General features: G+C 43.1%; 2 protein-coding genes across 2 annotated transcripts; both read left to right on the forward strand.

Annotated features, from left to right (window-relative positions):
- Positions 1 to 23334: 23334 nt before the first annotated feature.
- SLC2A2 (solute carrier family 2 member 2) lies at positions 23335 to 199932 on the forward strand. The gene is made up of 12 exons (XM_086944415.1): positions 23335 to 23740; positions 69151 to 69246; positions 75773 to 75972; positions 78892 to 79016; positions 91007 to 91122; positions 98167 to 98329; positions 138099 to 138286; positions 154379 to 154483; positions 175159 to 175260; positions 190996 to 191199; positions 191309 to 198842; positions 199012 to 199932. The coding sequence occupies exons 1-11, from the start codon at positions 23534 to 23536 to the stop codon at positions 191507 to 191509; spliced, it is 1707 nt and encodes a 568-aa protein (XP_086800541.1). The 5' UTR covers positions 23335 to 23533; the 3' UTR covers positions 191510 to 198842; positions 199012 to 199932.
- Positions 111388 to 117557, forward strand: LOC147684055 (uncharacterized). The gene is made up of 2 exons (XM_086944416.1): positions 111388 to 114972; positions 115336 to 117557. Exon 1 carries the CDS (start codon positions 111678 to 111680, stop codon positions 112989 to 112991), a length of 1314 nt encoding a protein of 437 aa, XP_086800542.1. The 5' UTR covers positions 111388 to 111677; the 3' UTR covers positions 112992 to 114972; positions 115336 to 117557.
- Positions 199933 to 288358: the final 88426 nt, after the last annotated feature.

The following is a 288358-nucleotide window of genomic DNA, read 5'->3' on the forward strand; positions in this document are numbered from 1 at the left end:
TCCCCCCTCCTTCATCTATCTAAAGAGCTACCCAACACTGTGGTTGAGCCCACCTCGACTTTTAGGGGTCGGGGTGACCCGATGATGAAGCATGACACCACTAGGGTGTGTGAGGGTAACTAATACGAACTATTTTTCTTCCCTTAACAAACACGGACATGACTAGCATGACCCTCATACCCTAGATGGGCAAGTGGGCAATCCTTACCACTACAGGCATTCATTTATTTTTAGAGTACACACTATTTGACAGCTTGTCATACTATAGTGTGATTGGAGTATTTTTTGTGATATGTATCTCTAGGGAGGATATACTCCGGTTATCTTCCTCTCTGAACCCCCGACCCCTGGTGAGTGTACCAGTGGTCTTTTGTGTTAATGATATTTGAGCAGCGCACAGCTGTGGGTTCTTGCTGAACTATCTGGATCACCATTTGTGGTCCATGAAATAACGTTTAGAATAGGTTTTGGATGATACCAGTTACTAGTGGTTTCTTTCAGGTTTAGGCATCTTTTTTCAATACATACATTAGTAACAGACCTTTAAAATTGCGATGGCTGAACTTATGGGGATAGGTTACACGGATGACGATGCATCGGCTATTTTAGCATGGCCCTCTCTGCTGTCAGATACAAACATCAATCAATGTCTATCCCAGTCACAAAACTGGGATGAACTAAAAGAATTGAAACGCTGTCAGATGAAGACACTGCTACATGGGGCCATCATGACCGAGTACCTTAGGGGTAACGCAGCACCAACGGGCTTGCTGGTGACTAACGCACCACGAATATTTTTGGATGACCCTCTATTTAGAAAAGAGTGGTCACTTATTGCATGGCGCTGCTCGTGGGATTGGTTGATCCTAATTATCAACACTGCAAAGCGGTTAGCGGATGCCATACAGATCAAAATCAAGACCAGTGAAGACCATCTACTCACTGAAATTAAGGTGACATTATACAAAAAGAAATTGGAAGAAGTGAATAAGGAAATAACTGAACATAAGGATTACTTAATGCAAAATAAGATTTCCAAATTACAAAAAGACCTCAATAAATTCAGCCATGAGAAGATATACCCTTACATTAAGGATGATTATAAGGGAGAACAACAATCTGATGCGGGAAGCTCATGAGGGAGTCACTCAGGAACCTCAGATTCAGACCAAGATGGAAGTTCAAGCGATGGGTCAAAGAAAAATTGGAATTATAAATCAAGGAGACCACGTCGAGGTGGGTTCAACCAAAACTATGGACCACCCCAGATGTACCAATGGCCCGGCCCTTTTATACCAGGACCTTATCATGGACCCCTCAATACCCGACAGGTCCAAACTTCCAACCTGATTACCCCCAACATCTTTTAGGACAGGGCGGGAGAAGAGGCAAACGAGGCAACAGCAACATCCAATGGGAAGAAGACAAAACGGGGCCCAACACGAGGAGCAACATGAGGGGCCAACCACAGCCCAGGACAAGCGGGATGAGGGAATGATAGTAAACCTCTCTAGTATCACCTTATCCAAGGAAGAGATGACTGTCCTGGAAAAGGGATTGGGTTTTGTCCCGACGACACATTTGGACAAATTTCACTTGAAATGTGAACTCAGCGAGTTCTTCAGGAAGATCCGACTAAAAACGTTCTTCATGAACAAAGAAGAAGCTACTACCGAAGGCAACTACACTACCCTGAGAAATAGGTCGAATTTCTTCCCTCCGTCTCACCTTATGCCTCCAGAAGTACTTGCATTTGAGGACGCTGTCACCAAAGAAATTGAGGAACTTCGACCAAACACAAACATCTTCAAAAACCTGAGTAACAAGGAACGGTCCGCATTGGACGTTTTGAAAAAAAGACCGGGGATTATCATAAAACCGGCAGATAAAGGTGGGACGACGGTTATCCAGGATACCAGAGCATATCAAACAGCATGCCTCAGCCTCTTAAGTGATAACAAATTCTACCAAAAGATCAACAGAGATCCTACAGAAAGACTGAGAAAGACCATCAGCACTATGACTACAGAAGCTCTAGACAGGGGCTGGATATCCAAAAAAGAACACAAATTCTTGAACCAGGATGAACCTAGGATGTCGCTGTTCTACACAATTCCTAAGATCCATAAAAACAAAAAGCCCCCCCCGGGGAGATCAATCGTATCCGGGATCGGATCAATCTTGGAACCTCTGTCCCAGTATAGGTTCCTACGCCCATTGGTGAAACAAATAAAATCATTTGTACAGGACACCAAACACCTTCTCAATCTATTGGGGGACATTGAATATGACCCAAATATCAACATACTAGTATGCCTTGACGTTGAATCACTTTACACGAGTATACCACAATCTGAGAGCATCAACGTGATAGAAGACGTGCTTAAAAAAGAAGCATGGGAATGGTCAGCACCCGTGGAGTAGGTCGTGTCTCTCATCCGTCTAGCACTAACAGAGAACTTTTTTAAGTTTGAAGATCAGCTATACCTTCAGACCCACGGAACATCGATGGGCAGTACTTTTGCCCCCAGCATAGCCTACCTGTATATGAGCCAATTTGAGGACCTAAACATCTGGGCACCCAATCCATATACCACCAACATATGTAGGTGGTATATATACATTGACGATATTCTGATGATTTGGAAAGGGGACGAAGGGGACCTGGAAAACTTGGAGAGCTGGATCAACCAGCTAAACCCCCATCTACATTTCACAATGAATAAAGACAGGGAGACAGTGCCATTTCTAGACATCAATATCACTTCTGATAACGGCACCTTAAGTAGCTCTCTGTACACAAAACCAACTGATAAGAACAGTTTGCTGAGATTTGATAGTGCACACCCGCACACTCTTAGGGAAAATCTACCAGTAGGACAGTTCCTACGTATCAGAAGGAACTGTTCCAGCATTCAGGACTATAAGAAAGAGGCTAAGATTCTTACCCAGAAGCTTCAAGAGAAGAAATACCCAGCAAGAATTATCAACAATGCCAGGAAAAGAGCACGAAATACGCCCAGGGACTCGCTCCTAGAAACTCATGAACGACCTGAACCGCAACAATTGATCTGTGTCACTACGTTTCATTCTTCATCTAATGAAGTGAAAAAGATCATAAATAAAAAAGGGGGAATATTGACTTCTAACCAGTTAACGTTTGAGAGACCCATGTTCTCCTTCAAAAAGAACAGAAGCCTGGGAGACTCTCTGGTGCACACCAATAGTTTCCAACCCAAAACCAATATTCAACCTACCCTCTGGAGTGCACAACCAGTGATGGGACATTTCCCATGTGGCATGTGCATAGTATGCGAGTCCACGGAACACACAAAGCACCTCGATCTGGGGTTATCTACCCCTTGGGAACAAAGATTGCATACAAATTGCAACACGGAGGGGGTTATATACCTCATTAGATGTCCATGCAACCTACTATATGTAGGGATGACCTCACGCAAAGTAAAAACCTGCATCTGTGAGCATAGGAGTACCATCAGAAGAGCCATAACAGCCACCAAACTGACAGCCCACTATGTGGAAAATCACCACAAGGACACAGATATCAGATGGTCTGTAATTGAAAAAGTGAAAGCTACCAACAATTTACAGAAAACACTATTTGAGAAAGAACAACAGTGGGTTTACCGTTTAAAGACACATGAGGTAGGATTAAACGACTCTATACCTTGGAGTCAGATAAAGAGATGATAATGTCATGATACAGACGTTATACAAACTATATGGAACTCACGGATATGATCCTGATTACTCATGTAAAAACTGCCTACGGAATCATAAGGCTACTATCATTATGACCTCCTGTTTCTCTATATACCCTCTACAAAGAGATGCATGTGCACTTTACTGAGAATAAAATATTCCTCCGTCGTGCATATGTCACCATTAATACCGTAATTACCCAGAGGGTCTATCATTCCTAATATCATGTATTGGTTGCACCTCTTGACTTTGAATTTGGAGACCGTCTCTCTTTACACCTTTTCCCTTCTGTAACATTTAAGCCATAACTAGTACCTCTGTTTATTAGCCCGATTACGAATCAAGTATTAAAGTTTCTTAAAAATCGGGACTTGGAACTACCTATCCCATGATCCTATGCTCAAAAACCGGAAACACGGGGTTTAGACGATTACACGTCCACCCGTCACTTCTGGGGTACGCATGTTAGCGTCGCTTCTCCCGGAAGTGAAAACATTCAGCCTAAGTTGTTTTTAAGACCTTTCTCCCGGTGCTCAGTCTCGCAGAGCCGGGGGCCGGGATCACGCTAGATGCCGCAGATGGGTGAGACCTCGAACTGAGTAAGTCATTGCAACCTGCCTCGTACATGAGCTGGGCCCCTTGATTTTCTATACTAGCCCTGGCGTACCCGTTTTTTCAATAATCCCCTTTTCCAGTACTTAACCCCTTCGATGCTCATGACGAGCTCAGCTCGTCATGAGGCACAGTGCTCGTGTGCTCATGACGAGCTGAGCTCGTCATGACCACACCCAGTTACATTAGGGCCCAGTACTGGGGGTAAATCTGCACCGCACGCAAGGTGTTAAGGGATACCACTACCCGGAATAATGCCTTAAACTACATATTCCGTTTACTTATCAAACCCTTAGGACCACTACACCATACATCCCGGTCCGTTGGGACGCACAAAGCCCCCAAAATTGGGGTAAGTGCTAACAGCAATACTACAGTACATATAGTATGCTTGTATGAATGAATTGTTGACAGCTCGGTTTTGAAATACTAACGTGCACGTGGTATGTATGTATGAGTGCCCTGTGAGAGCACAGGATTACCTATATGTTAATCATCAAACATGTGTCTTTCTGCAATTGAGACTACGATCACTGGTTTTTATTCACGGTTTATTTACTACCTCTAACTGTTCTATAAATCCAATCAGGCACTAGAACACAGAGTATGATTTAACAAATATGTTATTTTTTTTTTGAAAAGCCTGCCACAATCACGATGTGAACGACTGGCACTGAGTGGGGTCACGTCCTCCACCTTCATGGCATGCACACAGAATGTAGCATGTTCCTCGATGGATTACTCACAAAAATCACATTCACAATGTGGATATATAATCTTGTTCCTTTGTACTTTTTTTGCCTTACAGATGGAGCCTGGCAATACAAATACATTTTAACATTCATGAGGAGAAGCTACTCTTCCCTTGATATACGAATAGGATAGGGACTTCCATCCTATAACTTCCCACACATAGAGGGGGATTTTCCGACTGCCCTGAAGAAAGTCCTGGACCTTTATGGCCTCCGTGGACTGAAACATGTCGGCACTGGCATTAGGGTCTTAGGACCATTAAAATCCAAAAAAGACCCGTTTTTAGTAATTTTTTAATAACCGGATCTGACCCAAAAATAAAGGTGTTTTACCTTTAAGTCCCCCCTCCTTCATCTATCTAAAGAGTTACCCAACACTGTGGTTGAGCCCACCTCGACTTTTAGGGGTCGGGGTGACCCGATGATGAAGCATGACACCACTAGGGTGTGTGAGGGTAACTAATAAGAACTATTTTTCTTCCCTTAACAAACACAGACATGACTAGCATGACCCTCATACCCTAGATGGGCAAGTGGGCAATCCTTACCACTACAGACATTCATTTATTTTTAGAGTACACACTATTTGACAACTTGTCATACTATAGTGTGATTGGAGTATTTTTTGTGATTTGTATCTCTAGGGAGGATATACTCCGGTTTTCTTCCTCTCTGAACCCCCGACCCCTGGTGAGTGTACCAGTGGTCTTTTGTGTTAAAAGCACAAATAATTTACACATTGCCTCTTTAGATAGCCTGACTGCTCTGTGCCAAGCTATCAGAGGGTGGGCACAGGTTATCTTTTAGTGTGTATCTCGCTTACTTGCTGGAGTAGTGATTCCTGCCTGGTCTGGGAGTATACCTCACCTGACCAGGAATCCCATTTCTAACAATGGTACTAAGAGTTTTTTATTTTAACTTGATTGGTAACTTGTAATAAGGCTTCTCAACTATAGTTACCGATTCCTGGTACTTATTGTGCAGCCAAATCGCTACACTGTTAATTGGAATTTATTGATGTAATGCTACCTCCCATCATCTCTGAGACGGAAATGAAAAGACCCATCAGAGGACCAATGGTAAGAGAGTGGGCCAAGAGTGCTGGATCAAATCTGATAAGAAGTACATGTACTGACCATAAATGGAATTTGGTGTGTGCAGCCAACACAGATATTAGTTTGAATTTCTGAGTGTTTCCCCACATGGATCTTAGACTGGACACACGGTGTCCATTCTGGACATGATTTTAAGAATGGCAAGCATAAATTTATGTGTTTAGGTAATCGCCTCGTGTGAAAATCAATTTGGTTTGCATGTATCATACTTGAACCACTTTAAAATGAACCTTGCAAGAGACTGTGATTTGACTGACCCCATCATACAGCAGAGTTTAATGAAGCAGAGCTTGCATATGTGGCAATATACTTAAATGTGATAGATCAAGCTTGCAAGTCAGTTCTTTCGGGGATGTTGTGGTGCCTCATAGCACTATGGAACGTATTTATATCAGGGTTCAGGGTAAACACAGGCTGTATAGTATACTGTGAAGCTGAAATTGGTGAAAAATAGGTAGTGGAATCTTATGAGAACAGGAACACTAGACAGCTAACTGCATTAATTTCCTGATGTTAGGGTCATGTTAAGGTTAGTAGTGGCAGATACCTATTTAAGATCTTTTAGGGGTCAGAGGCTTCGCCTGGCAACAAGTCGCCAGTCAAATTGTTTACATACCAGTTTGCACTCTAATCTGTCCTTCACAATTGTTCTGTTTTCCCTTTTTGGTCCTTTCAGTCTTTCCCCTTTTTTTTATTCCCGATTTCCTGTTGTCTCAATACCTTTTGTTGGTGTGTGTTTACCTCTTGTAATTCTATGGTCATCTGTGTGTTTGCGGCAGCATCCGTGGGCTCAAAGCTGGATGTCTGGTCAGTCTGTGACTCACCACAGGTGAAAACGCTGCCAAAACTGGTAAGTTTGACCCTCTGTCAATGTTTTATTCCTCCTCTTATTTTGCTCTTTCCAAGTGTGCTGCATTGTGCAGCACACATAGAAACAGCAAATCGCTGTAAAGATTGTTTATGTGCTGGAAGGTGTCCTTTCCTGCACAAAAACAAACACCCCTGCAGTACAGGAACCCTTGCAAAATTGTGCTAGTGTGCCTGTGCTGGGGCTAGGTGACTTTTTTAACGCTAGGGGAAATGCAAGATGTGCTGTATTTTGGCAAATATGGAGCATCCGTGCGTTTTGAAACTGGCGGAGCTCTGTGTCAACAATTTTTGGCGTAGCACCGCGCTCCGCCAGTTTCTTGTACATATGCCCCAAGTTTGCAAAAGAGCCATCCGTTGACTGAGACAATTCCAGTTGGGATGGGAGCAAGCTCCAGTCTGGTCCTTCTCTCTCTCCCTAACCCTATCATTCCCCATATGCCTGTCCCTGGCAGTATGTCCTATGTAACTGGTGTAGGAATAGAGGGATGGTATGGTTTTTCAGTGGATCAACATCCTCTGAAACTGACAATTGGACAGATTGTCCAACTCAGCACAAGGCTTTAGTTTAGGTTACAGTTTTGCCAGTACTGGGCCTAATGGCATAGGGATGTCTCTTAAGCAGTTTCGAGCACCCAGCACACACCTTCTGCCCCACAGTGTGAGTAATGGTCCTTGCACACAGTGCCAGCATAGTGCCTAACACATCACAAGCAGAAGTAGGTATGATCATATTACCTTTACACTAAGAGTGCAACCGCCGGCTCCCATCCCAGCTTGTGTAACATTCACGCATTGATTTGAAATCCTCACACAACAACTCACCCACAACTTTGGCGAAACACCATTATATATATAATTGAAGCCGCACCCGCTGCAATGGTAAAAATAGAGGATGTGACCGCCAGGGTGGCGGTCACATCCTAATTTCACAGGAGGGAACTCCGCAGGTCATGCGGAGGTTCCCTCCTACTCTGGGGTCGCGGATGGACGCAAGTCCGTCCGCGATCCTAATGGGCCCCTAAATATGACAAACTATACAGAAACAGTAAAGGCAGAAATTAATAGAAAGAGGTGTTTCCTATGCCATCAGGTTGGGTCTGGACTTACAGTGATGATCAGATATGCCACAGATTAGAAGAACATGAATTAATCTGTGCTGATGTGATGATACCCAGCTTTCAATCATGGTAAGGCATATCATGAGATGCAGAACAAGAAATCACCAATAAATAAATTGTTAAAGGAACGATAAGAGCTCTAAGATCTTCTTAACTGTTTGTCACCCCTCAGAGTGAGAACAGCAATGCATCCGTAGATTCAGGGTGGAGCTTGCACTAAATCAGGGTTCTATAAATTCGGTTTTGGAGGGCTGGATCCATGCTAGATTTTTAAGATAACTACATTTATCTAAATGGGGATATCCTAAATAGTTGACTTGGATCCAGCCATCCAGTACTGACTTTGGAGAACTGTGCGTTAAATGAAGGGAGCTCCACCATTGCTTTCATTAGCCTATGGGAAGAGCCACTGGAATTATACAATTGCGTGGCCACAGCGTTTTTGATATACTCTATTAGCAGCTGCATAATCTTCAGATTTGTACAAAAAAAGCATTGTTTCTAGCTTAAACGGTTCGCAAGATACTAAAAATGCGACAACATGTGGTGCCGCGCAGTAGAAGGCTCTTTGCAAAGCTTGACTGGTCACCTTTATGTTGGTTATTGCTACATTTTGGTGTTAACCTAGTAATTTGCCTTTTCTTGCCATATGATCTACCCAGCCCTGCCACATAATTTGGCCTTCCCCTGCAACATAATACCAGTGGCCCTGTCACCCTAATTCCATTCCCTACCACTGAGGACCTCTGAGGTCCACTCATACTTTATGAATGCGTATCAGCGTCAGTACTTTGGTGGCAGCTGGTTCTAGCTTTGAGAACAGGATTTCAGAGTGGAGCTTTTAGATCAATTGTAAAATGAAAATATGAATTCTGAAATATTTGTAGGCAAATTATTTGGAATGCATTGACAATCTAACTCCATATTTTGCAAAACCCTTCTCTTCAATATGTTCTGACATTTTTATTTTATGACCCCAGTAAGTCAACGGAGAGGCTATTCCATTAATTAGTTGTTTTTTTTCTATGTAGGTAAGACAAACACATTTTAATTTACATTTTGTAGTCAATATTTCACTAGATTAGTATTTAAGGAGCAAGCGCATTTTCCTCTTTTATATGTAGAGAATTACTCTGTTCCTGCAGCTGCCCTAGCATAGGGTGACCAACCGTCCGTAAATTTCATGGACCGTCCGTAACTTGGACCTCACGTCTGTTGTCTATGAGAATCCCTCTTACGGACGCCTTTTGTCAGTAATTTTGGGCCTTGCAGGGAGCAGAGCTGTTGTCTGATGGGGCTGCGTCACACTCATCCTCGGAGCACAAGAGCAACCCCACCCCGCCCATTGTCATTCTGTATGCAGCTGATTGTACATACAGATTTACAATGGACCAGTCTGGGTTGTTATAGCATGCAGTGGCCTCCTCCTGCCTCGGTCTAGGGCAGGGCATTCTGTTAGAGTTAGATGGAAGACATGTACAAAACAAATGTACAAAAATGCCCATGCTGCTATGTGCCAATCCTTGAAACAGGCTGGCGAAAGAAGTTAAAAAGAAGAGGTTATAGTTCTTACACAGCCTTATCATTTCAGACCTGAAGCATTTTTAATATTATATACAACAAAGCCATAGTTAGTGGTTTTTTATTTATTTTATGCATCTAACATCCATTGACAAAGCCAATAGTCATGGCTTGTTATAGGTCTAATGTTACTGGATGCAATGATAGAAACAGCAAAATACCAGTCATGAGGCACATTATGCTCAGCACATATTTTTAGGTCAGGATGGATCAGTAAAAGGATGGATGGATGAGTGAGTGAAAGGGTGGATGATGGGCAAGTGAATGGGTGGATGGATGAGAGACATGATGGATGGATTGATGAATTGATAAGTGAAAGGATGAATGGATGGATGGATGAATGAAAGGGTGGATGTAAGAATGAACGACTGAGTGAAAGGGAGGGTAGATGGACAAAAGGATGGATAGATGAGTGAAAGGGTGGATGGTTTAGAGAACGGATGGATGGATGAGTGAAAGGATGGAGGAGTGATAGGGTCAATGGATGGATTCATGAGTGGATGAGTAAATGGATGAGTGGGTGGATGCGTGAAGGGTGGATGGAAAGATGGGTGGCTAAGTGAAAGGGGAATGGAGACAGAAAGGGAGGGTAAAGGAATGGATGGATGGATGAGTGAAAACATGGATGAATGGTTGTCAGAATGGATGGTTGAATGGGTGCCTGGATGTGTGAAAAGAAGAATGTAAAGAAGGATGAGTGAAAGAATGCATACATGAGTGAAAAGGAGGGTGGAGAGCTGGGAGAAAGGATGGATGGATGAGTGAAAAGTTGAATGGGTGGACGGATGAGTAACTGGGTGGATGGATGAGTATGTAAAAGGATGGCTGGATGGGAGAAAGGGTAAATGGTTTGGTGGATGGGTGAATGGATGGATGGGTGGAAGAGTGGATAGATGAGTGAAAGGATGGCTTGGGTGAAAGGGTAAATAATTGGATGGCTGAATGAATGGATGGATGGGTGGAACAAAAGTGAAAGGATCGATTGGGCGGAAGGGTAGATGGATGATGGATGGATGAGTGACAGTGGATGGAAGAATGGATGAGTGAAATGTTAGATGGAAGAATAGATGATGGATAGGTTTGCAAATGGTTGGAAATGAATGGATATCGATGGGCACACAGATGGAAGGTCAGAATGATTGGTGAAAGGCTGAATGATGGACAAAAGAATTAATAGATGCCAGAATGTAAATTTGAAATGGTGAATATCAGGGGTTTGATGGAAGGACGAATGGCTAGATCCTTGGACAAGCAAGCTCTTCTGGGGAGGGTTGTGATGACTTACTTTGCTTTCTTGGTGCCATAAGCGCTTTTGTTCAATGTGGGAGGTATTTAAATGTTCTGGGTACTCCCTTGCCTATGTGTTACTATTCTGTATTTGCTGTGTGCTTATGTGTGGGATCTATGTATCATGCAAATTAAGTTTTGAGTGACACCCAACTGCTACTTGAATGTTACACTAGTAATTGTAAATGTTTGCATATTTTGTTTTAGGTGTAAGGTTCAGGGAAAGCCTCATAGTGCCATGAGCTGTCGTTGAGGTATATATTGTGTTTGTAGAAATAGGCAAGGCATCAAAAATAAACTATGTAATAGTGTATCGACCGTGCCTTCTTTAAGAATGCTGCAGGGAAAAGCACCTTTGTGACGTCCGACAGCTAGTGCAACTCTCTGTGAAGCCCCCATAAGCAAAGTCAGATTCCATATTTTAAGTTCCACTTGCTGAAACACCCATAATGCGTTCCCTATAGTGGGTTCATCACAGCAATCCTCCCTTTAGTTCACCTATGCGTGCCGCTTTACATCTCACAATGGCACTTAGATATGGCATGCTAGTAGCAAAATGTATCCAAGCAGACCTTCCTGACCACTTCTCTCACCAAAATGCCTGCTCAGGACCATGAGTTGTAAACAAAATATCGGCCTGCACAACCCAGTGCAGTAACCATTTAAATAGATTATTATCATATGAAACACCACAAAAACACCTGCACAGTTGCACAAAGCTGCACTCATTCCGAAAAACCGTTAAGTGCACGATTGTCTCAACCTAATATAAACTTATTTTTACTTGTACTTAAGTGGTTGTCTATTTACTTTAAATGGGAAAAAATAAGTGCAGGTACTCATCAAATTGAGCTAGGGGTGGGGCAAGGGTCGGGACTGAGGGCGGGGCATGATTAGGACAGGAAGAGGTGTGGCGCCGCGGCCAGGGCGACCGACTCCGGAATCTGGGGATCCCGGTTCGATCCCCTGCGCCGACAGCAGATTAGCCCAGAACCATGGGACTCTGGGCAATAGCTTGCTTAATCTTCCAGAAGGCCCCCAGCGCCTAGAGACCCTTACTGGTGATTGTACGCGCTTTACAAATATGGATTATTATTATTATTATTATCTATACTAATATTATAAAGAGAGAGCCCAAACCTTTGAGGTGGGTAATCTCAGGAGTCACAGCACCAATCACAACACCCAATACAGCATTGGAAAGGACAGTTGCAGCAGATGGACATTGGCTATACATCTGCCTGCCATATACATTAGAAGGGTAAAAGAACCTTAGGGGCAAAGTAGTCCCTTGTGGGCGTGGGGGTTCTGCTCGGGGCGTTATGCTGGGGCGTGTGCATACAGCGATGGGCGCGGCATTCCGACATTAAAACGGCATTCCGAAAAACAAAGCCTTTACACTACTTCCTTGTGAGTGTGTGCGTTCTGCCGGGGGCGTGGCCATACAGCGATGGGCAAGGCATTCGTGCGGCATTTGTGGATGCGTTCTGGAGCCACCACACACCATAACATATTGCTACGGTGCTCAGGCGGGGGCTGAGTTGAGTCAGCGTACCAGTGGTGCTCAGGCAGGGGCTAAGGAAAGTCAGCGTACCAGCGGGGATAAAAAAAAAACAGGCTGCTCTTTCACACACGCGCAGCGTCGCGTGCACGTTGTCACGCACTGAACTCTCAAGAGGCTGAAGAGAGTCAGCGTAACAGCGGGGATACCCGGACAACGTCGGGACGGGCTGCTAGTTATTATATAAAGACACTATTGCCATCTGTCAAGTAATCATTTTGACCTTGAATTACACTTATCAATAGTCTCAAATTTCCTGCACGTGCAAATTCCCTCTGCACATGTCGGCATGGCATATGTACACAATTAATAAAGTGTCTCCTAATATGTCCCTTTCGACTGTGTAAGCCGCCCATTGAGTTTAAAGAGACATGTTATGTTTGGACTAAGCTTTCTATGCCACAGGATTTCCAGTACAAATTTATGAGCTTTAGAAATATGCATAATAATCTGCTCAGCGTGATATTAGTAGTGCCATGACCATGGCCAAGTACTGTTTGATTTTGGGCCCTCGCTGTTTGATCATGGACCAGCAGTGTTTGATTCTGTGCCAGCATTGTGTGTTGTTAAGCCAGTGATGTATGCTCTTGTGCTTGTGTTGAGTAAGATTAGGTCAGCAATAGGAAAGACTGAGCCAGCAAAATGTTGAACTGACTCAAAGCTTTGAGACCTTGACTCACTCATGCATGATTTTGATTGTTCTTTTTATCACCAGTATGTGATGTTGCCTAAGCTGTGTGTGATGCTGATCCAACATTGCCTGTTTGTGGGCCATCAACTAGTCGATTTTGGCCAAGCCGTGTCTGATATTGGTTCAGTGCTGTGTGACCTTGACTCACAGCATATGACCTTTGACCAGTGTGTTCCTGGTTCAGCACTGTGTGATCTTAAGCCATCCAGGCCTGATCTTGAGCCATTGGTGTGATATTGGCCAATGCTGGATGATATCTTGTTCCAGTCCTGTGGGGTGTTGGCTCAGTCTTGTCTGATCTTGGCTCAGCTATATCAGATCTTTCTCATGGCTTTGTTACCCATTGAGGCACAACCTATGAAAAGACAAGGGAGAGCAGTACCCAGTTCCGAATGGCAAAACTCAGGATGTAGGTGAGAGATTTATAGCTTAAAATTATGTTTTAAAGTTCTCATAATTTTAATTTCGTTCTGATGAAAGCTAACAGGAAAATAAAATTTTATTGAAATGTAGGTGTGAGGAGGAGCCCGCCTTCACCACTATCGGGGCCACTGACCTCGAAATACCCGAGCACCGAAAGCGCGCTGAACAGACTTCGTCAGGCGCTCAAGGGTTAACTAACCCCGACTCCTCTTACACACAGGAAGAGGAACAGCCCGGAGAGGAGGGGAACCAATCAGGAGGAACTCGAGAGGCGGGACCAGCCCCTAAAACGAAGACGCCAGAACCCGACAGGTTGTTGGAGATCGGGAGACTGGAGCAAAAGAACGCGACCGTGGACAGTGGAGAGGAGTGCTTCGGAGTGGAGCGAAGGACTGGCGGACAAAATCCCAGCAGCACAGTGGAAGAAGACGTGGAACCAGACACCTGAACGGAGGACTGGTGGACACCCCCGGAGGATGCCTTCACGGATGGGCTTGAGCATAAGCAAACATCCGGGCAATAGTACACACTCGAGTGTGTGTGAACAGAGGGTACAAGCCTCCATCTGATCCAAGACAGGTCTGGGGCAGACTGAGGAAGGGAGGGTTTTTGGAGTTAAGAAACCCTACACTACGGAAATAACATTTCTAAGCGGTTACCTGAAAGTAAGGTGACCAGTCTCTTGGCACGTATAGACAGTAATTGGAGGATTGCTTCACCCTTGATTTACCCCTACACTTTCATCCAAACTGTGCACCTGGGTGTTCCACGCTCTTTTTTTGTTTCCTTGGTGACGGTCTTCCCTCTTTAATTAGATAAGACCTTTAGAGAACTAAAGTACTTACCGCATACCATTTCTTCTTTCCATGGTAACCTGGAGGGAAAAGACCCAACCAGAAGACGGAAGAAAGAAGACCACCAACCAACCCTGATTATCATTTGCCTACTTTTTTGTTGAACCCTAATAAATTATGCCATCATTGATCCACGCCTAAGACCTCCTCGATTCTTTTGCCGTCCATCCCTCTCACAGTAGGTCATCTCTAAAACTATTCCCAAGTATTCCCATGCAAAAAATGTACCTCTGTATTGTCAAGTGTCATGGTCCTTCCACCTATCATTACTACCTTGGAAGGGTATTGCAGGGGCAGCTCCCACGGAACAGCTACAACACACACACTGACATCACTGCTTTGCCAAATTTTTTATTTTCATTTGGTAATACCTATACACTAGGTAATATCTGTACAGTTTTAGGCACCACCCCCATCTGCACCACAGTTTTCAAGTGGTCCTCATTTGAAGGGCTCCATCCTCACTATTTCTTAAACACACTGGGCATATTTATGCAGTTTGCTGTGTATATGGGGACAGACCATGCCAAAGGAACTTCAGAATCCATTTGACAGATTAAGAACTGTGCACAAATCACTGTGGGTGATGTTGGGCCTGCACAATTTTGTAGGCCCCAGGACTTTGGGATATTGGGTGTTGGTGAGATGGTTTGTGAAGTTTGGGACATTGATGTATATTGAACGAGTGTAGTTTCATAATGGGGCTGTGCTTTGTAATACCAGGTCTGCGCCTTGTGATACAGCAACAACACTGTGTGACCTTGGCCTAACTCTGTGCATTTGGATGGACTGGGCGTGCACAGTGTATTCTGATTGGCGCTTTTTTTTAAAAAAAAACCTTTATTGTACAGTTCAATGAAATTACAAGCACGGGCCAACAACGCAGGTGCCGGCCGCAACACAAGAATAAGTCCCACTATATTATCAAATGACACCGCTTTTCAGCCGACAACCCTGAGGTCCGGCAGCGAATCAGGATAAACATTGTACTGAACTCACAACACGTTACAGGATAAGACGAAGGTTTAATTTTATGTTTGACCCCCTCAAACCTAAAAAGCAAGGAAAAAGAAACAGACATATCTGGTGCCATACATTCAAACACTATGATAAAGTGAGCAGGTACAAAAATAGAATAATCACAGATCAATTTAGAGGGAACGACCGAGATGCCTGCGCTAGCAAGCACAAAACAGGATGTACGACAAAGCAATCTATAACCCAACGCAGTCGCCCGCACACAGACCCCGCCCACCCATTGACGCCAGGATAGAAAAAGAAGTACGGTTACCAGATACTGGAATACATATGAAATCAGGATAATACCCCAACGTTATGAAAGGAGAGCGAAAGGAAAGCGTGAGATAAAGAAACCATAAAAACTAAACTAACTAACAAAACTATAGACCCATCCCCCCACCCTGCACCCCTGCATGTGGCTATCGCCTAACCCCAACTAGCAGCGTACCTGTCGCCCCGAATAACTAAACTACAAAAAGTCAAAAAGTAAAAGAAGAATGGAGGAATAGAATGTCATACAAACTCCCGGTCACCTTTCCCCCCGCCTGAAACGAACAACCCCTGTCCTAAGACCACAGAGTACTCAAAAATATTATAGACAGAGCCAGACAGGGGAGACGTTGAACACCGCCCAACCTCCCGCAAGCATTACGTTAGCGAATCCCTTGTCCTCTAAAGCCCCGAAATCAGACCCAGACCAACAGTCTCATCCTTGACCCCTCGATCTTTCATGTGGACTCTGTCCGGTAACACCATCACCGCCCCAGGAGAGTCAAAGTTCGTGGGAAGTTCAATTAAGATTAATATGAGACTAGTCGAACACATTGAGTCTCTGCAAGCATCCGCCACCGGTAAGATCTCCCTCACCGACATGCAGTCCAGATATCCTTTCCTCCGTAGATGTAAAAGAACCACAAGGGCGGGAAGGGACGGTAGTGACTTTCGGTTTTTGCTAGTCGTAGTCTCAAGGAGTGAAGAACCAGGTAGCTCCACAATAATCGGCTGGGATGGTGAATGCAGCGATACCCCCAGAGAAACAATTCTGCAAGTATTCTGCAAACAGGTCAATGGCGTCAAAACTTTATCGCGCACGGGGTCTCCATCCTCCTTTACTACGGGCATCATGGGAGAATCAGTTTGTTGAAAGTCATGCAATAGAACAGAGCCCAGACTCGGTCGCCCAGTTTCGATGTCACCAGTGATCATTTTATGGACAATGGTCTCCAGATGCAATTGAAGTGCCCCGATGGCGGCCATTACAGTCTTCAAGGACGGCTCACAGTTCGTCCGATCCGCCTCCACTCGCTCGGTTCCAAGCATGGGCGGGTTCCTCAGAGAGCCGGGTCTCTCCGGGAGAAGAGGCAAGAGCGAAGCGGACGGCAAAGGAGGGTGCAGTATCTGTCAGCAGTACGCCACCGCGAGCGAGGGCCCCGGCCCAGCAGACCCGGGAAGTGGCGACCGGGTCGCCGGGGACAGGGACTCCCCCCCACAGCCACAGACGAAGCCTATCACCACTCCTTTAGTATAAAACAGACCAGACGCTCGCCACCAAAAACAGGCCAGGATAACCTCCACTGCAAGAGACCGGACCCTGTCTGAGTTCCACGGCCGATGTTATTCAACTGCAACCCGGCTGGGCAAGTACTCGAGGCCCCGGCTCAGAAGCTGGGTTAGGCCGAGATCTTAAACACGACACAACTCCGTCAATCTGGGCGATAAAATTCTCGGGACCGCACCGTCAGATTCAGCAACAGTTCATCCACACGGGGGTCAGGCGTAAAATCAGGATATCTGGCAGGATCATCAAGCAGCAGACGGAGGTCGGCGGAGCCGGGAGCCTATGTGGCCATCTTGGTTGCTGCGTAGCTCCTCCCTCTCCCTGATTGGCGCTTTTAATACACCAACATTATGTACATGGAATTGTACGTACATCTCATTAAATGTTGAAAAGCTCCACTTTGATTATGAGGACAACTCTGCTCTATTTGAAGAGAGCCTTTATTCTTTCAAGGTTAACTCCAAATAGAGAGTTATTATAATTACTGTTTGTACATATTTCCTATCCACTATAGACATTATATATGAACGTGGATTATTTCAGGCCGTCATTGTATACCAAGCATAGATAGTGTGATAAAATAAGCTAGTTTTGCATCAGATGTAGACGCTTATGTATACTCATGACAGAAAAGTATTTCAGTTAGCCAGATGCGCTGATTGTATCAGTGACTGTTATGAACTTACAACATAACTGCCATTATAATGAGTTAGTTTATTAAAATTGAGTAAAAATGTATCCCTGGTTCTCTGGTTGTTGAATCTGAAAACACCCCGCAGGGATGGACCAAACTGTCCCAAGAGGATGTAGCTACACTCTGTGAATAAAGTGTGAAAGAATGCCTATCATAGACCAATCCTTCTTTACACAGTGATATGGAGAATGGTTTAACTTTAGATATGCTAAAGGGGGTGTGAATACCTGCAGGGAAGAGCCCCCCCATTCAAAAAAGAAGGAGCCTCTAAACCTTCAGGGCAGCCACTCTCTCCCAGCAATATCACTATTAGCACTATTGAGTTAATGGTCAGCCACCTCTGAGACTTCAGATTGGAAAAAATAATGTGTTACAGCAGTTTCAGCACACACCAAAACACATGATAAATGTATGAACATAAAGTGGTTGACTCCTTACAAAAAAATAAATGAAGGTCAAACAATGTGTTATGCTTTAGTTTCTGCCTTTTCTGCATTTTCTTTCTTTATATTTGCAGCTTCAGTTCTTATTTATTTGTATTAGGTACAACATTCACACATTCTCTTGCCCATGAGCACACGCTCACACACAGGCACAAGAGCAAGGAGACATGCACACACAAAACATTCCTCACATTTTCTTTAAAGTACCTTTAGATAATGTCCCAATGCTGTCTCCGCTCTCACACACAAAAGCAGACGTTAACTGGCACAAAAGTCTCACAACAGAATTAAAAACAGTGTTTGAAATTCTTACCTCCCACAACTTTTTTCTTTCAGACTTTCAGCCACTTGCCTGGACTTTCAGTGCCTGCACAATTTCACACCTGTGATTTACAGTGCATGGTCTGATCGGACCCTGTCACTCATAGCGTGATACTGAGCTTGCAACACCTACCACATTAACAAAATGTAAATGACTTCAGCAGCGGTTCGGCACAGGGCTACAGTGGCACTTTGGCTGCGAGTGGCATTCAGACAGCCTCATCCTCAGCAGCACAAGTACCACTGAGCCTACCAGTCATGAGTACCGATACACTCCTCTGCAATGAAAGAGTGCCGGTACTCAGGAGGATAAAAATAACAAGCATTGGCATAGCCAATAGGTCTCGCCTTTGGAACCTTATAAGTGTTTAGTTATCCAGCATAATATCCTTGGTGAAACAACATCAACTGTTGCATGGCTAAATACTTATAAGGTCCCAAAGGCGAGACCTATTGGCTATGCCAATGCTTGTTTTCTGTTTGGGTTTGCCAGTAAAACCCCATGGCAAAAAACACCCCAAAAATGACTCCACATTCCGAGAGAAAACTGCCAGTGATTCAGTGTCTCACTTGGGAGTTTGTTTTTGTAAAACTAAAAGTTTCTAAGCAGCTGCATGAAATACTGCAGCCAAGCAGGAAACTTATTTTGCACTGGTAGATTAATGTTGAGCCAATGCTTCCTCACATCTCTTCCTCTGTTAGCAGTGGCTGCTCTGAAAGGCACATGGTTGGATTTCCACCAGGAAGGCAGAGACCTTTAACCGCTAGGGGTTTTCCCGCTGCGCGCTGCGATTCGCAAAAACCCTCGCCACGTGACAAGGTCAGCTCGTCACACGCGCAGCGCAGGTAACGCCCATGACGAGCTGACCTTGTCACGCGCGTCGAAAGGGTTAAATATGTCAGTCTGCCCTGGCAGAAGAGAGTGAGCCACAAATTCTGTCAAACATACATTCCTACATTTAGGACCGCTGGAATGCAGTGCGCGTGCCTTGCCCCCTTGACGCACTTTCTTCCTCATGAACATTATTCCATGAGGAAGAAAGCAAACAAAGTTTTAAAAAAAACAACATTCTAGGCTTAAAAACGGGAAAGCCAAACATCCAATTGTGGAAGAATGGCTAAGACTGCACTGCATGTCCAAAAATATCTAGTGCATTGTGGGAGTAGTGGTCCTGGATATATCTTATATTGATCTTAATATAATGACTCGTGAAAGAAGAGCCTGGGTTTGCAAACATGGCACCTGTGACACAGAATTGTTGTATGGTATCTCCACAAATAAAGAGGCGTTATCGGTGTAGTGAAGATCTAACTGGAGTTTATTGGACACAGAACTGCTCAGGAACAGCAACGCAGGCGAAAGTCAGCAGGCAACTTCTGACCCAAGCGGTAACTTGGAACGGTAACTCAACACAGTAGTCTTTATTCTACATTCCAACAGCAATCTTGGTTCTCTGTTGTAAGCACGAGCTTCTACCAAGATTGCTATTGGGACACTACATGTTGTTTCCTGATTTTCCCTGCTGCGCAGTGCTTAATTTGTGCTGTTTTTTCCCGGTGCTTGGCACCGGCACTTATTTGTAAACACCTGCTCCTATAAATGAAATTCCAACATATGATGGTGCTGTGTGTGTAATTATGAAGCAAGGGTCTTTCGTGGCGCAATTAACTGTTTAATTCATCTTTTAAAAAAATGATATAACTAAGACTTAAACCTGAAGTTTAAAGTGACATGTCGGCTGCACCAACCGCAGTTGATCCACGAGACATATCTTGGGCCCTGGAACTTAATTTTTTGCAAATGAAGCACTGCTGCTGCGCCACTTTACTATTGACGATGTCGACCTACCTGTAAATGAGAATACCCGTGCTTGTACTGTATGAAGTTGAAGCCCGCACGCGCTGTAAATTACCTCATTCCACCAGAGAGGGGCAGTAGACCCTCTCTTTTCAGATTACTCGTATAGTTGCCCCTCCCTCTCACTCAAAGAGACGGGAGGGGAGAACAGGAGAGCAGCAGCTTGGAGCTCAGCTGCAATTCGAGGAGGGTCCAAACACAGGGAAACAATGTGCTCACAATTCATCATTTCCAAGACGTTTACAGGAGGCCGGGGACAACTACCTGTCAAGGAAAAACTTTTATGCAGCATTTGGTATTTTTGTAAGGTCTCGGAGCAGAAGGTCCGTAAAGGCACAATTGGGGGCCAGGGCATGCCAGCAACCCTCGAGACTGACACATACAATGCCCACTAAATAAAAGAGATTAACAAGACAAGCGTGCACGCCTCAAGTAAAAAAAAGAACTGCCGTGAAGGCACAATTGGGGGCCAGGGCACGCGAGCAACACTCGAGACTGACACATATATGTCCACTAAATAGAAGAGATTGACAAGACAAGCGTGCGCAACTCAAGTAATAAAAAAAAACTGTGTGCAAAAGTGAAAGCGTTTCCATTGCGGGAGAGAGCGGCGCCGGGAGCGATAATTGATAACACATTGCAAAAAAGCTCGCTGCCGCAAGAGAATCGCCAGACGTGCACGCGTTGCCATTGGAAGCAATGCAACGCATGCACGTTGTTGCCCACATAGCTGTGCCGATTACTAAAGGTCTTTTTCCTATGCAGCGCATGCGCGCTGCATAGGCGAGACCTAAAAAGTGCCGGTACTCAGTACTGGTGAGTACCGGCCTATTTAAAGCACTGTATTATACTTAGGGCTTCCAGTTTTCCGTTTTTACTGATTTTTACGGATAAATACAGACAGAAAACTATTTATTTTCCTGACTGTATTTATTTTTAAATACAGAAAAATACGGAAAATGGGTCTTCTTTGGATGTTTTTTTCCTACTGTCACTCATGAGTGCCATGTCAGTAGGTGTACAGATTGAGAGGTAGGGGAGATAAAAAAAGACAATAGATTTCATAATTAAGCTTAATTAAGCGCAGATCTACAGTTATTTATGATATTGTACAATACAAGTGTTTTCAGATAACTCTATTACACTGTATACTGCTGAAACCTTTTGGACATTCAAATGCGAATATGCATTTATCAGTCAAATAAATGTGGAAAAATACCCATTGCAGCTTCATTTATGCCGAAAACACAAAATAAAAATGGATAAATCCAGAAAAAATTAGCAAAAAATAAATATGGATAAATACAGACGGAAATATAGAAAAAATAAATACCATAAAACAGGGAGCCCTAATTATACTATTGCACATCTTCCTCTGATGTGTCTGTAAAACTTATCTTTTGTCCCCAAGTCTTGTCCTGAATTTTGACCTTCTGTCTTGAATTTTTGTCCTGAATTTTGACCCTCTGCCCTGATTGTTTACAGTTACCATCCTGAATTTGCACCCATGCCAGTTGGTCATCCTACCCTAGCATTCCCATTATCTACTAAACAAGGAATTGACACTCAGGGTGATAGGGTGATAAAGTGACTTGCGGAGTATCACACGTTTTAGCCCAATTGGAAAGCCGAATATAACACGGTTGCGCCTAAGTCAACACTTTATCACCAAAGCTCAGGTCCTTCCACACATGCGCACCATATGAAAGGAAATATTGATTTCATTTTTTCCCAGTCATTTCTTCATTTTTTGTGTGTGATAAACCCTCCCCCCTCCCCCCCCCCCCCCCATCCCTGAAAAAAATAGCCAATGGGCTTGTTTATACATAGCAGGATGGCTCAGTGAGTTGAACTTTAGCTGCTAAACAAGGAGTTCAAACCCGTCAAGACCGGATCCGTATTCACAACTTCAGACATAGATAAACTGAGTGCTTCTACATTTGCTAAGTAAACCTGTGATTTCAAAACGCTAAGAAACTGCAGAAGCGCTTTATGAAGCGCTATATAAAAAGGCAAATTATTATATTATACCTGTTCAGTCTATATTGTGAGCTATATTCTTATTTCGCTCTCTGTCACGTTTCAGAGAATCGTTTCTTCAGTTTTGTTTGTCCTTTTCCGGCGGATTTCTGTAGGTGTTTACTAAGGTAGAGCGCAGCAGCAGCTTTGCCGCGGTCCCATTGTCCTCACGCCCTGAGGGGGGTCGTGTGCGAGTGGACACCTCCCATCCTGGGTCAGGGGGAGATGCTAATCTCCCAGGCAGGCATTCCATCCTGTGACAGCCCGGCCACTCAACAAAGCAGCCGATGCCTGCAGCGAATCCAAGTATTTATTGATCCTCGGGTGTGCAAGCAATTATTAACTATGGTGGGCTAGAAAGTTGATTTGCGGATACATCGATTAATCACCTTTCTTTGCACTTCCAAAATAAATTAAAAAAAAAACGGTAATGAGATGCACAAAACGCTGAATGGAATAGCGCTCGATTTCTTGCAGTGTCTAAAATGTGGCCAAATCTTGACTGCATCCAGTGACATACAACTTTTCTCCGTTTAGTGACATCTGTTCCTCCCCAAGTTAAAGTTTTACTTTTGTTAATGTCTAAGCCATTTTTTTTCTTGAGAGGAGACAAATGGGAGAGTGTGTGGCGTTGCGGACAGACTTTGGAACAAGGGAACAACATTTGAGTCTCGGCGTCGGTTCAATAAGCAACCTGTGATTCTGGGCATATCACATAGTTCAATCATGCCTGATAAATGAATGTGACCATGTGTGTAGTTTTGTTTCCTTATATAAAGCGCTCCAATACCTCTAGTTCGCGCTATATAAAAAACAGCAGACAAAAAAAATATCAGAGTTCAGCAAAAACACGAAGTTTACACCAATCTGTCCATGCAACTCGAAAAATGTCCCCAAAGCACAGGTCTAACTGGACAGAGCAGGGTGTTAAGGAAAATCTGCAATTTTTTTTTTGCAAGCCATTCATTTTGGGATTTTTTAAAAACTTGCTAAAAACTTACGTTTTCACCTCTGTCCAACATATCATGCACTTATGTCAAATTATTATCTACAAGCTTTTATTAATACAAACTCACGACCAGTTGTAGGTTTGTGGCTGTTGACCCCTCCCCCCAGTCCCCTCCCTTTTCCTCCCCCAACTGATATACCTAGCTGCCCGGACTGCTGGTGTCTCTCACTGACCCGGAGGTGCACAGAGTGGAGCAGGGGAACAATGGACAGGAAAATACAAGACGAAAAGGTACTGTCTACTAGTTTTCTTTAATTCTTATAGCGCCTCTCTCACTTGCAAGCGGAAATCGAGGCGCATTTAGAGCCACATTAGGTTGGATTTGATTTTGTTATTCATGCATGTATATTTAGACCTTTATTTTAGTGTCCACAAGCTCAGGTGGGGCAAGATGTTGTAATTTAGGATTTCAGAATGCATACATTTTCCAACCAGTGCTTGAAATGGAAATATAAAAGTGCAGCTACTCTTTGGCCCAGAGTGCCTGTTTCCTTCTGAGAAGTGCTGGCACTCTGATTAAAAACATTAGATCAGTGCAGAGAAGTGCCGATACTATGCCTTAAAAATTGAAGAAGTGCGGGGACTGAGTACCTGTTAGCCCCCGCCCACTTAAAGCGCTGTTCCCATTTTCTCCCGACATTTCCAAATTACAGGGGAACATACTTGGCTAATGAGTTACGTATTGAATATTGGAAGCCAAGTTGTGAAATACTTCCAAACTGCAGAACCGTGTTTGCACTCCTGTACGTTTAAAGTCCATTTCTTTGCTGTTATGCCTCCATTTTAGCATTTTAAGCCATAAACGTGACTTTTGAAAGTTCATTTTCCCTACAATGAATTCTATAAAATACATCGACACAGCTCACGGAATTCCTGCTGGCCACAATAGTTTGCCTGACACAGGGTCTGTGATAAGCCCTTCTCAGTGCTGACTCGTCCTCTGCCCGTCTGCAGCCCTCTTCCTGCGAGCAGGGATATTTAGACAGAGCTGGAATAACAACTTTCTGGTGGCAAAGGTGAACGTTCAGTTGTCACTGGGCAGTCCAGTGCAACACGTGAGAGCAGGCACTTGGCAACCGGTTAGCCTCACAATTCACAGACTAGCAAAGCTGGCTTTCTGAGGGCCACGAACTTGCTTCTGCATTTGTGAAGGTGGAAATTAGCCCAGAAATTGATGTATTGATCAACAAAACAACTACACAGACTATACTACAGAACCGCATCAATGTATGGTGTGTTGGGACAATGTCTATAGTCAGTAAAAACAAGGTTGAGGCAGAAAAACACATGTAACCCGAGGATAAAGAAATTACTTTAAGAAATAAAACAATGGAATTGTCAGAGAAAACATAAATCCATAAGACATAGAAACGTATTTGGTGCACTTGCCTAAAACCATCCAGATATTAATATATTAATACCTTCTCACTATTGATTAAGCTAACTAAGTTATTAATATATTAATATCTGGATGGTTGTAAGCGTATCTATTGGAACTGTATGTCTATTTTTTTCTTAAATTGATCATCCAAGATTGGTTAAAATAATGGATCTATGTCCTAGATATGAATTTATTTAATGTATACGTGTAACCGATTGCAATCCTTATAGGAGTTTTCCTGCATTGACTTGAGATGATACCAGATTTATGTTTTATTGTTAATTATTATAATTTTTCTAATGTTTGTCAAATCGAGGAACTTTAAACATTGTTTTATGTGATTGTAATATGGTTGTAAAACTTTTACGCGTCGACAGCCGGAATAAAGTTTATATTTATATATACACACTTGTGCTGTGAAAATACATCCTATTATATTGCATGATGGCAACATGTCAATATGTGATGCGTGCACTCTCTCCTCTTCTCTCTCTCTCTCTTTCTCTCTCTCCTCTCTCTCTCTACCCCCTCTCCCTCGCTCTCTCTCCTCTCTCTCTCTTTCCTCTCCCATCGCTCTCTCTCTCTTCTCTCTCTCTCTCCTCTCTCTCTCTCTCTCTCTCTCTCGTTCTCGTTCTCTCTCTCTCTCTCCTCTATCCCCTCGCTCTCTCTCTCTCTCTCCTCTCTCGTTCTCTCTCTCGTTCTCTCTCTCTCTCTCTCTCCTCTATCCCCTCGCTCTCTCTCTCTCCTCTCCTCTCCTCTCCTCTCTCTCTCTCTCTCTCTCTCGCTCTCTCTCTCTCTTTCCACTCCTCTCTCTCTCTCCTCTCTCTCTCTCTCTCTCGTTCTCTCTCTCGTTCTCTCTCTCTCTCCTCTATCCCCCCCTCTCTCTCTCTCTCTCTCTCTCTCTCTCTCTCTCTCTCCCCCTCTCCCCTCTCTCTCTCTCTCTCTCTCTCTCTCTCATTACCATTGTTGAGTGTGTGGTGGGCTTGACTCATGAGAGGCAAATACTTTATTTGTTCTTGCTCCCTTCTCCTCCCTCAACATTGGTAATAAAAAGCATGTTGCACAGTGTGCATCTGTATGTATGGTTCATGCTATGCTGTTTTGTCTTTTCGGTTATAATAAACGCTTGTATTGTAGAACAGTAGCACAGACTTATTGCATAGGCTCATCATTTGAAGATGGCTGTAACCATCACTGTGGTAATAACATGGGATTTGACCTTTGCACTATAGTATGAAATAGATTGTTACACTCTGCATCCGCATATATTGTTTATGCCATGGTGTATTTTCAAGTTTATTTTCTATTTCTCATCTTTTTATTTGTCAAATGATAAACTCATCTCATCCTTATATTCATCCATTTTTTATGAAAACAAGACTCCCCCAGCCCCCAGAACACCTCTTCCCTTCTTGTTCAGTGCCTCTCATGTGTGGCACCTGTTAGATTCTTATACCTGTTGCCCCAGGTTCTTATCACTGAATGTCTACAATATTATTTCTCCAGCATTGTCTCTGGTTTTAATCTTCTACAGAAAGTTGTAATGGTTTTAATTAAGGAGGGGTAAAGCAAGCACATTCGTTGGGAGTCATATGAGGGTTCAGATCTTCAGTATTTTTCTAGATCATGCGTCAATTTTTCACTTGTTAGCAGTTGCCACAATTTAAGGAACCATTAACCAACACTGGGTGGGGGAAGGGCTTATTTCTCGTAGCCCGATACGCGCATGCGTGATGCTCCCGGCATCTGTATCATTGGTAACCTATCTGCTTTAGTAATATTTCCTGGTTCTAGATGTGTTACCCCTGGAAATATCACCTCTGGGCCATCTGGAATAGGAACATCCAAGCCTCCGTCGATGCGACTAAGCATTTCTTCCCCAAACTTCTTGAGATGTGAACAGGTCCACAAAATTGCTTTGAATGTTCCCATGTCTGACGTGCAGCTCCAGCACCTACCTGAGCTAGAGGGATACACATTGTGTAGCCATTCTTGAGTTATGTGCCACTGGTACAGTGTTGTGTATGCTCATGTCCTCTATAGCATACTTAAAAAATTTCTTTAGTATGTCTCGCTATATTGACTCCCACTTCTTTTCAGAAATTTGTCAATGGGCATTTTATCTGAAATCCCCACTTTATTGTTCTTTTTTGCGTCACTGAGGATTTTATAAAGCCCTTTGGAGCCCAGATGTGTTTGAGTGAACTTCTTCACAGGGTAAAGTTCTCCTATTGCCTCCTTCTTGTTCTGATAGTGTAATGATCGTTTTCCAACTTGTAGATATTGTAATCTATTCGATTCACGCACTCCAAAGGTTTCTTTTCATGTCTTGAAGGGTTTAGTTTCTTGTTTTTTGAATACGTCTTGTAGTGCCATACCTTCTCCCACTCTTCAATTCTTGAGGGCATATGCAAGGGCAGCTGGTCTAAATTTGAAATTCTAGTGGGTTTCTGTGTTTAGGGACTTAAAGCTGGCCAAATCCCTTCTTTTTTTTAGTTTGTCGTATGTCTCAGACCATAGTCTCAGAAATGGCTAGCTAGGCATTTTGGGGGTCTTTGTGGTCTTTCTAACCTACTAAATCCCTTCAAAGTCTTATCTCTACTGCCCTATTCATAGGTAACCATATGTCTCTGTTTTTGTAGGGGTCTATTCACTTGAGCTGCTCTGTATAGTAGCATAGCATGGATGCTATTTGCAGTGGTGCAAGTAAGGAAAACGATCCATTTGAGTGCTGATGGGGTAGCAAAATACAGCAACTGTCATGGTTCACTGAGCCCCTCAAGTCTCTGGTCCCCGGTACCAATGAACCTGCTACATCAATGATAGCTACACCCCGGCTCTGTAAAATGATAGAAAGCCTGGTCTTCCCTGGCCTCCTTTTCTCTCAGGGTTTTCAGTATCTTTGCAGTTCCTCTGAGCCAATTTTCTGCCCAGATGAACATTGAGCTATTTTTTGTAATTTTATCAGCTCCAACTCCAGAATTCTAACTGGGGCGGTTTGGAACAGCTACAGCAGATAAGGAAGGATGAACACAGTGCTTAATTTGTAAAATATTAAGTGCAGGTGCTCAAATGTTTTTGGGAGACCACACCCACTTCTTCCACTGGCTCCACCTATTACTTTATTGTCTCCACCCACGGACTACAATTGACACTGCTGAAAGCCAGATGTAAATACTGATCTGAATTTCAGCAAAGGAGCCTTCTTCAAGTAAGGTTTTGATAGGAGGTTCCCCCGCCCGGGAATAATTTGATAAAAAAATGAAATCAAAAAGTGTACAATTTAAAAATAAATTGGCTAAAATGACTAATGCACTGAAAGGGAACACCAATAACTACTGCCTTATGGGCTCCCTTCTTCCTAGTGTTTATGCCTACGCTCAAAAATAAAATGCCCTGCCAGAGTTAACAGGGAGGGTTGGGGAATGGCAGTGAAGCAACAGCAATGGAGACAGAGAAAGGATAAAAACTGTGAAGAAAGGTGAGAGAGCGCCATCAGAGACCGAAAGGAAACAAAAAGTATGGAAGTGAGAAAAGGAAAAAAAACATGGATGAAAAGAAAAGTGGAGAAAGGGTGAAGAAAAGAAAGAAACCAATTTGATGTCAGCCTCAGCACACTGGAAATACAGTTTGTAATATTTCATGGTCATGCTTTAAGAAGCCATTTTTTTTTGTCTGGGGAAATTCTTTTAAACTCTATTTCATCATTAGCAATTAAAAAAGCTTTCTAGAAGCAGACTATCACCTGAGCACCAACTCCCCTGAAAACCTCCAGGGGCGGTGAGGTCCCTCGCTTCGCTCACCGGTGCCTTACAGGGCTGGTCAAATAGGGTGGTATTTTCTTTTTCTGGATACTCCATTGTCTGGCAGTGATGAGCAGTGTGACAAGTTGGCATAGGTGGGCAGTGTGATAGGCTGGCACCTGAGGGTACTATGAGGAGCTTGCACCAGGGAAGTCCGAGGACGCAGTTGCATAGCGGGGGGGGGGGGGGGGGGGGTCCAATATCTCTCTCCAGCATTAGACCAATTAAATCCTTTGTCTTTGCTACTAATTGCCCGTCACACTGCAAAACAGACTGGCATCACCCAGCGTCAGTCGCAGCCCGAGGCTTCCAGAACAAGCAGATCAAACCTTTCATATACTTGTGAAGAGATGGCAGACACAGAACTCTCAAGAATCAACAGTTGCCACCTTTCAGGTGCCTGTGAAGAAACTGTGGACAGAAAACATTTCCGATCAAGCAGATTTCACCATTCTGCGACCTATGTGGCACCCTTAAGAAAAAGCAACGTTGATGACTTACTCGGTTAATGCCTTTATTAAGAGGCCTGCTGCTGCACGCTGCATGACAAGCTGCTACTTCAACTAATAGTGCTGGACTGCCAGTGCGTAGTGCGTGTGTGCAACATGATAAGACGGGTGGGCGACCTGGAATTTAAAAAAGGTTACGCATGCTGCCATGTCTGCCGCACTGCACATGACCAAATCCAGCCCAATCAGTAGTCCGCCCATCAGCAACACTAACTGATGGGTTTATCGGCTCTGCTCTGTACTGGGGGGGGGCAGAGAGTGAACAGTAGATTTAATGTGCAACACCAAACATGGTGCGGAGTTGTTCATGTGAGTTGGCACTCGGGGCTAGACCTCACCCTGATAAATAAGTGCCAGAGCAAAGCACCGGAAACCACTGGCACAAATTAAGCACTACCTGGTCATCATATATAAATAGTGATCTCCCTCTGTTCAAGTCTCATTTTATTTGTTGGTGTTTTGATGCTCAACTGACTCCTGCTCATTTGTGCAGTCTTTTTGTTGGGGCTACTCCCATAAATTTAATGGATTTATCTGCCCCCTTATGGGCAGGACACATTCATTGCTACCATTGTTTGCCTTGGGACGGTGAGAGTGAGTATTTTCCAATGCTTCTTTATTTATTATGAAGCCTGGTTATCAGTAAAACATTTCTAATACCTGCATTAACTCTAGTAGAAATGTTTCTGGCTTAGTAAGTGTTAAAACAATGTGGTCAGTAAATAGGCATATCTTACTATTTCCTTCTACAAATTGTATTCCCAAAATATTGGGGTTACAGAGTATTTTCATTGCCTGGGGTTCTACTTCTAGGATGATTAGAAAGGAACAAGCATTTGCAATCCAATAGGTCTCGCATTAGGAAAGTTTGAGCTATTTGTCTTGTAAATGACAATTTTTTTTATTTATGTGTTGTTTTTGAAAATAGCTAAATTAATAGCTTTGTCATTTACAATGCCAATAGTTATACCTTTCGCAAATGTGACACATATAGCATTTGTAATGCAACATGTTTTGTATTTACGTGACTTAGATGTATTGATATTACAAACAACAATGGCTTTTAATTTTTTTAAATAATTAATACTTAAATAAAAGTGATTGTAATTTATAATGGCAATAGCTTAAACTTTTGTAAATAACATTTGTGAAGATTATGTTCAGTGTATTTTATTGTGACGAAAATCCAAGAACAGTAGTGAAATATTAACATCTTTTTGTGACATTTGTAATAAAGCTTGAAACATTGAGAGAACATATTTGAACCAGTGATGCTGTGGTGGTGCTGAGTGATGCTGTGGTTGCGCTGAGTGATGCTGTGGTTGCGCTGAGGAATGCTGTGGTTGCGCTGAGTGATGCTGTGGTTGCGCTGAGTGATGCTGTGGTTGCGCTGAGTGGTGCTGTGGTGGTGCTGAGTGGTGCTGTGGTGATGCTGAGTGGTGCTGTGGTGGTGTTGTGGTGGTGCTGAGTGATGCTGTGGTGGTGCTGAGTGGTGCTGTGGTGGCGCTGAGTGGTGCTGAGTGGTGCTGTGTTGGTGCTGAGTGGTGCTGTGGTGGTGCTGAATGATGCTGTCGTGGTGCTGAGTGATAATGTGGTGGTGCTGAGTGATAATGTGGTGGTGCTGAGTGGTGCTGCAGAGTGATGTTGTGGTGGTGCTGAGTGGTGCTGTGGTGGTGGTGCTGAGTGGTGCTGTGGTGGTGGTGCTGAGTGGTGCTGTGGTGGTGCTGAGTGATAATGTGGTGGTGCTGAGTGAAAATGTGGTAGTGCTGAGTGATAATGTGGTGGTGCTGAGTGGTGGTGCTGTGGTGGTGCTGAGTGATAATGTGGTGGTGCTGAGTGATAATGTGGTGGTGCTGAGTGATAATGTGGTGGTGCTGAGTGATGCTGGGGTAGCGCTGAGTGATGATGTGGTGATGCAGAGGGCAGAAAGGCACAAAAAACGAGTCTAACAGAGGGCAGAAGGGCAGAAAAACAAGGGAAAAAACGAGTCTAACAGAGGGCAGAAGGGCACAAAAAACGAGTCTAACAGGGGGCAGAAAGGCACAAAAAACGAGTCTAACAGAGGGCAGAAAGGCACAAAAACCGAGTCTAACAGAGGGAAGAAAGGCTCAAAAAACGAGTCTAACAGAGGGCACAAAGGCACAAAAAACGAGTCTAACAGAGGGCATAAGAGCAGAAAAACATGGGAAACACGAGTCTAACAGAGGGCAGAAAGGCACAAAAAAAAGGAGTCTAACAGAGGGCAGAAAGGCACAAACAAGCATTGGTGAAGCAAAGAGGTCTTGTCTTGCAGGCTGCTGCAGTAGATAAATGTAAAAAAAATTCATTGCAAGCCTATGCAACAAAAATAAAGACCTAGCTGCTTATCCTTGCAATTAAATACATTTAAAAAATGAACCATCACATAGAATTTTAACTGAACAGTAGGAGTGCTTATTAGCAGGAACATGTACAAAGAACAGGTATAGAAACTTTTTAATTTTAATGCACATAGCAGGAGAGTACGATTCATATTACCACAACAAAGGTACTAATAGTTTTGTATTTCTGTAAAGTGAAGCCGTATCATAAATGTAAATGTAAATGTAAAATGTAAATGTACAGGAATTTATATAGCGCAAATCACCAAGCGGTTTCTAAGCGCTTGCTTAGGAAACCCGTCCTGGTATTCCCCTGTGAGATAACCCCGGCAGGGTATCCGCAAGGTGAAAGCCAGGCATCCCGCCGCGAGGGGCCTATGTGGAGATTAAGCAAGCTATTGCCCAGAGTTGCAGAGTGTGAACCCGTGAATCAAGTAGGCACCGGAGCGAGAATTGTCGAGTCCATGGACATTTTTTTAGGACTCAAGACCCCGCCGAGCCGGGAATTGAACCCTGGTCTCGGGCTGACCTCTGCTTCCAGGTCTGCCTCCTCTAACCAGTGAGCCACACTTCTCCATAAGCACACAAAAAAATTACACGCAGCGATCTCGAGAGGTTGTGGGGCAGGCTGAAGGGTTAAAGGGTAGGAAGAGACGGCACAGGCTGGGCAGGCTGCGATCTGGGTGGGGGTTGTGGGGAAGGGGTGAAAGAAGAGACAGCACAGGGTGAGCAGGCTGCCTCAAGCAGTAAACAGGACGCTTTGATGTGGTGTGCGAGGGGGGTGGGAGGCGGGGGAGCAGGGGAGCAAGCTATTGGGAGGGAACCAGCGACAGACTTCAGAACAGCCGCCTTTTCATTTCTAATTAACGTCAAGGAGCCAGAAGAACAGTGTAAGGCTGCGCTTAAGGACAGCTCGTCGTTCACAACGCAACCCAATATATTGCACACATTTAGCTAATCGCAAAGAAGCGAAGTTGCTTCCATTTTTTTGCAGATGGACAATCAATGTAGTCAACAGAAAGCTGTGTGCCGCACTTACCCATTTCAAAGTGCGCCTGAGGAAGAGCACTTACGCATAGTCGATTGTATATTTAAACAAGAAATGGCAAATGAAAGGCAAGAAAGGGTGGGAGGGCGGGAAATGAACGGCAAGCAAGGGTGGGAGGGCGGGAAATTAAACAAGTTAAAAAAAATAAAAGTACACTGGGAGGGGGGAGGAGAAACGCGAGAGACGGCCTGGCGGCCGTCAAAGTGAAAGTACGGCACAAGTTAAAAAAAATAAAAGTACACTGGGAGGGGGGAGGAGAAACGCGAGAGACGGCCTGGCGGCCGTCAAAGTGAAAGTACGGCCGGCCGGCCATGGGCAGTGAATAAATTAGGGGAGGAGAAATGCCTGAGGCAGAGCGCACGCTGGGGGATGCCTGTGGGAGGGAGGCTGGTGGCTTTGATGTGCACGCGCATTTTAGGTCAATGCGCTTGCGCATTGAGCTTGCTTTTCACGGGCACAGCATCAAATCGCCTGATGGTTAAGCTCTGGTTAAGCCCCAATATCTCTTGCAAGCTCAATGCGCAAGCGCATTGACAGGCTCGACCTAAAAAGGGGCACTCTTGTCTCGCGCCCCTCTGTAGGGCAATTCCCTGTGCTGTTTGTCGCTTTACGCTAATTCTGGATTTTTATATCCAGATTGAATCCAAAGTTCCATTTTGTGTCCTAAATCTTTCTCTCTTCCAGGAGTTATTTAGGGAATTTCTAGCTGACTCAATCAAATGCTTTTTTGTGTGTCTAGGTTGGCTAGTATGGCTGGTATTTGTGTTTGCATTGTATAGGCCTTTTCTGCTAGGTGTGTCGCTTCTTAAATGTTATCACAGCTCTTTCTTTGTTTGATGAAGCATACTAGCATACTTGATCGGCATCTATGGCCCATCCACCATGGGCTGCTAGGTCAAGGTGATGCTCCCTCTCCCCCCACCCCCGCTTTTCGGGCAGAGTGATTTTCACAATGAACCTGCACAATGCTTGATGCCATGGCCAACGTATTCACATTTTTGAGAAACAACTTAATGCCCATTCACCAAAGTGTTTAGCTTTCAGAGCAATTGCCACACCAGCAGGGCTGGACTTGGAAAGCAAACTGGCCCTGGCAATTAGTTGGACCGGCGGTGGGGGTCGGGGGCATGGGGCGTGGAAAACACTGCAGCTGCTTTTGTGACAGGGGGCCGATATTGCAGCTATGCTGCAAAACCAGCCCGGTAACAAAAACAGCCCTCCAGGGGTCCAAAACCGGCCCCCACCCTGGCGGCCCACCAGGGAAACGCCTGGTGCCTGTTACGACCAGTCCAGTCTTGCACACCAGCGGTTGTTGAAGTGAGATCCCCACCAAATGGGTGGGGGTCTCAAAATATATCAGATGGTCCTCCATCAGAATAGCGGAGGCCAGAGCCTCTGCTGACATGGAAGGCAGATGGGCTACCCAATAAGTTCTAAGTGACACAGTAAGTGTTAAATTACAAGTAAAGCACTGCTTCTGTTCAGTGCTAATATATTGTCATTGGAAATTGGAGTCTATATCAACTGGATGTATGACGGTACCACGCGTACTTCTACAACGCGTACCGTTACAACGCGACTTTTATCACGCAAGTCGTTACAACGACTTGCGTGGAGGGGCGCTGGATAGTAAATTTTTTAATTTACTATTCCAACTCCAGTCCCCGTGGACTCTAGGGAAAGGAGTTGGATAGTAAATTAAACTATTTACTATCCTGGAGCGCCCCCCAGCGCAAGTCGTTGTAACGACTTGCGTGGTAAAAGTCGCGTTGTAACGGTACCGCGTTGTAAAAAATACGTGGTAACCGTTGTATACCATATCAACTTGTTTCCAGCTTCATTGTAAACTATTCTGAATTGCCCTACAGGTGCTCATGTATACCCACAAGGGGAGTAAACTCTCTTTAAACTCGAAGCATCACTGGTGAAAAGCAGTGGCAGTATCTTATTAAAGGTAACATAGCGCCACTGAGAACTAGGGCTACTAGTCCAATAAAAGTAGACAGACGTTTGTGAAAGATAAATAACACAGCCATGACGGGAGGTGGTGCTACTGCCCCGGCAAACGTAAGGCTAAGACTACCGTCAATAACATGGTGTGAGACTGCAACATGAATCATCTCCTGTCCCTGCAGAAAAATCTTTCCGAAAATAAAATAGAACTGCTGAGAAGTTGTGGTACATTCCAAATAAGGGTACATGAGCCCTGCTGGCTAGTCCCTTTGCCAAAATAATAATATAACTTCTATAAGGATATTGAGTTAAAAAGAAAGGGTATGGGGTATACAGGTTAAGGGTATGTGGTTAGGGTTTAAGGATTTACAACATAGAGTCATAATTTGGGGCTAAATGGTTAAGAGTGATGTTTTTGGTGTGTAGGGGTTATTGGTGAAAGGGTTATGGGTTAAGGGGTAAATGTTGAATGTTAAGGGTATAGAGAACAGGGTTAAGGATATTGTTATGGGGTAAAAGTATTGGGTTACGTGTTAGAATTTAGGGGAGTAGGTTAAAGGTTTGGGGCACAGGGTTCAGGTTTTGGAGTTTAGGGTTTAAGGGCAAAGGGTTAATCTCTTCGATAATATTTCTTTAGTGTCACAGTTGGAAATGTGTTTAGTTTAATGTGTGTTGATGAGAGTTACAATTAAAGTAGGCCTAGCAAGGTGTACAAAGATATAAAAAGTACCCTTTTCAGAGTAACAACTGCACTTAATTATTTCAATGGAACACTCTTCAACTTCAGAGTGATAGAATTAGTAATGTTACACATGAACTGATACGATGTCTCATTAGAACATCTGGAGTAACAAGGTACAACCTATCTGCCATCACGAGAGGTATGAGTGCTGTCTTATTAAAAGTATAGCAGAATGTCCAAGAAGGGATTGAAGTTCAGGCCATTACATCATCTGCTATTTAAAAAAAAATGAACAGAGCCTCAGCCAGGGGTATTGTACTGCAATAAACTGAACCAAGTTAGATCAAAATTGATATGCCAATTAAAGCTCTCAACTGCAACTACTGCTCACCAAGGTTGCACTTTCATTAAGACTGACTAGTAAAGCATTAACTGAGCTTACATTGTAATCCATCTAGCTGATGTTTTTAAGAACTTTGTAAGTAGTCAATGAATACTCAATTACTCTTAAAGTGCTTCATATTTAGTATTGTTGTGTAGATATACATCAAGAGCAGCTAATGACATTGGGGTTTAGATCAGCACTTATTTAACCAAAGTCCTCAACTCTGACCTCAACTAGTTTGAGCCTTTCTGTGTGATTTATAATGATGTTTTGCTAGCTTGATAGTGGGAGATCATTTAATTTTATCGCCGGTAAGGTCTTTTGAGAAATGCTGGTAGAAAGTCCCCATCTTTTAAGTCCCACTGACACATGATTGCAAACACTCTTATTGTAGCTTATGGTGCAGTTTCAAAAGATTAAGGTAGTTTTTAAATTTGCATTGTATGAGTTTATTTTTTTCCCAAATCTTATATTGGAAAAGTAAATAAAACAATGTTGATAATGAAACAATAGGCAAGTGCAGGGAACGCGTATTTAAAGATGTAATAGTCTTGCTGAAAACTGATGGTATTGTTGCATAAGAAGCTTGGAAACTAAGCCAAAAAAAGCTAATAGTACATATTTAAAACTGTAACAGTCTTGTTGACAGTACTGGTAGTATACCATTAACAGTTTAGCAACCATGCACTAATATACCATTACTGTTCCACTAAAAATGTAAAGCACATGTTCTGAGAGGAGCTGCTACTGTCCCATGAATAGTGCAGATGCCCTGTTGAAGAGTGCTGGTATTTTCCCATCAGATATATAGTAAAGTTGCTCTAATATTCTACTTTTGCCCTATTAAAGATGAAGAAGTGCGGGTATTTTTTAATTAAACATAAATAATTTGTAATTTCAAGTGCTGGTACCCTCAAACTAAACATAAAGCAGCTGCTCTGAGAATTTCTGGTACTCCTGAATTAATAATAATTTTCTATTGGGAGAAATGTAACTGTTCCATTTAAGGGGACACACTTGTTCTGGGAAGTGCTCTAACTGTCCCTTTAAACATAAAGCACTTGTACTGAGAAGTGCTGATTCTGTCCCATGACTTATAAAGCAGTTGTTCTGAGAAGTACTCACTGTCCCACTAAGTATAAATCATTTGTATTAAGAAGTACTGGTACTGCCACATTTAATGTAAAGCAGATGTTCAGACAGGTGCTGGACCTGTATCATTGAATATCAAATTGCTCCCTAGAGAAGTGCAAATATTGCACAGACCTTTCAGTTGAGACAAATCATCATTTGCAGGAAGAAATAGAACAAGGCAGGACTGCCCAGATAAAGGGGCAGAAGGAACAGGCTGAGATGGAATGGCTCACAGGGCATGCCTTAACGCAGGATGTAACGCGCCCAAAGATGCATACCACTTATTCCAATAAAAGCTCATAGGAGTAGGGATGCAGTGAGATGTAGTTACTGGGCTGAGGTGCAGCACATCAAAGTACGTTGGCTAAAAGGAATGGTTTATGCCTTATATTTACCCTCTTATGTGCCATAACATAACAATGCAAAATCAGTAGGAAAGCAGGGCATAGGTATACTTCAAAAATGTATACGTGGAGGTTCTCATTGTAATCTAGGCGATACTTCAAGGTGATATACATATCCCATAATATACACCCTACAGTGCTGGAATGCTATGGTATGTACAACCTTTTTTGTGTCTGCTTCCACTCATTTTTTTATGATGTTAGATTCCATCCATGGATTCTTCCTATAAGCGATCCTGGACTCTTAGTGGTCTCAGAGCTATTTCTTGTATTTCATTTATTTCATTGTACCGCTACAGTTGTGGATGTAGGAAATCTTATTATACTTATATGAAATTTGTATATCGTCGTTTTGAAGTGATTGAACTGAAAGCATACCTTGTACTTGTATCACAATATCTGACTGTTTTCTTATTCAATAAAATGTTTTCTTCAATAAAATACGTTCAACACCCCCCCCAAAAAAAAAAATATATATATATATACATACATATATATATATATATATATATATATATATATATATATATATATATATATATATATATATATATATATATATATATATATATATATATATATATATATATATATATATATATATATATATATATATATATATATATATATCATGCAAAGCCTCTCCCCACAGAAAGAGATTGAGCCGCACACACCGCAGGTAAGGTACCACCATTTATTAAACCATTTGTGAGTCCCCGTATCCTTATGCATTTCAGCCGCACTCGGCCTTCTGCAGAGGAGGGGCTTAAAACATCACATGGCCTCCTGGACACACCTAGACCCATTTGCTCCAATAATCATTACCCTCCGGTGGGTGCCCAAATGAGCATCAGTGTTGAGCATGCTGGTCTTCGTAGTGCGTCTTGGGCCTTTCAATTACTTCCCTTCGGTGGGCAATGTTGCTGTCTTTTATTTATTAGTCAAGTTGTCCTGCGGTCCTCTAGTGCACCGTTTTCAAATGCGCCGATATATATATATATATATATATATATATATATATATATATATATATATATATATATATATATATATATATATATATATATATGTATATATATATATATATTCAATGAAAAAACCATTGGTTATAGACCATATATAGTTAGGGATTAGCCTTTTCAAAACCTTATTTTACTCGCATAAAACCATTGAAATTCCATATATAGTTAGTTGCACTAACTATATATCGCGGACCCGCAATCCACTGCTAATGATGTCACATATTACATCATTCATGACATGGTCAGTGACATCACTGATGACATCACTGATGACATCTCAAATGACATCACTGATGACATCACTGATGACAACACCCAGTGACTGTATGTTTCTGTAAAGTTAAAATATGTCTTACATATTGAAGAATGAGTGGATGTATAAGTGTCTGGATGAAGGATTTAGTAGGTGCATGACTGACTGTATGAGAGAATGATTAAATGTGTCTCACTGAGTGCATGGGTTAGTGACTAAAGTGTCTTAATTTTGCAATCATTATATATGTTGTTCTGTAAACTGCTGCATGTGTAAATCAGTAGCTATATGAGTAACTATATGGGTTATTGAATGGTTGCCCAAGTATTTGTATGGGAGACTGAGTATGTGTGTGGGTGGCTGGGAGGTGTATGCCTCTGTGCATAGATGTGTGAACAGTTAATTCTCTAGGTGTATGGGTTCAAAAGTGCATGTAGAAACAGCTGTATGGACAGTTGACTGTGTGCATGAGTGTATTGGTTAGTGAATGGATATCTCAGTGCTACATGTCAAAGTAAGTACATATGTAAAACACAGTCCATGTGAGAATTGACATATATAAATAACTGAACATAAGAGCCACTTAATGTGAGAGTGGCTGTATGGATCATTGTGATCTTGTATCAAGGATTGTATAAGAGAGTAAATATGTGTTAGTATATGTTTGAATAAGTAAGGTGTTTTTAACTGTATAGTTGAGGAAATGGAGGTGTGATTGATTCTTTGCATGACTGACTAGATGTGTGAGTAACTCCATGGATGTGTGACAGTCTGTGAGTGTCTGTTTACACTGAGTGTATCTAAGGTTATATTACAGTCTGAAGATGTTCATTGTATTATCACATAAATGATATCATCAGTGATGTGATCAATAATGTCAAATGAGATGTCAGTGATGTCATCAGTGATGTCATTTGAGATGTCATCAGTGATGTCATCAGTGATGTCATTTGAGATGTCATCAGTGATGTCATCAGTGATGTCACTGACCATGTCATGAATGATGTAATATGTGACATCATTAGCAGTGGATTGCGGGTCCGCGATATATAGTTAGTGCAACTAACTATATATGGAATTTCAATGGTTTTATGCGAGTAAAATAAGGTTTTGAAAAGGCTAATCCCTAACTATATATGGTCTATAACCAATGGTTTTTTCATTGAATTTTCATGGTTTTGTAAATGCAAATTCCTAACTATATATGGACTATAACCTATGTTTTTTTCTGTGAATTTCAATGGTTTTTTAATAGCAAATATCAAAAGCTGTCAAATGTCAAGTACGTGATAGGTAAAAACGTTTTCGTGTTTATGCACGCTGATGTGCTTTGAACGCTGCCCCCCCCCTCCCCTCTTTACTCTTAGTAGTACTCTCTCTTTGCAGATAGTGAAGGGTAGTTAACGCAGACCTTTAACCCCGTTGTAATCCGTCGTGCCTGCTTGTCTCTCCATTTGATTGATTGTTATCCAAGCATTTACTGTTTTAGAATTGGTTCTCTTTGGTTCATTCTCTATTTACAAACAAGCACAAAGTCGCAATACTCTGTTTAGTCTTTGCAGATACTGAAAAATCGTGTAAAAAAATAAAAGTAATCGAGCAAAATCAGTAGGCCACTAATTGGATCTCTTTTTGACGTCGCTAAAATAGAAACATTAGGAACAACCCTTCATGAGAAATACGAAAATAGTGAGATGAATTGAACTCCACACCATGAGGGCTGCAAGACAGCTCGGCTCCGTCACCCACCCCGCCCAAAATAACGACAAACCCTATGCAAATATTAAAAATATATACAACACACCAGCAAAGTAACAGGGAAAAACATTTTATTAAATAACTATTTACATAACTATTTTATACTTTTTGTTGCCCGATCCGGCTAGCTCAATCGATCGAGCATGAAACTCATGCACTCTGATAGCAAGCGTTGCTGCTGATGCTATGCAGACCAAAACTGGTTTTCAGTTTGTACATTTTTCTAGATTTTTCCACCCGAGGTTGGTTGAGTTTGTAGAACGATGGCTTCAGATTTTCCACATACGGTGTGGTGGCGCGGACTGGGAGGGGGCGCTTCGCTCCTGCCCCCTCCCCAAGTAAGATTTTCATACGTGAAAGTACGTTAATGGTTTTGGTCCCTGAGTTGCTTCGATGTCACTGCCATTCTCAAATGGCATAAGTTCTGGATGTTGGGTGCCATAGTTCAGAGTTCTGAGCAGCGCTTGTAACACTGTCTGAAGCTGATTTCCACCTACTGCAGCTTCACTATTCTCAAAGTAAGTGAGGGTCGTTTGTGGACCTGACTGCATTTGAAAACAATGTGATATAGTACCTCCCTAAACCGCTTGACGGAGGCCCCCGAGGGGCGGTGTGATGGGACGGACTCGGAGAAGACGCTTGGCTCCGACCCCCTCCCCAAGTCTTATAGCACTGGTGTAGCCTGAGATCGCCCCCGACATAGGCGGCCGGCTCCCGGGGTCCGGCGGAACTTTTTGCCTTTTGATGACTCTTCTATTCTGGACCTTGTCCCACAATCCGTTTGACCTGAAGACACGCTGTAGTGGGGCGCCCCTTTACCGTTTTAGTTGCCATTCCGCTCGCTTTTGCTACACTGTGCCTCTTCCGCCATTCAGCTGTTTACCGCCCGCTCTTGCAACTACAGCGTCTCGCTCACCATGTAGTTGAGTTGCTCCCGCTCTTGCGATGCAACGATAAGCGGCTGCCACAGGACTCTCAAAATGGCGGCCGGCTCTTCAGATTTGGGCGTGGTCCACTAAAATGGCCCTGGGACACCTTGGAACTCGGACGCTTCCCTGATAGGGCTTGGGTCCCATTCTCGAAAGCGTCCCCTCAGCCGTGAAGATACTACAAAAGTCTTGGGGGCCCCCGACTCCCGCAGGCTTCTGGTGGGGAGCGGCTGCCATGTTTGCTCGTGGAATGGCCACGACGGAGCTACGAGATGGTGGTGCTCTCATGCTGACGCCAGCTTTAGTCTGAAACATCCAGAAACACTGTAGACTACCAATTCGATCAGTTCCGGTAGCGCCCCAACATGACCCGGTAGAAAAGAACTTGCCCTCCCCTCTTTGACTGATGGTTCTTGTTGCCTGTCCCCTCTGTTGTCATTTAACAGAACTTTTTGGACTGCTGAAAGGGGTTGTGTTCCGAACGCTGGTTGGTGGAGACATTTTGACTATATTCTTGACCTACGTTGTCGCGTAATGCGTTATATTACACGCCGCGTTAGCGCACCCGGAAGTGATCCGGGGCGCGGCGCGCAGCGCGTAACGTAAGCATAACAGGTCATGTGACTTGTTAATAAAACTTTTCATTGGTTCATTTTACTTTTGTTATTCTAATGATGGAAGGCTTGGTCATATGACCTAAAAATTACGCTTTTTATTGGTTTCGAACATTATTTTTTCTTAAACATATATGTTATAATGTTCCAGGCTAATGTACTTTCCCGGAAAATTTACAACTGTCCTGCAAGTAAAATATATTCCTTTTTCGAGAAAAAGGGCGTTTCTTCGTCCCATGACGGAGCCGTTGAGTAAAAGAGGCTCGGCCTGCTGTCTTAGTCGCCGATACGCCTGATTATCAGATTCTTATCGATCACTTTATGTTGCATGAGTGGAAAACACAACTGCCCTTGACCATTTATCTTTACTGCGTTCCTACGTATTATATCTTTTATCCGTCATGTAATTGGACTGCTTTATTTCACTTGCCTTTTACTGATTCGAAAACAGTGACTAAAAGTAAAAACTTTACCAATGTAAATACTACTACCATGTTTTGTTTTAAAAACCTTTATTGTGAAAATGTCAGTATACAAATACGGGCCTATAACCACGTGGGCCGGCCACGGAGCAAACTGAAATCGTATATGATGAGGAGACATTTACACTGTAGAGGAACGTAACGAGCGGGCCATTAGGTTGCAAGAACTAAGGTGTCTAACAGTTGCGGAATCGGTGGACGTACATTTTGTAATTAAAATACGACAAAGCCACTTACAAAAAAATCATCTAGATATACATTTGCGGGCAAGTACCATGGGTGACGTTAATTCGAACTTTCAATAGTACAGTAATCAATAACACCTCAGAACTTAATATCAATAGGGATGTCGAAATATTCAATCAATTCTCGTCCCCGCCCGCCATGAGCATCAACACTACATTCATATCTCGTGATATCAAGGTTGTTCAACCAGTACACAACAAGGAGTTACGAGTCCCATTTATACCGGCGCCATTTTGGGCGAGGCCGGGCAGGTCCAAGATATAGTCAAAATGTCTCCACCAACCATCGGCCAGACCAGAACCCCTTTCGGCCCTTTATACTACAAGATGGTGTCTTCCATTTAGAAAATATTGTTGGCAGCATTTTGAAAGGAAAGATAAACAGCCGTTCTCCTAGTGAGTCTCACATTGTTACATTTAGGAAGAATGTTGAAGAGTAGTATGTTGAAAATCTGAAGACATTGTTCTACAAACTCTCAACCAGCCTTGGATGGAAAAAAAAATCCTGAAGAATGTACAAACTGAAAACCAATTTTTGTCTGTATAGCATCAACAGCAACGCTTGAGTCAGCTTTGTGTGAAGCCGCCATTTTGATTCAATCAATAGCGTCCCCCTGCACACATTCAGGGACCTGGTCGTGTCTTCAGGTCAAACGGATTGTGGGACAAGATGCAGAATGGAAAAGGGAAAAAGTTCCGCCGGACCCCGGGAGCCGGCCGCCTATGTCATGGGCGATCTTTGGCCACACCAGGACAATAGTGAAGCTGCAGCAGGTGCAAATAAGCTTCAGACAGTGTTACAAACACTGCTGAGAACTCTCAACGATGGCACTCAACATCCAGGACTTGCCATCCGGATCTTGGCGCCTTGTGCTGGTTCCGACCTATTCACACATCGGTCCACTACTGACATCACCTCATAAGCCAACGGGGCACCCCACACCGACTTTCGGCGCAGCATTGTAGGATGGCCACACCAGTGCGGCAACTTGCTGGACACAACCTCGGTGCCATCCGGATCTCGGCGCGTTCGAGTCACTGTACCGCAAGAGTGACCGGAACTCAGCTGGACACGCCGTCTTTCGGCGCAGCATTGTAGGATGGCCACACCAGTGCGGCAATTTGCTGGACACCACCTCGGGCAATAGTGAAGCTGCAGCAGGTGCAAATAAGCTTCAGATAGTCTTACAAGCACTGCTCAGAACTCTCAACTATGGCACTCAACATCCAGGACTTGCCATCCGGATCTTGGCGCCTTGTGCTGGTTCCGACCTATTCACACATCGGTCCACTACTGACATCACCTCATATGCCAACGGGGCACCCCACGCCGACTTTCGGCGCAGCATTGTAGGATGGCCACACCAGTGCGGCAACTTGCTGGACACCACCTCGGTGCCATCCGGATCTCGGCGCGTTCGAGTCACTGTACCGCAAGAGTGACCGGAACTCAGCTGGACACGCCGTCTTTCGGCGCAGCATTGTAGGATGGCCACACCAGTGCGGCAACTTGCTGGACACCACCTCGGTGCCATCCAGATCTCGGCGCGTTGTGCTGCCTTCGGCCTATTCGCACATCGGTCCGCTACTGACGCCGCCTCACGTGCCAACGGATTTTCTACGCTTTTTGTAGCCCTATGCCGCATAACAGGTCATGTGACTTGTTTATAAAACTTTTCATTGGTTCATTTTACTTTTGGTTTCCTAAAGATGGAAGGCTTGGTCATATGACCTAAAAATAACACTTTTCATTGGTTTAGAACATTTTTTTTTCCCAAACGATGAAAGCCCCACCTTGTTTCTGGATGTTTCAGACTGAAGCTGGCGTCAGCATGAGAGCACCACCATCTCGTGGCTCCGTCGTGGTCATTCCGCGAGCAATCATGGCAGCCGCTCCCAACCGGAAGCCTGCAGGAGTCGAGGGCCCCCAAGACTTTTGTAGAATCTTCACGGCTGAGGGGACGCTTTCGAGGATGGAGCCCAAGCCCTAGCAGGCAACCGTCCGAGTTCCAAGGTGTCCCAGGGCCATTTTAGTGGACCAGGCCCAAATCCGAAGAGCCGTCCGCCATTTTAAGAATCCAATGGCAGCCGCCTATCGCTGCACCGCAAGAGTGGGCGCAACTCAACTACATGGTGAGCGAGACGCTGTAGCCGCAAGAGCGGGCGATAAACAGCTGAATGGAGGACGAGGCACAGTGTAGCAAAAGCGGGCGGAATGGCAACTGAAACGGTAAAGGGGCGCCCCAGTACAGCAGACGAGCCTCAACCTGGGGACGCCCGTTCATGCCGCCTCCCCCACGCCCCCCCCCCCCCCGGGGCGCCCCACGCCGTTTTTCGGAGCAGCATTGTAGGATACCAAAACCAGTGCGGCAAGTTACTGGACATCACCTGGGTGCCATCCACATCTCAGCGCGTTCTGCTGCCTTGGGACTATTCGCACAACAGACCGCTACTGACGAGGCCTCCCCGCGCACCACCCGGGACGCCCCACGCTGTTTTTCTGAGCTGCATTGTAGGAAACCAAAAACCAGTGCGGCACCCAGGTAACATCACCTGGGTGCCGTCCAGAACTCAGCACGTTGTGCTGCCTTGGGACTATTCGCACAAAAGACAGCTACTGACCATTGTTGCTTCTTTTTGCAAAAAAATGTTTAAATGTATTTACAGTTTTTGTTGCGTTCGATATATTTATAAAGTTAATAAAGTTTTATAATCCTACTTTGTTGGAGTACTATATATTTTTAAAAAATCGGGTGAATGGGGCCTTGAATCGGGTTATTGTCATGTATGGGGTAGTGAATAGGGTGAAAGGGAGGTGTCGGGCGGGCACAGGGTGTGATTCTCACGGAAGAGCAGCGCAGATGGGGGGAAGTTTATGGCCCATGCATGAGAGAGAGAGTGGGGGTGACCAGTGCGTGGGGGAGATGCTTGCGAGATGCTTGCGAGGGTGGGGAGCCGTGCTGAGGATCGGCGGCGTGCAGAGAGTGGCTCTGGTCAAGGCATCTAAAATGGCTGCCGTGCACGACAAAATTGTGGCATTGGAAAAAAGGCAAGATGGCGCAGACAATGTTTATCAATAAGGATTCATTTATAACAAAATATTTTATCGCAGTGACAAATTGGCGGTCAACACTTCCTGATTTCCGGGGGGCGTGGCTTGGACGCCGATCGGGATGGCGGCGTGAGCTCGCAGCTCCGCGCGGAATCCCGCTAATTCTCCTGTTTTCGGGACCCTAGGCGACCCGAAGACGACGCTCCTGCCCTCTGAAGTGTGAGGGGACAGCTGGGCACGATCGGAGAGTCGCTGGGGGACTGCTGGCCCCGAGAAGGTCGAGTGAAGAGGCGGCCGAGGTGTTGCCGAGGGTGCGAAGAAAATGGCGGCGAGGAGGTCGGGCGGCCCCGAACTTCAGCCCTGAGCCAAGTTGTCGCCGACTGGCAAGAGATCCTGCACTCGGCTGATCGAGGAACTAGGATCGGCGGTGCTGTGTCCTGAGACCAGGGGACGCTGACCTGACCTGATTCGCCCAGGAGCTTGGGGACCTTCGTTGGCCACCGCCCTAAGACTCATCCTTCCCCCCTCAGGCTTCGGAGGGGGGCGACGGAACGGAGCTCGTCTAACTGGTCATTGCTCCTGAGAGCGTCGGTGGGGACATTGCACTGCCCGGTGCCCGGTGCCCGGTGCCCGGAGACTGGCACGGAACCACGGGCGCCAACGCAAAACGGGCGCCTGGACCTGTGACGCAGCGCTCTGGCATGGCGGCGATTGGAGGGCCGATGCCCGGGAGTCGCGCTGAGGGGGACTCGGCGACATCAACTCGGCTGAGCGAGAGTCCCTCCCCGGAGCTTGACCAAGAACAGCGGCTGAACCGGCGTTTGGATGCCATACTTGATGCGATCACCTCAACTAAGGAAGCATTGCACCATGACATTGCCCAAGTGGCCACGGGCCTGGGGCTGCTATGCGCGGATCACGCGAAGCTGGCGGACAGGGTCAAGGACCATGACCAACTGTTGCTGGACCTGAAGCCATTGGTGGTGACCGCGGAGCACAGGATCACGGACATTTTGGCCCGATTGGACTCACTGGAGCGGAGGGCGGAGGATGCCGAAGGCCGCAATAGACGGAACAACGTGCGGGTCGTAGGCCTGCCGGAACGGATTGAGGGGGAGGATGCGGTGGCCTATATGGAGAACTGGTTCCGCACTGTGGTAGCGCCGGAGGGGCTTACTCCTTTTTTCACCCTGGAGCGAGCTCACCGAGTGCCTGCTCGCCCGCCGGGGCTTGGCCGCCCCCCCCGACCGATGGTGGTGCGGCTCCTCCACTACAAGGACCGGGATCTCCTCATCCAGCGGGCCAGGATGTCGGGCCCGTATGAGGTGGAGAACAGTAAGGTTATGATCTTCCCGGACTACACTCAAGCGGTCCAGAAGAACAGGGCATCGTTCCTCGCGGTGAAGAAGGAGCTCAGGGAGGAAGGCATCCAGTACTCCTTGCTCTACCCGGCTAAGCTGCGGATCATAATGGATGGCTCTACGCACTTTTTTCAGACTCCGGATGAAGTTTGGCAATGGCTGGAGTCATATAGAGCGGGGACGGACAGATCGCATAAAAGTAGGCGAGACCAACCCAAGCAGCCCCGGGTGAGGCAGTCACAACGCATCAGATCCCGCAACAGGCGCCAGCGGGAGAAACGGGAGGCTCAAATGGCGGCAGAGAAGAGGGATGCGCTCGCAGCGACGGCGGCCATTACAGGGTCGCAACAGAACAGTGAACGGGCAGAAACGGACTCGGGAGGGGAAGGCAGCAGGACGGGAGAGGAACTCTCAGAGGCGGAAAGCTCGAAGGGGCCGATAGTGACCCCACAGACATCGGATGGTATTTTCTGCGGCTGAGATAGAATTGGGCCTAGATCGAGACTTCATGGTAGGGTGGTATCCTGTTGATGGAGGGCGGGTTGCCGGGAGGGGGAGCTGTGTGCTTCGGAGGGGATGAAGGCGCGGGGCGCGGGCTCCGCTCGCTGGGGTCGGCGGTGACTCACCCCCCTTGGGCCCTTAAGGCCGACTGTGGTGGAGACCACAGGGTAAGAGTGCGAGAAGTTGGTTCAAGGTTTGGATGGGGGCGGCCATTGGGTTCGTGTGCTCTGTCCTGGGGAGTGGGGTTTGGGAAGTTTTTCAGTTTTGGGAATGTTCGGGGGGGGGCAACTGCATTGGGGGGGCTATGAACCCTCGTTATTTGAATCGGACGGTACGAAGTTGGAATGGGGACATTACCTAATTTGAAGTGCCTGACGTGGAATGTCCGAGGGCTACGGACTATGGTGAAACGTCACAAAGTACATGCATATCTAGTACGCAGGGGGGTTCAGATTGCTATGCTCCAGGAGACTCATCTCACCAAAAAAGAGTGCGCTGCCTTGCAGAAAAGATGGCGGGGCCAGGTGTTTGGCACCACTTACTCAGCGTATGCCAGGGGGGTGTTGATCTGGGTGAGGGCGGGGATACCCTTTCAAGTGCTGAACCAAGTAGTGGATCCGGATGGCCGGTTTGTGGCGGTGGAGGGGAGGTTATATGGACGGGATGTGGTTTTCTGCTGTGTATATGCACCGAACACTGAACAAGCTCGATACTTTGATAGCCTCTCGGGGTCCTTGGCCTCTTTCCTGGCGGGCCCGATAGTGTTAGGGGGGGACTTCAATTCGATCACGGATGTAGCTCTGGATAGGTCCCATCCCCCCCTGGTGGACTCCCCGGTGCGCAGGCTGGCCACGCACAGGAAGGATTGGCAGGAACGATGGGGGTTGCTGGATGTCTGGAGGGGGCGGCACAGGGGAGCCAGGGATTATTCCTTTTATTCTGCTCTCCATGATCTGCATGTCAGGATTGATTCGGTGCTCTGCGGTGGATCCCTAGCTCCATTGATTTCCCATGCGGAGTACCTGACTAGGACTATCTCCGATCATAACCCCCTGTTGGTGCACATTCAGTGGCAGAGAGAGCGCTCAGTGATACCAACATGGCGGCTTCGGCCGGAGACGCTTGAGGATTCTGTGTTCAGCGATGCGGTTCGGCAAGGCATTGATAGCTATTTCGGAGTGAATGAGGGCACGGCCACGAGTAGGTCCACTGAATGGGATGCAATGAAAGTGGTGGTGAGAGGGGTGTGTTTGGGAAGGTTTTTGAATGCTCGCACGACTGTGTTGAACGACCTAATGAAAGCGGAAGAAACTTTGAGGGACTTGGAGCGCCGCAGGCCGGCTAGGCCAGATTTACAGGCCCAGTTATTGGAAGCGAAGGAAGTGGTTGCCACCGAGACGGAACGTTTAAGGTGTTATGACTACAGGCAGTATATCATCAGGGCACATGCAGAAAGGGACAAGGTGGGTACCCTCTTGGCCAGACTAGCTAACCCGGAACTTAGGGGCTGCCCGATCCTCAGCATTAATAATGCGCAGGGAGAAATGGTGTACTCCCAGGCAGCGGTATTGGAACGTTTTAGGGGGTATTATGAGGAATTATACCAGAGTCAGCTGGGAGTGGGGGTTCAGGACATTGCGGAATACCTGGAGGAGAGGCAGCTTCCGGTCCTGGACGAGGAGGACGCGAAGGAGCTGGGTAGCCCGATCACGCTCACGGAAATACGGGTGGCCATCAAACATATGGCCCGCAACAAGACGCCCGGGGTGGACGGACTGCCGATTGAATTTTATCAACAGTATGTGGACAGCTTGGCTCCCAGGCTGCTGGTGGTGTATACGGAAGCTTTCGAGGCGGGGGCGTTGCCAGGGTCCATGCGGGAGGCCTTGATTGTACCGCTCCTAAAGCCTGGCCGGGATGCCGCGGATGTGAGGTCTTATCGCCCGCTATCCATGCTGACGGTAGATTATAAGATCCTGAGCCGAATCCTAGCCACCAGGCTGGCCCCACATATGACGGGCCTGGTACACAAGGACCAGGCCGGGTTTATACCCACGAGGAGCACGGCGCTGAATATCCGCCGCCTGGTGGGAATAATGGACGCCATCTTGGACGGGGAGGGAGCTCCGGCGGTCCTGTCAGTGGACATCGAGAAGGCCTTTGATAGTTTGGAATGGTCTTTCCTGGATGGAGTGTTAGAGAGGTTTGGCATGGGCGAGGGGTTCCGCAGGTGGACGAGGGTCTTATATACCTCGGCAACGGCGAGAGTGCGTTTGGGCGGCCTAGTGTCTGCGGCGTACCCGGTGGGCAGGGGCACACGACAGGGATGTTCTCTCTCCCCCCTATTGTTTGCTCTGGCGATGGAACCCTTGGCGGTCCATGTGAGGTCCGGTGACAGGTACGCGGGGATAGTTAGCGGCGGGCAGTGGCATTATATATCGCTATATGCGGATGACTTGCTCCTGTACCTAGCTGACACCTCGGGGGCATTGGTCGGAGCGATGGATCTGTTGTCTGAGTTCGGCCGGCTGTCGGGCCTTAAGGTCAATTGGGCGAAGACTTGTGTGTTCCCGCTGCGAGCGGGATCGCCAGTCCCTGGCAGCGATTTGGGTGTGGTATGGGAGCCCTCTTGCATCACCTATTTGGGTGTTCGCATCTACCACGCGACTGCGGACCTATTGGAGGGCAACATTGGTCGCTGTGTCCGGGCACTGCGGGGCAGCTTGTCTTTCTGGTCGACCCTCCCGCTGACGGTTCTGGGTAGGATTGCACTGTTGAAAATGGTGGCGCTCCCCCGCTTCCTCCATTATTTCCGAACGCTGCCTGTCTGGATTCCCCAGGGGGTCTTTAGAGACCTGCGGTCAATGATTATTGGCTTCCTATGGGGGCATGGCCGCCGTAGAGTGGCCCTGAGCACGCTACTTCGCCCCAAGCTAGAAGGGGGCATGGCTGTGCCCGACTTCGAGCTGTATTATCTTGCGGCGCAGTTGCAGGTCCTTACACAGAACGTAGCTAGGGTGTTTCAGGGTCCAGAGGAGGACCGGGATCGGGGGATACAACGCCACGTGCTGTCCTACATCATCATGCAACAGAGGCTCGAGTTACGGGCCCTCACCATGGAAGAGCGGACGCTCCAGCTGTGCTGGCAGAGGAGCCTTCGGAGAGCGAGGGCATCGCGGCCTTATGCACCGGAGATCCCGATCGGAATGCTGACGGCTTTGCCGCACGGGGGAGATTGGTCCCCGTTTCTGGATTGGGAAGAGGCGGGACTGCTGGTAGTGGGCGACTTATACATAGACGGGGTTTTGGCGCCGTTCGAAGCGCTCCGGGACCAGTTCGGGCTGCCCGATGGGGGTTTCCTACTACACGCGGCAGTGGTGGCTGCCATACAGAAGCACTGGACAGGGGGGCTCATGGAACCCTCAACGACTATGGCGTGCCAATATGTGGTGATGGCGGCAGGTACGTTCAAAGCTGTGACGTGCCTCCATAATAGGATGCTGAATGAGGGACTGGAACCACTCCAAGGGCTCAAGGCTAAATGGGAGGTGAGCGTAGGCCGACCCATACCGGATACGGCATGGGGCCACATCCTGCGGCGCACGTGGAAGGGCACGAGAAATGCGCGCTTTCAGCAGGTACATTTCTATGTGCTTCATAGGGCTTATTTAACTCCTGAGAAATTACAGCGGTACTTTCAGGTGCCCGATGCTCGATGCCCACGGTGTTCGTCTCTGGGAGCGGACATGGACCATCTGTTTTGGGGGTGCTCACACCTGGGGACCTATTGGGCGGAGGTAGGGGAACTCCTGAATGAAGTGACTGATAGGGAGGTGGAATTCGATATGGCGGCGTGCCTGCTGCTCTGGTTCCCGCATACTAAACACACCAAGGTGACAAGCAAATTCATAGACCTGGGTCTGATTTTGGCGCAGAGGGAAATATCGTGGCATTGGAAGTCCAGGGGGGGACCCTCACTGCGTAGATGGAAGAATGAACTGCTGCGGTGGTCTGACTGCGAGAGTGTGCTCCGGATGAAGCAGGCTGTCAAGATGGGGAATGAGAAGGCATTGGATGCGGCGCGTGCATGGGAGTTAGTGGTACAAGCTTTGCGTGATTCTTTGGTAGAGGATGAGGATGGTGAGAACTAAGCCGATGGACACCGCGGGGCGAACACAGAAGTATTGTACCACGCACTGTAGTGGATCCATCCAATTCGACAGGACGAGGCACACACCTTAGCAGTTGCCAGGGGAGGGGGGGCTTTGGGGGGGCTGGTTAACGGGAGGTTGGGGTGGGCCGGAAGCCATTAGATGGTAGCTCGTTAGGGCACCTTGGATCTACTAGGACGGTGGGTACTGTGTGGAGTGTGGAATGGCTGGGGAGAGCGGCCAGGCGTGACAACCCATAGCGCCTAGGGCAGGTCCCGACAAGGGCGGTACCACTGATTATCACTGGGATGGCTGACGGGAGTGATGTTGTGGGTGGGGGGGTAAAAGCAGATACGCAAAACGATATTTCAACCATGGTCCCTATGGGACGTGCACCGTGATGTTTTCCTATTGAATGAAGTAATATGCCGCCCGGCCTCCGGGATGCGGGCTGAATGGCTGTGTACGATTGGGATTTCTTATTGGACGGGGGGATATCACGAGTGAACTGGCTGATTAATTGTATCCTGTGGTTTATAATTCTGCAATAAAAATATATTAAAAAAAAAAAAAAAAAACACTTCCTGATTTCCATCGAATCGAACGTTAACAGACGTCACGCAGCAAAAAAATAAAACGCTCACGCACAGCCGCTGGAAGACATGTATCAACATATATGAGCCTCCTCAGCCACCCTCAGAAAACATAAGGGATCAGGATACGTCTCCCGCACCCCCTTATACCTAGTGATTTAATTAAAACGAAACACAAAATGGCGAATTCCCGTTTCGCTACCAGTTTGCGGCCCAGTTCGCGGCCTGAGAAGCACTTCTACCGTGAAAAATCAATTTTTTTTTATTTTCCCCACGGGACCCTTTAATAACCCCAACATCATTCCTAGGGGGTCAAGAGGGGTCTACCTTGCCTCCTTTCATTAAATTCCCCCTTCGTTTTTCACCTCTTCTTCTCTCTCGATCCTACCGAGAGACAAGATGGCGGCCGCACAGCCGCTGGAAGACATATATCAACATATATGAGCCTCCTCAGCCACCCTCAGAAAACATAAGGGATCAGGATACGTCTCCCGCACCCCCTTATACCTAGTAATTTAATTAAAACGAAACACAAAATGGCGAATTCCCGTTTCGCTACCAGTTTGCGGCCCAGTTCGCGGCCCGAGAAGCGCTTCTACCGTGAAAAATCATTTTTTTTTTATTTTCCCCACGGGACCCTTTAATAACCCCAACATCATTCCTAGGGGGTCAAGAGGGGTCTACCTTGCCCCCTTTCATTAAATTCCCCCTTCGTTTTTCTCCTCCTCTTGTCTCTCGATCCTACCGAACGCTCGCGAATTTACCGAAAATCCGCAAATTCGCACGCAGCGGATATTTTTTTCTTGGTGATACAATTTTGCGGCGTGCGGCGTAAGCTCGCAATTGCGAACATGTAGGTGCGGCGGGCAGCAACAATCTCGCACTCGCGAAATTACAAAATTTGCAATTCTGCACAAGAAATCCACTAGCAAGCAGCATAGACCTTCTGAAAATGATGATTTTTATCAGAATAACTCCTCAGGTTGACATTTGCCTGCACTTTTTTGGATTTGAGGCCTTTTGACTTTCTTTGGATCACTTTTGGATTAGAAATCAACTTTCACAAGTAAGTTTTTTGGGGCATTACAGTTGCTGTTCTGCAGAAAAACAAGGTTTTGCTAGACTGAAAGCACTCAGCAGGTGCAAAAGTTCAAATTCATCATTAGTAAAGTTACTCACACACATACTCACGCATGCAAATAAACTATTGAACATCCATTTATTTGCATATACAGCTATACACACACTACCACCTTACTTCTAAGGAAACTTACACATACTTACTCTCTTAAACAATCACTTATAGAAACACATACTTATTTAGTTTCAGTCACTCACCAGGACCGGAGGGGGAGGCGAGGAAGCCCCCCATTGTAGCCGCCACCGCCAGCAGTCAATCGCAGGCGTGGATAGCGGCGCCGCCCCGGGACTGCATCTCCCGGCTGCCTCAGCGGCGGCGCTGCTGCCTAACGTCACAGGAGCGCCAGGAGGCGCCTTTAAACTGCGCTCTGCCCCGCATCGCGGGACGCCGGGCGAAGCCCGGGCAAAGGGCGGGCCCTCTGTGGCCCTCAGAGGCACGAGGAGGACGGGACGGGGCCACCCCCCTTGACTCCATTACACTGCCAAGGTAATAACTTTATGACCTTCCTGACATTCTGGCAAGGGATTACCCACTGGACTTAAGTTGAAAATTCTCTAATACCCTCAGAATTCCTTGAGGCCTTGTTATAGCCTAACATTGCACACCCCACAATGACTCACAAGGGAGTGACCAATAAATCTATCAGCCAGAGAGGCCTGCACTCAGGGTCACATGTTCTTTGTAGGCCATCTCCACCCACCGCCCTAACGAATGAACCTGTCAAGACTAGCATATCCACTAACCAACCGCCCGACCCAACGAATGGTATAGCGCAACACCTCTCGCTGCTGGACGAGCTAAATTCCCTCTGCAAAACAAGGTATGCCACTGTGGAAGCCAGAACTGAAATCAAAAGTTCCTCCCCCTGTCCCGCTAAAAGAACCAGTCTGTCAACCCCAATCGCCAGCCCCCTGGTACAACTTCCACAACCCAAAAATGTCAATACACCAAACACAGTTTTTCCCCAGTCCTCATCTAGCAAAAGGAAGTGGGATGGGGTCAAGCCCACAGGGAACAAACCACAGGGAACAAACCAAAACAACAAAAACTAACCCCCTTCTAAAATTGGAATAAAAAATAGACCAATTGGTAACATCCTTCAATTCGAACTTTTTGTCCCAGATTGAACAAATGGTAAGCTCACTCATTTCTCCACTGATTGTCAAAATTTCCACCCTAGAGGATAGGCTGCTGGGAATAGAGAAATGTATTAAGGCCAACCAAACTCGCACTGAAAAATCTGTAACATCAATCTGTCCCAACCCACCTGGTACAAAAAGTAACAATCAAACTCACCCCCTAGTCCCTATCCTTCCACCCCCCAATGCCCCTAAAGCTAACCCCAAACCCGGCCCTTTACAATATACAACTCACATACAGCTACCCCCCGGAGGCTGCACCCTTTGTGTGTGTTCTTGCGGGAGTCCCAGCACTCAAACGTGGAAAAACTGAGCGGGAACAAGACTTACTTAACAAAGTCACGTATTGGTTAACTTAAAAACAGGCCCCTGCCCCTAGGATTGGACGGTACCACCATGTCTGTTAGAAGGGTGGGCTGGCAAGGCCCCCTAAAAAAAGATATTGACTGTGACCTTGTTTTAATAAAATTTAGAAGCAGTTCAGTCGTTCCCTATCTGCGAACTTTGTACCCTCGTGAAGGTGTTGGCCCTATATCCGTCTGGGACCTACGCAACTTTTACCCAAGCATGGTATATACCCCTCGACTAAAACCAAGGGCAGAGTCAGCTCACTCGAAGGGCAGAAATACCCGTGCACTCTGTGGCCATGGCTTTTCCGCCTTCAATCACCCCGTAACAATGTACATTGGCCATGGGTATGGAAAATCATGAATTCTACTATGAAACAAAGGAACCTATTCATGCAGCATAGACAAATGTTTTATCTTTTTGCCATTCTGTGCTTTTATATGTAACTTTTGTCATGAGTGTTTTTAAATGTATGCTTTTATGATTTTAAACAAAAATCGAATAAAGCTAAACTGAAACTGAAACATACTTATTTAAACAGGAACTCTTACAATCTCTCACTCTCACATATACTCACTTATATACATCAATACTCACATATACTATATTAAAACATATGTAGTTACTGATAAAGACACTAGTGAGACAGTCATTCACTCACTAACACACGCATATACACACTCATCCACCTATACAGTCCTGCACATATGCTGTCTTCAAAACACATGCAAACAGGGAGTCAGTCATTGATGCATCTATGTGCTAAGTAATACCCCCACCAAACCATACAGACACTCATACTGATACTAAAAAATACATCTAATAACCCATATACACACACAAGCAGCTACTCACCAACCCATTCAGCCACTTATACACAAAGTGAAACACTGATACATTTATTTAAATATTTAAACATTATTCGGTAACATATGTATTCACTAAGATACACTTAATAAGCCAGTTAACCAATCAATAAAAAAAAAATCCATTTAGACACTTATTTAAACATTTATTCTTCCATCGACCTTTACATATACATATATAAAACATATTTATTTTTCAGATAGACACACATTCACTGGATGGTGTCATCAGTGATGTCATGAGTGATGTCACTGACCATGTCATGAGTGATGTAATATGTGACGTCATCAGCAGTGCATTGCAGGCGCGCAAGTTATAGTGAGTCCAACTAACTATAACGTGGGAATTTCAATGGTTTTATGTCAGTAAAATTTCCAGCTAACTATAACTGGTGTCAAACCTATGGTTTTTTCAGTGAATATATATATATATATATTTTTTTTTTTCACGCACAGAACGCCGCTCCTCTAAAATATTTCCCGGGTGCTTCTATCCAGCGGTGGTGAGCCGCTTCTCTACTCCAAACACAAACAGCTCGTTTTCAGCTGAAAAAGGAGAGCACACCAGTATCCTTTCGATGATGTTTTATTGCAAACCCCTCACCCCCCCGACAGACGCGTTTCGCCTTGCGGCTTCATCAGTGTCGGTTTGTCACGTGTAAACTGCAGCCATTTCTACCTTCAAATTTTCATAGACATAGAAAGAAGATTGATACAAGTGCTACGAATGTAACAGCCATCTTTTAATGTATATTTAACATTGTTGACTCGCTAGAACTTGGCTGTTTCAATAAAGTGCTTTAGTCCAAGAATAAAAAAACTCATGTGTTAACACACCAAACTAAAACAGTGCAAAATCTGATCAGGGAGCATTATATATATGCATTATATATATATATATAGGTATTTCAAAGTTTTGTAACAACATCTGCATTTTTCATTTAGTTTCAATGTATAAAATGTATCAAAAACGTAGTAGCTTTTTTAACAAAAAATACGTTTTTGATAAATTGTATACATTGAAACTAAATGAAAAATGCAGATGTTGGTACAAAACTATGAAATACCTATACTGATGAATAAGAAAGCTTGATAGAATGGAGGTCAGGGGACTGCTTTCACAGCTTGATTATCTGAGTCTTTTTTGCCCTTTCTTGTCCAGATCACATTGCTGAGGGATTCACTCACAATCTTGTGACATGCACATACATGATTTTCCATACATTGTTTGGTATTAAAACATTTTTCAGAGTTGCTTTTAGATTTCACACCTGCTCTGGCCAAGCGGTATTGGAAAAAGCCTGTGTCGTCTGCAAGGCCCATGGTTGCCTTTTCTTTAAAATATACATCGAGTGGGCATTTGGCTTTGCCCACAGGAGTATTTCTCATTCACCTCATACTATTGGTTGCTTGGTGTATCATGAGGACTATTTTGCATCTCTAAAATACACTGAATCGTCACACATTAAATGCATTATATCCTAAATGCCTTGTATGTAGAAGGCACTATCCTTCTTGTTTTATTTCTTGTGATACAGCAGACATCACAGGTACAGATACACTAAAGAAGTGACCTCCCTAGAATTCAATCATCAATTAAGGTTAGGGATAAATTGGCTAAGGCAAAAAAGGTCCACACACAGCAATGATTCACAACATTCTTTAGGAGTAATTTATTTTATGCTGTGTGTGTTTGTAATGCGCGCATGTGACCCAGGAGGGTATCCCGGTGCCTGGAGGAAAATGTGCTGCACTGGCTGGGGCCTATTGGACCTACTGAAAGAGTCAGGTTGCCAGTTTGTTTCTATAGCTAAGCTGTTGACTCCAAAGTGCAAAGGGAGGTCATTCCAGGCCTAAGGAGCCAGGTATGAGAAAGTGTGGGCACTGGCTCTGGCTTTACAGGTGCAGGGGGCATGGGTGAGCAGAAGTTTGGGAGAATAAAGATGTCTTGTCTGGTCTGGCAGCTCCTGCCGCTGTTCCAGTAGGCAGCTCTATGGTTGTGTAGTATTTTGTATGTGTGTGTGTGAGTAGTTTGAAAAGGCAATATTTGTGAGTGGGGATACAATGGAGGTCTTTGAGGTACAGGGATATCTGCGTGTGGGGTGGGATTTTGAGTGTGAATCTGGCCAATGTGTTCTGGATGACCTGGAGTCTCTTGGTGAGTGGTGCAGACATTCTAATGTAAAGTGTATTACTATAGTCCAGCTTGCTGGTGATAGGGACTTCGGAGAGGTTTGACAGGTGTTGAGCAGAAACCATTTGAAAATGTTCCTGATGAGTTGGAGGGTGTCAACCAATAAATCAAAGCACAGCTATTCATGCATGAGGGTATCCAGGTGCTGAGAGTACTGCTGCTAAATCTAAGTCGAACAGCAAGGTCTTCAGTCCTTTTTTGAATTGCAGAAGAGAGGATGAGGTCTGCAGGTGAAGGGAGAGGTCATTCAAAGACTTTGCAGAGAGGTAGGAGAAGGAGTGTCCTCCACTGTTGCTGTGGTGGATGCAGTGTGTGGGGGCAAGGCTGAGAAGGCGGACCACAGGTGTCTGGAGGGAAGGTGGAAGTTGAGTCGAAAGTTTATGTACACTGGTCGTTGCTTGTGGAGGGCTTTAAAGGCGTGGGTCAGGATCTTGACTGGCATCTCTTATGGATGGGCAGCCAGTAAAGGTTCTTGAGGTGGGGTGATGTGGGTCTGCTTGGTGAGGTCTAGGATGAGTCTGGCTGTTCAGTATTGTCTGCAGTCCCTTGAGAAGGTGCACAGTGATTCCAGCATTGAGTGAGTTTCCGTAGTCCAGTTCGCTGGTGACCAGGGCTTGTGTGGAAGCAGGAGGAGGTGACTGAGTTTATCTGGCTGGACACCAAGATTCAGTTGTTGATCAGGATCCCTAGCTTTCTGGCATGACTCAACGGAGTGGGTGTGGGTCCCATTCACCAGGTGGAGGACCCAGAGCGAGGTGTCTTTCTCAAAGAGTGCCACCTCTGTCTTGTCTGAGTTGAGCTTTAGGCAGTTGGTCTTCATCTGACTGTTTGATTTCTGTCGGCATTTATAATGTTGTACTTGCGTGACGGAAGCTACTAATTCTGCTTGTTCCCAAATGTGAATATGAATATTTTGCATTTCATATTCAAATCACAAACCTCATGGGTGCTTTTTAATGAGTGTTCAATAGTAATGAGACAATTGTTGTAATTCATTAATGCGTCTGGATTGGTTTTGTCTCATCCAATGATACCAAATTGATAAATCACTGCTAGAGAGGTTACTTCTTTAGTGTTTCACCTGTACAAGCTCCAACCTCCACTAGCAGTACAACCTTTAAAACTATACAGCATACACCACAGAAATATATGACACACACACGCATACATGCACATGCACACACACACAAAAAATTCAACTCAGAGCTTCTGTAATGCCAGTGCAGCGTTAAGAAGGTGGAGAGTAATCACACAACTAGAAACTAGGGATGGGTATCACTCAGTGCAGCCAGCTCAACATTTCTCAAGGGCAGATTGCAGGTGATTATATGTGTCACTAAAGTGTTTGTGTGCCTCGGAGAAGGCTGTCGTGGCTACAGCTACCTGCAAATTCTAAAGCACACGAGAATGTCCTTAACAGAGGCCCATTTCTGCCTTTCATCTCTACACAAATAGCTTGGGCTGGTGCTATAGTCACGTATTTGTAGGCTACTGAGTACCAGTGTTACCACATGTGGCACTATAGTGGTGCCAAATTAAAAACAAATGGCATAAAAGGCCTTATTGCTAACTAGCGGCCCGTCCCGACGTTGTCCGGGTAAAAAAAGGCTAGGCAGCAATGGTTTTAGTATTGAAAATAACATTTACTTCAAAACTTCATGGTACACCACATTTCGTGTTTCATGAGAATCAGGAAGTAGAATAAATTGGTTGTCGGAATTCCCCGACCTCGATAGCGCGACATATAACTGTCCATGAGTGAAGCAGTCCTCTCGTAAGTCTATCCCAATGACTTTGTATGTCTGACCTTGTGATTTGTTAATGGTGGATGCAAAAGCAATGTTAATAGGGAATTGTGAGCGTTTGAATTGAAATGGTAGATCAGTAGGGATCATGGGTATCCGGGGAATATGGGCTAAGTGTCCTGCAGCAGGGCCAGTGAGAATAGTAGTCTCTATTACATAAGGTAAAAGAGATTTAACTTGTAGGCGCGTCCCATTGCAGAGATTTGGTGGATGTAGGTTTTGTAATAACATGATAGGAACACCTACTTTCATTTGGAGTGTATGAGGGGGAAGCCCTGAAGGGTTAAGTGAGTTGAGGAATTCTTGGGGATAATGCACGGCGTCTTGTGTATCTAATACTGTATCAATGGAATTATATATTGTGGTTTCACCTGGGAATAGTTGTAGTATTTGTTCATTAATATGATGCACTGCAGAGTTTCGGGCGGCAACTATAGACCTTTCGCAAATCCATGTGTAATCTTTGCTGAGAAGATGCTTGATGTCTGGGTAAACATGTTGTATGAGTTCATGTAGGGTACAGAGACGCCTACCTAAGTTTTGTATGTTGATAAAGCCATTTGTGTCAGGTATGTCTCCATTACCCACTTCTATTAGAAGATCTCCAAATTGTGTATCTCCACCTCCTAAAAGTGTCCTCATGTTAGTGCACAAGGTAATAGATTGTACAGAGTTCCATAGGTGTGATGCTTTAAAGCATGCTTTTAGTATATCAGCCCGCGTTCCTCTAGGCACCACAGAAAGAGTTTGTCGGAAGTCACCAGCAAACACAACATTTCTAATGTCTTTGAGAGTTCTGTCAACTGCCTCAATATGTGAGCGGTGTGTCATTGTACATTCGTCCCACATGATAAGAGACACATTTTGAAGCAGTGTCCCCAAAGGTCCGTTTTTCCGAATAGAGCATATTGAATCCTTTTCAAGGGAAACTGTTAGAGGCAGTTTAAAGGTAGAATGTGCTGTCTTCCCAGCTGTTAGCAAAGTGGCAGCTATTCCAGATGAAGCAACAGCTAGAGCCAATTTCCCAGAAGATTGAACTTTGGCAAGTATGAGGTTGATTAGGTAAGTCTTTCCTGTTCCACCGGGGGCTTCTATGAACAATAGTTTGCCTTGCTTCTTTTCAACACTATCAACTATGGGGTTGTAGGCGAGTTGTTGATCGGGAACTAAGTTAGGCAAGTGTTGAGCAAGGTAGTTATTTAGCTCTGGAATATTGTGTGCGGTAGCGATATTGTGGTATCCAGTTAGGTTAGTTCAGACCGCTGGCGGCAGGCTGAAATCTTGTAAGGACTTCTCGCTTAATAGATACAGTGAGTCTTCAATTTCTATAAGTCCTTGGTTTATGATTTCATTGTTGATAGCAGCCCGTCCCAACGTTGTCCGGGTATGAATTGCTGCTGGCCAGTAGTATATTGTTTTGTAGGATTTTGTTTTGATAGCATTTCTTATCTGTGACAGGCCTGTGAAACGCTCCGATTCACAGTGCACTACTGATGCCCTTAAGAGTGCGCGTTCAGTAGTGTGTGAACTCGAGTTTCCCTACTTTATTTTTCCTTGCAATATTATATAGCGCAAACTCGACAACATGGCATGAGCACAATTTACATTACAGAAGAACACATTCATTTGTGGTAGGCACCGGGAGACAAAGCGATTTGCCTGGAATCACAGGATGTTGAGCTGATGCCGAGATTCGAACGTAGCTCCCCAGCTCTAAAGTTCGCAATTCTAGAACTTGTGGCGGGAGGTGTTATATTATGTTATGTTAAATAATCTTATTGAGCGCAACTAACACCATTAGGTTCCTTGGCGCTATAACGAAGAGAGCAGATGAAGAAACAAAAGACAACAGCTAATTATAAGACTCACTGAAGAGAAAAGTTTTGAGGGAAGATCTGAACTTGGGCTAAGGAGAGGGCAACCTTAGAGGAAGGGGAAGGGAGTTCCAAAAAGTCGGGGCGAGGAATGAGAACCTGAGGCCACCGTGTTTCTTCCTCTTGAATCTAGGAACTGATAACAGGGCCATCTGAGATGACCGAAGAGTTCGGGAAGGGACATAGGGGTGAAGAAGGGAAGAGATGAAAAGGGGACCGTGACCTGCTAGGGATTTGGAAATAATGCAACCAAGCTTAAATTTGCAGCGGGCAGATATCGGAAGCCAGTGAAGACTTTTTAAAAGGGGGCGGACATGTTGATCTCTGGGTTGGTGAAAAATCAGGCGAGCGGCCTGATTTTGGATCAACTGTAGCCTCCTAAGTTGATAAGCAGGAATGCCTACATATAGTGCATTGGCATAGTCAAGCCTAGACATGACTAGCGCAAGCAGGGTCAAGGTGAGAGCCTCAGGTGTAAGTAGGCGAGAGATTTTACGTATTTTCCTGAGTTGGAAATGGCTTGAGGATACTACTGCGCTTATCTGGGGCGTCATAGAAAGGTCACTACTAATGACGACTCCTAAGCTTTTGGCACAGGTGACGGGAGAGGGAGGACTGCCAAGGCTAGCAGGCCAGAAAGAAGAATGCCAAAGATTAGAGGGTCCCCCGACAAGAACCAGCTCGGTCTTCTCGGGGTTGAGCTTCAGGTGGTTTGAGCTCATCCAGTTACTGATAAAGCAAAGAGTGTTTTGGAAAGTGGAAATGGATTCATCAGTGGAGTCGATGGTGAAGACTAATTGTATGTCATCCGCGTAATTAAACGCGGTGACATTGAACTGACGAAGGGAACGAATTAGCGGGGAGAGGTATAAATTAAAAAGAAGAGGGGATAGGGAAGAACCCTGTGGGACTCCGCAGGTCAATTCGGCCTGAGTGGCGGAGAACTGGGACAGCCTGACTGCTTGATGGCGCTGGGTCAGGAAAGACCGGACCCAGTCTAGGGCGGTGCCCTGGATGCCATCCTCCCTGACACGGTCGACCAAGATGACGTGGTCGACCGTGTCGAAGGCGGCCGACAAATCCAGGAGGACCAGGGCCTGACAGATGTTAGCATCGGCCCCCCTGCGCAGTTCCTCCATCACAGATAGGATGACTGCTTCTGTGGAGTGTGCAGGTCTGAACCCAGCCTGCTGGGGGTCCAAAAAACTCGAGTCTTCCACGAAAGTGCTAAGGATTTGAGTGACATGCGACTCCAAAACTTTACTTTAGGTGTGTCTAAAAGTGTATGTCGGTGCTGGCCATCAATGAGAGCGACCTGTGCATTTTTCAAATGGGTGGTGAAAAAATATGAGTATGTTGCTGGAGATGTGGGCCGCCGTGCCACCAATGTACTTACCCGGGGAGGGTAAACACCCATTATTCTGCGACTTTCTTTCCGCATACCATCACTCCGCATACTTTCATTACGAAAGTACCATGACTCCCAAATGCCATTATAACGCATGGCATTACATTTTATATGCTTTTACTGCGTATACATTTACAACAAAATGTTTTGGGGTATAGTTTGGGGTTTTGGGGTATAGGGGTATTTTAAGGGTTCAGGGCTAGGTTTGGGCTTTGGGGTACAGGGGTATTTTAGGGTTCAGGGGTAGGTTTGGATTTTGGGGTACAGGGGTATTTTTAGGGTTCAGGGCTAGGTTTGGGTTTTGGGGTACAGGGGTATTTTTAGGGTTCAGGGGTAGGTTTGGGTTTTGGGGTACAGAGGTATTTAAGGGTTCAGGGCTAGGTTTGGGTTTTGGGGTACAGGGGTATTTTAGGGTTCAGGGTAGGTTTGGGTTTTGGGGCACAGTGGTATTTTTAGGGTTCAGGGCTAGGTTTGGGTTTTGGGGTAAAGGCGTATTTTTAGGGTTCAGGGGTAGGTTTGGGTTTTGAGGTACAGGGGTATTTATAGGGTTCAGGGATAGGTTTGGGTTTTGGGGTACAGGGGTATTTTTAGGGTTTAGGGATATGTTTGGGTTTTGGGGTACAGGGTATATTTATAGGGTTAAGATGGGTTAGTGTTTAAGGGTGTTGGGGTATTTTAAGGAGTAAGGGTGGGTTATGAACATGGGGTGCAGGAGTATTTAAAGGGAGCAGGGTGGGATTAGCACACAATATGAGACATGGCATGAAGGGCGGAACGTACCACAGGCCCCCAGCGTTTTCACGCCCTCAGTACACGCCCCCAGCACACGCCCACAGCACAACGCAGACACACCCACAAGGGACTACTTTGCTGGCACTGTTCTTTTACCTTTTAAATGTATATGGTGGGCGTCTGTATAGCCTGTGTCCTTATGCAGCAACTGCCCTTTCCAACGCTGTATTGGGTGTTGTGATTGGTGCTGTGGTTCCTGAGATCACCCGCCTCAAAGGTTTGGGCTCTCTCTTTATTATATTAGTATGGATTTTAAATTGGGTGACCAAATGGCAAAATATCACATAATGTAGCAAACTCAAAAACAAAGCCCATCACAACTTTCAAAGTGAGGCATATCCACAACTAATTAACTACATTCAGGTTTTTGGAAAATGTTATTGACCATAGCAACGGGAATGTGACATCAAAATTACCAATGCCATGAGAGGTCCGTTAAGTTAGTCTCTCACCCACAAAGGAACAGGATTTTCATCACCCTACCTACATTTGATATCTTCCTTAACTGAACAAAATACAGCACAATTTCTTTAGGCTAGGCTGCCTTCTGGCTATGTTTAGCTATAGAAATACCATATACATATACACACATACATACAGAGATTCCAAAAATGCAGAATGATTTTAATACTTTATTTTGAGCAGGAAAATTGATTTTCCCTACACAACCAACTTTTGCTGATTAAACTGACCATGCAATATTATACGTAAAAGTAATCTTCATTTTACAGGCTAGCTAGCCATCTCGTCATATCCCTACCTGATCTTCCAATGGAACTGACAAGTACCAATAACATCTTATGCTGTGATACAAATAACAAAGGAAAAGAATATGAGTTTGGTATCAGTGTGTCCCTCCTTCAATTTCTCTTAACTCCACCCATTTATGAGTAAGCATTTCCTATTTTTCACCCTCTCCCACAGGTCCCTCACACATTTACTACTAAATCATAAACCATCCCTGAAGTCCCATAAACAACAATTTACTGAAAAGGAGCCCTACACAATCCATTAGGAAAATTGATTGTGCAAGATGTTTCTCACCCTTTTAAAAGATGGGCAGCACATCTGCTTTACACCAGCAGAAAATGCAGCTGCTTGAAGAGCTTTTTAAGAATATGCATAGAGATATGCCACTCTGAAAGGAAATGTTTTCTACAATCTCGCCTGAATTGGGACTTTCCTTTTTACTGTGAGCAGGACTAACAGCAGACAAGTTGAAAAGGTGCCATTGCCAGCCTTAAAGGTTTCACAAGAAAATGTCATCCCTTACTGAAACATCATTGTTAACCAACTTCATATGGCGATATTAGCAAAGGAGAGCATACATTTGAAAACTTGGCTGATCAAGTGATCAGCCTATTACAAAATGTCGAAGCTACAAAATGACTGTGTTTTTCTCTAATGGGATTGTGGATTTTTTCTAATTATCTGCTGCAAGTCTCGTGTGTTTTCTTCTATTGAATGAATATTTGGCCAAAGGTATTTCTTTCTACAAAAGAGAAACACAATTAGGGTATTTATTTTACCCAAGGGGATCCTTTTTATGTCTGTACTCTACAAAAACAAAGACCAGATTTGGCTAGATTCTCTGATACTCTTGAAGGCTTGATACATTCAAACAGAAAGGTGATGGATTTTGGAACCTCCACCAACCTGGGACTGCACTATCGGTATCTACCTCTTTCATTTTGTTGATGAATGATCAACAAGAAGTTGCTGTAATTTAAAGAGAAGATTGAAAGAGGAAACTCGGGAGTAGGCACTCATGCTATGCTCCTCACTCATCTGAAGGTGATGCAGCGTGCGCAACGAAATTTGTTTTATTTATTTATATGTTTACTTACCCCTAATTGGCCCTAATCCGTAGTTTACTACCCCCCACTCTGCCCCTCCCCCTCCTCGCATCAGCACCCGGCAGCACTCCCACCGCGGGCTGCTACTGCATAACAGGGTCATAAACACTGCTACTGAAACATGTTGCCTCCCATTGCATTTGAAGGAGGTGTTAATTTCTATGACTGTCCATCTGTGAACACTTGAGGGCGCAAGCTGTTTCTTTGTAGGGAGCACTACAAAAAACCATTTTCTTTATTTTTGTTTTACTGTTCTTTAACTAGCACAGATTCATCCCTGTAAGTAGGTGAACAAGAGAACATAGAAATACTATAACATCACATGCTGGTTACAGATGCCCGCTGGCAGTTTACTAAAATTAGCCAAGAAAACATCATAGTTGTATCATTTACTGATTCCTGTTACATTTAAAGAAAGAATGGAGAATCACATTATAGACAGAGAGTAAGAGGTCTAAGTGTCTGGTGACAAATTTGTCCACATATTTTTTCTGATTGGTCAATTTTCTGTAGAATGTAAATGTAAATGTACAGGAATTTATATAGCACAAATCACAAACTGGTCTCTAAGCGCTTGCTTAGGGAACCCGTCCTGGTATTCCCCTGTGAGATAACCCCGGCAGGGTATCCGCAAGGTGAAAGCCAGGCATCCCACCACGAGGGGCCGTTGTGGAGATTAAGCAAGCTATTGCCCAGAGTCACAGAGTGTGAACCCGTGAATCGAGTAGGCACCGGAGCGAGAATTGTCGAGTCCATGGACATTTTAGGACTCAAGACCCCGCCGAGCCGGGAATTGAACCCTGGTCCCAGCTTGACCTCTGCTTCCAGGTCTGCCTCCTCTAACCAGTGAGCCACACTTCTCCATAGAAAGCAGTTCGAGGTAATAAACTAATATAATATTTAAGGCAAGAACTTGTTCAAAAGGGCCAAAACAATCATAGAACTTGAGAGCAGGGGTGCAAGTAGGCAGTCAACAATATCTGTCCATTGCCTTATCCTGTCCAAGCATATACCTTAGGGGTAGCCATAGCCTTTTGCTGACATGCATTATTGAATCAAGCAAATCATGTCAATTCTTTTTGTTGAAATGTTTTTCTTTAGCACTGAGCACATGCCAGGAGGTAGATTACCTCATTAGATTAAAAGTGAGGAGGAAGCTGGCTCACCTAGGAGGACATGGGCAAACACAGACGAATCCTTGATCAACACATTCTCTACCAGCAAAAATCCAGAGTTTGTTCTGTGTTGTATTGAGCACTATATAATCAATGGCAGCCACTCATTCATTGTGGCTCCTAAATTGATGTTATGCCAAAAGCAAAGAAAGATGTGTCTTTTGCATTTTTGATTTATTGTCCATTTTATTTGAGGCTTTCCTGAGCATGTGATGGGTCTCAAAATACCACACAACCTGTACTTACACTTATTTATAAGTAGTTGAATGTTAAAACTGGAGCTTCCCACTTACCTTTATATGCAGTGTCGGTATGATGCTCTCGAGATAAACTGTCAGAGGTGCAGGAGAATTACAAAAAGAACAAGGGGCAAAGAGACTGTAGCCGGAGCACATATAGCAGTGGAAATTATGGGCCTAAGGTCAGCCGGTGGTGGCAAATGGGGCCCACCGGCACTCATTGTTGGGGACTAGCACTTATTCCTCAGTAGATTTTGCACTTATTTTTTCTCATGAGATTTGGACTCAGAGCAATTCAATTCAATTCAATTCAAATGATTTATATAGCGCGCTACATACCCAGAGGGTCTCAAGGCGCTTGGAGAAGGGTGGGGAATTATTTGTCGAATATCCAGGTTTTAAGTTGCTTTCTGAATGCAAGGTGGTTCTGAGTGAGGCGAAGGTGAGTGGGAAGTGAGTTCCAGGTTTTGGCTGCCAGGTAGGAGAAGGATCTTCCTCCCATGGTGGTTTTGTTGATGCGAGGTACCGCAGCAAGGGCTTGGTGGGAGGAGCGTAGCTGGCGGGAGGGGGTGTAGAAGGAAAGTCGTGTGTTGAGGCATTCGGGTCCAAGTTCGTAAAGTGCTTTGTGTGCGTTGGTTAGGAGGCGGAATGTTATCCTCTTATTGACGGGGAGCCAGTGGAGGTTTTTCAGGTGACCAGAAATGTGGTCTTTACGCGGAATGTCTAGTATGAGTCTGGCTGATGCGTTCTGGATGCGTTGGAGTTTTTTCTGAAGTTTTGCGGTGGTACCGGCGTATAGGGTGTTTCCGTAGTCCGAGCGGCTTGTAACCAGTGCGTGGGTGACCGTTTTTCTAGTTTCGGTGGGGATCCAGCGAAATGTTTTTTTGAGCATGCGAAGGGTGTTGAAGCAAGATGATGAAACGGCGTTGACCTGTCTGGTCATCGAGAGTGAGGAGTCCAGAATGACGCCCAGGTTTCGTGCGTGGTCCGTCAGGATGGGTGCTTTTCCAAGGGACTCTGGCCACCACGAGTCGTCCCAGGCGGAGGGGGAGGTACCTAGGATAAGGACTTCTGTTTTGTCGGAATTCAGTTTCAGACGGCTGAGCTTCATCCACTCGGCTACTTCTCTCATTCCTTTATGTAAGTTTGTTTTGGCGGTGTTAGGGTCTTTGGTGAGTGAGAGGATCAGTTGAGTGTCATCAGCGTAAGAGATGATGTTGAGGTTGTGTTGGCGTGCGATGGCCGCGAGGGGGCTCATGTATACGTTGAAGAGGGTGGGGCTGAGTGAAGATCCTTGTGGCACGCCACAGATGACTTCAGTGGCCTCTGACTTGAATGGTGGGAGGCGGACTCTCTGGGTTCTTCCGGCAAGGAATGAGGTGATCCATTCCAGTGCTTTTCCTTGGATTCCTATGTTTCTGAGGCGTTGTAACAGGGTGCTATGACAGACTGTGTCGAAGGCTGCGGAGAGGTTGAGGAGGATGAGGGCGACTGTGTCTCCATTGTCCAGTAGAGTTCGAATGTCGTCTGTTGCTGCGATGAGTGCGGTCTCAGTGCTGTGTTTGACTCGGAAGCCAGATTGTGAGGAGTCTAGGGATTTGTTGGTTTCGAGGAAGGCGGCGAGCTGGTTGTTGACAGCTTTCTCAATGACTTTGGCCGGGAATGGAAGAAGCGAGATGGGGCGGTAGTTTTTGAGTTTGGTGGGGTCAGCTGTGGGTTTTTTCAGAAGGGCGCTGAGTTCGGAGTGTTTCCAGCTTTCCGGGAAGGTGGCGGAGTTAAGGGAGCAGTTGATGACATCTCGGAGGTGGGGTGCGATGACGGAGTCAGCTTTGTTGAAGATGTGGTGAGGGCATGGGTCTGTGGGGGATCCTGAGTGGATGGAGCAAGAGAGAGAAAAGTTCACCAGGAGTAAGAGAAAGGTGGAAATACTGTGACAAAGACAGAAACAGAGCGCATGAGAAAGAACCTGAATCAGTGAGATAAAGGGGCAGGGCCTGTCTGGTGGTGGATAATAGATGCATGAGGTGAAATCAAGACTATGCAGTCCTGGGTATTCAGCTCCTCTGACAGTCTTTTTTTGCCAGTAGATGTGTTTTCTTGTTGGTCTCCATTGCCTGTCTTTGAGTGGTTTCATTCTGAAAGTTCAATATGAGGTATTTCAACTTTTGTGTGTTATCTTTTCAGCATTTGACCGGAGCCCTGGTTTTGGCAGTTTTCACGGCGGTACTGGGCTCTTTCCAATATGGGTACGGAATTGGAGTCATCAATGCTCCCCAGCAGGTATGGAATTAGATTCACTGTTGCATGTTAACTTTGCATTGTAAATGGTTTTTTATAGTAAAATAAGATTATGGCCAGCATTTATCCTGTGACAGGGCTGCGGACCACCACTCACCATCACTCTCATAGACGTGGTCTGAGTAATACTAAGGCAGTGAGGAATTATAGGTGCTAACAGCACTCTTAGGTTGCTAGTACTGATTGTGTGTTTTAAAACTTAAATTTGGTTGTAGCCTATAACATTGTTAGAAACACCTTCTAAATCATTCTGTTCTACTCATAGCCAGATGTTTATATTGTTTGAGTCACATGAGTAAGACATTTGGGGTGCAGATTGTAAAACAAGCCATAGATGTGCCCGCAAACACACTAGGACAATAATGTACACTGATGCATAACAGGCCTGAAGGAATGCTTAGGAGGCAATGAGGAACTAACTTAAAGTGGAATAGGATTCAATCTCCTTAAGATCCACTGCGCACTGGTAGAATGTTTGGTAAATAATGGATTTAGAATTCAATGCATTGCTTATTGGTTTGATGCCAACGGCTCTAACCTCAGTCCTAGATGTATCATCCCAGTGTTGGCCTTCTCTCCTGCAATGGGCCACATGAGCAGTATGAGTGAGGGGATTGCCGCATGGGGCATGTGGAGATCAGCGCATGCTTGAAAGAAGTTGTCCCACTATTGCCAAAAGAGAATCCTGAGATTGCCACTTCTGAGGTTGCCATGCAAGCAGGTCCCTCAGAAGAGCATCCACTCCTGCCAAAGGACTTCTATGGCATTACAAATAAACTGTTCTTTCATCCTTGCTACTCTAAATGGTCACAGAACTTCTCAGTGACTTACAATATCTTTATAATATTTTACACAGGGTACTTTATCCTATATGTTTTCTTTTGTAGCTGTTAGCTGTTTTGGACCATTCTTTGTGGGTCATTATCAAGCAAGTTTCAAGCTGCAACAAAAATCTGCAAATATTATTAATAATACAAATATAACATCATAGCATAACACAGCCCAGTAGACAGAAAATGGCATCAAATAATGTGGTTTCATACAACATGACATACAACAACATTATGGAGTATAACAGAGCAAATCCTAATGCAGAACATAACGCCATAACATAGCATAACATAAAAAACAGCCTATTACAACACATCTCAACATAAAATATGGTTACATGACACAGCACACTAGAATATAAAAAACTAAACAGCACTGCTCAACATAGGATAATACAACATAAAATACCACCGCAAAGTATAGTACATTATAGAGCCATAAATATAACACAACAATGTTATCAGCTTAATATTTTAAAGACAGCATAACAAAGCATAATGCAGCACGACTGCTGTATTTATTCACCTGGTGGAAAAAGATCTAAGGAATCTAAGCTAAACACACTTTCAAGCTCAGACCAGATTTATTGGCTTTGTCAATCTCTGTTTATTGTGATGTGAATTAAAAAAGACTCATAAAGTGGTATAATTGGTTTTGCAATGCACCTTCCTAATCTTTGCATTAAAGACATCAGACCATGTTATCGCCATTTAGAATATGTTCAGTGGCTTACCTTAGCAGCATGTACCAGAAGAAAACTTTGCTTCATCACCTTCAAAGCTATGTACCTCAAACAACCCTATGGTCCAGATTACAAGTAGCATGGTACTGATTGGTACCATGTGGTAATTTCACACTAGTGCCATCCAGTTATGAGTAAAACCTAATGGAATGTGGGATTACTGTGTAGGACCAATGTTGCCAATAGCAAAACCACATGGAATTTCAAATTCCATAGGGTTTGACTGTATACATTTACAACCTGCTCTGAGAGGGGTAAATCTATGTGTGGTTCTCTGGGTCGGGTTAAGGTGAGGATGGGAGCTAGGGAAGGGGTGGGCAGAGGATAGAAGAGGAAGATTTTTATTAACTTCAGGCTTCCATCATTTGAAAAGAAATGAGGCTTGGCTACTGTTGCTGTAAGGTTCTCCCTTTAGGGAAGTATATAGAAGAGTAAAACATGTTTATTAAGCATGAAAAGAAATTCGAAATTTAATTTTAAAATGTAATAATTTAAAAAAATATTACATTATATTACATGTTTTCCAGAGTTTAAATTATCAAACAAATTCCTACCTAAATAAAAAAAATCATGTAATAATATTGAATTAAAGTGATGTAAAGAATTATTTAAAAGAGTAATTTAATTAAATTGTAATAAAACATAATATTACATTATTATTTACATTAAAAAGGTTATTTCTTATATGTTAAAAGCAACTAAAATATCTTTTATGTTTAGGTGTTTTGAGCATTTAATTACATTTATTTATGTTTTTTAATATTTTAAAGAGTTACATTTTTATTTAACAGTATTCCTGTGGTGGTTTCAGTCCATACTAAATTTCTATAGTAGTTGTTTCAGTTCCAGGGGTTGGCCATATGTGATTCTGGACTTACTACAGGTCTGAGCTGGAGTACATTTATGACTGTTTTGGGTCATTTATGCCTGTGGTAACTTTAGAAGTGCAGTTTGTGAAAAGCAATGTGCTTACTCTTTTGAAGGTTGGTGCACATCTCTCCCTAAACAACAGTAAGTATTCCCCATTTTCCAGTCACTCTTCCTTGTCCCTCCCCCATTTAAAACTAAAACATTTGTTTACACGTACAGAAATTCTGCAGTCGGGGCATTGATCTCTACACAGAAAATTATAGAAAATGTGGAGGAGCAACGTAGATTTGTGAATAGAATTGTTTATGTGCAGGAAGGGACACATTCCTGCACACAAACAATCATTCATGGCGATTTGCTGGTTCTATAGGTGCTGCACAATGCGGCACACATAGAAACAACAAAAGAGAGGAGAAATTATTTCTCCTCATTTCGTAGTGTCAAAATCAATGGGTGTTACGACGGAACACCGACCGCAACACCGATTGCCCGCTCCTTTCATGCTAAGTGTAGTGTGAAAGGGGGCCTTATTTACACGGAGGCATTAAACCATGTTATGTAGCGTAACGCCGCCTCGTGAATAAGGCAAAGGGTTTATAGCCAAAGGAATTCACAAAAAGTGACGCTCCTGTCGTGATAAGCCCTTGTAAATATGCCCTGTGGCATGTGAATAGACCCTGAAAGCTCCTAAAAAGCCAACTTCATTATTTTAGTTTTCAGAGTAATCTGGCCAAAAAATGCTGCAAAAGCGTAACATGGATATATGCTGCTTTTCACCTCTAGTTATTATTTTACCCACCTTTTAATGTGGTTTTTGAACTTAGCCCTAAGTTGCAATTAAGTGACCTCAGTTGAAGTGCTTTTAAAGGATGGTATGGAAAAATGCAGGTACTTCTCTGTCTCTTTATGTATTGTTCAATTGGATGAGTGTGCAGTGGCACAGAGTATATGTTCAGCAAAAACATGACTCAGCAACAGGAAAACAATAACAAAGTCATGCCTCCTGGAAAAACTGAGAATATTGCAAAGAAGGGTAGGAAAACAAATACGAAGATGTAGAACATTGCACAAAGGCGACATGCCGGCATATGTATTAATGCAAGCAAATAATATACCAAAAATGTTAATATATAACACACCAACTAATACAGAACATCTAGCTTGACAACTTTCAATTTGAAGAACTGCAGGAATTCTGTGCTCCCAAGACCACTCTCATCCTCACCTTAGCACTATCATCCCAAGCTACACCAGCATCTAAATCATTAGCTCTTTTTAGCTTACCATCTCTGTGCCTGACAAAATGCATGCCCTTTTGGGCAGCCCAGAATGCTACAAACTGCCACATCGAACCCCACCCCTATTACAACTCAACATAATATGATGTACCAGTCACTCCAACATGTGGATGACACCTATTTGTAGCTCACAGTCTCCATATTCCAAAACATGTTCTGACATAAGACGTAATACAAAATTAATTTCCTAAACCACAATCACGTAGTCCATGACAGCAATTAATTCACACAGTGGTTGTCTTAAATGTTCATACTTGGTCTTTAATCCATATCTTGTAATATTTGGTTGTGCTTCAGTTCTTCATCAAAGTTACCAGCAGTCACAGTTTTTTGCCAACACATGTTTCATCTATTGGTATTAACCACAGACTTTGTCAGGGCATGGACTAAGAATCTACAGATGGTATACGGTGTATCCAACACGATCAAACAACTTTGGATTTTACTGACCAGTAGAAAACTCCAGTTATGGCACTTCCTGTATGAAGCAAGTGGGAGTTCAACTTAGCTCTGTCTTCAATCTTCATAAAAGAAATCAAAGTCCTCAATCTCGAGCAACACGGCAGAGAGTACTTCAATCTGATAGTGGGGTCAACATGTGGATGACACCTATTTGTAGCTCACAGTCTCCACATTCCAAAACATGTTCTGACATAAGACATACCCAGCTGTAAAGAAGGTTTTTGCCATTACCTTGAACACAAAAGTGTTAAAACATTCTTTGTTGGCATTGCTCCCTAATACAAAACTGCTCACCCCCATACTGGCTGCTAGAGAGTTCAATTAGTGAAATGCTTCAGCAATGTTATTTCAAGTTAATCAAAGGTATCATCATTGACTCAGCTCAACTATAATATCATCAACCTTATCAAATTAACCATTTACCAAATACAAACATTACCCCAGGCTCACTTAAGTAACTTAGGCCCTTATTACTAGTTTGACAGTCTGACCGTCGTAAGACCGTGTCCACCAGTAGCTAACGGTGATTTTACGAGTTGACCACGGGGCCAGCGGTGTGGAGGTGGGGATCTTGCAGCAGTGGTGAGTACATTTCATAAATATATTGATGCCTGTGTGTGCATTTCAACTTCTGTTGTGTCAGATGCACACATATGCATGATATATGTGGAAAAATATCATATTCCCATTTCCATGGTTCAGCCCATATGTGGGCAGTCCTGGGAATGGGTATATAGTTTCAAAGGACTCACCTGTAGATCGCTGCAGACGGGGTCATAATCCTCGGTATGAAGATCCTCCTGTGAAGGCGGGACCAGGAGAAAGGGATCCACATTGGAATCTGCCTGGGAGAAGAAGAAGAAAGGGGTGAGTTCGCACCCCAAATCCTTTTTCACGGCCACCTTGAAGAATGCGGTTAGATCGCCGTGGTTCGCTCGTTGTACAGGCAACTTGTAATACGGACGGTGGTGCAGCTCCCCTATCTACCACCCTACGGCAGTTGGCTTTCCCTGACAGCGAACCCAGCGGTGGTGGAGGGAGGGATGCTGGAGGTCTCGGTGATCTAGTGGTAGACTTCGCAGAGCTGATTCGCCCAACTCGCAAAACGGCGGTTGGACCGCTGAGCTCACTGATCTTGCACCGCCACCTCCAATATGTCAGTCCACAGGACCGCCAAACTTGTAATAAGGACTTGTAATAAGGCCCTTAGTCTAATCTTTAAAACTCTCCAAGCTAACATGGGTAAAGTCCTTATTGGCTGGTCATGGAATGTCCCATGTACTAGCACTACAAACCACATTGCACACTGAAAGAAATGTAGTTTAAGGAATTTTAGGGTATTTAGAGGTGTTGGGTGCTAATTGTATCACTGAGGCATTCTAACTCTGGCATCCTGGGGGATAAATACCACAGACCCCCAAACTGGGGACCGAGTACCACTTTTACCACCTGACTCTCAGGATAGCGAGGTGTAGCAGTCCAAGGCTGAGCTTCCAGCCAACGACACCAATGAGAAGTAGTTGGTTAAGAACCTAGAACCCAGCAACACCCAATAATAATAATGAGACATTTAGAAAGCGCACTGCTACCTCCGCAGATGTGTCCCGGTGCTACGGTGGAAAATAACAGAGCAGAGCAGAGCAGATTCACAGATAGCTAAATACTTTGAACACAATTACAAATATATACAACATTTCAATACGGTAACTGCTTGGAATCCATCCTAAGGGGCTTCACCAGAATAAATAGTGTGCAAAACTTGTAGCCTAAAGTTTTATCTGATGGGAAAACTAACTCCACAAACCTTTATTGATTGAAGAGTGAAAGCAATCACACAGAGATTGGGCTACAACAATTCAAAGATTTGCTTAGGAGTTCTATTAGTCGTTGACTCTACGTGAAAAATGAGTGTAGTCAATGTTCTGCACATATTTCAATTAGAAATATAAAGCCAATTGTGCATTCTCTGATTTAGCGCTTAGTTTTAACAACAGGGACTCTATTACACATACAGAGCACTGTCACTGTCCTCACCAGGGTCCACACTTAAGTGTAGATGATAGGCACAGGTGCAGTCCACTGTATTGCATCAAATGTGTTGCTTCCAGTGCCAGTGTGAACCTACCTTTTTACTGGGAATGGACCATTAGTGAAAGACAGACTGGCTGTTTGAAGCTATGATTCAGTGTTCAATCAGAGTTACTGCTCCAAGCTTTTGATTAATCAGTCTACAGGCAGATGGTCTTTAAAGTGAAAAATTGTTTTGATTTCAAAATGGGACCTCAATCGTTTCTTTCTTTTCCAGATAATAGAGAAACATTACGACCGTATTCTGAGGGGTGGTGAAGTGGAGCAGCTCGAAAGGAGCATCAATACTAATGCGACTGAGGAAGAAGAATTGTTGCCCTCCGTCACGACATACTGGTCCCTGTCCGTGTCCATTTTCTCTGTTGGAGGAATGGTTTCCTCATTCTTTGTTGGATGGCTTGCAGATAAATTAGGAAGGTATTAGTGAGCTACTTTCCACTACTTGAATAAAGGACATTAAGACTGAACTGAGGACATATTGAGATTTGAGAATCCGTTACACTAAGATACTGTTCTTGTTGAATGTCCTACTGAATATGTGTTTGTTTTAAGAGATGCTTATTACATAATTACATAAATGTTACCACTCCATAGCAAATTACATTACAGTTGACAATGTGTCCCTACCATGTAAAGTTGTTGGCAAAAATATTACGGTGAGTTGTATCTCTGAAGTAGAAGCAAGTTGACAATATATGTAGCATAAAGCAGAATCATCAGTGGATCACCACAGACTAGGGAAACTATAAGTGCCACGCTTATATTGATTCATTCATCTAGAAAGCAATTCTTGAATTTTGGAGAGAGTTATAGCTGCCCAGCTTGAGTGTTTTTTTTTTTACTTGGAGCTGCTTTTAGTCTTTCATCACTCAGGATTCAGGGCTCATTACCTCAACAAGACGGTACTGGGGCCACTGCTTCATGAGGGTAATCACTGCTGACTAAGGTGATCTATCAGTCCTCCTCCTCCTTGATCTATAGATTATATTTGATGAAGTGGTCTTCATTTTGGAATCTGCAATAAGGTGGTTTAAGAAACTTTTGACTGACCATACACATGTGGTCAAACTTCATGAACTCTTGCTAGTTACATCAAAGTTAAAGCTTTGCACCCTTTAAGGCACCCTAATAGCCTCACTCCTGCACTCTTAACTTGATAACATCCAGATGTATCTGTGGATTTCTGGTGCTAATCGTGAGTTTTAAAATATATAAAGGGGACTAGAGGAAGTTGCACTATAAAATATTGTAGCAGGTTGAAGATGAACGGATGCAAAACAGAGATGCTGATCATGGGCTTTGTTCGCAATATCCTGCCACATGCAATCAACTTTGTTCCCAGAAAATGTTGGTCTCATTTTGAGACCTAAAGTGTCCACAGTTAGTTCTGCTTTTTGTATTTCCTCCAGCTATTTAAACAAATTCTGATCTGTCTTGAACAAAAACATCATAAACATAGTGTGAGATCAATCATATACCAAACTTGACTACAGAAATGTTATCCTACAAGAAATTGTAGCAAATAATGTCTACTCTATTGCAACAATCCCCTGCACTTTGATGTCCTGAAAAACAAGGACCTTGGCATTATCACTTGCCCAGGGGCTATGCTCATGAGCTTGACACAGGATGTGGCACCTGTCCGCAAAGTTCAAGAGCCAAGTTACATTGGATATCGGAGATTTGCCTGGGCCGGAGGGTGCCCTCGCCACCACCAAAAATGGGAGCAGTGATCCTGCATATACATTTTCATTAGGCCAGGTTTCGCAAAATAATTTGGCACTCTATCCTTCTTGCCTCTCGGGTATGCCCACCAAGTGAATCTTGTTACTCCTAGAATGCCTTGAGCATCCTTGGCTCTATGTTGCAGTAGTGCCACCACCCTTTTAGGTTCTTCACCTGTTCTTGCAGTTTGTTCACTGTAGGGCGTATCTAGACCAATGCGGATTAATTCTCTGTTACTCTACTGGATAATTTCTTGTGATCTGTTCTCAGCAGGGTGACTTCCATTGCAACTGAGTCTATCTTGTGCTCCAGAGAAGACATTTAGCCTTATATTGCACGTAGGATTGCGTTAAACCTCTTGATGTGACACACTAAAACTGTCTCTACGAACGCAGTGCTCCGCCGGACTCCTGCCCCATGGTACTTTTGGCTTAACCGTTATGGCCACAACATCGTATTACCCCCTGCAACTGCTCTCTGTCCACCTCTTGCTATACTCTACACCTTTGACGTTCTTCCAAAATAAATTCTCCTTTTTGAAGCAGTCCAAAATATGTGTAATCTCCGTCACTGTCTGCTTTCACAAGTTTAGGCCCTCATGCTCTCATTTACTTCCCCCTCATGCTGTTCCTCCCGAAGTACAAACCAATTACGCTGGCTTTGTAATTTGTGAACCAGCTTAATATTCACCCATCATATCTTAGGAGTACGTATCTTCTTCCCGAAAATGGGGGTGGTGGGTGCCAGGGCACCATACGGACAAACCACCATGTGCTCTTTTTTCCTCACTGTGCAGCACCCTATCCTGTAGCTTGAGGAAAGGCTTGCCTGCCTGGGTCCTGCAGGTCCTACACAGCACCCTGATCAAGGGGCAGCTAACAGTTAACTACTGCCCAATAGACAGGGCTGTCCTTGGAGGGCACTTAGTGTAGTCCGGGGGCACCCCTTCACCACAGGGCGGCTTTGCACTACCACCTTGCATTTCCAGAAGCTCAGGCAAACACTTCTTGGTCTCAGCACCATCATGGGTGGTGCCCACGTCACAGACATTCCGGTGAGTCGCGTACCCAAGGCCACAAATGTATCTCTGGCTTAATGATGCCAATCATGATTTTTAAAACCTGCCAAGAGGACTGAAGGAAGTTGCACTATAGAAGAGTTGGAGCAGGTTGAAGTTGAATGGATCCAAGACAGATCTGCTCCTCATGGGTTTAGTTCACAATGTCCAGGCCTCACCAACAGTGGCCCTCTGACTCCAGGAGGAAAGAACTGTCACTCCAGCAAGTGCCCGTCCCTGGCGCCCAAGACAAATGAAGATGGTGAGGGTAATTAGGTGAGAACAGCACTGGAGCTCCTCCTACTCCATTGCTGGCCCGGCTACGCCCCCCGTTTTAAGTAGCTTGATACAATATAATTTGAACGTTTTTGATGCCTAAAAAATTTGTATTGTGTATTATAGAAATCTTTAATTTCATAGCAGCAGAGTCATATTAAAGCACTTTTTGAAATAGTTCAAAGGCACTAGGAATTTCATATTTTCTCTGTGCATAGTGAAGTTCAGTGTTCCTCATTTACTCTCTTAATTTGTTTGCATTTCATTTTGTATTCTAGAATTAAAGCCATGATAGTGGTAAACATCCTGTCACTGATAGGAGCTCTCCTGATGGGACTGGCTCCTTACGGCCAAGCACATGCACTTGTTATAGCAGGAAGACTGGTCACTGGAATGTACTGCGGTAAGTTAAGTAGAAGATCATTAAACTCTTCCACACATCCCTCTAGTATTCTGCCACATTTAAAGAAGTGCTGTGTTTACATTTGGTACTATTTCAAATTTTAGCACATTCAGGAGTGTCATTTTGGTAAGCTAGTACTAATGTAAAAACTGTGATGCCAATTTACTGTGTATTATTGCACAATTTGTGTATTCAAATTTGCAGATCAACTTTAATTCATAAAATATTTTCACAATATTAAAAAAACTAAGATTTGCGGGTCTAAAATTTGACTCCAGGTCAGGTTATAACTGTTGCTTTAGAAATCTTCCTTCCTTTCTTCCTTCCTTCCTTCCTTCCTCCCTCCCTCCTTCCATCCCTTCCTTCCTTCCTTCCTTCCTTCCTTCCTTCCTTCCTTCCTTCCTTCCTTCCTTCCTTCCTTCCTTCCTTCCTTCCTCCCTCCTTCCTCCCTCCTTCCTTCCTTCCTTCCACAAACCTTAGTATTTCAGACCCATGAATCCCACTTTATAAGATTAAAAAATAGTAAATCAAACACAGCATACCAGAGCCATCAATCCAAACTTTAAGTAGATGCACATGGAGGCTTAGCAGATATAAGTCTCCCTTTTCATATTTGTTCATTTTCTGTTAATTTACTTTCAAATGCATGCATAAAATGCACACCAAAAATCTAACCCAGTTTTAATTGTGCATATCAGATTTTTTTAGTAATTAAAATTCAACACAGTCTGAGGACTTAAACCAAGTGCCACCTACAGGTTGTTTTCTAAGCACAGCGTAGTTACATAAACAATATGGCCATAGGCAAGGTTGGGTAACGGGTCAAGCTCACCAGAGTCCCCCAGACAGACTAAGTGGCGACGTTAGTACCAGAGCACCAAGTGAAGCAAGACTTTGAACCCATGTTATCATACTGAACATTGTGAACTGCCCATGTGACAACATTATTAGCTAACTTCATGGAGAAGCGGAGCACTCTGCACCAGCATTCCAAGGGCAGACCTATTGGCTTTGTCAGTGCTTGTTTCAATATCTACATTACAGTGTGAGATCATCGTAACCAGTCCTTTTTAAATGGGCCAGGACTCTATGGAGTACAGGCACCTTTTTTATTTTGAGAGGGAGAGTACCTGCACTTCTCAAGAGTGACTTAATACATTTAATTGGAGAGTACCAGCACTTCTTAGAAACAAGCACTTCTATTTTTCCATTTCAAGCACTGATCATAACTATATCATTCCTTGGGAGTAGTCTACCATGCAAGGACTTGCATAGGCCACATACTAGCTACAAACTGTTACAATTAGTGCCATAAGAGGAAGCTAAGATTTTGAGATGAACATTTAACATCAAAACAACACATATCATCATATATATGGTTTTGTTTTGCTTTATTGTACCCACACAGAGTAATGCACCTAAAAACAATCAATTGTCAGAAGAAAGCCTAAGACTCAATACTCTTTGTCAAATAACAGGGTGCCAGACACCCCTATTGTTGCAGCAATCCAAAAGTGATGAACAATTCATAATTCTGTTTACATTTCTGCTGTTTAGGACAAATTAGATACAAAGGGGAGCCAACAAGTTGCATACAATTTGTAAATAATTTTAATAGGATTTATATAGCACTTACTACCCCTCACAAGGCGTTGAAGAGCTTTACGATGGGCAGTACACTGCTCCGGAAACTCAAGATTAGTGGTTAGTCCATTACTATTGGTTATTGTTTGCTATTGTTAGTCTTTTGTGCCCAATCAAACCATTTTCATACATTCACTTAAGTTTCTTTTTGGTGGATTAAGTTAATAGAAGTTGTGATCATGCACAAGTTTGGTGTGATTATTAGATGTGCTAGAGGAGGTTAGGTATTTATAGATTGCAGGGAAATATTTTAGAGGAGGAGAGTTTGTCTTCTTGCAATGAGTTGTGGGCAGTTTGCAGAAATAGAATAATATAGCTTGAGACAAAACATGCATGCAACAGAGTAGGTTGTGTTCAGAGAAAGGAGGCATGCAGAGCAGTGTTTCCCAAACCGATGGTCTGGGTTGGGAGCTGATCTTTGGGGCATGAAACTGCAAGCAATAAATAAAGATACTTTTAAGTTCTGTATTTATCTTGTCACGTTTGCTTCCCTTCAAAGACAGAGGACAGGCTATGACTTCAGACACATTGAAGATTTTTAACATGGGGATTGGTGTTTACAAACTCTTCTCACTTTGCAGTTAGAGAAAGATAAGTAAAATCAATCCTGTGTCAATCTTGTTGGGGGACAGATTTTAACATGAAAGCCTGTAAAATACCAATTTCTGTAACATACAACAAAATGTGAATAGCTGTAAATGAAACGTACACATTCAGCTGTTAGCAAAGCAGAAACAACTGCAGTGGGATGGAAACAAATATTTTAATAGGATCCAAGCAAATCAAGACACTTCACTTGGGGATGCACAAATGATAAATATTGATTGAACCCCAATTTTCACACATTGTTATTTGTGTGCAATGTAGTTTTATCAGTAAAACTATTTGTCTGGGCAAATTTAGTGGCCATTTCAATGGAAAATGTGCTGTATGTAAATGACAGCGCAGTACCACGCGATGCTTTCGTTACATTAACTAAACACCTGCCTCATAAAAGATAGGTGGACTTAGACAGTTTGCTGTTATAAAAAGTGGGTCATGGTTCTAAAACGTCAGGGATGTAATGATGTTGAGAATCGAAGGGACAGAGAAGGTGATCTAAAAGAAAAAAAGAGAAGCGAGAATAAGAATCTCTTTCAGTAAAGGTCGATTTTTCATGCAAGATTTTAGAGATTTAGCAGATTTTTTTTTAGATAGCATGCAATTTTAGCATGCAATTTGAGGACGCAAGACAGTAGATAGAAGCTGTTCGGTTATAGGTAGAAAATCTAGCTATCTGTATCTGAGCTTGAATAGTTCAAACTCAAAAGGATTTCTTCTGCAGTCCTACATCCAGCACTGAGTGAAATAGTCCTGAGGATGCAACACCAAAGTTTGCAGAATATTTGCTATTCAGTTAATTTACCCTTTGCAGCTGATGTGTAGTATGATATTACTCTACATCCTTTTCCATTGAAACTGTCATTGCATGTCGCTTAACATTAATAAGGTTTTGGAAAGTATAAAATACACACCATCCGCATTTACATACTTTTCTGACCATTACTCTGGCCTTGTCAGTAATCTTACATAAGAGAATTGACCTCATGTTTTTTATATAAAAATAAAGAGACCATTTCAAATTTTATGTCAGCTTCATATACTGATAATTTCTTTGTCATATGATGTGCCCCTGCACAATTTATTCCACATCTGTATATAGGAATACTATACCATGTTATTAGTGCATAAAGTACTGTTTTAGATTTTGGGCTCCCCAAACTGAATGTAGCTCATTTGTGAGCACAAATAAAGGTTGGTGAAATTCGAGTGAACCAGTTTTCTTGTGTTTACCCTACCACAAGTTTCTGCCCTGTACATCTTAAAGTTGTATATAAAGTGGTCCCAGTTGGAACAACATTCTAAACGCACATAACAATTATAAACAGTACAAATGTTTCAAAAATCAATTTTTTGAGACAGAATAGTATGAGTGATGTTATTTAATATACATCCTCAAATGCAAATTAATTGTCAGAGTAATCAACAAATGGTAGACATATAGTCTCAGTGCCAAAAGGAGAAAAGGAACAGGTGAGGGAATGGACCATGATTAGGATAGTGTGGAAATAGAAACAAATTATAGAAACAATAACAAGTGGTCTTATATACATTCAAAGTTCACTACCACATTGACATATATACATCGTCATAGGAATGAATTATACATTGGATGATCCTATCCCAAAAGCATAATAACACAGCCACTAAATGTTCTGTTGTCAGGAGGGTAGGACGAGGAAGGTATGTCGACGTTTTGACCCCAAAAGGTGTAGGCTAGATCCTGCCCTACTGCGGGGTCATCTTCAGGACAAGTGGGGGATGGGATGGTGAAGAAGGGCACCTAAAAGCCACAGCAATGTCGTGTGGCACCGTCTGTTATGGGAGGTGGGCCAGGAGGCTCGGATGAAGAGGGAGAGCGTATGAACCTATAATTCATCTGCTGGCCCAAGCTTCATGGGCTTAACTTCGAGGAAGGTCGATGTCAGGAAAGGCTTCGGGGGTATCTGTTAGGCCGCAACTAGTCGGCGCGTAGGCATTTAATGCCGGCTCCGATGTTCCTAAGCGTCCGAATCCGAATTTCAGAACTGTTTCTATAATTTGTTTCTATTTCCACACTATCCTAATCACGGTCCCTTCCCTCACCTGTCCCTTTTCTCCTTTTGGCACTGAGACTATATGTCTACCATTTGTTGATTACTCTGACAACTGATTTGCATTTGAGGATGTATATTAAATAACATCACTCATACTATTCTGTCTCAAAAAATTGATTTTTGAAACATTTGTACTGTTTATAATTGTTATGTGCGTTTAGAATGTTGTTCCAACTGGGACCACTTTATATACAACATTGATTACCCAGGTCCCAGTGCTATTGGGTTAACCCTTATTTTGTAACACTGTACATCTTAAAGCCAATTCTATCCTTTCTAGTCAGACAGATAGGTCTCATAAAACAATGCAAATGGCAATTGTGATTATTACGTTCTAAATTAGGAAACAACAACAGGGTAATAAGGCAAGAGCAGAACCCAAGTGTCAAAAACAGCATGACATGATTAGGATAACACATAGTGAGAGTGCTGGGAACATAGGTGTGTTGAAGTGTGCAGGAGCTATATTAAGAGGCAGTAGCAGTGCCAAAAATTCAAGGGTTGGCCCACTAAAGACAGGCTCCACAACTGGATCAGCACCAAACCGTTGGCCTGATGTATATTTTGGTAGATCGAAACTCCATCACAAATGTTATGGATATCCAGCCACCATATTACAAGTGCATTGTATCCTATGGCACTTGCAATACGGCAGACGGGACATGCGTCACTTTGTGACGAATTTACCCACCTGCCAAGATCCAAATCTAGCCTTTAGTTAGTGCAAGAGAGGTGGGGAAGATAGGAGCTCAATCAGTGTCTTTCTAAACAGTGCCTTGTATTTTTAATGTCAGTTGGTAACACTGGTAACATTTACTCAACAATTCCACAAATCCACCGATGGGCTTAAGTCTTGATTTTCCTTGTTTTTCCCTCATGCAAGACAATTTGTAACATGATGGGCTTAAGACTGTTAACTACATGGTGGGACAATGGTAAGTAATTCCTGAGATTCTATGGGATCTTCTTGACGTCCTGGTTATGAATGAATTACAATAAATGTTGTGTTATGCCACTCATTCACACCAAGTTGACCCATTTGAGCATTGTAATGCATTACAAAACATGTAGCAGGAAGATTTCATCTTTATGTGATCTTGAAAATGGAGGGATATAGAGGCTTAATAATATATTTGCTTGTTTATCACAATGATGTGGAGATAGGTGCTAAGTTGAACAGTGTGTGTTGTTGCTGTTACAGAGGTTAGGTACCTATGTGGTGTGGGGATCATGTTGTGTGCTGTTGACACTCAACTTCATATTTCCTTTAGCCCAGAAGAGGTGAATGGCAAATGTGTAATTGCAAGAGGGAAATCCCTGACTAGATGAGTAACAACTGTCTTCAGTTAAACAGTGACAAGACATTGATCATGTTATTTGGCAAAGCGACCAAGATATGGTCAACTGATTGGTGACCTTCAGAACTTGGTACCGCTTCCTCTCCTAGGACTGAAGCTAGACCAATCTCTTTCTATGAGAGACCATGTTAATGCCACCTGTCGCCTCTGTTTTGCCACCATGAGGCTCGTAAAAGAAGCTCTCCCGCGGCTTCCAGAGACTATCAGGAAGACTTTTGTCCAGGCCCTTATCACCAGCTGTCTTCACCATGGGAACACTTTGTTGATGTCAGTAAATGACACCTTGGTGTCCAGACTGCAGGTGGTTAAGAATATTGCTGCACGGCTAATATGTAATCTTCCTTCTTGTTCGCCCTCCCCCCCAATTCTAAGGAAGCTTCACCGGCTGCCGATTAAAAAGCGTGTAATTTGCAAAGTATGTTGTCTGTCACATAACGCACTCCACAAGTCTCTTCCTGCTTATTTGTCCACTTAATTATACCACTACCTGCCTCCTAGATGTTTAAGATCTTCAGATAAGGCACTTCTGGTGATCCCGAACATCCATATGTTAAGATATGGGGTCAGATATTTCTCTTACACAGCCCCTTACCACTGGAGCAAACTCCTACTTAGTTTTCACTTTTGCTCAGGCTTCGCCTCCTGCAAGAAATGTTTGAAGACTTGGCTCTTTTAGAATGTTTTATCGGCTTTTGAGCAGCGCAGCGCTGATTTACTCTTCCAGAAGTGAGTCGTACGCGATTACAAATGTCCAAATAAATAAATATGATGTTATTACTAATACATGATTATCTAGCCAGGGTAATTTATAGGTATTTGACCCTATTATTCACCAACAGCAGCATATTCCACCTATGAATGTACACAGGTGATACTTGTGTGGGACAATAGTTTAGTGGCTAGATTTTCTACTAAGTCTTGGTAAGTATGAAATATTCAATACATTTGTTATAGTTACAAAGGTATTAGCCATTCTATATATAGGTTTCTGTTATTTGATGATACATCACTAGATATTTGTATAGTTCAACGTTTGCGTATTCCTTAGGTCAGTGGTGTTTTGTGCAAACATTGGCCTAAGGTTGGGATTCATTGAGCGAACATTCCCCATTAGGAAAATTTCACCCCTGAGTCACTTTGGTGTGAGTGGCTTATTTAAGCCTTGAGACCCTCTGGGTATGTAGCGCGCTATATAAATCACTTGACTTGACTTGACTACTTGTTTTTATAGTTTATGTTTCAAATGAGTGGGTATACGTTTAACTGGGATGTAAAATATGGATGGAGGATCTAAAATGGGTGTGGCCCAAGAAACATGTGTAAGAAACCTCCAGAAGAGGTGTGGCCTAGGTAACTCGGTGTGTGGCTAAATACACGTGAAATCAAGTCCTGTGCTTATTAATTTATAAGTAGAAGCTTACAGGCCAAGAAATAACAGAAATCTGCAGACAACATGATATTTATCTATTAATATGCTATGAAATAAACTATCAAGCACAACGCTTGACAAGGAAACTTTAGAAGTATACAAAACAAAATAGTATACTATACCCTAGGACAGCAATGGTAAACACAAATATCCACCTTTTCACTTCTTCCCTGTTGCCCACATGGGATATCATCTGACATTTCGTTAAATTTCTGGCAGGGCTCAAACAGATAGTATTTTTTTCTTCTTGAGACAGAAAATAGCAGAGCCCAAGTGTCCCAGAGGACCAATGTTTAAAGTCTGTTTCTTGCTTTTCAAATGCTCTGGACACTGCAGGCCTTAGTCTACTTAGTGAAGTGGCTCTTAACCTTTTGAGATCTGTAGCGCCCCAAAGAATCATTACTGGAATCTGGGTACCTCCACTGATTCATCATCACCATCAAACTTTATTCGGTTTTGCCCAAACCATCTACTGGTATATAAATAGTAATCAATAATTTAAATACCCTTGTACAAGTTCCAGATGAAATACAGTATAAATATAAAACCTCCATAAAACAGTTTCAAAGACCACAAGAGATGATGTTCTCTCTTATAGTAAAAAGGCTTTGTGCATTGAAAAAAAATTGACCAGTATTACATTATCTCTTGTAACAGACAAACAAAGTGCCCAGCACATGCTATCATGCCATGAAAAAGGAATAATAAAAAGCCTCCTAATCGGTCTGAGTCACAAACATCTGACGCCTGTAAGTAGACCTTTAATAAGAAGTGACTTACAGCAAAGACCTCCACTGAGTCATTATTAGAATCTTTGGAGCCCCATCCTAATCAATTTCTGTGATTTAGACCTCAAAACAATGCCCAAAAATACAAAAACAAACATACACTAAACAAATGCTCAAAAATTAAAACATTTTGTGTAATTCACAATTAAATATTGGAAAAAGATTTTAGATTCCGCTTCTTTATTTGTAAATACACTTTATTAATTTTAATGTATGCATTTTAATATTTTTTTTAATTTTGTAAAATGGTGGAGGACCTCCTGAGTAGGCCTCGCGGACCCCCTGGGGTCCACGGACCACAGTTTAAGATCCACTGACATGTAACTGTGAGTGCTATGGGCTCTGTTGTGGTACAACAATTGAAAACACAGCAACACCAGATAATCAGTGTGCTCAGATGCTGTTTACGTATTCCCTTGATTCACTTAAACGCTGTGTTTAACTGCACACCTCAGCCCTGGGGCAATGAAGCAGAGTTCAACCCTAACACAAAAACACAGAAGAAGGTCACAGGGTCACAGTTCATAATGTAGGTGTTTCACTGTGAAATCACAGGTAGCAGGGATCAAAACACGCTTGAGCCACTGTGCGTTTGTCAGTGAAAATATGAAAACCTTGAGTTTTTTCGAAAACATTTCTGTTTTTGTTTTTTTCTGTTCTTCGGTACTCTTTCTCTACAAGCTGTATGTGCTTGGCATAGTTTCATTGGCCTTTGTGTCGAGTGTTTATGACTAAACCACCTTGTAAAATTGTTCTTGTCTCTGTTACAGTTATTGCTCTTTTACTGTCTGTTTTGAACGCAGGAAGGGGTGTAATTGCATCACTGCTGCTCTGCTTAGGTGTACACTGTCTTGCTTTCGTCAAACAAAATGTCTTTCATTTAATTTAATTACTCCCTTTGAGACAGATTTTGCAGTTTCTGGAAATAACAAATATTTAGAATATATGAAGAAAATACACTAACCCGCAATAGGGAAAACCGGTTGAAAAGCAATAAGTTAGTAAATTTAAAGAAACACACAATTGTATTTGAGATCGCCAAACACTGAATTAATATAGTTTAATTTTCGTTGTAGTTTGGTTTTGACATAACACTAGGGCCGGACTGGCCGTAGCGGGTACCCGGTGTTTCCCCGGTGGGCTGCCAGGGTGGGAGCCAGTTTTGGACCCCTATAGGGCCGTTTTTGTTACTGGGGGCCGTATTATCTGCCCCCGGTAACAAAATATGCTGCAGTGGTTTCCACACACACTCCCCATCCCCCTCCCCGGTGGCTGGTTGGACTCAATTACCAGGTCCGGTTTGTGTTCCCAGTCCGGCCCTGCATAGCACCGCCTCAAATACAAGAATATTTTGCAGCAAGCCATATTGGCACAGTGGCCTTTAATCCCTTCACTGCGGCGGCTATTCCGCCGCAGTGCTAAGGGGGCGGAGCGGAAATGCGGTGGGCGCATGCTGGTGACAGAACGGCTCCGTCACCAGCGTCGGTTGCGCTGTGCTTATGACGGAGCGGTTCCGTCATGGCCCCGCCCACTCAGTAGAACGCTCAGCGCAGGCGCTGAATCCACGCCGCGCAGGAGCGTCGGGCGGGCCATGACGGAACTGCTCTGTCATCAGCACAGCGCCACCACGGCTGATGACGGAGCGGTTCCGTCATCAGAAGGGGAGGGGTTAATACCTCAAGCATCAAATACTACGCTTAGTGCAACTAGGATGATTAGTTAAATGGTGGTAAAAGCTCTCCTATTAAACACAGGCCCAGACTTATAAAAGGATTGTGTTTCCCTTGCGTCACGCAAGGTGACACAAGGGCAAAGCAATCCTTAAGTGAGATTTACCAAGCAACAGAAAGCCACCGTGCATAGCCCTGCCCTGGCTGGGACAATCCGGAGTAACGCAAGGCAGTGCAAGATTCCGCCTTGCGTTACTCTTTCCCGGGATGACATTACATGGGTGGAGAGCGGGTGTTCCCATATATCAACCCATGAATTTTGGTGCATTCCCAGATTTACCATAAGTAGTAAACTTGGGGCGATATGTATCAAGCCTTTTGCAATTCGTTAAGGCCGAAATTCGCAGAATTTCGGCCTTAGCGAATCGCAAACGGCCTTTTCACCGATTTTGGAATGTATGAAAAATTAGCAAAATAAGGAATCGCAAAAAAATTGCGATTCCTTATTTTGCTTAAGCATTTAAGGAATCACAATTTTGCGATTCCTTAAATGCTATGTATGAAGCTTTTTTAAATTGCGAATCCAGGTTTAGAAATCGCAAATTAACACCAACTTGTAGTTGGTGGTAATTTGTGATTTCTTGTAAATATGCACAATTGTGTATTTGTGAGGGTGGCATATGACGCACATACATGCCCATTGGGCATGTATGTGCGCCATATGCACAAACACGTAATTTACAGGGGTGCAGCAAGGTGTCCTTGAGACACCCCTGCACCCTTGAAATAATTCTCAAATTGCGATTAGCAAATTGCGAATTTGCAGATTGAGAATTATTTCACAGTCATTTCTATGGGCCTCCTGGCCCATAGAAATGAATGGGAAATTATTTCTTATTTGCGAATTCGTAAATTGAGAATTCGCAAATAAGGAATAATTGGAAATTGCTAAAAAATACAGATTTTGTACATACATACCATTTAGCGATTTCTAAATAGCGATTCCTTAAAATTCGCTATTTAGAAATCGCAAATGGTGATGATGATACATATGGCCCCTAGTAATGTGTCAAAGTTGTACGCCTTCACAATAGAGGCACAACAAGGAAACATTTCTTTCCTTCTTTCTCCTCTTTGTTTCCTCTTACTAAGTGTACGCCATCTGGCAGAACACTTAGGAAGAGGAAAATGCAGCTAAGGATTTTTTTATGAGCAGGAAGGTACCCTTTCCAAAACAAAAAACAATCCCACGTGCATGCAGGCACTCTTGCACCATGGTGCATGAGTGCCTGTGTTGGCGCTAGGCAGCACATACTGCACCAGCTCAGTGAGAGAGCAAGAATGCGCCATATTTTGGTAAATATGGTGCATTCCTGCTCTCTCCATTTGATGCAGCAAGTTGTCTTGCTACGTTGTCTTTCGTCAAAGAAATCTTGGCCACAGATTCTAAATAATGAGGCTGAAAACTTAGATTCCCTTAGCTCCCACCTACAGTTCACCTTCTATATGATCAGATTCCCAGCTAGCCCACGTTTCTAGTTTATTTCCTCCCTATATTAGATATTTGATGTGGGCCCAAGTGGGACCTTTTTGTGGAGGCGCCTAAGAACTCTCACACATAGGAGGCTACCTGCCATTGCTAGAATGGCTGGTTGGATCTATCGGTATTGAAAGACAGATCAGTGGTTCAAGATCTACCATTTTGTTTTTTCATTGCTGCCCTCTGAGTGTACAAAAGGGGGTGGTGATGGACGGAGCATCTGAACCAATCAAACACGCACACCCAGTCAAAAGATCTGGGTTTAATCCATCACCGTTCTTTAGCCCACTCTGCCACCCCAGTTCAGACATGGCCATATGCAAATCAGTCTGACCCTGTGCCTCATGGGAACAGTCCAGCCCGAACTGCCAAGCCATGCCTTCCCTGGACCGGAAACAAGCTTCCGAGGACCGGTTTCTGGCATTTCAGCCGTCTTCAGCCCGGCTTGCTTGAATCCAGTGGCAAAATGAGCAAGGGACTCACGTCTGAGCATACCCTGCCACACTTATGGCGGCCAAAAGCGGTACAAAAGGGGGTGGTGATGGATTAAACCCAGATCTTTTGACTGGGTGTGAGTGTTTGATTGATTCAGATGCTCCGTCCATCACCACCTCCTTTTGTTCCGCCCTCTGAGTGTAGACAAACTCTGAGTGTGAAATGTCCATAATCTATAATTGTCAAATATAAGAAGTCTAGAGAAAGATATTGTAATTACATTTCAAAACTGTTGTACAAATGTTCATACATTTGTATTCCAATGTCTTTCTACATGAATACATCAACTGTATAATCCTATCAAACAGTCTTTGTAAGCTAACATTATAAGTAAGGATAATTTGCCTCATGTTTGTTATACTTTTCACAGGACTGGCCTCAGGACTAGTTCCTATGTACGTCGGGGAGATCGCGCCAACTTCGCTCCGTGGGGCTTTGGGGACACTTCACCAGCTTGCGATTGTCACAGGTATTCTCATCAGCCAGGTAAATTACTCAGCAGACGTATGATTGCGTAAACTTTTACAATCAAAACAAATTAATGAATAGGTGATACATTGGACCATAGTGATCAAGATCTTTGCCAGAGACATCTGAATTCCTTTTATAGGTTTCCAACCATCAGTGTAGTAGGTTGGTGGTTTCAGATGACTGCTCCATCTCTACTCAGTGGTGGAGCATTGCTTAGTTGGAGACAGGTTATGTTGACAGAATATATTGTTTTGTAACCTGTAAGTCACCATTCTGTTGCTACTATGCACATCCTAATATGACCTTGGGATCCAAGTGAGAATTGACCTCTCCTATTCTAAGCAGTAATTCACTGGCATGTCCTTAAATTCAGAATATTAAACAATTCCCTAAAACAACAATATGCAACAATAAGCAAACTCAATACATGATGCATCTACAAGGCATAGTACATATTCCACAAGGAGCATACTGCGTTGCACATTACTTAAAGGTGTACAGCTTCATAATTTCATAATTTAGACAGTCTCACAATTTCGTATACTTCAGATATGACCACAATTAATATTTGCGCTACGGTGATCATCAATCTATAATTCGCTACACCGTTTCATATTTCTTCAATCCACTGCTGATATAGTTCGGGGTGTATATTTGCTTTATGTCCTCTTGAAAACTCCATTATTTTATTAAAAAATAACCATCTCTGTCAAGGAAGTCCAGTTTTTCTTCCCTTACCAAAATGTTGACTGCAAACCTAATCAGAATAGATTCCACCACAATTCCAAGCATGAGTGGCCATACATGTGACTACCAACAACTGTATTTATTTGTCCTCATTTGCCTCACAACCGCCTTCCATAGCATAAATTTCCAATACCTTGCCCTTATGCCGGAAGAGGTATTTCTGATTCTGCCCTGTGATCGAGCCCTTCAATCTGCACTTATTAGTATATGTTAGAAATCTGGATACTGCTACTTCTAATATTAGTAACCAGACAAAGACTCAGGCCACTGGTTCTTCTAAAACAACCAGTAGTATGTGTGCTTTGGCTAAAGCTACTTTCAAAGACACTAACCTATCCTAATACATGGGGGGTCCGTATTCACCCACTTCCTACATTTCTCTCTACCAACCACTGTTGTTATTAAGTCAACTAGTGATACATTGGTGAAGCTTTGAACATTGCATCAAAGTCCCTCTCCACCAGTGACCACCCACCTCAAAGGTGGCACTAGGGGTTCCACAAGGAGATCCACGAATTAGACTGAATCCCCGTTATCTCATTTGCTCCTTTTGTGACACGGTACATCAGGAAGAGGTAAGGATGTGTATAATCCATCCAACTAGCGAATGGGGGGCCGGAAGCCCACATTACAAACCTCTCTGCACACGATCCAAGGAATTCCGATGCACCATGGTCTTTACTGCCCCCCAAAAAAATTCCTTCATCTTTACATAGAATTGTGTTGGATACAGTGTGGCTGTCACATAGACATTTGTCAATTGTACTGTTTCCGACACTAATATTAGCACTGGTGATGTAGCGTTTTTATTGGGGCTCACTCGAAACTGCTTCAGCCCCTTGGCTTTTTGGTGAATAAGTGGTCTGTATAATTTGACAATAATTGAGAAGCATTTCATGGGCAGGTGCATGAAGTTTCCAATACTGAGTCTGCATATTGTCAACCGTTGCCAAAAATGCTATTGTAAAATGGGATATAGGAACACTGGTGCTGAAACACGTTTTAGAGATGTGGTGCTGCCATCAGTATTAGATCAGTGAAGTCACAGGGATTGTGAAAAATCCAAGCACTAAATAAAGTACAAGTGTATCAAATGAGCCACGCCCATGCGGCAGCAATATGGTGTGGTTTGTATTATGTTATGTGGTGCATTTTGAAACACCTTTTGCCAGTGAAAGGTACTGCCAAGTACAGAGGGCACATTTTCCATTCAAATATCCTCTGGAAATAGGCAATGCTCTTGCATCCGAAATACATATTTAATGTTAAAATTATATGTTACACAAACAATAACTTTTGAAAATGTGGATACTATTTTTATTTATCACACAAGGAAAGCATATTTGTTTGTTTTGACCCTTTTAAAATATTTGCATCCATTACAATTCAGAAATATATATGTAAAAAAAATCATTTGCTCTTTACTTGCTGCCAATATATTTAAAATATTTGTAAAACTCAATTTCAAGAATTTCATTTTTTTTGTCCGTTTGAAAACATTTGATGTACACCAGCCTTCTCCACACACACACTCTCTTTACTCCAGGAGGATTGTCACTTGATGGCACAGTTCACTCACTTATAAGTCAGAGAAGGGAGAAGTAAACACCACTCTTCATGTCAAATTTAAGGAAGACATGTCCTGGTATTTGACTTCTGTCATTGAATGCACAACAAATATGGTGTAAAATAAAAACACAGACACAGATGCTCACTGTTACTCGTTATCAACAGGAGAGAGAGGGATAATGTAGAGAAAACACTCTTGGTCCCCCAATAGTTAGTATAAACAACGAAATAGTGTAACTACTGCAACAGCAAGAAAGGGAGCATGGGAAAAGATATATACATCTTATTAGATTTGTATAGAAGGCCCTCACTCACCAACCTGGTTGGTGACATGCTTCATCATTGGGCCCCACCGGGAGAGGCCGAGTGCCTCCCCGGTGTGCTTCGACGCCTGAATTACTGCGGAGCTGATTTTTTGTATTGTGAGGAGTGAAGGGGTGATAATGTGATTTCCTTAAAAATGTCTGAATTGTGTCACAAAAAGTTTTTTTAGGTGGCCAATCAAACACATTAAAAACAAGATGTGGGAAGAAAATTAAATGTTATAATCAAATCAAGAATAAAAGGTTGCAGTTAGTAAATGCAGCGAAATTCACTCAGGTTACCGCAACTCATTATTCAATCAATCATCAGAACATTTATAGAGCGCGCTACTCACCCGTGAGGGTCTCAAGGCACTGACAGGAGGGGGGCTGCTGTTACTGCTCGAATAGCCAGGTCTTGAGATGCTTCCTGAAGGTGAGATGGTCCTGGGTCAGTCGTAGGTGTGCGGGGAGGGAGTTCCAGGTCTTGGCGGGCAGGTAGGAGAACGATCTTCCTCCGGTTGTGGATCTGCGGATCCGTGGGACGATGGCGAGGGCTAGGCTGGCGGAGTGGAGCTGGCGGGTGGGAGTGTAGAATGAAAGGCGGTTGTTGAGGTATTTGGGGCCCATGCTGTGGAGCGCTTTGTGTGCGTGGGTGAGGAGCCTGAACGTGATCCTCTTGCTGACGGGGAGCCAGTGCAGGTTTCTCAGGTGGGGAGTTATGTGGCTGTGGCGAGGGATGTCAAGGATGAGTCGTGCGGAGGTGTTCTGTATGCGCTGAAGTTATTTCTGAAGTTTGGCTGTGGTTCCTGCATATAGGGTGTTCCCGTAGTCCAGTCGGCTGGTGACGAGGGCCTGGGTGACCGTTTTTCTGGTTTCGGTGGGGATCCACCGGAAGATCTTTCGGAGCATGCACAGGGTGTTGAAGCATGAGGATGAGATGGCGTTGACTTATTTGGTCATCGTGAGGGCGGAGTCCAGGATGAATCCCAGGTTGCGTGCGTGGTCTGTGGGTGTCGGTGTGGTTCCCAGCACTGTGGGCCACCAGGAGTCGTCCCAGGCGGATGGGGATTGTCTGAGGATGAGGACCTCTGTCTTGTCTGAGTTGAGTTTCAGAATGCTGAGCTTCATCCAATCCGCGACGTCTTTCATTACTTCCTGGAGGTTGGTTTTGGCGGTGGCTGAGTCTTTGGTGAGGGAGAGTATCAGCTGGGTGTTGTCGGCGTAGGAGATGATGTTGAGGTTGTGTTTGCGTGCGATGGCGGCGAGGGGGTTCATGTAGATATTGAAGAGGGTTGGGCTGAGCGTGGAGCCTTGGGGTACGCTGCAGATGATCCTGGTGGCCGCAGAGCCGAAGGGAGGGAGGCAGACACTCTGGGTTCTGTCGGAGAGGAACGAGGTGATCCAGTCCAGGGCTTTTCCTTTGATCCCAGTGTTGTGGAGGTGGGTTATTAGGGTGCGGTGGCAGACGGTATCGAAGGCGGCCGAGAGGTCCAGGAGGATGAGGGCGGTTGTTTCCCCGTTTTCCATCAGGGTCCTGATGTCGTCGGTGGCTGCGATGAGCAGGGCCATTTCTGCCATCAGGCAAGACTAGGCTGCCGCCTAGGGCGGAAAAAGGGCTAGGGCGGGAGAAGGGGGAAATTATTTTTAAATTTGAAAGTAGTGAGTGAAAGCGCACCTGCTTGCACATGATACGCAGCACACCCTAGCATAGTGGTGTGTGGAGCGGGCCGGCGGTATGAGTGTATACACACCTTTTCACTCCACTCCCTGCTAGTCGCAACTTCATCCCAATGTTCATGCAGAATCTGCTGCTCACTCTTCTCTCACTTCTCCCCCACACTTTCACACACTCGCAGACCTCGCCCCCCCTCCACCTCGACCAGTAGCGCCAGTATCCGCTATTCGGCTGCGCCCACACGGAACACGTCTCCCCCATGACCTGCAGTTCCTGTCACCCGCCGAACCCGCCCTGCCTTTCTCTGCCCCAGCAGTCCACGAGGCGACAGGTATACCGCCCCAGCCCTTCCAGCCACGGAGCTCGGCAGAGAAAGCACAGCGTCGCAGTGACAGAGGGAGCGAGAAGGGGTGCTGAAATGGGTAGCAGAGAGGCCTAACTGTTAATTGTGCAATGGCACCGAGTCACGGAAGGGTCCAAATATAGCTCCTTTTTTTACTACACTGGGGCAGTTTTCCTTGCTCACAGTAGGGCCCTTGGCACCCTTGTAAGGTACTAGTAGGCAGGAGGGGGCGGGTCTAAATGAGCAGACTAGGGCAGCAGCATGTGGAGAATGGTTTGCAGGTGCATGTGGTAGAGGCAGTGGGGCTCAAGGCAGTGGCAGACGAGAAAGGGGGTGAGAGAGCTGAGGAGAAAGACGAGAAATCAGGAAATGATAAATAGGGGTGAGTGGAAGAGAGCATACTATGCAAGATAGAACCAGGGACACATCTGGTGTATTAGGGAAGCAAGGGAGGGCAATGCAACACGAAAGAAGCAGGGTGTGAGCAGGAACCACTGAAGGGAGGGAAGGCGCGCACAGAAGCAGGGAGAAGAGAAGCTAGTGGGGATGGCAGCCAAGAAAGAAAGGGTGAGCAGGACCTGGTGAATGGAGGACAGGGGTGCTGAAGGAAGGGACACAAGTGAGTAGCCAGAAAATTAAAGACCCCTCACTTCCTCTTACCACTTACTTCGAGCTCTCAAAGCATGCAAATCCAACCCTGCTTAAAAGAGTTCCTTTCAGCTTTTCATCTTCGTTCGGAGGGTCAATCCATTCCCCCTCACTTCTACTCATCCATCCACCCCCTTCACCTTTCCATACACTAGCGTCTTGCCCCATTCAGCCATACTGTTTCCATCCATCCATCTGTCATTGCATTTGTGCATCCGTCCTTTCACCCATCCCCCCTCTTTCCTGATATTCCCTAACACTGGTATTTCAACTTGCAAGCAAAAGAGGCCCACAAACATCACATTAACTTTTAAGTGGGGACCAGTTCGCCATTCCATGGGGTCAGTGCTGCGTCTGCTTATGCTGCTGGAGTGGGGGTTCCCCATGCCACCGGGGCCAGAGCTGAGAGAAGCTGTGAGCTCTGCAGAAAGGAGTGTATATTAGAGAAGCGGGGGAGGAGCAAGTGTTGAATTAAGGCGAAAGGTGAGGACCACTGATATCAGGAAGTGATGAAAGGTGAAGGGGAGGCATGGGTTAAAAAAGGGGGAATATTGAGTACAATAAGGTCAGTGGAGATAAAAGACACCAAGAGCAGAGATGAAAGCGGCGATACGGGAATAATTGAGGGACAAGGTGGCAAGATAGGAAGTATCAGGAATGCAGGGCCTGTGAACAGATGCGAGCTGGTGAAACAGGAAGGACAAGACCTTTTGAATAGGGCCAGGGCAGGGCGGGGTAGGGTGAGGGGTTAGAACAACACAGAGTGCTGGAGAGTTAATGAACCAGTGGAGGGGTGAGAGGTGCAGAGTAGGGAGCTCTAAAGGGATGGCTCGACACACGAGAGAGAAGTCCATGAACTTCAGAAGAGAGAGATGCGGAGTGATGGTAGTAAAAGGGAGGGGGCGGCATTTTTCAATTCTCGCCTACGGCGGCAAAACACCTAGAAACGGCCCTGGCGATGAAGGCGGTCTCGGTGCTGTGGTTGGCTCGAAATCCGGACTGGGATGGGTCGAGCGAGTTGTTTGCTTCGAGGAATGCAGCCAGTTGTTCGTTGGCGGTCTTCTCGATGACTTTAACCGGGAAGGGAAGGAGAGAGATGGGGCAAAAGTTCTTGAGGTCTTTTGGGTCGGCTGTGGGTTTCTTCAGAAGGGCGTTGATCTCTGCGTGCTTCCAGCTTTCTGGGAAGGGGGCTGACAAGAAGATTATTCCTTAATCCCCCAAATTATATTGTTCAAAAACTTAAAACACAACATAACTCCAAGTTGAACCTACTACTAACAACTAAACTGGAACAGAGCACGCCGCCCTTATCTGTACAGCCCATGATTGACTTGCTGGACAGACATGTATTCAGTACAAGGTAAACCACCATAAGCACAATTGCTTATCCAGCCAAATGTCTAGGCAGACAAATAAAGCTGTGTATCCCATATGTGGACTATGGCCCTCCTTTCAGGCCTCATCTGCAATACCTATCTTCTGTTGCTGATCTTGCACAAAGGATTGCTCCATTATTCAGATTGTGTAACTACTATTTCTGTTTCAGAAAACTGTCTGCTCCACAAATATAAATGAGCTTACTATTCAGCCATCTGTGCAAAATGAATAAATAAATAAATACAAAATAAATAAATCAGTAAAAGTGCATTCAAAGGCAAAATAAAAGCAGCAAGAAGTCATTCAATACTTATATTTCAAAGATATTGATTAATGTTTCACCTTTTCTGCCCTGTTTTGAAGTTGCCACTGATAGAAATGTTTTTGTTTTTCAGGTCATTGGACTCAAATTTCTCCTGGGTAGTGAAACTTTGTGGCCCCTGTTGCTGGCGCTGTCTGGAGCCCCTGCTATCCTTCAAATCATTTTGCTCTTCTTCTGCCCAGAAAGTCCAAGATTCCTTTACATTAACCAAGGGAAGGAGGAAGCTGCAAAAAGAAGTAAGTATTTATTTCTATGGAATTAGACAGCTCAGAATGTATGTAAAAAATGTTATTAATGCCCACAGCAGAGGGCAATAATGCCTAATTCTTGATATTCTCAGTTAACAGGGTAACTCTATGTGAACAATTTCTTTTCTATTTTACACTATGCACAAAAGTCAAGTCCCTACTATGTTGTGGGATGTACTATGTCTTGATATCTTATTTTACAGTATTGTTCAATATGTTATGCTATGGTATGCTATTATGCTATCATTGTATTACCAGAAGCCCAATTATACAGGCTTAAATTCAAGTCAGGGCCATTAAAAAGTAATTATTTGATCAAGCTCACATATTTAATGGTGTGATCTTTATTTTTCGTTTGAGTATTCGTAAATTAATATTTAGTAACCTTAGTTATTTTATGGTTTTAACTTACATTTATGTAAAATTACTACTTTTATCGGAATTATAAAAATCATGTAACTTGCGCACATAAGAAAATCGTAATGGTTGTTTTACTGAGGCTAAGGATACATGGAATGTTTTAAATATCATTAGTAGTGACACTAAATACCAGTATCTGAGGTACTGGTGAACTGCTAAAGTGGTTTCCCCCATTTGTGCAGAACAAGCAGATGCATCCAACGTTGTCTTGGTGTTTGTTTTTGGGCGGCGATCATCTTCGGATGAATTGGTGCATCTTGCAGTCTTAGTGCCACACATACTCAGATTCAGAATTTAAAGTCCATTTAATTTGATTAAATTCGAGGGATGTCATAAGTAGAAGTGATCGATATATTCTGCTCCGCTGGCGGAGTTGGTGGAGATTTGGCCACTCCTTGTTACGCTTGTAACACAGAATACTGGCCAAATGTCCCCAACCACGAGGCTGCGGAGTTTGTTCTTGCACATGGCTCACCAATGGGAAGTTGCCGACCGCTAGCAACATTTTGCATTCTCTGATGCAATTTTCAGTCGCTAGGAGGGCACCTGGCCTGATTTCTCCAATGCAGGCGGTCGCAGTAGGTCACAACCATTTGTAGTCAGAAATCTCTACTTGAGTAGAAAATCTCACTTGAATGGGGCGATATGCCTATTTCTGCCTGTTTGCGGAATCTCGCTCAGTTTTTTTGTAACTTTGTGGAATTCCGCAGAAGTAAACTCCCAGAGTTCCACCCAGGCCTAGTCATAATTATGTCAGGTGCAACTAAAATGATGTCAGGAATGCCCACAGTTTGTCAGGGATGGGAATCTTATGCCTCAAGGATTTCAGTAGTGGCTGTGATATTTGAAAAAAGGGCATGCTGAAATCAGAGCCACCATTATGCCCTGAACGGTCATGGCTTTTTCAAGAAATGCCACTATATGCCAGTGGTGATGACCATCACCTCAAAGCTACTGGTATCCCAGGTATAGCTACAGGTAGGCCACAGGCATTGGCAATATACCAAGGGGAGCACAACAAAGCACCGAGCAACAAATATGCCGGGGATTGCACAAACTATGTCCAGGATACCTTCGGTATGCCAAAGATGGTTCCCAAAGAAATCCCAGGGGTACTATAGCAGCCAAAGTAGCCACAAACAGGTTTAGTGCAACTACCCTATGTCAATGGGAGTACCAGCTTGACAGGGCAACCATTATGACATATGCTGGCACAGCTCTGCTCAGGAAGTCCTCATTATGTCATGGATGGTCACAATTAGGTCAGGGCTTCTATTATTTCAGGGTAGACACAAATATGTGAACAATGTTTCCAGTATTCCAATGGCTTCACCGTACGGCGTGGGCCACTATTGTGTCAAGGATAAGCACAGTTATGGCCAGAATTTCCCCAGTTTGTCACAATGATCACCTTTAGGGCAAAACTACCATTACGCCATGGACAGCCACAAATATGTCAACTGTGATTCAAGTTTTCTAAGAGGGAACATGTAGTGTTCTAGATTTTGGGTTGCTGGTTCTGGCGACAGACTGTAGCCAGAACCAGGGCTGAGTAGAAAGTAGAGTCTTTTATGAGGTCTATTTGTTGATGGGATTCTGTTACAGGTTGTGAGACGCGGCGATGGTGTGCTGTGCAGGCAGATCTGTATATCAAATAAACTTCACGGTGTAACAGCCCCTTTGTGGTCGTGTTCCTGACGAATTACCATAGAACTGTTTTGCCAGAACCACCATTATACCAATGATTGCCAAGAAATACACATTATATGCCAAGAATGGGTGCTGGAATGCCAGAGATAGAGAGAATATTGTCAGTGAACCCCACAATAAGCCAGGGATAGGCCACAATTATGCCAGGAACTTCCAAAACATTGTTAATGGTATATCAAAGATTTTCCACTGTAAAGCAAAGATACACAGCTTTTGTCAAGAATGTCAACAATATGTTAAGAAAAGGTCACTATACTATTATAGCAAGGATAATCAATTAACCACAATAATGCCATGGCACCAGCATGGCAAGATGACAGTAAAGTTGCCAGGGTCCCCTTCAAGCTTGTATTGCCTCATGCAGGCTCACATTCACATACACTCATTCCTACATACACATATTTCCAAATGCACAGGCAGACGCACATACAGATACATACACACACTGGCATGCTCACACACAGGTACAAAGGACAGGGGAGCATAACAATACATTCACTTGGGGTTTTGGGGATTGTTCGTCCGCATGGTATTAACATCATTTCCTATGCGGATGACACCCAGCTAGTGGTCTCCCTTGTGCAGGAGAGTGGTCTCCAACCACCGCCCAATTTAGCAGTGTGTTTGGAAGAGGTTAAGAGCTGGATGATGAAGTCTTGCTTGAAGCTCAATGACGATAAGACTGAGCTCATGCTCTTGGGCTTGGCAGCCCCTTCCACTCTGGAGCTGCTGTGGCCTTTGAGCATTGGTGCAGTTCCTGCTCCCAGAGATAACATTAAAAGTCTGGGGGTATGGTTAGATAAGTCATTGACCTTCAACACACAGGCTACCAAGGTGGCGGCCACCTGCTTTGGCCTCCTTAGGGTGATAAAGAAGATCCTTCCCCTCCTTCCATTTGAGGCCAAGCAGATAGTCATACAGGGCCTTGTCCAATCCCGCCTGGATTTCAATAATGCCTTGTATCTTGGGGCGCCAGAGTATAGCCTGCAAAAATTGCAACGAACCCAAAACTGTGCAGCTCGAGCCCTACTTGGTATCCCACGAAGAACCCCTATAAAGCCAGGGTTAAAAGCTCTGCATTGGTTGTCCATCAGGGAAAGGGTGAAGTTCAAATCTCTATGAATTGCTCACCAAGCTTTCTGGAAACTGGGTCCAGAAATTAATCACTCCTTGATTTCCCTCTATATACCCAATAAAATACTCCGGTCATCATCTGCATCTTTGGCCAAGATTCCTAGAATTCAGAGAGCCAGAGCAGGAGGCCGTTCCTTCTCTTATAATGTTTCAAAGCTGTGGAACACTCTCCCCCTGCATATGAGAACAAACTCCGATCTGCTTAGCTTTCGCAAGCAGCTTAAAACTTTTCTGTTTCAGTAATCTGAACCTCCCTGTTTTCTTTTAAAAGCACTCTTTTAGTCTTAGCGCCTGGACGCCTCAGGGCAGCTGTAGCGCTTAACAAATCTTCTTTTCATTTCATTTCATTTCATTCATTTCATTCATTTCATTCATTTCATTTCATTTCATTTCTTCTTTTTGCCTCCTCTGTGAACAGCAGAGGGTATACTATAACGAAGGGAAACATTCACTGACAAGAGGCACTTGATACTCCAAGTGATTTAAACCGAATTATATTGAAAACTCTAAGATGGGTCCTTCATGCATTCTTGCATTATCACATCTATTCAGACACATTCAATGCGTGCAGTGTGATGCTTGCTGCAATATAGGTTGACCCTGTTTGATCTTACACTCACACTACAGTATCACATCCAACATAGGTCACATAATTTTCCTATCCATAGACCTGCTCTAAAGATCAAGCAACGTATCACTCACTCCCTTTTGCTTCAATTTCAGTCTCAGATTGCAGAAATCTAAGTAAGAATACAACTTAGACTTTCATGAATGAAATTAACGCTCCATACATACATGCCACAAAAAAGGCACACACTATTTCAGACTTGCACCCATTGAGCAACATGCTGCCCTTCTGAAAATACACTTCAGCATCTTATTAGGAGTAGGAAGCACTTTGCATATGCACCTACAATACAGTGCAACACAATACAATACAGACTCAATTAGTCACATACACAAACACACATGCATACACATCCAAATATATTAGAGCTTCTCAGCCCGTCCGCCTCCTGACTTACATACTGGGTGATGTCACTGATATCACTCTGTTTAGTCCAGGTGGCAGCCAGGCGGAGGAAAGGGATAACAGGTAAATATACAAACCCACAGTACCATGCCAAGTTCTGCCAGGCCACCCCAGGAGACTAAGAGCGGTAGCCAACACCATGTCTACGACAGCAACAGATACACCTAGAGGAGAAAGAAAGCAGTGAATATAGGCTAGGTGAGCAGACAAGAATGTCTGCTTCACTTCCATTACTTTTCCACTCACACCCCCGCTCTTCCACTCATTTCCCAAGCCAATGAAAGCTCAGTCAGTGATAGGAGGAGTACAGCTGCTGTTGAAGTTCAGGGCAAGACATGTTTTACCTGGAGACCTACCAAAACAGATGCGTTTGGCACTTGAAAAAGAGAATGGGCCATATTTATAATGCGTTTGCCTTGAAAGATATGTACGAAGCCAATCAAAGCCACCTTGCCTGGCTTGGTAAATGTGGAGTAATGCAAGGCAGTGCAAGTTGATGTCTTCCATTACTCTTCCGCAGGACGAAATTACATGGGTGGAGCGTGGGTGTTCCTATTTACCCACCCATGGATTTTGGCGCATTCCCAGATTTACCATTAGTGGTAGACCTGGGTATGCGTAATAATGCTGCACCTCCCCAGTGGAGGCGTAACGAGGAGAGACATGTTTATTTCTCCACATGATTTAATCTTTCTACAAGCGGCAAATGCCTCCGAGGATTGTTTTTGTAGTGTGGTAAATCGGGCTGCTCGCACTGACTTTAAGCGCCAGGAGTTTGTCCCACGCTGTGAAATAAGCATGAACGGCACCACGCGTTGCACCAGAGAGTGCTACTTCTTTCTTCTGCTCGAGCAGATATTCTACTCGAGTGACAGCTTCCTCAACACGAGCGGCTGATTTCTCAATGTGAGCGGTTGCAACCTGCTGTGACTGCCCTTGTTGAGAAATCTTGCCTCGAGGAGGTCTAGAGCATGATTCGTCTCAATCACGCTCACCTAGTGAGAACAAAACTATGCTTCACCTCACTTCATGGAGTTTTGTCTAACTCCGCACAGAGCGGGCAAAACTCAGCAAACTTCACCAGCGGAGCGGAATTCTTCGCCCACCCCTAGAATCAGGCCCTTTATGTACGATTCTTATGCATGTTAGTAGAAGAGTATTTGGTTGTGCAGATGTGTACCGGAATACTTAGTCACTATCTTGGTGAAATAGTAATAATAAATATTTTCCATTTATTTAAATCTGGAACAAGTTGTTTGTGTAGAATGGGTACAATTGTGGATTTTGTTCATAGTTGCTGATATAGTCTTCCAGCAAGCTAGCCCAAGATGTGTTGCTGGTTTTGTTGTGTTGTTTGCTTTTTACAAAGTTGCCATAGAAAGCCCAAGAATGTGTGGTGATATGCCCATATGTAATTCATAGGTTGCTTAATATTAAGAGTGCAAAATCTTTGATCGCATGAATAACATCTTCTTCTTCAATAAAATGGTGCTTCAGTAATTTAGATACCTCATATTCACTGGAAAGGTTTCCTGGCAATGGTGAAGGACCCTCTACCTCCAACGATACCTCAAGGGAGATTTTTGAAGCAACTACACTATATTATAGCCACATTATGGGTAATGAAGAAGCCCCATGTTGAAGCCTGTGGTGCCTATGAACAGGAAATACTGAATTGGGACCTAAACCTAATCTTATAAAATGATTCTGTTTCATAAGGTTTTTGTTTGCTTCGCTTTCAAGAAAATGTTGCAAGAAAGTGGCCAAAGCTTTCAAGTTACTGAACAGTTCTCCAAATATTTTTGGTGAAAAAGCCAGAGTTGTTAAGCTAGTTCTGAAAACAAATTATGAAATTTTTCAGCACCTCAAAGTAATGGCATGGTACCCATGAATAATAGTAATCCACAAATAGATATGTGATGATAAGAAAAACGATTTGTTCCTCACTGGGATCTTTTTGTGATTGAAGGGTAGAAAATGCCTAAATGCATGTAGCCCTGAAAGCACCACCCTGTCTTCCTCAGACAAAAGTCCAACAAAGGCTCGCAAACCATCAAGGCGCAGGTGACATGTTTTTGAACAGAGGAGCTTGGTTGGTAACTCACCAAAGAATACACATTCAAAAGAGTAGACTTACTTGCTCATACAGTTTGTAAGGTGTTTGTTCACCAAGATGGTGTCCGTGGAGTAGGCTGCTCAGGAAGGGATTCCCCATCTGTTCCCATGACTATGAAGGCCAGAGGGCCACCTAATTAAGCCAACTGTATACCAGGTGCGGCCACCGCCACCAAGCTGTAGTCCAAGAACTGAGGCGGCCTGGGTAGCTGGTGACCGCAGTTTGCTGCATAGCGTGTGACCACCAAGATGGCAGACGTGGGCCACGACAGATGAACCAGCAGTTCCTAGCGACACTGAGTACCTGTCAACAGATGAGACCTGAACCCTGGGGCTTGCAGCAGAGGCTGTGGTGGTGAATTGAGGAGGCCTCATTGGCAGCTTGGTGCCAACGGACGAACGCCGTGAAGCTGAGGCTCCCCAGAGAAGGGCTTATTTAGGGCTTATTGAGGACAGACACCTCGCCTTTCCAGATTGGAGGCGGTCTGAGGGGAGAACCCAGAGGAGGGCCCTACGCACAAAGAGGAGGTTAGTGTGCTCACCTGGGGGCTGCAGTGGGCCAGTGATTAGCCCTCAGATGGTCCGTGGGGGAACTGGGCAGAGCGCGGACACCCTCCCCTCCAGCTGAAGTAAGGGAAAGACAGAGGGCCACAGAAGAGTCTGGGGGCCACTGCGGGTACTCCAGCAAGCGGTGGGGGCTGGTGGCAGCGCCTGACGACCGGGAAGGGCCCCTTTCTGCTTGCAGCGTCCCCATGGGCCTCAGCAAAACCAGCAGTGAGGGCCCACTTGGACAGCCCGCGATCCAGTATGCCACTTTCGCCCACCACCACCTGGCCTTCTACCCCTACGGTCAGGACCATCTCGGGGATCCCTCCATGCCCAAGAACACCGCCCGTGAGTGCAACAGCACCCTGAAAGCATGGCTGAACGAGCACCGCTGGAACCCCAGCAATGGTGAGAAGATCATGCTGTGTATATATGTAATATATATTTGTCCAAACCTACTCGGTTCAACTTTTCTTAATATGTAATCTTGAGTGATTTTGCAACATGTACTGATGTAACTCTAACCCCAAGTATCTGTAGTAAACATATGTACGTAATGCCGTTCTTTTTGAGTTTAGTGTTTATCGGTTTGTATCTTTTATGTAATTCATGTACTCTGAAGTCCTTATGTAATGTAACTGGTTTTTTGTAAAGTGCTCTGACTCCTTTGGGTAAAATACACACTATATAAAAATGCATAAGTATATAAATCGACTCCCTTATCTTCGATGTATCACCTACGAGCACCCACTTAGGAGGTTACTTCATTTACCAATCAACAAAATGAATACAGAAATGCACCTTTAGTCATTTTTGAGCCTCCTACCACCCTTCACATTCCCTACTCGCCTTGTTCATATCCTACTCAAAGTTGCATGCTCTCAATGTTGCATGCCCATTTGCCTTTTATTCTATTATATATTGCTGTGAATTGCCCACTCCTCATTCCATAGATGAAAACCTCACCTTTTGTTTGAGATGGGTTAACCATATCCCTGCAACCTAACAATACCCCATCTCTTCGATCAGATCTTTTCATCCCAGCAACAGGGTCGGACTTAGGAACGAAAAGCAGCCCTGGCAAAAAGGCGCAAGTCTGCTGCGCTCCCTATGTCTTCTTGCGCTATTCTCTCTGTAAGTCCATTTGTTCTCTCTCTTGCCTTCTCTCCTCAGTCTCTGATCGATTTCTCACTACCTTCCCCACCTCTCTTTCTCTGTCTTGAAGGATGCCAATGTCTGCTGCAAGTAACCTAAGGGAGCTGGGGAAAGTAAACGAGGGCACAATCAGGAGCTGTGGGCTTTTAAAACCAGCCTATTATGGCTCCAACCCACCGGGAAAATGCCCAGCCGAATAAAAGGCCTGTCCTGCCCACCAATTGTTTTACCAGAACTCATGGACCCCTTACCATCTAACTCCTATAATTGAATTTACTACTAAGAAACTCTAGAAAATGTCAGAGTGGATCTAGTGAGAGAACAAGGGAATGGATTTCTAAATTAAAAAAAAGACTATACCTGATAATCAATAACCACCGAATTAACCTTGGATCCTGGAATAGGATGATACTTGCCATAAAGCTCTTCTATGCGTTGTCTAGAGTAGTAAGTGCTATAGAATTGGGTCCGAGTCTCGGCAAGGACGCGCAACAACATGTGATTCTAGGCAAATCACTTAATCTCCCTGGGGCAGATTTACAAGCCCCTTGGCCTATTTTGCGTCACTTTTCCCATGTTAAGAATGATGCAAAAGTAACACAAGGGCCTTGTAAATAAGCCCCTCTGTGCCTAACAAAAATGAATGTGCCCTCACGCATCTGATGCTCGTGTAAAGCGCTCTGATACCCGATGCCTTCGTGTCAAGTTCACGCTATATAAATCTCTATAAAAAAAAAATGCAAATGTAATTGTATATTTGCACCTTAATCGATTGTTATTATTATTTGCTGATGCAGTCGTACTCATTTTATCTATTTTCGAGCGATAAAAGGTTGTGTTACTTGTACTTGAATCGTAAGGTGTTATTTGCAAGCTGTGCACAGATTTCCAAGGTAGCCAGCCTCCCAGCTTAGTTATCGCCCTTTACCTTGGGTCTGGTGGAGCCTCTAATCCAGGTGAACTTTGTTACTTCAAACAATCCAATTTTTGCAAGGTGAACCGCTGTTTACTTGGACATTAAATCTTCACTTGAGCAGCTATAAAGATAAAGTTGTATGAACATAGAGATTAGATCACTTTTGTGGCAGTGGCTCTTAAGAGATGTATTCTAAATTATTTGCAACTCTATAAAAATGAAAAGAACTGTAAAAGAAGCCCAAGATGTCACTCCACCAATTTTTACGTTTTGGGCATCAGTGAAAAAAAATTTGCTGGGCCATAAAATATGGAAACATTAAATGCTTGAAATGAACTGAATTGAAAGCGGTTTAACCAATTACTGGCAGATTTATGAAAGCAGTTGAGGGCACAAGAAAGCTGTTAGAGCTCGAATGTAACATTCGTATTTAATTATTCCGCAGCAATAATTGAAAAAGACTTTCAATTTGGCTTCAGTTTAAATAATAGGAGTTAATAATATAAATTTCACGGGTGGCTTTAAATAACCTTTCATTGGGAACACATTGCTAGGCAGGCCAGTGGTCTGCAAGCCTTAAACAGATCTCTACAGCTGAAAATATGCTAATGCTAACAAACATAGACCGAAACATGAAAGAAAAACTGTTAAATGCTTAATAGCTGAGTAAATGAATAAAGAGTATAATGCGTTCGAAATTACTCAGCTAGTAAAAGCAATTCTGCAGTTAATATTAAGCTGCAATAGATTCTCCGCTGCCAGAAAAATTGGAAGTCACAACACTTTGCATGCAGGTAGACATTCATTCAGAAAATGCCTATTTCTGGTTTGGTGAGAATCCATTCAGTAGTTTTTCAGATGTTTGCATTACAACAAGATATGATGTGGGCTTACAATAGCAAAAGCTTTGAACATTGGGCCATATGTAGGAAGCCTAATTGCGCTCGCAATTTGCAATCGCAATAAGGCCAGTGTGTTATGTAGCACACAAAAACCCACATGCAAAATAAGGAATCGCAAAATGTGCGATTCCTTATTTTGCTATTGCATTTAAGGAATTGCAAACTGCGATTCCTTAAATGCAATGTATGAAGCACGCACGTTGTGCAAATTTTGGCTTAAGGAAGCGCAAAATACCACCAACTTCATGTTGGTGGTATTTTGCGATTTCTTTGAAAAATTCACTTTTTTGCATTTTTCAAAGTGCTATGTGGGCCACATGTGCACACATGTTAATTTCAGGGGTGCAAAAGGGTGTCCTATTGACGCCCTTACAACCCTGAAATTGCATTCTCACTTTGCGATTCTCTAATTGAGAATAGCAAATTGAGAATGTCTTCCGATTCATTCCTATGGGCCTTCTAGCCCATTGGAATGAATGAGAAGGTATTCCTTATTTGCGAATCTCAATTTGCGATTCGCAAATAAGGAATGAGTGGGATTCGCAAAAAAATGTGCTAATCCTACCTAAATTGCGTTTTGCGATTCTCTAATTGCGATTCCCCAAAATTCGCAATCTGAGAATCGCAAAACACAAATTACCTACATATGGCCCAGAATTCCTAAATCTAGCTCCTTGAATGTTCTGAGGATACAAGATCTGAATTGATTGAAGAGTATTTTGTTTCATCGTCGAATTTGCTATGTACCTATTTGAGGGATCGAATTAACTCATTATAACTGAAAAATGTTACAGCCATCATTATGCACTGTAAGGGTATTTTCAAGGATAAAAAGGGAGGTCTAAGTTGCAGCAATGGTAACCTAGGACCCCAGAGAGCAATTATGGAACGACTGCGACTGCAAAGTGAAAAGAACAGTTCTTAGGTCTCACCCACAGAGTGCAATTAGCTGAAAGACATATTGTTTACAATTCATTGGGCTTACAAAATGCCCACTGCATAACATTAGTTATTTTCATCTGCGCTCTCATTTCCAATCTTTTGATTGCTTAGGTCCTGTAGACTTCCATTCCTTTCTTGTGTAAGCCCCCCCCCCCCGAGCATGCACCAACTACATGTGTTCTTTTTCGTCCGTCTTTCTTCTTACTCATCTTTGTCCTTCAGCTCACTTTTTTTTTATTTTATACACATTTCAGTGTTATTCCTGGACATGCAACATGCTTTCCTACTTTTAACAAAGGCATGTAGCTTCTTATTTATGTTGGTTTCACCACATCTACAACCTCTATTGGCTCTTTAGTTGCTTACAACGATAACTGTCCTACTCCACACCACTCTACTCCACTCCATTCTTCTCTATGCCACTCCACTCTACTCTATACCACTATATTCTACATCACTCCACACCACTCCACTCTATGCCACTCCACTCTACTCTACACTATTCAACTCAAAAGAATGCCACTTTATAGCGCTCTATCCCACTCTACTTTACGCAACTCTAATCTGCGCCACTCTACTATAAGCTACTCTGTTCTATGCCACTCCACTCTATACCACTCTACTCCACTCTATGCCAATCTACTCCATTCCATGCCACTCTACTCCATTCTATGCCACTCTACTCCTCTCTACATCACTCTACACCACTCAATGCCTCTCCACTCTGCTCTACACCACATCACTCCACTCCACTCCACTCAACACAATTCCCTCAACACTCTATTCTACGCCAATCTGTGCCTCTCCTCTCTACAACGCTCTACTCCATGTGACTCTACTCCACCCTACTCTATGCCACTATGTTTTACGCCACGCTAATCTATGTCAATCTACGCTACTCCACTCTACGTCACTCTACTCTTCACCATCCCACTCCACACAGTGCCACTTTATAGCACTCTTTTCACTGCCTCACTACTACTATTACTACTGTAATCTGCACCACTATTTGTTTAAATGTTTTTATTTGGGAAGAATTCAAGCTATCAAGTAGCTACAGATTAAACTCAATATATAATAGCACAGTAACATATGGAACAGCAACAGAGCTACTTGCAGGGAGAGAAGAGAGGGCACAGAGAAAGATAAAAAGGGATGGTGAGAGAAATGTGTGGCATCTTGATGTGTTCATCTGGAATCTGGAACACTACAGTGTTCGGGATTCCAGTGAAGACAGTTAAGACCCAGGCTCGTTGATTAGATGTAACTTTAGTAACCTGTTAAATAAATATTATTACTAATCTTCTAAGCTTGTTGCCTCCTCAACTTTACACTGGCAATGATCAGAAAATGGTACCTTAGGAGCCTGGAGTCCTGCGGTATGCAGATCGTGTTGCTTTTTATTCAAGAAAAGCAAATTCAGTGAAATCATTTCAAGATGTGGTCCGAGATGTTGGCAAAGCTGTCCGGAGTCGTGGTAAGAAAACCGTGTATTGTGAGCACACATGGTGTGGAAGTTATCCAATTTTAAGCCTTTCCCCGGCTATCGGAACTCTATTTATGTGCGCATGCGTTAGGAAGAAAGCGCATGACGTCATAACGTCGCGGCCATTTTGAATTGGAAAAAACAGATGCAAAGTCACAGCCATTTTAAAAAGCATTTTAGTGTCAAGTTCATCGCGATAAAGTCTAATTGAAAGGGAAAAACATTGCGTGAACTGGAAGGCACTAAACAAAGCGTTTATTGTGTCAAGAACTTACTGGAAGACATTAAACAAAAAATTTATTGTGTCAAGTACAATGCGGTGCAAAGATTTAACAGGAGGTTTATGGCATGTACTGGATGACACTAGTTTTGTTCAAAAGTGAATACTAAGTGGATTATATGTGTTCTGCAATATTACAAAGCTGATAACAAAATTCTGGAGTATACAGCATAAACTATATATCATACCAATATTGTTAGGTATTATACAATGTATAATTTGAAAAACGATTAAATTATATGTTAGGTGGTGTAAATATTTTTGTATTTCATTACAAATACATAGTCATAAGATATTGCATAATTTCTTGCCATTGTTTAACAATAACATTTAAATTTTAATGGAGAATTTTAGTGCTCCTGCACCTTTTCTACCATCTCCTGGAGAGCCTATTTTGGAGTAGAAATGTTGGAAAGAAGGATTTTGAGCTTATACTGAAGCCTTTGATGGAGAGGATTATACGCATAAACGAAAGTTAGCTATTTTAAAGCATTGTTTAGGTGCTAAAGGAAGACACGTTTTAAGTCATCTGCCACCTAGTAATAATAAAATATAATCATCTGAAGATGACACTGATGTATTTAATGAGGCTATCAAGCAAATGGATAAACGTTACATAAAAAAAGTTAATGAAGTTGTATCTCGTCGTAAGTTTCTTAGTAGAGGACAATAAGTTAATGAATCAATAGATTCATTTATGAATGATTTAAGAATTGTGGCGTCAAAATGCAATGTCTCTACTTTTCATGGTCAAATGGTACATAAGGTGGCTGATGTCAAGCTTCAGGAGAAATTGCTGGCTGCGAAGGATCTAACTTTGGACAAGGCTTTAGATATTGCTCATCGATTTGAAGATATGAAACTGGGTTTAAAAAAACTTGCTGAGCAAAAGATATCTGAAGTAAATGCAATAAAAAAGAGCTATCCTGAAGAATCAAATTTCAGCAAAGTGAAATGCAAAAGCCAAGGTGTTCAAGATAAAAAAGACTATATGTGTTTTAAATGTGGAATTCCTTGCCACTTGGCTAACAACAGGAAATGTCCAGCTTTGGGACAAGTGTGTAGGTACTGTAAATTAAAAGGACACTATACCAGAATGTGCAGAAACAAAAACAAATTTAAAAATAGAAGTTTTGATCGTAAAGGTCAAAATGATGAGAATGTAAAAGAAGTCAGAATTGATGATGATGATGAGGAGTATTTGTTGACTGTTTATGAGGTTAATATCAATGCTAAAGACACACCATACTGTACTGTGGTTATTGGTGGTAAAGATATAGGAATTATGACTGATTCTGGTGCCAGACACACTCTCATTGGAGAAGAATGGTTAAAAGAATTTTCCAACATTTCACTATCACCTCCTGATATTAGGTTAGTCGGATATGGTAAGAAACCTATTGATGTTTTAGGGTTTTTCACAACTACTTTAAGCTTCAAGGGCAAAACTATTTCATCTAAAGTGTATGTGGCAAAAGATGGTTCTTGTCTTCTGGGGTGGCCTCAGCAAAGAGATTTAATGATCACTCTGGATCCCAATCACTCAGATCAGGTATTAGGGTATTTAGATTTAATTTTACATGTGGAGTCTGACCCGGCAGCAGAATGGGAAGGGAGATTTCCTAGTGTGTTTTCATCCTCAAAATTGGGGCTTCTAAAGAAATGTGTTCATAAAATTATACTTAAACAAAATGCTGTACCCAAGGTGCATAAGGTTAGAAATGTCCCTTTACATCTAATACAAAAAGTTAAAAATGAACTTCAAAGATTTTGTGATCTTGATGTAATTGAGGAGATAGAATCCTCTGAGTGGCTGTCCCCAGTTGTAGTCACACACAAACCTAATGGTAAAGTAAGATTATGTGTCGATTTAAGAGATTTGAACAATAATGTGTGGGTTGACAGACATCCATTACCAAATATTGGTGAGATGTTCACGAAATTGAAAGGTGCGTCCATATTTGCCACTCTTGATTTGTCTTATACCTACCACCAGAATGCTTTACACTAAGATAGTAAACATCTTACTTCATTCATTACTACATAGGGTGCTTTTAGATATAAAAGAATGCCTTTTGGCTTAATTTCGGCATCATCAGTTTTTCAAAGAGTAATGCACAATTTGTTTAAGAACATCGAGAACGTTTATATTTTCAAGACGACATTTTAATTTTTGCTTCAAATGCGTCTGAACACACTGATATTTTACACAAAGTCTTATGCATTTTACAAGATAATGGACTAACACTTACTAAAGAAAAATGGAAATTTGGTGTATCATCTGTTGATTATCTGGGTCACTCTATTGAAAAACGTGGCATTTCTCCAAAACAAAATTTGATTATAGGCATTGAATCTGCTCCTGATCCTGAAAATAAAGATCAGCTCAGATCCATTTTAGGACTTGCTGAATATTACGCAAAATATATACCATTATTGTCTGACAAGACTGTACACATGAGAAATTTAATGAAAAAAACGTATCATTTTTATGGGACGACAAATGTATAAAAGAATTCAGAGTTTTAAAAAAATGTATTGCATCTGCACCTGCATTGGCAACATTTGACACATCATATAACTCAATAATTGTGTCAGATGCAAGTAATGTGGGGATTGGTGCGGTGTTGATGCAAGATCAAAAGGTCATTTGGTCACCATTGGATTTTCAACCAGACCACTGAGGGGAGTAGAATTTCAATACTCTACTTTAGAAAAAGAGACTCTTGCATGTTGGTGGGGGATTGAATATTTTCGAAAATATGTGTATGGCACTATTTTCAAAGTCAGATCAGAACATCGACCTTTAGTTGATTTGTTCACAAAAAAGGGATGTGGCAAGGCTACATCAAGAATTGCAAGATGGCAGTATAAGTTGCAAGACTTTCATTTCAAAGTAGAATACATACCTGGGATTAGAAATATATTGGCAGATTGTCTGGTAAGATTACCTGTACCTGACGACAATGTGGTTGAGGAAGACATTGATTGGGAAAATGTCATTTCTATTTGTGAGATGTCAAAAGGATGCATACAGGAAAAGGAATGGAAATTGTCATGCCAAAACGATTCTACCGTCTAAAAGGCTGTGAAATATGTAAAGTCATCAAGGCCCAGAAAAGCTGATTTATCAGAGAATTTGTTACCTTTCTTTCAGATTGCACATGAATTGTCTTTAAAAGATGAGGTGTTAGTAAGAGGTTTACAGTTAGTTGTACCATGTGATTTACAACAGTGTATTCTAGATATGGCTCATGAAGGTCATCCAGGCATGACAAGCATGAAAAGAAAGGTTAGAAGTGAATTTTGGTGGCCAACTATGGATAAAGCCATAGAGTGTAAGGTCAGAGATTGTATGGAATGTTGTTTAAGTGACAAATCTCAGAAAATCATTGCTTATGAGAATGTTCCAATATCTAGGCCTAGTTGTGCATGGCAATCTGTTTAATTGGCTATTGCAGGCCCCATGTGCTTTAATAAAAGTGCTGTGTATGCCATCATACTCATTGACCAAATGTCACAGTGACCTGAAGTAAAAATTGTTTCTAGTATTACTTCTAAAGTGGTGATACAATTTTTAAATGACGTTTTTGAAAAAGAAGGTTTTCCTGAATCCATCACAACTGATAATGGTGTACAATTTGTATCCATTGAGATGAAAGAGTTTCTGGAACGTCATGGAATTGTTCATAAACGTGCTTCTGTGTACTATCCACAAAGTAATAGAATTGTGGAAAGATTGATTAGGGTATTTAAAGAATGTTTACAATTAGCGATGTCTAATGGAAAGGATTGCAAACAAACCATAAGTGAAGTTCTTTGGTGCAAAAGAAATACTCCTAGGAGTATGGGTGATTTAACTCCTTTTGAAAAAATGAGGGGAAGAAAGTGTGTATCTAACATGAATCAGATGTGGATGAGAGATTTGTTTATTGACAAGGATGATAAAAGGAGTGGATCTGTTCGGAATTCTCAAGGTAATACATCTCAAGGTGGAGTGGTGTGGCTCACTGGTTAGAGGCGGCAGACCCGGAAGCAGAGAACGGCCCGGGACCAGGGTTCAATTCCCGACGCGGCAGGGTCGTGGACCAGGGTCAACAGACTCAATAATTCTCGCCTCGGTGCCTACTCTAACCAGGGATCACACTCAGCAACTCTGGGCATTAAGCTTGCCTCATCTCTACAACGGCCCCCCACAGATGCCGGGGATGCCTGGTTTCACCTTGGAGATACCCAGAAAGGACCATCTCACAGGGAAAGCCAGGACGGGTTCCCCAGCGGTCTTCAGCGCCAGGACACCCCGAGATGGGGTAACAGTGCGCTTTACAAGTATCATCATTACATTACATTACAAGGTAAGACTATTCTTGTTAAAATGAATGATTGGGTTCGTGTGAAGAAGGGTAGGTTTGTAAATTCAGGAGAATCTAGGTTTTCTGATCCATTGAAAGTTGTACGTGTTGGTCGACAAGTTGTGGAATTATCAGATGGTAATGTTTGGAGTTTATCCAAAATTGTTAGGATTCCGCAGTGGTTATGGCCTGATGAAAAGTTAAATAAAACTGTTAACTCTGGCTTCTCCAAATCTGCTAATAATAGTGGAAATTGGAGAAAGTTCACCAATACATTTTCTGAAACTCCATATAACCAACATGTGCAAAGATCACGTCAACGTCCAGTGTGGTACAAAGATTATTATGTTGACAATTGATATTATTTGTAATATCCTGGCCTCTTACTATCAAGAAACATTTATGATCAATTACTCATATTTGAGGTTTGCACTGTTGTTACATTTGTTTTTAGATAATATCTTATTATATACAAAAGTTATTTATGTATAGTTTTGGTATCCTTATATCTGTAAAAAACAATTCTCTTCTAATCTATTTATATTTGATTTGTTAACATTGTTCTTTATTTGTTTTATTGACAGCATATTTGTTGAAATATTTACGAAGGGGGATGTGTGGCATCTTGATGTGTTCATGTAGAATCTGGAACACTACTGTGCTCGGGATTCCAGTGAAGACAGTTAAGGCCCAGGCTTGTTGATTAGATGTAACTTTAGTAACCTGTTAAATAAATATTATTAACAATCTTCTAAGTGTGTAGCCTTCTCAATTTTACAAAATGCCAGGGAAAGAGCATTGAAAGAAAAAAAGTGATAGAAAACGGAGGATTTGGAATATTAGTAAGAAGTGTCACACACCAACACATTAACACTAATCTGAGCTGTGCAAAGACAGAAAGTCAAAGTGTAACAAGTAGGATTAACCACTATCAATAAGAAGAGGTAATCGAGGAACTAGCAAAAAGCGGAGACTCATTCTTTCCCCTGTTCTTTCCCATAGCCAGATGATTGCTGCCTCTATCTAATAGACCTGACCCAGTAATGCCATCCAATGGTAGACCATAGCAGGTGTAGCCATAGACCAGTCTCTAGCTATACATAGTCAAGTGGTGACAAGAGCAATAGAAATAAAAGCAAACATCTACTCATCGACACCTTGCTTGAAGCCTAGCTTGACATCTCTGGCGAATAGATGCAAGACACAGTTTAAAGACTGAGTAAGAAATCCAGTGACATGACACCAGCCCAAAATTATGCAAAATGTGGGCTGCTGACAAACATGTGAAAAATATCTGCCACCTGAAGCCCACATCGAGGGCAGCCCACAGTACCTGTTGAATCCCTTTTCCACTTGCATATTTTCTCCGGGGTGTAATACAGCATACATAAAGTCTTAAACTGTTGGAGTTTAAAGCTCACAAATGTAACAGGAATACATAGCTTCCAAAGCAGATACAGAGTCAGACTCCTGCACTTCAGATCCTATCTTTAAACTCCGTTTACTTGGCAAAAGGCAAGATCGTCTTTTCCCCCCAATGAGGATACAATAGAAAGAAAGAATACTTAAACACCATTCTGTATTATATAGATATGTAAGAAGCTCTGAATATTCCTTGACAGACACAATGGGAAACCTATGTTAAAATATTCACTGACCTATAGATATATTTTTTTTAATTATGCTGCAAGTCATATGAAGTTTGCAAGTCATAAAAGGAGCAAAAGGCTTGAGAATTGAATATTTATCTGGCAAAGCTGAGATTACCGACAAGCCATGACTTTAAAAACGAGTCATGGAAGATAGATTGTAACAAAGTATTCCTCCAAAGCAGCATCTATCAATGCAGAGACAGAATCTTAAAAGCCATGCATATTTGAGACCAGATTCCACTATCATCGATGAGTAGCTTAAAAGGGACCCGCTTAAAATAAATAAAATCTGCTATACTACACAGTAAGAATTCCCAGTCACTGCCCACAAGGATCTGATACAGATAAGAATTACAAAGCCTTACGGTCAACAACAAAACAAGTGAACATAGATAAGGTCCAAAAGAGACTCAAATAGAGCTCTTAAAATCCGGTAGCCCCTAGCCACCTTTAAGAGTATTAAGTTTCAACAAATTTACTGCCTGCCTAGCTGGTTTATATCCCCACAAGAAGCTACCAACCACTCCTTCCAATCTGAAAAAAAAGAATCAGGGACCCACAGTGGAAGAACACAAAAAAGACATAAAAATGTAGATAAGATGTTAATTTTCGCTATATTACACTTGCCTATTACACTTATTGGAAGTTTATTCCATGCCTGCATCTTCAAGGTGCACTGACAGAGCATGTGTTCATCGTTCAATGTAAGGATGCGACTGATCCAAGTGGTAATCTTGATGCCTAAGGAAGTGGCCACTGGAACCATTTAAGGCTCTCTTGCAGGTGTTCGCTGTCTAAATGTATTCCTCTATTATCTGTGAGCCTGACTGACAGGTTTCAGTATTAAGTTCTTGATAAATTAGCCTAACATGCTTGAAGATTTCCCGAGGATCATAATATTTATTGCCATGGCCATCCTGAATACATTGAACCACAGTCAGATGTCTACTCTGAGCAATTTTATTAGCCAAAACCTTCCCCACTGTCTCGCCATACTTGCACAGGCCGACCAGACCATTAAGATAGGCAGCAGCCACTTTATTACTATGTACACGATTCAGGTAGTTCTGGCATTTTATCAACTTCGCTTTGACTTCTGGCTCATCAAAGATATTTGTCAGCATTGCCCTGGAGTGCATCTGCTCGCTTCTCAGCAAGTAACCGCACAGTCATAATTTTTTAAGGTATCCCAGATGACAAGGGGTGCAGAGGAGCCAATATTTAAAAAGATAAATAAATTAAGCTCAGCATAAATTTTTCTGATATACATAGGATTCAACAATAAAGATCTAGATAAGCTCTGTCTTTTCAAGTTACCCCTGATGCAATCAGTATGAAGTATTATTAATAGAGGATTATGATTTGAGGTGATCTTTGGGCAACTCTCTAATCTAGATTTGTTGACTAGGGCCTGAGCCGTGAAAATCATATCAATCCTAGAGTAATGGCCATGAGGGGCAGAGGTATTTTGATAAAATTTGTGCCAGAGATAAACTAGCCCATGCACTCTGGTGAGGTCCTTGATAGCCTGTCTGGTATTATTTATATACGGAATGGCGGTTATGTTGGTTTTATCCATCCCGATGCTCATAAAACAATTAAAATCACCTAACAAGAGCAATGCTCTAGGCTAGCTGGACAACTTAAGATTTAAGAAATCAAAAAGTGGGAAGAGTTTGACTGATCTGTGCTACTCCATGTCTCTCCACTCTAGTCTATGCCACTGTATTTTACGCCACTCTACTGTATGCCACTCTACACTATCCCACTCCACTGTATGCCACTCTACTCCATGCCACTCTGCCCCACACAATTCTACTCTATGCCACGCTACACTATTACCACCACTCTATGACACTCTGCTCTATGGCACTCCAGTCTATGCCACTCTTCTCTGGGCCGCTCTACTCAACTCTGCGCAACTTTATTCAATACCACCCTACTCTAAGTCATTCTACTGTACACATTGCTATTGTATGACACTCTACTCTACAGCACTCCACTTTATGCTCTACAGCACTCCACTTTATGCACTTCCACTCTACTCTATGCCACTCAGCCCCAAGCCACTCCACTCCATGCAACTCCCCTCTACGCCACTTTACACTATAACCCCTTAATGCCACTCTATAATACTCTATGCAACTCAATGGCACACCATACCACTTTACCCCACTCTACTTCACTGTCGTGTACAATATGCCACTAACATTTTGTCATGCTGTTGTGCAACATGGCTAAAAGACATTGGTAAATACAATAACTCTCAAATAGGCAGGATCCATTGGCTTTGCCAGTGCTTGTTATCCAGCACTGGCGGATCCGCATACCTTGCCTGTAGATGCTATGGCTAGTATTTGGAGATATGAAGGTCGCACGTAAGGTTAGAACTTGGCTGGAATTATGGTTGCATGGCTCATCTTATCTAGTGAAGTTCATGTCTTTCTTTTTTAGTTTTATGTTAAAATCATTTGCAGTATTTTTGTGTAGTCAGGCTCTTGAGATCCAGTGATCAGGCTTTTCTCACTGGCCTACGTATCAGAAGGTCAACAGTGGGTGGAAGGTATTTAGCTCCCTGTATTGAAATGACTTGCCACATCACAATTGAACGAGTACTGGCCATATCAATTCAGGGAACTGCTCAAGACAGTGCCATTTTGACTCAGCGTCTATTCTTTGCCTGTGATCTAACCTAGTGCTGAGATACCACTCCCGGGGGGATTCACAAAAACAAATTAAATTAACATAACATAACAGGGCAAAATATTTAGGTATACCCTGTACTCAGCCCCTGCCACTCTGGAACGTTGGATACACAGCTGAACAGCCTTTGGGCACAGAGCATGGCAAAAACTATATGCAACCAACCTGTGTGTCCCTGGCACCTGCTGCACAAGGCCAAACAAACGTATCCTGCCCCTACCCCAATTATGCGTGTGCCTTTGAGCTCCATTTAGCTGTCTGTCCCAAGGGCAGATTCAATCAATTCAACCTTCCATTTTAATTGTTCTTTTTGTTAAATCTGTGGCTCTTGAAAGGGCTCAATCGGTGAAAGCTAAGAACTAACCTGGGTAGTTTCAAGGAATCCACAGATCTGAATGTGCAACCACAGATCCTGCAACACAAAAACCGTTGGAATGTTAGGATCCCCTTCAGTTAACCTCACATCCTCTCCATCATGGGAGAATGATCCCCAAGCCCTGCTGTGCACCCTTAAACTATATAAATGGATCAGTCGATGTAGGACGCTGGCTCTCTACACATTGCACTAAAACAAAGTACACTATGTACAGAGTCCAGATTGGCGTACATAGGCAAACGTAGATAATGCTAATGATATATTTGTGATGATGTGGGCGAGCAGTTAGGCTTATCAGAGGGTAGTGCTAAGCATTTGTTGGACTCACAGAGGCAATAAATGAGACAACCACTCAAGAAATAAATCCCAGACCAATTTATAAAAACACCACAGATTTTTATATAATTTCACAGACCATGAACTTCATTCTACAGTAAGTACTTTTAGAGATATGAATTTCAAAGTTTATGAAATGAATTACTTTTGTGGACAATTACACACCATTGAAGCCAATAGGAGAAATTAGAAATATTACACATAAAATCACACAGGTGGATTTCAAGGTTCACCTTCAGGAATTAAATAAGCAGCTAGGCCAGGCCCAATATTCCACCAGCAGATTCTCGAGAGTGTCCCGGTTTTGGCCGAGAGAAGGGAGTGAAGTAGTTGGTAGCTAGTGCATTACAAGAAGGTGGCTACTAGAAAACACAATGCACAAAGTAACTTATATATATATCTGGGGGGGTCTCACTTGTTGGGAGCAGGTTGCAAGGGCCTCAGGACTATGGGAGCATAGCTGGATCATCGTTACCAAAGCCGGGTGGGCCAGTTGCAGAGCAGATAGGTCGGCTGGGCGGTGCGCATCAAGATGTCTTAATAGTCAGGCAGCTTGGAGAAGTTATTCCTGGACAGCTGGGCCACTCACAAAGTGGGTCTCAGGGGTTCTCACTGTCTCTCAACAGTTGCTTGCTTCCAGGGCAGTTCGAGTTCATCTCACTATATGCTGCAGGGGGTCTGGTACCCTGGGTATTGGTGCGGCACTGCAGTAGACCCTGGTATATCCAAATTTGGTTGAGAGAAAGATTTGATCCTCTGGACCTGATGTACTGCTTTGGTTCAGGTGCTACATCAGAGTCGCCGATGAGCAGCATGTCGACAAACTGGACTTCACGGGTACCTGTACTCCAAGGGAATTTGTCGGTGATTTGTAGAAGGCTGGAGGAGCTCCAGGGTTCTTGGAGACCTCACAGTTGCAGGACGAGACTGCACACCACAATTGTCCAAACCTTAAGGCAGCAGACAGGGTTTTGCACCAATTTTCTGCTGCAGGTCTTTGTTGTCCTTTTCTTCTGTGTGTCTGTTGAATCAGAGTTCAGGGTCCAGGGATGCCACCTAAATACTAAATGTATGCGCGTTAAAGAGGGTGACAGATAGTAGCCAATGGTTTACCTACCTTTAGGAGTCTACACCCTCTAAGTGATCACTTCCTGTAGGATGGGGAACTACCCTTACCATAATTGGCTATTTCCCCCACAAACCAAGATGGAGGGAAATAAAAAGTGGGCTCCACATCACCTGCCTCACATTAAGGGTGGTGTTGGCTGAATGTGGACCCATCTCCTAATTTAACTAATTTTCGAGCTTGTCCTCCCACCAAATGTGGAGCCGAAAAGGGGGGTTAGCATCCTCCACTATCTAGAGATGCCTTGGTCACATTTCAAAGGGGGCATCGCCTTTTAAGCTTACCACCCTGGAAGGCCATTCTGGCCTGGAGGAGGTGTGATGCACCTCCACCCAGAGCAGGCATTGTTCCTGGCCTCTCAGAGTGTTGACTCCCATCCCATGAGGTGAAAAACATATCTGGTGGTGGCAGGCTGTTTGACACTAGTCAGAGACTACATCAGTGCTTGGTAAGTTTTATGGGGACCCTCTAAAGAGTCTCCTGTGTGCATTTATTAATAAATCCAACACTGTCATCAGTGAGCATTTATTAAGAAAAGATGTTTGGTACCAAACATCTTAGGGTACAGTGAAGCCATGATGGGGCTAGAAAACTCATGACGATAAGTATCCAGCCTATGTTCTCTCTATGGCTTCCCTGTGAACTTAGAATTACCTAGAATGGACTTAATATTGTTGGGTCATATTTGCTCTTGCGGGTATATCCACACATGGGATATAATGCACCCTGCCTTGGGGCTATAAAGCCTTCAGTAAGGGTGACTTACCTATACCTCACGCAATGTATGTGGATATGGTACACAGAGCTTTGTGCCATGTCGACTCTTTGGTTTATTCTGCACCAAGACATGCAGCCTGCAATGGCAATGTGTATGGTCGTGTTGATGGGGTTCTTAGGGTGGCACAATTGGCGCTGCAGCCCTAGGGGACCCTCTTCAGTCCCAATGCCCTATGTACCAGGGGTGCCATTTACTAGGGACTTATATAGGTTGCTCAAGTTGTGCCAACTGTTGTACAGTTTTAGGGAAAGAACACTGGTACTGGGAAACTGGTTAGCAGGGATCCAATACACCTCAGTCAAAGTTGCATAAAAAAACTGGTAAAATGTGTGGTGAGGGTACAGAAACAAGAACCCATTTCTCACAGTCGAGATCTGAAGATCCAGTGGATCTCAATATGAAAACTGTGGCAGTAAGGTATCCTGCATGTAGATCGACAGATAACTTGGAGAAAAACACTGCATCAGCCATTCTATATTTATCACAATTTACTCAGGTCAGGCAAACTTCTTTCTGCACCATTAGATATCCTTACTTTATGCAATGCAGTATTCACGAATATTTATGAACCCATTACATTCTGTAAAAGTGGCGGCAAGTTTATTTTTCGGCCAATCAGATTGATCAGGTCATGTTTGTATATTTTGTTGTGAACAAGTAGCAAATTAACAGTAAAGATATACATACAATTACCCTTCTACACCCGCTATACATCTTGTTACGCAACAAATCTCTGAGACCACTAGATACCAATCCACAGGAAGAGCTTGGTGTAAGTCAATTTCTACCGCCCAGTTAAGATTCAAGTTACAGGACTTAAAATGTTACCTTTAATCACTCCTTATACTCATCCCAATCATCATTTTACTACTATGATCTCCCAATAAACACTTTCTAGACTCTTCCCTCTTCTATCCCCCATTATCCTTTTCGACAGGCTAAGATCTCCACCACTCAATTTAACTCAAATTTCACTATACTAATTCACCACTAATTCTTTTTGGGTTCCAGAGTAGTGAGCTGGGAGCGTTTAGACTGCAATCTCGGATCATATTTGATATTTTGCTTATCTTTATCATACATTGAATAACAGTACAGTTTTCAGAAACACCAAATCCTTTGGTATTAAAGCGTTTCCTTCTTCTTCTTATGATTAGATTATTATGAGTTGCAGTCAGGAGAACAATATTTATGGTTGACCAGCCCACATTGCCAACTGTTTTCTATTAATTTTTTTGGATGATATGTCACTTTATTAAATCACCAAATGTGCATACAACCTATAACATTTTAAAACCTATTTTGTAGCAGTTTGGGGCAAATATGCAATGGCTTTTAAATAATAAAGAAGAAATGTTTCTCATAGCATCTAAAGTTGTTACATTTTTTGAGTGCTTTAGCATGTTTTACTTGTGCTACTAACAGCAATTCTCATGATGTGCTTGTGTGGTACAGGGACTTTAACTCTGTTGTAGTTAAGTCATTGACCTTGTTAGATGCTAAGTTGTTATATATTTTGAACAAAGCCTTTACTGATCAGGTTAAACCCCAATTCAATTTACTCTATTAAGTAAATTCTATCTTTGACACATTGCCTAGCTGTTTCTGGAGACAAAAGTGGTGGTCATAAATAAAACTGAATATGTATCTATTCTACTGCTGTACCCGGAGACCATTGTCCTTGATCTACAATATTAATAGATATTGTAGCTTATTGGAAATGTTGCTTTACATTCTAATACAAGCAAGGTATCGGGGAGAGGAGTTGGCCCAACTGCAAGGGCGGTCGACCTCGAATCTGGGGAACTGGGTTCACGCATCGGCAATGACGCTGAACATCCTGTGATTCTGGGCAAATCACGTAATCTCCCTGTGCCTAACAAAAATGAATGTGTCCTCATGTAATGCAACTGGTGCTATGTAAAGCGCTCTGATACCCAATATGGGTCAAATTTGCGTTATATTTAAAACTCTGTAAAAAAAAAAAGTCAGTAATTTTTTATGAAAAACTGTTCAAGACCAGATACCTACATTTTCCTTCACTTGCCTCTGGGTTCCAAAAGGGCATTTATTCAGATTAGCTAGGTCTCTGGTTGCTTGTGTGATCTAGCAGGTTGGAATGGACTACTCCTGTGAGGAAAATATTCAGGACTGATTAGCATAAGCCAGACCTCTGTCTAGAGTGGCAGAGCAGGTGAAACATTATTGGGGTGCAATGCTTTCCGGAGAAATTACTAGTGGTTAGACTAAACGTTACTTATTCCTCCTATCTCTTTTGGTCTATTTAGTGAATCACCAACACCACAAATTTTCCCTGCCCTGTTTCCTTAACCAAAACACTAGGCATAGCAGCTCACTGTGCTATGAGTTTAATAGTACCCTATTAGCTTTTGGTGTATTACTACTTTGTTGTTCTTATTGGGGGAGACAAATATACTCTTTAACGCTTTATTTTATTTAAATTTCTCCCTGTTCTTTAATGCACACTTAGCAAAGTGCGCTCCATGTTTTGCTGACCTATCAGGGAGCTGGAATTATCAAGGCAATATTGAATCCCTACACGTTGGTGTTCTTTACATGTTATACATGCCTACACTGCCTGTGCCATGCATATCAATTGGTATTAGGTCCCTTTAGAAAGAGTTAAAGGTATAGTATTGGAAGGGCTACAACATTAAATCTACTAGATAAAATATAGTGAAAGGAAACCTTGCACAGCTGTACAAACTCAGAGACCTTGCTGAGAAGACGCAGATGACATTACACTAATAACATTTCAAAACAGAGGATCATTCATTTAATCTCAACACTAAAAATCAGTTTTATTGTTATAAATTATTATAGACTGCACGGAAGCACCGAAAAAAGTGCATCAAAACAAATTTCAGAACATCTCTTATCTTAAAAGCAAGCCTTATTTGTTCAACAGGGTTGACTTTCCAGAGCAAACATGTTGGCTTTACTCGTTTACTTAACCCCTTCCATGCTGATGACGGCCCCCAGCCGTCATGCATCACGGTGGGCGTGTGCTGATGACGGCTGGGGGCCGTCATAAACCCGCCCACTCTTTAAAACGGCCGCACAGGCGCAGAATCGCGGCCGCGCCCAAGGGGTTAAATCCTGATTTAGAGATTGGGGTATGGGTTACAGATCTTTCCTATGTCAGTCTCATTGCAAGTGCATTATCGGACACTATATGTGTCAACGTTGTGACGCAGTAACCCCCAAACTCTAAATCAGGCCCTTAGTACCTTGAATAGGTCATCATCTCAATGATGTCACAATGTCTCAATGCCCAAACACACGTCATGGAGCAAGGCAACATTCTAGAATGCTGATAATTGTCAGTGATGAATGACTGGGTAAAGGGAAATGTTTTGTTTCTCCTCCCTGTATGCTCCCTTTCATTATATAAGCTTTGCTATAATTTAGGAATTAAAGTGTTATAGAACACCATCTAAAGAGGTCTTCTTCTAATAAATGTTATTTCTAATTACATGGAACTGCATCATTGTGATGAATGTACTCTTTGCATTTATAAACTGTTCCCTTACTTTGGTCTATTACTAAAACAACTAACATGGACCATCTTTGAGTAAAAATGAATTTAAACTTTCAGTTGAGTATAGCTAACAGTTGTGAATTAGCAAGTGTTAAGGCATATGTTAGGTGCGAAGTGAAATCGTGTTCAACTTTCATTCAGCACACTTCCAACCATGTGAACTGTCTTGTTTTTTGCTCCTATAAAATCACAATACACTGTAAAGACCTACAAACATCAAATCACAAACACAAAACCAGTTTTCCACATTACATCCCCAACAGTAAAGCGTGACTAATTGAATGTCACAGACACTTTATAGTTGCAGATCTGCAAAGGCTGCCAGTGGCGTGTCTGTAAGTGAATTGTAGGGAGGCACACAAAACAGGCGGGGCCAGACTACAAAACAAGCACCAATGGGAGGGCGGGGGGGGTGGTGGTAGAGAAAGAGAATAAAATGTTAATTCCTACATGTTCAAAGTCGAAGTTAAATACGTTCTGCAAAAAACAGTTCAAACTGGCCTATAAGGCAATCAGGCATTGCCTGACAGGCTGGTCTCACAGGTCAGTGTGTGGGCCGTTTTTTTGGCCAAACATAGCCTTGGTTTATGGTCAGTTGAACCGGTTTTACTGTTGTTTTTTATTCTGACTAAAACAAACATTGCCTGCAGCAAGCACAAATGCATGCCCTGTCCCAGAAGTTGCAAAACCCTTATACAGTCTGCTTTTACAAGTTCCAAGCTGCCCCAATGTGCAAACGTGGTCCACTTTTTTGGCTATCTAATTCACAAGTGGGGGCCACTTTTATGTTGGTGCTGAGCCTACTTTCTGTACCCGCCCCACCTTGCAAACACCACTGCATTACAGTGAAAGGGCGTGGACTGATTAGTGAGAGACAAGCTGCAGTGTCTTTTTCTGTGTTGGTTTTCATACAGGACAAAAAGTACTGGGAACTGGGCCAAATCTGGGCCCCCATAGAGACGCCAGTGTACCCAAATACAGAAAAAGGGAAAGATTTTTACCAACATACCTTAAATTGAACAAACAAAATTGATTATCGGCCAGATTCATCAATGTCCCGATTTGCGAGTCCTTAATAGCGATTATTAAGGAATCGCTATTAAGGACTTCCAAAACGGGATTCATGTAGGAATCGCTAAATAAATTGCGATTCCTACACATTCCTTATTTGCGATTAGCAAATTGCTAATCGCAAATAAGGAATAACTCCCCATTCAATCCTGAGGGCCTAAAGTCCCATAGGAATGAATAGGGAGTAATTCCTTATTTGCGATTAGCAATTTGCTAATCGCAAATAAGGATGCGATTTCAAGGGTGCCAGGGGTGTCCAAAGGACACCCTGAAGCACCCCTGAAATGTAATCTACATTGGTGTTGCGCACACACATGTCCTTTGGACATGTGTGTGCGCAACATGCAACTTAGAAAAATGCATTTAAATGCATTTTTCTAAGTTTTCGCTATTTACCACGAGGTTTGACTTCGTGGTAAATAGCGGTCCTAAATTGCGAATTTGCAATTTTAAAATGTTTCATGAATAGCATTTAAGGAATCTCTAATAGAGATTCCTTAAATGCTAATCCACGCAAATTTGCGAATTCTTTATTAGCGATTTTTGCATTTGGGATGATGAATCCCAAATGCAAAAATTGCACTCGCAAAGGGCCAGATTCTCAGAATCTGGCCCTTTTGCGAGCGCATTTCGCTTGATGAATGTGGCTGAATGTCTTTGGTTAATGAATTCCCTGTCAAGTTTGCAATTTGCCCCCACTCACTTAAACCCAGGGTGAGATATACTAAGATTGTACGCCGTGTTTGCATCACAAAAGGGATGCAAACCGGCTTAAAATCTTTTTTTCCAATTTACTTTCCAGCGCTAAACCTCTTTAGTGCTGGAAATAATGTGAAAGTAACGCGCAGCAGCTGCATTGCTTAGCGCCAAGGGGGCATACCTTGGTGATGCATGGGTGTCCCCATGAAACCACCCAAGGTTTTGGACGCTAAACCCAATTTAGTAAACGAAGTAGACAGGGTTTAGCGTCAGAAAACTGCGCCCTTTTGAAGTAGGCGCAAGGAAGGAGAAATGCTTTCATTTCTCGTTTGTTTTTCAACTTTGTACGTGTGCTGCACTGTACAGCATACATACAAAGTCGGAAAAGGGTTGAAGTCAGTCTATGCATGGTATTCTGTACCTTTCCAGTACAAAACCTAGGCTAGAATCACAGAGAACACCCTTGCACCATGGCGCAAAGGTGTGTCTGTGGCGCATGGCAGATGATTTCAGTGCTGGCGCTAAGGAGACGGATGAAGAATGCCATATTTCAATACATTTGGGGTCCTTCCTGTTTTTTCCTTCTCACGCAACTCAGCGCAGCACTTACGGCTACTACACTGCACTGTGTGAGAACTTAGGAGATGGCCCCTAGTCCCTTGGCTACAGTATCAGGATGCATGCTGTGCTACTCGGTGGCACTGACTTTTTCAGTTCTTGTTTTGTTTTGCTTTGTTGTGGTGCAATTGGGCTAGAAAAAAAAATGTGTCAGGTCCCTCAAAATGTATCTTTAATCATGTGAAGGTTCACTTCATATGCTTTATAAAGAGATGCCACTTCTATTTGATAAGTTGCTACATCTTCGAAAATATTTGAGGTGAAGAAGGAAATATATGAATCCAGGACCAGGAATGGTCCATTGTCTTAAACGTTTTTTAAAAATGTATTTTGTACGAGAGCATCTTGTAGTAGTATTAGTTCTTTAGGGCTCCTGTCACTGTTTGGTCTATTTTACAGATTGACTGAGCTAAAGATGTAAATATTCCCTTGCTTTTAGCCAGAGAACTTTCAAATATTCCACCTTACACAGGCACCACTGGTACTTAAGTGTATGGTAGCCACATTTGTTAGACACTTTGTCAAGGCATCTATTTTTAACATTTACAAGTTTTTACTGGTCTATGCCCTGGGAACTGTTTCAGGCCAAATTCTTCCTGATTTTGGCAAATTCCCCTAGATTTGTTGCACTTTATCAATGGATCTTCCAAGAAGTGATCCCTAACCATCCATGCAATACACACCACAGATTTATATTTTTTATATTTGATCAGTAACAGTCTTCCTTCTTGCTACTATGTTTTTTCTGTTTACACCAGCATCCATTGTGTTTTTATATTGGCTTTTGACATTGTTTTTTTTGCTAAGAAAGGTGATTGCTCCCAGATCCTACACTTTTACGGTGATTGTTGCTAAATTTCTTGTCATTTGTATAATTTGCCTATAACAGATATCAACAGTCACGTCATTAGTAATTTATATGGCAGCCTTAAATATCTTGTTATTTCTTCCTTTTGGGACAGAAACACTGTAAAATGCATTGACAGCACCCTCTTAACAGAATACAAACTTAGGGTCAGATGTAGGAAGGTTTGTTCAGGTCGCATATGGCCCGATTCTGCGACCTGAGAAAAGCATTTTGAAATGCACAAAGCCCTATTTGCGAATCTGTAAGCTATTACTGTATAGCAGATTGTGCTTGCAAGTTGCTATTAGGAAGGTGTGTGCCAAGGGTGTCCCCTCCTAATAACGAGTCACAGGTGCATGTATGAATGATTTTGCAACCGGAATATGGTCCCAAAACATTCATACTTTACCGACTTTGTGAAAGAGGTGGTAACCCATTCGCAAACTTGAAGCGGTGGCACCCCTTCCCTTTGTGAATGTGGGTGCCAACATTTTTTAAGAGCAGGCAGTGGTATATGGTCCAATGCCTACTCTTAAAAAATGGAAAGGAAACTTTTCATTTTGCTTTTTTAAATTGATCCTGTTTTCCTTTAAGGAAAATGGGCAGCATATCAACATTAAAAAAACTGCTTTATTTAAAAAGCAGTCACAGACATTGTGGTCTGCTGACCCCACCATCCCTTTGAGTTCCATTCCCAATGGGTTGCAAATTACGACATGTCTCATGAATACTAATGAGGCAGGTCCCTTGAATCGACAACAGTGTAAAATTCACTGTTGTAAATAGCTGTTAGTGATTTCCTAATAGCAAATCGCAAAAATGTGCTATTAGGAAATCACAAACGGATGTGTATGTAATCTGGCCCTTAACTCTGCCACTCCGATGTAGCTTCCAAGGGTATTGTATAAAGATATTTCTAAAACAAATTGTTTTAGAACTCTTTGATCATTGTCCATCATCTGAATTGAATCCTTTTCTCTGTGGTGTATTATTACCATATTGCAGGTGATTAACTGAGATATCGATTTTTTTGTGTGCTGCAGTGTCAGCCTTACTGAACTTTAACTGGACTGCATTTGTCACTCTCTTCTTATCTTTCCTTTTGGTCACAATTCATTTGACTTCTTTAACATTGTCCTAATTTACTCAACCGATTCTGAAATGGTTCCAAGAAAACACCAGTTCACTGAGACAGCAAAGTATTCACCTCATGAACGTCGCCAATAAAGTTTGCCTTACATTACTACCAATCTCCACAGTTTAATATTTGTCATCTAGCATTCGTCTTCATTCCCCTGATCAATTAGTTCTTGTTTTCAACTTCTTGGATGTTTGCTTTGCTCTCCTTTTCGCCCCATTAGTTTATCTCAGTCATACCGGAATTGTCCTAGTGTAGTTGCATTCATCTTTACCCACAACTTGCTGTAAACTATTCCTTCCTTTTTGTCAATAAACTGGTTTGTTCAGAATGTCTGCCTCATGTGCGTGTTCTTCATATATTTAATTATTTATTTATTTTGCTTTTGCTCACGCCTCTTTAGATTCTTTAATGTAGCTAGAAATGTTATTTTGTCTGTACAAGCTTTATTACATTATTCTCTTTATGTTTTTGCTCTTCTTACTGCCTTCCCTTCATTTGTCTTTGTTCAAGCTAATGTTTTGTTTTTTCCATATAGTGCTTCCGTAGCAGATGACTTTTTGGAACATGCTTGTCTCGTTAATGCTCACATTCTATGCTTGCCTAGGAAATGTTTTTCCACCCCCTGCATTACAATTAGGGCTCCTGGTTTTATGGTATTTTTTTTTTACATTTCCGTCTGTATTTATCCATATTTATTTTTTGCAAATGTTATCTTTATTTTTTTATGTATTTATTTTGGGGGAAAAATGAAGCTGAAGCTGGTATATTTCCACCCACATGTATGTAACCAATAAATATGCACACATGTTTAAAACCCTGCCAGGTTTCAGTGATATGAACACCCTCAGAAGATAAATCAGGGCGCTTACATGAAAATATATGTACATTTCAGTCTCAACCTTGGGCATATCTACTTCTGTTTAAGCCTCTTTATTAAAATGCATTCCTTTCATTTTTAACCCCCTTACCTATCAATCCACACAGCTATTGGCCTGGCAGTCATGGCAGAGAGTATTTAGAATCACTCAAAAAGCAACCAAATTTCCTTTTTTATATACATTTAAAAATATATGCAGAAAGGAAAATAAATGTTTTTCGTCTGTATTTATCTGGAAGCCTTTAATGATTGTACAACAAGTAGGCTCTATGAAAACGGATACTAAAATCACAGAGAGTTGTTTATGGGTTTAGATTAGTGTTCATTTTGGGTTTGGTTGAAGAGATGTATGTGACTGCAATCTATGGACAACAACAGGGGGTTTATGCAAAGGTTTGCAAGGGAGAGTTGTTCTGATGTTGTGATTGGTGTTCATTCTTGTCCTGCAGTTATCACTATTGACAGTTACATTCAGTGAAGCTCAAACACATCACTGCTGCCTAAGGATACTAACCTAATAAAGTCCCAGCTTCTTAGGGACAAACACATACCAGCAGTGCACGACACATGAAGGACACTAACAGACAGCACTCTTCGGCATCAGTGGGACACTACTCCACAAAAAACACCACATCCTAGGTCTACTGTGCGCTAAACAGCAGTGCTTCCTACACACACAAACTGACTACACTGCTTCAGGCCCAGTGCAGGTAGCTGCCATTCTTTTTATGGCACTTCTATCTGGATTTTTATATTAGAAACATTGCAGATGCAGTTAAAGCAACTATCGCCTTCAGCATAAGTGCTGCAGATGGTCGAGCATTTAATGTATCACACAAATACAGACACTGAAGGGTGAGTTATTTACTGGGTGTGCTTAACCCCTTCGCTGCGGGGGGTGGGGGTGGGCCGCGCGCAGCGCCCGCAAGCTGGTGACGAGCTCAGCTCATCATGGAGTACAGCGGAGCTGTCCTCATGACGAGCTCAGCTCGTCACGGCCGCACCCGTTTTTGGAACGTTCAGCATAGCGGGGAAATTAGCCCCGCGTGCGAACGTTCCAATGAGGTTAATACCTCCTATTTCAAGTTCTTCTTTGAAAAATGGAGGGCACAACATGCGGAATTAAGGGGCATATTTATGAGAATGGTCACGTAGAGCAGCAAGTCACCTTGCTGCACTGCACGACAGGAAAAGGGTAGAAATGTGCCATATTTTAAAAAAAATACAGCACATTCCAGCCTTTTCCCCTGCACTGGCTCTGTTTTGGCTGCCTAGTGGCAACTCAGGTACCCTTGCACCATGGTGCATGGGTGCCTGTGTTACATGCAGGATTGATTTTGTGCAGGTATGGCACCCTCCTGCACAAAACAATCCTGAGAGGCATATTCCTCTATGTCTGCTGCATAATGCAGCACTCATAGAAAGAGGAAGTAACTGGTTCTGCAGCAACCACAGCAGGGAGACCGCCTTGATAACTGCAACAGCAGATATCCAAGCCCTCCTCGACTTAGGAGAGATGGCCTCACTCAGACTACTCGACCTCTTGTCAGCCTTAGAGATAGTATCTCATCAAATACTGATCACAAGACTACACCACATCGGAATTCAAGGAAACACACACTCAAATAGATCACCTCCTTCCTCACCAGGAGAAATCAAAAGGTTTGTCTGCACCTTTTTCATCTCCATATGCAAAGACGTCATCTGCAGTGTCCCCCAAGGATCATCCCTCTTTCCCACCTTCTTCAACATCTACATGACACCACTGGCCGACATTGTCAGGTCCCACAGACTCAATATCATATCCTATGCAGACAACACCCTACTCATCCTCTCCCGCCATAAAGACCCCACCACCACCAGAACAAACTTCCTCAGAAGTATTATAAGCGTTGCAACGTTGATAAAAGACAATTGTCCTGACGCTTAATTCTGACGAAACGAAAGCGCTCATCTTCGACAACAACTCCTCAGCTTGGAACAACTCCTGGTGGCCCATAAAATGTAGGGCCATCAACCACCCACGCCGAACATGCCAAAAACCTCAGTACAATCCTAGACAGTCAGCTGACCGTCCTCAGCCTGCTTCTTCACCCTACGTATGTTACGAACAATCTTCAATTGGCTCTCTCAGGATAAAAGACATACCATCACACAGGCCTTTATCACCAGCCAACTCGACTACGGCAATATTCGCTACGCAGGGGTCCCCACCATCCTCCTACAAAGAATTCAGACCATACGGAACACCGCCGCCAGACTAATCCTTGACCTCCCCTGGCAAATACCCTTCACCCCCACCTCAGAAGACTCTAATGGCTCCCTATACAGAGAAGATGTCAATTCAAGCTGCTGATCCATGCATACAAGACTCTACACATCCTAGGAACCGCCGACATCAACCAAAGCCTCAGTTTTCTACCACCCCTCAAGACATCTACGCTCTGCATCCCTCACCCTCGCCTACACACCCCGTCTCCACAGCAGCAGAAGTGGTGGGCTCTCCTCTTCATACCTAGTGGCCAGAACAACCTGCCCCTGAAGTGTAGCAACATGAATTACAGGGCTGCCCAACATCAAATCTTTGTAAACATGCCTGTGGTGAGGCATGTTTACATGCCTCACTACAGAGTAGTGGGGTGTTGTTATGAGGCCATATAGTAGGGCCAATTCACAAAATCCTTTATGAGTAATGGGAATTAGTACCCCTAGAGTGCTCTTTGACACTCTTTTATATTCCTTTGTGAATATGCATCGAAATGTCCAACTATTAACAAAAGTACCAGTATAGCAAAGTTCATTGTGTAAGATATTTTAGAGAAAATTCACACATTGAATTCTACAAAACGCCCTAGAAAGTACATCCCAGTACGTGGCTCTGTCCACTACATTATTGAGACAAGAGATACACAATTTTAATGTTTTGCATAAACATTTATGTCGTTAAATCATTTGTTAAATTATTGAATATGTTCAGGACTGGACGTTTTTCAAAAATGTTGTGTATGTTTTTTTATTGTGCGACTTAAGGATGATTATTTCCAGAGGCCACAATACACCACACACTGGCATATGTGGTAGGCAATTGCTTTTGAGTTCTTCTCAGGAGAAAATGGCCAAAGGCATATAAAACCTGCTTGACGAATGGAAACTTCAAAAGATTGGGGAGCACCAGAAATCAGGAATCCAAAAGTGGAATTCGTTTGGAGTGAAGAATCTGAATCAGCAGGAGGAGGAAGCAAGTAAGAAAGCAAAGAAATGCTCCCTCCAGCCAAATTGAAGCCCTGATAGAGCGGGAGAACAGTAAAAGGAAATTGCTTCAAACATCACATTACCGGAAACTTAATGGATTGGGAAAATCAGGTAGAAACCAAGGACAAGTAGAAAAAGAAAAGAAACAAGCATTGGTAATGCATCTGTTCAGCCTAGGTAATAAATAAACAGCTGTTTCATCAATCATCATCCGGGAAAAGGAAAGAGTTCCCTGACAGATAACACAAGAGTGGGGAGAATGTGGCACAGCGACCAGAGCTGCTGACTCGAGAGCTGGGAATTCCGGTTCAAGTCTCGGCGGCGCCTCGCAACATCCTGTGAGTCTATGAAAATATTTTAATCTTGCAGGGTTATAAATTGTTATATGAATACGCTGCAATAGTAAAAGGCTAAACTTTATGAAAGAAAGTTCCACCAAAGCAGGTGTAAACAGTAATTCGGCTGAGGGAAACTGATAAGAGAAGCAGACGAGGAACACGCTTTGGTAAATGCTGGAAAATATGCTACAGCCAATAGAAATGGAAGAAAGGTAAGTGGCATGCACAGGAACCAATGAGAAGCCAGGAAAAAGAGGAGGCGGGAATTAAGTCCATTTTAAGTTTATATGAAAAACTATCGATTTCCCAAGCGTTGTGCAGGCGAAAACTAAAAAGGACAAAAACTGAACTGGACCAGCTAAAAAAGGCAAATGAAAACCTTCAGTACAGGTGATTGCCATTTTGGAGCAAGGAGCAGCAGCCAGCCAGAAATCCAGAAGCAGCAGGGAACCCAACCTCAGGCGAGTAAGACTCACAAGAGTAGCTGTGGGCTTTTTGCAGCGTTTTCTAAGGTCCAGGAACAGCGGGGCAATGCAAGGTACAGCAGGGCCCAGGGCTTTAAGTGGGCCGGGTCTCAAGGGGTCTGAGCACCGGCAGTTTTTTTCTGGGGGCCTCGAAACGGGTCTCTATCGGGCTCTGTTTTGTGCCCTGACACAGGCAGCCCGTTTTTTTCCAGATTGCAGTGATCGCTGTTTGCTGTCACTGCAGTCCGGAAAAAAGTGCCAAGGCGCAAACAAAGCCTGATAGAGACCCGTTTCGAGACAGCAGGCACATGGATGTTCGCTGCTCACACTGCTCACTTCTCAGTAGTAGAGAAGTTACAGCATGACGTCATGCCAGGTGAGCGTTGTGGGGGAAGGGAAATCCTTTAAGAGTCATTTTCATTCTGGATTTCGCTTCTCTTTCTGAAGCTCAGGAGCAGCAACATTGTGGTAGGGTCACCAAGGATTTAATTGGAAGCTTTGTCAATATTATATACAAGTTATAGTTGCAGCTTATTTATCTTCTGCAAGTAATAACCATTGACAAAGCCAATGTTACTTACTTATTGTAGGTATGATGTTACTTGTATCAAATATCTGGATGCAATGACGGAAACAGCAAATTACAAGTCGGGCGGCACACTATGCTAAGCACAGATTTTTTGCGTAAGTGATTTAAAGCCACGCCCCTAATTACACTGGCCCCGCCCTTTTGAGAGACCCCCCAGTTTTTTCATCCCACTTAAAGCCCTGGCGGGGCCTTTGGTGTTCCGAAGACAGAGACGCCATCATTGCTACTGAATAACTGTCAAAAGGGATACTGAAGAATGTAATGTGTTAGTTTGTTCATGTGTTATGTTTTATATGAACTAAAAATAAACTTATTTTATAAATAAAAGTTTAGAATTGTAAACGCATGGTACCTGTATGCCTGGCTAGAAAGGACTCGATGGAACAGTGTGATCTGGATATATTTTCTATTGCAGCAATGGCTAGTGCAGTGTTAAAAAACCTAAGTGTTCACAAAAATGACTTTTACAGATGGTAAATGGCTTAACTACACACAAAAAAATGCATGTTTGGAATGTAATTGCCTGTCACACTGTGTGCTTTTGTTATACAGTAAGAGACGATACTTACAGTTCAGTGGCTTTTGTTTAGGGCAGCAAAAAATAGGCACGCATCTGCCATCTGCTTAGCGAGTGATGTATTATTTCAGCAAAAAGGGAAACATAATTGTTGGATGAGATATACAAACAAGGGGCACACAAAAGCAGCTAAGTCGAGCTATCTTGACTCATTAATTTCCTGCTTTATCACACTTTTTTCATGTGTACACTTAACTTACACCTAGAACATCTTGCATGCTTAGTTTAGTCCTGATTTATATGCAATGAAACATGCATAGATGCATACTGTGCAGGGCATAGTTTACCCTCTGATGCATAGATTGAGCATCTGTAGTTTTCAAAGTAAGTTACATAGTTGGGGTTCTGACGGGTGTGCCAGAGGATTGGTCGGGAAATGCTGTGTACCCACTGAGATTCAAATAAACATATATTCACAAATGTGTGTCAATAGTCTTCCACAACACTTTGAGCACATCTAGGTTCCACATAGAAAAGTGCACTATTTACCATAGTTTTCAGAGGGAGTGTGTTGAAAGAAGCATCATGCTAGTGGACAATTGTCTATTGTTTACAAGCTATTGGATCAATTGGAAGAAACATGGACGTCAATTAAGAGCAGAATGCTGCTACCCCTGGCTTGTGCTTTAAAACTCCTTGCAGTGCCCTTGATCTCCCTGGCATCAAAGTTGTTGATGGTAGAAGCAAGAACAAAGAGCAAACAGAGCATTATGTGACTAGTTTAGTGTCCCCAGTTCCCACTCTTTCCTCTTAACCTTGTCCCTCAGCAGCTAATGAGAGTCTTTTTAGAGGCTGAGGGTAAGTGAATGGAGCAGCTCTGTGAGGCCCTTGAGGGAGAAAGAATGCATGACTTCACTTTTCTACTCCTGCCATTTTCATGAGTCGATGTCCATCAAGTGAAAAACAAAATGGAAAGAAAAATCAGGAATTTCTCAAATGTTCTCACCCAATGCAAATGTATTCCACTAGATGAAGTTTATTTCCAAAAGCATTTATGAGAATGGGAAGTAGTACTGCCGGAGTACTTTTTACATACTTTTACCTGCCTTTGTAAATTGATCACAAAATGCCCAATTCTCTAGTTGTAGGAGCTTAGACAGGTCACAGTGCTTTTATTTGCACTTATTGTATATAATGATTTCTTGAATATTCCCTTTACATTCACATTTTACATGTTTAGGGCTAATCCACAATGGCATGTAAGACTGTGTAAAAGTGTTCTGTGCGAGGCCTTCATTACATACTCCAAAATGCCTTTGCAAATAGGCCCCATCATGTAGGGTATGAATGTGTAGAGTCAAGAAAATAGGGGTAAAGAAGCTTTGTTCATGATCAGCATTCCCTTATGCCTAGCAATATCAAAAGTTGAAACTTTTCAGTGCATACAGCTGAAACATTTACAAATTACCCATATAATTTGAAATCACAACCAGTAATAAGAGTAATTTACACATATCTTATTTTATGACTATTTAGCAAATTGTGCCCTGAGCCTTGTTCAGCCATCCTATCCCATTTGGGGAGGTGCCTTTATTGACTTCTTTTTTGCGCACTAAGTTTTATTTTCATTAAAAAAATTATCTGTGGTGATACATTTTGCAAGTATCAGTTAGCCCAAGACTTGGCTTCTTTTCTCCCAATTGGACATTTGCGCTTTGTGTTTGTTTTTAATTAGTTTTTTTTTTAAATGGGAATCATTGAAATTGACCATTTATGAAATAATTTGTATGGCTAAGAACATGCAATTCATTTTATTCCAGATCTGAAAAAGATCAGAGGACAGTATGACCCTACACGGGAAATAGCTGAGATGAAGAAAGAGAAGGATGAAGCTGCTACAGAAAAGAAAGTCTCAATCATCCAGCTTTTTAAATCCCCCAGTTACCGACAGCCACTCCTTGTGTCCTTGATGCTCCACATGTCGCAGCAGTTTTCTGGAGTTAACGCGGTGAGTGGATATAAACAACTGTCACGAATAAATGTGCGTTTAGCACAGGCTTCAACCGAATAGCTCATGAGCCACTGGTTGCTCTCCACATACCTACCTGTGAGTAGTTCTCCTGTGTGTGGTCCAGCTTACTAAACTAGACGCTTTAATTTGATTGAATTTTTATATGTATACCAAAATTGAGAGTGTGTGTTTGAGATGAAAATGTGTGAACATTCAGAACTTAGCTGATATTTTGAGAAAAATGGCTAAATTTTCATATATTTTAAGCGATTTGAGTTATGAATAATGTGGCTTCGGGCAGACCAATTACTTCTATCATAAACCTGGTGCCAGAGGCATTGTAGCTATCACTGGTATGTGATATGTTGGTTGAAGCATTCAAAACTGAAAAAGCCTTTTTTACAATAGTGCTGGCCATCCTGCCTGATGTACTGAGATGATCACTCCTATTGATCTTTGATACTGTGGCCGCTAATGTAAGCTTGTCTGGTGTGGTCACTAATACAACGCTAATAATAGTAGTAGCTTGGGATGATTTTCATTGACTTTCATTGAAATATAAGTAGCTCTTGTTACAGAAAAGGTTGGAGAACCCTGCTTTACCAGAATTCCAAAAACAAGCATTGGCACAGACAATACTTCATGCGTTGGTCGCCTATCTCTTGGCTTTGCCAATGCCTATTTTGGTTGTGATTTTTTGTTTGTTTATGCAGGAAATCTTTGTATGAAAACAAGATCTATCTAAAAAACATATTTATATTTTTTATGTCAAGCACACATTGCACCAATATACCTTGACACTGAAGTCTATTACTTACTGTGTGGATGTCCATAGTGAGAAGAGCAGAATGCCTTCACTCGCAGTCCGGTCAGCCAATGACTGAAGTGTTGGGTGGACAAAAATATTAATGATACAACAGCAGACCAATGGATGAAGAGGGCTGACTGAAAGCTTCTGTAGGTAAGTATGTGTAGCAGGGCACAAGTCGGGGGTACATGTGGGTGGACGGCGTCCGACCACTATTTTTACAGGGTGGATGCCATCCACCTTGCCAATAAGTTGGGCCCCACTGAAAAATATGCTGAATTCGTCCCGATGTAATTTGCAAACACCGGGACACATTCAGCAGCGCCTCCACGTTGTTGTCTGCTTTTGATCCGCAACAACCTGCAGGCAAGGATGGGGCTTTTTTTTAGTTCAGACTCCTGCTGGACCCATAACAAAGGCCCATGGTGAAGGGGTCATCAGGCCTCGTTTTGTTCGAGTCTCCTGGCTGGCAGCAGTCAGGAGCCACACACCTAGATGCAAATGTAGCAGAGGGGAATCAAAGGCATACACCTTGTTAGCACTTCACACATACTCAAGAGAGGCAGCTTTTCACTTTGTTCAGGCTCTCTTTAAGAGATATGCATGCCTGTTAGAATGTCAGATGTGTTGGTCTTTCCCAGTATTTACAAAAAATAAATAGAATGTATATAGTGCTTACTACCCCTGAGGAGGCGTTGAAATCATCACTATTTTTCTTGTAAAGCAATGTGGGTAGAGGAAGTTTACGCTGACAAAAGGCAACATTGTTTTGTGTGTGGCTTACAAAAGTGTGAATCTTCTGCCTTAATTAGGAGGGTTTCCCTGTATACTCAAAATGTGCTCTAATGTACTAATGATAGACCTGCTACATATATATGTCAGGGCTTAAGATCTGATGTCACTTCTTATGATGCCACTTCCTGTGATGTCACGCGCCGTGATGTCACACGCCGTGATGTCATGCGCTGCAATGTCACTGTGATGTATCACGCCTTAATGCCACTTGCCTTCTGATTAACTAGGTCAGTCCCCCCACTTCTTTGTTTAGGACTTGTGCCCTGATGTGTAGTGTATATTACCTACTGGCGGTCGCCAGTAGGTAGTTATAGTTAGTACCTAGTTTCCATAGGAAATCCACAACATTCTATTTGGAATAACTTTAGCGCCAGTGGGCGAATCTTCGTGAAGTTCTCCAAGAAAATGGCCTGCTCTGTTCCGCTCCTTCCCTTAAAGTTTGGGGGTGATTCGTCAAGCGGGGGCAAAGAAACGTGTTTTTCCAATGCAATTTTTCATAGGGACCTTTAGCCAGGGCTACAGCCCGAACGGCTGAACAGAATTACACGGAAATTGGCAGAGAGGTAGAGTTCTGTTCGCAGAGTGTGCTTTTTGTTAAATGGTGTAAATCTGTTCAGTAGTTTCTGAGAAAATTGCAAGTAAAATCATAACAATATCTAGAGACGGAGTTCAGCACGCGTACTGAAATCGGTTCAATTACGAGCGCGAGCTGCATGCTGATTGACTGTGAACTGTCTGTCAACACTCGAAACCAGGAAGTGTTGGCGGCCATCTTGTGCCTCGCTAGAACCGAGTCACAAGAAAACAGTAAAACAAAGTTGAGAAATAAGGGAAGGGGGTAGGGTAGAGATATTTTGACCCTCTAGGCTTGCTCAGGGGGCCGTACATGGATGTTTAGGCTCTATTTATTTTAATTTTTTTTTAAAGAAAAATCGCAGCGTACGCGTATGGAAATACGTACAATTATGAGCAGGAGCTGCATGCTGATTGGCTGTTAATACTCCAAACCAGGAAGTGTTGGCAGCATGTTGTTTGTCGGGAGAGCAGAGTCAGAAGAAAACAGTAAAACAAAGTTGAGAAATAAGGAAACGGGGCAGGGTAGAAACCTTCTGAGCCTATAGTCTTGGTCAGGGGGTGGTACATGGATCTTTAGGCTCAATTTGTATTTTTTTAAAAATAAAAAATGGCGGGGTACTCGTGCAGTAGTGTACGCGGTGGAAAAGTTGAAAAAAAAGTAGAAGTCCGTTTTATTCATTAGGTCCCGGGGGGAAATTACGGGGGCAATTTTTCTGCATAATGGGGGCTTGTAAGGTGCCCCGAGCACTGGGGAACGGAACTCCTCTGGTTTTATTTTGAAGTATGCGGGGGGGGTTACGGTCGCACTCCCCGCAGTCTCGGTGAGCGGCACCCCTCGGGTCTTTTAAAAAGAACAAATATGTTTTGAGGTCTCTCTCTCCCCGTACACGTCGCAGGGGAACACCACATTTCTGGGGAAGTGATATGTAAAATGGCCTTCCAGCTCCAGCTACCTGCATTGTGTGGAGTTTTTTATTAATGTTGGGAGGGTGGGCTGATAATACGTCCTTGTAAATTCCCATAGAAGCTTATGTTCTGGTGTTAACATGGGCTTCTATGGGAAAAAACAAGGCCGTATTATCAAGCTCATTATCGCCGTTTTATCGGCAGTTTCCTGCCAATAAAACTGCGATAATTTTAATACTGGTCCTTGATAATATGCACCTAAGTATACTGCTAAAAAAAGAGCAATGGGCCATATTATCAACAAAAGGCAATACATTATCGTTGCTTTTATTGGCAGGAAACTGCCGATAAAGCGGCGATAATGGGCTTGACAATATGCCCTTGTGAATAACCATAGCAGCCCAGGTTAACATCAGAACTTGATCCGCTATGGGAATTTACAAGGGCCTATGTTTTTTTATTAATGTTGGGAGGGTGGGCTTGAATATACGTTCTTGTTAATTGCCATAGAAGCCTATATTCTGGTGTGAACATGGGCTTCTATGGGAAATAACAAGGCCGTATTATCATGGTCATTATCGCCGTTTTATCTGCAGTTTCTTGCCAATAAAACGGCGATAATTGTAACACCAGTCCTTGATAATGTGCACCTAAGTTTACTGGTCAAAAAAAGAGCAATGAGCCATATTATCAACAAAAGGCGACACATTATTGCCGCTTTTATCGGCAGGAAACTGCTGATAAAGCGGCGATAATGGGCTTGACAATATGCCCTTGTGAATAACCATAGGAGCTCAGGTTAACACCAGAACCTGGGGTGCTATGGGAAGTTACAAGGGCCTATTATCAAGCCAAATATCGCCGCTTTATCAGCAGTTTCCTGACGATAAAAGCAGCGATAATGTATCGTCTTTTGTTGATGATATGCTCGTTCATTTCTATGATAGTCTGTAAAGGTTTCCTTTTTTGTTGGTGTAGCAGTTGTACTCTCTTCGCATGCTCAGCGTCGTTTTGAAGCCCACGTTTTCTTTTTCTTCATGTTCAACAAGCAAACCTTTCTTTATATCAGTTAGTAAATCTGTGACTTTCTTTTTCCGGTTCGCGTGTGTCATCCACTGCTGTACTTTTGTACAGTATTAATAGTCATATTCTATGGGAAATAACAAGGCCGTATTATGAAGCTCATTATCGCCGTTTTATCGGCAGTTTCCTGCCAATAAAACGGCGATAATTTTAACACCGGTCTTTGATAATATGCACCTAAGTTTACTGGTCAAAAGAAGAGCAATGAGCCATATTATCAACAAAAGAAGATACATTATCGTCGCTTTTATCGGAAGGAAACTGACGATAAAGCAGCGATAATGGGCTTGATAATATGCCCTTGTGAATAATCATAGGATCCGAGGTTAACACCAAAACCTGGGCTGCTATGGGAAGTTACAAGGGCCTATTATCAAGCACATTATCGCCGCTTTATCTGCAGTTTCCTGTCGATAAAATCTGCGATAATGTATCGCCTTTTGTTGATATATGCTCCTTCATTTCTATGATAGTATGAAAAGCTTTCCTTTTTTTTGGTGTAGCCGTTGTACTGTCTTTGCATGCTCAGCATCGTTTCGAAGCCCACGTTTTCTTTTTCTTCAAGTTTAACAAGCAAAACTTTCTTTATATCAGTTAGTAAATCTGTCGCTTTCTTTTCCCGGTTCGTGTGTCATCCGCTGCTATACATTTGTACAGTATTAATAGTCATATTTTTTATATATTTATTTGAAAGGTAGTGCTGAGGAGCCAACCTTTGATTACGTACTTCGTCCACCGCCACTTTAGTAGAACTCAGTAGTTTTCAAAGCTAGTCTTGACTATCTTACTATAGTATTTCAACATTATTTTTATTGTGGGCCGTCATACCGCTCCCCCACAAAATAAAAGAAGTATGTAGTTTTTTTTAATTAACTTTTATTAAACAATAAATATAAACAAAACTCAATTATAACTATATTAGAACTGGAAAAATAACTTAAACAATGTTATAAACAAATTGTGAAATGGATTCCAAAAGGTGTCCGATTGTTAATCTGCAAAAGAAAAAAGAAAATTAGAGTTTAGAATTATGTAGATGTGAGTAAATGAGCTGAAGCATTACGGGGCATATTATCAAGGACTGTGTTACTAACGCCCGTTATGCCAAATTATTTTGAATGCATTCCTATGAAGGATTTGTAGATCTAGGCCTCTGTGCTTACCGTTATAAAAACCTTGCAGCCAAACACATTAGAAAGTATACTTCGCAACTTAAGTTCAACAATTCTTCTACACGTCCAAGCCGACAGCAGTGTCTAAGTTTAAGAGAGAAGGAGAAATGATGTCACAGAGAGTGAGAGAGAGAGAAAACATTAAAACTCTGGGCCATAATATCAAGCCTGGGCGACAAAACTATCGCCACTTTATCAGCAGGAAAGTGTTGCTAAAGTGGCGATAATGGGTTTGATAATATGCTCTATGGAATTCCAATCGAAGCTCATGTTAGATGTCCTTCACATCTAACATGAGATTCGATTGGAATTCTATAGAGCATATTATCAAACCTATTATGGCCACTTTAGCTGCAGTTTGGTACCGATAAAGTGGCAATAATTTTGTTTCCAAGGTTTGATAATATGGTCGTCTCTCCTTTCATAAGTAAAAGTTACACCACAGTTTTACGAGTGCAGTGTACCTGGTACTTTTTTTTTGTTATAGTGCCGCATTTAAGTGGTGTCAATATGGAAGTGCCTACTGCGTTACTAACGCCCGTTATGCCGAATTATTCCTAATGCATTCCTATGAAGGATTTGTATATCTAGGCCTCTGTGCTTACCGTTGTATAGACCTTGCGGCCAAACACTTCAGGCAATTGGATTAGCAACTTAATTTCAACAATTCTTCTACATGCTTAAGCAGACAGCAGTGTCTAAGTTTAAGAGGGAAAGAGAATGATGTTACAGAGAGTGAGAGAGAGAGAAAACAACATTAAAACTGTGTCTCTTAGTCTGGAGTTGAGATTTTTTCCTTGCATCACTTTAACCATGTTAAAAGTGACTCTAAAGTGGCGTAATAAGGTTGTAGATCTGTTTGTCAGACTGTTGTAACCTATCTGTTGTCACTGCTCAGAGGTAATTATAGAATTTAAACAGAAGCTACTGTACAGTATGCTCTCTGGGCCATAATATCAAGCCTGGGCGACAAAATTATGGCCACTTTATCGGCAGGAGAGTGTCGCTAAATTGGCGATAATGGGTTTGATAATATGCTCTATGGAATTCCAATCGAAGGTCATGTCTGAGGTACTTCACATCTAACATGAGCTTCGATTGGAATTCTATAGAGCATATTTTCAAACCCCTTATCACCACTTTCCTGCCGATGAAGTGGTGATAATTTTGTTTCCCAGGCTTGATAATATGGCCCTCTCTCGTTTCACAAATAAAGCTAACACTACAGTTTTACGAGTGCAGGGTACCTGGTATATTTCAGTTGTTATAGTGCCGCGTTCAAGTGGTGTCTATATGGAAGTGCCTACTGCGTTACTGACGCCCGTTATGGCGACTTATTTCTAAGGCATTCCTGTGAATACTTTGTAGATCTAGGCTGCTGTGCTTACCTTGTATAAAGAGTGTGGTCACCGGAGTTCACCACTCCACTTGAACTCTGCTTCTATACGTCAAAGTATATTCAATAAGTTCCAGATAATTCTATTGCTGTTGCTCGATAGGCTGTAGTTGCTTCTGAACGATGTTTGCTGAAGGAAACAAAAGGACATTTTGATTAGTCATTGTAAACGGAGTTGCGTAACTACTATCAAAAATGAATTTTAATGTGAGTTCTTAATTTTCCATAGTTAAGACTGTTGCAGCTCCAGCAAACAAAGGAAGATCAATAAGTTAATAGAGGCCTGGGACGGCCTTGTGACGCAGAAAAAAAAGTACTATCAAGGATGCACAATTAATAATAATAGAGGCCTAAGCACGTGGCTTAGTACAGAAATACGACACAGAAATGTATGCTCGCACAATTTTTAAGATTAGAGGTGTGTAGGACCTCGTGACTTATAATGAAATATTTCAATTATGTAAGTACAATTTAAAACCATTGAGGGGTAGGAAAGCCATATGAAGGATAAAAAAATAGTATTATGCATATACAATTTACAGGGGAGGCTGATGTTGTGACTTCTTCTCTTACCTTTGTTTTTGTCGTCTTTTGTCATGTCTTGAAAGGCTGTGGTTTTGCTGAGTCTGGAGTGTTTTACACAGTCTGTGTGTCATCGCAGCAGAGGCAGGCAAAAGAGAGCGTGCTCACGTCAGTGCCCGCATTATATGGGAACCGCGGGGGCTGACCAAACCAAGTCCAGGGCCGTCATTGGTAGCGTTTTCGCGGTCTGCAAGAATGATGGCTCTGGAGGACATCCCATTGGCTAATGTATTGGTTTCCAGGCTAAATGATAACAAGCATGCTTGGTGGTGGCATGTGTGTAGTGTGGGCGGGCGTGCACTGCGCATGTGCAAGTGTGAGTGTGTGCACCAACAATTAACAACAGAGAGAGATGGGGGCGGTGTTATCATGTGCACAGAGGCAGGCCCAGAATCGGATCTGCAATGAGTCAGCACTTCTAATCATTCTCCTTAGCGCGCCCTGAACTCTGATTTGTCACTGAGAGGGTATACCATAGTTTGTACTGCTTATCATACTCAGCGTGTACCCGCGCATACAGTACGAATATGCTTTGACGTTACGCGTCGCATTAAAGCTTCGGTGTGACGTCATGTACGGTGTTCTGTATGCGAAAGGGGGCAATGTTTCTACTTGGTTTAAAACATGTATGTATTTAATGAACATACTAAGGGCATACATTTGGGATAACTATGATTTTTTTTTAATACTTGTAATAATCATATATTACTTTTAAAAAGAATTACACAAATCGCGGTAGAACATCATGCGTACTCGTATTGAAAGAGTTGCGCAAGCGCATCATAAGCGTACGCAAAGCCATGTGACTTAAAAAGTAGCGATTTGATTGGTTCATAACTTTTCCTATTGCGACTGTTGAAAGTTCCATCCCATTATAAATATTCGACTTTGACTTTCTAAGAAGAAGCATTTGTTCTGAGAATCTTCTCAAATAGAAGGAAGATCACAATAATAAGAGCAATAGAGTCATATTCCAGCAGTTCTTCAGAGGGAGATTTCATTCCTGAAGAACCTCCAAAGAAGAGGAAAGAAGCTCTAATTTGGAAGCTTTTCACTTTTCCAGAAGGTCAAAAAAAGGTTAATGCTCCAAAGGTAACTTGTAAAATTTGCGAAACAACTCTTTCAAGGGGTGATCCATGTCATGAGTGATGTCACTGACCATATCATGAGTGATGTAATATGTGACGTCATCAGCAGTGCATTGCGGGCGCGCAAGTTATGGTTAGCTGAGCTAACTATAACGGAGGAATTTCAAAGGTTTTGTATGAGAGAAATGTTCAGCTAACTATAACGTTTGAAACCTATGGTTTTTTCAATGCATTTGCATGGTTTTTTAAATGCTAATTCCTAACTATAACATGTGTGAAACCTATGGTTTTTTCAGTGAATATAAATATATGTATATATTTAATCAAAACATAGGTCTTGGCTAACAGTTCAACCAAAAATGTGCATTCTGGTTTGACAAACCTTCATAGTAAAAAAATAAGGAAATGGCCTAATAATACCACGACTATCTCCATGATTCAGTGATACTATTTCTGATCTAGAATTCAAGACGCTAGAAGGACACTGTGGGATTTTCTTTTTGTATAAAACATACTAAAACCATCATTCTTATCATTGCAGTAAAACCGTTAACACATTTTTGTCAACAAATTCGCTGATCAAACCGTGTAGACGAAAGCAGCTGAATGTAAAGCTTATACATGCTGTGTTACTGCATGCCAAGATAGCACAAACAAAAAACCACAGCCGCTTAAACTACACGGATTCATCAATTTCAGAAATACTGAAATCTTGCAATGTGTTTTTGTTCGTCAGCAGGGTTTTTTATTGCTGTTCTACAATACAGTATCAGTATTGGCCAATGCAGGGTGTTGTCGTGTACTGTGCATGCGTTGACCGTAATGATAAAGGTAGAGCAAATTACATCACATGTTGGGCACTGTTGGGCATAGTCGCACACTTTATTTCCGATAAACTACCCTGACAATTATAGACTTTGGTATGTTCATGTTATGAATATGATTATATATCTAACAGACACAAATATCCAGTCAGTAGAACCAACGAAAGCTCAATGCGCTCTTTCTTATAAGGACCAGGGGTAACTCAAATAACATACACTTTAAAGCTGTTTGTGGTGGATGCAAGGTGCAATGCTTAAAGAGCAATTTCAATCTTTAAGAGCCACACAAGATTTTAACTCATTTTTGGGACAAAGGCTGGTTATAGTATTTTGAATACATTCAGGGGCTCTGATTAAAAACATTGTACCAGTGATGGAGACATTTGGCACTGGTGAACAGGCATTTTGCATGGGCATTTCCGAAGAACAACACATTTAAAAATACATTTGAGCTGATCTGTTGTGGCAAAAATGACATTTGCACTGATAGAAAAAAAAATGTTGGTCTAGTTGGTTAGTGCAAATTTTTTTGTCAAATTTTCTGGTGACCTTCAGAAACTTGCCATTTTTTGTGGTGTAATGCATGCAATCCATTGGAAGTCCTTGAACTTTGCTCCACTGATGAGGGGAGCTGAGTTGTATGATGAATGAACACATAAAAGAATAAGTATATTTTATCGATTATGTGCTCAGAAATGTTTTTTTTATATTCAGAAAATAATTTCAACTAGGGCTATCACCAATAAATCTGTATGTAACAAACATAGGCCCAGATGCATGAAGCTAAAAACCGCTCGCAAAGGGCGACCAGTATTTTTGCATTTGGGATGCATCATTTATTAAACTTATAATGTATCCCAATGAACCTACAATGAAAATAGCTTTTTAGTGCCTTTTCACCGTAAGAACATATATAACATTAAAGTTTTACATGTCCGACTTTTACATTCCATCCACCTGTCTCATAGCTAATAAATCCCACTAAGTGGTGACTTATTCATATTTAAAAAATAAGGTTAATGCCTCTCAAAGTGAGGTTATTTTCACAGGTCTAATTTGCAGTTTAAAACTGCACAGCCAGGCAACAATGGTTGATTTAGAGTCATGCTTTTTAGTGCCAGTGTAGTGGATGGCTTACTGAGTGCTGCATTCCCCAAGTAGCATTTAATTTACCACCAGTTAACAAGGATAACGCGCACAAAGTTCTGTAGCTTTCAAAAATAGGTTTCAGCAAAAAGGCAAAGGAATCCAGGGTGACCCTGCAGAAATAGCAAATTTCTAAACATTTTTAGGTAACATTTGGTATATGTTACCTATATGAGATCCATTGATAAAGGTTGTCTAAATTTTACACCAGTTTCTGGCATATTATAAATTGGCCTTCTAGTTTTACTCTACCTTTTTCTTTTCTTAGTGGTAATTATTCATATTTATTTTTTCCAGGTGAAAAAATTTAGTTAATGCTATTATAGTTCCACATTTATTTAACTAAAAAATATTCACTTTCATTGTGATGTGTTTATAGCTTTAGAGCACTATGTGGCTACATATAGTAAAACATCACACTCTTTTACAAATATCATGTTTGTAATACTAGCACATGTACGCATCTTCAGTATTTTAAACCTCATAAGGACATTCTTATAACTCCCTATGAATTCAGTATGTACATCTATAAGGAGTGCATGAATTGTAAGTATGGAGAGACACCCAAAAGAAGATTTCCTTTCTGTGTTTTTCTTTTTTTAAACAAATACAGATACGAAAACTCATATTTTTTCTGTATTTGAGTGTAAACATTTATAAGAATGAAAAAGCAGATGTACAATTTGTTTGTGCAACTCAGTGTAACTAGTAAATTTGAAGTGCAAGGTGGAATACTAACTGAAAAGCTATATCTATTGGAAGGACTGCTGTTGCTGTCATCCCCTGCAAAGGCACTCCTAAAGGCTCCTTTTCCCGACACACAGCCTTGTGCTGTCTAGCTTAGGATTTGTCCTGGAAGCATAACATTCCCCTACTAATTTCTTATGTCTAGGCAAACATAGAGGGATCGCTTTGATATGGATTCTTCTAGTGGATTTGTAAACAGCAACACACATGTTCTGTGTGTTTTTGTTTTTAGATAAAAAAACATGTCTAGTTGTTGTTTTAAGCTCACAACCTGGTCAGTCTATCTTAGCAGAACTTAAGCTTATGGTGCAAGGGTTTCTGCATTGGTGCTAGGCAGCTAAATGAAGCACAAGTGCAGGGGGAAACGCAGAGCGGCACCATATTTTAGTAAGCCGTGGGTTGAACTGAATCTTCAGTCTCCACTATCCTGTGAACAATTGAGACTTGGAATTGAATACTTACTCACCGCGCTTCCCATGCGGGAATTGATGGCACTACTTATTGGAACCCTGGTGTGCCTCACCACACCCCATTCAAGTCTCACATCCTGAGGAAGATCCGCGTGGCTGAGGTTGAGGTTTCCCTCGTGTGCAGTTAAGTCGGATCGAAGCGTTGACGCCATCCCCCACCTAACGTGGACCATTCGGTTCCCTATTACCCCCTTCCAGTTCAAGGAGATATATCCCTTGGACTTTTTGAGAATTATGTGAACCAAAGTTCTTTATATTGTGTTTGGCCAGGTTACTAAGACTGTTTATTTGTTACCAGTCCCATGTAGAGTTATGTAATTTATATGCCCCATCGATTTACTTTGGGAATTCTTTCTCCCCTTTTGAATTTTCTAACACAATTGAGCATCCTATCTGCACGTTCCCTTGGAGCAACCCTTTCTTCTTCTTCCTTCTGACCCTACCGGGTTTCTGAACCAATTTTATCGAACAAAATAAATACATATTAGTTTGAAGTAATTGTCTGTTGCACATCATACATTCTCAAATGATGAAGGTTTTATGTAACCGTGAGCTGAATACTATAAGCTCAAAATTGTTTAGTGACTAATGTTTAAAAAGTACCACCCAGACTGTCGACAATGAAGCCTAGCGCAGACCACCCATGCAGTGTGTCAACTGGCAAGTAAGATACCCCGTAGAGAGACAGCAGCCCAAGTCCAGAGATAAGTAATTTTTCACCAGAGGGACCGGGGGACACCTGTGTCAAGATAACTGCCACTACACCACTTGTATCTCCATTTTATTGATATGATGAATAGATGCTATAATTTAAGTTTCCCTCATTTGGAATGGCCGGGTCTAATATTGAGTACAAGGAGACCAGTTTCCTAATGCGAAGCATTAAAATCGAGTACTCTGTGTAGGATGCATTTGTCTTCACAGCCTACAAAACACTTGAATGGGAGGAGAAGGGGCTTTGCCATCATACTGTGTTACACTTTTAAACGTGCTTATGATCTCCCACAGTGCAGGATGCTGTTCTCTGTGTGGGGCACATTGTACTCCATAGCCCACAATACACTTGCTCAGGAGGAGAAGAGGCTTTGCTACCATGCTGCATTGCACTGCTAAAAATGCTTAACATGTCCTGTGCAGCAGGATGCTGATCTCTGTGTAGGGCTCATTGGACTCCATAGCCTACAATACATTTGACCTGGAGGAGAAGGGACTTTGCCATCATGTAGCGTCACACTTTTATAAGTGATTGAGACCTCCTGCGGCGTGGGATGCACCTTGGCGCATGCCATGGCAAAGACTAGGTCAAGAGCTGGGCTTTGTGTGCTTGTCCAAGCCAGGAGAAGCCTGGCCTGGACTACTACACTTGGCGTGGTTGTCTACCTGCAAGGTGAAGGGTAAGAGCAAAATTTCCCTCCCGAATTCCAGCTCTGACAAAAATGGATCACAGACTGCCTGTAATAAAACCTCCTTTTGAATTCTCCTTACTTCTGCTGTGGGAGCTATTAATGAGGGAATTTCAATAGTGGAGGTGGACTTGGCGATAAATGCCCAGGATGAAACCCTTGAGTAAATAAATGAGGAAGCAAAAAGACAATTGTTGGATGGAATGCCAAATAGTGTTAAACACACACCCCCAATACAGAGAACTGTGCCTGAATCCATTGTTTATTAGCTTACTACCCCTGTTTGGACCTAACTATATGCAAAGCAGTCTTAACCCTGCTCCCCATGGGAACAGTCCAGCCAGAACTGCCAAGCTAGATCCTCCCTGAACCGGAAACAAGCATCCTAGGAACGGGTTAGAGGTATCACCCTCATCAGCCGGGATAGCTTGAATCCAATGGCATAGCAAACACTGGCCCCACGTCTGGGCATCCCCATTGCACTTTGAGTGTCAAATTATAAAAGTACTATTGATGGACAGAATGCTGACCAATGTCAAACACTCACCCCCAGTACAAAGATCTGGGCCTAAATCCAGTATTTTTTTGCTCACCATACATCCCAGTTTGGACCTAGCCATTTGGAAATCAGTCTTGCCCATGCACTCTATGGGATCAGGTCAGCCCAAACTCCCAAGCCAGGTCCTCCCTGAACCAGGAAATAGTTCCCATATTTAGAATTGGTTCCGCTATTACCTTGTGCTCTCTTTTATTATTTATAATAATGATTTTTAACAGAGTAATTTCTTCTATACTGGACTTTGCTACTAGACTCAGGAATAAATCTATTGTGGTGATTTTAAAGATTTCTGCGACAAAATGCGTTTCTATTGCTTCCTATGGCAGAGTCATCTGGGGATACACTAATGTTTCTCCCTCTCCGAATTGTGGAGAACCAATTTTTGAAGAGGTTGTTATCTCTCTCTAACACCTTAGTCTCCTTTATATATCTTGAAGAGTTGGGAGTTGGTTTTCTCACTGGCATCCTAAAAAGGCATCTCTTGCTGCAGTGGCTCTTACTTTGGCTTAAGCCTGAAGCCAAATTACATCACTTGTTAATAAAGGATTGTCTTGCTTTGGACGGATGAAATTGAATTCCGTGGTTTTCTTTTATCAAGAGATCTTTAATAGAATTAGGGTGACAAGATATTTTTGATAATAGAAACAAGATTGTGAAGGCAAAAAAGGTTTGGACAAAGAAAGTTTTGGGGGATTTATCTAGATCCACTAATGAAAAATTGGAGTTGCCCAAGCCATCTGTTAGATTTCATGTCCTGAACCTTATTTAAAACTAGGACTGTCTGTCCACTAACGGTTTTGTTGAATAGATTTAGACTTAATATGATTCTTCATTTGTTGGTGGTCTGAAAAATGTGGCTTAAGGATTGTTCCACAGAACCTTGGAATTGTGATCTGGTCTTGAAGCAGGACACTTTCACTTTATAATGTTTTGTTCTCTTTATGAGAACATACACAAAAGATATTATTCCATTGTTGAAAGAGAAGCACTTTACTCAGGTTAAATCCAGTCTGTTGCATTTACATTGGCTTTGAGATCAGCGTACATGTGTTTATGTAGTTTTTTTTTTTTTGCTAGTGCTGTTAAATTGAGAAACTTAAAAATCTGGTATTGTGAATTGAATATTTTACAATTTTTTTTCAGGTTTTTATGAATGTGGATTTATTTATGTGACTGATGTACTTATGTACTGTTTTATGGAAATAATTGACTTATATTTGGTATTTTATTAATTTTTGTATTTGTTTTGTTATGAAATGGCAGTGTCTTTTACGGGTTTACTAAAAAATAGAATAAAAGTTGACTGACCAAAGGCAGACATTCAAAAATAGTGGATCATGTAGTTCAGTCTTTTTGAGTCTTGAGGGGGATGCATTGGTTCTGGAACAATAAGGAGATAAAAGGTTGAAACATAGGCAATATGACCAGGGATACGCCCATTTGGAGGGGAGTGCTGGCAAATGGTTGTAATATTTAGCGACTGGAATTTAATAGCCACAGTTAATTACATAATGAAGGGTTCTAGCTGCACAGTTGAGTTAAAAAATTGTACAGATATGTTCTTAGTTGTTAGACAGGATGAAAAGGTGTGAGCACCGAGCCATCCAGTGTATTATTGCAGTTAAACAGTCAACGAGTTTGGTACAGAGGACAAGCACTAAGTAAGGAACCCAAAAGGTTTTTAGTGGTATTCATGCTCAGACCATACAAGAAGGTATGCTGTCTAGCTGGTTGCTACATATTGAGAAAAGAAGAGGACAAGTTTTGAGGTACCCTAACTGGTAGGAAAGAGATGAAGAGAGCTACGAGTGCGAAGGAAATTAGAAAAAGCATGTATGGAGGTAAAATAGTATATAGCTAGGAAAGGTTCAGCGCATCCTGGACAAGCCCACTGTGTCGAATGATTTAAACCAACATCATAATATAAATAGTAAATAAAGGTGGTGTTATCATGGACTATAGAATTAATCTAAAAGAACATGTTAGACAGGCGGGTCGGTATTTTATAGCACAAATATATTCTGAAGCATAAAATGGTGTGAAAAGCGTTATTCTAGTTATAGATCAAAATTATTCTAAACAACAATGCTCGAAGAAACATTCAATTATTTATCTTGAGATTAAATGAAATTAGAATAACTCTCATATTAGTACATACTTTTTCTTCTTCTCCTCTTTCCCTACCCTCTTAATGAGAGTTAGATAGTGTCCTTAGGATTTTATATTCTAGTGTATGGTTCAACCTTTTCATTGTGATTTTACAGCAGGATCTTTTTATGCATCTAACTGGGGCTTTTCCTTCGGTCACAACATTTAAAAAAATCTTTTTAGCTACTGTTTCAACTGTTTTATTGCTTGACAGTCACACTTTTATCATTACATTTTGAGATGTATCTAATTAATTATTGCCACATATCCTGTTTTGTATTTCTTTACAGTATGCATTTGCAATTTTAATGTCGTAATGACCAAAATAACGTTTTTGATTGATTGATACGTAATTTCTTGTGTTAATACTTTTATTTACTTTACAGATCTTTTACTATTCCACAAGTATTTTCCAAAAAGCTGGAATAGGTCAACCTGTTTATGCAACCATTGGAGTTGGGGTTGTCAACACAATTGCCACAGTAGTATCAGTAAGTAAACATTTTTTTCTTTAACAGCCATTAATTTTCTCGTTCAGCTGATTTTCTTTGGCTGTGTAAGATCAAAAATGATGGTGAGACAATTGTATAAATCTCATAGAGGTGTGCACTCTGAATATCGATGCAGGGATATCGATGGGGCACAATATTGAGCACAAAAGATAAAAAAACTAAATATCAGAAAACGTGAGTTTAGATATCATCAGGTATGCAAATTTAGATTTTTTTATACCTATTTCAACATATATGTACCTTGGCAATATATATCTTTAATGCATGTAGATATGGAGTTAGGAATAGTAAATCTATACTTCCCTATATGCACTTCCCTTTCAACATTTTGTAGCTCAATATTCTGTTCTCAATATTCTTGAACCACGTAATTAGGGGAGTGGGCATACATTTAGTAGTAAAACCCTAGTGGCAGCTAATAATATCACAGAGTTGGTGAGTACATTCAAATGGAATTTAAGATGCATATATATAAATACAAGTTTTTAGTACCACACGGTAAAGACCTCCATGATTACCCAAAGCTTCAAACAAAGTGCAAAATAGATCAGACTCATTTATACTGACCTATATGATACCTTTGATCACAGAACACGGACACTCTGGACTACTAAAAAGGCGCTCACTATTAAGATCCACTCCCAAGACCCTGTAAGTTATTACATTTGTGGAGATACCCTGAAGTTCCATGGAAACACCCTCACCTCACTGAGAAGGGCATGAGGTGCTGATCGCATGAATGCATTGTGTACTGTCTCCCTGATTGACTTTCCATGCTCACTTAAATGACCCATTGTGGGAAGGAGAGCAAATATACCCTTACCGAAAGGAGAAATTACAGATCTTACTGGTCCCTTGAATTCTGATGAGGCTTTACCTTTAGCATCAACACATGCGATAAATTTGAAGAATGAAGTACCTACAGGGAACCTCCACAGGGGCTAAGGTAAGTGGAAACCAACACAAGTCCACTTAAAGCATCCCAGAGTTTCTCTCAAAAGCTGATGTCACTAAGGCTGCTACAATGTTAAAAGCCTCAAAGGGTGAAGACAATCCTTTGTTGATATAAGTCCCTGGCTGTGGCAAGTAAGGGAGATATCACCTTACAATGAAAAATCTTGCCCTCCTTTTTCATCCAATAAAAAGGTGTTCAATTCAATGTTAAAATATGGCAGTAAAACTGGATTTAGTGCACAGAAATTACAGTAAAATCAGTCTACTTTCAAAGTGTAACACCTCTATGCAGGATTGTCCCTAGGGTGACCCCAAGCTGCTCAACTAACTCCACAAAGGCCAAATTTGAAACACAACTTTAGCTTTAGCTTTCTACATGTTATTAAGTCACTGGAAATAGACAAGGTCATCTGGTTTGTCCAATCTGAAAATCCAAACTGAGTTTATGGAAATGGAAACCACGTCTGTGCAAAGAAGAGGATTTCACTACAGAATGCGCAATATCTTTTTGTATGTTCTACCTATTTTAATAATATGTTTTTATTGCACTTTTATATGTAATTGGAAAGGCATATTGCATCAACAATAACACCTCCAAAGTTATTGAAAGCGTCAAGTGACTCAAGTGTTCAAAGAAGCTAATCTTGACTCTATGGTTGCCCATAACTATCAACCAGTTACAGGTCTTCAGGGTGGACCAGTTAACTGATGTTCTTGAAGATGTTGGAGAAAAGCTAAATCCTGACACATCTCCATGTCTAGAATTGTGGATGGGTAAAGGAGAATACATTTGCTCTTTATCCCAGAGGTTTTCTGAGTAACATCAAAACGACAACCAGAGCGAAACTCTGTTTGTCTATGATACCACTCAAAACACCTAAGTGAAAAACATCCTTGTTATGAACATTTTTCCCATTTATAGTTATATGGGATGCATGGCCTATTCAAAACATCTACTCCTACTTTCAACTGCTATGCAGGGGCAGGGGAGTAACTGAGGGACCAAACATAACATGGCCTCTCCTCCCAGTTCCATATGTTAAACAAACCTAGGGGCTAATTTACAAGCCCCTTGCACCGCTGGTGCGTCATATTCAATATGGGAAAAGGTGACATGCTGGCGGTGCAAGGGCCTTATAAAGAGGCGCACTGGTCTGTTGCCTTCCCGCTGCTTCCCTCTTAAAGCTGTGCTAGAGCTAGTACTTCTCTGACAGCCTCTTAGAGAGATCTGCCAGGGCAACGTGGGACTCATTTATTATGTAGGAACAGAGCCAAAACCTTTGTTTCCCACAGTTGCTATGACTTTGCATTGAATAACCAGATTTAGAATTCAAGATAATAGCTTCCATTGCAAGCCATACATAACTTTGTATTGTTCTCAATAAAGACGACTCTGTTGGGTATCAAAGATATGGCCCTTTATGAAAGTAGCACACGTTGACAGCTAACACATTTTTGAACTGATAGCATGCTGATATCCTTTTGTGACTGCAAAGCTGATAACATTACTTAAGGAGCTCACAATTTAAGAATAACCTCTAAATAAATCCATGTAGTCAGAGGTTGATTTTCTGCTTTATGAATCCTTGAAGAAGCTTATCAGTTCCATCAGAGTGAAACACGTGTCGGCTGTGTATATATTTTTCTGCAGTAAAAATATATATCTTCAATATCTAACACAGTTATCTTTTCAATGCATTGCTCTCTTTTTGAGAACAATGCATTGAGGGGTATGCTGGATTCGCCTCTTCCTTAACATACTATTCGTTCATACCCAGATAAATCCATAAAGTCACACCCAGTACATTGATTTATTATAAGCATTAATTGGAGAGCAATGCAAACCATTCAGGTCCGCACTTTACCTGCTCTAACAGAGTATTCTCGAAGGGGGAAAAAAGTCTTGAGCTCCCCTAGTTCAAACTTTGGACTATTATCATTGGAATGTCTTCCCCTATCATATTCTCATCTGTCCTGATTACATGAAATTCAGGAAACTGCTTAAAACAGTCTTAGTTTAAAATTCTGTGCTAGGTTTTGCCTGTGTTTATCGCCAGCGCTGACATACCTCTTCGGAGTTGATTTGCGTGCTATAGTAGGCTGTATTAACATAACAAAGCAAGACACTGTAGAGAATTGGGTCTTAGTGTTAGATGAAATTTTGGTCTTGTGCTTATGTTATTCCATATGTCTGCAGCATTCAACAATATGTGCCACTCTCTTGGGGTGCATCATCTGATATGAGTATCCAGAAGTAAGAGGGTACCCCTGCAATTATTTCCAAAGCATCAATCTTTACAACATAAGAAAATTCTGCTAACTATGGTGGGAATCTATATTTAAGGAACTGTGAATGTGCATTGATAAACATAAGCATGTGTTCTTTTAAATATTTGAAACGATTTAGAAGAAGAAATTGTACTGTGTGAGGTAAAAGGTCTGAACATATTCAGCAAAATCCACAGACTCAAGAACAACAAATGCAAACAAGCAAGCACAGATTTCTAATCCTTCATTTAGAAGGAACCAAAAGAGCAATGTCAAAGACAAGCACATCCACATTTGTTAATTGTCTCTCTTCTGCAAGAGTAACACAGACCAGCATGAGCAATATTAGTTCTAAGAATAGATCCTTTGAGAAACTTTATTCATTGCTGCTTATCAGCTATAATTGCTTCCCAAGAAGTAGAAAATGAACTCTTTCAGTTACACAATACAAAAGACTAATATAACACTCTATAATGAACTCTAAAATTTCACTGTGGCATAACTGCACTATAGAAATGCCAAAATCAAATTGTTTTTTTCTTTATAAAAAGCTTTATAACGTATTTAAAAATATGAGATGCAGTTCTCCTCAGCAAATCCGGTACAGGAAGCGTGTTGCTACAAAATGCCAGAAATGCCATAGTTCATGTTTCCCATGTTGGTGACGCCCATTCGCTCGAGAAGAGGTGTATCGTTAGCCCCCGCAGCCCCCGCGGTGCTGTGGGGCCCCCAAGCTCAGAGGCTGTGCACAGGTGGCGGGCACCTGACCTGCAAGCTACTGGATGGGTCTGGGGGGAGGGCAGCACTGTGTACATTGCAGGGGGTCTCTCAGGTTTTGTTACGCCACTGCATTCAAGCCGCATGCGTATTCAGTAAAGTTGGGGACTTGTGTATTGACCCGGGTCTGGATTATATATCACATGCACTGTATCTGTTTGGGCTGCAGTGTGCCCTTACCTAGGTGCACCTGGCACACACCAGAGCATTGTGAAAAAGCTCACCCCTTCAGTACGCTACTACACCTGCCTGCATAGGGGCGCCTGGTGGATCCCTTTGACTCCCTCTCCCCACCTCTCCCTAGTCATGTCCTTAGGGGCTCAGTAAGTGTCACCTCTATGTGACACATAATGTCCATAAACACAGTTGTGCTCTGACTCTAGCTCCCCTCTTAGTCCTATAAGCCAATAAGATATCTCCATGCACTATCTAACCACTCCATGCAGGCTGAGTCACACAGTCCACACTCAGCCCAAGAAAATTTAATTAACTTGTCTTTCCTTCACGACAGAGATGCATTGTACAGGCTTCCTCCTGTGCTTACTAACAGTAGCTTAGAGAAGAATTAGCCTGTTGCATCAACTACAAACTATGTTCTCTCATCAAAAGGAAGAGAACTCTACAATGGAAAGACTTTCATTTTGTTGTCATTCACTTTAAACAAGTGGCTTCAGAGCATACAGAATTAGGAAGGAAAAAGTGAAAGCAGCAAATCTCTTCTGGGAGAGGCTGGTTTTAAATGGCTTCTTATGCTTTATGCTGGATATCTATTTTCACAGACTTACAGACAGAAAGCTCTGTATGAGAAGGCCTGCTATGGAGAATGTTCTCCTCCCTGTCAAGATATTAGTGACCTTGGGGAAAGCCAGCAAAAACTGCCTCTGTGATGATCAAGTTTAGAATTCCTAAGCTGTGATAGGATGTTGTAGATCAGCGCCTAGGACTCATGCTGAATGTGTTTAGGCTGAAAATGGCATATCAAGAATTTTAAATAATGATATCTAGGAAAACTTCCTACCATCATTTTCTGTATGTGTTAATATTACCACCGATGTTTTATTTAATTTATTTATTTAAAAAAAATTGAGTTTTATATAGCGCTGGCTAGAACCGGAGGTATCAGGGCCGCTTTACATGAGGTTCCACATTGTTACAAAGATACATCAGTTACAAATTACATCTGTTTCAAGCATTTAAAGAACATAGAAGACAAGAGTAAAGGAGCGTGGAAGGGTAAGGTAAAAGGGTAGGTGGGAGATACGGCAGAGAGACGAAGGAAAGTCTGCCCAAAGTCCAGCTGAGTAGGAGACGGCCGGGGGGGGGGGGGGGGGGGGGGGTAGTCCATAGCCCATCTCCTCTGTAGCTATCAAGGTAGCTCCACCAGACATCGGTCAAAAAGTAAGGTCTCAGCGGTCAGTGGTAACGGTTGTGAGGGAGGAAGGAGACACAGCGGGGAGATACAGAGAACTATGGCTAATGTCTGGCTGGGTAGGCGACGGTCAAGGGGTAAACCAGGGCCAATCTCATCTGTAGCTGTCTAGCAGCTACACCGGGTATCAGCCATGTTGCTCAGGTCTCAGCGGTCGGGAAGAACAAGAATAGTCAAACATAGAAGAACAAGTCCCCACTAGAGGATAAAGGGAATGGGGGAAGGGAGTAGAAACAGGGGTCAAGGAAGGGGATCAGTTCTGGAATCCCGGCAGTGAAGGAAAAGAATCTCATGTGTCTTATCTATGTAGCCGCAAGGACAGACTAAAGAGGCTCTCCCACCACCCACCATCCTTTGTTTTATGCTAATCATGCTCAAAAAGATAATATCGAAAAAGCATTGGAAATGCATCGGTATCGCCTATATAATAAATAAAGAGATGTTTTATTCAATCATCGTCCGGTAGAAGGAAAAAGCTCCCTGACAGAAAACACGGGAGTGAAGAGGATGTAGAGCAGTGGCCAGAGCTGCAGACTCGAGAGCTGGGGGTCCCAGTTTGAGTCTTAGCAGTGCTGTGCAACAGGAAAGAGAGGAGACCCTTTGACGTTTATATTAAAAACAATAGATTTCTAGTGCTGTGCAGGCAAAACCTAAACCTAAAAAAAGGACTGCAGATGTAGGACGCCCTGGTTGATCATGGCTGGAACGAAAGTGTTGATGACATACCAAAAAGGCAAGAAAATCATTGTAAGGTATAAGATTACTGTTATGCTCAATTAACCCACCTAATGTATCTACTATTCAGTGTACCTTGAATCTTTCCTGCTTGTAATTTAGTCACTCAGCTCTACGGAAATATGTGAGAGCTTGCATGCCACAATGTGTTGATGTAAAAGGTGAAAATAAGCAAGAAACATACAAATAGGTAATTTAACATTAAATCAAGCAGAAACTGAGCATCTGTTGAACAATCATTAAGCAGCTTGTTTAGTAGGAGAATACAATGCTTGCTTTTGTGGCAAAGGCTTTTACTGGCTCAAAAGCTCTCTCATTGGCCAAGAGTGTTAACTTTATCCATAGCAGAATTTGAGCAGTCTACACTTTCTCTGCTATTAAAACAAGCTCTGGCAATACCTGTATGTCTGGCATTCTCTGCCATCCTTTTAGCTTTGTCAATGTCAGTTTTGTTTTGTCATAGGTTCTGTAACCACTTGTTGTTAGTTGAGTTGCCCGGCATTTTCCATTTAAAAAAAAAAAGCATAGCTACGTTTTGATCTCAAAAAGCACACATAGCCACAGTAGTGCCTGGCATTTAACCCCTTCGCTGCGGCGGCAATTCCGCCGCAGCACTACGGGGGAGGGGGGGCCGAGCGGCGCTCACATGCTCGTGACGGAACCGCTCCATCACGAGCCTCGGTTGAGCTGTGCTCATGACGGAGCGGTTCCGTCATGGCCCCGCCCGCTCAATGGGACGTCCAGCGCAGGCGCGGAATTCGCACTGCACAGGCGCGCCGAGCGGGCCATGACGGAACCGCTCCGTCATGAGCACAGCTCAACCGATGCTCGTGACGGAGCGGTTCCGTCACGAGCATGGAAGGAGTTAAGAAACTACTTTGTGTATGGATAGGAAACAGCAGAATACCATTGCTCACAATGAAGTTAGCCGGCAGCTGAAATGGCTGAAGAGAGTGGACCCATTGCCCCATGTTGTCCACTGTAGTGGGCAAGACTCCTTGAATCTAAGGCTTTTCACAAGAACAGGATTACAACAGGTCTTCCACATCCTTCAAAGGTGTGGGAAATGAGATGGAGGAGTGGTGGAGTACCATGTTGTTCAAGAAGGATATATTGATGAAATAACAGTCAATATTGGATAAAGCATGGTCTTTGCTACACACAATAATGTTGTCGAGTGTAATGACTTAGACTGATGGAGTTATTTAGAGTTTGTCCTATTGGAACCGTGTGTGGCATACAGCAATGTGGACTACTGGCTTCTGGTGCATTATCTGTTTTCAGTTGCCAGAATACAATGGATGGCACAGCTAGAATTTCCAAAGCTTTGCTCATAAAAAATAGGACAAACCTTTAGACCATGGAGATAAGTGATGATTAAGACACAGAATGTCAAGTGTGGATTAGTGAAAAAGTAACTCGTTGTTCCATTTAACAATTTAGAAAGAAGAAATTGGTAAGATATTAAATAAAACAGAAAGGCCTGAACATACCCAGCAAACACCACGGCATCAAGAGAAGCAAAACCATTGAAAATGTTCATGCCTGCACAGCTGGATAATCTTTCATTAAAGGACCAAGTAGTGCAGAGACAGAGGCAAGCACCTCGAAATTTTTCGATTTTCACCCTACTGCACAATAACAAAGAGCAGCCTGAGCAATTAATGTTAAAACATAAGAACATCTTAGAATATGTATCATTCTTTTCAGCTTATGAGCCACAAAGCTTTCCCTGGGGATGCAAATGCACTTTTTGTGAAACAATTGTTAGGATTAATATAAAGCCGTATTATAAGCATTCTAAAGCCTTTCTGTCTTTTAGTGGTACTATAGAAATACAAAGATCAAATTGACATTTTGTTCATGAAGAAATTGCTTTGTACTGTCTAGAACAATACCGGATGCTGTTCTGCTAAAATGGCAGGGAGGAGGTAGATACTGAAAGGCCAGTACCTGTCCTCAGTAGTAGAAAAAGTTTTGGCGTAGCCATTAGTCACTAGTATGGTAGCGGGGTGACATACTGATCTGGGGTCGTAGTACAAAGAGTGACAGAGGGCGCGACAGGCATGTGCACCCATATCTGGCTGCCCCAGTGCACTGTAGTATTAGATATAGGGCCAATGATGCGTGTGCAACCCCTTTTGTAAAACAGCACTGGCGCACATAGAGAGCTGGTGCGCTCTTAACCTCATCCATGCTGCCACGATTCCCCTCCGGTGCTGGGGCCCAATGTTAATGGGTGTGGTCATGACGGAACGGTTCCGTCATGGGCACAGCCCAACCGATGCTCATTACGGAACCGTTCCGTCATGAGCATTGAAAGGGTTAATAGTACATTTTCTCATATGCATGGGGTGTGGTGCCCTTTAGTTCTGTCCCGCAGCCATATTATGGACGGGTACCTGAGCAAAGAGGCCACAAGAGAACCACTCACACAACAGAAAAACTGGCACACGGTATTTATTTTATTTTTTATTTATTTCGGATTTATAATGCGCATAGCTGCCTCAGGAACGAGGCGTCCCAGCTAGGCATGGGCGGAAAATCCGTTCCGCTCGCGGATTTTGCGGATTTTCGGGAAATCCGCAATCCGCGAGATTTGCGAATCTCCCGCAAAATCCGCAAATCCGCGAGCAGCGGATTTTGCTCGCACTGCTCGCACTGTTCGCGTGAGTTCGCGTGAGTTCGCGCCCCGCGAATAAGTGCAAAATTGCAGAAATACGATTTTAGCAAAACTGAAAGTAACTACTTACCAGGTTCAAAAGTTCAGGCTCATCATTAGTAGCCATTTCCTGTAGTGCTTCCTGAGGGCCCCCTCCAGAGTTCAGTTGCCAGTTGAAACTATTATGTGACCCTGCTCTGAACCTCAGAATAGTTACACATATGCCACAAAGGTCCTGAATTACAGCTAAGGGAGACAAGCAGGAGCCAGGCTGGAAGTTAAAATCCATTAATCAGCCCCTAATTCATTATTGTCAGTTGGGGCAGGGCAGGTGTTGTAACTAATTTTGCAACAATGAAAGCACTTAGCAAGTGAAAAAGATCACTAATCAGGGCGCACTAAGGAAGCAGGTGCCAGCTAAAAAAATATTCTGTGACACATTAATCAGCCCCAAATTAATTCAGGTCACTTGAGGCAGGGAAGGTGTGCTTTGCTTTGCCGAAAATAATGTACACTGGACAACCAGAGGGTGTGGTGATGAAACAGAGGGTGGCATGGGTGGGCCAGAGGGTGGCATGAGTAGTCAGAGAGTGGCAGTGGTGACAGAGAGTGGCAGTGATGAAGAAGAGTGTCCCAAACAGGCTGGACACGTAGAAACAACAAGTTCGCGAAACTTGCGACCCGACAGGTAAGTTCGCAATTTGCGAAAGTGTACAAAACCCTCGCGAACTGGCAGAAACACGGGCGAACACAAAAAAAAAAAAACGCAAATTCGCGGATTTTGCGGATTGCGAATCCGCAAATCCGCAAAATTCGCGAACGCGAGATCCGCAAAATTCGCTCATGCTTAGTCCCAGCGCAACCAGAAACCCAAAAACCAGGGCTGACACGAAGAGCAGCATAGAGATTAAACAGCTGGCGAAGGAAAGAGCCAGGTCTTTAAGGCTTTTCAAAAGGCCAGATGGTTCAGCATAACTCTCATGGAGGCAGGAAGCGAATTCCAAAGTTTGCCGCCAGGTAACCGAAGGAACGACCTCCGGCCCTCGCTCTCCAAACGCGAGGGACACGAACCAGCGCAAGGTCAGCAGATTGCAGCGAACGTCCAGGCACGTAGAACTCCAGCAGGTGGAGTAACCCTGCTGGGGCCTGATGTGTCAGTGAGTGAGCCCCCTGCGGATAGCCCTCTGGAGCGAGGGGAATGAGCCGCACTGGCCAGTCACTCACCATCCTGCGCATGCAGTAGGACCTCTGCGTTGAGTGTCGCCTGCACAGTGAAACACAGAGTGTCCCTTGTTCTCAGCCACTGTATATTTCACTAATTTGAAAGTGTGCCGCGGCACAAACTAAGACAGGGCATGCCATGAATAATATGGCCTCTGGTGTGCAACAATGTATGTGATGTCACATGGATTGCCTTCATATATATATCATCATATATCAACTTACCGTCTCCACTTGGGTATCAGGGGTTCAAGAACCCCATCATCAAGACCTCTTTTTAAATAATGCTTCTCACTCTGAGGTGTGTATGCCATACCGTGTGGTGCATTTACAATACATGCTCATTATGCCCATAACCACATCTGTACAGAAGAGGCTGGTCACATATAACAACATTCTGACCAAAGCAACTTCTTACTGTCATAGGTTAATGAGATATCTTGGTACAAACCCAAGCTGCTCCCTATAGGCACAATAATTGCGGTCTCAAGCAAAGGTGATAACCTCATGCTTCCTTCCACCCAGTGATCCATTTCTTAGGCTGTATCCTGAGATGGCCCAAAGGCTTGCAGAAACCTCACCCATGAATACCTTGTTCAAATTGTAGTTAGTAGTTGCTGTCAGCATAATGAGCTAAGCATAGCACTCTCATACTAAACCTCAATGGCAGGTGGACTTGGCATGCTGTGGCATCTACCACAAATGTGGAAATGCATAGTAGAAGCATATGCACTATTTTACAATTAGCTGGTCATCTTGTCTACCAAACTACTAATGAAATGCTGCGGCAGAACTGGGCATCTTGATTGTATTCGGTGGATAATACCCACAAGGCTGTGCCTAATTTTCTATGATGAGCTTGTGTGGGGGGTTCAGACATGTGCAGGTGTGTACCTGCCCTAAACTTGTTTGGTGCCCGCTCTACTTCTTCTGAGAGTCTGCTCAGTGACCTTGGTGGCCAGTATGCCCATGTGCTTTTGTGAGACCTCAAATCATCTATTGTGTCCTGCATTAAAAGATACATTGCCAACAGGAAATAATAAGGGCATATAAATGGCCCCATGTTGGTTCAAGGGCTGCTTAAAAATCTTACGAAGAGAGATGAAAAGACCAAGGTTTATATAGTGTAGAAGAGATGCACGAAACAAGAAGAAATAATATAGAGGTATGACAAAAGTTTAGAGATTTGAGAACATTAAAGAAAGTGAGCAAAGCTCTGCAGAAGAATATAGAAAGCAGACAATAGGAGTCTGATGAGTAAACTGGCACCAGCAGAAGAACAATTATAGCGTGAAGCGGAGACAATTAGGCCCCTGTTGAATAAAGACTGGTGCCATGCCCTCCGGCAGTAAGTTGTTTGCAGCCTAGCAGAAACAACCCTTAATGAAGGTTTGACCTCAGCTGGAGGAACCGAGTGAACATCATCAATGTGGAGGCAGGCTCCATGTAAATTAATTCCACCCCTTGCCACTGTGGCTGAGTGGTATCATTTGGCATGACACTGCTGGTAGTGGCGGGGGGTACCTCCTTGAATAAGATCAGCCATTTACTGGATTTTGTTGGCAGTGTATGGGGAGTTCAACGGCAGGTCGTCTTGAAAAGCACTGTTGTCTTGGGAGAGGTATACACACCAAATAAAGGGACAAGAGATTGAGCCTTCAATCACTGACATTTATAGAGCGCACTACATACCCGTAGGGTCTCAAGGCGCTGGGGGTGGGGGGGTGCCGCTACTGCTCGAACAGCCAGGTCTTCAGCTTCTTCCTGAAGGAGAGGTGGTCTTGGGTCAGGCGCAGGTTGGTCGGGAGGGAGTTCCAGGTCTTGGCGGCCAGGTAGGAGAAGGACCTTCCTCCTGTAGTCGCTCTTCGGATGCGGGGGACGGCAGCGAGGGTGTGGTTGGCTGATCGGAGGTGGCGTTTGGGAGCGTAGAAGTTGATTCGGCTGTTGAGGTAGCTTGGGCCTTGGTCGTGTAGGGCTTTGTGTGCGTGGGTGAGGAGGCGGAAGGTGATTCTTTTGTTGACGGGGAGCCAGTGAAGGTCTCTCAGATGTCCGGAGATGTGGCTGGTTCGTGGGATGTCGAGGATGAGTCTGGCTGAGGCGTTCTGGATCCGCTGGAGTCTCTTCTGAAGCTTGGCGGTGGTACCGGCGTAGAGGGCGTTGCCGTAGTCCAGTCGGCTAGTGACGAGGGCCTGGGTGACGGTCTTCCTGGTCTCGGTGGGGATCCACCAGAAGATCTTCCGTAGCATGTGTAGGATGTTGAAGCACGCCGAGGAGACGTTGTTGACTTGCCTGGTCATGGAGAGGGAGGAGTCCAGGATGAAGCCCAGGTTGCGTGCATGATCTGTCGGTTTGGGTGCGGTGCCCAGGGCGGGAGGCCACCAGGAGTCGTCCCAGGCGGAGGGTGAAGAGCCCAGGATGAGGACCTCCGTCTTGTCCGAGTTCAGTTTCAGGCGGCTGGTCGTCATCCACTCGGCTACCTCTTTCATCCCTTCGTGCAGGTTGGCTCTGGCGGCGGCGGGGTCGTTGGTCAGGGAGAGGATCAGCTGGGTGTCGTCGGCGTAGGAGATTATGCTGAGGTTGTGTTGGCGTGCAATGGCCGCGAGGGGGCTCATGTAGACGTTGAAGAGGGTGGGGCTCAGTGAGGATCCTTGGGGGATGCCGCAGATGACTTCGGTGGCCTCTGACTTGTACGGTGGTAGGCGGACTCTCTGTGTTCTTCCGTCGAGGAAGGAGATGATCCATTCCAGCGCCTTGTCCTGGATTCCGACGTTGCTGAGGCGCTGTACTAGGGTGCGGTGGCAGACAGTGTCGAATGCCGCGGAGAGGTCTAGGAGGATGAGGGCCACTGTTTCTCCGTTGTCCATCAGGGCTCGGATGTCATCGGTGGCGGCGATGAGGGCGGTCTCGGTGCTGTGATTGGCTCGGAAGCCAGACTGTGAGGGGTCGAGGGATCCATTCGTCCCGAGGAAGGCGGCCATCTGCTTGTTGACGGTCTTCTCGATGACTTTGGCTGGAAACAGGAGGAGCGAGATGGGGCGGTAATTCTTGAGTTCGGTGGGGTCCGCTGTGGGTTTCTTGAGTAGAGCGCTGAGTTCGGCGTGCTTCCAGCTCTCAGGGAAGGTGGCGGTGTCGAAGGATGTGTTGATGATGTCTCGCAGGTGGGGTGCGATGACAGCGTCGGCCTTGTTGAAGACGTGGTGAGGGCAGGGGTCGGTCGGTGATCCGGAGTGGATGGAGTTCATCATGCGGATGGTGTCTTCGGTGCTGATCGGGGTCCAGGCGTGGAGGGTGGTGGTGGGGGGTGGTTGTTCGGTCTTGGTGTGCGTTGGTTGGTTGTTGAAGCTGTTGTGTATGTCCTCGATCTTGTTGTGGAAGTATGAAGCGAGGGAGTTGCAGAGGTCTTGCGATGGGGTGATGTCGTTGTTTCCTGCGCTGGGTTTGGATAGCTCTTTCACGATGTTGAAGAGTTCCTTGCAGTTGTGTGCGTTGTTGTCCAGCCGGTCCTTGAATGCAGTTTTCTTGGCGGCGCGGATCAGCTGGTGGTGCTTCCGGGTGGCCAGCTTGAAGGTGGTCCTGTTGTCCGGTGTGGGTTCCCTTCTCCAGACTTTCTCGAGGCCTCGGCAGTTCTTCTTGGAGCTCTTGAGTTCGTCGGTGAACCACGGGGCTTTCTTGCTGCCGGGTCTGCTGGGCGGGGTCCTCAGCGGGGCGAGCTCGTCCGCGCAGATGCTGATCCACTTCGTGAGGTTGTCGGCGGCCTGGCGGGGTTCGCTGAGCTGGCAGGAGGGTGCTGGCTCAGGGAGGTGGCGAGCTGGTCTGCTGTGATCTTGTTCCAGCTTCTGCGGGCGGCCTGTTGCTGGTGGTGGTGGGTCGTCGTTCTTTTGAAGGTGAAGTGGACGCAGCTGTGGTCCGTCCATTGAAGCTCTGTGGCATGGCTGAAGTCGATGTCTGTGCTGGAAGAGAAGACTGCGTCGAGTGTGTGTCCGGCGAGGTGGGTGGGGGTGGACACCAGCTGCTTGAGTCCAAGATTGGCGAGGTTGTCGAGCAGGGTGCTGGTGTTGCGGTCGTTGTTGTTCTCCAGGTGGGAGTTGAGCCTTCCCTCATTCTCCTACAAAGACACAACTGCTCACACACAAGAAAGGACTAAAATGAACCCACCCTAAGTAGGGCTACAATGGGAGGGGAAAAAAGGAAGGAAGGAGAAACGAGAATCTAATTCCCCTTTGGGCAACCCATGCAATTTTAAAGATTGCCCTCACCCACTAATAGTGGCATGCTTCATCATTGGGCTGCTACTACATCATTGTGCAGACCAACGCTCATGGTGGAGGGCTATTTTTTCTCCGAAACACGTTTTCTTCTCTAAAGGGATATCTACTACTGCAAACAATGTGTGATTAAAACTGTCTAAGTGGGTACCCTTGTGTCTTTAATATGGATCCCACTTGGCAGGATTAAAATAAAAGCGGGTATAGCAGAGAGTCAATGTCTCTTATTACCCAATTAATTTTGTATCAGCATGTTTCAACCAAATCTAACTGCCACTATGGGTCAAATGGCCTTTATCAGGATACAGATCCCTGGTAATCCAATCCCTCCTAATCAATCATTCATTGGAAGGAAAATTGTGGCAATACTTGCGATGTGAAGACACTCTCCAGAGCGTACCCGAGTCTCACTAGCAATTCTCCAAACCCGGGAGTAGAGTGAGGCGTCGCCCTATAGTCACACTTTCCTCAAGGTGCGACTTGGCCTGAAGCAGCCCCTCTGTAACCTCTGACCTTGCTTGGGAGAGGTGCCTGTGATTGTAGTACTGAATATTGACCCCCAGAATATTGTGGTACAAGAATATCGAGGACAAAATATTGAGGGACAACATATCAGAAGGAAAGTGCATATCGAGAGGTATATATTTACGAATCCTAACTTCACAGCTACATACCTTGAAGATATATGTACCATGTAGGTACATATATGTGGTGTTATGTATATAAAATATAAATATAAAATTGGGATGCAATATAGAGGACAAAGTATTAAAAAAAGGTAGGTAAGCCTTGATTTTCTATACTTAACTCCACCTATATATACCCATGCAGTACATATATCTTCAAGGTACGTAGATGTAGAGTTAGGTAAAGTACATCTATAATTTCTTATATGCACACATTTTTTTATATTTTTTCCTCAATATTCCTGGGCCTTGATATCCTGTTGGGGGATATTCAGTAGTACAACCAGCAAAGTATTTTAGGAGGTAGTGCATTATGTTTGGTTTTCCACTCACCTCAACACATCCAGAATGGCTTGTCAGCACAAGAACTAACTGCCTGTTATCGCTGCAAATTCAAGGTCCAGGGCTGTTTAAATGATGACTTTGCACAATAACAAGATAAAGTCTGTCACTGATTACCAGCTACTTTAAAGCAAATGCCCTGAAAACGAGCTAAAAACAAGTTGCATGCAAAAGAGGACTGGGAGCTAAAAGCAGACGTGGCAAATGTTTCAATACATGCCTAATATTGTTCCCAGCAATTACATCCGAGACGCTGTACGAAGGTATAAGGCTTTAGTTACCTCAGATTTATTTAAAAGAAAAAATGTGCTAAACTATTCATTTAATGTCACAGTTTTCCCAATATAGGGGCGTATTTATCACAAAGTAATGCAGCACCGCACAGCAAGTCATCTTGCTGGATTGTATACAGAGAAAGGGCAGGAATGTGCCATATTTATCACAATACAGTCCATTCCTGCCTTTTCCTGCCTGCTTGCACCTTCCTGCACAAAAACAATCCCCTGAGGCATTTTTCTCTATCTATGTGTGCAGCAGAATGCAGCACACATAGAATGAGGAAGTAATGAGGAGAAATAAGGATATTTCTCCTCGTTATGCCTCCCCTGGGAAGGCGGAGCATTTTGGCTCTTTCCCAGGTCTACCTGTAATGGTAAATCTTGGAATGTATCAAAATCCATGGGTGTTCAACATCCACATGACCCCTCCCCCCCGCAGACATTGTCAGATCCCACCGACTCAACATAATCTTGTACAACCTTGTACGCAGATGACACTCAACTGACCCTTTCACTCACCGAGGACCCCTCCAACACCAAAACCAACTTCTGCAATGCCATGACCAATGAACCCAAATGGAGGAGAGACAACTGCCTCCAACTCAACCCCGACAAAACTGAAGTACCAGGAAGAGCACCTCCGCATGGGACCACCACTGGTGGCTTGCAGAACCTGGACCTACACTCACAATGACCAACCATGCACGCAACCTTGCTATCATCAGACCATGAAACGACAAGTCAACGCATTCGCCTTCTCCTGCTTTCACACACTCCGCATGCTCTGCAGAATCTTCAGATTGATTCCAACCCGACACCAGAAAAAATGTCACTCAGGCCCTCATCACCAGCCACCTTAACTACCGCAACACCCTGTATGCCGGCATCCCCACCTAGCTCCTCAGGCAACTCCAGACCATACAGAACGTCACATCCAGACTCACCCTGGATCTCCCCAAATGAACCCACATTGCCCCCCACCTGAGAGACCTGAATTGGCTCCCCATTCAAAAGAGATGCCAGTTCAAGATTCTCACACATGCCTGCAAAGCCCTCCATGACCTAGGACCTGCCCACACCAACCCTCTAGACACCTGAGCTCCTCCTCCCTCACCCTTGCACACCCCCGCGTCTATGGCAGCGGTGGCCGCTCCTTCTCCCACATCGCTGCCAAGACCTGGAACAGCCTTCTCCTCCATCTCCGTACAGTCCCCTCGCTGGCAGACTTCAGAAAGAGACGCAATACCTGGTTCTGCGATGGAGACCCAGTGCTCAGATACACCTAGGGGTGCCAGTGTGCACTTTAAAATTCTTTTTGATTGATTGATTATTGCATGGGAGCACCCACACAACTCCCATGGAACTTGGGCAGAGTAACTCAATGCAGCAATGTGGGCTGCATTGCGTTACTCTGGATTTATCAAGCCACGAAGGGCCACACAAAATGGCATTAATTGGCATGATAAATCAAATTTTTGAGTTGTGTACCACGTTGCATGGTGCAAAAGCGACACACCCCCTGCATAAATATAGCCCTTATTAACTGAAAAGACATACATAAAGAAACTCGTGAAATACTCGTTTAATTCGGACTCTGGCACAGGAAACAGTAGCATTTCTCAGCAGCAGTAATTCATATGTGTGAATGTTAAAAAAAAAACATGCTACACTCTGAGGGCTGAATGGGCCTGAGAACCCATTAAGTGACTGTTCACAAACCTACTCGTAGTTTCCCTGTAGCACGTATGGCCAGTGCAGGCTTGGCATCAAGTACAGCTAGTCAAGGAGTTAAATGTGAGGATTTTTTCGTACATACTCGAAATAGTTTTTTTTCAATTTGTTTTAATATTAAGTTTGGTTACATTTGGAACAATTGGAAATATGTCTCTCTCCTAAAAACCATAAACAAATACTAGCTGCAACACAGACCTAAGTGTAAACGTACTTTCATTCCCTTCAACAGATTTACAACACATTTTGTTTTCAAAAGTATTTAACAAAGGCCGATGTTTAATTCTTCATTCAGTTTTTATTGAAGTCCAATGGAAATTATAGGTTCAAATACTGCATAATCGGTGAAATGGGGGCAATACACACTAAATATTATGAAGCTGAAATTTATCAGTTTTTAAGGATGAACAACCTTTACAACAAAACTTTTACAACGCACTACCATTACAACGCAACCATTACAACGCATTGCGCTGGGGGGCACTCTAGGATAGGGAATACGTTTAATTTACTATTCAACACCTTCCCTAGTGTCCACGGGGACTGGAGTTGGAATAGTAAATTAAACTTTTCGCTATCCAGCACCCCAAAGCGCTATGCGTTGTAAAGGTTTGCGATGTAAAAACCGCGTTGTAAAGGCATGCGTGGTAAAAGTATGCATTGTAACGTCATACATCCGTTTTTAAGTCGTGTTTATTGTTATACCATCAGGCTTGATCCTGGGCCAGTGAAGCAAACATAAGAAAAATGCATCGGTCACCAAACACCTAAAAGCGCGGTCCCTAATGCACACCTACATGGTTTTTTTTTTACAAATGGTAACCACATACCACCAAAACACAACAAATGTATTGGGATCACCAAAGGGCGAACAGTGAGGAAAAGGAGGCAGAGGAAAGAGTTAATAAGAGGAATATCAATGGTGTATTCTGGGAGAGTTAGAGTTAGGACTGCAGGCACAGGCAACAAACTGAAACACAATACAACATGTCAAAGAGGCCTCCCTCCTGTTGCAGTCACTGTGACCAATGAGAGAATTAGGGCCTCATTACAAGTCTGGTGGACCACGGACCGCCAGAGACACGCGGGGGGGGGGCTGCGGTTGGTGGACCGCCCTATTTTGACCATGGTTGTCAGGCCTCCTAAGGACCACCACAACCGCCAGGGATCAGAGATCCCTAGTGGTTGCGTGCCGGTCTTGAGGCCGCAATATGCTGAGCCTGGCCAAGAATATTACAAGTTTCCTCACTGCCACATTTTTCATGACGGTGCAACCATTATGAAAAGTGTGGCGATGAGGAAACAAAGGGGCCTTCTTGTGCCTCTGCACCATGGGGTGCCTGCATGGGGGCACAACTGCATGCACCACTGTACCTGCATGGCATGGACTGCAGCTGTCCATGCCGGGCAGGTGCGGATTTTGACGTTTCCATTGCAGTACCTATTTCATAGGACCGCTGCAGGAGTGCCAAAGAACCGCCCACCAGATTAGGAGCTTTCTACTGTCTGATGGGCAGTTCAACAACGGATTTGGTGGTGCTCGAGCGGAGTGGTCCTGCTCCCACACCGGCAAACTCATTTTGAGGCCCTTAGAGTGGTGTAGGTTTCGAAGAGGACACTTTCACATGGAGGACGCTTCCTTCACATTACACTTCGCCTAGTCCAAAAAAACTTGTGCCCCTTTAGACTTGGAGACAACATCTGACTTGCCATCTTGCCCCACTGTAGTCTTGCAGGGCTTCGCCATGAAGATGTGACATCTGATGCCAGAAGGCACCTGTGCTGGATCTTTGCGCTAAAACCTTGGAAAAAGGCCAGCATAGCCAGAGGAGATGAAGTGCTCCTCAAAAATGATTGAATCTCTTGTGTGACCAATATTTCAGGGGGTGGGGGATGGTTGGAAACCTCAGAATATTACCAATAGTGGCTTTGATCATAGTTTACCCTGTAGCATCGCCATTGCCTTTGTTATTCAATTTTCAACCTGTTTCAGCCAGTTGACTCTCATTTCATCCAAGGCCACATCCATCATCTGACATTAGATGTCTCACATTAATTGAAGGCTAGTTTCCAACCAACCTGCCTTCCACGCACTCCAGACAGGACTTTAGTCCGATTGTTTTCTCCATGATGGCTATGTTTTAATAGTAGAGTCCAGAATACGCTATCGTCTATCTCAGGTGTGCAAATCTGGTCTCCGGTGGGCTATTTTCCCTCTCCGTCCTCATTAACACCCTTTCCATTAGAGAGATGAAAGAAGAGATGCTTGCCTTTCTTTTGATTTTTCTGCCATTTTTAGTAGAAATGTACATTTACCACCCTCACAGTGCTGCAGCAAATGTACGGGGCACGCTAACAACCAGCTCTTCTCTCAGGGAGCAGTCCACCTCTTCCTCTGGCCTCAATTGGCTTGTCAACACATACCAGCAGTAAAACCAAAGACTGCATCTTTGTATAACGGCAGCTTGCTAATGCGTAGCGGAATCACAGTGCACCACTGTCACTTGCCACACTGGGGTGCAGAGTGGAACCGTTATCCTCCAGCATCATCATGTGTACCAAGCTGTATTATGTGGTGCCCCAGAATCTTGAAGGGACTCTCTGCATGATTGAGAGCAAGCGTACGGTGTAGCATCTGCCGAGATGTGTTCCTGATTTCCAACAATGTATATGGCACATTTTGAGCCCTTTGGAATCAGATGGGCAAAATGAATTACATATTAAGGGTTTCCACTAGAAGCAGACAGTACCAATAAGAAACTATGAAAAGATTAGGGAGGAGTTTAACTTGCTCCACTTTAAACCTTCAGTAGGAAGGCATCAAGGTCAGAGGGTTATACTTGGCTGGGGTAGGTGGCTCTGTGTCTTTGCCTTGGAATGTGAGTCAGATGGTGACTGCTGGTTGTGAAGGACGGATATGTGGATCTAGATAACTGGTTACATAGAGACTGAATGGCTCAATAGTAAAAACTTTCAATCTATCAGAATTTGGGGTGGGTGGGTATATATAAATGGAATGCTCAATTTACTTACATGGGCACATTAAACTTGTTACCAAAGGGCATTTTATTGTAACGGGAAATGCTGGGTGTACTTGTGAAACATACACATTAAAAACAGATTTCAGTTGACCATAGCTCATCTTATTCACCTTGGCTTTAAGTACAGGATGAGAAACTATAAGGTGTGCAATAAACATTGCATATTGTGAGCTAATGAAGTCAATACACTATAATGAGGTAATGGAATATGTATTACATTAAAGACCTTATTAAATAGAGTAAAAATATATTTTCCTCTCTGCAGGTCTTCCTTGTTGAGAAAGCAGGAAGACGCCCCCTGATTCTTGTCGGCTTAGGCGGTATGTGCATATGTGCCGTACTCATGACAATAGGACTTGCACTTCAGGTGAGTTTCAATGTAATGCTGATGTGTTTTTTGTTTATGTTGGTAGATGTGTGACATCTTGAAAAAGGTTGTGGCATATTACCCTTATGTTGCGTTGCCTGACATGCAAGATAGACATTCATATATATGTGCCTTGTGTAACCATTGACACAGATGTTACAGTAACCCAGGAGATAGAACCCTCGTAAACTCTATGTGAAGCACTCAGCACTTTTTTCAGTGAGAAAATTAAATCTATTATGGATAGCATTCCAACCACTTCTCTGCCTCTATGACTTTAGCGGGAATGTGGACTGCTGTGCCAGTAATTGTCACTCCTTCAAACAGTTTCCCCAGCTCCAGCATGAGACCCCTATTTCTCTCATGCATAAGGTGAAATCTGGCTCACCGCTGGATCCCAATCCACCCCCCAACCCTCTGTTAGACAATTTGAATAAGTCACTTGCTCAGGGCTTTGTCCCTGGCAGATTTAGAGCTGCTGAGATACTTTCCTTGCTGAAGAATCTTGGTGACGACCCTAAGCTGCTGAAAAAGTATTGGCCTGTTTCATTTCTTCCCTAACCAGCCAAAAGTTTAGAAAGTTTTGTTATGCAGGTTCCGTTATTCATTCAACTTTCTTCATCCATTGCAGGATGGTTTCCATCTAGTCCATAGTACAGAGGCAGTGATGCTCTCTTCCCTTGATAATCTACAATGGGAGTTGGACTTGGGACATGCATCTGGTTCTCCTAGATTTAGCAGCCCCCTTCGATACTGTCTACCACGCCATTCGGATAAATTTTCTGAAGGCAGATGATTTATCAGGCCAGGCTCTAAGTTGGATATCCTTCTTCCTAGGAGGCCACACAAAGGAAGAGAAGCTTGGCCTGTATTTTTCCTCTTAGAACCATGTCAACAATGGGGTCCTCCTGGGTTCACCATTATCTCCTTTCTGTTTATTTTTTAAATCTGCCCACTGCTCCTAGCCCTGGCAAGTAGTGATTGTAGATTCTACAACTACGCTGGTGTCTCTCAGCTAATGTCCTGGCTTGAGTTGTCAACAGAACCATGGATTTTAACTGATTCACGGCCTCCGTTACTTAAGTCAGGTTTTCCCTATAATTAGAACTTATCTTGTTCATAATGCAAGTTTCCATAGTCGGAAGCTCAAACGTTCACATGTCTAGTCTTTTCGATCTTTCCCTTCTAAATAATAATGCAGACGTTGGCTTATTACAATCTATAATCAAATGAATTTAACCATATGACACTGATATGTCTATTTTTTACGATATGGTTTGACCCAGATGCAGGAGACTTATCATGGTTCTCTCTGCCTCGATTAACCAGGAGTGATCAACACCATAGAAGACATATCCAACACCACAGGTGGGAAGACGAACACATGTTTTTTGTTGCGCCGTAATGTCTCTCTGACTTACACTGTAGCGTAGATGTAACAACACTATATTACCCCAGCAGACATTTGTGGGCAGTAACAGAACGGGAGGCTACAGATTTAAAATAAAGGAGGATCGGTTTGGACACTTCCCACTATCCAGAATATTGAGAACACAGACCTCACTACAACATAATGATCATAAGCCACTTTTTAATTACAATTGGATTATTTGCTATTTTCAACACTACTGCTTTCATGTGGCTAATGCTGCCAGTTTCCTATTAATATTATTTTTTAGCCTCAAGGATGCGTCTTGACTCACAAATAGTTCCTCATAACTTATGACCAAGCAACCGTGAATCTAGGTCAGTAAAAGGATAGAAAATACGTCATGTTCTCCCAGTTTTTTATCATGGTGTATGTAGGTGGAGGGCTAATGCTCATCTTCTTTTATACCACTTACACTATGGGCTCAGTGACAACTTTTCTTGGGGATTTGGTATTAAACCTTTTCTGTTCACCCTTTTCCTTTTCCTTCTTTTTGTTTTCCATCTAACTTTACTTCATGGAGGAATGGACACAATAAAATCCCCAACAACACTGGTGTAATGGCAGATCTATTTCTTGTCACCGAATGCATAAAATAAATGACCTTTGTCATTATTACGCAAGGGCACAATCATAGGTTTCTTTCTTCCTTCCTAGTGATTCAACGTTGAAATGGAATTATATTTGGAATCTGTTGGGTAGACAAAAAAACAACTGTCCTTAGAACACATTGTAAATGACTGTACTTGTATATATATGTTAACAGCCTTGAAAAAGTTGGGGTTGTGATGAAACACGTGTCAGCTGTTTTGCCTGGTTTTAATGCACGTCACGGCCTACAACCATCTGCCTTCTGTCTTCAATTTTAGCAATAATGGATACGCGAATACGGAGTAATGTGAATACTTGAAATGGTTTCTTTTGGCTGTTTTAGAGAGTGCTTTGGTACCACCATTCTTCATGTTTGCACAGAAGTACTGGTACTAATGTGTTTTATGCATTTAGGGTAGTAGGGTGCATTTTGTACCAATATAGCATCAACTTGATATATTCCGATATTTTCTTACAATTGTTGCACTTGACATAAGATGTGCAGTCGACAATAACCCCTACTATCTGTTGGAATTATTTTGATGCTTTAGGGAAAATTGTTTTGAATGTTATTGCCCGGCTGCCCGGCCGTGGAAAGGAGCCCATTTCACAAGGACAGAAAGGCTGTGGAATGAAATTGTTTTTCTCCACCTAGCACAGCGTTCCCCCCTGATATTTGCCTATTCTACTAAGGATGAAATATGCTTTTAATTTTTACAACTTGATATTAAACCTACTAAGGTAATAATATGACTCACCTTGAGGGACTACAAGTCCCATAATGCTTTAAAAAGATACTGTATCTTGCAATGCCCACTGGGGGCGATTTCAAATAAAATGATTCATGAAGTGAGGCGTCAATACGTGTTTGAAGCCCATGAAGAAGAGGCGTGTTAGCCTCGAAACACATCGGCATGAGAGACAACATGTGGCAATAACTGAGGCAGGCAACAGCGAGGCAAGAAACTTGAATGGTGGGGAGCGCTGTCGAGTGCCCTTTTGATGCGCTTCAGGGCAAATTGTTTAAAAAAAATTATATATATAATGACAGTTTGGGCGGCAGTGGTGACGCTTTTCACCTAACCGGGAGTGATATTACTTAAGAGGCAGACAAAGGAGCCACTTGGTTAAAGAACGTTTGAGAGTCCTTCAATGGCAGTACTATGGACTACAATAACCAGCATGCCATCAGGCACGCCCATTGGGGCGAGACTCATTGAAATCAAATAAATGGGTGTTCTTCAATACACTTTGTTTCTCTGCCTCTTTATGCCAGTGATCAAGGGCTCATTAGCCCGAAACGCGTATGGCTGCTGAATAAGCGTTTCCCTTGCTGCTGTTTCTGCTGCCTGCGGAGTGGTGTGCGACGCCTGCGGGTGTGGCTTCTCACAAGGCAACCTTGGATTTTTTCATATATATACTACTATTATAAAAGAGAGAACTGTGTCCTTTGAGCCAGGTAAACTCGAAAAGTACACCACCAATCGCAACACCCAATACAGCGTTGGAAAGGGGGGGTCCAGTAGATGGACATAGGCTATGAAAAAAATAAAAATAAACGTTATTTAAAAAATAAACAATAAAAAAAAAGTAGTCCCTAAGAAGTAGCGCCGGCCGTGTGTGCTAACAACGTGCGTGCTGACATCATCGGAGGACAGGAACACGAGGAGGAACGGACAACAGCGTGGGGAGGAGCGGAAAACTTAGCCAGACTGGAGGGAATGAGGTACGTGAACCGCGGTGAAGTAAGGCGGACTGGAGCGGAATGGAGGACAACAGCGCATGGAGGAGCGGAGAACGTAGCAAGACTGCAGCTCCATAAGGTATGCGAAACGCGGGAAGGAGCGGTGAAGTACGCGGGTTAGGAGCGGTAAGTGAGGCGGAATGGAGCGGGATAGCGGACTGCAGCGGGCGTGTAGACTGGCTTGGTGTATTGGGGGCGGTGAAGTGAGGCGCACTGGAGCGGGATAGCAAAATAAATGATAGGTTTTAAAACGGCTTTCACATTTAGTGCAGACATTTAAGTGAGAGTAGTGGGGTGGTGAAGTGATGGGGACTAGAGCGGGGGCCTGGGTTTGTGCGACTGGGAGCAAGCGCTGAGGTAAGGTGCACGCAAGCCTAAAATGCTGCCCCCAGCCCCCTTCTGCCCCGGGCAACGCTGGGGCGGGCTGCTAGTATATAGATAGATATATATATATATATATATATATATACACATATATATATATATATAATTTTCTTGAGTATTTCGAGATTCTGAACAGTAACAAGGCGGGCCTAACATATACCTACAATATGAGTATGGAGGAAATACAATTTTTGGATGTAACAGTCTATATAGAAAACAACCAGATTCAGACTAAGGTGCATAGAAAACCAACATCAACTTACAGCATCCAACATAGGTCCAGCTTCCTTCCTTATCAATTAAAGAAGAGCATGCCATATGGGGAGTTTATAAGAATAAGACAAAATTGCTTAGATGATATCATGAGGGAGAAGAATTTTAAAGAAACTGAACAAAGATTCCTACAGAGAAGCTACAAATACAGAGACATTTAACAAGAAGAAAAATGAGCAAGATCTTTGCCACAAGTTCAAACTCTTATCAACAAAGCAAGTGAGAAGACAAACAAGGATGATATGATCAGAAGGATACTTACATAGAGTAAAGAAAATCAAATCGCAAACTAGTTAAGATCTTGAATAAATATTGGAATATTCTGAAAAAGGACCCAGATATTGGAAGAAAAATAGGTCCTAGACCAAATGTGACATATTGAAAGGTACCCTGAGAGACAAACTGGTAAGAAGTCACTTCACCATGAATAAATCTAGCAACTAGCTACAAAAACTACAAATGGGTTTTACTAATTGTGAGAAATGTAAGGCCTGTAAAACTGGGAAAAATATAAAAGAGCTTCAAGACTTCAGAGGGCGGATATTCAACATCAGTATAAGAATCCCCTGTGATTCAACATATGTAGTATATGTCATTGAATGTTTCTATGTGTAGGAGGGCCAAAGAAGATATAGAAGATGCCAATTTTGGCTTAAAGTTCATCTATACAGAGACCGGCAAGTCGCTTAGCCAAAATTAAGCTCCTAAAGATATGGGAGGTGATAAGAGTGGTGGAAGGGGAGAAGGGACACAATTGGGGTAAAGGAGATGTTGATTTACCCATGGTTTATTAAGGCACTTAGCCAACAGCGAGCTCTAGAATAGACGAGATGGGTTGGGAAGTGTAAAGGCCAGATGGGATTAAAAGAAACACTAAACCATGCATCTCGTAAATTTGGTAAACCCCTGAAAATGATGGGCACTCTATTTAATGAAGCTGAATAAAGAATGTTCTTATATCCTGGGAAAGAACTACCCGATTGAGTTTTACCACTATGTATGGAAATACCTAAGAACATGTTTGTAAGCGAGACAGAGAAAATGCCCTATAGTTAATGAAGTCTAATGTAATCAAAGAAATCAATCTGTAGACTAATACCCCGAACCACATAGTAGTCTTATGACATTAATAGATACTGGGTCTAATGAGAAAAGACTGGGTCTAATGTGATTAGTAAATAAAAACTACAACTCCCATAATACCTCCTAATAGGCTAAAATGGGGGATATAGTATAAAAGGTGAAAGTGATGAGGGACTAATGTTACCGTGAGCACAACCTTTTTGGTGTTGGTTATGGTGATAATTGCATCTATGGAATACATTGTGTTGAAGAAACCTACTTTCCTGGAGTGCACAGTGTTTACATTTTCATTGAATGATATATATATATATATATATATATATATATATATATATATATATATATATATATATTTACTTAAAAAAACAAAGGTTACAGGGACGTTCTAGTTAGACTTGGATTTCACTCATACAAAACCAGTGAAATTCAGCAGTTATAGCTACCTGAGCTAATAATTACTTACGCCTACGCAATGCAATGCTTAGAACCTCACATATTACATCACTCATGACATGGTCAGTGAAATCACTGATGACATCTCAAATGACATCACTGATGACATCATCAACAGATTGACTCATACCCCCACTCACACCCATTTAGAACGTCTCCTATACCCACTCCCACACAATCCCTCACATACCCATTCACAGACCCATAACAGTACTCACAACCACTCTCTCATCTATTGAGCCACTCACACATCTACCCACTGATACTGCCACTCACACGCCTACTAACTCACCCATACAGCCACTCATGAATCCACTCACTCACCAATAAAGCCACTCACACATTAAGTTATACAGACATACAGTCACTTACACACCCACTCATACACCGTTAGAGGCATTCAATCACACATACAGAAACTGACACAGCCACTCACTCACCCAGACAGGTACTCATACACTCACCCATTTAGCCACTCACACTGCCACTCATTCACCAATATTTATTTATTTATTTATTTATTTATTTATGGAATTTTTAATGCGCAGCTAATACCCGAGGGTGTCTAGGCGCAGTATGATGCTTTAGGAAACAGTAATCAGCACACAAACTTATTGGTTAAAGAGCCAAGTCTTCAAAGCCCTACGAAAACAAATAAGAGTGGGGGAAGTTTTGATATGTGAAGGGAGAGAGTTCCACAGTCTGGGAGTTGCAACCAAGAATCGTCTGTCTCCCCAGGTGGCGGTTCTTGTTCGGGGCACAGATAGTAAACAGCTAGCTGCTGATCTTAGGTTCCTTATAGGGGTGTATAGCTGAAATGCCTCTCTTAAAAACTTCGGGCCAGTATGATGAATGGCCTTATAGGCAATACATAAGGCCTTAAATTTGATCCTGCTCTCCACTCTTAGCCAATGAAGATGGCGTATAGCTGCCGAGATGGACTGGCGCCTTGGAATGTTGAGAAGGATTCTGGCTGCCATATTTTGAACAGATTGAAGCTTGTTCAAGATATATTTATGAGTGTTGAGAAAGAGGGCATTTCCGTAATCAAGCTTGGAAAACACCAAGGTGGTGATTAGGGTTTTTCCAGCTGATGATGGTAAGTACGGTAGCAGCTTTTTTATCTTTTTCAACGTAAAAAAGGCAGCTGAGACAACCCTATTTACATGATGTTTGAAGGACAGATGTTTATCAAAGATCACTCCAAGATTCCTGACCTTTGCGACTGGGACCGGAGGAGGACCCATCTGAATAGGCCACCAAATCGGGGACCATTCTGGAGAGATGTTGCCAAAGGTCATAACCTCCGTTTTCTCCGCATTCAATTTTAGACAGTTACTGTGCATCCATGCTTGTACCTCCAGTATCCCCTCCTGGAAATTAGCTGCTACCACTGGGCCGTTCTTATGGACCGCCAACACAAGTTGGGTGTCGTCGGCGTAAGTAGTTAGGCGCATCCCATGAGATTTTATGACCCTTGCCAAGTCTGCAACATAAATGTTAAAAAGCGCAGGGCTTAACGACGATCCTTGGGGGACCCCGCATGGCAGTTTAGAAGTCGGTGAATAATAATTGCCCAGTTTAACTGCCTGTTTGCGGTTAGCCAAAAAAGAGGCTACAAGATCTTTGGCCAAATTATTAATCCCCAGGGCTGTGACACGGTCGACCAAGATAGCATGGTCGACCGTGTCAAAGGCCGCCGAGAGATCCAACAGAATGAGCACTGCTGCTCCTCCCGAATCCAGGATGTTTCTAATTTCATCGGAGGCCTTTATCAGCGCAGTTTCGGTTCCGTGTCCCCTCCGGAAACCGAACTGCGTATCATCCAGGAGTTCGTGTTGTTCAATGAACTCTGAGAGCTGCTGGGTCATGATGGCCTCTACGATTTTAGCGGGAAAGGGAAGGCAAGCAATGGGTCTGTAATTGGCCGTAACCATGGGGTCTAAGGAAGGCTTTTTGAGCAAAGGTTTGACGATGGCCTTCTTCCAGATCTCTGGGTAGACGCCTGTTTCAAAGATGGCATTACAAATGGTGGTAAGCGGCTGAGCGATGGTATTGTAGAGTTGATTCATTATGTCAGGAGGGCATGGATCAAGCGGAGAACCCGATTTGATCTTGGCAGCTAATATGCTGACCTGATGTTCTGTCACTAGCTTGAAACCAGAAAAAGAAGGATGGGTCACAGCCAAATGGGAGGATGGATCAGTCCTAATTTCCGCCGGTAGCTGTGGGAAAATGGAATAAATGTCCATTACCTTAGTGGTGAAAAAATTGGCCAGCGAGTTACAGAATTCCTGAGAATGCTCAGTTGCCGGGCCAGTGGGAGGAGTAGAGAGAGAGTTCACCACCTGGAATAGCATCCTCGCTGAGTTCTGGGCCTGTTCAATTTTACCAGTAAAGAATGTATTTTTTTGAGTAATGATAGCTTTCTTATAGATCGCCAGAGCATCTTTATAAATTTGCTTAGCAGAGGGACTATAGTGCTTTCTCCAGCGTCTTTCTAGACTTCTACAATACTGACGCTGGAGACGCAACTCCTCTGTGAACCACTGGGCCGATGGTGTAACTCTGTTTGGGCAATAAGATTTCTCAGGTGCCACCTGATTGGCTGCCTTTAATAACCATCCCTGAAAGTTAATGGACAAACTTTCAGGATCACAGGAACTATCCGGGACCGAAGTCCTAAGGAGATTAGAGAGATGTGGAATATCGGCATTTTTCCAGGCTCGTGTTCCCAGTGATAACCGAGCTTTGGTCGGGGGGGGGTTGGATTGTATTGCTCGAATTCTAAAGATGATGGCTTGGTGATCAGACCATACCAATGGTAGTACTGCTATCAGGTCAATGTCTGGATTATTTGTAAACAGACCATCCAGTGTATGCCCCGCTTCATGCGTGGGACCCCTTACCAACTGTTGCATTCCTATTGCTTGCATGTCTGTAATAAGTTGGGCAGTGTCCTTAATTTCCATATCTTCCAGCGGAAAGTTAAAATCTCCAAGGATAGTATAATCCAAGGATCCTATGACCGCTTCAGTGATATCTGCGAGAGCAGCTAAGAATTTTGTTCGGGGACCCGGTGGCCTATAGACCAATGTCCCTCTAAAAGCTTGCTTCTGGGTGAGATTAATAACAAACGCGATAGCTTCGCAGTTTGGGGTTGGAATAAGCTCAAATTTTATCCTATAAGCATCTTTATGGATGATGGCCAAGCCACCACCTCGCCCAGAAGTTCTGTCTTGTCTAGCGACACAATAGCCTTCGGGGGTGGCTGAGACAAAATCAGGGCCAGAGGCCTCGTCACCCCATGATTCGGTGATGAACAGAATGTCCAATTCCTGGTTAATGATACAGTCCCTAATAGATAGACTATGTTTGGGGAGGGAGCGAGAGTTGATAAGTGCTGCTCTGAAGTACTGAACAGTTCGAGAGTGAGCCTTGCTAATTGAAGAAAGATGTAAAGTGTGATTAGCTACAAGTACAGGCGGCGGGAGGGTATAATGACAGCCCATACAGGATGACACTATGGGAGTAAGGTCTTTAGGAGGCGTAAGCATAATGCAGGACCTACCTAATCCAGGGTTCATCCCTCTTAGTTGGCTGGAGGTATAGGTTAATGTTGGTATACTATCATGGATGGCAGCATGGACAGGGGGGGTGGCCCTGCGCCCGGATCTAGCTCGGACGGGCGCAGACGGGCTTGTCTTAGGCGCGTCTTCGGCGCGCGCCCGCTGCGCACGTCCGCTGCGCATCCTGATGAGAGAGGACTAAGTAGCTCTCTCCCGGAAGTGGAGAAGAGCTAGAACGCGTCCCGAGGCAGCCCCAAGATGGCGGGTGGTGCTCGAGGACGAGTCCGATTCGAAATGCCTATTCCCTCTGATGTGGAAGGGTGAGTAAAGTGCAAGTATGCGCTAAATCAATTCAACTGACTGCTGCAATTATTCCGCAATACAGCTACTCACACCACCCACTCACTCACCCATACCACCACTCACTCAAACAACCATAGAACTATGTAAATTCACATTCACACACCAACAGGACCACTTAAATAACCATTCACACATCAATACAATCACTCACATACCCATCCACTCACCCTTACAGCCACTCACACAGACATTTACTCTCCAATACAGCTGCTCATACCCATTCACATACCTAAAAACACACACTCAAACAGCTTCTCACTTCTCAAGAATTACTGAACAGATTTACACCAAATGACAAAAGTATGCTTTCTCAACCAAGAGCTACATTTCTACTCAATTTGGTGTAATTCCGACCAGCAGTTCGGTCTGTAGTCGTGTTTCAAATCACTACTGGAATTAACATGGTAAATGCTTGTTTTGACAAATCACACTAACATTTTCCATGCACAACTAGACCCAACTAAATACTTTTTTGGGAAACTGTCATGAAAATTTATCAAACAGTGCTAAAGTTATAGGGAAGTAAAATAAAATGCTCCTATGGAAACTGGGTTCTAACTATAGTACCTACTGGTAACCACCAGTAGGTAATCTCTGTATCTATATATCTATCTATCTTTCTATATACTCAATTAATGTTTTAAACTAAATAAGTTAGCAGTGCTAGCACCCCCACCATGCACTTCATATCACCTCGCATAAAGCATCACTCATGAAAACACAAATGACATCAACACTACTAACTATAACTGGTGAATTTATACGTTTCCTTTAGTTAAAAACTTTAATGTTCAGACTGACAAATTCAGCTTATAACATTACTTTCACCTTTTTTCAGTGAATTTCTAGAGATTTTTATTCTGTAAATTATTCTTTTTGTGAGTGTGCTATGGTAGAGTGAATTTATGATATATGTTGAGTTCTGACATTATTTTACTAAAACAACTTTTTTTATTGTAACAAAACAAGATATGGTTCACAGTTTGCAAAATCTTTGTAAAATGTTTATGAGTATTAAACAGATAAATATTCAATAGAAATTGTTTACTTGCTTAGTTATTGTAACTCTGTTATCTGGAAATGTCAACAGCAATCTTTTTTAGAGGTGTCATTGCCCTCGCAATGACGGGTGTGCATAGTACGGTGTATAGAGGGACTGGCCTCTCTGCTGACACCTCTTTGTGTTATGATGGGTGTGTATAGTAGGGTGTAGGGATGTACTGGCCTACCCTTTCAGACCTCTCTATCAGATGATGAATTTGCATAGTAGGATGTGTGGAGGAACTGGCCTCTTTGCTGCATTTCTCTCTTTAATAATCAATGTGTATAGTGGGGTGTGGGAGTGCCTCTCCTTTCAGATCTCTTGCTCTCAGATGACGGGTGTGCATAGTAGGATGTGTGGAGGGACTGCCCTCTCTTTTGCGACCTCTCTCTCTCAGATGAAAGGTGTGCATAGTAGTGTGTGTGGAGAGACTTGCTTCTCGGCTGAGCCCTTTCTCTGTAATGATAGGTAAATTGGGTAAAGTGCAACTTCCTCAGGTTTAGAGAGCGGGAAGCTGAACAGTTGATGGAAACCAATGGTAAGGGCCCACTACTTGTTATAATCCCATGTTTATCAATTCAACCTTACCTTTGTATAGTGACCAAACCATTCCATCGATGGTTACTATCTAAATTTCAATTTAATCAGATGCACTTTATCCTGAGTGAAACTGCTGGGTGGTGTAGACCAGAGGCTAATGCATTTTTCCTTCTTTTGTGTTTTTTATAAAGAAAGTAGGAAAAAGTTTATTATACCTTTGTTAAAGGGAAAAGGGTTCATACAGGCTAAACCAGCACTTTTGTTCTTACAGTTAATGGGTTCTCCATTCATCATGTTCAGCTTGGCAAATGTTTTTGTCGCTGCCTTTCGACAAAGGAAAGCTAGACTGACTGCTTGCAGGAATCTTCCTATCATTTGATGTAATTTTTAACAAACTGATGAAATTGCTTACAAGATTTCTTTTTAGCTTGTTTTAAATGTTTTTAATGCTATGCTATGCATTATGTGGTAAAGATGTTGTATTGTATACTTTTATGATTTTTATTAATCAAAATAAAGTGGTTTTTGATTTTGATAGGTATGCATAGTAGGGTGTGGAGAGTGATTGACCTCTCCTGTCAAACCCCTCTCTCAGATGGCAGGTGTGTGTAATATGGTTTGGGGAGGGACTGGCCTCTTCTTTCAGACCTTTTGCTCAGATGACATATATGCATAGTAGGATGTATGGAGGAACTGGCCTCTTCCTGAGACCTCTCTCAGTAATAATCAGTGGCCTCTCCTTTCAAACCTCTCTCTCCGATGACTAGTGTGCATAGTAGGGTGTATAGGGGACTGGCATTTCTGCTGAAACCTCTATCTGTAATGATGGGTGGTTGTGGGGAGGGACTGGGCTCCCCTTTCAGACATCTATCTCAGATGATGGGTGTGCATAGTAGGGTATTTGGATGAGCCTTAACTCTACTAACAGCTTTTCTCAAGCCAATGAGCATAAATAGTATAATCTGATAAATACCAAATAAATCTCCGGTAAGACTCCTTCAGACAGTAACAAGTGTGCATAGTAGAGTGTATTCAGACATCACCTACTCCTTCCTACTTTACACGATCCAGCAAGAGTCTTTTAAAAAAAAAAAGATTTTGTCTTCTAATCCTTACAGTACTTATCTCTTACACACTTCCTCTAAAAAGCAATGATCATAATATGCATCCCTGTTGATGGAATTTATTGAGAACCCATCTACTCCTTTCTACTATTCTCAATCTCAATGGAGTTGTGCGAGATCATAAGAATTACTTAAAAACAATGTACCTTTATTGTCTTCACAGTAGTTATCCCTCAGCCATCCCCTCTCTGTATCTCAGAGGACACGTCTTTCTTCTGCCCCCTTATATAGCTTTTTAAATTTCATTTCCACAACACCTCCAATTTTTCACAGTAAAAAGTAATTGCAGGCATTTCATTTCTAACATTCCAACTGTCAGCCAATAAGAACACTTGCAAGTCTCTTGCTCCATCAAGAGCATGATGGCTCACAGAAAAAACAGGCCTCTCGACCAATCACAGGGCTCCATTTTAGATTTTGCGCTCTTTTGGAATGCTGTCGAGCATCTTGTGAGCCCAACTGCCAAAATATACAAATATTTTGTACTCTGAATTCCTCAAACACTACTGAACGGATTGACACCAAATTTTAAAAAGCACATTCTGTGGACCAAGATATAACTTCCTGCCAAATTTGGTGCCATTTCATTCAGTAGTTTTTATTAAACCTGTCTAAAAGAAGTCTATGGAAAATGCATGGAAATTTTGCATTTTGGGATCCCCTTTTTTCTCGGCCCCACTTTACTTTATAAATACTTACCTTGCGTTGGTAATGGCAAATGCATGGTAATGGCTTTCTTCTTAAAGACAATGCTTGGTAAAGCCTATGCATGGGCCTGGTGCATGGTAATGGCATGCATTGTAAACGTATGTGCTGTTAAGACATACAACCTCCTGAAGTAATGCCCCAGGCCCTACATCTCGGGTCCAAAACACTGTCGCTTTCACAAGGCCTCGAATGCCCAGAAAACCTGCTGAATACTTGACGCTCTGCCTAAAAATTGAGTTACTAATAGCCATGTGGAAGGTGCATAAAAAACAATCTCTGAAGAATAGAGAACTGAGCTGGCCTTGATGAGATTAGATTCAGGCTAGTGAGCTAGTAGCTACTATTTAGTAACTAGTAGCGTCAGGAGGTTCCCTTGGGAGGTTACAAATACCACATTTAATTTCATTTTATTCATTTCATTTCATCTCATCTCTATAGCACAGTATTTATTGAAAGCATGTACTGAGTATCAATCTTGCCCCACAATCTGTCTGCCACAGGAAATTTAAGAGCAGACAAGTACCACAGACTTGTTGCAAAGAAAACAGACTGCAATCTTACTCACCGCTCAATGAAAAAAATCCCAGTGACTAGAAAAAGCCCTAGGCCTTGTATCATAAAGGGACAGTGACCACTGTGTCTGCTCAATTCAATAGAAAGAACAAAATGCCTGCTCAATTCAATAGAAAGAACAAAATGCTCCACTCTGAAGCATATGAGGTTAATGTGCCTTACATCAGGTAATAGTGAGACATGAGCTGTCTCACAAGGTCAAAACATCATGGGAACAGTGCAATGCATGGTTTGGACTTAGCCAGCCTATTCAAAAGCACTTAGAGCAATACCCTACAACCACAAGTGGCACGGTTACCATGGTTACAGGGTGCCCAGAGCACAGAGCATGCTAGCCACCCATAACATCCTAAACCGACACCAAAGCCCCTGGTAAAGAAATGAAACACAAAAGCCTACAACATTGTATGGGGGGGGGGGCAACTCGCAAGCCTACTGCCAATCCCGCCCAAGTCAGGCTAGAAGTTGGTTCGAAAAACCAAGTGGCCTGCAAGTCAACAAACACCACCACAACACCAGTAGCAACCCTTCTGGAAGAATAAGAGCTGGCTCCGTGAAATGCTGGAGAGCACACCCCATGACCATGAGGAACACTCCCAAACCCAAAAATTACCACATGCTTCTCCGTACCTGAAACAGAGTCATAGACAATAAATAGATGCTGGAAGGGCCTTTGAGTTTCATCCTACGGTAATGAGACAGGAAAAAGCAGAAGGAGTGGTGGTCCCTATTTCGGCAACCACTTGGAGAACAACCTGGGCTAGGTAATAGGTATTTGTTAGACCAGCTTATATTTTAATGATGTAGAACTTTGACTAGGATGATTGATGAGAAGGTAATGGGACAGGCCTTAGGGGAATGGAAGGCTTAAAATACCAGCAGACAAGGATTTGAACTTTTAAAGCAAGAGCCTCAGGAAGGGAAAGACAGGTGGGAGACAAAGCCTCGCAAATGACAGGGGTTTTATACATGCAAGCAAAAACATCTGAAAAACCTTGGGATTCCTGGTTGAGAATAATTGCAATGGTAAAATTCTCCAGCATAACCATTTCTAAAATGTTCCTTACCAATTTGCAACAGAGCCTGGAGGAAATAGTTTGGGAAGGCTGAAGTAAGATAAGTGTTTACCAATTCAGCTTAACTAATCTGGGGCTGTGGCATGAAGGATCCTATGCATATATATTAGACTTCAGGATTTAGCCAGGCCAGCAACTACTGCAATTTTCTTAATATGTCTTGAGGTAGTGGCATCATTTGGAATGGAATTGCCAAATAGACGTCTTTCCATAGTCTGTTAAGAGAGGGGACATCTTTGTTGCAGTCTCGTCCCTTTATTATCCTTTCCCTTTTTCTTGCTGACCCACACTATTTTTGAAAAATATGTATATATATATATATATATATATATATATATACATATATATATATATATATATATATATATATATATATATATAGATATATATATATATATATATATATATACACCAACCTCCGTTCTCCTCTCGCAATCGCCTTAGCCCCGATCGCGCTGGAAACAGACACGGACCAAACATGAGATGCTGGTTTTAAGATTTATTCAGCTGTCGTTGTCGCCATAACGTTTCGGCACAAAGCCTTGATATATATATATATATACTAAACATTATTAATGGATTACTAACTGCTGATCCAAAATTTCACCCACTGTACAACACAAGTATTATGGCTAATGGAAACTAAAATGTGCCCATAAAAGTACCTGATTTTCTGCATCATCAGAGCTACTAACGATAGCAGGTTATGTATCAAAACACTAAACACTGTCATTGTTGGTGCAATTACGTTTACACGTTTTACCTGACATTTTCTCATTACAGAGCCAAGTTTATGGGATAAGCTACCTGAGCATGGTGGCCATCTTCCTTTTTGTGGTTTTCTTTGAAATCGGGCCAGGACCAATCCCCTGGTTCATTGTTGCAGAACTCTTCAGTCAAGGACCACGTCCAGCAGCTATGGCCGTGGCCGGGTGCTTGAACTGGACATGCAACTTCATTATTGGAATGTGTTTCCAGTATATAGCGGTAAGAACTTTGAGATGCACACTTTAAGCAGGACTTCCTTTAGTGGTCAAAACTGAAGAACAACCTACTGCATGTTACTAACATTTCTAATTTCATTTTTATTTCACAGAATCTATGTGGGCCCTATGTATTCATCATTTTTGCTGCACTTCTCCTTGGCTTTACTTTGTTCACACACTTCAAAGTTCCGGAAACAAAAGGAAGATCATTCGAGGAAATTCAAGCAGAATTCCGCAAAGGCCGACACACTCCAAGAGGAGGGGCTAAAGCTTTTACAGAAATGGAGTACCTTGGAAGCAGGGACGCCTGATAGATGACAAAATGCCATTTATAAGACATTTTTTACTTATTCCATGAGAAGTTATGAACTATGCACCAAAAGTTTGGGACTTTGTTTCCTTAAACACCACGTCAAAACTTCCTAAACATGGCTACAAGTTCCTGTGGCCATATGTCACCATTAGGTCAAGTGAACATAACAAGTAATGCTGATAATTTAATCCTACTGATTGCAATAAAAGGAATGGGATTGCAGGCCTAGTATCTCCTAAAACCACATCTCAATACCAAGTTTACCTTGGAGTTATCAGTATTGTGTTTAAAGATAACAAGTAAGCTTATAGCAAGAAACTAGGGTACATCAGTTGACTGAATTAAATCAACTTGCCCAGTACCAAACCGTAAGGCAGTGCTTAGGGGAGCCTTGGAGAAGGCAGGGTGGGACAAAGAAAGTCCTTATGCACTTTACTTTGCATGGGAGCAGAATAAACAAAGGATATCATGTTATCATCATGGATGTTGTGCGTATCCATGAATGTGTTCAAAAGCTATGAAACCAAAACTCAAACATTCCTCCCACATCTTTTAAGCTCACGACTAAAGGAGTTGGGAAGTCGGTATACTGTGGTATATATATATGAGGATCTCTCATGGACCTTTCTGTAGGATAGTTTTGAAACTGTATGTTTTAATTTACTGTGGATCCTATATATTAGTTTATAGAGACGTGTTATTATCACAACAAGGTTTCACATTTCATAGAGCAAAAGTGATATGCTCTACTAAATGCAGCCACCGTCGTTGCAGATAACAGCGGTAGGGTGGTGGGACCGTTTCAGGGGGGATTTCGAGGGACGATGCAGAGGGAAAATTAAATATTTATTTTATTACCCTCCGCATCATCCTACAAAATCCCCCCTTACACGGCCCCACCGCCCCACCGCTGTTACCCGCATGGACAGTAGCTGACTAAAGGGCATACCTACCTATAGGATTAGGTCTTTTCAATTCATATTTATAAAATATGTTTTTGGATGATACGCTTTAGGCAGATAATACTTTTAAAAATTGAGAAAGAGCCACTAGAAACAACCAGTCACACATTAAATTGTACCACTGCCCTGGATTTCCGGACGTTCTCTACTACATAATAGAATGTTCTTATAAATATGAAAGCCATGCCCTGCCCACACTTAGAAAATTGACTGTTTTCATACAAAATTATGCTTAAATATTTGTGAAAGCATTGCCTCTCAGATTTCACAGTTTTATAACTTCATAAGCTGAACCCACCCAAAGATGACTCAAAGATATTTTCAGTAGGCAACAATTGGGCATGGAGATTTTTTAAAGATACGTATTAAAAAAAGGTAATATTTTATTTGTTTAAGTCCCGATTTTATACATTTAACAAAGTCCTGCAAAGCTCTTGATGACCAAGATTAAAAAAGCATTTACAAAGACACTTCTAGGCAACTCAAGAGTGTACTTGTTACATGAGTCCTCATTCAGAACCACTGCTTCCTTTTGACCTTGTTTACACTCATCTGTAGGTGTCCGAAAGCAGACTATATTCCCTACCACTGTGGTATTAGAACAGGCAGGCTGCCAAGTTTTTGGGGGTTTTACCTGGGTATTATGCAATATAGTGTAGGGGCCTACACTACAATATACCTTTATATTTCTCTACTCTTAAATATTTTCAATATCTGACATCATGCCCACACTTTTTCAGCTATTCTTTAGGGAATATCCACCCTCCTAAACATTCTCCGTTTAAAAATACAGTTCTAGTCTTTTCTGGAAAAAGACCACTTGCCATCTATTAGTTGCCCAGATCATTGAGCGCTATTAAATTAGGTAATTATAACTCCTGTTATATAAAGCACTGAAAATCTGCAGAAATGTGGCATGAAGCCCTATACAAAAACATGCCATTATTTTTAATATTATTTGTGTGTAGTAATGTCCTCTGAATTGTGTCAACATATAAAAAATTAGCAGTCAATTTGGCCTCCGAAAAGCTTTTCTTTGTGACTGCAGATTTATTATTCTTTTTGTGATTTATTAAATGCCAAAAATGTTTTTGCGTCACGCTGGACAAAAAAGTGGCAGAATCCTGATGCAAATTAATACTAAATCTGGACGTTCATTTTAAGGTGTGACAGCAGCGCTGTCTGCAAGATGTAATGTTACCAGTTCTTTTAAATTTGCAAAAAGTGGACTTTGGCTCCACCCATAGGTGTATTACTCCCTCACCAAATCATGTTAGTTATATGGTGTATCACTCTGCCTTCTTAGAAGTGCTTCCTTTGGAATGCATGAGCACTATTTTACATTTGAAAATATGAAATGTATGCTCAGTCCTCATGCTGTTTGTCGCATTTGTGCATACAACAGATGTAAGCAGCATTAAAGCCAGGCTTATTGAATTTGCCAGTGCTTATTCTATTTTCTCTTTGTAGTTACACACTGCCTATAGTTTTTCCAATCAATAACATTATGCATTTTCACTTCACCGAACATACTTCAAGTACTTTTATACAATACGAATTTTCTGAATAGAGTCTTAAACAGACTGCTATGCAACCAATACATATTCATTTGTAATTCAAATGAAAAGCTAGAGCGTGCAAAATGGCGAATTATGTCATTAAAAAACAGGTATAATGACAATGGCATTAAAATATTTAACTTTGTGAACCATGCAAAATAAAATAAAAGAAGCCAATTGTGTTTTTGGGCGATTTTCAGCCAGCCTGGCTTTACTTACGCTCTCTTTGTGTCTCGATTCCTTAAAGTCTCTACACCCTGAAAAGATTGTTTTCAAAGGTAGATAATGAATATTTTAGCCAGAAATAAGAAAGAAGTTATGCACTGTCTGAGATTTATGGACATCATTTATGGTGATTGTGGTAAAGATCACAAAAAGACACCCAAAAAGCCCTTTTTAGTGTGTAGGAAGTACTCAACAGACAAAATGTTCTTTTGCCTGAAGTACCCAAAATCCTTGAACCGTTCCTCCTGAGAGTAGCTATCTAGTATCTCAAACAGCGCTCTATGTATATTTAATTAAAACAAGATATTTTTATGTCAGTGGTTAAAATATTTTTTATTATTGGTTTTGTAGAAGAAAGGCATTAACATGAAGCCTAATCAAATTACTGCTTGAAAACATTGTTTAATATTAAAAGAGAATAACACTAAATAGCTACTTCGCCAAAAGAGCAATTTAGCATTTTTCTGACATTATTTTGCACAGTTTCAGAACTGCATTTATATGTTATATATCAACGGATGGAAGACATTTAAATATGCCTTTCTCTGAGTTCGATATTGAACTTGTTATGTACTAACAACAAATCTCTCTTATTTTGTAATATCTAATTCTGAAATCAATGTCAGATGTAATATTAATCCAACATAAATGTTGTGTGCTCATGCTTGCAACTTGTACGTATGGTGCTTTATTTTCAATCAGACTCATAAACACATGTTAATGATCATAGAAGCAAATGTTGAAGGTATACTGCAAGCCAAAAAGTATGTTGTATTGTCTGCACAAAGAGCAATCTGTAGTGAGCTGCAAAAAGGGCATAACACCAGCAAGCATGTTTGAAAAGAGACACATTTTAAAATTGAAATATTTCATAACCTCTGTACGCGTCGCCAATTTCTATTTGCCTTATGAGCAAGCTCAATAATTGTTAACAAAGAGGAATATCTAAAAACCGCCAGTGCTTGTTTTTAAATAGGCTATGATATAGGGTCTTATGAGGATGGCGGTAGGACCGCCACTGTTGGGCCGTCGATGGCGGTCTGACTGACATCCAGCTGAGCGGTCCAACTGCCGTAATATGACACGTTAGGTCTGACCGCTACGGTTTGAGGGACTGACCGACACCATCGGTTGGATTGTATTTCCTACAATAGGGTCAGAGCCTGCACAGACCGTAAGGATTACAATGTCCCTTTCTGACAGGCTTTCCATGGCCGTTCTTCCTCCATGGAAAGGCTGTCCGAAAGGGACTTTGGAGCCCCTAGCCCCCGTCCCCTGTGGGACTCTGCGATGAGGACCGAGGGGCACCTGTGGTGCCCCTCTAACATCAATGCACAGTGTACCAGGCACCACATGGTGGCTGGCACATGGTGAATGGATGTTTCAAAACATTCCCTTTTCCACTGCAGCTTGTGCTACAGCCCTTTTCTGGGCCTCTTTTCCATTGCAAGCAGCAATGGAAAAGGGGCTGTTTCAGACCACTCCACCCGGCGGTTGCATTCTAATTTGGCAGGTGGAACCGTCGACTACTTGTTGGTTGGTTTCCAACCCGCTGCGATGGTGGTCGTCCACTTGTTCGACTGCCATCATAATTAGGCCCATAGCCACTTCGCAATGAAAAAGCCATGGGTTTTTCACACTATTCTGTGTTACTCTCTTGAATGAATTTGCACCGAAAAATTACCTTAATTTAAATAACTGCCCAAAGTGTATATGACGGAACAATTAACAAGATTGAATAAAACTAAATGAAAACAATCAACTAAAAATAAACAACAAAATAACATGCAAAAAGTAATATTTTAAAAAACAATTGTTTGGGGCACCTCTATTACAGCTCTTCCCTAAAATCTCACAAGCATCCCTAATCTCTTGTCATTACCACATTGACCATCTGCTCCCACATGACCTTGTATGAACATCCATACAAAAAAGAAGAAAAAGGTAAAAGGTAAAACTAACTAAATGAAACCTGCCAAAAAGTGCATATACCATACATTTGAAGAAAAATGACAATGCAAAAGTCACCTGCAGAGCATTCTTCCCTTTCGAGGCTTGCCAAAAACGTTAGAATCCCAATGTGGCTGCCATGCACCAGGTCCTTGAAAACATGAAGTACTACACTGCTTTAAATTTAAAAAAAAGGTATACCAAAAGATGTTTTAATCACAAAAAACCTCTAGTTGGGCTAAGAAATTGAAATACGTTCTTTTGAACTTTCAACATTTGTTAACGTTTTGTACCTGAATACAAACCCCAGTAACAATTTAAATAAATTGCATCCACCTAGTTTCATTGCTTAAAATCATTTAAAATAGATTAAAGCAAAAGTAACTAAACACTTTTTAAACCAATTTCATCAGGGTGATATCGTTCTTACTGACATAATTCCCAAAGGCACACTACTCCCTTTTGAGGGGAACCTGGTCTCATGAACCTAAAAGATAAAAGCAAACACCTGTTAGGTTTTTATTTTCTGCTCTCCATTTTCTTTCCTGAAGATGTGAACTTTAGTTTTGCTTTCACCGCATCTTCAAACCTCCATTGTTGTATAGGACACTAGAAAACATAATATATTTGGCACAGCATTCTCATGGCTTACTTCTACAGGATCATGAAAGGTTTGACATGTAGAGTAGGGATTTGATGGATCATTATGACTAGTGAAGATTTACACCAGCCCAAAAAACCTTGACACTAATGGTCATAGAGTTCATAGCATGGCATATTAAGATACAAACAAAACTTGAAAAAATCTTTGGGTGTGCTGGCCAAGTCAGGAAGATTTAATTTAATAAGAGCAATATTGTGCTAGAAATGACTGGGTGGATATTGAAGCTGATCAAGGCAGTTTATTTCCTCCTTGGATAGTGCTCTACTTAGAGGACTTGAACAATTCTAGGATGTATGCTAGATGTTGTACAACAATGAGCGGACAAGGTAACTTTATGGTAATATGAAGTTATTGAAAGATCTATGATAGAAATGATAGCCAAAAGGATATGGAAAGGCCAGGAGAGATAAAAGACTGATCATGGAGGTGTTAAATACATTTTATATCAACCAAGCCTAAAGTTAAGTAATTATGTCACAAGGTGGTGTTCAGCAGAATAGAGTGGGAGGGGAGATCTTACAGGTACCAATCCATTGAAAAAGGGAAATTGGCTCTGTTATAAGGGCTGACCTGAGATTTCAGACCCGGCTGCTTCTAGAAGACAGTGTATGGAGTTATATGTAGCAGGAAAAGATAAGGTGAAATGTGATTCTCCACTTGAGCAGTGCGGCCTCATTAGGAGTATTTTGACAAATATAGGACATTGCACTTTCCTAAGGAGATGGTAAATTTAGGGCAATGCAAAGATAGAAATGTGTATGATTTAAACTGGATATCATATAGAAAAGGATCAAAACCAGAAGTTATTCATTGCCCCCTGAAAGAAGTAACAGCAAGTTACACAAGAGCAGAGATCTTTTTTTAGCAGAAAGAAAAACAGAAATAAGGAATGTGGTGGTAGAAAAATCATTAAAAAAACAAAAGTATGAAATAAGGGGATTTATGCAAAGTGCTTAGGGTTTGTTATCATGTTGTATTTGACACTGGTGTTGCCTTGTTTCTTACAGTTATATTCCCGGAGATAAATCCCATTTTTATTTTCTATTTTACTACCTGCTTTGCCATTTATTCTCTATTTTCTTTGATGTCTAGAAACATCTTCATAACAATTGTGTTATCAGTAGGGCCTTGAAAGATACCACTGATATCCTGCTTCAGATACATATTATAAAGGATATTGATTCATGTGCGTACTTATCGGCAAACCTCACCTGACAGCTGCTGTCAGTGAGTGTGCTTCCTTCAAAATTGCACACAAGGTCTAGTCAAGGAGTCTCCTACCTTTTCTGATGCTTTATTTGTTGGCAATATAATCTTGCTTGTATATTACAGACTCTTCCACCACCACATTGAAGCCAGTGCATTGAATGCCAGTACAATAATGGTATATCCCTGTAATATTTTCTACCACTACAGCATAGGCACCACATTGTCAAAATAAGCTACTATTGGTTTCCTGGTTCACAGTTCACAAGCTCAGTATTGGTTACCTAGCCTTCCATACCCAGGAAAACACTACAGCAACAGATACACACCTCATAGTTTTATATGATTTAACTAGTTCTCACTGATTGTATCACTTCCTTCCAATTTCTTTGACTTTCCATGGTTTACTTGTTACCCATTACAATATCAGCTTTGTTTGGTTAAATACTTCATTTTTATACATGAATTGTGGCCCTGAAGATCCAACACACCTCGTCTTATTATTCTGTGCTGGAGATCTCATTCATTAATTGTTTATCCAAGGAATTGATTTTCCTAATACTTTTATTGTGCTATTACATAATATTATTTTTGGGCATCTTCATCGAAAGTTCTGGCCTTATAAATAAGCATTTTGTAATAATGTATATTGTACTTACCATCTCTTAAGTTTGAAATTAAGGCTTATCACTAGAACTTTATTCCCCAAGACTTTAAAATCTGATTTTTATTATGAGAGGTTAAACAGTGTCATCCAAATTTGTAGCGCTCTCTGCATTTTTTTGACACAGATTGTCCTCAAAGCACCTAAAAATATATTCATTTACTTATATTTGTTTTACCCTATTAAATGCCTTGATAAGTGAAATGACCCAGTAATGCCATATCCTGTTTTTTCTCTGTGATTGAGCAAGTGAGTTTGTGGGGAAAAGAGCGAGTTAGAGGAAACAATGATACAACCTAATTCTCTGTTAGCAGATGGGTTTCTGTAAATTATCTTCAAAGTCCTTTCTTTGGCTAAATGCTAAAATACTGCATTTGTCAGTAAAGATTTTAATTAATCCTTGGTGTGTCAGTATTATTGCTTTAAATACTCTTAGAAAGGAAGTGCTGTTGAGGTTCTTGATACTATGTACCATTTTTCTTTCAATTTCCTAACAAACTGTAGTCTTCAGTACCATCAATAAAATTGTATGACATATCACACTTGGTTTCTTCCACCCTCTTGTTCTGGATGTCTAAATCACAAATGCCACGTATTGAAAAGCCATATGTTGTGAAAGATATTGATATTATGGTGTGTGGCAAAATGTTTTAAACAAATAATATCATATTTGTAGTAAAAAAAAATTCACATCAGTAAATTGGGCAGGCATTGTCCAAATGCATACAGGAATATTCATTTCTATGATGTCATTTTAGTACTATTTTACTGCCTTTTATGTTATCACAATGTAAAAAAACGAAGTGACTTGTGTTTGGATAGAACTGCTTTATCTTACAAATTTCCTTTCATATCACTATTCACACTGAATATTCTCTTTGGTTACTTGAACCTAACCAAGAGGAGACATTGCAACCAACAAATTAAAATCAGTTAAACAGTGATGCATCAAGACAAAAAGAGCACCAAGAGACTACAGACAATAATGGTTGTAAGATTAGTAAGATTAAAGAGTTCTAAAATACCATAGACAGGTTGAAATGTACAGTACTGTGTATAATTAATATATTTTCAAAGGCATATTTTTAGAATTTACCTGGAAAGTGTTTATCAGTATTAACATTGTGTTGTTTTAAAATGCAGGAATGGCACAAGTAGTGCTATAATAAAAAAAACATGTTTATGTTAAAATGTGACGTTTTGATTATTGGTCATTTCTTTATGCATGGTTATTTCATTCATCTATTGTGGCCAAACAAAAGGCAAGTGAGGGAAAAGTCTATCCTCGCCTGACTATGGGATTCTGATGCAATAACACAATGACATCCAAAAACCATCATGAGCTTAATTAAAACTCCAATCATTCAAATTCTCAATCAAGGTATTGATCGGAAAACTTGGCATAGTCCAAACTGGACATAAGCAAGGCCAAACCACAGTTATCCTTACCGGGAATGTTTGGAACTGCAGAAAGATTTTTACCGTACTCAGGAGACCAAAACATGTGCCTATAACAATGTTCATTTGGTTGTGGAAAGACATGTGCTTATCAAACTTAACCCTCAGGTTTTTCACAGTATCAACGTGCAAGTTGGGTTGATAGACCCCATCCAGCCAATGTACTTGCAGGTTTAAGTTGAAGTTGTGTACAAAACTAAGACCCTCTGTCTTTTCTGCATTATATTTAAGTTGGTTGGTGTTCATCCATTGAAAAACTGCAGAAAGACAGGTTTTGATGCCATCCGGCTTAATTAGCTCACCTTTCTTGAAGGAGAAGACAATCTGTGTGTCATCAACATAAGAGCCCCAAACGGCTCAACCAGGGCAAAAAGCAGAGTAATATTGATGTTGAATATTGTGGGGGCTCAGAGCCAAACTCCGTTGAGCTAAGACCCTGCTACAAGAGGAATAAGGGGGCAGCCAAACATCGTATCTTACCCCTATCATCAAGGAAGGATTTCATCCAATTCCAGGCAGTATCTCTAATGCCTATCTCGCAAACGTGGGCAAGCAGCCTGGAATGAAAAACCATATCAAACGCTACTGACAGGTCTAGCAATACCAGAACTGCCCCACTGATCGCATCTAGACAGTTTTTAATCAAGTCAGAGACTTGCAGAAGGGTAGTCTCTCTACTGAACTTTGACCTGAATCCAGACGGACTGGGGTGTTGTAACGCATTTGACTGGATATAATTAGACAGCTGCTGATTAACAAACATTTCTAACAATTTAGTCGGCATGGCAACAGTGAACTGGGCCTAAAATTGCCTGCTACATTTTTTTTTTTTTTAGAAGGGGTAAACATTTTGCCTGTTTCCAGCAAGACAACACAGTGGCAGTCGGCAAGGACTTATTCAACAGAAAATTCATAACTGGGTTAATAACATCCACTGCCAGAATTAAAAGAAAAGGAGAGCAGGGATCATAAGGGGAGCCTGACTTAAGTTTTAAAATTGTCGCTCTAGAATGTTCAAACAAGATAAAGTTAAACTTGGATAGTGAGCAGGATTACATTCACTGTAGCTCATTAATGAAAGTTAAAATGTTTCCTAGTGGAACTCAGTATTTTCCTAATCGTCCATTACCTATGTCCCTCAGAATAGAGGGCGGCCCTTTGTTTTTCTTAGCAGATAATACATTATTCTAACTACATTGTCAGAATGCTTTCCCTTAACCTTAACTGAACATTAGGGTTTCACCAGTAACTTGTATGAACTTTGTGATCATGTACCAGTTCCCTATCCCAAATTCTCTTTGGGGCTATAAATCTTAACAAATACATAATTAAAACTATCTACACACCGTCGTGAGGTGAAACCTACCTCCCATGTCGTAATGCTGCAGGTCAATCCCAACAGGTTCGAGGAACCTAAATAGTTTAAAAGTTATGCCTCATCAGTATCCGGCGGGAACATGGACAAAAATGTGTTGCCCTGCAATCCTTGGAATGCGCGTGTCGTAACCTACCCCTGCCGCCGGAACCGTAGTGATTGACCTACAACGTTACGACGTGGGAGGTAGGTTTCACCTTACCATGGTGTGAAGATAGTTTAATTATCACATTGGTCCTGAAGAATTGCCACTGATCCTCCTGACTTCGAAGGCAAGAAACATGTTGACCTATTGAGAGTAGTGGGCAGACATCCCGGACTCAGTAGATTTTAATCAGGCAGTTTACCTACCAGAATAAATTCGCACCAGTATTAACTGACTTCTTGTAATCACTTATCTCACCGCTACATCTACACAGACTAGGCCCCTCACCCACACTGCACCAAATGGCAGGAGCAAAAGATCTTCTCATTGGGTGCCCGTCGGGTATTGCAGCGCCGACTCGACGAGGAGCAGGCCCAATGATGAAGCATGACACCTAGCTGACTGGGTGTGTGAGGACCCTAGTTCCAAAAGGAGGAATTTCCCTCCCCTCTCCACCTTGGTGGGTAACTCCCATGAGGTAACGAGATGTATCTCTCTACCCATGTCTCCTATTCCACTTGGACCTGGAAAAAAAGACCGTTGGTCCCCTCTTCTTGATATATAAGTCACCATTGGCTGTCATTGCTGTAGCATGAAGGGCAGACCTTGTGTTGCTGGTGGTCGCTGTTGCATGAAGGGCTTGTCTTTACTGGAGCTTCTCATTGGCGTACACTGCTGATCGTCCCTCAGGGCAGTGTCTCAGTGTGAAGGGGGCCTGTTCACAATTATGGAGATCCCAAACTTAAGGAATTCACCTTTTTTTCTTAGGAGGAGCTCAGACTGATGCCTGTCAAGGGCTCAGGCCCTTGGCAGCACCTCTTGGGGACTGTAACTCACTCCAGCAGAGGCCAGCTGGGCTTGGACAGATCCAATTGCAGGCCCAGACAGGTTCAGCTGCAACAAGTTAACCTGGCAGTTGCAGGGAGGCCTCTGGGGCTTGTTATGTCCCCCAGCTCATACAGGTAGTCAGCCAACTGACCCTTAATGTCACTCAAGTTAGCCTGGGATGAAGGAATTTGGAGCCATTCTTCTTTTTTACACACCAAGGCAGTCCTAAGATGCAGGGTAGACTTCAGGAATTAGACCAGTCCTCGTTCTGTAATATCTGCAGGTCCAGGAGTGTTCTGAAGCGTGGTTCTGGAGGTCCAATATATATACTTTTTGCCAACCTTTTATGTGGGAGGATTATATATAATACGTCTGGTCGTAGAAAGTTCTTCTCCCTGCCCTATTAAAGCTACAAAAAAACTCTGGGGTGGCAAAAGACAGGGCAGGCCTGGCGTCATATTCCTTTCTGAATTCAGAAGGTTAAGCCCTTTGAAATGTACATGGGGCTGGGTGCAGCCTCTCCCCATTATCCTGATAGGATGGCCCAATCCTGTCCACATCTCCGCTCCCTTTCTGTTACTGTCTAGTGGCAATCCAAAAACCCCAATAGCAGAGCCATTCACAGTCATGTGACCCAGGTCACTGGCAGAAGGCCCAAATGATTTGGAGAAGAAAATGCTGTTTTCCTAAAAGTCCTATAAAAGGGGTTGGGATCTTCACAGCAGCTAGAATGAGCCTCTCTAATATGTAAAACAACCGTCTTTTTAAAAATGAATCATTTATTTTTTGAAAAGAGACAGCTAGAACATACTGTTGTTTTACATCTTTCTAAAAGTGTCATTTCCAGATTTGTGACTTAAAATCCAGCTTTACCATTAAAGAGAGTTTAAAAATACAATTCATTTGAATGCAAACAACATTTCACTAGCTGTTCCCAATCCAAAGTTATCACTTATTAAATGTATTAAGGTACCCAGGTGAACTCAAAGGGAGAGACAGGCCTTACACTAGTGAGAAACAACTTTAGGATTTTTTTACTGCCAGGACAAATAAAACCTAAACAGACATCCTACTTTTTAATTACAACAAACCCTGCACTATAAGCTTTTAAAGCTTACCATAGGGGGTGACAAAAAAGTATTAAAAATAAAAAAATGAAATGTCTGCAACTACTCACACACACACACATTGGGCGGGATCTAACAATCCTAACCTGGAATGTAAATGGTCTTGGGATTAAAATCAAGCGAACAATAGTGATGCAATATATTAAACAACAGTTCCCAGACATTGCCCTGTTGCAAGAAACACATTTGAGGGTTACACCTGCAAGGCACTAGATAGATTTGGCTATAAATTAATGGCACATGTGGGGTTCACCTCAGGCTCTAGGGGGTAATCAAAACAACACTGGCCTACGTGCCCCAAAAGGCATGGCATGATCCATTAGATAGGTGTGTGGCACTCACTGGAGTAAGGGAGGGAACGGACGTCAGTCTGTGCTCGGAATACGTCCCACCACAGATACACTCAGGGAGATTCCCTGAGCTAAGTTCATAACTCATAAAACTCCCTTACGGAGTGCTGATATTAGGTGGAGACCTTAACGCAGTTATGGATCCCAACATCGATAGGGTAACGAGTTCAGTGAGGAAAGTGGGAGCAGATGCTCTAGAGGCATTTGTCGAGACAAAGGGATTAACAGACCTGTGGCGATTACATAACCCCATGTCTACACAATACACATATTTCTGGGCACCTCCAGTGAAAAACTACATCGTAACACACACCGTAAATGCAGGCATGTTCCAAGGTGCAACCCATAAAGGGAAGTGACACTGCTAGGGCCCTCTTGAGCACAGGTGCTATCCCCTTGAATCAACCCTTGGCTCTTAAAGGATAAAAAGATCCAAGAGAAAATATGCGAACAAACAAAGTTATACTTCCAGGAAAACTCGAGGTCAGTAGGCTCACCCTCTGTGCTCTGGGAAGTGTATGAAACAGTTAGATGAGGCTATATACAGGCGTGGCAGGGGGCAAAAAGAAAGATCAGAAAATACAATACGAAAATCTTGAATGAGATCTCCTCAAATTGGAGACTGTTGCAGCTATCTACCAATTGCTATACCCGCAGACCAGTCTTTTAATACGCCTCATACAACAGGAGATGCAAGACATTGCGGAGGGTAAAGCCAGGGAATATGCTAGGGTATCCCAAAGGAGAGTCTATGAAACAGGCGACAAAGCCATAAAACTATGGCATGGCTGAAACATAGAAAAAGGGAAAGGAACTGGGTATTGAAGATTAAAACATTGGGGGACAAACATATATGACTGGTGAGAACATAGCAGAGACTTTTGCGACATAGATATACAAATCTACCCCGACTCGAAACAAAATAGACTGTATTGAACTAGTAAAGGAGATTAAACTCTGCGCACTATCATGGAAGGAAAGTGATGAGTTGGATGGGGACATAACTGCTGCCGAGATATGTGGAGTGATTGGGGCTCTTCAGTCGGGCAAGGCAGCTGGACTAAATGGTATACCCACTGAACTATACTAGGGTGCTGCGACACTGGTGGCCCTATACATGCTAGAGATGTTTAACAGTAGATCGAGGTAGCTTGCCGGAGGACCAAAGATTAGCTATAATTGTGGTCGTACCGAAGCAGGGTAAACCCCTAGACGACTGCTCTTCATACAGTCCAATCTTCCTATTAAACACAGAAGCAAAGGTCCTGGCAAAAGTCATAGTAAACAGACTCATTAAAGTAATATTTGCCCTAATACACCCAGATCAATCTGGATTTATGCCCAGGCGAAGCACTAGACTAAATTTAAGATGATTATGTGGGGTGATGCAAGATACAAAATCCCAACCGGAAGAAAGCACAGTGTTACTCTCACTGGCTGTGTGAATGTCATTCGATAGTATAGAGTGGCACTATCTATTTGCGATGCTACAGCGACTTGGCTTTGGTCTCAAATTCAGGGCCTGGATGCAACTGCTATATGCGAACCACTTGACCAGAGTAAGAGTAAATGGTACAGTGTCCAGACTGGTGATGCTACACAAGGGTACAAGGCAGCTCTGCCCACTCTCGCCCATGCTCTTCGCTATAGTACTGAGCCACTAGCGGCATGGGTCAGGACCAACCCAATCACATGAGGCATTCCGGTGAGAGGAAAGAATCTTATTGTATGCTGATTATGTACTATTATATGCCATGAGGCCAAGCTCTACGGTGCACCACATACTTCATATATTCCAGCTGTTTGGTAGCTACACTGGGACAAGTCACTTATGTTTGTATAAGCAGGAGATACACCAATCATATTGACTACTGGCGATGCTCTAATGGTTAGAAATACATTTTAAATCCTAGGTATAGATGTATCCCTAGATAATGAATTTATGGAGGCCAACTTGCTTCCCCAACTGCATAGACTGCAAAGGGACGTAGCACATTGGAGAAAGTTACCACTCTCACTGATGGGGCGAGATGCCATATTTAAAATGATGGCTCTACCAAATAGGATACCCATGGAGTTTTTCCATAGGATAGACTCCGAAATAAGACAGCTATTGTGGGATGCTGAGAGTGCAAGAATCGTGCCACATAAACCAACGGGGGGAGTGTATGAGAGGGAACTTGTCATCCCAGATATCCGCAAGTATTACTGGGCTACACAACTAGTAATGATAAATGACTGGGTATTTGCAGGATGGAAGGAGCCTGCATACTGAATGGAACACTGGTCGATGGAGCAAAGAGGCACTGTACAGATCAACAGACTACCGATACATACACAAACGACTGTTAGAATATGGAAAGAGGCTACTATATTCCTAGGCTGGGAAGTGGAGGGCACTCTGCTCTGGGATAGTTGGTTGCTGAGTGAGGTGAGGGTTTTAAAGGCTTTCCGCACCTGGGAGCTTCTAGGAATTGAGTTTCTAGTGGATGTTTGAAGAATCAAAAGATGGTAGAGTTTCCGAATATGCAGTCGGACTACCAAATGCCTGACTCCAAACTATTCCACTACATACAACTTAAGCATGCTCTAGTGGCAAAAGTTAATAAGAACAAACAACTACCAGAATATGTACCACTAGAAGACCAGGTACTAATGGATCAGATAATGGAAAAGGCACCTCCCTTATTTATAAAAAAATATGAATAACATGACAGACCCCCTGACAGCACTAAGAGAGGCATGGGAGGGAGGTGTGGGTATCCTAGAAGAAGATAACTGACTGGAGGTCGTGCAGAGTCCTAGGGAGGTTGCTATAAGAGCACGTTCTTGACTGATACACCTCTAAATCATTCATAGATCCTACACAACTAGAGCCAGACTGCACTGAATGGGTAGGTTTGCTTCACATAACTGTTTAAGGGGATGTGGGAAGGTTGGTACCTTTTTTCACACAATATGGAGCTGTCCAGGGCTGCAGAACATTTGGAATAAAGTCACTAGGGTGATGTTAAGAGTGTTGGGACAGGAGATCCCAATGGATGCCAGACGGTATATACTGTGCGTTACAGGAGATGTTACATGGCCAAAATACACTAAATTTGGCTAATGCTAGCAGATATAATAGCCATAAGAAATATAGCCCAGGCATGGGGAAAGCACAACCCCCTTCAGTCAGGGAATGGGAAAATGACCTAGACTGGTGCTGTGAGGCAGAGAAGATCATTTACCAGAGTCAAGGAAGCCCCCGGAAATGGGACAAGGACTGGGGGAAATGAGTGGAATAAAGGGGGCCTTGAACAAACACAAGAAAATAAATCAATGTGTGATAAGATATAATGATATTGGTAGACGCAAGCTTGGAGGGGAATGCTGCTGGAAAGTGCAGGGACTTACAAACAGCAAAGATGTATATAAGTGGTGGAGAAACCTGTTCAGAATATGTAGGGCAATAACAAAAGTTTATGTCTTTGATGTTCTGATATGCTACTGTACACTTCATAAAAAGAACTTTAAAAAAATATAAAAATGGAAAGATAAGGCTTAGCAAAAGCTTATTTTGTGGGGTCGAAATGGTAGTTTAAAACTGCACTGTAGGTTTAATGGCAGGCCTGAGACATGTTTTAAGTGCTAATTGAGTGGGTGGAACAGTGAGTGCTGCAAGTCCACTAATAGCATTTAATTTACAGGTCTGAAGTACATGCTGTACTATATACAAATGACTTACAAGTACATTAAATGTGCCGACCTGGTGTATTACTATTTTACCAAGTTTTAGGAAGAGAACACAATCCATTTATCACTTGAGTAGGAGTGGTTAGGTGCACAGAGTCCTAATGCCAACAAAAACAAATTCAGCAACAGAAGGCAAAAAATCCGGGAGTGATCCTTCGAAAAGGTCCAGGTCCAACAATTCCTATAAGTGATTGTGATCAATAATGCAAGGTGGCAGCTCCATAGCGGTCATGATCATGTACATAGTGAACATGACTTTTTTCACAGAAAATCTTCATAATATAAATACATGTTAACGTGATAACTGATTTATCAGTCAGTCAGTTAGTATACTTTATTCGGCTGACATAGCCATAAAATACGGCAATACAAGCAAAACATGCAGTTAAAATGCGAGCAGTAGAAGAATGCATTAATAAAATAAGGCAAAGGTTCAATAAAACAAATAATCAGTATAACAATACATCAATGGTGGAAAAAGACACAAAAAATGAGACACCAGGGCAGGCAAGAGAAACAAGTGCCCAACTCTGGGAAAGCAGCCAGAAGGTGAACTGTAATCAACCTGAATTTAGTTAAGTAAAATCTGTGCTCCTGATTGGGGATCCAGGTTAAATATGGCTCAGGGATTTTGGAGGATGTAATTTCCATATGGTGGCATACAGTGTCCAGAACCTGGACCTTGTTAACCCTTTTTAAAACCCTATTGGTTTGAAAGAGGGAGCGTATGATGATCCTCGAGTTACCATAGATTTCAATAGGTGAATGGATTAAATGTGTAACGCCAGGTCTACAAAGGATTTCCTAATATAAGCTAGCCAGATAATCTTATCTCCATGATCTCATTTAATGCAGTCAACGAGGATTTGGTGAGAACAATTTGTAAAGGGGGAACTCCAGATTTTAGTCCACAAGAGCGGTGCCATATTGATCAATTCCTCATTTTTTTGCACCAATGCATTGCACAGAGGAGCTTTAAATTTGTTTTCACAAAGATCACAATTCATCCATATTGTTTCACAGACTACAAAATTCATAGTCATTATACGATTGATCACCCCTAAAAACAAACGACGTAAGAGATTTTCCCAAACATTATTCTTTCCCTACTTCTTTATACATGATTACCCACTAGATTCCCAATGTTTCCATATCCTGGCTACCTTAGTAATGGAACCCACTCTTTTTGCATATAAAATTTCACAAGAATGAACTCTTTGAATCTTTAAAATATTTTGGGAATGGTTTGAAATATCAGATTTCCAATTAGCTAAGATCAGTGACCTTGCAACTAAGGTAGAAATAAGAATCATCTGACGTTGCCCAATGGTCATTTCCCCTGTAGATATTGTGATGCCAAACTGGGCAGCATAAGGAACAGGGTAAAGAATACACTGCAGCCTCTGACCAGTTTCCAAAAATGAAACAATAGAGTACATGTAAATGAAACATGCAGCCAGCTCCCAATATCTTGTTTACACCGAAAACACCTGTCTTCTAACCCAGAAAACATTTTATGAAGCTTTTCTGGAGAGTAGTACTGCATCCATTTACTAAAGATTGCCATAATTCTCAAATTTGCTGCTCTGACCGCTTTGTGGCACACTTGATTAAAAGATTCACACTTAGCAGGCTCCAGATAACATCCTATAGAAGTTTCTATTGATCGCAAAAGATCTGTAACAAGGAGCTTGCTATTTTGGGGTGCAGCAATCTGGACCAATTACCCAGCCCATCTACCTTCGCAATAAAATAAGCATTTCCCAACACACACACAGATGGATCTTTAACCACACCATACTCTGAGCAAAAAAAATTTAAGCTGAAAAAAGCTAAAAAAAACAAGAGAGAAGCATCAAGATCAGCTTTTGAATCTGCCAATGTCTGCCATTTGAACAAAATCCCTGTTGTGGAAAAATCTGCCAGGCTAGTCAATCCCAGGCGTGACCATCTGGAGCATGTATCCACAGTTATAGATAGCCCTAAAGGGATACATTACACAAATTTTAATTGGGGATGAAACCAGGGAATCTCATACTCTTCCCATATTTTATGGAAACCATCTGAAATAATACAGGGAGTCTTATACCTAGATTTTGTTAGACATTTTGGAGAGCTTTAAAGAGGGGCCTATCCCCATTTCTGACTCCTTCACCATGTATTGTAGATAAAAGAATTGACTTCCTGTGAACCTGCTCAAGAGGATTTTAAGAGCCAATCAGTCAGTCAGTCAGTCAATTATCTTTATTCGATTATTAAAAATCATAAAAGAACGAGCATTATTACATAGCCACATTTCATCAGAACACGAATTAACAGACAATCAATATTTAAAAACTTTAAAAACTCTAAAATCACAATGTACGAAATAAGTTATACAAAAATGTTAATAATATTAAGAAAATACTTTTTTTTTTTAAAAAAGGGAAATCAATGTTCAGGAATAAGGTGCCTAATTCTTATGCGGTGCTTATTTATACGTGCTCCTGCAACTAAAAAACTAGCAACATGGAAAGCTACTCTTACATTGGGAAGGAGTTGCAGGTACATCAGGGCTGGTTTTACCTGAATAAAACCTAGATTGCACAAAATTGGAAGCAAATATCTTTTTCTAATCTCAGTATAATGGCTGCAGAACATAGTAAAGTGAGTCGTGTCCTGGGTGGAAAAGTGATCACAATCACATGGTTCAGCATTATCGGGTCTATTCCATATTTTAAAATTGCCCAGAATGAAGTGGATCAGATCAAAACGAAATCTCGTTAAAAGGAAACGGTGGTATGGTTTGGTTACCAGGAGGAGGTATGGTTCCATTCCTGGAGCAGATGTCAACAAACAGTGTTTCCTAACCATGTTTTTTTTAGCTTTATGGCTTCCCTCTCCATAACATATAAATTTGTCATGGTATTTTTTACTATTTTAAATCTTCCTGCCTTATCAAATCTGGAGATGAGAAAAGCTCTGGTCGGCCGGCTAAAATTAGCTGCGTTTGTACATATTTTACCCACGGGATGTTTTGGGCTCTGTCCAGGGCTAAACAATCTTTTAGGATGATATGATTTAAAGTAAGCTCCTGGTTGAGCCACGTTTTCAACCATCTAATAACTGGGGCTAGTTTTAAAATGTCAGTTATGTAGCCCAATCCTAGCTCTGTGTGTATTGTATAGGTGGAAGTCGATTGGGGGACAGAGAGCAGGGCTCTCAGAAATTTATTTTCTACTTTCTGGATTTTGTCGTGATTAGTATACCCCCAAATAACAGAACCGTACTGGGCAACCGACAAACATTTATGTTATGTTATGTTATGTTATGTGGTTTTTATTTGGTGCACAGATGCTCCAGCTAAGGAGCGTCCTGGCGCCCGACAAGGCAGCTACACAACACAACAAAATAAAACAGCACAAGCAAGTGACTAAGGGAATAAAAATGTTTTCACGGCGCGACGAAAAGAAAGCAAATCGCTCATAGCGCGAATTGCCGGGGGTAAGGAGTTCCACAAAGCAGCGGCCCGCACTCGAAATGAGCGTCCACCGGCCCTGCTTCGCTTAAAGCGCGGTACCACGGCCAATTCGAGGTCTGCCGATCTTAAGGGTCGTGCTGGGATGTAGTTGGCCATGAGGGTCGTGAGGATCGTTGCCGGGGCTTTATAAACCTTTATAATGCTTTCCATGGGGCGGGCTCCCAATTTTTTTGCAAAGCCAAGCAACCCTGCTGCCGCTCTTGCAACAGCGTTGCTTTTAACGGAATGCTGGGGGCCCCAAGTGCCCTTTTCATCAAAGGTCACCCCTAAATATGGAAAAGATGGAACTCTCCTGACCTCTTTCCCAGCACAGAAAAATGTTTTCGACTTTCTTTTCCTGCCTGCAGCTCCTGCAATCATTACATGAGATTTCTCTGTGTTGGTTTTCATGTCCAACGAGGACATGAAATCCCCAAAAGATAAAAGGAGTTTATTAAGTGCCACTCCGGAGCGTGCCAAAAGAACTGCGTCATCCGCGTACAGGAGGACAGGTATCTTTGTCTCACCTGCACGCGGGATATCGGTGTGGGATGCTGCCAAGACTGCCTCGAGATCGTTTATGTAAAGAGTAAAGAGGAGGGGGGCAAGGATACACCCTTGCCTGACCCCCCTCTCTGAGTTAAAGTGGCAAGTGCATCTCCCTTCCCTGGTCACTCTGACCGAGGTCGTGAGGTCCCTATGTAGCTCAGCCAGATATCCAACCAAAGGGGGGTCAATGCCCATGGTCAAAAGGACCCTCCACAGCTTAGCCCTGTTGACCAGGTCAAAGGCTGAGGAGAGATCCATAAAGGCCATGTACAGGGAACCCCCCTTGGCAATTACATATTTATTTATGATCAGTTCTAGGTTTAGGCACTGGTCTAAAGTTCCACTTTTGGCTCTAAAGCCGTATTGTGCGTTTGATAGGACACCCTTCCCTTCTAAAAGCTGAGTCAGTCTTCCTAAAAGGACTCTTCCCAAGATTTTAACACTGGAATCAATGAGAGAGATTGGCCTATAACAGGCCGGATCTGTCCTCTGTCCCTTTTTAAAAATCGGTACTATCGTGGACTTGGCCCAACTAATAGGAAAGATGAGATCCCTTGTAGCATTAAAAATGTTTGTGAGAATCTTAGCCCTTAGTTCAGGGGCACTCTTAAAGAAGTCTGCGGGAACCCCATCGGGCCCTGGTGCCTTTTTATAGAGTGTGTCATTAATTGCTTTTTTCACCTCCTCTAAACTAAAAGGAGAGATGGTAGTTACTGCTTGTGTGAGTGGCATCTCACGGTCTGGAGTGGTATCAGGACAGCTATAGATGTTACTGAAATGTGTCACCCACTGTTCGTCTGGTATAATGCAATCTGCTCTCTGATTTTCTTGTCCCACAAAGTATGGGTGGTTTATTATTGCCCAGAATTTGGCGCTGTCTCTCTGTATATCAGGCAATAATAAATCATTCCAGGCCTCCTTTTTAATCTCAAATTTCCTCACCCTGATAGCATAACTGTATTGTTTCCTCAGTGATGCTATCTGCTCTTTATCTCTAGGTTTGTTTTTTAGAGCCTTTAGGAGGATTGAGTGAGCCTTGGAACAATTTGAGTCAAACCATTTGGGGCCCCTGGACCTATTAGACTTTATCTTTACGGTCAGGTCTAAATTGACCTGACGGCAGATAACATTAAAAGCCTCTATCATGGTGGTACCTGAATTATTATTATCCAAGCAAATGGCCACCTCCCCCTCAACTTTAGCCAGAGTTTCCTGTAAAAAGGTGATTGGGGTTACTTGATCCCATTTCAGTCTACGATTCTGATCTCTCGGGACTAATTCTGTCACACATAAAACATCAATCTCCCTTTTCCCCAAGACTCCCTGTGATATGGTCTCTAGAATCACAGGGTTATGATCACTAAAAACTGTAGTTTCTACCTTATAGTTAATTACTTCAGGCAGAATGCTAGAAGATAAAAATATATAGTCTATAATTGTGCCTGTGTCATTACCCACATATGTTGGTAACCTCAGGCCAGTAGGGCAACTATTTGATTCATAAAGGTTAAAAGTAGCTGGGAGCAATTCCAAAGCCTCTCCACGTGATGAGTGTTCGAAATGCGGAGGGGAGGAATAGAGGGAAGATTCCTCGTGTTCGGCGTGGCAATCCGCAGGGCATGGATGGATGTTAAAGTCACCCATAAGGATGATCTCATATCCATAGGCACTATTCTCACTGTGGGTAGACAGGAATTCCTCTAGAGTTACCAGATGCTCGTTTGGGGTTTGACTGACGGGGGAATTATAAAAATTGACAAATAATATGGGCTGAGAGTTTGGTGTAGTTAGTTCAACCGCTAAACAGTTTTTTGAGTTAGATTTAATATGTCTTGGCTTTCCTTGAATATCTAGTGAAATGTACATAGCCAAGCCCCCCTTTGCCCTTCCTGCTTTACTAGGATCAGCAGGTACAGTAAAATGGGAAAAACCATCCAAAACTAGTCTGTCTGACGTTTCCCAGGTTTCTTGAAAGGCAAGGACGTCGTAGGATCTAATTATGTCCAGCCAATTCTTATCGTTATATTTGGCTCTAAGACCAGGGATATTCCAGCTCATAATTCTACAGGCCCTAATACCTACAGAGTCCCGAACTGATGAACTGGAAGCAGGCTGAGGACCCTCACCATTACTGACTTGTCTAGGGGAGTGTCAATCATTATGATCCATAAAAGATAACAGGGCATAGCGATTGAACAATTGAAGGGGTTGTACGAAAGGATTGTGCTGTACTGAATGGAAATGATGAGTTGCTACATTATACCTTGGGTCCTGGTCCCATCTAAGATTCGAATCCCAATTTCTGTCCCACCCTGGCGCAGGGGTCCTTGGATAAGTAACGTTCTGCTGTTCACCGTAAAAAAACTTTAAGGTTAAGGGAACAACAGTGCCCTGTCTGCGTTGGGGAGGGAGTAAGTTAGCAAGAATATTCGGGAGGACGTCTTGATTAGAAAAACTCACTTTCACACAGTCCCCTTTAAACTTTTTCGGCCGGTTTTCCAACCAGGGGACCCTAGTTGCTGACTTGATTGCGCTTGCCAGATGGTGCTTTCCCCCTGGTGCTAGCCGCATGTTACTGGTTAACCAGTATAAGGCCTTGCTTGTGAGAGAAGTCGGGGTTTCTACTGTTCCCCCTTCCAGAGGAGGGACATTTGCTAAGACTAAAACCACTGGTGTGGCTTCAACTATGAACTATAGGGGGTCCATTGAGTGAACTTGTGCTGGGGGGATATTGACCAAAGGGATGCTGTCTGTTGGGATATTAACTAATGGAGGGCCTTCACTGTCAACAGTCAATGTTGGTGGATGAGGTGGTGAATTCTCTTCTAGCAATTGATTTCCTACGCCTTCACCTACAAACTCTCTAACAACATTTCCCCCTGTGTTATTACTCAAATTTGTGACTAGCGTAGTTATATTTTCTATCCCTCCTGCAACCATAGTATGATGTCCGCCCAACTTCTTGACCTCCGCTTGCAGTTTGTCAATTTTGGATATTAAAGGTTTAATAATAGCGTTGATTTTTAACTCAAGAAAATCAGCAATTTTTTCAAAAAAAGCATCCTCAATTGTGTGATTTGATTTATCCTCAACAATGTTCACTTGCTTAGACTTTGGGGTAGTAGCCCTCTTCCATCTTGTCCCTGATCGTAGCCCACCCCGCTTTGATGGATTTTTGGCGCATAGTCGTCTTGGCCTGGTGGCATGCCCTATAGGCTACTGCTCGTCAGATGAGACGCAAGTCTGTTTCTCCTGTTCGGAGCCAATGTCAATATCGCTCTCAGCCTCTACATTGGGTACCTCAGAGGCCGGGGCTATGTTAACAGATGTGCCACTTGTTCCTTGAGAAATAGGGCCGCTAGTTATAACCACCCGATGAACTTCTTGCAGTATGGTGTCGTTGATCAGAGAAGATGCGGAGGGGGACGGACATCGTAAGTCTGGGGATTGACTCAACCCCAGAGAATCTCTCCTCTGCATATTTATTTTTTTAACAGTCTGCACGAGGTAATTGTCAATAGTGTTTAACAGGACTTCCTCAGGTTTTTTAGGCATGTTTACAAAATACATTCAAACTCACTATTGTACGTGTAAAGTATCAGGTAGCAAAATCTTAAAACAATAAGTCTTACTTGAAGTATGGGTCACAAAAAAATTTCCTGCAGCGTTTCTGGCCCTGCCCCTGCCTCCTCCTGCCGATGAGGGCCGTAGAGGGCCCGCCCTTTGCCCGGGCTTCGCTCCGGGCGTCCCGCTCGCGTCCCGCGAAGCGGGTTTCTGTGGCGCTTATGTGCGCCTCCTGGCGCCCTCGCGGTGTCACAAAGCGCGCCGCCACGTAGGCTGCCGGGAATTGTGGTCCCGGAGCGGCGGCGCGTGTAGTCAGCTGCAAAATGACTCTTGGCGGTGGCGGCGTGCTTCTAGGTGCCTGGCTGCCTGGAAATGACTCCTGGCGGTGGCGGCGTCTGGCAGGTAAGTGTAGTTTCGTCTCCCCCGCTCCGCCGGTTTCTGTGGCGCTTATGTGCGCCTCCTGGCGCCCTCGCGGTGTCACAAAGCGCGCCGCCGCGTAGGCTGCCGGGAATTGTGGTCTCGGAGCGGCGGCGCGTGTAGTCAGCTGCAAAATGACTCTTGGCGGTGGCAGCGTGCTTCTAGGTGCCTGGCTGCCTGGAAATGACTCCTGGCGGTGGCGGCGTCTGGCAGGTAAGTGTAGTTTCGTCTCCCCCACTCCGCCGGTTTCTGTGGCGCTTATGTGCGCCTCCTGGCGCCCTCGCAATGTCACAAAGCGCGCCGCCGCGTAGGCTGCCGGGAATTGTGGGCCCGGAGCGGCGGCGCGTGTAGTCAGCTGCAAAATGACTCTTGGCAGTGGCGGCGTGCTTCTAGGTGCCTGGCTGCCTGGAAATGACTCCTGGCGGTGGCGGCGTCTGACAGGTAAGTGTAGTTTCGTCTCCCCATCAATTAACACTGCTTGATAGTACATTTTTATATTAGGGAGAGCTAGACCCCCTTCCTACAAATCTAACTGTAGGGCTTGTATTTTCAATCTGGACCTTTTCTTCTGCAATAGAAATTGTCTAATCTATAGCGTCAAAAAAAGTTTGAGGGACCTTAATCAAATGTTCGAGAAAATGAATAGAAACAACAGCACTATGTTCATTTTAATAAGGGCCACACGTCCTATAATAGATAGAAGAAGAATATGACATTTATTTAAAAACTTTTGTACTTTCTACAGTGTTGTTTTATATTTTAGATCGAATAGATCGTCAATATTAGAGGTCACGAAAACACCTAAGTAGCTTATCGGTGTAACAGGAGAGTAATGTGGCTGAATTGATACGGGCAGTACCTCTGGAGAGCAACTAAAAAGAAGTGTTTCTGTTTTAGAATGGTTTATATTATATCTTTCATTTCAATATAATGACTAGTATTGGCAAAAGTGCTAGAAAATTTGTCTTTTTCTGCCCCTAAATATAGTGCCATTTCATCTGCGAAAAGCTTCAGTTTTGCTGCTCCTGTTACTGGAGGTAGAATAGTTGTTCCTGCCTAACAGCACAGCCAGGAGCTCGATAAATAATGAGAATAAAATTGGAGACAGGGGACACCCCAGCTGGATCCTGCGACTAATAGGGATTACCCCTGCAAACTATACGTTAATTATAATGGATGCCTTGGTGTTGAGATATAGGTTCTTAATTGCATTTAAAAACTAAGGACCATGGGCCAGATGTAGGTCGGCAAATACCGGTCGGTAACGGCTGATTTCGTCCGTTACCGACCAGTATTTGCAAATGGAGATGTAGGGGCCTTCAAATATACAGAATCTGTACATTTACCGATTCGGTAAATTTACCGATTCTGTAAAATACCGAATCGGTAAATATACCGAATTGGAAAATCCAGATGTAGGTGGCACTGAAAACAGTGCCACAGGCCATTACGGATTTATTATTTACCATGTAATTCTATTGCATGGTAAATAACGAATACCTGTGTACATGCACATCTGTGCATGTACACCTGTGCCATGTGGCACACATACATGCCCTAAGGGCATGTATGTGTGTCACATGGCACACAAGCCAAAATCAGGGGTGCAACAGGGGGTCAAAGTGCCACCCTGTCACCCTTGCAAAATCGGTAATTTTACCGAATCAGTATTTACCGATTCGGTAATTGACATTGATTCCTATGGGCCTGTAGACCCATAGGAATCAATGGCAATTACCGATTCGGTAATTACCGAATCATACAGATTACCGAATTTTTACCTACATCTGATTTACCGAATCCAGAATACCGAAACGGTAAAATTCGGTATTCTAGAGTCGGTAAATCAGATTTACCTACATCTGGGCCCATATTATCAAGAATGCTGATAACATTATCACCGCTTTAGCGGCAGGAAGCTGCTGCTAAAGCAGTGATAATGTTATCGGCATAGCGATAAAGGGCTTGAGAATATGCCCTTGTGAATTCCCATAGAAGCCCAGGTTCTGGCGTGAACGAAAGCGGCGATAATCAAATCGCCGTTCTTGATAATATGGCCCTAAGAAGGGAAAGAGAAGTTAGGGAAGACAGAGAAAAGGACGTTCCTCTGTACCATGTCAAACACTTTCTCTGCATCTAACATTATGATTGCAGCTTTGGTCCTATGTACTGAGAAATGCACCATCACCTGTGCTAAATAATGTGTATTGATCGACCTGTTCCTCCATTTAAGAAATCCATTCTGATCTTCATGGATAACACTAGGTACTATTGGTGCCAGTCTCTTTGGCATGCTTTTCATAAAGATTTTATAATCTGAATTAAGTAAATTTATAGGACGATACAAATTTGCATCATCCGTTTGTTTAGCTTTTGCTGATTGAGTAAAAGAATCAGGGATTTCGCCCACCTCTCAAATAACATGGTATAAACTCACTAACACTTTATTCAGTAGGGGTGCACACAGCTTATAAACCTCCACGGGAATCCCATCAATAACCACAGGCTTTTGCCATGGGGGACCCCTTCAGCACCTGAGCTACTTCTGCCAAAGTGATTGAAGCATTTAAGATATCACCTTGTCCTGCTGTGATTGAGCATATATATATGGCCTTATTTATAAGAAAGTAACGCTGCGCTGTGCCATAAGCCATTTGGCAGCGCCCTTCTGTGTTACATTCAGAGCACAGGGATGCGTCATATTTAGAACAATATGATGGATCCCTGTGCTCTCCCCTGCGCTAGCGCACAATTGGCTGCCATGCGCCAATGCAGGCACCCTTGCATCATGGCGCAAGGGTGCCTGAGTTGCGAGGATGATTGTTTTTGTGCAGGAAAGGACACCTTCCTGCACAAAAACAATCATGAGAGGTGTTTTCCTCTTTCTATGCGTGCTGCAAAATGCAGCACGCATAAAAAGAGGAAAGAATGAGGAGAAATAAAAGTATTTATTCTTGTTGCACCTCCTTATGCCTCAGGTTTATGAAACCTTATAAATCTGGGAATGCCGCTGAATCCGTGGGTGTTGGGTGCAAACTCCTACAGCAACACCCATGGCACACCCCTTTCACGCAAAGTGCGGCATGAAAAGGGGACATATTTAAAAGGACATCAAAAGCCACGCAGGGAGGCTTTACGTGGCCTTGTAAATATGGAGCCCTGAATTGAGCAGCCGGTGCGTCACAAAAAGTGACACACCGGTGGCGCAAGGGGCTTGTAAATATGCCCCATAATCTTCCTAACCAACTCTCCACCATCTCACCTGGTGTATTCTGTGGATCTTAATAAAGTATTGTATGATGGCGAAGAAACACATCCACTTTTTACTGGGTATGAGACATCATTTTCATAGAAGCAGGATTAAAAATCTGTTTAATGGAGTTTGTGTTAGATTTCTGCCTTACAAACCCTGCTAAATATTTGCCCATATGTTCATTTTCTTCATATCATTTCTGAAGGACTGAATTATGATTGACTTTTTCCTTAGATGTAAACTATTCTTGCAATTCATATTTAGCTTTGGCCAGATTGAGCTTAGTTTCTCTTGTATGGGAGGCTAAATAATCAGCTGTTGCCTGTGTTGTTTGCAATTTTTGCCTCATCATACCTTCCATCTGTCTTACCTTAGACAGATATGCAATCACCTCTCCCCTAAAAAAGCTATAAACATGCCCCAAACCATAAATATGGATCCTGTACCTAAATTGTGCTAAAAAAACTTTAAAATCAACTGTTGCATTTGACCTCCCCACTGTTCATTAGTAATCAACAATCTATCAAATGAACATTTAGCCCAACCATATTGTTGCCCTGAAAGAAGCACATTTGCTGTGAAACCTGCCTGATCTGAGAAAGGATTGGCTGTTATTTCTGCTTAGTCTTTGCAAAGCATGAGGACATCGAAAAAAATCAATTTGAAAGGATTAAAAAAACATTTTTGAGTGACAAGTATATGTCCTATCTGTCAGATGATCACTACGCCAACAATCTATCAATGCGAAATCTCACATCAGAGTTTGCATAATGCCTCACTTGATCTTGGCTTTCTCTGAAATGTTTTACCCCCAAATAAATCTATAGCCAGATCTGGAAGAATATTAAAATCACCTCCTATTATATTGAAGCCAGTCTCATGCCGTGCAAAATCATAAAGCGATACAAAGCTTCAGGGGAGTCTTCTATTGGGCCATAAAAACTCACCAAATGTAGCAGCTGGGAAAAAAATCATTAAGACCCAGATCCATCTTGCGTTTAGATCTTTATGGATTTGAACGATTTCCCATTGAATATTTTTAACGACCAAAATAGCAACCCCCTAATAGCCGCATTAGATGAAGCACAAAATTCGTATTGATCAAACCCAGGAACTCTCTCCGGAAGAGACCCATTTTAAAACTGTCATGTTAACCTGGCAAGTTAAACCTTTAGCCAGACCCAATCCTTCCTATAAGTCACCCCTAAGGCAAGCCCTGGAGAGCCCTGAGGGCAGGGTGCAATGTATTCAAAATGTTGGATATGTATTTTTAAAGTTTTACATATTCTGATAGTGAAAAACTCTTAAATGTATTTTTTACTACTGCAGGGCCTATCTCTCTCATAGGCTAACTTTAGGATTGCATTATTACATTTTAGAAGTGTAATTTCCAAATGGGAATATATACTGATATACTGCCTCAAAGCTGGATGGATCATTCTTTAATTCATTTTACGATTATTCTGCCTAGTCCAGTAAATAATAATAACCAGCCGGTGACGTACGGAATGGGAAGAGAATGGACCAATGTAATCAGAAATAGAACAGACTAACATTTCTGAACCAGAACCTCTTCGCTCCTAATGACTCAGTGGAAAATAACTATCAAACGTACTGCAATTACATAAGTGGAACCTTGGACTTGCTAGCTCCAGTAAAAAGATTTAAGAAAAGGAGGAAAATTCAGCCCCTTGGTATAGTGAGGAGCTAAAACTAATGCGGGGTACATGTAAGATGGCTGACAGGAACTGGAGAAGATCATACTTAGAGCTGGATAAGAAAGAATTCAAATTGGCACAGGCCCGGTACAAGGAGTCTATCTCCAGGTTAAAAGCAGATTTCTATGCCAAATCTATTCTGCTAGCGCCTAATAGTACGAAAGCACTTTTTAATATCTTCAGGGACCTCTCCAGTCCTGCCTGTACGAGCAATAAGGTGGTCGCATCGCAAAAACTTCCCATTTTAATGAAAAGATCTCCAAATATGTTGGAGGTCTTGATTCAAGCAATACTAGCGGTCAGGATGACTTACTTCAGATGCTAGGCAAAGAATGTCGGGTAGAAACTTCTCTGGAGCACTTTCAACCTCTTACGGAGGATTTCTTTAACAGCATTGCCCAACGTGTCTCCTCGAGCTCACCCCTAGACCCTCTTCCACACGGGATTTGGAAGGAATTCAGGCAAGAAATCTTCCCTTGGCTGTGGCAGATCTGCTGCCAGTCCCTGGAAGAAAGAGTGGTTCCAGAGGTATGGAAGCAGGCAGAGGTGACTCCCCTGCTTAAGAAATCCTTTCTGGACCCTACAATTCCAGTAAATTTCAGACCCATCTCTCTCCTGCCATACCCGGTTAAAATTCTGGACAGAGCAGTTTATCAAAACGTTATCTTGCTATCCTGAGGATAACCATCTGCTGGATAGGGACCAGTTTGGCTTTCGTCCAGGCCACAGTACTGAAACAGCTCTGGGAACCTTAATGGACAATCTACGAATGCGTGCCGACAATGGAAATCCTTCTGTGTTAGTGCTATTGGATATGTCGGCCGCATTCGATATGGTGAACCATACAGTACTGGTGGAAAGACTGGAAAATATAGGAGTGAAAGGACGAGCATTGAAGTGGCTGAAATCTTATCTATTAGGGAGACAACAGGTCATAACCATGACACCGTTCACCTCCAGCAAGTCTCCAGTGTGCCACGGAGTGCCGCAGGGTTCTGCGATTAGCCCCATCCTGTTCAATATCTACCTGCGTCCTTTGATCCCTGTCATTAAATCCTTTGGAATTGACTTGGTTAACTATGCTGATGACACCCAATTGGTGTTCTCCCTGGAAGGGAAACAAGCGGTGTACATGGAAACATTCCAGGGATGTATGTGTCAGACCGCCAGCTGGCTTAGGAAGAACTCCCTGCAATTCAACGGGGAAAAACAGAGGTGGTATACTGTTCCACCACTACAATGCCTCAATATCTTCCATTGCAGTTTAAACTCACCCCAGAGGATGAACCCTTGTCTCCGGTTAGAATGTTGCGTATTTTGGGAGTCTTGGTAGATGATAACCTCCAGATGGAGTCACAGGCTAATAAAAATAGCAAGTGTCTGTTTCTCCCTGTTGCGGATGCTTCGGCAGATTCTCCCACTACTGTCTAGTGATACTAGACCTCTTGTAGTAAGGAACATAATTCTGAGTAGACTGAATTACTGCAACTCCCTGTACCTGGGAGCACCACAATACATCTTGCAGGGGTTACAGAGAGTCCAGCCTATAGCAGCCAAACTGGTGCTCAACAGACAGCGTAGGTCCTCTACGGCAGAGACCTTGAGGGATCTTCACTGGCTGCCGATTAAGGATAGAGTCTTCTTTAAATCTCTTTGCATTGTGTTCAGAGCAGTACATGGATTGGGCCCAGTACCGCTGCAGGAGAAATTTAGTTGGTATAAGCCCAAGAGACAGCTTCACTCCTCCAGCGGAAATCTGGTAGTGGCTACCAGATTCAAGAAGTCCAGGACGGGAGGCGGAGCATTGGTTGTTGTGGCCACACGCCTGTGGAATGAGCTGCCCCAGAACATCAGACAGGCTGAGTCCCTGACATATTTTAGGAAAGGTCTGAAAACCTGGCTGTTCCCAAGGGTTGAACATTCTGTTTCCCACTGATAAACTGGTCGACACTTGTGATGGTCTATTTTAAGTCTTAGCGCCAGGATACCCGTAGGATGACAGTTTGCGCCATATACATTTTTTATACAGTACAATACAATAACTGGTTTAGGTTTGGTGCTTCTGGAAACCTAATTTAAAATCCTAAATTATGGTGAAGTTGGATTTTAAATTACAATTCTTAGAATGCCACTTTTAGAAAACTTGGCATTTTCTTGCCTTACTCATTTGGTGCCTACAGCATTCTCTGGTAACATGACTGGGTGTAGTAGACAGTTGGCCTTTGTGCATTCCACCTAGACACACCTACAACTGAATAGGCCATGTCCTGTCCCCACACAAAGAGCTGCATATCCCCTGTAGTTTGTCTGGAGCCAGGGCTGGCAGGGCAAGACATCGGTGCACTTCAAAGACATGCCTCTAGATCACGGGTACTCATATACGGCCCAGTAAGCCTTCCTGGGTGGCCCGCGGACCTTGCAGACAATTTACCCGTGTTTAAAAAAAAAAAAGAAAGAGTGTCTGCAAACACTGCGCACGAGGGAGGGAAAGGGAGACAAAGAGAGGGAGACAGAGAAAGGGAGAGGGAGGAAGACAGAGGGAGGGAGACAGACAGACGGAGACAGACAGAGGGAGGGAGACAGAGAGATGGAGACAGACAGAGGAAGGGAGACAGACATAGGGAGGGAGAGGGTGACAGAGGAATACAGGGAGGGAGACAGACAGAGGGAGACAAACAGAGGGAGGGAGACAGACAGAGAGAGACAAACAGAGGGAGGGAGACCGACAGAGGGAGACAGAGAGAGGGACACAGACAGAGGGAGGCAGAGGAAGGAGGGAGACACATAGAGGGAGGGAGACAGAGGGAGACAAAGAGAGGGAGAGGGAGAGGGAGGGAGACATAGGGAGACAGACAGAGGGAGACAAAGAGAAGGCAAGGGAGGGAGACAAAGAGAGGGAGAGGGAGGGAGACAGAGAAAGGAGAGGGAGGGAGACAGAGAAAGGGAGAGGGAAGGAGACAGAGGGTGACAGACAGAGGGAGGGAGGGAGGAAGAAGGGTGACAGACAGAGGGAGGAGGGTGACCGACGGAGGGAGGGAGGGGGTGACAGACAGAGGGAGGAAGGGGGGAGGGCGACAGAGTGAGGAGGGCAACAGAGTGCGAAGGGCGACAGAGTGAGGAGGGCGATAGAGTGAAGAGGGCGACATAGTGAGAAGGGTGACAGATTGAGGAGGGAGACAGAGTGAGGAGGAATACAGAGTGAGGGAGAGGGAAGGAGAGAGAGGGAGACCGAGAGGGAGAGGGAAGGAGAGAGAGGGAGACAGAGAGAGAGAGTGGGAGACAGAGAGAGAGAGGGAGTGAGACAGTCAGAGTGAGTGAGACAGAGGGAGTCAGGGAGAGAGAGAGTGCAAGAGAGGGAGTGAGAGGGAGTGAGACAGTCTGAGTGAGAAAGAGGGAGAAAGAGGGAGAGAGAGAGAGAGAGATTTGTGTATGCCGGGCCTGATGGCTCAGTGGACGAAGGCATCCGCTGCAGGGACAGGTGTTCAACCTCATGGTCACAGTTTTTTTTTGTTGCTCTAGCCCCGCACCCTCCCCCACTGACCCAGCCCCCACCGGTGCGGCCCTCAGACACAAACCACATGGTGAATATGGCCCCTGAGAGAAAGTTTGTGAGTACCCATGCTCTAGATGTTTCTCACCACTTCAAAGGCACACATGTGTATAAAAGAAGGGCCTCAGACACCACCACTTCAGTACAGTTCTGGACCTGTGGATACTCCAGCAGGAGGAAGGAATGCTATGCTGCTGAAAGGACTGCCACTCTGCTAGACTGCTGCTCTGCTGGGATCCTGCTTTGCTGTGCAGACCATCTGCCTGCTGCTCTCCTGTCTGGGTGAGAAGAACTGGATCTGCATCTGTTTATCCAAGAACCCAGAGTGACCCCAAGGGCTATTCTGCTTGCCTCCGGATCTGAAGCCTCAGGGACATAGCAGGCTTCCACCAACCTTGCAAGTGCCATCTTTGTGTCTACCCTGCCAAGTGGTGCCACCACAGTCATGGCCCCCTGGAAGTGAGTCCAAGGTTCTTACCAGAGGAACCGATGCATCATCTCTGCTGAGCTGTGCTTTGGCAAGCTGAACCAACACATCCCCTCGGCTGAGCAGCATATCCTCTAGCAGAACCAATGAATCACAGCTGCTGCGTGAATTGGACCCAGAGCAGAAGGCCTGCATTGCCCTCGCAGGCCTCGGAACGAATGCATCACCAACAGTGTGGCGCATCTCTGACCCAGGTCCTCGCTTCTCTTATCAATGCAGTTCATCGATGACGCTGGACTCTGCATCTAAGCCTCACAGCTCCTCCAAACAGATGCAGTGTCAGCTGCACATCGCATCCTTAACTCCGGACTTTGCATCGCAAGTCATGTTGACAGGATCCTTGACGACGAACAACAGGACCTCGCACTGCAGCCTTACCGCATCTCAGAACCGATGCATCGCTTTAAATTGTGTGGTACTTCATACCCCGATCCACACAATACTCCACAACCAGGATTTAAGGTACTTTGTTCAACTGACCTAACTGGGTCCATTTAGCCGGCCCAGGCTCTATTGCGGCTATCCTGAGCTTGTAGCTTTTTCCCAGTCCGGCACAACTAGATATTCCTTGTTGGTGCTTTGTGCTTTTTGGCGCTATTTCAACCTAAAACATTTAAATTCAATATTTCTGATTTTTGCTGATTGGATTTTTGTCATTTTGTCTTGTTTTATTTATGAAAATGTAATGTTCTAAACCTGGTGTGGGATTTTTTCTGTGGTGTTTTCATTGTTTTACTGTTTGAAGTGTTGCGCAAATTCTGTACACATTGCCTTCAAATTAAGCCTGACTACTTGGTGCCAAGCAAGGTGTGAGCACAGGTTAATTTGGGGTTTGCTGGTGCCTTACCCTGACTAGGATTGTGGTTGCTGCTTGACCAGGGCTCACTCCCTACCCAACCAGTATCCCAATTTCTAACACTGAGTGTTTTTGATACACATTCACCTCCAGGAGCAGGTCAATAAATAATTATAATGCTCAGGGTCACAACTAGAACACTGTTTGATCTTGATTTTCTTGACCATGTTCGGATATGTCATTGCTTCCCTTTCTAGGACATTATTACAGTGTGAAAATCCCAAGCAAGGGAAAGGTCCTATTTTTGTTGAATTGCCGAGTGCCACTTTTTACTGCATATAATGCAATTTTTTATATGTTTATTCCTCTTTATGCAAATGTAAGTTCCTTGATGAAAATCCCCTTAAAGTCCGGTTTAGATTCAATTGGTCTCCGATGTTTTGAAATTATGGGTTTAATGTTAAAAGTTGAACTGAATTGGCTGGAATAAACATCAATATGTTCCCTGTTTTCTTCTTATGTCATTGGAGTCATATACTTTATTCGGGTAGTAATATTTTCTTTCTAGCTTTTTTCACATTTGTTCTGGATATTTCCAGTCTGTAAATTTATTTGTCATGTTGCTGCACTCTAAATGGTATTGTTGTTCGTCCCAGATCATTTTACTGTTAACATTATGCGTGAAAACTAGAGATTGATTTTCAGTGGTGCTTTATGGTTACATTTAAAACTAAGCCAATTGTTGGGCTCATTTGGATTACAGTGTGCTGTTCCACTTGCATGTAAAAATTTGATTGGTCTGATATTCAATACATTGGTAAATTCTACAATAACAAATTCATTAATGTTTTCCTGTAACCATGGTTTCACCCTTTTCCACAGTGGGAACACATCATCTTTACCAATATTACTCCTTCAAGTTATCTTTCCAAATTTTGTGATATGTCATACTGCTCATATTTGCAAAGGAATACATTTGCATATTTCAGTACTGCAAAGCAACCCATTGAGGTACCTGAAAACATAACCCATCATAGTAATGGGGGAAAGTGTAATATTATGCAAAATGGAGTCATTGTATTAGCAATACATAACTATTGGGCCATAGTATGTAAAGGGTTGGATTTAGGATACATTTTGCCAATTCAAGGTCTGAAAACTGTCATGTACCAAGATGCAGAAGGAATTTGCAGCTAACCAATCTACCCCTTTTGTGAACTACCCTCTGGTCACAGTTACTGATACTATACTCTTCCCGAAAAGAGAAAAAGTTGAGAGAAAAAATTAAGTGAAAAATAAAGTGTGAGGTGAGTTGGCACCTGCTGCTGGAAAGCTGAATTTGCCCTGCGGGACTAGCAATGTAGGGAGGATTCTACACTATGGATTCTTACCAGCACTGGTAGAGATGTGTACTGTAACTGTCCTGGCACATACTGGGAGACCTACATCATAAAATAAGTTCTGGAGATAGGTATATAAATCTCTTTTGAAAGTCAGGAAGTTAGGTAACTGGAGGTCAAAGTATACACCCAGAAGAAAAATAACAGACAAGGGGCCAATCAGAGGAGAAACAGAGGCTACAAAACAGCAGACCAGTCATATTCAATAATCGGTGTAAACTAAAGCAAGAAAGGAAAGTATTAACAACTACTGTTGCCAGACATTGCCCTAGAATTGAGCTGGCTTCTTAAACTGAACCTGTTCTACCTGCCTCTGAAGCACAACGCACTGGAAGTGTGGACTCTCATAAATTGGTGGGAGCTACGGGAAAAAGGTTTGGTGACCCAGAATTATTAGCTCTTACGTCACACCAGACTTTTTCTGCACATCTGTGCTGCTGGTCTACACTGTCCTGTGTGCCATAATTTCTACGTCTTCTACTGGCGAACCCACAACTTCTTTTTTAGACATGAGCTATTCTTTGCTATATTGGGTAAGTCAAACACACACTTGTTCCCTCTTTGAAGAGCCAGGGGTCTGACAATTTCACCAAAGAGGAATTCAGTTAAGAAAACAGGTTAGGCAAGCATTAGAACAGCACCAGGGGAGGACAGAGTAGTGGTGGCAAAATTGCACATGTCCAAATCTGCACATTAGGGGCTTCATTTACAGCAATTTGATGCAGGGCAGCCCTGCATCAAAAGAAAAAGGTAAGATTGTGATGTGTCTATGAGTTACGGCGCATTCCTGTCCTCTTATCTGAGCAGGTGCGCAAATGGCTGCCTAGCGTCAATGCAGTCACCCTTGCTCCATGGCGCACGGGTTCCTGCATTGAAATCAGGCTGTTTTTTGTGCAGGAAGGGATACCTTCCTTCACTAGAACAACAGTTACATCACCACTGGGGAGGCAAAGGGTTTTGACACATTCACAAATTTACACTATGTTGTAAATCGAGGACTGTGTAAAAAATAATGGGAATTGAGTGGGAATACCCACTGGAATGCCCATGGCACACCTCCTTCAAGCAGTGTGAGGCAACACAGCAACTTGCGCTGCGCTGATTTACACCATATCTACGAGGCCATGAAACGCTACGCATGGTGGTGTCCTGTGGCCTCGTAGATATGAGTTTGCGCTGTTTGCCATTGGAACGTCACAAAGGGACATTCTGGCGGTGCACTGGGCGTGTAAATAAGTCCCTAAATTTGAGAGAGGAAACTGAATTGAAGCACAGTGTCAAAGCTTTGCAAAATACTTCAAAAGAGTAGAAACAGATTTTACCTCTGGTGCTATAGTGTCTATCCTTTCACAATGAGTATTTTCATGAAAGCACCGCATACTGATGCCTTCTATGAAAGAATACTGCACACCTATAAATTGATACTTGTATAGCGCACTACTCACCTGCAAGGGTCTCAAGGCGCTTGTACGAATACCGCTGTGGAACCCGTCCTGGCTTTCCCTGTGAGGCGTCCACTCCTGGGCACCCCCAAGGTGGAGGCCAGGCATCCTTAGCGTTGTGGGGGCCGTTGTGGAGATTAAACAAAATATTGCCCAGAGTTGCAGAGTGGGACTCCATGATTGGAATAAGCACCGAGGCGAGAATTGTCAGGTCCGTGGAATTTTGAGCCAAGACCCGCCGAGGCGGGGAATTGAACCCTGGTCCCGGGCAGACCTGCCGCTCTAATCATTGAGCCACACTTCTCCTATGCCTTCTGTTTAAGAATTCTAACCATTGGCAAGCAGTATATTAAAATGTAGGACTGTGAACTGCTTGCCAAAAAAGATGCATTCGACCAATAGAGGCAATTTCTGGAAGAAACCACTCATGAGATATTGATGTTCACAGACCACAAGAATTTAGAATTTCTCTTTTCCATGAGAAAATCAACCAAGTGCTTGCTGGCTGCTATTGTTTCCCATGTCATACTTACCAAAAAATACAGCCAAGCAACTCAGCATCTCTGCAATGCACATGACTGGAAAAAATACAAACCAACAAGAGACATTACATTACAGGTCTTAATTGTTACAGCAACAAAATATATATATTCCCACCTTGACATTTCAAGAAAAGGTTTTATTTCGGTGTCATGATGCTCCTGTGGCTGGTCATCAAGAAAGTCATTGAACAGAAAATACATAGTACCACAGTACTTCTGGTAGCCCCTGTGGCAAATCAATGCATGTAAGCATTCTTTGCTGTACATCTTCAAGGGAAACCAACCTGAACCAACTCATTCAGGCTTTTAATGGCCTTGCCCACTCCCTCACAATTATGAGAGTTAATTTCCATGGATTATGTTGTTTATATACCCCCTGCAGATGTATTAACAACTCTCATGGTGGAGGTGATTCCTTCACCAAAATGGGTAGCTCTATGTGTTTGTCTTTGCTATAATCAGCATCGCCTCAAGGCACTATGTTTCGTAAAGACATTTGGACATATTTACAAAGAAGTGGCGGAGCATGTTGTTAGCCTCCTTGGCTTAATGACACACTCGGCCACTTCAGTAACGCAGGGCGGCACCATATTTACAGGAATATGGTGCAGCCCTGCGTTTCCCCCTGCACTGGGGCTAAGTTTAACAGCCTAGCGCCAACGCAGGCACCCTTGCACCACAGTGCAAGGGTGCCTGCATTCAGAGCAAGATTATTTATGTGCACGAGGGTCCCCCTTCCTGCACATAAATAATCTTTAAATGCCAGTTTGCTTAATGCAGCCCACACAGAAGTTGCAAAACGCCATTTAAAAAAGATTATTCTATATGTGCAGCAAGGGGTACATTAAGGTGCTGGTGTGCTTGCTGTGAAGGCATATAGTTGTCTATGCATTGCCTATGTCTGATCTCCTTTTTATCTGTAGCCTGATTCTTTTGATTTTCCTAATATCTGTGGGTCTACAGGAGGCTCTAGACTGCTGGAAATCTTGTTAGTTTGCTTTGTGAGCTCCCTTCCTATTGATTCTTAAGGGCCCTAGTCAAGTCATGGCTCAAATTCTAGCCAGATGGTACCTTGCACATGAAAAGGTAAGACATGAAGCACTTAGTAAGTTGATGCCCTGACCGACAACACTGAACATGCCCATCCCATGAAACCCTGTAGCCTCCTAATGTGAGTTCTGCACTTTCCTTCAGCTCACAGATACTCTTGCAGTTTATTTGGTAGAAAAGAATTCCATCGCAGGCAACAATGTAAGCAGGTAAACACTGGGCAAGCAATGATTTCAAGACTAAGCTAACCTGCGTTCATTGGTTTATTTGGTCGTATGATTTTATTTTTAAAACCTGAGCCAAACTTTTTTCTGAAAGTTTAATCTGTGGTTTTTGCAAGACACAGGTAGTATATTTTAGGACAATAGCTGTCAAATCGGAAACAAGTTGCAGAGCATTATGTTACATTATGTTATGCTATTAGCATTTATAGAGCATCCACTTCCATAACATTGTGTGTTCCTAATCTGGGCCATCTTTTCAAACGGTTTGGGTTACATACTGTTGCTTACTTTATTGTGTTTGGTTGTGTATGAAATCTAGAATTTTTTTAAGTGTCTAATAAATGATTTTTAATCACCTCAATAGCTATGTCCTGTTCCATGCCTATAGAATATTGCATCAAAGGACTTTTCTCTGTCCTTTGTCAATCTGGGTCATCAGTTGTCCACTGCCTGCCAATGAAGAGTGCCTTAAACAGCCATCATAATGCCAAAAGAAAAAACATACTTATTTAAAGTGGCACCAGCTGTTCTACTGACCTTCAATAGTGTTTAAAATGTAGGGGGCACGCTTTGGCATTGGAGAATAAAAACCTTCTGTGCAGCCAAATGTAGAAGAACAGGTTCAGTACCCATGAATTGCAAAGGGAAGACCTCTGTAAATTGTGGAAATCTATCTCAGTGTGGTGCAAGCTACTAAAAGGTAACATGTTATGGACTGACCGACTACCCAGGTGCCAGAAAATGTACTCTACCAGGAGAATGATCTACAGATTGCACCCACGTCGTTTACAGCTGAGGGTTTGAGAGACGGTATAAAAGGTCCTAAGGAATATGTATAAGCCCCTATCGCCATGGGAACGGTCACTTTTTGTGTAGTTCCCGTGGCGATAGGGTCTTCGCCTTATTTACAAGGCAGTATTAAACCACTTAACATAGTTTTAGGTTGCCTTGCAAATAAGGCCCCTTTCACGCTATGCTTAGTGTAAAAGGGGTGGGCAGTGGGTGTTGTGGTGGGCTTTCCACTGCAACACCCATTGATTTTGACCCTGCCCCCTATTTACAAGGGCAGTGTAAATAGGAGGCAGCGCCAAAATTAAGACCAGGGAAAACCTGGTCCTAAATTAGCAAAACGAGGAGAAATTCTATATTTCTACTTGGTTTTGGTTTTTCCATGTGTCCCCCTTCCTGCACATAAACAATCGTTTAAAAAAATTACATTTTGAGAGTTCTCTGTGTGCTGCATTAAGCAGCACACATAGAAGTGACAAAATGGCATTTCAAGATTGTTTATGTTCAGGAAGGGGGACCTGCCTGTACATAAACAGTCATTCCCCTGTCCGCAGACACCCTTACACTATGGTGCAAGGGTGCTTGCGTTCGCACTACACTGCTAAGTGTAGCGCCAGTGCAGGGGGAAATGCAAGGCTGCACCATATTGTTGTAAATATGGTGCAGCCTTGCATTTCTGAAGTGGCGGAGTGAGGCGTTATGCCATGACGGCTAACGCCGCACTCCACCACTTCTGTTGTACATATGCCCCCTAGAGTCTTACCAGGTCCTCACCCTTGTTGTTGATATCCAGACACTTTCTATACACCTTTGTGAACCTTTGCACCCTCCTAATGTACGGTTACATTGGCATAGCAGTTGTGTTAACTTGTGTTGCGGAAAAGGTGGAAACTGCCCTAACCTTGGTGTTTTATACATTTAGAAAATGTGATAACTGATTTTATCCATGCCTCCCCTATGTTAAATACCTTTTCTTAGTCAAACCAGCCAAGGCCCTTCAGATAGCATAAATATGCCTCCTTTTGGTCCTTCCCTTCAGTCACCCTCCAACAATCCATGATCCTTTTCAGCTCATTGGCATCGACTTTTCTGCAGGCAAGGCAGGTAGGTATTGACTGGCATTCTGGTCAGACCTATTGGAACTGTGAGGAAGAAGAGACTGTGCCATGGGTGGGACTGGGTGTTCTGAGCAATGCACCAGAAGGCTCTACATGTTGTTGACTCCTTCACATGTTTCTGGTGCCAGCATCCACAACCATCAGCCCTTGAGTGGCACTTATGTGCTTACAGACCCACCTGGTAGTGCCCGGATGCCCAACTGACCATTTAGGCCTGAGCCAACTGAATGGTCAGGGATATATAATCCAAATACCTTGAACATACACATAGTGGTTACTTTGTGGACATCCCCAAACATTTTGTGATACACTTTCCACAATCTTCTGGACATATTACATGCATATGAAAGGACTAAAAACTTACTTTTGCTGAAAGTCTATTCAACTTTTTTCACAGGAAGCGAAGCCTTTTCAAGGAATCACATTTTACATAAAGCATAAACAGGAAAATCGAAGAATGTTTGGACATGTACAGATTTCCCAACACAATGTATGTGACTCATAGAGTAGTCGAGGAAAACAGTTGTAGACCAGAAATCTACAACCTCATATCAGACCCTTTAATAAGTTAGTTACAATATTTGCAATTTGCACATGGGTGAGCATGAAGTTGTTTTACAAATCACCAACACTGTGGTAAATTACACCCATGAGGAGTACTTACTCTACTCAAGCAGGGATTTGGGACTTTGTTTGTGAATTTGGCACATGCATTTTTTGGGTTGGAGCTGCCATCTATATTGCAACCACTGTTTGTATCCGCTCAGTACTTGTTACAACCTGTCCCTGGCATCCTCTGTTTGCCTCTATCACCAGCGTTACAGTTTACCCACTGCTAATGATTAAGAAAAGGGAAAAAAACATTAACCAGGGGACAATGTACACAAGTTTAAAGGAATAGAAAGTTCTCATCGCAGAGTTATTTCCGAGTCATTTAATTAATAATGCATGACATTGTGTCTTGTCAGCAGTACTTAGACATCAGTTTCCAAATAAGCATGGAGCATTGCTAATGAGATGGCCTTTTCTGTCGTGTCAGATAAATGACTAACAATTTAACTCTTAGGTATACTTGTAAAATGATTCTCTTAACAAAAAGGGCATTACGTTTAGATACTTTGAACTTTAATATATATATTTTAGTACATTCTCATATGCTGACTTCACTCGCTGAAAATATGTGCATACTGCTTGTATGTCAGAGTGAATTTGCACATATCTATGTATTGTCCTTCTTTCCTGTTTACTACTGCTCACTATGGGACATATTTACAAGGAACCTGTGTTTTCCATAGTGCTGACTCTAAAAATAGCTGCCTAGCGCCAACACAGACACCCTTGTACCATAGTGAAAAGGTGCCTGCATTGTGGGAATGATTATGTGCACACATAGAAGTTGCAAATTGTCACAGTTGGATGACACCTTCCTGCTCATAAACAATCATTCATGGTGTTTAGCTGTTTCTGTGTGTGCAGCATATATACATAAAGCATAAACAAGGAGAAATACATGTATTTCTCCTTGTTGCACCTTTCTAATGCCTGATATTGCTATGGCATTAGTTGTGGGCACGGCCTCAGATTAACACATCCTTATAAAGGTGGGGCAGCGTCAAAAAGCAATGGCTGTTGTGGTGGAACACCCACAGAAACACCCATTGCATGCCCAATAATGCAGATAACTGCATGAAAGGGTATCATATTTACAAAGCAGTGTTAAGCCACAAAAAGTCACTTAATGCCAGTTTGTTAATATGGAGCAGGGCACTGCGCCACAGGACAGTCTGTAAAAGTGACGTTCCTGTGAAGCATTCCTCTTGTAAATATGCCCCTCTGTGGCTTATTTCTGCCATGCACGTGGGTCCTGTGCACCACCAACATTCTATTGTACAGCATTTCTGAGTGAAGACCTTTGCCCATCAAATAAAGAAAAGAATAATAAACAAAAAATATACATTTGGCTCAGTCGTTTTCCTAGACGGATTATAGTTCTTCTAAGAATCACTAGAGTTGCATGAAATCTTAAACTTACCAAAGCAATTGAGTCTCAAAAAGCCTCTATGGAAAGGGGAGAGAGGACGATTGTCAGTGCATAGACCATCTGCAACTAAGTACTGCTATCTTCTATGGGGGTCCTACAATTCCGCCCCCTGATGGCCAAATATAGCGCTTAATTTCAGAAAGAACATGAATCACATAAGATAACGTGAACAATGCTGATCAATGTTGTTGCTTTTTTTAAACCTGCTATTGATTGTATTTCACCTGTAATAATAAATCGCTATGTAAAAGAAGCATTGGCAAAGCCAGTGGGTCTGGCAGTACCTGCCATTTTATTTTGCTTTGTCAATACTGGTTTTGTTTTGTCATGGTTTTTGTAAAACTTTACTTTTGAGAGAGTTGTTGAACCATCACCAATTTAAATAAATATATATATATAATTGTGACAGCCCCAAGCGGAACTTTTCTGAATCCTGGCAGCCTGTTCAAACATCCCAACACTAGGGATGCTGGTACTTGCAGTCCATCATCTTTCCCCCAATGAGGAGGATGCATTCAACATTCAAAAGGGACTGCAGTAAGGAGTCAGGAGGGGAGCGCAGGCATCTGAAGAGGGACGAATCCCGAAATGCGTCATGCCTTACGAATCTCTGTTCACAATTACCTTCCACTTCCCGCTGAGTTCCTCGTTGTCTTCATGGTGGAGGCGACTGTTTCCTGATAATTTTTGCGAGGCCACAGCGCAATGGAGGTAACCTGCCCTAACGAGCCAAGCACCTTGTGTGGCACACTGGAGGAGGATTGTGGTAGCGATGGTGTGCTTGGAGCACTGCAAGCCATGGGAGGGCGTATACTGGGCCCTGTTGGGACCGCGACTTTGCGGTGTAGCCCGGAGTATTGCCACAGACCTACCGTATTTGCCCACAACGGAGGCTGCAGAAGGCGTTGGGCAGTGGGGGTGAATTGTGACAGCCCCAAGCGGAACTTTTCTGAATCCTGGCAGCCTGTTCAAACATCCCACCACTAGGGATGCTGGTACTTGCAGTCCATCATCTTTCCCCCAATGAGGAGGATGCATTCAACATTCAAAAGGGACTGCAGTAAGGAGTCAGGAGGGGAGCACAGGCATCTGAAGAGGGATGAATCCCGAAGCGCGTCATGCCTTACGAATCTCAGTTCACAATTACCTTCCACTGCCCGCTGAGTTCCTCGTTGACTTCATGGTGGAGGCGACTGTTTCCTGATATATATATATATATATATATATATATATATATATATATATATATATACTAGCAGCCCGTCCCGACGTTGTCCGGGAGCAATCATGGCTCAGGGCCCCCGCCTGCCCTGACGTTGAGCAGTATTATGCCTCTATGTTTACTTTGTACGCTTTTGTAAGCTGCCCACGTCACTGCCCATATCACTTTTTCCTCCTGCAATGCCCCGTTTGTTACCTTCTCCCGATTGTCATTTTAGCTTTAAGCTGACCGCTCCACTTGGTACGCTTTTGTAACCTGCACACGTTTCTTTTTCCTCCTGTAATGCCCCGTTTGGTACCTGCCCACGTCACTGCCCACGTCACTTTTTCCTCCTGTAATGCCCCGTTTGCTACCTTCTCCCGATTGTCATTTTAGCTTTCAGCTGACCGCTCCACTTTGTACGCTTTTGTAACCTGCACACGTTTCTTTTTCCGTTGGGTACCTGTGGCTCGCTCACCGCTCCTCTGCGCCGCCGCTCCTCCCTCACGTTTGCTTTGCTCACTGCTTACTTGGCGCCCTACCTCATCCGCCGCTCACCGCTCCTCCCCGCCGCCGCTCCTCACTGCCTGCCCACCGATCCTCACCGCCTGTCCCCCGCTCTTGTCCGCTGCTCCTCCGCTCGTCACTGCTCCTCCCCCGCTCGTCACTGCTCCTCCCCGTGCTGATCTCTGCCGCTCCTCGTCACTGCTCCTCCCCGTGCTGATCACTGCCGCTCCTCCCTGTGCTGATCTACGCCGCTCCTGATGTAAGCACGCACGTCGCGGCCGGCGCTACTTTGATAGGACTACTTTTTTTTTAACTTATATTTTTTAAATAACATATTTTTTTTAATTTATATAGCCTATGTCCATCTGCACACCCTGAGGATTACAACGGTGTATCGGGTGTGTAGATTGGCGCTGTGGTTCCCGAGTTTACCCGCCTCAAAGCCTCAAAGTTCTTCCTTTATAATAGTATAGTATAGTATAGTATAGATATATATATATATATAGATAGATAGATAGATAGATAGATAGATAGATAGATAGATAGATAGATAGATAGATAGATAGATAGATAGATAGATTGGCTAAAAGCAAAAATAATATTTGTTCGTAAAAAGCACACTTTGCCATAGTAGTCCCTGGTACTGAAAGGAATACCTTTGGCTGGACATACTCTTTGTGAAAAAGTTGAATGACATTACTCACAGTTAAGTGCTCCTGCTTTACGCAAATGTGAATGACAAAACAACAGACCAATTGATGAAAAAGGGTGCCTGAAAGCCTCTAGACGTCTGAAATATACAGGGTTGTTGTGAATACTCTCACTTTAGCATCTACAGTGGGGGTCGCGCTCTTTATGGGCCTAATTTAGAAAACAACACTGCAGATTTCACTTTGTACTAGTGATACACGTTTATGTCTTCTGCTTGCCTATTCCGGGAAACCATTGACTACCATAGGTTCCCTCTCTTAAAAACCCTTCCTTAATAAAACTACTCCTCTTGTGTTGTGCACCTGTTATGGGGGATGCACTCTTCTTTGATACTCAACCAGCTCTCCTCCCGTAACCATACTTGAAAAATATATGTTTTCATTTATTTAAGAGTTTTATATTGTGACGCACGTTCCCTTAACCACTTCAGAGCGCTATCGACAAATCAGAAATTTGCCGAATGAAAAGTATTATGTGAGTCCAGCCACTGAAGTAGATCCTAGAACCAGTTTTCTACTTTTCTTCGGTCAGTCCCTACGGTGAGGTAGCTGTCTGGTCCAAAGCTCTGTGAATAAAACAGTTAACAAAAATGTTTGGATGGAAGATAATTGTAAACAGGGAGACGCTGTGGGCTGCTGTAGTTCCAGATTCTCTGATACTTCATGTAAGTCTCTTATGGGTGTTACTTGTTAAGGAACAAACCCTCGGTAAAACTGTGTTACCTTGGGTTAAAAGGTCTTTGAAGTGTTCGAGTGGCTGCTATAACTGGAGATGGCACCCCACAGTATTAACATGTAAGGTTGGAGTAAATCCCGGGTGAAGGGTCGATTGTAGGACTTAAGAAAAACAAGCTGGCTCCGTGGAGCCGACAGGGGGAGGGAAACTGAAAGCGCACAATGAGCACGCTGCCAGCCTCTGGGGACAGGAGATGTTTGATTTCAAACTCACTCTGGAATCTCAGGTCATGAAAACTGTGACCTGTTGTCTGGCTATTATTAGCTCTCTGCGGATGATCCTTCCTCTGCTTCCATCTCATGCCCGGGAATTAATAGTACGTATTACTATTCTGAATAGACCTGACTATTGTAATGCTCTGTTTCACGAGTCTCCTAAATTTTTGTTTGACAGGTTGCAGAGGATTCAGTCTACAGCCGCCAAATTGGCTTTGGGATGGCCCAGAAGATCTGCCTCTTCGGGGGCTATGGCAGAACTTAATTGGCTTCCGCTGAGGCAAAGAGTCCAGTTCAAGTCTCTCTGCATAATGTTTAAAGCCTTGCATAGGGTTGGGCCGGTGTCCATGCAGAGAAAGTTTGAGTGGTATGCTCCTGCGAGATGCCTTCGCATTTCTCCTAGATTTAGGAAAATCGGGGAAGGTGGTCGACCCTTTGGGTACGCTGCTGCCAAACTTTGGAATCAGCTACCTTTGGAGCTCAGATAAGTTGGTGATCTGTGTGTCTTTGGAAGGAGACTCAAAACCTGGTTGTTTCCTAAAACCTAGTCGGATGTCGGCTCCGGTGTATCTTCTTGTCTTTTCTTATCTAGCCAACAGCGCCAGGATGCCTTTTTGGTGATAGTGCGCTAAATAATAAATGTGCACGCGTACAGAGTGCACATCTCCTGTCCGTATGCATCACATCTCCTGTCTGCGTGTGCCACCTCCTGTCTCCCTTCGGCACAGAAAGCGGCAGCAATAGAGGATCGCAAGGGGAATCAGCGCATGTGCTGCATTCGCTAGCGAGACCTAAAAAGATGGATAGCTTGATTAAAAAGGAAAGAACGATGGGCGAGTGAATGCATGAGTGGGTGAAAGGATGGGGTATGAAAGGATGGATGGATGAGTGAGTGGGAAAAAGGCTGGGTGAGAGTGTGAAAAGAGAAAGGATGGGTGGATGTATGTGAGGAAAATTAAATTTTGGCCATGTTGTGTTCCCTAGCGCGTACCCCACCGACTCTATGTACCAGCTTAAAGTGCATGTAACTTCCCTCCTGTGCCAGCTATGAAGACGCAAATACATTTGCGTCCACCGTTAACTTGTCCTCTTTCAGATCCACCATGAATGGATTATGTAGTCCGTTCCTAAGTATGCTATGCCACCGTCTTTTTGTAGTACACTTTTCACATTTTCCTGCTCTAGCCAGAGTAGGCCCTGAATTCCTGCCATCTGAACCTCTTTTGTGGCTCCTGACTCTGCCCAGGCTACCTCTGTACTCGTGAACTCTGTCCTACATTCAGCGCGGCCCCTCGCGCTCAGCTCAAGCCTGCTTTCTGCCAAGACTGACTATAACCTTCGAGTTATCTGTTCCGTTCCCCGAGAATACATTCCTGCCTACTAGATCCTGTAAACATCCTCTCCAGCTGCAGAGCCAAAAGGGCCGACCTGTCTTAATGCAAGTAATTCATAGCCTCTGTTGCCATGCTTCCATGGAAGGCCCCGTGCCCCCACGCTTCACATATAGACATTCAGGCGCTCATACACGCATCCACAGTTAGCATAAGAACAGCCTCTACCCTAGAGACCTTTCCGCCCAGATAGTATAGTTCCTAAACATCAGATATGATAGAAGTACAAGTTGATCTGACATGCCAGACTTCTGTCTCTTTCCGTCCGTGTAAATGTCAAGACCCCTGCACCCCGTCAATCACACGTCATGCAGCTGCGCGCGCATCCAAGCTTCCGATTTCTGCTGACATTGCAACATTCTGTTAGCACCACCCCTTGGTGCCACCCACTTGCGTCACCTATCAGTGACGTTTCTAGCACACACCTCTAGTTCACGCCTAGTTTACGCCTCTTGATGATGTATTGGTACCACGTGTATACTGTTATCTTGTCTTCTCTCAGCTGTTACGCCTCTTACATTGAACCTTATGATGTAAATCAAGTATATAAGCTATGTATTGTCAATAAACGAGAGCGCGCTCATCTATCCCTTCTGACACCCCTGTGGTGGTCAGAACATGATATCCTGATTCCTTTATGAGGAATAAAACCCTTAGAAACTCTAACACCACGGACTCTGTTTTCTTTCCTTCTGATTGAGTTATCATTGATTAAGTACTTACCTGCATAGAAATTAAGAGAGTAAATTAATTATTTACGTCATTTTGGCGCCCGAATAGGGACCCCTCCCCCACCTCACGCGCCGGAAGGTGCGTTGCAATCCGTGTCCCCTGCCATCAGTTAGACGGACTACACGTGTACTGGCAGGATTTCCTGCATCCCCCTCTGACCCACGGAGGTGACGAAGACTGCGATCAGTACCCAGACGAGGCGGTGAGGAGTGCGGAGGATCCCGACCAGAGCCCAGCCGAAAGAAGCAAGGTCCGAGGTGTGAAGAGGCCCACCAGTTTTCCGAAGTTTTCCGAAGTTTTCCGAAGTTCTCCGAAGTTTTCCAAAGTTCCGAGCCGAGTCCAGTCGAGTTTTCCGAGGCCTTCTGTTTCCGTGCTTCCCGGTGAGTACCATTGCTGGGTCGTATCTAGACGGGTTTGGGTACGCAAGTCCGGTCTGCACTGTTTTTAGGCAGTGTATCTGTACTGTTTAGCAGTATATCAAGTCTTCCGAATCTCTGCACTGTTACAGCAGTGTATCCGTACTGTTGAGCAGTACACTTAGTTAGCTATGTCTTTAATGTTTTCATGTGATTAATGTTGTGGTATGAATGTGACTGTTTTACTGTGTAATTATTGTATTTCTTGTATCAACTAGCAACTCGTATCAAGGAATAAAAGACCTAGCGTTCAGCAATAAGTAAGCAGGATGCCGTTCCTCAGCAAGTTAAAACAGATCGGAACTAGGAAAGGGTTACTAGAGGAAGAAATTCCTATCCCCCCTAGGGACACTCCAGGCAATTTTATGTATCAAAAACACGGCATAGATGCCATATTATATCTAGATTTATGGGCCGATTACACCAAGCACCTAGATGAGAGACACAGATGGCCTGTTACCGGAACGTGGGATGCTGAGTGCATCATGAGGGTAGAAGAAGTATTATGGAAAAAGAAAGCTAGGCAATCCCAGAAGGACGCCATAGAATTTTGGCGTAAGGAATCACGTAAGCGTGCTGACAAAGCACTTCGTAGAGAAGACAGACTTAAAGAATCAGATAAAGAACGAGAAAACGAATTAGTTACTGAAGGGATCCGAGTCAAAACAGAACAAATAGACCGTGCCCGAAATAATCTTGTAAACGGTATGTATCTCATAGCAGATGGGACATCCGAAACTGAATCAGAGATACCGAAAAACTTACCGACACCATTAGTTCCAACTAAAGTAATGCATAAAACTACTAAAGACATATTCCTGAATTCGTATCTAGAGGATGTAGCACCAGCTTACACCAATCTGCCTGTTCGTGCCCTGCCTACTGACAGGGATGGGGGTGGCACTGCGCCCCCAGATAATGTTCCGCCACCTCCGCCACTTCCTCCACTCAAGACGGATCTAACGAAACCAGTACTACCTAATCTTACTAAACGACAGATTCAAGTCCAGATACAGACTCCGCGGAGAGATAATGCCCAAGCATCCGCCTCAGGAGGTGCGACAACGGGTCTACAGACCCCGCCACCGACACACAGATTGCATTTAAAGGACACACAGAATCCTTTCCAGTCTCCCTACTCACCCCGGCTTGAGGCATTCAAAGATAGGATGTCATTCTGCAGATATGATCCAGTACCCGGAAAGGACGATCTAATGGTATTAGCATCACTGCGCTTAAGATCTGCCACCGATAACTTGCTATGCTGTGTAGGAATGCAGGAAGCTCTCGACAGACTATACAAATTCATACAGACAGGGAAAGACCCCGACAGTGTCAAAGCTGCCATGTATAAACAGAAAATTGACATTCAAAAACAGATATTACGATTCTTCATTAATTGTGTGATAAGAGAACGAGACAGGCCCGGGACAGATCAAAGTGAGTTAGACGCATTAAACAAGTGGGGCCAAAATATAGCAGACGCGAAACATGACAAGGGGACTTGCATAGCCACTATGTCCCAGAAAATTAGAAAGGCAGTATTAACTGCACATCAGGAAGAAAATGATAAAAATTCCTCCGAGGAGGAAGATGAAGATGAAACATCAGGAAAATCTACAGACATTATAGCATATGTAGGTAGGGGAAACTACCTTAGGAAAGGTGTCCGTCCGGAGAGCAAGAGAGTCCTTTTCTCTGCTTTAACAAATCCGAATTCTTCTGAACATCAGTTCCAGGAAACTGATAAAAGGCTTCGAGATCGAGTAGGGTACCATGTACTCAATTCTATGGATGAACAGGAACTAGCCCGGTCAGCCGTGTTGTGGGCCGAAAACCCAGACATATATAATGATGACACGTTAGTGCAGACATTCTTGAACCTTTCCCCGGAAGAACAGAAAATAGCAGGTGTATACATGATTCAGCACCTCCTCATCAAGTTCAGAAACCATCATTCTGATCCAAGTCCCTTACATGAAACATTAGAAGCACTACTCATGGATAGATGGAGAGGTTTTAGTACCAAATTAATACAAATAATTCTAGAACAACGGCGCAAGTATAACACCTTCCTGAGCTCTGAATATGTTCCCGCCCCGCCTCCAGAAAGAAAAATGTACCACATGCAATGCGGTGGTGGCATTGAAAGTCAGAATCCCTTGCGAGAAGTACATCCAGTTATGGGTGAGGATCATACTCTGAAACGTGTGTATGTTCACACACCACTGACTAAGTTAGAACTGTTAGAAATGAAGAAATTAGTTCCGTGCCATGATAAAGACCCTGCGGGTTTTCACAGAGAGCTTAAAGACATGTTACTGATGGGAGATTACACGTATGATGATATTATGAAAATGCTAAAGGTACTGTTGCCCACGGGCATTTACGAGAAATTAAAGGAGAAGGATTGGGAAGTGGGAGAGTCAAAGATAGCATGGGCGGAGATAGAAGACGAAGAAAAGAAACGAGTCCCAGGGTTAGGCCTTGGGGATCTGACTAAAGCATTACCAGGTTTAATAGTACAGGTTCTGCCAAGATTATTGACAACTCGAAAGGAAGATTGGGACGCAATCTCGTCCTGTAAACAGAAACAAGATGAAGATACTAGTGACTTTTATTCAAGATTCGAGAAATGTTTCATTATCAATAGTGGCCTAAAAACTAGTAGCGAGTCATATCCACATCTTTTTGTAACAAAATTAGTAGAGAACGCCCTACCACTAGTTAAAAATAGAGTGTACAAGGTTGAAAGTACTTGGCAGGCAAATACGCCATCACAGATGTTACAAATGTTACAATATCACCAGAATAGAATTAGGGAAGAACAAGATCAGGAACAGAAACGTATGAAAGACACGAAAATGAAAATGTTAGTAGCTCAGACCATTCCAGCCGAGGGTCATAGAAAAGGTGGGGCCCAGACAAATCATTCTGCCGCTCCCGTTAAAGGGACATGTAATTATTGCAAGCAGCCAGGTCACTACGTCCATGAATGTCCAGTCCTGAAACATAACATCGAGACAGGTAAAACTAAAGAAAGACCGCGTCCGCCTAGACATGAACAGGGTCAACAACAGACCTCACAGAACGAACAGGCAATGCAGAATACACAGCCTATGCATGATCAGTCCCATACCGTACAGACAGTAGCAGTACCGCAGCCACAGCATGCTCAGACACAGCCCGCTGCCGCAACACGACAAGTATCACAACAGATGTACCAGTATGCCCAGTCAGCATATCCAGATTATCAACGTTATACATGAAACAGCCTAGGGAGGGAAAGTGATTTGCCTCTTATTGAAATTCCTGTAGATCAAGAAGGTCCTTATGTACATAGTCACGTATTAGGAAAAGACAGAAAGTTTTTAATTGACACAGGGGCAAGTCGCACTACTATAAGTCATAATGAAGTTCCAGGGGCACCCCTCTCAGGCTCGCAGAATGTTTCCCTTGGTTTTTCAGGACAGCCTATTGTAAATGAAGTATCGGAACCAGTACCACTAGCTGTGGGTCCATTATCTCGAGTTACAGATTTGTTACTTACGAAATCATGTCCCGAAAATCTGTTAGGAATTAAAACACTGAAGGCTCTAGGAGCTATAATTTGCTGTTCCCCGGAGGGAGTCAGACTCTTTCTACGGGATTTCAAGGGTCATTATGTTCTACGTGACTTTGATGTCAGACTGAAAAATGTACCAGATCACTTATGGGCAAAAGGCCCAGCTGATGTAGGTTGTATGCATATCACACCATACCGTGTTACACTCAAGACAGGAGTTGTTCTACCCAGAATCAGACAATACAAGTTACCATCCGATGCTGTAGTGGCTTTACTGAAAATTATTGAAGAGCTTATCGCCCAGGGAGTGGTCGTAGAGACCGACTCCAATATCTGTAATTCACCCATCATTCCAATTCTTAAACGTACAGACCGCAATGCACCGCCAGTATATCGGCTGGTGATTGATCTTCGAGAACTGAACAAATGCATTGTACCACAGTATCCTGTGGTCCCCGATATCTCCTCCCTGTTAACTGCCATTGATTCAGAAGCAACGTTCTTTACTGTAATCGACCTCAAGAACGCCTTCTTCAGTGTACCCATTGACCCGGAGAGCCAATATCTCTTCGGATTCAGTTTAAATGGACGAAGTTTCAAATTTTCCCGCGCACCTCAAGGATTTACAGAAAGCCCCAGCATCTATAGTCAAGCACTGAAAAGACAACTAGATTGTATCCAAATGCCAGTTAATACCGCTTTACTACAGTACGTCGATGATCTACTGATCACCGCACGAAGTGAGCCCGAATGTGAACAAGCATCTCTGATAGTTTTGCATTTTCTGGCCGACAAGAGACACAAGGTGTCTCCTTCGAAGCTACAATTCTGTGTTCAGCAAGTTGTGTACTTGGGTCACTTGCTGTCCAAAGTGGGGAGACAGCTCACTCCCGATCGCATTCAGTTAATTGTAAACATGCCACGACCCCAGACACAAAAAGAAGTGCGGGCCTTCATAGGCCTCACCTCGTACTGCAGACAATGGATTCCTCAATATGCATTTCTAGCTAAACCACTCATCCAGTTAACAACACAGGAGGCAGCAACTTCGACTGTCCTCCCTTGGACTCAGGAACACACACAAGCCTTTGAGGAATTAAAGAAAGCTTTATGCCAAGCACCAGTTTTAGCGACACCATGTTACAGCAAACCGTTTACACTTTTTGTTACAGAACGTGACGGTACAGCATTGTCTGTCCTCACTCAAGATCAAGCAGGTTCACATAAGCCTTGCGCTTATTTTTCAAGCACATTGGATTCAGTAGCACAGGCACTCCCTGCATGCTTAAAGTCAGTAGCAGCAACAGCGTTAGCAATCAGACAAAGCGACTCAATTGTTTTAGGTCATCAGTTAACAGTACAAGTTCCACATTCTGTAGAGGTTCTGTTAAACAGAACCCAGACTCAACACTTGACTATAGCACGACTGACAGGTTACGAATTGACATTATTCCAGCCACACATAGAAATCAGACGCTGCAGTATCTTGAATCCAGCAACATTGTTACCTACAGTTATGACAGATCCAGCTCCACATGATTGTATAGAGATTATTAATGCAGTAACAAAGCCCAGACGAGATTTAACAGATGTTCCATTGACAAATCCAGACCTGACACTTTATGTGGATGGTTCATGCATGAGAACAAGTACAGGAGAGTTAGTGGCCGCGTATGCCGTGACCACTGAAACTGAAGTTAAAGAAACACATCGTATTGATACATTGTCTGCTCAAGCAGCAGAGCTCATCGCTCTGACCCAAGCCTGTATTCTAGCGAAGAACAGAAATGTTAACATATACACAGATTCCCGTTATGCGTTCGGAGTCGTACACGACTTTGGTATGCTCTGGCAGGAACGAGGTTTTCTGACCTCTCATGGTACAAAGATACAGCATGGTCCTCTCATTCAAGCACTGTTAGAAGCAATACATCTGCCTTCAGCCATATCAGTCATGAAGTGTAAAGCACATACTAAAGCCACAGATTCTGTTTCCCAGGGTAACGACCTGGCAGATCAGACAGCAAAACATACAGCACTGACCGACACTCAGACAACTGACACCACAAAAACAACAGATCCGACAATCTGTATGACAGTCAGAGATCCCACACTAGATGTTATTGACATTCAGACACATGCTACTGCAGACGAAATAAAGAAATGGATCGAACTAGGAGGGATCCAGACAGATCAAGGTTGGATGACGAAGGGAAAATCTACATGGTTTCTCCCTGACTCTATGGTTCAAGTCATGATAAATACAGCACATAGTCCTGCCCACCTAGGAGAGAAAGCAATGCTAGACAGTTTGCAAAATCTCTGGAACAATAAACACTTACGAGCAGCAGCAAAACAGAAAGTGCGTACTTGCATGATCTGTTGTCAGTTCAATCCAGGTAAAAGCGTCCCTGTAGAGCAAGGTGGATTTCATCCTCCCGATCACCCTTTTGAAGTCCTCCAGATGGATTATATCCAGATGGACCGTTGTCGAGGATTTAAATATGTTCTCGTAGTTGTCTGTGCTCTGTCCCGCTGGACCGAAGCATACCCAGTCCCAGATTACACTGCTCCGACCACTGCCAAACAGTTGGTTCGTGAATTTTTCCCACGATACGGCATGCCTCGTGTCGTGTACTCAGATAACGGTCAGCCATTCTCATCCGAATTAATGAAACAAGTTTCCTTGTTACTGGGCTACCAGTGGAAGTTCCATTGTGTCCGACACCCAGAAGCCGCAGGCCTTGTTGAGAGGCATAATCAGACATTAAAGATCCGCCTTGCCAAAATATGTCAGGACAAAGGGGTCGACTGGATAGTCGCTCTGCCAGTGGCACTATTCTATATGAGAATGGTCGCCCATTCGAGATCAGGGCTATCCCCGTACGAGGTGGTCTTTGGAAGACCACCGAATATGTGGGGGACGCCCATTCCTAAAAAGATTACTGATGTTGATTCTAATATGTTGACAGATTACCTTGCCTCCTTGATGTCTGCACTCCAATCATGTCGTTCACAGGTTGCCGCAGCCTTCCCTGACAACACCGATGTGAAGGAGCATGACGTCCGCCCCGGAGATGTTGTGCTAGTCCGAAACTTCGACAGGAAAAGTCCGTTGGAGCCCCGCTGGAAGTCTCCGAAGACCGTTCTACTTACGACAAGGACCGCAGTCAAATTGGAAGGCAGAAAGGGGTGGGTCCACCTAAGCCATATCAAAACATTCCCAGGACTGAAACCGGAACAAGACACACCCACCCCCACCAGAGACTGTGATTCCAAAGACTTTACCGAAGTTAAAAGAGAAAAGACTCCTCAAGAACAATACCGTATGAAGTTACGATCTAGCCAGTCAGACAGTTTAATTGTTTAAGTCCTCCCCTAGGTGAATCGGTTAAATAGTTTCTGACATGTATCCCCTAGATCGAGTTAGAGAGAGAGAAGAAAAGAAAAGAACATATTGCAAATCACTTCGTAGTCACTGCATAGTGACACTAATAATTATGTTTATTCTAAGTATATTAATAATTGTCGCTAGCATCTTGTTACCTGTATACTATCCTATTTTCAAGCGTGAACAATCTGCTTACAATGTCTCTGCTGAACACACTTTTAGTGAGTTACCTCCTCATGAGCTTTCCTACAGACTCGCGCTGCGCAACAATACATTCATTAGTATGTTACACCATTCTCATCAAATTAACAATGCTACAAATTGCTGGATATGTGGCCGACTCCCTCCCTACCAGAATTATAAGGGAGCCCTGCCTCTCTTTCCTTACCCGTTCTCTCACAATGGCTCCTGCGGAGCATGGTTCAAAATAATTAATTCTTTAGATCCTGACATTGCTGTTTTCGATGGGGGTTGGGTTTGGGGAAACCTGAACTTGGTCCTACTAGACGTCTGTTACCCAGATAAGGAGGGACTTCCCACTAGAATAGGAACTGATCTAGAAAATGAAGTGTATGGATTAGGTAATTATACAATTAGCCTTATGATTCTTACTGTCGAATCCGAAGACACGCCAGTTCTACCTATTATGTCAGTACTGCCAGTCACTGGTGAATTATGTATCAAGAAGAAAGGTTCCGTACACTTAGGTCATAGTAAATGCACTACTGTGGTCGAATTCAGTGATCATGGAAAATCGTCTTTCAAAACTGTCAGTCATTCCTACTTTGTTTGTGGTCATACCGCATACATACGTCTACCTCCAGATTGGGATGGTACCTGTTACATTGCATTCCTTCTGCCACCTGTTTTTCTAGCTCCCCCTGATTACCACAGAAATAGCAATCTAGTAAAGAATAGACCCAGAAGAGATGTCCCACTTGTCGACTACACAGAAACGGCATGGGAACAGTACACTGACTTTAATAAAGGATTCTTTTTCTTTTTAGGCCCTGTCCAGAATAGTAAATTAATACGCAGATTAACTAGAACACTTGAAGCAGTAGTAAATGAAACTGCCTCCGCCTTAGGTAACTTAACAGAAGAGCAGTCCGCTATGCGGGTTGTTGTCCTTCAGAATCGTCTTGTAATTGACGTCATCTTGGCAGATAGAGGTGGAGCCTGTAAGGTCATCGGGTCAAGCTGCTGTGTTTTCATTCCACAAAATGCACCATCTGTATATCAAGCTATCACCCGTCTTCATAAAATTGCAAATCAGATACATCAGACTCCAGGCACCTGGACTTGGTCCGGTTGGTTCTGGACAACGTTAACAGCTTGGGGATGGAAGATCCTATCCTTCCTAGGCATTGGCCTAGTCCTAGTATTCAGTTGCTGCCTATGCCTGCAGTGCGGGCCAGCGATTTGTGGACTGTGTGCCACCTCTTGTATTGAACATTCCAGTTTTCACTCAAAACGTAACCAAAAGAAAGAAGAACAAATGATGTTACAAGAACAGACTGATCGATTCATGAGGATCGATATTTCATGAAGGGTCCGTAGGGAACAAGGAGGGAATGAGGAAAATTAAATTTTGGCCATGTTGTGTTCCCTAGCGCGTACCCCACCGACTCCATGTACCAGCTTAAAGTGCATGTAACTTCCCTCCTGTGCCAGCTATGAAGACGCAAATACATTTGCGTCCACCGTTAACTTGTCCTCTTTCAGATCCACCATGAATGGATTATGTAGTCCGTTCCTAAGTATGCTATGCCACCGTCTTTTTGTAGTACACTTTTCACATTTTCCTGCTCTAGCCAGAGTAGGCCCTGAATTCCTGCCATCTGAACCTCTTTTGTGGCTCCTGACTCTGCCCAGGCTACCTCTGTACTCGTGAACACTGTCCTACATTCAGCGCGGCCCCTCGCGCTCAGCTCAAGCCTGCTTTCTGCCAAGACTGACTATAACCTTCGAGTTATCTGTTCCGTTCCCCGAGAATACATTCCTGCCTACTAGATCCTGTAAACATCCTCTCCAGCTGCAGAGCCAAAAGGGCCGACCTGTCTTAATGCAAGTAATTCATAGCCTCTGTTGCCATGCTTCCATGGAAGGCCCCGTGCCCCCACGCTTCACATATAGACATTCAGGCGCTCATACACGCATCCACAGTTAGCATAAGAACAGCCTCTACCCTAGAGACCTTTCCGCCCAGATAGTATAGTTCCTAAACATCAGATATGATAGAAGTACAAGTTGATCTGACATGCCAGACTTCTGTCTCTTTCCGTCCGTGTAAATGTCAAGACCCCTGCACCCCGTCAATCACACGTCATGCAGCTGCGCGCGCATCCAAGCTTCCGATTTCTGCTGACATTGCAACATTCTGTTAGCACCACCCCTTGGTGCCACCCACTTGCGTCACCTATCAGTGACGTTTCTAGCACACACCTCTAGTTCACGCCTAGTTTACGCCTCTTGATGATGTATTGGTACCACGTGTATACTGTTATCTTGTCTTCTCTCAGCTGTTACGCCTCTTACATTGAACCTTATGATGTAAATCAAGTATATAAGCTATGTATTGTCAATAAACGAGAGCGCGCTCATCTATCCCTTCTGACACCCCTGTGGTGGTCAGAACATGATATCCTGATTCCTTTATGAGGAATAAAACCCTTAGAAACTCTAACACCACGGACTCTGTTTTCTTTCCTTCTGATTGAGTTATCATTGATTAAGTACTTACCTGCATAGAAATTAAGAGAGTAAATTAATTATTTACGTCATATGAAAGGATGTATGAGTGAATGGAAGGATGGTTTGGTGAAAAGATGAATGAGTGGTATAAAGGATGGATGGGCAAAAGGATGCATGCAAAAATAGGTGAAAGGATGAGTAGGTGAAAGGATAGCTGGATGAGTGGGTAAAGGAATGGGTGGATGAGGGGGTAGAGGGTAGGTAGGTGAAAAGATGAGTAGAAGATTGGGTGAGAGGGTTGTATGATAGGTCGATAAAAGGAAGGCAGAGTAAATTGAAATCTGAAAGAATGGATGGATGGATGGATGGAAGAGTAAATGGAAATTTGAGATGATAGATGGATGGACGGTAAATAGAAATCTGAAATGATGAATTAATGGATGGGTGGATGAAAGAATGTCAGAGTAAATTGAAATCTAACAGGAAGGATGGATGAATGGGTGGTTAGATGGATGGATGAGTCAGTGAAAGGTTGGGTGTATGAGTGGGTAAAAAGATGGGTGGATGAGTGGGTGAGAGGGCGGGTGGGTGAAATGATGAGTAGAAGCATCTGTGAAAGGATGGGTAGATGGGTGGATGAACGGATGGCAGAGTAAATTGGAATCTGAGAGAATAAATGGATGGATGGAAATCTGAGAGGATGAATAAGCAAATGGAAACCGGAGAGGATAGATGGATAGATAAATAAATAGAAATCTGAGATGATGAATTGATAAATTTGAGGGGTGAATGAATGGCAGTGCAAATGGAAATCTAAGAGGATGGATGGATGAGTGGGTAAAAGGATGCTTGGATGAGTTTGTAAAAAAAATGGGTGGGTGATTGGGTGAAAGGATGAGTAGATAAGTCTGTGAGAGGATTTGTATATGGGTGGAGTAGAGGGGAAGGCGTTCCTTATACTGTGTATTATATACCTATACGCTGACTATCCCCTCAAAGAATAAAGAGGAAGGAACCTTGAGATACTCCAAGAGGAGATAAAGAAAGAAATATCCTCGGGCAAGCAAGGCACACAATAAATAAAACTTAAGAGTCTATCGACATACAGTGCTCTAAACGAAGCGTGGCGCCGCCAGGCAATAAATAAGTAAGTGCATACTGGGGCAACTGTCTTTATACATCAGACATTAAAATTTAAATGTGAAAACTAAAAATATATGTTGTTTTACATACAGATTCTCTGATGAAATACAGAGTTGAAGTGGAGGTTCAGCATTCACTGTGACCCCAGGGACATATCTGGTACCCGAAAGATTAAATTTAACAATATTGTAAGACCTGTTTATGACCACTCACTCGAGTAGCCCGTTAGTGAAAAGAAGCTTTCTCCATATAAGTACAACTCTATTAATTGCATGCATTTAATTTTTAGAAAGAAGATTTGTTTTTAAACCATACCGTCCTGAGGAAGGTGTTCTATAAAAACGAAGCACCGAAACGCGTCGACATACAGATTTTTTTATATGTATAAATATTGTTTTATTGAAATGATATATTGTGAAATATGTATTGATTTATTGTGACATTTAACAAAACTGAACATAATGTTGCTATGAGGAATATGTATGATTGTTTTTAATGAATTGTTAATGCATCTATTACGAATTTCTTTTAATAAAAAGTACTTAGATACATACAATTTTATGTTGTGATTATAATATCTTATATGGGGCTATACATGGAGTTTGAAATTGGTCTAAACAAATGGTGTTTTGGAAAGTAAATGCGAACATATGAGTTGGAACACACAGAAAGGAATTTCTTTGTTTGATTGTGATATTTCCCGGTCCTTTCTGGGTTTATTTGGGAAAACTCTCTTTTTAGAGACTAAAAACACTAATAGCCATTGATCTAAAATAGTATAAGTTTTTCACAACAACAAATCAACCACTTCCAATTGCATCACTTGCCCTAAACTTTAGAAAATAATTTTGAAATGATTTGTACCTTAGCAGTTTAACCGGTGTTGCTGTCACGCAGAGGCCTTGAACCACAGGTCTCGCTAAAGTAAACATTGTTGATGCTAATGGGCCAGCATTGTGTTTGTGTTTGAGCTCTTTGCCCTGAACGACCAGATTGATCATTGAATTGCAACTGGTCAACGGTCGCCATCACTGATTTTAGCCATCAAGGCTATCATAGTGATCATGCAAGCTGTTTTTTTCCCACAGTGCAGTATTACCTCCATATTACCAATTCCGCGGGCCAGAATGGGGGCTAACATAGTCAAATCAGGTTTTGTCTCATTCTAAGGTTAAACAAAATAACACAGAATCTTGTAATTTTTTTCCCCAAAGTTTCTCTGGGTCCGACATTGTGAAATTTGATTTTAACGTACTGATTCCACATACCTATTTAAAGAGCACTTGTAGTGGTTTCATCCCCAATCTAATGCATTGACCAGTTGCAGTAGTTCAAGTTCAAAACAAGCTTTATTCGATTTTTTGTTAAAATCATAAAAGCATTTGTACATCCATATTTACATTTGAAAAACACTTAAAATATCATTAAATTGGTCAGTGCAGTACTGAAATAGCTTGTATGAAAAAAGATCTTTACATCAAAGTTCATTAAAAGTTGCTAATAAGCAGGCAGTTCATTAAAACCATTGTCAGTCCGGGATAAACAAAGAGGCTTAGAGCATAATTTTTCTCCATTTTACAACAGTTTTTAAAAAGCATGAAACAGCGTAAACTACATGGTTATCTTCTAGCTGTAGCATTTTCATGTATGCGGATCTGCATTTGCGAATCCCCCAACGTTTAAGGAAAGGTATCAAATATTGTTTCCTGGGGTTTGAGTAAAACTTGTTATTTTTTTTTGATTTGTAGCGCGCTCAATCACCTACAGGCCTCTAAGCGCTCGGGAATCGATGGTAAACAACAACTTTGACAGTACAGTGTCATCCACTAGCCTACGTGGCTCACAGGGCTCTCCTGAACAACAGCGTTTTCAGCCCCTTTCTGAAACGTAGGAGGTTTCCTTCCTTTCGTAGTGGCTCAGGTAGTGTGTTCCATAAATGCGGAACCAGCACCGAAAAGGCTCTACCGCCCTTGGTGGCAAGTTTGTACCGAGGGCAGACTAATAGCTGAGAGTCTGAGGACCTAAGAGCTCTCTTTGGGCTATACATTGCCAGGCGATCTTTGATGTAAGCAGGTGCCATGCCATAGATGGCTTTATGGGCGATGCACAGATTTTTAAATTCCAATCCCTCCTTAATAGGGAGCCAGTGGAGGCTTTGTAGCAGGGGGGATGCTTTAGTGTGTCTTGGCTGTCTGAAGATAAGACGAGCGGCATCATTCATCACCACCTGTAGCCTGTTTATCAAGGTTTTTGGTAGGCCAAGGTAGAGGGCATTTCCATAATCTATGCGTGAAATCACAGTAGCTGCGACGATGGAACGTAGCATAGATTGGGAAATGATAGGCACTAATTTCCGTAGCTGTCGGATGATATTAGTACAGCTGCCCACCACTGAAGAGATTTGGCTGACCATAGAGAGGTCACAATCTAGTTTGATCCCCAGGCTCTTCACGTTTAAACTGGGTTTTGGGGCTGGACCTAACTCTGCGGGCCAGTAGAGGTCACACCATGGTGAGGTGGTAGATGAAATAACCAAGACCTCAGTCTTGTCTGGATTGATTTTTAGGAGGTTTCCTGTCATCCACTGGACCGTGTGTCTCAAGATATTCTGAGTGTGGAGTTGGGCGGTGTTTGTATTGTCAACACTCAGCAGCAGCTGCGTGTCGTCTGCGTAGTTATATACTGTGCAGCCCATACTCGCCAGGGAGGCAATCAGAGGCTGCAGATATAGGTTAAACAGCAGTGGGGATAGGGCCGAGCCCTGAGGTACCCCACATTCTATTTCTCCCACTGCGGAGATTTCTTCTCCGAGTTGTATTCTTTGTGTCCTTCCTGACAGAAAGGACTGCAACCACTCGAAAGCCCGGCCTTTGATGCCAAAGTCACTCAGCCTTTCCAGTAGCAGCGCATGACTGACGGTATCGAACGCCGCTGAAAGGTCTAATAAAATCAGGGCGCTCGGTTTTTTACCGTCAGCCAAGCCTCTCAATTCATCCAGCACCGAGAGCATCACCAACTCGGTGCTGTGGTGTGCTCGGAACCCTGCTTGTCGTTCGTGAAGCAGGGAGTGGGACTCCAAGTACATGGACAAAGATTTTAATACATGTTGCTCCAGTACTTTAGAGAGGAATGGTAGCTGAGAGATCGGCCTATAGTTTTTTAGTATTGCGGGGTCTGCGTCAGGTTTTTTCAACAGCGGTCTTACCCGCGCTTCCTTAAGTGCTGCTGGTAGTTGTCCTAATTCCAGGGATCTATTTAGGAGATGGATGACTTGCTCCTCCAATAGTGGACGGGCTGCCTGGAAAACTTTAGGTGGACAAGGATCCGCTGGAGATCCAGATTTGATTCTGGCCATCAACTGCTGCAGGCTCAAGATGTCAATCTTTGGAAACAGTGTGATAGCACAGTCAGTTTGATTTTGGGGGATTATAGGTGTAGCCATTCCATTAAGCGGCCCATTTTTTATGTCCTGGATGATGGTTCTTACTTTCTCCAAGAAATAATCCTGAAAGCAATTGCAGTTTATGGGAGACTGAACGCTGTCTGGTTTTTTGGTCAACTCCGACAGGATCTTAAAAGTCTCTTTCTGCACGTTGACTGCCTTACTTAGACGGGCTTCGTAGTACTCGGCTTTGGCAAGGATGATATGTTTTTTGTATGCGTTCAAGGAGGCACGGTAGAGGTTCCTGGCTGAGTCCAGTTTAGTTTTCCTCCAGCTTCTTTCTAGGGCTCTAAGTTTCTTTTTATGGTCCCTCAGTGCTGGTGTGAACCAAGGGGCATCCTTACCCGGGCCTTTTAGCGCCTTCATTTTTATTGGCGCTATCTGATCAATAGCTAGTGTCAGGGAACGCGTTAAATCCGCGTATTGCTGATCTAGACTATGATCTAAGTTCGGGGGGCAATCTCTGGGCAGGAATACCTCGGTCAGGGTCCTCAAATCGACCTCTGCCCATTTGCGGGTTTTCCTAGCCTCCAATGTTGGTTTGATTATTTGGCCCTTAATACGTAGCTCACAGGAAATTAGGTAGTGATCAGACCAGATACATGGGGCAACTTCTTTCAGCGTTAGTGAGGGGTCTGTAGTCCATACCAGGTCAAGGGTATGACCTTTGGTGTGCGTGGGGACATTCACGATCTGTTTAAAGTTTAGCGCTGACATCAAAGTGTCCAAATGGCGCAAAGGAGCGTCCCAGTGAGGTTTATCCCAGTGCAAGTTGAAGTCTCCTGTAACTAAGATTTTCGAGTAGCGAGTACAAAGGTCAGATATGATGGGGGCGAATAAGTCCTGGAAGGTTGGGGTTGCGTTGGGAGGGCGATAGACCGCTAACACCACCCAGCATGAGCTGTTTACTGTGACTTTCACCCCAAGCAGATCAGCCAGGTCGACTGTCTCTGATAGTAGGATTTCTACTGACAGCATCTTTTTGAAAATCACAGCTACCCCTCCTCCCCGTGTGTTTCCTGGGCGGTTTTGCCATAAAGCATCATAGCCGCTGGGGAGGGCGGCCAGGATGTCTGGCATTGAGCTCTCACTCATCCAGGTCTCTGTTAAGGTCAGTATATCAGTGTCGTTGTTTTGCAACAGGTTATAGACCTCGTCGTGGTGGCAGTGGAGTGATCTGGTATTTAGACATGCTATTTTCAGGGTGGAGAATGCATCTTGACGTATAATGTTCAATGGTTTGTAGATAGCATGTGTTCTTAGTATCTTCAGGGTGTTGTTATCAAGGCAAGCCTCACCCTTATCCAGATTACGTAGGTCTTCCGAGGTGTAGGAGCGCATTAGTCCAGAGGTCCCTGCCCCCGAGCCCGTCCGTGCGCGGACGGGCGCAGACGGGCTGGACTCTGGCGCGACTCCGCGCACGCTCCGGCGAGCTCGCCGCGCGTGCCCGCTGCGCGTCAGCATGGCTGTCTTAAATACTGTTCTAGCGTCCTTCTGACGACTAGAGCAGCCAATCCTTGCTTTGGATCCTTGCCCTCACCAAAGATGTCTGCTGTTCAGGCAGTGTGGTGCCCTTCCCTGATAGAAAAGCTCAGCTCTAAACACAGTAATGTGGTGAAAAACGGGTGCAGGTATGCAGTCACAATGATTTTTAAAAGCAGGGTACAGTGCCTAAATAATACAGCAAAAAAACAGACAAAACGGAGATTTTTAAAAATTCAGTATTTCGCTCTCAATAAGTGTACAAGTAATATACATTTCGCGGAAACACCTCTGATCTGTCCAAGAGGCTATTCCCAAGTAGTTGGCCGCCTAATTTGCCTGTCTTAAATACAGAAGAACATGATGTGAATGTTAGATTGATATGATATACTGTCACAAGGACATATAAGTTTGGAGGTAGACCATTCATTACAAGTAGGAAAAGTGACCATACGAAAAAAAGACCCCAAGTGTAAGCGGGTCAACAACATTCTAGGGTAAGGGGTCTGTACCAGGGTTAGGTAGGATTGGAGTCCCTCCTTCGGGGTAATTTCCTGATAGTTAAGCACTGTAGTTTTGGATTTTTCGCTATTCCATCTGATGGTGTCTAAATGGATAGTCATCATTTTTTTCAGTGCTGTTCTGGAGATCCCTTCTAAGGTACTAGGGTTATCAAAGAACTCGGGGTGACCCAATTCAGTGAGTAGGGTTCTCACATAGGATAACCATTTAATGTTGCCAACCCCATCCAGTGCTAGACAATCTTTAATGAGGTCTCTATTCAGGTTGGCTTCCTGCGTAGCCCATACCTTATACCAGAGCAGGATAGGGGACATCTTAATAATGTCATCAATATAGGTGACTCCCACCTCGATGTGTGACATATATGTGGATGTTGTTTTGGGCATTCCCAATAGATGGCAAAGAAATTGATTTTCACAACTCTGTAGGGAATGATCTTTCTCAATGCCCCATAACCCTGCGCCATAAGTGGCTGTGGATACGCACTTTGCTCTGTAAACCTGAATTAATTCCTTGACTGGTTTACCACCTATTTTATCAGAGAAAGAGCGCAAAGCACCTATGGTTCGACTAAAAGCCAGTTTCCGGGCTGCAAAGGTGGTTTGCCAGCGGCCCGCCTGTCGAACAGGATTCCCAGGTAACAAAAGCTGTCTGTTGTTGCTATTCTTTGATTATCCAGGAAAATGGTGCAAGGGGCCCTATTAATCTTTGGGGCACAGGGCATAGTATACATTTTAGAGATGTTAACTCTTAGGTCCCTGTCCCTCATGTAACTTGTGAACTTATCTACAGCGCGCTGTAGGCCAATTTTGGTCCTTGACATTATAGCCGCGTCATCGGCATAAAGTAAAATGGGCACCGGGGAGCCATTAATAGTAGGGTAATAATTAGATGAGGTTGACAAGTGCTCACCGATGGAATTAATATATAGTGTAAATAACAATGGTGCCTATATGCAACCTTGTCTAACCCCTCTAGAGATGGAAAATTTCTTTGAACATTCCCCCTGTCGGCCGTACCTCACTCTGGCCCCCGCATCTTTATAGAGTTCTTTAATAAAAGTGATAATGCAGGCATCGATACCAATGTCCCGCAAGGTAGTCCAGAGAAAGTCATGATCAACACAATCAAACGCGGAACTAAGATCAATGAAAGTTACAAAAAGTGTTCCGTGTTTGGCCTGGGTATATTTGGAAATAAGAAGGGACAAATTTAAGCATTGTTCTGTCGTCCCTATTCCCTTTCTGAACCCATATTGGAGATTTGATACCGTTTCGTGATTTTCCTCCCAAAGTTGAATTCTTTTTAAAATTATCCTTCCCGCCACCTTCATAAGGCCGTCTAACAAGGATATTGGCCTATAGCAGGCTGGATACTTTCTGTTACCTTTTTTAAAAATAGGGACCACGATGGCATCTGGCCAGGTAGAGATGAACCCACACTGGTTTCCCATGTTTAAAACATTTGTAAGCAACGGTGCCCAGAAGTCAGGTTCTGCTTTATAAACGTCCACCATGGTACAATCCGGTCCGGGCGCTTTACCAGATGCACTCTCCCAAATAGCGTCATATACTTCCTGATGGGTGAATAGTATATCTATAGGAAAGGGGTTAGGTTGAGTATGAGCGCCAGGATTATTAAGCATTGCCCTTGCTGTAAGTGGACATAGGGACTCCCCCGGGGTTGGTGTACCTGTACCAGGAGTAGGGTGGTTGTACAGTTGCTTAAAATGGTTTACCCAGGTGTCGCCAGTTATGGCTATATCTATGGTGTTATCGTTGTTGTTCATTTTGTATGAGGATTTAACCACTTTCCAGAAGGCAGAACTATTTCTCTGTCTCGATGCCTCCATTAGGGACTCCCAAGCCTCACTTTTCAAATTCAGTTTTCTAGTTGTGATTGCTAATTTGTATGACCTCCTAGTCTGGCGAATGTGGTCTAGATTTTTAGGTACTAGGCGTAGGGCCCTTTTTAACTCTTTCAGGGCAGCAGTGCATCTGCGGTCAAACCAGCCTGGAGAATTTTTAATATTCCCCTTGGGTATTCGAACCATAACATTTTTAATTGTTTGTTGAATATTATAAAAAGCGGCCATAACCTCCTTTGGGTTATTGTTTTCTTCGAGGCACACTGAAATATCAGCTGCGCATGAAGAGACAAGATTTTGAAGGAAGCCTAGGGGTTGGATCTTTTCCCATTTAACAACATATCCATTTTCTTTAGTTAGGTTAATCGTAATCGGATAGGCAAAAATAGTGGGTTTTCTGCTTTGTTGCCCCAAAACATTAAGGTTAAAGATTAGCGGATAGTGGTCGCTCAACGGGACTTTCCCCGTTTCCCAGTGGGTTATAAGCCCAGGTGTAATGGGAGAAATCAAAGCAAAATCTATCGTGGAATTGCAGCCACGACTGTTAAAAGTTGGTTCAAAAGGGGCAGATGGTAAGCAAACCTGGTTGACAAAAGACAGGTCAAAGTGAAAAACGATTTCATTAAGGAGTGTCCCCATCTTAGTGTGGGTAAAGTGTGTGGGACCATCCTCCCCGTAGTCTGCGAGGCCGCACAAACCTAGTTCATAATACGGGCAGGTGGTACAATTGAAATCCCCCACCCGGATAATCAATTTTTCCCCCACAACTTCTTCTCCCAACATCTCAATAGAACTCAGGATTTTTGCCATAGTGTGCCCCAGCTCGATGCTTGGTATATTATTATAAAAATTCACTAAAATAATATTATACAAAAGGCCCCATTCAAAGGTTAGGATTTGATAGTGCTGACTAGACAGGAACTTATGCACTTTAACGTCCCCCGTTGTTGATACGTATGTACAGAGGCCCCCCTTATTACGGCCCTGAGTCGAAGGGGTGGCTGGGGTGTGAAAAGTTTGATAACCTGTTATGTGAATTTCATACAGGAGCCAGGTCTCTTGTAAACAAAGAATACTGTGCTTTCGAATGATATCCACCCAAGTATTAAGAGTGACTTTACTTGCCAATCCTGCTACATTCCAAGAAAGCAATGTATGTGTATGGTTAATGTTAATATTAATAAGTTCGTCCTGGATAAATCCAAGATTCCCATTGGTGTATGAGGTGGAAGAAGAAGGGGTATGCTGCGGGTTCAAAGTAAGAGGCAAAGACGATTGAGATTGTTCTGAGGATAACAATTGGTGACATTGATCGGGGGCTATTATCTCCATATAATCCCTAGCTAAATGTGGCTCTGGCACTCCAGTTATCTCTAACACTGACACAGTTTCTGGGTACCCAGGTGTAACATCATTGATCATTCCTAGCTGTGATAATTGCTTATTATAATGGATTATTGACCGTGTTTCGATCATTGGGAGTGTCTCCGCCTGCTCAGATTGACGTGCCTGTCAGTCTAGATCTTCGAGACCTGACAGTGCATCGTATCTATTAACTAGGGGGATTTGCCATTGTGGCACATATGAGGGGCGAGGAGCAAAGTCTATATACCCACCCCATGCACTGGGATGTCTGTCAGGCAGTCTCAATCTTGGGTTGTCCCTCGGATACTGCCATGGGGTTCTCCTAGGCCCTAAATTCATGTTCAATAAGGAAGGAACATAGGGGCGTTCGGGGGGATTATTGAAAAAGTTCCCATTGTGCAGTGGTGTCATTAGTGACCGAGGGTAAAAATAACTCAGGTCCCTCGTAGCAATACCCTTTGGACCCCGCGTATCCAACCAATCAGTAATGTGTGTCACCACCCTGTGGTCCCTAAATTGATTGCAATCACATCCCCTGGAATGTCTTTAGGCCTCTGTCCTATCCACCCTAGTCTCCTTACGTTTGTTATCTCTCCATTAAGGTGGGGCGGCAGAGGTCTATTGTTTCTGAGCCAGTGGATGACCTTGTTTTTTAAGTCAAAGTAGCCTTCCCGCCTACCTTCTTGGAGCTCAGGGACCCCTGTGAGTATAATTACAAAAGGGGCCGAGTCGGGTGGTAAGTTTATATGGTGATGCGTATTATGGCTTTTTCTCTGCGGGCGTTCAGCTTTGCTCAGGTCTTGGCGGGGGGATGTTTTTATGGGCGGTTTTAAGAGTACCCTTATCCTTTTTCCCGTTTATAGTCAACCCCCCGGCCCCTATGGGAGTGGGGGTTTCAGCCTCTGGTGCTGAATTCAGTGGATCTGTCCTGGTTTCTTTAGTTTGGGCAATTTCCTTAACCCTCTTGATAGGAAGATTTTCTTTTGTATTCTGATGCGCCTTATCAGGATGTGTCGATAGGGCCGCAGTATGACGTTTCTGACCTTCTATAGTGACAGGTTGTTTAGTACAATCAGATTTTAAGTGAGATGCAACATCTTTCAAGAGCTTACTATTTTCATTCGCTAGTTCTTTTAGGTTAGAAAGATCATTGCCCAGTTTTTTCACCCTCTCCAGTAGAGGCATAATTAGTGATTTCATAAGGTGCTCTATGTTTTCCACCGCGCACGGAAATACACCATCTACTGGTACGGGAGGGGTAATAGTGTGTATGATCTCGGAACTTTGCTGGTTTTCCCTGGGGTTGTTCAATGGGGTCTTTCCTCGGGTAATTTTTCTGGAGATTCTGGGAACTTTCGTGGTTCTCCCCTTCAGGTGTGGGCCCTTTTTCCTCTTCAAGTGTACTCTTATAGATGGATTGCCCACTACGGGTTTATCTATGTTGCCCTTGGGAGTTGGTAACGGCAATTGCAGTAAAGAGGGCTCAACTGAGGATAAATCGGAGGAAAGCTCTAAAGGAACCTTACTGGGGGAAGGACTATTAATTGTAATATGGGAAAATGAATGGTCTTGGAATATAAGCGGGACATCTATATCTACAGGTTTATCTGTCTGTACAGTTTGTGTGGGAGAAGGTATTGGTGATATACTAGTGTCTTTTGAGGACAGCTTACTTCTTTGTGAACCAAACGATAATCGTCTTTCAACGAGGGCAATTTCATGCTCTAAAGCTGCAACCCTCTTGGTTAAGTAGGTGTCTAATGGTCCTATCACATTGCCCTCCCGTGCGGGGTAAGTAAGTTGGTGGATCCCTTGCTAGACATGACAGATCGTAGAAACGGGTGGGCCAACTGATAGTCTTTAGTATGTGCCACTACCAGCACTAGTTCATCAAGGGGTTGTTCATCCGAGAATTACCTCCGGATTTGAAGGTTCAATATGGGAAAAACAGTATGTTATAATGTTCCTTGTGGACTTTATAATCTTTATGGTAAGATTCCTTACTGGTAAAGCAGCAGGTGCTAGAGGGGAGGGCCGGTCCGGTCCTGGCTGGTCTTGGACGGGCTTAGACGGGCCCGCCCTTGGTCCGGCTTCGTCCAGGCGTCCCGCTCGCGTCCCGCGTTGCGGGCGTGCCCCTGCTTTGTAGCGCCTCCAGGCGCTAATTGATGACGCGCTCCTGAAGCGCCACCGCAATGATCCCTGGGAAAACGAGTTCCTCCCAACAGCGGCCGCAGGTGTTGGTAATGCGGCGGCGGGAGGACTCGGCGTGTGGGACCCGGCAGTCAGCGGCAGGCAGGCAGGGGAACAGACGGGTGAGTCCTTGGTAGACTGTTCCTTCACAGCAGCCCTTTCGTGTGCAAAAAGAAATGCCCAGATTGTCGGGCCTGCCCCAGCTTTGTAGCGCCTCCAGGCGCTAATTGATGACGCGCTCCTGAGGCGCCGCCGCAATGATCCCTGGGAAACCGAGTTCCTCCCAACAGCACCCGCAGGTGTTGCTAATGCGGCGGCGGGAGGACTCGGTGTGTGGGACCCGGCAGTCAACGGCAGGCAGGCAGGGGAACAGACGGGTAAGTCCTTGGTAGACTGTTCCTTCACAGCAGCCCTTTTGTGTGCAAAAAAGAAATGCCCAGATGGTCGGGCGTGCCCCAGCTTTGTAGCGCCTCCAGGTGCTAATTGATGACGCGCTCCTGATGCGCCGCCGCGATGATCCCTGGGAAACCCAGTTCCTCCCAACAGCGGCCGCAGGTGTTGCTAATGCGACGGCAGGAGGACTCGGCGTGTGGGACCCGGCAGTCAGCGGCAGGCAGGCAGGGGAACAGACGGGTGAGTCCTTGGTAGACTATTCCTTCACAGCAGCCCTTTCGTGTGCAAAAAAGAAATGCAGTTGCAGTAACTTAAAACATATCAGCCAGAAGGATGTCTTTGAGCAGGAGATGCTTCATATGAATCTCAACCAGCATCCCATTTCACCGCTGATGTCATTGCTGCAAGTGGGTGAAGAGGGAGGAAATCAGCAAGGTTATCATGGTCAGGAATGAATACCCTTCTGAAGGATGGGTGGTGGAGTTTCATCAACATGGTTTCTATCCTCACAGATGGGTACAGAATGAGCTAATGAATGTTGATTTTCAAGATGTATATTTAGTTAGACTTATGGAAGCAAAAGCAATGAGAAGTCAATCAGTCAGTCAGGATTTATAAAGCGCGGCTGTTTCACCCGTGAGGGTCTCGAGGCACTGCAACATCACAATATGGTAACAATGACTTGTTTAAGGAGGAGTACCTCTTTTCAGTCACAGTGAACTCTCTTCTTTCTTAAATTATGGAATGCAACTTACAGTCTGGAAAGATAAGTGCCAACACTACCACCTGGACAAAGTGGCTTTCAACAACAATCAATTTATATATACTTGGAATGGTCAAAATATGAGATGTTTACGTCAACTTGCTGGGAATAATTTACAGCCCGGTAAGCTTTCTAGCATTTCCCACCCCAGATCCATGCAGGGGCTATCAGGTTGGGAACAACGAGATAGACACATACATTTCCTATCCTGAAGAAACCACACATTTTAGGGATATCAGCAGGAGCTTCAAGAAGTTGTAAGTTCCTCTTGGATGGCTTTTTATTTTGCAGAGCTGTGCCCTCACACACGGCGGGCTAAAAACATGACCAAAAAAACTGTAGTGTTTACCTGTGTGTGAAAGAGGAGACTTAACACTTACGTTGAGATAGATAACATGGATATTGAATTCGACAAATAGTGCCCTATCTCCCGACAACTTCAGTTATCTTTATATGGCATGTAAAATCTTCAGAGCTGATTATGAATTGCAGAAATAATGCACCAAAACTCAATTTTCATTACATGAAACATAACATTTTATTCAAAAACATACTAGGCCACATGAAAGGCCAAATTTACTATTTTTTCATGCAAAACAGAGTAGTATCTAAAGATGCTGCACTGCATTGCGTGGAAGGGAGAGAGCAAAGAAACACCAAATCAACATAGACATTGCAAAGTTGCTCTCTTCCAGGCACTGTTTGCCTAGCAGCATGCACACACCTTTGTACCTTAGTCTCTGCATTAGTCTAGCACAGGTTGTGTATTGGGAGGGTACTCTTCCTGTACCAAATACTATGCATACTCTTACTTTTATCCTTTGTTTGTGTGCTATACAGTTCAACATACATGCAAAGTTAGAAAATTTTGGAAAAAATAAATATTTACTCTTCTAAGCACCTACAGTAAGGCTATGTAAATTATTTGGCGACAAATATTAACAGATACAACTTTGTAAAAAAAACATGGGTGGTAGAAGGGAACACACAAGTGCATTGAAAGTTTGGATTTTGTGGATGCCCAGCCTACAGTTTTGTTTATGGCACACCCTGACGCCCCACAAACTATTAGTACTTCAGGCCGAAAATGTATTGGACCTTCAAAACCTGCGATTGAATGTAGATTTTAAGGTATGTTCTAATAAAGAATTTTCAATATGTTTCATTTAAAAGGTGCATTGCCTGGGATCTTGGAGTTTTAGGCTGTGTAGTGTTTTTTTCAATTGGCACTCCTGTGTCCAATATACTAGATTTTAAACTAAAGGTACCTCTTTGCAAGGTAGCATATATGGACATGAAATACACCTAGAAGTTGAATTTCCTAGTGTGAACCATGTCTATTGCCAGCAATTTAACGAATGTGCCCCCTTCTTTAGCATAAGAGCCCAGCCAATGCTTCGTTGGCACTCCAGACAGAGTTCCCACTGTGAAATAAAAAACTACAGTGTCTTGTGCAGTCTGAATGGTGGCATAGTGCAACAAGATTGTGGCACAGTGCAACAAGATTGTGGCATAGTGAAATTCTGGATGGGAACATCCCGCTGTATGTAGCAGAATTGTCAGCCATGAATAATACGCTAGGGATCACGAAGTCCAAACCCCCTGGTCCCCAGTGGGTATATCAGCAGGGTCTGGTTCCAGACATATGTAACAATATTAAGGGGTTAATTTAGAGGCGGGTGGAATAAGGACCACCACCAAATATTAGTGGATGCCCTCTTTACCCTATTCGTGGTTCCGCTGGACTAAGATAGCAGGATAAAAATAGAAATATCCTCGAAACCTTGTGAGGAAACTCCCAGTATGACAGGCACATTTATGTGTGTGATAAAAAAAACTTTGGGATTTGTCTATTTAGTACAATGAAACCTGCAAAATGCCTTGATTTGTGAGGCCATCTGTTATAGAACACTTTTGCCTAAAGTCCCTCCAAGATGGCGGAAACATTTTTAGGGAAAACAAGCAATTGCACATCTGCAAAGCATAGCTTGAGCAGGCATACTGTAGATGTTCTCCTGGGGAAGTGTCTCTGACAAATCCAGTGGTTTTGCTGCCCACTGCCAAAGACAGCAGTGCCCTCATCATTTATCTGGCAGCAGTGACATATTTGGCAGTAGGAATTTTTAAATGATGCAGGCTAGTTTGAATTCCAGTATTCAACAAGCATTGGTCAATAGGTCTGGCTTTGATGTACTAAACCTTCACAAATGCTGTTGTGGTGAGAATGGTGGTGTTGGTGGTAATGGTAATAATGGTGGTCATAATGTTCTTGGTAATGGTGTTTAATGGTGGTGGCAGTGACTGCTCGCACTCGAGTCCTGATTTTTTTTATGATAACGCCTAATACAGAAAAAAATTAACAGGATTTATTTCTATATAAAGTGAAAGTGAGAGATAAAAAAAAACTTAATGTGTGATCACTGGGCATATTTTCCAAATATAAAATAGTCCCTACACCATTGCAAAGAAAGCACTCCATATGAGGTTGGAAGGTACATCAAATAACCAATAGCATCAAGTGAGAAAGCAATGGTCCCTGGGTAGAGCCATAGCCCATGATATGTACCTTTTTTAAAAATGGTATCAATAGGTTATGCAGAGAGCGCACTATCAAGCTAGCCATGAAAAATGTTGTGTACCTGACATCCTTTGTAGATTCCAGTAGAAACAGGTATATTTGTGTAGATTTGGGTATACAATCAAATTCTCTAAAATATGACCAACAACTCAGATGGAAGGTAAAAAAGTTTCTCTGGTATAATTTGCAATCCAGCTCAGTTCTGCATGAAATCCATTAATGTATTCATTTCTGACCTCTTAAGTGTTTGGTGTCACTTGCTTGTCACTTTTAGAACATTAACCTTTTAGTAAGGACTAGAATGTATTATTTCTGCCCAGGTCTTAAGATAAATTCAATTGATATTTCAAGAATTAAATATGGGAATGTCAAGACCTCTTACAATAAAGAAAGGAAATAGGATAAAATGTGCTTTTATAGTCAATAATTTAACAGAATAAAGAATTTTGATTGATTGATTTATAAAATGTTAGTTATCCGCTGAAGTTTACTCGCGAAGATGTGAGTTTAAAGTTCATAGATAGAGAACATTTATTACCTTAAAGAGAAATCTGTTAATTAAACACTAATTTCCTGGGAATCTTATGTTATATCTCTCAAGGACTTAACGGCAGAAGTTGAACCCTGCCCCATCATACATCATAAGTAAAGCAACCAAAAAAGCCGGAGATATCCACCTCAACAGATCCTTCAAGAGATAAAAAAAATGAAATCTGAATCACCCTAGGACAAAAGAAATTGCAAAATGAAACTAAAATGAGCATGGAATACACACCACTCCACACCCTTAATGGACCACTCAGGTAGCAACAGTAGAGATAAAAGGCACCAAAGTTGATCAGTTATTCTAAAGTGATGAACATCAAGTGCAGACCCAATAGAAACATTTTTACTGTTGATGCTCCCTCTCACAGTAATAGTATCAACTGATGGTTAATACAACTGCTCTTTGCTGCCACTAACACCACCACACCTGTGTTGCTGAACATATAGACTATCAGTCTACAAATTGCCTGTAATACTTATTTAAAAAAAGGTCTTCCAGCCAACTTGACTTGGAACCACTCCTAGAATACTTCACAGTTAACAAATCAGAAGTGAAAGCAGCATAAATCATGTGCATGTTCGGACGCGCAGCGGACGAGCGCAGCGGGCACGACGTTTGCGCGCCGAAGGCGCGCCTAAGGCAAGCCCGTCTGCGCCCGTCCGCGACCGCACAAGACCAGAGGCCACCCCCACTGCCATTTTATCAAGCCAAACCATTACCTACAGCTCTCACTCTCTTCGGCAATTATACCAGCCTTCTGAGCCATCCTGCCTACACACATGGGATCCGTCAATAAAACATTCTGCATGCAGCAACTGCGGCTTTTGTTTTTCCCCTCGCCCACCTATGAAACCAAAAACATTCTCTATGCTTCTGCTCAACTGCCGTTCACTTCCCAAACACTCTATGGAAATCCACCTAATGCTAGAGGAAATTAATCCAGACATTTTCTTTGCCACAGAGACGTGGCTACAGGAACATTCGGAACCTGATCTGGTAAAGCTCTCCCGCCTGAATATCAAATATGTCGCCTTGACCGTAAAAAGGGAATCGGAGGTGGCCTAGCAGTAATTCATAAAGCAATTTATGAAGTCACCAGCACCCCGGTGCACCTCCCAGACAGTGAATGTCTCTCCTTCTCTATAAAATTCAGTCCTATTCATACTTTTTCTGGTATACTCATATACCGCCCGCCAGGACCCCATGGTCCTTTCCTTGCAAATCTTGCACCGACTGTTGCAAATTTGGCTCTCAGCTCTGCTAACTATACAATCCTGGGTGATATCAACACCCATCTGGATAATCTGACTGACCCTTCTGCCAGAGAACGTATATCGAGCCTACAAGCCCTGGATTTACATCAACTTGTCCTTGGGCCCACACATCAAAAAGGGCATCTTTTAGACCCCATTTTCAGTAACTGTTCCAATCTTCTTACTGAAAGCCCCTCCCCTCTACCATGGTCTGACCATTTTCTTATCCCCTTCACCTGGACCCCCCCCCATCTTCCCCCTCTAAAGCCCCCGACAACTCTGCTGTCACGGAATTGGCAAAAAATCCCTCTATCCGAATGGCAAACTACTTTACAAAGTACAAAATCCTCTAACGCATTGAATCCTATCCAGGGGAACGATAACTACAACAGGTGGATTACCAACTCTTTAAACCTGGTACTCCCTATGAAAAGTCTCCGTCCCAAGCAGGTCAACCCTACAGCCTCATGGTACACAGACGACCTACAGTAGGCCAAACGCGCCTGCAAGCAAATGGAAAGAAAATGGCGCCTTGACTACTGCCCAGCAGACAAAGTCAGTTACAGAGCAGCCATTAAAAATTATAAAGCAAACACCCGACGAGCTCAGGCCACTTTTTATGAACAAAAGATTGACAATGCTGTGTCCAAACCTAAGGAGATTTACCGTATAGCCAAATCCCTCCTGCGACTCCCTGAGACTCCTAAAGTCCACAATAACACCCAGACCCATTGCGAGGAAATTGCGGAATTTTTTCATCACAAAATTGAATTGATCAACTCCTCCTTCCCTCACATAGCCACCACGCCTAGAGACCCCGCCAACACTGACCCTTTAGTAGCCCCATCCAGCATTCTCAACAACTTCCCAGCTCTGGACAAAACCAATCTGGAAAAATACATGAGAATGGTCAAATCTGGATCCCCGACCGACCCAGCTCCTCCTAGGGCTCTCACCCAAATAACTAGCCAGATATCACCTACCATTCAAGACCTGCTCAACTCCTCCCTTGACACAGGCATTGTCCCTCCCTTATGGAAGAAAGCTATGGTCAAAGCGCTACTAAAGAAACCTACCCTCGACCATTCTAACCCCTCTAACTACCGACCTATATCCCTTCTACCCTGGCTCAGTAAAATTCTGGAAAAACATGTCAATTCAGTCCTGACAGACTTTCTAGAATCAAATAACAAACTGGACCGCCCCAGACTGGTTTCAGACCCCGTCATGGAACTGAGACTGCCCTGATTGCAGTGACGGAGGAGGCAAGAAGGATCTTGGACGGTGGCGGCTCTACGGCCATAGTCCTACTTGACCTGAGTGCTGCCTTCGACACTGTAAATCACAGCATCTTACTTCATCGCCTCAGTATGATTGGAGTGTCAGGCACAGCACTGACCTGGTTAGAATCATTCCTCTCAGACAGATCCTTCCAGGTATTCGAAAAGGAGTTTACCTCCTCTAGTAAACCTCTTAATTGTGGAGTACCTCAGGGCTCCTCCCTGAGTCCTACCCTTTTTAATCTTTACCTTAGCCCCCTAGCTGATGTTGTCCGCCCTTTTGGGGTAAAAATTGTCACCTACGCGGCCGACACTCAGCTGGTGGTAGCTCTGGACCCTTCTCTCAACCCTAACCACAGCTTACACAATTGCCTGAAAGCTGTTGCGTCCTGGATGTCGGCCTCCCATCTAAAACTTAACGGAGACAAAACAGAGGTGATGCTCCTTGGAAATAACATCCCGAAATCCATTGACACCATCTGGCCCCTCTGTCTAGGCAGCCCCCCACAACCAAAGGATCAAATTAAGAGCCTTGGGATCTGGCTCGACCACAATCTCACCTTCAACTACCAAGCCACCAAACTAGCCGCTATCTGCTTTGGACTGATGAGATTGCTCCGCAAGATTCTTCCCCTTCTCCCGTTTCACTCCAGACGGATCATGGTCCAAGGACTAATCCTGTTGCGCTTCGACTGCAGTAACGCCCTATATGTAGGCGCTCCACAGTCCACACTGTCCAAACTACAAGTCATTCAAAACTGCGCGGCAAGAATCCTCTTGAACCTTCCTTGCAGATCCCCAGTTACAGCCAGATTAAAGGACCTTCACTGGCTCCCTGTGAAAGCCAGAATAGAATTCAAGAGCATGTGCGTTGCACACCGATCCTACTGGGGAACAGGCCCCACCATAAATCACTGCTTGGTGGAAGCCTACTGTCCTTCCCGGGCCCTCAGATCCGCGACCTCCTACCTAACCTCGGTACAACGCATCAGAAGAGCCAGATGCGGAGGCCGCTCGCTTGCCTACAACCTAGCCAGGATCTGGAACTCTCTTCCCCTCGCAATTAGGTCAGAACCCAACCTGCTCACCTTTCGAAAACTCTTAAAAACTTGGCTCTTCAATAAATCCCACACTTAACCTGCTCCTCTGGCTCCCGCACTCCCACCCCTATAGCACAACCCTTCAGTCTGTCTACAGCGCTGGGACGCCTCCGGGTAGCCATCGCGCTTTACAAATCCTCATTCCATTCCATTCCAAGGGCCTTTGTAAAGTTTGATAAATAAGGCACTATGTCAAAACTTGGCAATGCCTTACCTGCTGTATATAAAGTGACTTTGACTAGAATGCACTATCAATATGGCAGACAGGACATCCATTACAATTTTGATGGAGTTCACTTCCTGTTTCCCTTTACAGCTAAAAGAACGAAACACTGAGAAATGAATGAAAATTGAACATGATTGCTCACTGCCTGTGAAGTAGGTCCTCAGAAGGTATGTGTTAATTTCTGCTCACCCCACTTAGGTTCACCATGGATGTCTCAAGTCGGATGTCAACAAGAGCAATGTCTTAACATAAGTGTTTCAGAAAAGGGGGTGGTGATGAACAGAGTGTCTGAATTAAGCAGACCACTCTTACCCAGTCCAAAGATCAGGGCTTGATCCATCACTGTTATTTATCTCACTGCACCATCCCAGCTCAGAACCTGGCTATATGCAAATCAGTCTGTCCCTGGCCCAGTGCATCATGGGAACAGGGCAGACTAAACTACCAAGCCAATTCTTCACCAGAAAGGAGACAAGCTACCGGGGACCGGTTTCTGGCATTTCAGCCTTCTTCAGCCCGGCTTGCTTGAATCCTGATGGTGCAGTGAGAAAGGGACTCATGTCTGAGTATACCCTGCCACACCTATAGTGGCCAAAAACGATTCAGAAAAGGGGGTGGTGATGAACAGAGTGTCTGAATTAAGCAGACCACTCTTACCCAGTCCAAAGATCAGGGCTTGATCCATCACCGTTATTTATCTCACTGCACCATCCCAGCTCAGAACCTGGCTATATGCAAATCAGTCTGTCCCTGGCCCAGTGCATCATGGGAACAGGGCAGACTAAACTACCAAGCCAATTCTTCACCAGAAAGGAGACAAGCTACTGGGGACCGGTTTCTGGCATTTCAGCCTTCTTCGGCCCGGCTTGCTTGAATCCTGATGGTGCAGTGAGAAAGGGACTCATGTCTGAGTATACCCTGCCACACCTATAGTGGCCATAAACGATTCAGAAAAGGGGGTGGTGATGAACAGAGTGTCTGAATTAAGCAGACCACTCTTACCCAGTCCAAAGATCAGGGCTTGATCCATCACCGTTATTTATCTCACTGCACCATCCCAGCTCAGAACCTGGCTATATGCAAATCAGTCTGTCCCTGGCCCAGTGCATCATGGGAACAGGGCAGACTAAACTACCAAGCCAATTCTTCACCAGAAAGGAGACAAGCTGCCGGGGACCGGTTTCTGGCATTTCAGCCTTCTTCGGACCGGCTTGCTTGAATCCTGATGGTGCAGTGAGAAAGGGACTCATGTCTGAGTATACCCTGCCACACCTATAGTGGCCAAAAACGATTCAGAAAAGGGGGTGGTGATGAACAGAGTGTCTGAATTAAGCAGACCACTCTTACCCAGTCTTACCTTAATTCAGACACTCTGTTCATCGCCACCCCCTTTTCTTAACATAAGTGTAGCATTTTTAAGTGAGTCCAGCACTGCTCCCATACTTGTCCTTTATATGTCAGGGCTTGATTCACAAAGGGCCTGTGCACTCGCGGCGGAGACCCGCAGTCATGGGGAAGTTTCCACACTCAGGGCGGAGTCTCCTCAATGAGAAAACTCCACTGGTAATTCCTCTGGGACACATTCCTGACATCTTTGTTTACAGCTTGCTGGCAAAATGTTAAGGTTTTGTTGGAACCAGGTGATACGTTATCTAGGCAGCACATTCAAGAAAATGAGGAGAATTGTTGGATAGACGCATTCTACCGGTGCACTTATTGGTTCTTTTTAGCAAATGTGCTATTTATGTTTATGGCTGGTGTCAACCTCTTGTACAGAGTAAAGTGACTAACTGAGGCCAATGATGATGAGATAAACATAAGGTGAGTTTGTAAGTATGGGCGAATTTTGCGAATCAACGGTTCGCAAATTCAGGCGAAATCGCAAAAAAATCCGCAAATTTCCCAGCGAAATCGCTGATTTTTTTCCGATTTTGCACCATACTTAACTGGAGTACTTTCTACTGGCTAATCAGTAAGTGCTGATGCAAACAAGAAAAACAGATGCAATAACATTAGGGAGAAAACGATAAGTAACAAGCAAAACAAGTAGTTAAAAAATACAAAATCTTGTTTATTATTAAGTATATATACTCAGATTAAAAACATAAAATTACTGACATGTAAAAATAATAGGACTTTTGACCTATTATAAAGCATCAACACAATACAGCATTACAAATAACATCATAAATTCTTAATTCCTAAGACAATGGTGGACAATATCAATCCTCTTCTCGACGCGCGTTTCGGCGTTTTCACAGGAACGCCTTCTTCAGGAGCCACATATACAATCTGAAAAACATGTACAGCAATTCAGATTCTCTTTTTAGGTAAATTATATTTACATTTTAATCGGCACCTCTATACATACACACATGCGAACAGCTTTACATATCGCCAACTCCCTACTCATGTAGCCAAATATGAGGCTACATAAGGTACAAACTCTACGATATTATATTTGAGCAGTAGTGTAGCATATATTAATAAGACAGGGTCTTGTGTCGATTAGAGCATTTCGCCAATTTTCTCTAGGAAATCCGTAGCCAAGGTTTGCTGGGATAGGCATGTTATCAATAAACAATGGCTAAGAGTACATATATATAGGGGTGTATTGTCTACACTCAGCGAAGACCAAATAAATTTGTCTGAACTTATTTCCTTACATTTGATGTGATGATAATGTTATCGATACACAAAGGATGCATTTTCCACATGTAGCAAGAACTCACTGAATTTATCTGGGCTTCTATCCTTGCATTTAATATGGTGGAAAGGGTATGATAGATATTACCCAAATCTATGCTAATCAGTCGGCACCTGCAATCTATGGAATGAAGTTTGTGGCAGTCAGCAAGTATTTCATTATTTGAGACTACACAGTATTGGTGGAAGGACCTGATAATTTCGCTCAAGAACTTGGTGTTTCTTACCTAAGACGGCAGAAGTCTATTGCTGCCGTGGACGGGGCAGCAGCTGTTGATCTAACTTTATTTTCTGAGTAAGATCTGTTTAGAGCTGCAAAGGTAAAGATACGAATAACTAACATTTGTGTTTATGCTATTACTGTTTTAGTACCGTAACCAGTTCCGAAAGCGGGTACTATTTTTATCTTGGAACTATTAATGAAAGTTTTTAATATTCGTATTGACTTACATTGATTATATTGTATAATTTGTGGTGCTCAGATAGCCCAGGACAATAGTAGATAACAGTAGATATATCTGCTCTCTCAGTGTGAATCGATTAGTCCTGAAAAATGCGACAAGAATGCAGACAAGGTTTTACTTTAGGCAGCCGAGGTGCACAAAGTGGAATTCAATTAAAACAGGTCAGCACAGAAAAGGCAGCGTCGATATCTTACCGAGAAACCAGTGAATATTGCCTGTTATAATGCACAAGGATCGCAGCTGATATGCCTGCTCCCTTCGTGTTATGTTGCAGTGCTAAAGGATAAACAGAAGATAAAACCAAGGTCTTATTCTATATGGCTGCGCCGAATTACATCTGAAATGCGTTAGGGTTGGTTAAGCAAAAGCGGCAATGCTAAAGGCTTACCGATAATAATAGACGGTTTACACGTGCAACAGGAACTTTTGGAACGCAATTGCCAAATTTGATATTTTAACGTCGTGTTGAAATGCTGGAAAATGAAGGTACAACACAATCAGATATTCTGATAGGGACCCAACAATCTTTTTCTTTTTAGAAGTTAAAGAACAATACAAAGGGTATGCAGCGGGGGACGGAGTCCGAAGCTTACCGGTAGTTAAAATGAATACCGCTGGTACATCAACCCGCGGGCGTCACGATCGATAGGTCCAGTGGCGTCCCGCAGCCGTTGGAAAAAGGAAATCAGCGTGATGGCCTGACTTCCTTCCTTTTAAAACAAGCACGACTTGATTACAAGTCTAAGGTGATTGGATGCACAGAAAGCCCGCGGAACGAAAGCTTGAGTCAAAATGATATAAACAACGGACTTCACTATTGTTAGTCAACAACTACGTGAAAGTAGATATCGAAAATGGACTCCATTTTTGCAAGTTACAATGTTGCAAGCGGATTCGATTTGATAGCTTGAATCAAAATGATATAGACAACGGACTTCACTATTGCTAGTAAACAACCAGAAGAAAGTCGGTATCGAAAATGGACTCCATTTTCACAAGTTATAATGTTGCAAGCGGATTCGATTTTATATCATTGTTGCACCGCAGTAGCAAAGATACCAAATGTCGAAAACAAACTTCATTCCAATAATTTTACATTGTTACTCGGAGGTTAGTGGTGTCAACAGTATTACACCATGGTAAATAATGACGAATATCTCGTTCCTCATTTTGCGAGTGGGAACTACATTTGTACGTGACTAGGAGTCACTCTAATGAGTGAAGTTGGTAAAGCATATTCACGTATATGGGACTCACAAGAATACCAATAGAGTCTTAAATATCCCCATTCCTGTTATTTACATCTTGATATTTATTAATAAATGCAATAGTTACTGCGTATTATTAGATATCATAGCCCATGTGTTCTAGTAGATTGGATGATAGATTTACTTATTAGGATCTTCTAAGGGGGAAGAGATATAAGGACCATGACGGATCTTGGAGATATCAAGGCACATACAGGGTTTGTATTTTTTAACTACTTGTTTTGCTTGTTACTTATCGTTTTCTCCCTAATGTTATTGCATCTGTTTTTCTTGTTTGCATTGTCTTAATTTCCCTGTCAAACATATTCTGTTACTCAAACAGGGGGTCCTTTTTATTTACACCACATAATCAGTAAGTGCTACCTTGTTTGGTAAATGTATAGTGCTTTTCCTGCACTACAGCTGTATAGGGCCAGAAGAGTTGCCTCCAGTGACCATGTGTGTGTAACTTTGCCATCGCACCGAAGGGCGCCGGGGTCCCTCGAGTGAGCTGTCCATCATAGTGTGTAAAGGGCGGGAAGACGGTGCACACCGCTAGTGTGTGTGGGGGGCAAACGGGGGTGGCTTCTTTGCTAGTTCACATACCTCTTGCGTGTATAAAGGGTCAGGCACCGATCAGAGCAGCAGATGGGGAGAAAGAAGCTACTGGTTACAGGAACTGCACAGGGATTGCACTCGTGAAAGTCAAGGATGCAAAGGCCTCCATCAAGCATCATAGCTAATTTTCGACTGTAGATGTGGGGAGAAAGCACACCTGCCCAGCCTCGACAAAGCGCACGATTTTTTGGGGCTGATTAACTTTGCCATCGCGCCGGGGTCCCTCGAGTGAGCTGTCCATCATAGTGGGTAAAGGGCAGGAAGACGGTGCACACCGCTAGTGTGTGGGGGAAGCAAACGGGGTGGGGGCGTCTTTGCGAGTTCACATGCCTCTTGTGTATATTAAAGGTCAGGCACTGATCAGAGCCGCAGATGGGGAGAAAGAAGCTACTGGTTACAGAAACTGCACGGGGATTGCACTCGTGAAAGTCAAGGATGCAAAGGCCTCCATCAAGCATCATAGCTAATTTTCGACTGTAGATGTGGGGAGAAAGCACACCTGCCCAGCCTCGACAAAGCGCATGATTTTTTGGGGCTGATTAACTTTGCCATCGCGCCGAAGGTCACCGGGGTCCCTCGAGTGAGTTGTCCATCAAAGTGGGTAAAGGGCGGGAAGATGGGTCTTCTTTGCGAGTTCACATGCCTCTTGTGTGTACAAAAGGTCAGGCACTGATCAGAGCCGCAGATGGGGAGAAAGAAGCTACTGGTTACAGAAACTGCACGGGGATTGCACTCGTGAAAGTCAAGGATGCAAAGGCCTCCATCAAGCATCATAGCTAATTTTCGACTGTAGATGTGGGGAGAAAGCACACCTGCCCAGCCTCGACAAAGCGCACGATTTTTTGGGGCTGATTAAGGAGTTACTGAATTTGACCTTCAACTTGGGCACCTGCTTTATCTATATCTGTAAGCGCTTCCTGTTCACAGAGCCTCGTTGTCTACTTGTAATTATTCTCTAACCCTGCTTTGAGGGTCAGAGCAGGGTCAGAGAATAGTTGCAAGTAGGCAATGAGGCGCCGCTCAGGAAGCACTTACAGGGTTACAGCAGGTGCCCAAGTTGAAGTTAATTTCTTTGTAACCATTTTGTAAATGGTTACAAAGAAATTAGCTTCAACTTGGGCACCTGCTGTAACCCTGTAAGTGCTTCCTGAGCAAAATTCGTCCCGCTCGCGAATTAGCAGATTTTGCCGCGATTTCGCGCAATTCGCGAAATCGCAGAATATCATCAAATTCTGCGAGAGGAACACATTTTCCACCTATACTTAGTTTGGATACCGAAGGGCAAAAGGTTTTAAGTTGGTGATTATGCCCAGAGGAGTGTAGTTAGAGGAGGGTGGTAGTCCAACAGTGAGATGCAGAAGATTGTAGAGTAGAAAGTAAACATTCCGGAGTAAATGTTTGTGTTAATTTGACCCATGAGTGTGTCAGCTGATGTTTGGTGGTCCATAGTAAATTGCAAATGTTGATGTACTTCTTTAGGGATACTGCTCTCTTTTCCTTATTTAGGGCTGGGGTACAATATACCCCTCCTGTAATCACCACTGCTTATCCTCTGCTGGACCCTTCTCTACTCTCTGCAGCTCCCTTGACAGAAATGCTGTGCACATTTGGAAGGAAGAGATCGCAGGAAACCCTGCGTAAGGTTTGTAAGGATGCTATATATATGCAGCAGAAATTAATGTTGTTATGAGCCAAACCAAATAACTGTCATGTGATTTTACCTCTGAATATCTTGCCTTGTCATTTGACTTCTCTCCTTCAGGATGACCCTCCCCCAGCAAATCCTAGCATGCAAAACATCAGCATGATGAACATCTCGAGAAAAATGTACCTACCTGTTGCCCTACACAACAATGCATATAAGATAACTTCTGGCACCATCATGTAGACAGCAGAGCCCCAAACCATATACTTGGCTAAGCCTATGCCATCGCAGACATGCGCTTAGACCTACATGTTGCCCTACACAACAATGCACATAAGATAACTTCTGGCACTATCATGTGCCCTACACAACAATGCACATAAGATAACTTGTGGCACCATCATGTAGACAGCAAAGCCCCAAACCATATACTTGGCTAAACCTATGCCATCGCAGACATGCGCTTAGACCAAGACATGTTGCCCCACACAACAATGCACATAAGATAACTTCTGGCACCATCATGTAGACAGCAGAGCCCCAAACCATATACTTGGCAAAACCTATGCCATCGCAGACATGCGCTTAGACCAAGACATATATATTCCTAGCCCTACATCAACATTCCTCAGTAGACACAACTCCTGGCACCATCATATGTTCAACATGGCTTCAACCCATCCAGTTGGCTAAGCGTTTGCCACTTCAATTGCACTTCTACATCAAGTTATACTCGCACCCTACTCATCACCAACATAATGCATTAGATATGACACATTACACCTTCCCACACCATAGCTCCAAAATACTTAACTGATTGTTTACCACCTCATTGTGACACATATTAGCCATCAATAAAGCCACACAATGGGAAAAGTTATCTTGAAACTTCACAACCACCAGAAAATGGGCAATCGTACATGTGATAACGGAACAAAAGGCACCCATTCCAGTAATGCTTCACATAAAACCGGCTCCAACCCATGACAGTCCATCACAAAACAATACACCCATATAACTCAACCTTGCAGGGAAATATCCAAAAGGACTCATCACTAAAATACAAAACACAGGTAAAGATTTGTCAGTGGACCCAGAACGCCAAGGTGGTTTGGAATCATAGACCCGGTTGGAATGCGCTATCGTTGGATGTGAGCATAAGCTTATAATGGTTACTGATTACATCTGTGAATGATTTACCTTTGAATAGTATGCTTTTTTTTTAAGCCTATGTTTCTGAAAAATGGGGCAACATAGAGTCAGGTTTTTTTTGAGTTGTGACAAAGGTGTGGTGTGTGGTGATGAAGGGTTATATGAAATTGTTGGATAAACAAAGAATGGAGCTGAAGGTCATGATTGAGTGTGTTCAATTGGTTGGGTTGTTAGAGCTTCCTGGGTGTGAAATATTTGGAATGGTCTGGATCTGTTTTGCACCAATGTTGAAAGGATGGCTGATAAAGAGGCAAATTAGAGCAAAAGTGGTTCTGAATATGTTTAAGGAGTGATAGTTCAGTAAGGAGGGGACAGTGGTGCTGGAAGAATAACGACCCGCCAGTAGGGGGCAAGGGGCGATATTAGAATGTTAAGTGAGATGGGCAGAAGGGGACCTAGGGGGTTCATTTGAGATTTGGGACCTTTAGGGGTCTGAGGTCTTGTGAAGTATTAAAGCTGGTGTCCTGTCATCTTATTCCACCGGCCAATCACTTTTATGTCCAGTCATTAAAATCCCATTTTCACCTCCTCACTACTATGATCTCCCACTTTAGGTGAGAATAATATGATCACCCCACATTAAAATGTTATTGCCATATATTATTTCATCAGTAAAAGTGAATAAGTTGCGTTATGGTTTCATCACACTTAATATAGATTTTTTACATTTTTAGGTTGGGTTTTAATAGCTCTGTAGCTCCAACTTGTCAATTCTATCAACATTAATAAGAAGGGAACTGAGTCTGTTTTATGAAACTGTTGTCATTAGGTCTGGCATTATCTAAGATATTTTAATTGTATTAACATTGCATAGATAATATATTTCTTAGATGAACTTTCCTCAAGCCATCTTCATCCATTGGTCTGTTGTGGGTCATTCATATAGTTTTCCTCACACTACAAGATACATCATCGGGCAGCGTGACGATGGCACATCTTCACGCTAAGTAGTTCTCTTCAGTGTGACAGGGTACTATCGCAATATGTCTTTTTAAACTGATACATTTAGCCTGATTGCGATGCCAGCAGATTTTCATCAGACCGGCACCAAGGCGGAAGCAGGACTGCCCGACTAGATGTTGTGGATCCCGCTGTCCGCATTACGATGCAACCACCTTCATGATGGTTGCACTGTGTACACTTTGCATTGCAGCGTGTGCTGCAGGCTGCAGCCCACACCGCAGAACAAAATATACTCATTCCAAACATCCCTGTACTATGTGGATGGCACCATGCAGTACCTGCCACATGGTGCAGGGATGTTTCAGCCCCCAGGGCCCATAGCGGAGGGCCAGGGGGTGAGGGGCCCTGTTAGGGGCTCCAATAGTCACTTTCTGCCTGCCTTTTCATGGCAGGTGAACCGCCATGAGAGGGCAGGTGGAAAATCACATCTTAATCCCTACGGCGGTGCCTGAGCAGGCCCTACGAGATGACGCATTACAGACGACAAATAAATCAGAGGTTTTTTATGGGCAGTAACCATTATTTCCATTGAAACAGACTTTGTCTCAACATTTGCTATAGTAGGTGACCACCCTTGCCTACAGTCTGTCTCTCTCTCTCTCTTAGTAAGTCAGTCAGTCAGTCAGTCTCAGTCCTCTCTCTCTCTCTCTCTCTCCCTCTCTCCACTCTCTCTCTCTCCACTCTTCCTCTCTCCACTCTCCCACTCCCCACTCTCTCTCTGGGGGTCCATGGATACATTACCAGAAGGGTCGCGGGCCACCAAGAAAGGCCTGCCGGGCCGCTGGTGGCCTATGGGCCGTATTATGAGTACTAATGGTGTAGAGGAAGATGTGGGTAGGAGGTGGTATTGAATCATAGTTTCATTTTTATAGCGTTGTATACCCTGGGTGTTGAAGCAGTACGACTATGGTAACCTAGGGAGAGGATGTTGTATTTGTAGGGGTTGTTGAGTTTCATAGCCCCTCGCAAGGTGTGTGAAGCACTACATAGTATCTACTACAATACAATATTCTGTGTGAGTTGTTTAATTAATGAGGGATTGAAAGTGACTGAGACTCAGGAGACCAAATGTGATGTGCGAGTGTCTGTGGTCTGCTATTTGGAACGGAACTGAAGTGATATATATATATATATATGTCGGTAATCTGGGGTGGAGAGATGCAAATAACCCTTCCCACCAAGGCATAGGGAATTTCAAACCTCCAGAGCCAAGAAAGTGAAATATTTAAGGATTCTGAGTCAAGTCTCGTTCCTCTGGTGTTCTCTCATCTAACAAGAACTACCATTTTTTTTTTTTTTAGGAAAAAAGCACATCACCACTAAAAAAAACAGAGTGTACAGTCTATAGGTGCTGCTGTAATATGCAAAGTGACATAATTGGCAGGAGCTTTGAATCAGCGGCTAAGCTTCCGACAATGCAACTTGGGAATTTGAGTTTGAATGTGGTCTCAGCTATTGAGTGAATTTCACTACATGACTTTGTCTCTCTGTAACTAAAATTGTAGGTAAATGTACCTGTTTAATTTAAAGATGATCATACCAACTGGATAAACACGATCTTGTATCGTCTCCAACAACCTCAATAACATCCTCTAAAAAAAAGCCATTCTCTACTTAATACAAAGCCTGGAGGACACAGTGCCTGCAAACCGTATTTCACTAAATCCCCATGTGTTGCTGCTGAGATGTGGTGACAAGGGCCCAGGGCTGAGCAGCAGCACGGCAGTGGCCTGTGGCTGGTTACTTTAAGAAATGTTTGGATTGGAACCTCATTATTTTTTTTAAGGTAGTTCAGTGGGTTATAGTCCCTGCTGCAAGGATCACTGTTTTGGTCTCCAGAATTGTAAGAACTGGGATAACTCGCCACATGGCATTCAAGACAGACATTTATGCCCCACTTTAAAACATCACCAGCTACCACTGCATTTCTCAGAGATATTAATTGGCATTGGGCCGTAAGGGGGGCCCTCAAGGGCTAGGGACCCCTCAAAGTTTTGCCCCAACCACCTTTGCTCCGCAAGGGCCTGCTGTTACACCCCTGTACTTTTTATTTTTTTTTAGCTTTTTCACCACAGCGTCATGTACTTTAGTAAACAAGGGCTTTTATGTGAAAAAGGTGCACTGTCATTAAGGGGTTGTGGCCTTTTGTTTTAGAAACAGTGTGTTTATTACTTGATTTTAGGAAAGAAAGCCTGGCTGGTTCGGGTTTCTTTTGTAACCCTGCAGTTTGTTATTCCGCAACAGTGATGGGAAAGTGGTGAATAGTCAATTTCTGACAAGCGTATTTTTACCAACAGTCCTGCTTGGTGGCTCAAAAGTAACTACCTCCAGTGGCGTGCAGCCTTTACAGCACTCACCAAAGTGACATCACACGCCATAAGCAGTACAATCAACCGGAACAATAATGAAAAACCGGGACATTTCTGTGTTTAACCCGGACACTGTTTGAAAACCGGGACATTTGATTAACTTGGAGAAAAGTGTCGGGACACGGAAACACTTCTCCAAAAACGGGGACCGTCCGGGGAAAACCGGGACGTCTGGTCACCCTACACATGAGTTAGTTGGGCAATATCTTGTTCGCATTTTAGCATATGGCACATGGCTAGCTAAAAGCTTGCCATCATCTCGTCACATTCTGGCCACAAGGAGGATGTGGGTGTCCCTGGACACGTTCCTAGACTCTTTCGAGCCCCCGTGAAAACGTGGGAGGCCAAGGAGTCACATTCTGGCACCCCATGTGAAGCTCCACCCTAGCAAGTATGTAATCTGGCCCTGTTAGCCCCATCCAATGTCAGACGTAATGTACAAGCAATGTAAATCTCGTGTGCCTGTCCTCTTTCTCTTCTCTCACCTTTTTTACCCCTTACTTTCTTGTTCCTTTCTTTTTTCCTTTCCTTTTGACTGTAAGACAAGTAGGGAATCCTCAGAAGTATACGGGCAAAAAGCGAGTGGCTGTAGCGATGCAAACCCTGTGACCGAATTGCTAATGTGTTCTTGTTTTTAAAAAATGCAATTAAACATGTTGAAATGAAAAAAAAAGTTCATGTTTTCTTTGCTGGAACTGTGTGTCCACGCACTTTATTGCATTCATCCTTCCACCAGTATGAGCATGTCTTACATATTTAATGTAAGTATTTAGGGGCAGATTTACAAGGACTGGTGCATCCCTGCATATTATCAGGATTGCACCAGTACCTATGCGACATGCACTTCTACCCTAGCGCCACCACGGATGCACTGCATTTACAATGCCGTGCACCATGGCGCAGGGATAGACTCATCACTAAAATACAAAACACAGGTAAAGATTTGTCAGTGGACCCAGAACGCCAAGGTGGTTTGGAATCATAGACCCGGTTGGAATGCGCTATCGTTGGATGTGAGCATAAGCTTATAATGGTTACTGATTACATCTGTGAATGATTTACCTTTGAATAGTATGCTTTTTTTTTAAGCCTATGTTTCTGAAAAATGGGGCAACATAGAGTCAGGTTTTTTTTGAGTTGTGACAAAGGTGTGGTGTGTGGTGATGAAGGGTTATATGAAATTGTTGGATAAACAAAGAATGGAGCTGAAGGTCATGATTGAGTGTGTTCAATTGGTTGGGTTGTTAGAGCTTCCTGGGTGTGAAATATTTGGAATGGTCTGGATCTGTTTTGCACCAATGTTGAAAGGATGGCTGATAAAGAGGCAAATTAGAGCAAAAGTGGTTCTGAATATGTTTAAGGAGTGATAGTTCAGTAAGGAGGGGACAGTGGTGCTGGAAGAATAACGACCCGCCAGTAGGGGGCAAGGGGCGATATTAGAATGTTAAGTGAGATGGGCAGAAGGGGACCTAGGGGGTTCATTTGAGATTTGGGACCTTTAGGGGTCTGAGGTCTTGTGAAGTATTAAAGCTGGTGTCCTGTCATCTTATTCCACCGGCCAATCACTTTTATGTCCAGTCATTAAAATCCCATTTTCACCTCCTCACTACTATGATCTCCCACTTTAGGTGAGAATAATATGATCACCCCACATTAAAATGTTATTGCCATATATTATTTCATCAGTAAAAGTGAATAAGTTGCGTTATGGTTTCATCACACTTAATATAGATTTTTTACATTTTTAGGTTGGGTTTTAATAGCTCTGTAGCTCCAACTTGTCAATTCTATCAACATTAATAAGAAGGGAACTGAGTCTGTTTTATGAAACTGTTGTCATTAGGTCTGGCATTATCTAAGATATTTTAATTGTATTAACATTGCATAGATAATATATTTCTTAGATGAACTTTCCTCAAGCCATCTTCATCCATTGGTCTGTTGTGGGTCATTCATATAGTTTTCCTCACACTACAAGATACATCATCGGGCAGCGTGACGATGGCACATCTTCACGCTAAGTAGTTCTCTTCAGTGTGACAGGGTACTATCGCAATATGTCTTTTTAAACTGATACATTTAGCCTGATTGCGATGCCAGCAGATTTTCATCAGACCGGCACCAAGGCGGAAGCAGGACTGCCCGACTAGATGTTGTGGATCCCGCTGTCCGCATTACGATGCAACCACCTTCATGATGGTTGCACTGTGTACACTTTGCATTGCAGCGTGTGCTGCAGGCTGCAGCCCACACCGCAGAACAAAATATACTCATTCCAAACATCCCTGTACTATGTGGATGGCACCATGCAGTACCTGCCACATGGTGCAGGGATGTTTCAGCCCCCAGGGCCCATAGCGGAGGGCCAGGGGGTGAGGGGCCCTGTTAGGGGCTCCAATAGTCACTTTCTGCCTGCCTTTTCATGGCAGGTGAACCGCCATGAGAGGGCAGGTGGAAAATCACATCTTAATCCCTACGGCGGTGCCTGAGCAGGCCCTACGAGATGACGCATTACAAGAAAGGTTAAGGACAGGCGATAGATTTATTTGGTTAGGTAAGAATGGCAGTTTAAAACTGCACACACAGGCTGCAATAGCAGGTCTCAGGCATGTTTCAAAAGCTTCTCAAGTGGATTGCACAATAAGTGCTGCAGGCCCACCAGTAGCATTTAATTTACAGGCCCTCTGTACATTTTAAATGTGTCAATTGGGTGAAAGCCAATTTTACCATGTTTGGAAGGGACAGCACAAGTCCTAAAAGCTAACAAACGTGGGTTCAGAAACCAGGAGGGTTAAACTAAAAGTTTGGGGTTGATCCTGCAGAGAGGGCCAAGTCCAACAGCAAGCAATGAAGTCCTGGAATATTTAATGAGCAGAATTTCCTGCAAAACTCGTTTATTTGGAAGATTATGCTTTTAAATGCATCATTTTGCCTCCTGTTTTCTTTGGGGTTGTAGAAGCCAAATTAGAAGCTCTGGGTTCTATTCAACCCCTGCTTTCTCGCTACAGCCCGGGCCTGGTTTTCGCTGTCTGTATAGCCATGTCAGAGGAGTGGTGATGTTCTGTTAGTTATCATTTATTTGGTTCCGCTATGCAGACAGTGCACAACTTACATAGTGCATAAAAAAATGATGTACTGCATACAGCCTGAGTGATCACAAGTGGCTGAGATGAACTCACACATTCATTACTTCACTTTGTTGTTTGTTGCCAGTTTCCTAGTGAAGCACACACAATTTTTGAGAGGACACAACAGCACCAATGTGTATCCCACCTCATCTTGCTCTTTATTTCAGTTATTGTTGGGATTGTCTTATGCAATGCCTGTTCAAGGGTGTGGTGATTCCAGGCATGTGCCAGCAGAGGGCTGCTCCATTGCTGGTTGTGGTCCATTGTCATCCCATTATTAGTGCATGGATGTAGTAGTGTTTAATGAGTTTTGTGTTGGTGTGGTGCAGACGTTTAAGTAGAGTCTTCAATGGCTTACGTAGTAGGAGAATAATTAGAGAATAGTTGTTTTAGCACCGTCCTCAAATGAAGTGTATTCAATCTGAAAATGACTCTGAGGTTCAGAATGCTATTTTTGCACAATAAGTTAGATCATTTTACTACATATTTCTATGCATTTCATCAGTTTTTTTCCAAGAAAAAATGCTGTACATCCTGGGCCAGTGCAGCAATAGAGGAGTAAACTGTGCAACAGGATTGACAAAATTATGCAGCAATTAAATGAATCATTATGTGGCATAATGAGGCACATTCTGAGGCAGTGTTATGTTGCTGATTTGTCTTTTTAGACTCAGTCAACAGTAGTGTCTAGACTAAAGCTTTCTATCTATCTATCTATCTATCTATCTATCTATCTATCTATCTATCTATCTATCTATCTATCTGTCTGTCTATCAATGTATCTATCTATCTATCCATCCATATATATATATATATATATATATATATATATATATATATATATATATATATATATATATATATATATATATATATATATATATATTTATTTATTTATTTATATATTTTTTATATTGTGCAAGAATCACCCCAACCGGGGTATGTCAGCGCGCAGTCAACCCAATGAAACTGAACATAAAATCTAAAACAGTGCCGGTTTTAATGCTTTCCTAAATTTTCTGTAGCCAGAGCAAGTTTGGACATAAAATGGCTTTTTATTCCAGAAGGTGGAAGCCAAGTAAGAGAAGGCTCTTCCATCACATGTAGATAGTCGAATGTGTGGGACCAGCAGAAGCTCCTTATCACTGAAACACACATTCCTAGAGGGTTGGTAGCGCTAAAGCCTCTGACAAATGTCTTGAGAATCTTTCGCCTGCGTTAGTGTCCGTTCAACACCTATAGAGGAATCACAGACTACAGGTGACCAGTAAACCTTTGCAAATAGTCTTTCACAGCACAGATGTATGTGTAGCACTATTTTTATGTAGCAGCATATTATCTGAAGGACAACTGCGGTAAATCCATAATTATGTGGAAAACGCCACAGCCAAATAATTGCAAAATTATGAGACCTTGCATGTACCATGAATTAATCATTTTAATGTGACAATGAATCGCTCGTATGTTAAAAATGCTTAAGACGGAAAAATAAAGAACAATTTTACTTTCACAAAAGATGTTGTCGCTCTGTAAACATGCATATTTTCCACATTCAAGCAGGTATGCTATGGTAGTTCAGTGGCACCATCTGCTGGCCAACTAATAGAATACAATACGGTCAGCGTTTCCTTGAATTTTTGCAGTTTGGCAAACTAACCAAAATGGTTTATTGACAGGAAACACCGCCTCTTCTGTCACTGATGTACTGATGGATCTTTTGTAACTATTTGTGTAACAGCTCATGAGGATAATGCGCCTGCTCTAGAGTTCTGGGATGAAGCAGTAAATCATAGGTTTGATCTTCATTGGGTCAACTGTGTTTTTGTTTTTGGGATATGGATGCAATGCCGTGAGTTGGTTCGGTAATTGTACAATCTATTATTTGCAAAGCTGGAATGTCACAAGTAGACTATATTTGTATTCCATAACAAGTTCAACAACTTAAAATATTAAAAAGTAGGAGTAATTTATGAGATCAAATACAGTCAACACATAAAAGGAGCCGAGTTAGCCCTTTCCTGCCTCTCGTGTTAAAAAAGGCATCCTATATTCTATAGGGCTCTTCCCTGTAACGTGTCCTTCTGAAAATGTTTCTGTGGTCCAACAAAGAAGGCAGGTTGCCTCATTCCACACAAGACCCAGATACAGCAGCCGCTACTTTTGCTGTAGATAATTCAACAAACCAGCTTCAGCGGGGCCAATAGGTCCAACATTTAAATGAAAGTGTTTCTTTGGCCACTGATGAATGTAGAACCTTAACAAGTCATCATATATGCATCCTGTCACTCATCCATACACTCTTACATCCATTAATGCACCCACTGACTTATTCTTTTATTTACCCAATTACCCATCTGCAGTTAGACAGACAAACTCAACAAGCATTCAGAAGATTAGTTAAAAGAATAAAATTAGAAAAAGAAAGCAGGTCACTACCTAAACTTGACTGGCATATGTTTGCAATGCAACAATACAATTTAATATAGCAGCTATATTGGAATGGTATTATACATAGTGCATCATTTTTTTAAAGTTCCATCACAGATGCCACATATACAAGCAACAGGTTTGGCAACTTGGAGTCGTAAATCAATTACACATATTCCAAGATGAAATGAAATGAAATGAATGAATTTAAATGAAATTTGATTTGTGGAGCGCATGGCTGCCCGAAAGCGTCCCAGCGCTTGCTTAAGGAACCCGTACTGGTATTCCCCTGCGAGATAACCCATTACTGGGCATCCCCAAGGTGAAAGCCAGGCATCCCGCTGCGAGGGGCCGTTGTGGAGATTAAGCAAGCTATTGCCCAGAGTTACAGAGTGGGACTCCATGATTGGAATAGGCACCGAGGCGAGAATTGTCAGGTCTGAGGAAATTGAGCCCAAGACCCGCCGAGGCGGGGAATTGAACCCTGGTCCGGGCCAGACCTCTGCATCAGGCTCTGCCGCTCCAACCACTTGAGCCACACTTCTCCGAAGAAGCTCAATAAATATTTCACTGGGTGTCCATCTTTAAATGCTTAACATTATAATGTATCACTGATGTACTGCTCCAAGGTGGCAAACAAAAAGCTTGTAAACATGGTGGCCATCTTGGAACAGCAAATCAATGAAACAATATGGAAAATGCCATTTAAATATGGCCATTAGGATAGAACGGCACTCAAACAGACATAGACCTTCTATAAATGGATCTAGAGTTGTTTTTAGGTTTTCTTATTACAGGGTCGTGGCAGACTCCTACAGCTGCTAGGCCCTCTTAAGATGGTCTACCAAGGAATATCACAATGCATATATTCTACCTCCAAGGTTTGTCAAAGGAAGTAAACAACACCAAATGCTCACTTCAGTAATATGTGAGCTTCAGTGTAACCCAATGCCTGACAACAGGCATTAACATAGAGTAATATCAGTCCACCCTTAAAGCCCATTGGGGGGTAACTTATGATTGTCATATTAAATGAGGCAGACTTACTACCTGTGTTGCACTTGCTTTCATAATAAACTGATCACGCCTATGGCACCTGCTTAACGTTCCAATTGAACCAATCAGGCCTAAACCCTTTATTATGGGCTTATCATCATTACCAACTCAGGCCTACTATATTGAGCATATGCTTTCTTACAAGGTACTCATGAAGTATGCAGTCATAAGGTTATAATATTATAATATAATATTATATTATAATATATCAAAATTAGGGTAAAAAAATATACAATTCCTCCTAATATGGCCTAGTAATGATTCTTACTTTAGAAATCTTCTTACACCAGGGTTTGTAAGAGAGGTAACCAAGACCAGCCCTCTTGCCTATTACAGTAATGTATGAGAATCCATGTAATGCAGTACCTATATACAGTCTTTAATGGAGTGTAATAACAATACAACCTTAAAGTAAAGGCCTATCGGCTTTAAAACATGATTTTCACAATCAATTTGTCAGGAATAAGGCATTGGACATAATTTTCCCTAATTTACCAATCAGGCTTATAACCCTTAGAATGTGGTTGTCTCTCTAACTAACTTGGGCCTCCTGTATCACAAATTATTGGCAAACATCAAAACAGCAAACAACAAAAGCTAGCAAACAATAGAAACC

This window comes from Lissotriton vulgaris, chromosome 11 (assembly GCF_964263255.1).
Source record: "Lissotriton vulgaris chromosome 11, aLisVul1.2, whole genome shotgun sequence".
Lineage (NCBI taxonomy): Eukaryota > Metazoa > Chordata > Amphibia > Caudata > Salamandridae > Lissotriton > Lissotriton vulgaris.

Excerpts from the sequence above, each read along its gene's own strand:
- SLC2A2 (XM_086944415.1), top strand. The coding sequence starts at position 23,534 with ATGTCAAATTATTATCTACAAGCTTTTATTAATACAAACTCACGACCA. Across the intron at positions 23,741-69,150 it reads GGAAAATACAAGACGAAAAG|CATTTGACCGGAGCCCTGGT; the intron begins GTACTGTCTACT and ends TTATCTTTTCAG. Across the intron at positions 175,261-190,995 it reads CAATAGGACTTGCACTTCAG|AGCCAAGTTTATGGGATAAG; the intron begins GTGAGTTTCAAT and ends TTCTCATTACAG.
- LOC147684055 (XM_086944416.1), top strand. The coding sequence starts at position 111,678 with ATGAATGATTTAAGAATTGTGGCGTCAAAATGCAATGTCTCTACTTTT.